Source organism: Halichoerus grypus, chromosome 1 (assembly GCF_964656455.1).
Source record: "Halichoerus grypus chromosome 1, mHalGry1.hap1.1, whole genome shotgun sequence".
Taxonomy (NCBI): Eukaryota; Metazoa; Chordata; class Mammalia; order Carnivora; family Phocidae; genus Halichoerus; species Halichoerus grypus.
Genome location: NC_135712.1, coordinates 106,044,504 through 106,332,861, shown reverse-complemented (window position 1 = coordinate 106,332,861; position 288,358 = coordinate 106,044,504). Strand labels below are relative to the sequence as shown.

General features: G+C 40.1%; 2 protein-coding genes and 2 pseudogenes across 3 annotated transcripts; 2 read left to right on the top strand and 2 right to left on the bottom strand.

Moving 5' to 3' along the window:
- Positions 1 to 54,382: 54,382 nt before the first annotated feature.
- PLCH1 (phospholipase C eta 1) lies at positions 54,383 to 256,545 on the bottom strand. Its single transcript, XM_036120610.2, has 24 exons — positions 256,429 to 256,545; positions 225,905 to 226,023; positions 140,421 to 140,567; positions 137,629 to 137,872; positions 127,403 to 127,532; positions 123,895 to 124,065; positions 111,248 to 111,341; positions 108,764 to 108,967; positions 99,912 to 100,032; positions 94,321 to 94,492; positions 90,564 to 90,671; positions 81,209 to 81,370; positions 76,298 to 76,369; positions 73,139 to 73,230; positions 71,832 to 71,929; positions 68,641 to 68,820; positions 68,442 to 68,549; positions 67,270 to 67,394; positions 64,017 to 64,101; positions 61,600 to 61,746; positions 61,289 to 61,368; positions 59,718 to 59,777; positions 58,927 to 59,281; positions 54,383 to 56,551 (listed from the first exon to the last, which is right to left on the bottom strand). The coding sequence occupies exons 2-24, from the start codon at positions 225,981 to 225,983 to the stop codon at positions 54,468 to 54,470; spliced, it is 5,118 nt and encodes a 1,705-aa protein (XP_035976503.2). The 5' UTR covers positions 225,984 to 226,023; positions 256,429 to 256,545; the 3' UTR covers positions 54,383 to 54,467.
- LOC118553585 (NADH dehydrogenase [ubiquinone] iron-sulfur protein 5 pseudogene) lies at positions 103,271 to 104,127 on the top strand (annotated as a pseudogene).
- LOC118553582 (small ribosomal subunit protein uS14 pseudogene) lies at positions 201,753 to 202,069 on the top strand (annotated as a pseudogene).
- A 14,991-nt stretch (positions 256,546 to 271,536) lies between the features above and the next one.
- C1H3orf33 (chromosome 1 C3orf33 homolog) lies at positions 271,537 to 285,205 on the bottom strand. Of its 2 annotated transcripts, none has more exons than XM_036120625.2 (5): positions 285,042 to 285,205; positions 282,498 to 282,557; positions 277,835 to 277,982; positions 275,859 to 276,019; positions 271,537 to 272,343 (listed from the first exon to the last, which is right to left on the bottom strand). In XM_036120625.2, exons 1-5 carry the CDS (start codon positions 285,153 to 285,155, stop codon positions 271,945 to 271,947), a joined length of 882 nt encoding a protein of 293 aa, XP_035976518.1. In that variant the 5' UTR covers positions 285,156 to 285,205; the 3' UTR covers positions 271,537 to 271,944. The 2 variants fall into 2 exon arrangements, with proteins under 2 accessions (XP_035976518.1, XP_035976521.1); XM_036120628.2 differs by lacking the exon at positions 285,042 to 285,205 and adding an exon at positions 284,587 to 285,015.
- Between the last annotated feature and the right edge of the window lie 3,153 nt (positions 285,206 to 288,358).

Here is a 288,358-nt window from a genome sequence, read left to right as displayed (position 1 = left end):
TTTATAGTATGTTGATGATCTTCTCCTTTGCTCCTTTCTAAAGAAGCAAGTGAGCAGAATAGTATCTATCTCCTTAAATTGTTAACAACTAAAGACCACAAAGTCTCCAAAGAAAAATTTCAATTTGTCCAGACTCAAGTTAAATATTTGGAACATTTAATCTCAGACCAAAGATTCTTCTAGGACCCTAACAGACTAGACTCCAGGGTATCCTAAACTTCCCACAGCCACAAATCAAGAGAAAACTTCAAGGAATTTTAGGTCTTGCAGAATATTTCAGGAATTGTATGTCCAATTTTTCCCTAATAACCCCACCCTTTTATTTCTTAGTAAAATACGACAAACCCAATCCCGTAGAATGGGAAGAAAATGCTCACATGGCTTTCCATCAACTAAAAGAAGGCTCCTCAGCTCTCCTGCATGGGGTTACCCTAATTATCAGCTTCCCTCTTTTTCTTTTACACATGAGAAAGAGAGGAATGCCTTGGGAGTCCTTACGCAAAACACAGGGGTCAACATAGACCTCTTGGCTATTATAACCAGGAATTAGACCCACTAGCCAAAGGACTTCCTCTATGCATGAGAGCTATTTTCAGCCACGGCAGCTCTTACATGTCAACAGAAGAGATAGTCATGGGCTCTCCCCTCACCATCACGCCATGGAAGATTTATTAAATTCCCATCACACTCAACATCGTTCTGCAAGCCAGCTCACCTCTGCTAACTTCTCCTTACATTACTCTTTCTCACTCCGTGGTCTTAACCTGGCAACTCTCCTCCCTTCACCTGTTGACAGGACACCCCACCATTCTCTAGCCTTGACTGACCACCTACTGACACCTAGAACTGACTTAATGGCGCGAGCCAAGCTACTCATGCTGTTTGACAAAGTCCAAGTATGGGGGACGATCCTGGAAACAGGAGACTCCACAGCTGGCTCCTGCTATTCTCTTCCATTTTATTTATGGCGATCTTTATAATTGTGGGAATATTTCTGGGGTTTCATGATAAAGTGACTACTCATCTTAGTTACGCCTATCTAAGCAATCATAATGAAACTAATTCCACGAAGAATTAGTTTCTATAGAACAAAATAACAAGACGGTCACGCTCTGTCTAGCACCTTTCTCTTTGCATACTGTTTTTTAGTTTTAGCGAAAGCCAATAAGCAGAAATCAATAAAGGTCATGTTAATCATTACAAAGGAAAAGTGAAAGAAGGCTATGGCTGTAATCCAGAAAATGATCTAAGATTTGGAAAAACAAAAATATCCTAACATATAAACAAAGTTCCTCCGAGCCTGTCAGGAGGAGATGCTTGCAACCTGACCCTGTGTCTGTGTCTCCTCATTCGCCGACGCCGTCCTTTCCTACGAGAGACCCACCCCGGCTGGAGCTGGACTCCGGCAACTTAATAGCAAACTCCCATTATGAATACCAAACAAATGCTCATGGTCTACTGATGGTTCCTATATAAGGAACGATGGAGGGAAATGCTGTGCTGGGTACACTATTACCACTACCTTTGAAATAACTGAAGCAGCTCCTGTCCCAATGGCTACATCTGCACAACAGGCAGAACTTTATGTTTTAACTAGAGCTTGTAGTTTAGCCAAAGATAGGACTGCAAATATTTACACAGATGATCACTACACCTTTGGGGTTATTCATGATTTTGGTATGCTTTGGAAACAAAGAGTATTTTTAACCTCCAAAAGCTATCAAATTAAAAATGGAGTTTTTGTCAATGAGTTGTTAGATTCAGCTCAACTTCCCTCCACCTTGGCCATTATTAAGTTCCCTGGCTATTCAAAATTAGAATTGGATGAGGCTCAAGGAAATAATCCAGCTGATCAAGCAGCAAAAACAGCTGCCTTAAGTTCCACAGAAACCAAGAAATATTGATTATTTTCCAAAAGAAGATTTGAATCTTATTGTTAAGGGTGTCCGAGCCAAGACTTCCCATAGAGAAAACTTTATTGGACTGACAATGGTTGAATTTTCACTTCATTAACAAATTTATGGTGTGGTCCAAACAATAAACCAGTGCTACCAGAATTTATGAAAAAAAAATCCTCCTTGAAATGACTCATTAAATGACTCACTGGGCAACTGACAAACTTATAAGCTTTATGAAGCAATACTGGTGAGGAAATGTCTCTAAGGCTGCTAAGGCAGCACAGTTCACCTGCACTGTTTGTCTAAAATTTAACCCAAGGAAAATGATTCAGACAGCTGCTGGCCATTTTGTTAGTGGGCCATTACTTAGTGGGCCTTTTGAGGTTCGGCAAATAGATTTTATCCAGCTGTCTCCTTCTCAAGTTTGCAAGTATGTCCTTGTCATGATCTGTATATTTTCTCATTGGGTTGAGGCATTTCCTTGCTGGCATGCTACAGCTTTAACTGTTGCAAAAGGATTGTTAGAAAAGATCATACCTGCTTGGGGCATACCTTTGGAATTACATGGTGACCTTGAACCGTACTTTATTGGCCACACCATGAAGCAAATATGCTCTATTTGACCTATATTACAACATTTCCATTGTGCCTACCACCCTCAGTCCTGTCGACTGGTGGAAAGAACAAATGGCATCATTAAAATGCAATTGGCTAAATTTATGGAAATATTTAAATTGACCTGGCCTACAGCATTTTCTATGGTCCTATTGAATTTAAGGGCCACTCCTTTCAGAAAACATAAGCTTTCTCCCTTCAAGTGTGTAACTGGGAGAACTTTGCAACCGGTCCTGGCTGCATTTAATGCTCAACTAATTAAAGATGATATTCTCCACTTTGTTAAGGGACTAATAAAGGTCATGAACAAAAATCATGCAATCTTTTTAGTGTGCTTCCAGGAGGCAAAGAAATAAAACACCAAAACTTACAAGCAGGCAATTTTGTTTATTGAAAGTGACATATCCAAAAGAATTCCTTACACCCAAGATGGAAAGGACCATATCGGTACTTTTACCTAAACTTTGTGCTGCAAAGCTCAATGGTATCGATTCCTGGATTTCATGTTTCCCATTTAAAGAAAGTTCCTGCTCCCCTGGCCTGACAAATCAACAGGGTTTGCCATCAAAAGCTTCACTCTACACATAAATCTAGAGATCTGTTAGTACATTTAATTACCAATCTTTCCACCATTCCTCCTCCAATTCCTTGTGCTAAGTGTCCTATTAAACCATTGTATTGTGTAAGGTCTACCTGGATTCCTTCTAGAACTTGCCTAACCAATAGACCCTCCAAAGATTTAAGAGGTAACATTTGTAAAACTGAAACATTAAGCTTGCCAGGCATCTCAGGCTTCAATAGTTTTTCTTCTGCAACTCTTACTTCTCTATGTCAATATAATTTTACTACACCTGCAGATAACCTTCTTAATTGCTTGCATCCTTCAAATCCTTGGCTCAATCAATATCATTATGGTAACTTCATGATCTCTGCCCCATTCAGATTTATTTTTACTTGTAGTGGCAGAAAGATTTATGGGGAACACATTGTTTAAATCTTTATCAACTTGGAGGTTATTAGGCAGTTGGCTTATTCGTCACACCTACTTCATTACATGATTAGAGACTCAGACTTGGACATCCCCCACTAATCCATATCACACATTAAAATGAGAATTGCCAGAAGGTGTCTCTGACATAAAAGGAATAAGATTTTTGAAAATCCTATTTCCATGGTGGGGTGCTGATGCAAAGGCATACATGATCATAAACTTATGTAAAACTTTAAGGGATATTGCTGAATCTACTGCTAAGGCAATAGATGCCCAAGAACAATCTTTGCATTCACGTGCTTGCATTGTTTTGCAGAACAGAATTGCTCTTGATTATTTCTTAGCAGAGCAAGGTGGCATCTGCTTTATTGCTAATACCACCTGCTGTACTTGGATAAGTTCTTCAGGATTGGATGAAACACAACTGTACAAAATCAGAGAATGAGCCCACCGGTACCTCTAGAAAGCAGGTGTGATAGGTACCTCTAGAAAGCTCTTGGTCTTGGGGCACGTGGGTGGCTCTGTCAGTTAAGTGTCCAACTCTTGGTTTCGTCTTGGGTCATGATCTTGGGGTCCTGGGATCAAGCCTCATATCAGGCTCCGAGTTCAGCACGGAGTGTGCTTATCCCTCTCCCTCCCCGCTCTGCTCCTCCCCTCGCATGCTCTCTCTCTCTCAAATAAATAAATAAAATCTTAAAAAAAAAAAAAAAGAAAAGAAAGAAAGCTCTTGGTCTTTTGACCTGTTTAGTTGACCACCCTCAGAGATAACCTCATGGTTTCAACCTATTATACAGTTTGGAATTTGTGTCTCACATGTGACTCTTGGAATTGCTATTATTATAAGACTGCTCTGTTGTTCATCACAGTGCTATAAAACTCCACACAAATAATGGTAGTCCAACATTTTGAATTGATTTCCAATATTTATTTGGCCAGTTAAGAGAACTTTACCAAATTTTGTTTATTTTATAAAACTTGATAACAAGCCTTCCTCTGTTTTGATGCGCTTGCTCAAATGTGGCCTACAGGCTACTAAAGAAGCCAGGTTCCCTCCAACTTAGGACAAGAAACACCAGGAACAAGCCTTCTTGGCCACAAGGAATTAATGTGTCTCCTTGGCAATGAAGGATTAAATATCAAAAAACATGAGAAAACTTGATTCTAGTGGATGCTCAACGATGCTTTCAGATTAAGTACTTGATCAAAAAGGGGAAATGTGAAAAGTGACAAAGTGAATCTACTTGAAAATAAAGCCAGAGGAGTCATTTTCTGAAATGCCTCACATACTATTTTCTAAACCTTTGAGTTGGGCCAAACCATCAACATTCCAAGAAGTCAGCAAGAATGGGAAAATGCTATTTGAAAAGACTGGTAGAAGTGAACTTTTGCCTAGTGACCACTTTGCCTGACCAATCAATAAAGTACAAATCTAGCCCTGCTCATCAGCCCCAATGATCTCTTCCTAAAAATAACTTCACCTAATCTTTTTTTTTCCCCATAAAAACTCTGTGTTCATCCCCTGTAATCAGGACATTATTTGGGTTTTTACCTAAATTTGTATATCTTGAGTTACAGTTCTTTGTTTCTAAACAAACACTTTGCCCCTTGAATTGGTTTCTTATTTTTAGGTTGACATTCTCCCCAAATTACACCTTTCATACCATGAGCTTCTCTTTCTCTCTTTCCTTTCCTCATTGTTAATGGTTTTGGTTCTCTGATGCTAGATTTGAGGATTTTCAAAATTATAAAATCCTGCACGCTTTCCCTATTTGAGGACAAATGTTGGTCTGGTGGGTCTGAGAGTATTTTAAAAGAAATACAGTTTCATTCACTCAAGGACAAAAGATAACACTTTGAAAAGGAAATAAGAAAGCCTTGTGCTTGAACAGATCAGAGTTGTAATTAGCCTATTCATTGTTTGAATGCAAATTCAGGCTCACAAATAGATGAGCATTTCCCTGGCTTGTGCTCTTAATTCCATTAGCAAATCATATTCTCTTGGATGCATAAAATCCCATTACAGAGTAATATTCATCACAAAAATTAATCCCAGCGTCTCCCATAATCACAAATATTAATCTCTAGGACTGGCCCAGTGCTTTGTTCACATGATTACAACAAATTCTCCACACATAATAACTTCATACAATAGATACTGCCACAGCAACTGGGCCTCCCTTGCTTATATGGGCCTAGAGTAGTGACTCCTGGGACAGTGGTCCTCAAATCTGAGGGTGAGCCTGCATTGCTGCCTCTTCCCCTCACTTTCCCAAATTTCTGAGTCAGTAGATCTGGTGTGAGCAAGATGTGAGCATTTCTAAGAAGTTCCCAGCTTATGTAGATACTACTGATCCAAAGACAACACAGAGAGAACTGCCACTTTAAGGGCCTTAGGGATGGGACATAACGAGCCCAGCCAAACCAACCCTCCTCCACTAACATACACGACCCAGTTATGAGATTCCCAACTGAGACCAAGCCTCTTGTCCTTAGAAAACAACAGGTAACCAAGGACTTCAGTTCATGCTAAGGTACACGACTGACATCAGCTCCTACCAGATCCTACCTTGAGAGGAGGTTGGAGGAAGATGATAGTGAGTCAACTAAAATGGCAGACCCAAAGAGGCAGAGAGGAGGGGCCAAGAGCACAAACTGGGTCCACACTGTCTTGTCAAACCCCAACTGGCTTTCTAAATGAGAGCCTATCCCCAAAAGGAAATGCCTAATTCTGTTGTCTTTTGGTTATATGTGAAATGAGAAAAGGCGAGCTGAGAAAGTGAGGGTGTGCCTGAATGATTCTGGGTCCTTGGTGCCCCAATCTGCCAGTGACCTATGATCACCTCTTGTACTGAAGCGTTCTTATAGTTCTCTGTGTAATTATCTCACTCTGTGATATTAGGATCCAAAAGGATGGAAGTCCTATTTGATATCTGGTATATTTGGTTTAGATATAAAATGAACTGGATAGATTTGTATTGGTCCACTTGATTGAAAGCTCGAAGAAGGCTGTGACTTCTAAGTGTCACTAAACTGTGTGCACTGAGCACAGTAAAGCAGTAGAATCAATAATAATTAGGTTCCACCTCTTTGAGCAGATCTAAGGAATAAGTAAGACAAGGCAATAAGCTCTTGCTGCTGATGGAATAATCTCAAGTAGAAGAACGTGTGAGGAGGATGATTCAACAGGCTTGGAGAAAAGTGAGGAGCACTAAGAAGAGGGCAAAGTGCAGACAGGACACCCGATTGCTGCCCATGTATTCACGTGGTGGGCTGAGGCTCTCCTTTGATTTCACTGACTTGTTCAGCAAGAAAAAAAGACAAGAAATCAAAATATATACAGTCAGAGACAAGTCTGTCCAGAGTAGAACTATAGGAGCATGAGAGGAGAGGGGAAGTTGCTACTGCAGGGCACTTTCTCTGTGTCAAGGACTACAAAACAGGTTTTAAAATAAGGTGTTGGGATATGGTAGTTGTTAAGACAGTGGTGAGAGAACTTAAAAATGAAAGCAAGACTTCCTGCATAGGTCCATTTTACTCCTTTAAGTACCTCTTTGTTTGTGGGTTGGCTAATAATGGAATAAAAATACATGCTATAACATAGTTTGTAGGTTGATTATGTGGGAAACCCAAGGTAGTGGTCAAAAGGCCTAATTTCTACGTCAAATAGTAAGAATGTAACTGACCCTATGAAGAATTTTATTGAAAGTGGTAGGCAAGCAGATCCTAATGGGTCAAATCGGGATTGATACGGACTTGATTTTGTGTGACTATGTTTAACTGTGGTCAAGAGATTGCGATAATTACTAATACAGAAGTGAATAGTGTATTAACTACTAGCGATCATATTAAGCTAGTCTTAGATTTATGTCAAAAGTAGCTGATTTGAAGTCAATTATACTATTAATTCTTGAAAAGTAGCCTCTTCATCAATAAATTAATACATAAAGTAATTGTCACATGACATCCACAAAGGGTCAGTATCAGGCAGCAACTTTAAACTCAAAGCACTGATTCGATGTGAAATGGCATTTTCTTTGATGCAGAAAGCATATGAATAAGGAGTCCTAGATCAGTGATTACATGCTACCCAGGACATCTTCTTCCTCTAGAAAATGTTGAGCCATAGATGCTGTCAAAGGCAGGGAATCTCTTTCATATTATCCTGAAGCTTGTAATAAAGTAAACTCCTTAAGCAATGGTGATAAATACTAGTTGTACTATCTGTTTGCAATTTTCTATTAAGACAGTAGTGAGCTCAAGTAATAAGAAAGCCAGAAGCTGGAAGGATTAAAGTATCAAATAATGGCACTTCTAGTGGATGTAGTAGGTAAGTAAATATCTATTGTTGGTCAGCATCTGCCAACTCCTGGCACAAGCATTAAGTTTGAGAAAATGCAGAAAAATCCTGCAAAGAAAAGTGCTTCTAACAGAATGAAGAGGATTTTTCCATATCAAAGTCATTTTATACAACTGATGTGCAACAATCTTGGAAAAAACATTCCTATACAATGTCTCATCATCATCAGTATATTGTTAATGTGGTGGTTAATAATCCTAGTATTAAGAAGGCTAATGAGTTGAAGTAGAATCAGATTATTAATAGGTAATAGAATTATTACCTGAGATTATTAATAGGTTATAGAATCAATGCTGCTCCTATTAATGGCTAAGGGCTTGGGTTTCCTATATGGTAAGTATATATTTGGTGAGTCTTGATTTATTTCCTAAGTGAGTGAAGACCATGAGGATTAAGGCAACTGCTAACTCTAAAACTGTAAGAGGTACTAAAATAATAAGTTCTATTGACAGTATCAATGGACAAATTGACAATAGGGCTAATATCCTTCCTCAGATTTGGTGAGTTAATAGATGGTCAGCTGTAACATTTGCTGTAAGTTACATGGCAAGTTCTATTGGTTGATTACTAACACAGGGGTAAGTGAAACAGACATGCCTTGGGGTATAAAATGTACAGTGAGGTCCTGGTTTTATAATGGAAACCAGTAATAACTGTTCCTGCTGATTAGAGTAGGACTGCTATTTGTAGGGTTATTGAGATTTGAATGGTTAGGGTGAATGTCTGGTATAGCACCTCTAACAGGTTTGTAGTCCCAATAAATAAAAATAAGTGACACCAATATTAGAGATCAAGTTTGTTCTCAGTGGCTGTGAATTAACTTTTGGTTAAGTGTCTGCCTTCAACCCAGGTCATGATCCCAGGGTCCTGGGGTTGAGTCCTGCGTTGGGCTCCCTGCTCAGCAGGGAGCCTGCTTCTCCCTCTTCACCCCCAACCTCCTGCTCATGCTCTCTCACTATCTCTCTCTCTCTCAAATAAATAAAATCTTAAAATAAATAAATAAATAAAAGAAGTCATTAGACTAATCACTGTTGGAATATAATGAATTATGCAGTTCCTAATAAAATTGTTTGGGAAGAGGAACAAAATTGTTGAAAACATAATCAAGATTACAATAGGCAATTCTAATATTATGGAGTAATGAAAAGAGGCCAATACATTGTGCTTCATTTTGTTTCTCAAGGGGCTGGGTGTTTTTGGTATTTCAAGTGTTTTGAGCAAGGTTGATAGTGTAAAAAAGAAAATCAGAGATTTTAAATTGAAAATTGTTAAATGATGCTAGAATTCCTGATAAGAGTGCTTGCTGTATCTAATTGGGGCATGTCATTGAGGAGCAATTTAAATTCTCAATGTGTAACTGAAAATGTTGATGTTATATGAGCTCAATTTAGAGTATGCATGCAGATCAGCTTTTGAAATATTCTATAGGTGCCATTTCAAGCACTCTGGGCTGAACTGTGATTTCAAAGCACAGTTCTTAACAGATACCAAGTCTTGTGAATATTAATTTTGCTTTATTTAAAACTCCTGGAATAACATCTGCCTTTTTAAATCTAAAGATGACACAGCTCAGGAATAGAGCACATCTTTTGATGAGATTAATATATGGATCTAAAGTTTTATGAGTAGAACTATTTGATTATCAAGTTCTAGTTGATGAAATTTTCCAGGTTTTAAGTCAGTCTGTGTTGAAATTATGTATGAATCAAAGTTAAGATTTCATAGTCTATGTATTCATAACTTCACTATCATTGATGTCCTGTTTTCGTGGTTAAGAATAGGTTACTAATCTTATCCATTAAAAATGGAAATTAGCAAAGAATTCACAAAGATAAAAAAATGAAAATGAAAATAACTGCAGATAACAAAGCTCATACTGTTTCTACCTCGTGAGTGTCTGTTGTGCTCGCAGAAGATAATTCTGCACATAATGAAATGTAATTATAAGGGCATAGTCATGGAAATAGAAAAACTTCTCTAAAATAGGAGAATTTGCATTGTGAAGCTGCAGCTGGAATGCTCCACCATCATGGCACAAAGAATTTTAATCAATAAGTCACTTTGACAAGTTGTATAATTTTTACTAATAATTTATCTGTGAAGAAAAGTCTTAGGGTTATGATATTGAAACTAATTTTGAGAAATTTGATTCTCAAGCTGTTGGGTCTTTTGGTATTTCAAATGTTTTGAATACCTAAGATTTTATAAAAATTGGTTCTTTAAGTGTTTGATACGATGGAGAGCACACTTCTTGTCTCAGGCAAATGCTTCTCCAGTTGCTAACTATTAGGATTACTATTTTTAGTGAAATAAATGACCCTATAGATGAGACGATGTTTCGTGCTATGTAAGTCTGAGCACCACTACAGCAAAGTAAAAAGACTGAGACTGTTTGGGGGGAGGGAATTAAATTAACCCCTCAGGAATATCATTGTAAAGTGGGCTTTTGCCTCATGTAACATGATGTATATCCTGAAAATGATGGGAATTGGTATACAAAGCCACGCACTCCTATAGACAGGACATAGTGGAAACGAGAAAAATCTGAAATTTGCAGGGTAGTCTGGCAGGCTGGAAACTCAGGCATAACTTAATGCTGCAGTCTTGAAGCGAAGTTTCTTCAACAGGAAACCTCAGTTTTTGCTTTTAGGCTTTTCAACTGGTTGGATAGGGCCCACCCCCAGTATCAAGGTTAGTCTTTACTCAAGGTCAACTGATTGTAGATATTAACCACATCTACAAAATACCTTCACCACAACACCTGGATCAGTGTTTGATTAAATAACTGTATACTATAGCTCAGCCAAGTTGACACAAAAGGTAACCATCACACCCAACAACAGTAAATAGGAAAATAAAGCCTAAGGCTTATAGTATATCTGGCCATCATTTAATATTTCTTCTATGTAAAGTATCTAGTCAATTGAACAATTTTACTCATGTTAGGCAAGCAATAATTACTGTAGAAAATGTGAAGTATGCACATTTCTATGTTATTTCTATAGTAACTATATGATATACTCACAATATATTCTGAAGGTCCAACTGATGGTATTGTTCATATTATTTCTATATAACCAAAGGGCTAATTTGGATCCTGAATTGTATGTTATCATAAGTAAAATTATTCTGAATCCAAGTACAATTAGAATAAATCTTTCAGGAAGTTCAAAGAATCAAAATAAATATTCATATGAAATTTGGTTAAGGAGGGGTGGCTGGGTGGCTCAGTCAGTTGAATGTCTGCCTTCAGCTCAGGTGATGATCTCAGGGTCCTGGATCGAGCCCCACATCGGGCTCTCTGCTCAGTGGGGAGACTGCTTCTCCCTCTCCCTCTGCCTGTTGCTCTCCCTGCTTGTGCTCCCTCTCTCGTTCTCTCTCTCTCTCTGTCAAATAGATAAGTAAAATCTTTAAAAAATTTTTGATCAAGGAAGTCCTGTTAATAGTGTAGTAGTTATGGCTGTAAGTACTGGAAGCAATGATAATAATACAACTACAACAATTAATACATATAGAAGAGAAAATGGTATCTTGTTTGCGATATACTAGGTGGTTTCATGTTAATAACTGTAGTAATAACATTAATGGCATCTAAAATGGTAGGTAATTATAAAATGAAGAGAGAAGATGGCTCAGTACACGAGGTGCCTGCATATGCTGAATTGTCAGCTAATGGAAGGACCTTCTTCATCCTGTTGCGGCTCTTCAGACTCCTTAAGGAGAAAATCAAAGGCTGCAAGCTTACTCCAGAAGGTGAAAAGGCATAAGGCTTCTCTGCAATTCTGTAGGCATCTCAGAAGGTCAACCTTAATGAATTTATGTAGAAGCATTCTAGTGAGAATTATCCGTTCTACTTCAAACCCAGCCTTTTGTGAGAGCTGTCTCCACATTCCAGGGGCATCTGGCCCTGAGAATCGGAGTGAGGCAGCAACACTGTTCAAACACCGAGTGAACAGATCTGTGTCCCCAGCTCCACCCAGATCTTCTCATCCCATATTGGTCCTGTGACTTCCTGTAGGAGCCATTGAGAATCTTTGGGGGTGCTTTTTCAAGCTTATCTACTATGCACCCTAGACGAATTTAAAACACTTGAATCCTTCTTTATCCCCCACCTTGAGAACAACTGCTAGGTTCCACTCTACTGACAGAGTAAGTTACCTTCATGGATCCTGGAGAATATCACAGAATGGGAACCCAAGATTATCATTAAGAACCCTTGGTCTATTAGCCAGATAAATAAGGACCTTCATGATCTGGCATCTTTCTACACTCCTGACATCATCTCTCATCACTGTTCTCCACTCCCATCCCCATACTCTACTTACACTCCCAACAATCACACCATGTTTATTCACCCCCTTCACACTTTTGAACATGCTGCTTGCTGACTGGGAAGAATTTTCCCTCCTTGTCATCTTTGGTAGTCCATACTGATTCTTGAAGACCCAGTTCAGTGAAGTCTATGAAGTCTTTCCTCACCCTGTCCTGAGCGGAATTAACCACTTTCTTGCCTGTGCTTGGACAGCATCACACCATTGTACCACTGGGTTCTTTCCACGTCTGTCTCTCCACCTGGTACGCACCCTACTGGCAGGAACCATATCCCAGTCACATCTGCCTCTCTTCATCTTTCAACCTCCTAATATATGGCCTAGCACAGAGCAGGTGCTCAATAAATGCTGTTTGAAAAAATAATGAAAAACAGTAGATTATCATCCTCAACTGCATGTGTGATGTTTGTTAAAGTGACCCGCTCTCTTCCTTCTGCCCCACCCAGAGCCACTGGGATACCTGTAGCAGAGCTAACGGGGACAAGGATGCAGCTCTTTTTCATAGGAAACTTCTCCTATAGTTGCCTTGTTGGATGAATTCCAGACTTTCCCCTGGGGTCCAGCTTTGTCTCTCTGAAGCAGGACCAAGATGTACTACACCTCATCAGGTTGCCTTCCTTTCTGGCACAGTCTGCAAACAAAATACTAGACTTGGCAACAAACCCAGTGTCCTCTTCATAGCATCCTTTATAAGAATAAGAAGCTATTGCATTAACTAAGCCCTTCCACAGGCTGGCCCAAGCATCCAGCCTTCCAAATAAGCAAGTTTCTCTTTGGTAATGGCCTTCTGTTACATTTGTGGAGTTCTCTGTACTTGTCAAAGCTATTTCACATGTAACGGTTTCATTTGACCATCACCATAGCTCCCTGTGCCAAATAAACAGAGTAGATCTGGTACTCCCATTTTGCAGATGCAAAAGAAGAGACTCCAATGGTCAGCCGCTAGATGAGGACCCTAACCAAACTTGACCTCAGATCTTAAGATACCTAGCGCCATGCTCTGAGCACTATACCACATCACTTACATTTCAAGCTACCTCCAAGTTCTGCTCATCTAGATACAAGCTAACTCAGCTAACCATTGCCAGAACTAGTCCAAGGAATGCCCAGCACAAGAAGCAACACTAGCAGCAGAGTCAGTAAACTAAGCTAGAAACGCTAGTTAACAAAAGTAATCTCAACTGCCGGTCCATTTTTGACACTGTTGGAATTGAGATGTGACCATACTGAAAATATTTTTTAATTCTTCTTTGATTAAAAATTCCTTTCATTCACCTAACATCTGTCAAGTGGCATATTGTGCCTGTAAAGATGGGAAGAGCCTCCAGCAAAGGAGATTCCAAGGCTCCCGCTCACCCCTGTATGAACTCGCCATGGTTCTTCCCCAGAAACTTCTATTCTGAAATGTTAAAAGGTAGCTGAAAAGGAGAAAGAGTAAATGTGTTTCCAGAAGGCTATGGTAATATGTTATTTCCCTCATAATCTAGTCTGCTTTTAATCTCTCTTTCCCTGTGTCTCTCTCTCATCTCCCATTCCCCACCTCTGTCTCTCTTCCATGACTATTTCAAATTCAGTACTTAGAGAAGATCATTTTATCCCATCAAAAAAAGTTAAAGGACAATTCATTCAAAGAATACTAATAAGTGACAGACATTGTCAAAGAAAAATTAAATACTCTAATGATTTTTCCTTGCTTTTGGCAAAAACTCATCTTTACTTTAAAGAAAAAAATAAAGTACGTGCTTTGCAAAGTTTAAGTGATTCATCTTATTCTTCCAAGGTGAAGTGACCCACACCATTTCATCATTTCAGATTAGCAGTCATGTGAGGTTTCAAAATGAATGTGATTGCTTAAAGGTAAAAGCCAAGCACACCACAGTGAAAAGGCATAATATTCAACTTTTCACCCCTCTAGTTTGCATTTTTCAATCCTTCTTGCTTATATGTCTTTCCAACTTGCCAGAATGAGACTTTTTAAAAACTAAGCCCAAGTGCTTAGATGTAGAACTGTCTCCTTCAATTTCATTGTATATGGAAGAGGGACAGTGGGAAAAATCTTTGATCTTCTTGTACATGTCAGGACCCTGACCTTGTTCCTCAGAAATGGCCACAGCCTGAATCTAATTTTTTTTTAAGAACCATAATCCTAACTTTAGAAAGGAGAATGGTAAATCTGCATATTGCAAAGTGGCATAGATTCCTCAAAGCATTCCCCCTAACTTACTGAATTTTCTAGCTCTCTTGCACAGGCAATATACAACTTTATATGTACTTTTTCATTCTCCTCTTTTGTCCCTAGATAACTCAAGATTTAGTTTAGATGTAACATCCTAATTCCTCTCCCTCTTCCTCTAAGATAGGTACTCTTCTTTTCTGTTCCCATAGAAATCTATGTATAGTGGCTACAGTTTGTGAAGGCCAAGATTTAAACCCTGATTTCCGCTGATTAGGTTATAACTTTGAGAAGAAAATAAAAAGAAAGTAACCTCTCTCAGTCTGAGTTTTTTTATCCATAAAAATTGAAATTAAAGCAAACACAAATGAATGGAAAGACATCCCACATTTTGGTTTAGAAAAATTAATGTTGTTTGTTCACTTTTTTAAAGATTTTATTTATTTATTTGAGAGAGAGAGAGAAAGAAAGCACAAGCGGGGGGGGGGGCAGAGGAGAAGCAGATCCCCACTGAGCAGGGAGCCCAATGTGGGGCTTGATCCCAGAACCCTGATATCATGACCTGAGCCGAAGGCAGATGCTTAACCGACTGAGCCACCCAGGCACCCTAGAAAGATTAATATTGTTTAAATGTCCATACTATGCAAAGCAATCTACAGATTCAATACAATCCCTATCAAAATCCCAAAGACATTTTTTACCAAAATAGAAAAAAACAATCCTAAAATTCATAAGGAACCACAAAAGACCCCCAACAGCCAAAGCAATCTTGAGCAAAAAGAACAACCTGGAGGCATCTCCCTTCCTGATTTAAAAATATTTTACAAATTTACAGTAATCAAAACAGACATAGAGACCAATAGAACACAAAAGAGAGCCCTGAAATAAACCCGTACATATATGATCAATTGATCTTTGACAAGGGTGCCAAGAATACACAGTGGGAAAAAGAATAATCTCTTTAATAAATGGTGTTGGAAAAACTGGATAGCCATATCCAAAACATCAAAATTGGATCTTTATCTCACACAAATATTGACTCAAAATGGATATAAGAGTTAAATGCAAGAGCTGAAACTATAAAACTCCTCAAAGAAAACATGGGGCAAAATTGTGACATTGGTCTCTACAATGATTTCTTGGATATGACACCAAAAGCACGGTCACCAAAAATAAAAATAGACAAGTGGGGAACAAAGCTTATAAACAAAGCTTAATTTTGCTTATTTTGCAAGGCTGACTTGATCTAGATCATTTTTTGCTTGTGTCTCTGGAAATGGTAAGCAAAACTTGAACTGGTCCCCAAGGTTGTTATGAGGTAACCACTGAAAACTGTAATATAACCAATCACCATAAAGAATACACAATCACTGCCTTCTCACTATGTATGCTGCTTTATAACAATATGTCTGTGAGCCTCAGTCCATGTTCTGGTTTGAGTGCTTCTGCATTGTAAACTGTCTTTTTAGTGTGTGCACAAGAAGTTTTAACAATTAGTACTGGGGCGCCTGGGTGGCTCAGTCGTTAAGCGTCTGCCTTCGGCTCAGGTCATGATCCCAGGGTCCTGGGATCGAGCCCCGCATCAGGCTCCCTGCTCCGCGGGAAGCCTGCTTCTCCCTCTCCCACTCCCCCTGCTTGTGTTCCCTCTCTCAATGTGTCTCTCTCTGTCAAATAAATAAATAAAATCTTAAAAAAAAAAAAAAACAATTAGTACTTTAGTGATTTGTTTTACTTTGTCTATTTTGAACCTTTGACAAAATACATCAAACTTAAAAACTATGCATAGCAAAGGAAACAATCAACAGGGTGAAAAGAGAAACCTAAAGAAGGAGAGAAAATATTTGCAAACCACGTTTCTGATAAAGGGCTAATATCCAAAATATTTAAGGAACTCCTACAACTCAAGAGCAAAGGGCTTGAATAGACATTTCTCCAAAGAACACATACAAATAGCCAACGGGTACCTGAAAGGTGCTCAAAATCACTAATCAGCAGGGAAATATAAATCAAAACCACAAGATATCTCCTCTCACCTATTAGGTTGGCTATTATCAAAAAAATAAAACAGTAAGTGTTGGTAGGGATGTGGAGAAACTGAAACGCTTGTACACTGTTGGTGAGAATGTGAAATGGTACAATTACTATAGAAGAATGTATACAGGTTCCTCAAAAAATTAAATACAGAATGACCGTATGATTGGGCAACTCCATTTCTGGGTATCTATAACCTGATTGAAATTAGGATCTTGAAGAGATACCTACACTCCCATGTTCATTGCAGCATTATTCACAATAGTGAAGATATAGAAAGAAACCAAATGTCCATTGACAGATGAATGGATAAAGAAGATGTGGGGGGGGGGCAGCTGGGTGGTTCAGTCAATTAAGAGTCTGACTGGGTTTCAGCTCAGGTCATGATCTCAGGGTCATAAGATTGAGCCCTGCCTTGGGCTCCATGCTCAGTGGGGAGTCTGCTTGAGATGCTCTCTCTCCATCTCCCTCTGCCTGCCCCTCCCCCCTGCTCTCTCCTTCTCTCTGTCTCTCTCTAAAATAAATAAATCTTAAAAAAAAGATGTGGTATATACATACAATGGAAAATTATTCAACCTTTAAAAAAAGGGAAATGCTAACATTTGTGACAATATGGATGGACCTGAAAGACATCATGCTAAGTGAAATGTCTGTCACAAAAGGATAAATACTACATGATTCCTCTTATATGAGGCATCCAAAATAGTCAGAGGTATAGAAGTAGACGTTAGAATGGTGGTTACAAGCGGCTGGGGGGAAGGGGACATGGGAGTCATTGTTCAGTGGGTATAAAGTTAGTTATACAACATGAGTAAGTGCCAGAGACCTGCTATACAACATCATGCCCATATTTAACAATAAGGTATTGTACGCCCAACAAATTTTTAGAAGGGTAGACCTCATGTTGTTTTCTTACCAAGGGAAGAGATATGACTTTTAGAGGTGGCAGATATATTTATTACCTTGACTGTAACATGAGTGCATACATTTATCCAAGCTCACCAAACTGTATACATTAATTATGTGTGTTTTTTGCATACCAATTATACCTCAATAAAGCTAGGGAAAAAAGTCAGTGCCTTGGATTTGAGAAATGCCCAATAATGCCAGCTATTGACGTAGTTATTTTAATACTTATGGTGCTATTACACTATAATTTATGTGTGTATCCATATCCCCTAGTACACTGTTTCTTAAGGACAGGGAATATGATATTTTACACAAAGTTTATTTCACCTTCATTTTTTCTGATTTTATATAGAATTCTAAGTTGGCAAAAATTTTTATTGAGCACTTTTACAATATCATTCAGTTCACCCAAGGCTTTTATTGTTTCTGCTGAGAAGTCTGCTATAAAGCTTACTGTTGATCTTTGAAAGAATTCTGTCTTTATTCTGTTTTTAAGTTGTTCTTTTTGCCTCTGGTTTTCAATATTTTTGTCTCTGGTTTTCAAAAATATTATTATGTGACTGAAGTTTGAAATTTTAATTTCATGTGTAATGTGTGGGCCTCTTTCGGTTTGTGAGTTGATGTCTCTTAGAGATTGCTGAAAACTCTTACCCATTAGCTCTTCAAATATTCTCTTTCCTATCTCCTTTTGGGACTGTAATCACATATGTGTTAACCAGAGTCCCACATGTTTCTAACATTTGTTTCTGTATTTTAAATTTTGTTTCTCTATATACTTCGGTTTGGATACTTTTATAGACCTGTCTTCAGCCTCTCGTTATTATGTTTGTCTGTTTTTGAGTCTCCTTACTCTAGCAAGGGATAGTTCACTGGATACTGAAGAGATCTCCATTGTATTAAGTCCTTAAAGTGAGGGACTTTTTCTTGTGCATTTTTCAGAAGTTCAATCTTGAGACACTAAAGAAATAAATTCTGGAGAAATACGCCTCATTTTAATTCCTTACTGCAATAGACTCAATGTTTGTGTTCCCCTAAAATTTATATATTGTAAATATATTTCTATTGTGAAGATATTTGGAGGTGGGGCCTTTGGGATGTGATTAGGTCATGAGGATAGAGTCCTCGTGAATGAGATTAATACACCTATAAAAGAGGTCCCACAGAGCTCTCTTATCCCTTCCTCCATGTGAGGTTCTAGTGAGAAGTCAGCTATCTATGAACAAGGAAGTGGGTCTCACCAGACACCAAATCCACAGGTGCTTTGATCGTGAACTTCCCAGCCTTCAGAACTGTGAGAAATAAATTACTGTTGTTTATTAACCACCCAATTGATAGTATATTGTTATAGCAGGCCCAACTGGATTAAGACACTTTCTATTACATGCGTTATTATTCCTGTGTGGCATTCATTAACATTTCTCTCTCCTTTATTATTTTCAATGTTTTCTATGTTATTTAATTCTTTTGTGGGCCTTTTTCTAAAACCAAGACTAGATATTTACCACCAGCATTAGGATTTCTATTATACCCAATAGAGAAACTGAATAGAGATAGGCAGAGGGCTAAAAACTTCTCTAGTATGTTCTCTAGTAGGGACAGTTAGACAAAATAATAATAACAATAATCCCACCCTTATGGTTCTTTCTGGGATTGGTGAAAAAGATCTAATATAACCTAAGAAAAGAAAGAATGAAATATTGAATGAAAATTAACAAACATCTTCAGCTTGGAACAGTTCTAAGTGTTTATTATATGAAACTAAAAACCAAGACTCTTCTATGCTTTTAAAATTTAATATTGGCATACCTAAATATCATTTAAACTCCTCTGGAAGAAGAGCCTTTACAACTTATGAGCATTTGTAAGCCTGAGACAGGAGAGAATATAAACCCTGCATTTTCTGTTATGGATGTTCTGAATGGAACTAGGTTCGTTCCAGGTGAATAAACATGAGGAGGCAGCTACAGAAGTGTTCTTTATTTATTTAAGTAACCATCTCCCCCTTAAGGAAAATATTTTACAACTGTAATGGGAAAGTGAGGAGAAATCATGCATGTTATAATGCCTTCAAGTATAGCAATGGCCTGGAGACCCCAGAGAAGGAAGCTATGTGCTAAGAAACTATCCAGCTTGACAACACTTAGGAAACATTGAAGGAACAGGAACTTTCTGGCTCCTTCAACTGCCCTAACAAGGGCTTCCCCATATCAGCTGCTGCCATTGCCAACTACGGCACCTGTACTAGAAAACTACGGCCGGTTCTGAGGAGAAACCAGATTTCATCTTCAAAACTAGAGGCAGAGTTGGCAGGGGTGGTGAGAAATGGGCAGGGATGCACACAAGGAAAAAATATGAGTAAATATAGTCTCATTCTCTTGTCATTGGCTCATCAGAACTAGACACAATTTTCTCCCTCATAGTTGATTATTAGGGGGTTGCCTAGCCCCTTGAATATTAATCTTGGTCATATTCTCAGGTTATATATTAAAAGAAAATCACTAATTTGTTTCAGAATTTCTAGGAAATTTTTCTGGATTTCATAGCTCTCACATATCATCTACTGCCTTCTTTGCTTTCTGCCACTAAATAAAGCATGTTAAACATTAACAGAGATATGAGAAAAGCTCCCTCCTGCATTCCCAATGACACCATGTTATGACTAAGCACAGCTTTGTAAGATACAACAGATTCAGAGACCCTTCCAAAGACAAAAAGCATGGCAATGTCTCCAACTATATAAGTGATCAGTGGTTACATTTTTTAAATTTTTTTTAAGATTTATTTATTTGAGAGAGAGAGAGAGCATGAGAGAGAGAGAGCATGAGTGGGAAGGCAGAGGCAGGAGCAGACCCCCCCGCTGAGCAGGGAGCCCGATGCAGGACTCGATCCCAAGACCCTGGGACCATGACCGGAGCAGAAGGCAGACGCTTAACCAACTTAGCCACCCAGGCGCCCCTGATCAGTGATTACATTAAGAAGAAAAACTACTGAGAACCAACATGTTAAATATGTTTGTAAGCACGGCACAAAATGGACAAGCAAATGAAACTCTGATCTCCTTATCAAACAGAGGCAAGAATGGCTAGAATCAGATTTTTCTCCTGTGATGGTAAGACCTCTGAGAAGTAACATTTTCAAAGGTTTTGTTTACTGTTGACTACGGGAGATTCTAAAAAGTGCAGTCATCAAAACAAGTTAAATGGCACAATATCAACTCCATCATCTGTAGCCATTTGAATTTCAATTTTCACTAAAGGTTATTTCATTCTCCCCCACCGTACCAACCCCCGCCACAACAGACCTGGTGCTCTCACCTCCATAGCGCTTTCTTCGCTCTTTAGTGTAATGCAATAAGTTGTTTCCAGAATATTTTGCATGGCTAAGAAGAAAGGATTGAATAAAATATTATAATTTACAAATCTCACTTGGCAAAATATGTGCATATAAATCAACATTTCTGTTGAAGGCCCCCAAATCCTTTTAGTCTCCCACTGAATTCACTCAGTGTCCCACATATGAATACATTCAGAGGAATAATGCATTTTGAAAGTGTCTCACTTGATACTGATGGTTAAAAAAATAATTCAACAAGATGATCGCAGCTTTAGGCCTCATTCCAGCCTTCAGGATGGAGGTGGGATCAGTCATACCATTTTGTCCTAAAGCTGCTGAGATGAAGACCTAAGAGAAAAAGGCCTCTGGTCATGCAAGTGGCGCCATTCTATTCAAAAGAGGACTCTTTACACACACACACACACACACACACACACACACACACACACACACACTCATATACATCCTAGGAGATGGGTGTGGTAAAATGAGCAGAACTTGGACAGGGCTTTGGAATAGGGCAGAATTAAATTTGAATCCAAGCTCTTCACCTTGATCAACCATTTAAGCTTGTTGAGCTTCAAGTCCTTCCTTCGGAAAACAGAGGCAATGATATCTACCTCTTGGAGTTTTGTGAGGATTAATAAGGTATTATGTATACATGAACCTGGCACATGGTAGGCTCACATCCAATAATGGTCATCACATCTTTCATCTTCCCTATTCCCCAGCTGTAACAGGCTGGCAAGGAAAAACACAAGAACCCTAATTCAAGTAATGGTTCTTAAATTACATCCAGTGTTTTCCTCTGTCTAGGAAAAACTAAATCACACATGTTCCTGAAACTCTAGGGTTATTAGCTTCTCACAGAAAGGGTGGGTAGTAAAATCTAGATCCAAATTGTCTTACTGTCAACCCATCAGACACATAGAGTCCAAAGGAATATAAAAACAATGCACTTCTTCAGATTTGACTTCTGACTAGGGTGGGAACTTAGTTCTTAACATTTAATGCATCCACATAGCCACCACCTAAGAGACAGCAGAGAAATCTCTCCTACTCCAGTTTCATCTTCCCCAGGACTCCTTGGAAACAAAGAGGTTCCTCTTTCATTCTGTGCCTTTAGAGCATTCTCTTCTTGTGTGCCAGTAATCATCTCTTCACTCCACCAGATGCCATTTGGATGGTTCTCAGGCACAGCATTCTGGGAGGTGGAGGAGACGAGGGAAAGAGGCATTCAGAGATGTCTTCATTTAAGATGCATAGCTTCCTGGTAATGAACATATTCACACTGGCCAGAAAATCCTGTGATCATCTCCAAAGTGTTCTTAGGTGTTTTTTTCTACCAGCAAGAAAAGGAGGAGGGAAAAAATAGACACATCCTGCTATGCCCCTTGTGTGGGAATGTCTCAGTCCTCATGAAGGCCAGTCTCTCTCTCTGACCTTACTTGTGTGTGAAAAGGTACTAAGGTTTCTCCATATGTACTTTGCCTTTACCACTCAGTCTCTACACTTGTAGCTCTCAGGACCAACAGCTTATGCACTGCTCTCCACCAACAACACTCCCTCTGTCACACCCGTACACACACACCATAGGTCACTCAGGTTCCAGTATACCATTTATAATCCCCATCTGGACACTGCTGGCTCCAGATTAAGTTCTTGACAAGGGGTACACTTCCTCCCTGGTTAGGAATGGTAAAAAAAAAAAAAAAATCTCTCCATACACCTGAGGGGAAGAATCACTGAGCCCCTAGGCCCTCAAGCATCACCTTAGAGAGAGTGGAGGGGACTCTTCCTGACTTTGGAATCAAGCCTATTAACCTCTTCATAGGAGATAGGTCAGTTTTCTGAAAAATAGCAGATCCTCTCCCTACCAGCTCCCAGATGAATAAGAGAGCATTCTAAGCCCTGGCTTGGTCCAAACTTCAAACAAACTTTATAAACTCGAAGGTATCCTAGCTGGCCTTTCATTAGACTGAATGTTGGGTTCAGATACTGTTGAGTACCGTCTATTAAGTGCCCTGGATGGCTGATGCCCTCTGCAGGTGACAAGGGATTAGTCCTCAACTTTTTCATCCCAAACAACTGAACCACTTTCAGTGGTAAGCAGCTCTCAAAATCTCTTCCTTGATCAGAATGGACCCAAGAGAGGAATCTTTAAATTGTTAAGATCTTTTTTCTGAACCTGTATGATGTGAGCCTGGGGTGGTAGAGGGGGAGAGTGGGTAAATAGTCCATTGCCACCAATATATCACCAAGGTTCAAATGTCCAGCCCTCAAACAAAGAAGCAAAAGTCAGTGTTAATTAATTCTAGGGGTTTGCTGATTGAATGATTTCTAGGTGCCCTGACTTCTGGGAAGATACTTTCCTTGAATACAGCAGACCCAGCAGTTTCATTTTGTCACCACATTCCCCACTGTGAGAGACAGAAGAATGACCCTAAGTATCCCCAGTGCATCCTTCCTCCCCAAGTGGCTCAAGTGATCATGCACTACCCTGGACCTAGACGGGATTATTTCCAAATAGGACACTTCATTTCTGGAGCAGAGCCCCCCTGGTCCCAGAAAAGTCATGTACCTTCCCTGCTAGAGGGCTCACTTTCCCCTTTGTCTGCTGCCCACAGTCCCAAGGCTTCTTATTGAGGATTTTGCCCACCCCATTCCCACAGGGGCAGTGGTGAAGAGTCTTGTCTGACAAAAATTCTCAGCAGAATGTGAATATCTTTCCAGGGTTCATCTTCTCTTCCTCAGTCAGGGGTCTGATAACACCCAGTTCTCCAATGTAAACCCAAGAACAAGGGCTCCTTTCCCAACTGTCTGAGGCATTCAGAATCTACAGCAGAGCACACCAATCCACTTTTGCCCATTTGTTTAATATTATTATGCTTTCTTATAGAACCTGTTTCCTTTCATCATCCTAGCACTTTTTATGTCCTATGCTAGGAAGAAGAAGGGAAAGGAGGAAAACCATGTCCTTCCACTCACAAACACAAAATCTTGTACACAATCTGAAGATACATTCTTACCGCCTGTGTAGTTTGCTAGGGCTGCCATAACAAAATACCACAAACTGAGTGGTTTAAACAATGGAAAATTATTGTCTCACAGTTCTGGATGCTAGAAATCCAAAATTAGGGTGTCAGCAGGGTTGGTCCTTCCTGAGAGTTGTGAGGGAGGGATCTATTCCAGGCCTCCCTCCTTGGCTCGCAGATGGCCGTCTTGGCTCTGTACCTCTTCACATTGTGTCTCTTCTATCCGTGTCTATCTCTAGGTTCAAATTTCCCTTTTTATAGGGACACCAGTCATACTGGGTTAGGACACACCCTAATGACCTCATTTTAACTTGATTACCTCTGTAAGGAGCCTAGATATTTTTGGGGGGGGAGGGGTTCACACAATTCAACCCACAACACTGCCCATTCATAGACTGCTCAAGAACCCCCAGATTAAAGCATCATCCTGATATAAGACTAAGGCTCTAGTGGCAATTAGAAAAGAATTCTGTCTAGTTTTCACACTGATGCTCAGTCAACAACAAAACACTCCCACCCACAGATTCATTGATTACATCAATTCCATAGCATCAATAAACATTTTTTTATTCCAACTTTATGTATATAATGTGAATTCCTGGCATCTTAAAGCTCAACTTTCAAATGGGTAATTTTAAAATGGTTCTTGGTATTTTTCAATTAATTTTGTTCATAATATTGTACATAATTATGGGACTTTTTTGTTGAAATTTATTAACTCTAACGAATTAACAGTATGTGCTGAATATGTTGCCAGAGTGAACAAAGTTGCACAGACAATGAGTTTTCCACTTGCCAATTTTTTGTTTTTGTTTTGTACTGCCTGGGCACTTACAACATGCTTTTTTGTACTCAGCAAGATCAAGAAATTATCATTCACATATGTGCCCAGTTTAGCTCAGGGCTCCGGGGAGTTCTTTAAAAGTTATTAGGAACTTTTAAAGAAATGTTTGGTGAAATTTGAAAAACGTCACCTACTTTAGAAGTTATTCTTTGATGGGGTGCCTGGGTGGCTCAGTCAGTTGAGCGTACAACCCTTGGTTTTGGCTCAGGTCCTGATCTCAGGGTCAAGCCCTTTGTTGGGCTCCGCGCTCAGCAGGGAGTCTGCTTAAGATTCTTTCTCTCTGCTCCTTCCCCCTACCTCTCTAAAATAAATAAATACATCTTTTAAAAAACGAAGGTTATTCTTTGAAAAAATAACCCTTCTTCTGTTGTCCTTTGGACAAATGGCACTGTAAGACAAATTAAGCCAGACAGGCAATAAGATTTCTAGAAGTATTGGTTTTACACAGATTTAAAATTTCAGAATCACATCTGCCCCTCAGGCCCAGAGTCTATTTCAGAAACTAAGATCACTTTTTGCTTTCATCTTTTAAGTTTTGATAAAGCCTAAATCCTATTTTTCCCCCAAATCCTCTGACTTAGAACAATACTCTCTTTTCATAAAGGTCTAAATACTTTTTTTATTTCCCCATGAAAACCCAAAAAGAATTCTGGAGATTCCCCCAATGAAAACCCAATGAGAAGAATCAATGCTGAGAAGCAACATGAGCTCTTTCTTCTGTTATATTTAGGTGAAGACTGTGAAGCACTGAGTGACCCAAAGTTTTCAGGAAGGGTGAGGTCATCTGAACCTCACATAGCTTGAATCAGGCCAATTCTAGATGGTGCAACTGCTGGGGAGGGAGGCAGAATACCCAGGAGAATGTATCACACTAAATAACTGAGACAGCTTGTTAATATCCAATATCACTTTGGGATATAGGTAGTTAATATCCCTCTACACTAACTTTACTAGCCTTAGTACCTATTTTCAGAAATGTGCCCCGGGTGGCCTCCCAGCCCATTTATCTGCTCTCAATATTATCCAGTCTGAACATTCAAGGGGGTTGACCCCTTTGAACTCACAGCAGGCACGACTGTGCCTGGTATGACAGGTACAAGTCTGAGAAACTGACAGTCCAGCTCACCTGGCTCCTAAGAGCAACCCTCATTTCCATCCCTACATCTTTACCTCTGGGTTTCCCCATCCTAGGCAACATCTCCTGTGATGCCCGGGTTAACCCAATGAACACAGTTACTAACATTTCAATAGTTTCGGGATTTGTGGACTAATCTGCATCTCAGTTTCTTCCTCTGGGCAATTATGAATGATATATCAATATTTAACAATTGTATAAGCAATTTAATCATCTCGATTTGTGACGTGGTGGTGGATAGACCCAGTCTCAGAGGAAGCTTTCCCATGGAATGGCTGGTAGGAAGAAGATGCCTCCTTTTGGATCATGGCTCAGATGGTTCTGGGTTTCCACTTCAGTTTCTTAGTTAACTGGAAGCTGAGAAGTGAAACGTGATCTCAGAGCATTTGCTAAATGAGCAGGTTATTTTCAGTTCTCTGACCGGGATCTGTTCTCCGTGCTTTTCCTCAAGTCAGTTCTTAGAAATTGGGAATTGTTTCTCATTGGTCCACATATTAGCCAGAATTCTCCAGGGAAACAGAACCAATAGGGGACATATATGCAAAGAGACTTATTAAAAGGTATTGACTCACATGATTACGGGGCTGAGATTTCCCATGATTTGTGGTTGGAAGCTAGAGACCCCGGAAGGCCAGTGGTGTAGTTTAAAGTCCTGAGGGCAGAAAAGCCGACTGTGTGGATTCCTGTCTGGCTCTGAAAGCCTGAGAGCTAGGGGAGCTGAGGGCAAGAGAAGATTGATGTCCTGCTAAACAGCCAGGCAGAACTCATTCAGCCTTCCTCTGCCTTTTTGTTTCATGCAGGCCCTCAACAGACTGGATGAGGCCCACTCACATTGGGGAGGGCCATCTGCTTTACTTAGCCCACCAATTCAAAAGTTCATCTATTCCAGAAATACCCCATAGACACCCAGAAATAATGCTTACTGGATATCTGGGCAACCCATGACCCAGGCAATTTTACACATAAAATTAACTATTAAAGGCCATGACCCTTGGGATTGCCACACGAAAAACAGGAGCTTACTTTCCATTGACTTGCTTCCTTTTAAGTCACGGAAATGGAGGTTTCTTTTTCATTGGCACTTGAGCTTACATATTTCTTGGTAAACCAACAATTAACAACACTGGACCTAGCACATATCTGCAGCCAGCAGTAGGCTTCATACAGATGCAATTTGCTATTTTTAAATGGTATGCGCAGCACAAAAACTAACTTAATGCTTGCTTTCATTCCTTTATCTTGTAAAGCAAGATGATAGAACAGAACACTGAAAATCCCCAATTCACTCAGGTTAACTTGACCTAGAATTATATTCTTGATGAAGGCATGAGGGGGAACATCAACATAAGAGAAAATCAGGAGTCATATTCTTTCAAGCTGGAAAAAAAAAAAAAGAGATAATTGCCCTTCCACAATTGCACATAATTATACCACACTATAATGCGCATAATATTGGAAATACATTCCATTTAGTTTACCAACCCTTAAATTATCTAAGCAATATGTTTTATAAAAACTTTATACAGTGTGGAATACATCTTTTCTCCCTCTTGCCCCCCTTTTGATTTTATTTCTTTCTTTTTGTGCTATCTTAGTAAAGGTTTAGTGGTCTGAGAACAGAGGGTATTCATAAGATTGCAGTAAATCATTCTCTTCTTATTTATCTTACATTGTAGTCTGCAAATTTAAACAAAAATTTAAGCACCAGATTTAAATCAGTAACACTCTAAAAGAATTTCATTGGTATTTAATTTTTTTATTAAATACAGTGGTTTATAATTACTGAAAGAATTAATACCTATGAAATTATTTTCTCTTCTCATTAGAGAGTAATTTGTATTAGTTGTAAATATTCTATGTTTAATTATGTATAACCTTCATATAAAATTCATCTATGAAAATATACTTATAATGTAAATCATTTTATAAATGACTTTTTCTTTACTTAGCTAAGTAATGTGAATATTTTTCTTATCATTAGTAACTTCAGACAAATTTCAATAACTGTTCTCCACAAAGGCTAATTTATAAATCTACCTGTAATAAATGAAAATCTTCTTTCCCCTATATTGGCAATGATCTTCAAAATACAGATCTACTCTGTTAACATGGTCATTTAAAAAAGTAGCTCATTGTTTTGTTTTGAATGTCTTTGATTTTAAGTTGAAAAATTTACTTGTTGTTACCAATTTAATGACTGTTTCCTTTGCATGTGTTCTCATCTGGGGTATTCATTCACTTTGTACTCACTGGCATACAAGAGCTCTTTATGTATTAATATTATGTATTAACCTTTGTCTTTAATAAATGTTATACAATTTTTTTTCTTTTCTCTCATTTTATCATCTGTCTTTATATTTTTAAAGTGGTTTTAATGTCCTGAAGATTTAAATTTTCATGACATCAAATCTATTTATTGTACCTTGCTGTTTCTACCTTTGGTATTTGGCTGAGCAGGGACTTCTCTACCTTGAATCTATGAAAATATTCACCAACATTTTCTGCAGGCTTTATGGTTTTATTTTTTATACTTATACTTAAATTCATCTGGAATTTATTTAGATTTATTTAAATTTTTTAAATTTAAATTCAATTAATTAACAGTGTATTATTAGTTCCAGAGGTAGAGTTCAGTGATTCATCAATCTTATATAACACCCAGTGCTCATCACATCATGTGCCCTCCTTAATGCCCATCACCCAGTTACCCCATCCTTCCCACTCCCTTTCCCTCCAGCAACCCTCAGTTTGTTTCCTATGATTCAGAGTCTCTTATGGTTTGGAATTTATTTAGATTTAAATGTGAACTAGGAAGCTAACTGCTCTTCTGCTCTCCATCCCACCCGTAGCAAATTAGTCAATTGGTGAACAATTTATTAGATTGTTCATACTTTCAACATAGATTTAAACCTCTTCATCACACTTCTTCTTTTAAAAAAACTCCTATACATAGATCCTTCATTAAGATCATTCTGCAATTTTTGTTGTTTCTGTTTTTTTTTAATATATTGTTATGTGATTGAGATTACATTATATTTTTTATTTATATCATAGGAAGGAAGACTGACAGTTCTACAAATTGAATCTTCCCTTCAACAGCTCTCTCTAATCAAGTTGTGAATGTCCTTCAATAAAATATTTTCACTTCCTTATACAGAACTTGTTGAATAAACATTTAATATTTTTAGCAGCTATTTGGAATTTAATCACTCTTTCCCTTTTATTTTCTATTTGACGGCCATTGCTATGAAAAAAAGGCATTTTGTTTTTTTATTTATTCATTTGTTTGTTTGTTATTTTATTTGTTTATTACACTCCTGAGGATTCTTAGCATAGGAGAAAGGACTGGTGGTATTCAAGGAATTCAGAATTACTTTTAGTTACTATGGTTTGGTGCTACGGTGATTGAAAGAAATACTGAATTTCTGTTAGAGATTAGTAAAAATAAAGGTGAAATTGTTTTTCCATCCAAGTTGACAAATTCCAGGTTAAGAACCCCTGATGGCTTTGGCACGCCTTAGGCTGTCCTTAGAGTTTCCTGTCAGCTCAGATGAAGATGAGAAAACATGTCCTTAACAACTGTTTGCCGGGGATACGTTTTTTACTTCTTTATTTTTCAGTCTTTCTACGTCATTTCATTTTACATAGCTCATGTACACATCACTCATAGACTTGAATCCAGTCTGAGATTCACTCACAATTATTATGAGTATTGACCTACTCTGGACTTACCTCTGCAATCTTATTTTTCTGTGATTATTTTTCATGCTTTGATTTTATTTTGGTTTGGAATTTGTTGCATTTTTTGCCTCCTTTAAAAAATAAATTTAGAAGTTTTATATAACCAATTTCTATCCTTCCAGAGTTTTAAAATACATTGGAGCTTACACGTTTCTGTCATTGTTGCTACCAACAGTAACTTAAGACCTGATAGCAAACATAAAGGCAGGCCTAATTGAAAGGATGTTATTTGTCTCTTTCCCACTCCATGCTACTTATTTACCCATGATGAACAGAAAGGGGAAAAGGAAGAGTGGAAGAAGTCCTATCACCTATCACCTTAGGTCTCAGTGGGCATCGAGAGATAGAGAACATGCAGCTAATAGAACGAGACAGAGCAGTTTTCCTACACTACTTTGCAGATGACATGCAGGGAGGGATGCCCCTTATAGAATTCTGAGTAAGGCGCAGTCCATGAAAGCTATTTCTTTTTGAGGTAGCTTGCTTACGATTGCCATGCCCTTAGCTGACTGTGGTCTGACCACATGGGCATGGCCAGGAGCCTGGTCTACAGTAGCAGTATTTTACCCGATGTGAGTGTCCATCTTTCTCTCCACTTGGGTCTCCTCACCTATTTTCTCTGTATTTGGGGGCTCCTGGCTTGAAATATGAATTTTACTTATACTAATATATCCCCTCCCCTGACTTGCACCATATTAGCACCCACTAATTAGCTAATGACTTTGTCATCATCTTGATCAGCTGACAAATGTAAGCCTATATATGTTTATACCTATGTAAATACAAAACTAATACAAACTTCTATCTCCCTATGTATATTTCAAGGGCAGTACAGAAGTATAATTAAGAGGATGGAATTGGGAGCTAGATCTTCTAGGTTCAAATCCCAGCTCAGCTCTTTACTGACTAAAAATTTGAACATGATTTTTAACTTCCCTGTGCTTCAGTTTATCTGTAAAGTGAGAATAAATAATAATATCAACTACTTCATGGGGTTATTGCAAAGATTACTTGTTGACCCATGTGAAGTGTTTAAAATAGTGCATAGCCCATGGTAGGTCTTCAGGAATGTTAGTGAATACACATTCCACACATAAAGCAAGCAATGCTCACAAGTAGTGCTCGTAGTCCTCTGGAGCTGGGGGTTGTCATTACTAGGTGCTGAAGGTAGGAAAGGGAATTTCCAATAAGTTTGGGTCTTCCCTCAAAGCCCTTTTGACCTCACAAATGTGTTGCTAGTCTGACCCCACCTGGGTTGTGACACCAGATGAGGGGAACAACTCAGGGAATTCTACAATCCCAGGAATGCACTACCACCAGAGTTCTTCCTACCCAACCCCCTTCTCACAGCGTGTGACTTGTGAAATCCATGATGGTGCACTGCATTCTAGAAGCTGTAGCGTTCACACTTCCTGTGCTATATCTCTCAGGGGGTCAGGGGTGGAGTGAGATCTCTGAAATAATCTGGGGGCAGAACTAGGGGGAAATTCTTCTAGCCTTCCTAGACAAGCAGTGTCTTTTTTGGTTGGTGTACCCTCTGGCTCCCTGAGGCAGACAGAGAAGATAGAAAGTCTATTCCTACTATTTTTATGCTCTCTTTGTTTCCGGAATAAAATACTGAATAGGATTTTTTTTTCCTCAGCCAGCCCCATTTGCTTTAGACTTTAGTACATTTCTACCCAAATTATTATTTATTATTTATTATAATCGTTTTTACATTTCAGCTTTTCATGGTATTGCAACCTTTTTGTCTGTTGTCATAAGCGATTTAATTGGAAGCTGTTAGACAGTTGTCATTTGAAGCAGGAGCCTCCACTACCGTCTCTCCTATTGTTTAACTGCTATAAAAGTCCCAGATAACGAGGACGATTCTGAGATACACGGTAACAGTTTATTTAGTGGTGCTTGTTTTTCTGCCTAGAGTCTGAGAAGTTGATTCTTTGAAAAATAAGCCAAGTTGTAGTTTATTTTTCAGGAGGAAAATTTTTCACAATCAAGCCCTAGTTTCCTACTCGTTTGTAGTCTACAATTTGATTGGCAGATCTGAAGGATTCTGTATAATGGAAACTTCCTTTAAATTGCTCTGAGTTATCAAGCAAGAGCCATCATTTCTCATCTGATCGGCCAAACAGACCTGTTCCCAGGAGGTGACTTGATATTAGATCTCAGGAAATACTCAATTTTCTCAGGAATAGGAGGTCGTGATTGAATACAACTGTGCCACCAGCAATTGTGATTCAGAGTCCCACAAGGTGGGAATTCGGGAAGTTGTGTTTCAAGAGCATGGTAATCTGGGGCAAATATTTGATTCCTCTATACTTGGACATTGATAACGCTGCTGTCATAATGGCAGACACTTGGTATCCTGTTTCCTTTGAACCCAAGCCAGCAGAGCCTGTCTCTCGTAAGAGAGAATGAAAATGTCAGATGCTTACTTTGTCATCTTCTCTTGTAGCTAGGGACAGCCATAGGACCCACTTCTGACTAGTGAGGTGTAATGGGAAGTCTGATGTGAAGCACAATTTTCTGCCCTAAGAAATCAGGGTGGGAACGGAGAAAGAGAGAGGCCTCACTCCTCCTGATAGAAAAGAGGCAAAGAGACGCCACCCTTCTCTTCCTGCTTTTGGGTACTGACATGAGAGGATGTGATCTTCGGAGATGCAGTAGTCACCTTGTGACAAAAAGCTGTCCCTGACAAATCACAGATACCAGACTGGAAAGACAGGAAGCAACTCAGTCTTCAGTAACTGCTGAGTTACTGAAACAACCTTGGGACTACGTACTTCCAGATTTTTCTACTGGAGAAAAAGAAGCCCTTGAGAGACCTTACTGCCTCCAGTGGCCAGTATCCTGCTCTGGACACACAGGAGGGCAGCACTTCTCTGCCACCAAAGCATGGCCCATTGACTTGAAATGCAATGTGACCAGAAGCATTGTGGGCCCCGTCCAGTGCATGATTCCCCGCTGCTCTTCCCTGCAGTGGTAATCCGGGGAGCATGAACACTGACGGAGGCATCTAAGATCCAAGCAGTCGGAATGATGAGCCAACGCCTAAAAGCAGCTGCTGTGGAGAACAGCCTGAACTCTCTGCTCACTTAGCATGAGTGAGAAATAAACTTCTAGTGTGTTAAGCCACTGGTGGAGGTTGTTCCCACTGCATACTATAGCCTATCATGGCTGATATGCTCCTAGTAGAGCTGAAAGCATCCTGATTGATACAACGGGTATAGCCATTTGACCTGCAAACAACTTTTTCTGTAAAATAAGATGGTTGCATTCATGGTGAAGGGAGTATCTACCATTTTTGTCTGCCTAAGCCTCCAGACTCCATCTTCTAGTAACAATTCTCCTTAAGGAAATCACAGTAGTAAGCATGTCTTTCCCGGACCATGTCGTCTCAGCACTCACTTCTACTCACAGAAAGCTGCTCGCTGCAAACCCCTAGGACTCTATGCCAGAGAATTTTTTTCTAGTTGTAATAGCATGTTCAATTTATATACAGGATAAGCCAGAAGTACCCAATAGTTAATTTCCCAGAAGTCCTCAACAAACCTTGTAAAGATATATGGTTGGAAAATATCCTACTTTCCTCCTCTCCCCAGGTAACTCTGATGTGTTCTAAACTATCTCCCTTAGGGTCAAAGTTCGGTTGCCCAGCGTGAGAACTGCTTTGGTAACACCTATTTTATTGGCTTCTTTCCCTTCCCTGTCTCTCTTCCACACTACCACATAAACATCCCTGGGATCAGCTCCCAAATAAACCACTTGTTCTTGAATCCTTGTCTCAGAGTCAGACTCTGGGGGAACCCAGCCCAAGACACTATTTCTCCCCAAGTGGACCCAATTTTTTGGGACTGTCAATGAAGGTACATTACTTGCTCTGTCTTTGATATTTGGACCTCAAATGCAGTCATACAAAGACTATCTTCAGGGAGGCGCAGGCTCTTCAAAGTTTCTACTCATTATTTCCTTCTTTATAGATTCCTACAGCCCCTCTGACACCTGTCTTTTTTGAGCCAGATTTCTTAGTTTTCTCCCCCCAGTCCCAAGAGTTACTCCATAACCTTTCAATAAATTCATTTTGGGCTAAGATAGCTAGAATTTCTTTCTGGGACCTGCAGTCAAAGAAATCAATGAATATAGATGATATATTAGGCCTCTTTCAGCTATAAAGATTTTGTGATAAAAATGAATGAGTTATAAATAGTATAAGAGCAGTAAATGCTATATATTTATTATTCATAAAATCAAATCCATAGAAGTCACTTTAAAATGTCAATGTTTTCATGTTTCTTCACATTTTACTTGAAATGGCATCTCTAGCTGATGAGAATATCTTTCTAATATTTTAACATAATTCCCACAAACAGTTATTAATCTGGAAGGGTAAAATAACTTGGTGGTCATGGTAGTTGCTGTTGTTTTGTTTTTATCTGGGGTGGCTATTAAGTTCCCATCATCTGGTGTAGAATCTTTAATCAAATGTTTTTGTTTGTTTGTTTGTTTTTTATTTTTTTTATTTTTATTTTTTTTAAAGATTTTATTTATTTGACAGAGAGAGACACAGTGAGAGAGGGACCATAAGCAGGGGGAGTGGGAGAGAGAGAAGCAGGCTTCCCACTGAGCAGGGAGCCTGATGCGGGGCTCGATCCCAGGACCCTGGGACCATGACCTGAGCGGAAGGCAGGCGCTTAACGACTGAGCCACCCAGGCGCACCCTGTTTGTTTGTTTTTTAAAGATTTTTTTTATTCATTTATTTGACAGAGAGCGAGAGAGAGAGGGAACACAAGCAGGGGGAGTGGGAGAGGGCAAAGCAGGCTCCCCGCCAAGCAGGGAGCCCAATGCGGGGCTCGATCCCAGGACCCTGGGATCATGACCCGAGCCGAAGGCACATGCTTAACCGCTGAGCCACCCAGGCTCCACTTTAATCAAATGTTTTTAAGAGTAAAAAGTTCTTAAGAGATTTCTATGCAAAGAAATCCATAATGCTATAATCATAGAGAAACTTAATTTATGCTAATCTTACATAACTGAACATGAGAATTCATAGAGAAAAGCTATTTAAATATGATTTAGGAAGATGCTCCTAATACCCACATCTAAGACAAGTTGAGAAACAAATTAATAATGAGAGTAATGGATTCTAACCCAGAATATATATCTATTTGTGAGTCCATATTATATAATTGAGTAAAGAAATAAATGGGAGAGAATTCCAATTAATAAATGTAGAAGGAATAGTGGGAATACAATCAATTGGTGACATTATAGTAATAATTATCTCAGTCAAGAATAATGAATGGATGCTAAAATTAGCAGGTGATAAGGGTGATTAAAAAAACAAAATATTTACATAGTCTCAAATAACTCCCCACAAGATAGTTATCAAATATAAAGGGGAAAATGGCAATGTTATAGTGGAGGAACTTGGACCACTCTGCCTTATCCAAGTGATCCAAGTTAATATCACCAGTAATGAGACAAAATGCCTCCTGATTTAATGTGCTGAGAAGGTGTAATAATTAATTTTATGAGTAATGAGGTGCCCAGATATTTGGCTAAACATTATTTTGGATGTATTTGTGAGTGTGTTTCTGGATGAAATTAATATTTCAATTAGTAGACTGAGTAAACCAAATTATCCTCCCCAATATGAGTGGGGCTTATCTAATCTGTTGAAGGCCTGAGTAGAATAAACAGGCTGAATGAGAAAGAATTTTTTCTCTCTGCCTTACTGTCTTCAAGCTGGGACATCAGCCATCTCCTGCCTTTGGGCTCAGACTTAGACTGGAACTATACCATCGGCTCTCCTGGGCCTGGAGTTCTCAGCCTCCTTAACTACATGAGCCAATTACACACACACACACACACACACGCTCTATTGGTTCTGTTTCTCTGGAGAACCCTGATTAATACAGATATTTTAGTACTGAGAATGGTTTTAGAGGAACAGAATTTTAAGGATGAGTTTTCTGACCTTATTCTGGATTGTCTGGAATTGATTCCCCAATCTGACTAGATTTAAAAATACTAATGACTCTGTATCCAGTAGTAAAGAGAGCACTGATAGTCCATGGCACGACTTGGTAATAGAGATATAAAATATTTGCATTGGATATTCCTAATCAACCATTTATAAGAAGTAGCTGGATGATAGGTATATATGATACTTTCAAACACTTTTAGAAATCAAGCAAATATAATGAGGTTGGCAGGCTGCTGCTGATGTTGCTACACAAAGCAGTGGGGAAAAGAAGGATGCGAACTCATGGATTCGCATCCCAGCTCAGGCATCACATAAATGACCTGAAAGCTTCTATATGTGCCCTGAAGGATGCTTATTTCTTGTAGCTGCAGCACTGAAATTGCTGAAAATCAAAAGCAGAATCTCATCCTGTGATTAACTGAATTAGAACACAGGTTGAATTCCCAGACTTACAGAGTATCGACTGCTAAAGTGAGGGCATTGGTTGGGAAAGAAGGGATCCTGTAAGCTAGCATGGGGTTATGTGGGAAGACCCTGATAGAGCTGGGGACACTGAGCTCCTAAGGTCTGATGAGACGCCTTTAACAGTGGAAGAGATTGCCCCATGCTCACTGGAAGACAGACAAAGGCTAAGGAACCTCCACAGATTGGGGGAGACCAAGATGGCATGTCAACTAAATGCAATGTGGGATCCTGGGTTGGAATCTGATCCAGAAAAGGGGTCATTAATGGGACAATTGATAAAATTTGAATAAAGACTTTAGATTAGTTAATAGTATTATGTGAATATTAACTTCCTGTCTCTGATAACTGTGCCACAGTTATATAAGATGTTAACATTTGGGGAAGCTGGGTGGAGAGTATGCAGGAATTCTTTGTGTTATTTTTGCAACTGTTTTATAAGTCTTAAATGATCCCAAAATGAAAACTCAAAAATAAAAAAAAGTAAGTTCAAAACATTAAAGTCAATTCCACAAACATACGCTGAAAGAGTAACTGGAGATGGAAGAGACACTGAGGGAATAAATGTGAAAAATACCTCAGATATTGTTTAGGCCCTCTGAAATCACACTGTGTTCAAAGCAAGCTGTGATCTCACTGTGAAAAGCAAAATGGAAATAAGAAACTAGATGTAAAAAAAAAAAAAATCACAAAACAGCACAAAGAACAATGCAAAATGACCACTTATGCAATGCATAAATGTCCAGGAGTTCAGAAAAAACAACTGATTGAAGAATGATTTGACAGTATTAAGAAAAATGTGACTGCAAACAAGTGAAGGACTTGGCCAGATATGAGTGATTTCCTTCTGCCTATTAATTTCTGATACTTATAAATATGTACATCTCTATCAGTGAACATAGATATTCTCTTTTTTCTAATAAGTATGCGTGTGTCTATAAATTATAAATAGAAATTTCTATCTCTGTAAGTAGGAAAGGGTGGATATAGGGAATTGTGCATAAGTTAGAAAGTTCTGTGAAAAAATTGGAATTGTACTCCAAAGAGAAAGAAACTGATCAGTCCAGTGGTTATACAACAACAAAATGAAAAGAATATGTAATATTATGCCATAAAATAATGATACAGTATAGCAGCCAAAATTTGACCATTTAGTATACGCCAACCACTCTTAACAACTTTACATGTTAATTCACATAATCCTCACAACGTCGGTGGTGGACATACTGTTATTTCCCTTTTACAGATCATGGTAAAAAGTAAATGCAAAAATGGGATTTGACTGTAAGCAGTTCGACCAAGAGGTAAAGCTGTTAACCACACAATTGCACTGCTTTGAATTTTCAAGAAAAGATTTGACTAAATAGACTAGTTTCCCCTTCTCCTGGGAGATGAAGTTTCTAATTATAAAACTCTTATGTCTTAACAATCAGTATCCAGAAATAGGACCTTCCTGTCACCAGGAGGTGATGGACTAGGGCATGGGCAGCAAGGTGAGGAGTTGAAGGTAGTAGGGAAGGGGCGGTGAGAAGGCTCAGACCTCAGGATGTAGAGCCCACACCCTCCCTGTTAATGAGGTTGGTTGTAGCTCCCCTAGTGGCAAGGCTCTCAAGGGACCAGAGGACCTACTCATGTCATACAGACACTGCCTAGTCCCCAGGATGGTCTCCTGCACATGGAATGACTGGAAAATGGTCGTTCAAGTGGAATTTGAACTGGTAACATCAGGCTTTGTCACAGGTACCGCGTGGCTCCAAATTGGCATCCAGGAGGAGAGTCAGTGGTGGACAGCGGACAGATTCTCCTACGCATGAATTTAGATTTGAAAAACATCCTCAATTGCTTCATATATTCTGTGTTCAGAAGTTATGGACACCAACAGTCAGGACTCACTAAGGTTAATTGAATAGGAAAAATAATATGATGAAAACATTTGACTAATATTTGTTCTGGGAAAATTTGCAAATGAATTTAGAGGAGGGTCACCTCAAAAGCCTACAGAAGCCAAAGAGGTAATGGATTATAATCAAGTAAAACAGGCAGAACTGTTTCTTTTGAAGAGGCTTTGTTTCCTTATTGAACACATATTCTATTCATTACTTCAACAACGAAATATGCTCTCTCCAATTTTGCTTTTAAACACACAGCACTTTTGGGCTATCTTTTGTTTTCCTGGCTTTGATGGAGAGACATGGACAGAGAAATAGTTCTGTCCTGCGGGATATCTAACAATGTAAACATGATGATAAATGAGGACTGACAAGCCCTAATCATCAGAAAGAACAGGGAGTGGGGGTGGGGGAAGAATGGGAAGCTAGAGAGTGCATGTCAACTGCTGGGCACCATGTTCTGTGTGCCTACAACTGGTTTTTACCATGCAGAATGTGGGCCAAGTGTTGTCAGACCTGCTGATTATTCAAGAGAGGCTGGAAAATCTACATTTTTCTATGAAATATCTTGACCTTCCGATATTTACTTATAACTTTTCAAACTATGTGCAGACCTCCTTCTTAAAACACTCTTACTTTTTCTTCCATGATACTTGGGTAGTTTCTTCTTTCTGTACTGGATGCTCCTCGTCTCCTTTTCTGGATCCTCCTCTTTTGCTCATCATCTAAAATGAGGATGTCCTGGATCCCCTTCTCTGTTGTATCTGCATCTTCCTCCTGAGCAACCTCACCTGATCCCACAGCTTTAAGCCACCAATGCCAGAGATTCCCAAAACTATTTCCAGCCCTGTCCTCTGCCTGACACTACAGAATCTGCCAACTTGCCATCTCCAAATCAATGTCTAACAGAAATCCCAAATTATCATGACCAGGAGGGAACTCTCCCCTGATCTCCTCCCCATCTAAGGGAATGGAATCACCATCCACTGAGTTGTTCAAGACACACGCACACAAGCATTTTCTGCATAGATGGTGTAATTTTATGCTTCCATATGTTCATGTGTCTCCCTCCTCCTAGGAGATCCTTTCAGCTCCTTCTCCTCCCCTTTTCACCAAGAACATTCTTATTTATCCTTCAAGAGTCAGTTCCAGCATGATCACCCTCAGGCAGGGCTGATCAGTAATTCCCTGGGCCCAGTGCCGGATGAGAATGTGGGTGCAGTCGATCCCCCCATCACACAGCTGGTCACCCCAACCCAAGGGATTGTAGCCTCTACACGGGGACACCCTTGGTACCTCGGTTGAGGGTGGGAGAGAGGCCCCACCAAGTTGCTAAACATGCTTGTAGCACTGCCAGAGCAGGGTGGGGACAACCGCCACCTTGCCCCATCCCAAGACACTGCAGGGCCCAAACCTGACCTTGAACCTCCTTGCTCCTGTGCCCTGGTGTCTGCTGGGGATGAAGGGTAACAGCAATATTCAGGCCTCCCCTGCCCAGTTTGACGCTGCCTCATGGCTTCAGCAGGCTGGGAATGGGCTGCTAAGAACCTCCCCCGAGGAGACAGGGGAGCAGCGGAAGGTGGGACTGCACAGAGCTGAGGCTCGAAGTCCCTGAGCATATGCTTCATTGTCCCAGTGGACTTCACTTTAAAACTATTAGGATTTCAGAAGGGGGCCATAAAGCACTACCCCCATCCTGGGCACTTCTGAGAGTGGGGCCCTGAGCTACTGGTTGCACACCCATGAAGCTGGTCCTGCCCCCAAGAAATTGTCCCTAGCCAGGCCCCAACTGAGCTACTGAGCTAACTGCCCCTTTCTGTGCCCCCTGCTTACCCCATGTTTGTATTTATCACTGCATTTAGCACATTATGTTAATATCTATTTATATGTATGCTTTCTAAAATATTTTGTAAACTTCATAAGGTTAAGGAATTCGGCTAAATATATATATGTATGTATTTAATTTCTAGGTCTCAGTATTGAAACTGCTTCTCAATAGGCCTTTGATCTGTGTTTCAGTGGCCTGACAAATACGCTAACTGGCCGAGCTGAACCTAATTTATGCACCGTCCCTGCCTAGCCCTGCTGCAGTTGCCTCCCTCACTTCCCAGCCAGAACAGCCCAGCAGTGGATCACACCTGACTGCTATGGCCCCTGCCACCACCACTGACTGTGGAGTTTCCATGCAGCTCCAACAAGGAGAGGTCGCCATGTCTGAACACTTGCCAGAGGGTACCTGTCTTCCTCAGGGTGGCTGGGAAAGGCTGGGTAACACAGCCTGGGAAGGTGGGAAAGTTAATACCCTAAGGAAGAAGATTTGAGCAGTGAAAGGCAAGAGATAGAAAGGAGTCAGAGATATTTGTCTGTCATTCCTTCCCCAAATGGACTGTTCTGAAATACAGTCATTTGGCCTGTCTGCAAGACTGGGCACCCAGCTATGTTTGTTCTGAAGCCATGGCCAGCTTGGCAATACTTCTCGTGGTTTCTCTCCCTCCTTCCTTGCCGCTCTTTCCTTTTCCTCTTACTCTCGCTTCCCTGGGACTGTATCTCAACAAAACATTGGCACAAAACTATCCTTTCAGACTGTCTTCTTTGAGAAAACCAGCCTGAGACAACTGGAACCCAAAGTGGGTTAGTAATAATGGCTGGCATACTACGGCATCAGAATTGCTGAAGTTCTCGCTTGTGGTTGACTAGGATACAGTGGAGGTTTATGGTGAGCTTTGGGCTATCAAGTTGCCACTGCAACTGACCGATATGGGGGTGGGATAATTACAGAACTTTTGCAGTGGGTGACTACTAACGATGGCATTGAAATCCTTGATAGGTTCAGCTCATTGTCATTTGAAGGCATTCTTTGAAAGTTATAGATGGGGCGCCTGGGTGGCTCATTTGGTTAAGCGACTGCCTTCGGCTCAGGTCATGATCCTGGAGTCCCAGGATTGAGTCCCGCATCAGACTCCCTGCTCAGTGGGGAGTCTGCTTCTCCCTTTCATCCTACCCCCTCTCATGCTCTCTCTCTCTCTCTCATTCTCTCTCTCAAATAAATAAATAAAATCTTTAAAAAAAAAAAAAAAAGGAAGTTATAGATGGCTCTGAGGCAGGTGGTAAGACCAGATCATGAATACATCAAGCAAAACCAGAGAAGCATCCATGTGGGTAGAACTTGAGGGTGTTAGACCAGGGGAGTGAATATAAGACTGAACAGGAGAGAGTATGTTGAAATGGACAACTCACTCATAACTTGGAATTTAATGTCTAGAAAGTCTTAATTATGTCCTAATAAAATGTAATGTCTACCAGTCCTAACAGTTAGCTGGGATGACACCTGAAAGCCGGGATTCACAATGACTAAGTTGAGGTGGAATTGTTGGAACTTACTTGACAGAGTAATGAGGAAGGACTCAGAAGTCTCAGGAAAAGGAGAATTTTAGAATAAGTCATGAAAACCCACTACTTGAGTACATTCTCCAAGAGGGCCCAGGGGACACTCCCTTCACTAAGAAATGCACCAGTGATGGGGGTGCCAACATCACTGAGAAGCCCACCATTGGCCGCCTTCTTCAGGGCAGTGTTGACAGTGTAAGATCCTGGCATAGTTACAGGGCTTCTTAATATCAGTATGGATACTGGGATTCTGGAAAAGCAGAGGTCAGGTAGATATAATTACCATAATGAGCAGTATGGCCAGAATGGCAATCAAGATGCCTTGGCAAAGTAAACTATTATTACAGCTAATTGATGATGGTTTTTCCAAAGGCAAATAGACAAACAACCATCTAGAGCAACAACTGTTGATGTGTAAGACACCACTTCATGTAGTGTAGTGTAGGATTACAGATTAAGCAGTTTAGCATCACCCAGGAACCTATTTGAAATGAAAATTTTCAAGCCCCACTCCAGATCTACCAATGAAGAAATTCTGGGGATGTGGCCCAACAATCTATATTTTAGATAGCCCTTTAGGTGATTGGGATGCATGCTAAAGTTTATAAACCATTGCACTCGGGTTTTGCTTCATTTATACAACCAGAAAGAATGGGAAAACTGATGGGACGCCTGGATGGCTCAGTCGGTTAAGCATCTGCCTTCAGCTCAGGTCATGATCCCAGGGTCCTGGGATCGAGCGCTGCATCGGGCTCCCTGCTCAGTGGGGAGCCTGCTTCTCCCTCTGCCTGCCGCTCCCCCTGCTTGTGCTCTCTCTCTCTCTCTCTGACAAATAAACAAAATCTTTAAGAAAAAAAAGAATTGAAAACTGATGAACGTAAGGCTAATGTTAGACACTGTGATGGACAGTTGCAATTTCCAGTTATTACATCTAAGTCAGTTCACAGAGCAAGAGCCCATTGGAGGGAAAGCTAGGTCCCCACAATGCCACCACAAGCATGGTAAATATTTCTCTAGCCTTTCCTCAATTTTGCCAGAGTAACTGTACAATGAAGAAAAAGGAATGCCCAGACTTCTTGAGGATAGTTAGAAAGAAGTCAGAGCTGCCACTGATATCAGGGAATCCACATCACCACCATCATCCTCCAGTATGCCGCCTTATAGATTCCAGGGTGTAAATGGTATTTGAGCTCAAGGCCATCTCACTATGAATCCAGCAGGTCCAGGGATGCACCACTGCATTTCTCAAGTCTCTGAATGCCTAATAGGACTAGTTACACTTAGAAGTTGGACCTTGGTTTCCTGGCCTGTGAATTAAGGTGCAATGCATCCTCCCATCTGGCCAACATAGTAAATCAGAAGCAATATCATCTCCCAGGAGGAACCACAGAAATAATTACCAACAGAGAGATTCAGGGATAGTTATTCTCCTATCTAGTCATTTCACCTATCTGGCCTCTGAAAGAAAAAAATCATACGGATCATGGTGGATGCCAGTGGAGTACTATAAACTTAAAGTGGTAGCCCCAATTACAGTTTCTGTGCTAGATAGGAATTTTATTGGAGCAAATCAATTCAACCTCTGGCACTTCATTTGTAGCTATTATTTTGAATGCTTTATTCTTGATTCTCATCAAGAGACAGGATCAAAAGCAGCTCATCTTTACATTGCAAGGAGAGTAATAAGTCTTCACTGTCTTGCTCTAGGTCTGTGTTAATTTTCCTCCTGTTGTGGTCTATTCTGTAGTGATCTCAATCATCTGGATATTCCACAGAGCATCACCCTAGCCTTCAAATAGACTGACATTTTGCTAATTGGACCTAATAAGGAGAACGGGTCAAGTAACTTGAATGCCCTAATGAAACACATATGTCACAGAGTAGGCAGTAAGTCCTTATTGATTAAGGGCCTGCAACATCAGTGAAATTTTTAGGGGTCCAGTGATCTGGAACATGAAGGGACATACCCTTTGAAATAAAGCCTGAGAGCCTGACTGTGGTACACCAAGTAACTGTACAATTGGGAGCTGTCCATCATGAGCTTGGTGTTAACAGAAACTCCCCCCAAAAAGGTTGAGAGGCATAGAAACAAACTACTGTAGGGGCGCCTGGGTGGCTCAGTCGTTAAGCGTCTGCCTTCAGCTCAGGTCATGATCCCAGGGTCCTGGGATCAAGCCCCGCATCGGGCTCCCTGCTCAGCAGGAAGCCTGCTTCTCCCTCTCTCACTCCCCCTGCTTGTGTTCCCTCTCTCACTGTGTCTCTCTCTGTCAAATAAATAAAATCTTTAAAAAAAAAAAAAAAGAAAGAAACAAACTACTGTATAAAGGAAATAGTAGATTTAGGAAAAGACTCAAATAGTCTAGAAGACAAAAAACATGACTTGTTGGGCTAGACCATATCACCTCTGTTGCACTGGTGCCACTTCCTCAGCTCACACCTGTGGCCTCATGGGAAATTCCCTACAACCAACTGAGGAGAAAGAAAGACCTTGAATCCAATTGAAAAAGTTTGGTATGCTCTATTGGGATTCTATAGAAATGGATCACTGCAACAACACAGTCTCTGTTAAGAATGACTCTGAAAGAATAAGCATAACTACAAGGAGGCTCCCAACAATGAGGTACATAGGATGACCTATTTTCTGGGTGTTAGTGAGCTTTTCTCCTTGGTCAATCCAAGGAGAAAATTGCAAGCAATTCTCCTTGCTTGCAGTGGGCTAATGAACAAAGTGGACATGGTGGCAGTCTCAGATCCTAGACATAGATCTAAAGGAAGGGCTCCAGGAACCAAGGGGTAGAACTAGGGTCAGCCCATCTCACTATCTTTCTCAATGACCGAGTTGCAGAATTTGTGTTTTGGGGTTTTTTTGTTTGTTTTTTCATCCCTACAACCTTATATCTGCTGGATTAGAGATCCTGATTCCCAGGGGAGCATTGCTTCCTAGAAAACACTTAAATATTTCACTGAACTGGAATTAAACCACTTGGAACTCCTCATGCTAGTGGACAAGCAAGAGAAGAATTACTGTACTCACAAACAATGAATCATGGAACACTACATCAAAAACTAATGATGTAATGTATGGTGATTAACATAACAATAAAAAATTTTTTTAAAAAGTACTACTGTACAGACTGGTTTAATTGACCTTGACTATTACGAGAAGCTAGGGTTGTTACAAAATGGGGCAAAGACGAGTACATCTGGACGACAGGACTCACTGAGACTCACTCTCTTGGTGATTCTGTGCCCAGTGACAGTTGTAAATGGACACTCAGAGCAACTATTGCCTGATCAAAGGAGAACAACCAAGGGTTCAATCTATCAGGCAAGTAACAGACGGCAGCTGAAATGCTAACTGAAGGTGAGAGAAACTAGAATGGTTGACAAGTGAGGGAGTTGATGACTATCAGCTATGACCCTGGGTCCAACTGCAGCAGTGAGGACTAGAGTTTGGTTTGCTAATCCCCTCTGAATCTTAAGTTTAAGGGACTGAAAGTGACTACTACTTAGAAGGGCTGGCCTTGCATCTCACCACTCATCTTAAGGAAGTAGAGAAAAGAAAACATTTCGTCCTCACACAAGGTCTAGGATATTATAACAGGATTCAAGTAAATCTGACTGGTGCAAGGGATGTAGTGTAAGAAACACAATTTACGTATCACCCTAGATCCACTCATCCCTGCACAGGCATCAACCATTTGCAATGCTTCCAGCTATTCAAAATATTCCTAGAGTGGTTAAGTTCCAGCCACTGTTGTTGCCATCACACACTGAGGATCCCATTACGTAGCCTGAACTGACATGGGGAGACTCCTGCCCTGCAGGCCACAGGCTCTGGCTGCCCCACTGGCTGCATAACACAACTTGCACACACAGGAAGTTAATGCCTTGTAGGCTGGACTTCACCACAGAAAAAAAGTAGGTGGAAAGGACATCAGGAGATTTATTTCCCACCCTTCCTTCTCTTCACGGGACTCCTCTGAGATGCAGTCTTTCCATAGGGCTTCTCTGGAGACATCCTGCAAATCTAAGCATCTGGTTGATTGTGTCGTGAAGCTGTGACCTTCTAGTAACTCATTCTTTGAATTTCTCTCCTTCCTTTTCTGCCTCAATTCCCTTTTAACCTCATTCTTTCTTCTCTGAGAATGTACTCCCCCCAACAAAATGTTAGTGTGTTAGATTTCGTCATAGGTAATTTTTCTGTGATCCTGAGCTAAGGATGTCAAATATTTTCATTTTTAGAAAAAAGTGAGCAATTCAGGACTCTCAGTTTCCAGTCCAACATGTAAAGAGCTTAAAAGTCACCTGCTGCATCCCAACAGCAAGTAAAAAGTTAAACAAACTGAAAAATCCACAACTCTTCTTAGATCTGGCAGAGAAGCGAGGTCACAGAGCAAACTGCCCCCAAGATTGGAGGAACACACAGGTGAACACAGAAAATCACAACTTAGCAGAACAGAAACCCATTAGCAGACACCTCCTCCATGGGAATGGGTGCCAGGGTAGGAAAACCTGAGCTGTACTTGATGAACTGCTGCTGGTTCAATGTGGACAGATCTGACAGTTAAAATCTCCAGGGGGACCCAGTCATAGAAGGGTCCCACACTTCTGGGAGTCTTACCTCCAAGAGCTCTACCAGGAATATTGGAGAAAAATCCCCTCAAGATTCCAGCTATGGAAGGGGAAAGAAACCATGTTGTAATATTCCAGAGGGTTCTGTTCTTCTTAACAAGGCTGTCCTTAGGAGAAACTATTTTACCTGAACTTAACCTGCTGGGTTTTATTAGAGCATAACTAACCAGGGGGAAGGGAAATACTCAACTCCAGCCCCACCTAACCATCCTGTCCCACCTAAGGTAGGGGAGGAGAAATACTGAGAAGTACTGGTGAAGTTCACCACCCAGGGGCAAGACTTATCAAAAGCCAGAGACCTAATCATAGGACTATAGAATGATTCCACCACCCACCCACACACTACCATCATATGACTAAAGACCTATTGCTACCCAGTACATCATGTTCACCTTTCAACCAAAAATTACAAGGTATACTAAAAGGCAAAAAAATACTGTCTGAAGAGACATAAACAAGCATCAGAACCAGAGTCAGATATGACAGGAATGTTGGAATTATTGGAAGACGAATTTGAAAAAAAAAAAAAATGTAATTAATATGCTAACAGCTTTAATGGGAAAAGTAGGCAACATTCAAAAACAGAGTAAGAACATATAAGGAGAGAGATGGAAATTCTAAGAAAGAATCAAAGAGAAATCCTGGAGATCAAGAAACACCTTTGATGGGCTCACTGAAGCCCATCTTTGGAGCTTGAAAATGTGACAACAGAAACTTCAAAAACTGAAAAGAGAACAAAGATTGAAAACCAAAAACAAAAAAGAGCACAGAATATCCAAAAACTGTAGGACAACTATAAAAGGTGTAATATAGGGGCACCTGGGTGGCTCAGTCGTTAAGCGTCTGCCTTCGGCTCAGGTCATGATCCCGGGGTCCTGGGATCGAGCCCCGCATCGGGCTCCCTGCCCCACAGGAAGTCTGCTTCTCCCTCTCCCACTCCCCCTGCTTGTGTTCCCTCTCTCGCTGTCTCTCTCTCTGTCAAAAAATAAATAAAATCTTAAAAAAAAAAAAAAAACGTGTAATATACACATAATGAAAATATTAGAAGGAAAAGAAAGAGAGAAAAGAACAAAAGAAACATTTGAAACAATGATGACAGAATTTCCCCACATTACATGTCAGACACCACAGATTCAGGAAGCACAGAGGACACCAAGCAGGATAAATGTCAAACAAACAAACACCTATACCTTGGCTTTCAAACTGCAGAAAATCAAATATAAAGGAAAAATCTTGAAATAAGCCAGAGGGGGAAAAACACCTTACTTATAAAGGAATAAATATAAGAACTACATCCAATGTCTCCCCAGAAACCATACAAGCAAAAAGAGAGTAGAATGAAATATTTAAAGTGTTAAGTGAGAAAACCTATCAAACTAGAATTCTGTGCCCTATAAATTATCCTTCAAAAGTGAAGAAATAAAGACTTTCTCAGACAAACAAAAATTATATAGGTCAGAAACTCAAATCTACATAAAGAAAAGGAGAGTATCAGAGAATAAGTGAAGAGAAAGTAAAAACTTACTTTTCTTATTCTTAGTTCATGAAACAATTAAGTTTGTTCAAAATAATAATAGCAACAATGTTTTCAATTATGTATGCTTATGTGTATATGTGTGTGTATATATAAATATATATATATATGTATGTATATGTGCTTATGTATGCTTATCTATAAGTGGAATGAATGACAACAATGATACCAGGGACAGGGAGGAATTAGAATTATTTTGCTATTATAAAGTACTCACACTACCTGTGAAATATAGTGTTACCTGAAAGTGAATTAGGTGTAAATGTATATTGCTAACTCTAGGGAAGCTACTAAAAGAAGTAAAAAAGAGAAAATGGAATCATATAAAATGCTAAAACTAAAACCACAAAAGGCAAAAAAAAAAAGTGTGGAAGACAAAAATAGGAACAAAATAGAAGGGCAACAAATAGAAAACAGTAACAAACATGGTAGATATTAATGCAACTATATCAATAATTACTTTAAATGTCAATGATCTAAGTGAACCAATTAAAAGATATTGTCATAGTGGATCCAAAAAAAGACCCACCTATATGTTGTCTATAAGAAAATCCACTATAAATATAAAAACACATATAGATCTAAGTAAAGGAAAATAGAAAGATATACCATGCTAACACTAATTTTTTAAAAAGCAAGAATAGCTATATTACTTTCAGATAGAGCAGATTCAAAGCAAGAAAAGTTATCAGGGATAAAAATGGACATTACATAATAATAAAGGAGACAGTACCCCAAGAAGATGTAATAATCCTTAGTGTGTTTTCACCTAACAACAGAGCATCAAAATACATGAGGAAAAAAATGAAAGAGATGAATGCACTATTATAGTTAGAGACTTTAATACTTCCCTATCAGTAATGGACAGATCCAATAGGCAGAAAATCAATAAAGACATCTTCGAGTTCAACAACACCATGAATCAACTGGATATAAGTGACGTTTACTGATTACCTCATCCAAAAACAAGAGATTACACTTTCTGCTCAAGGCTCACATGAAAATTCATCAAGACAGACACCATTCTGAACCATAAAATACATCTTAATAAATTTTAAAGAATAAATATCATATAATATCTGCTCTAAAAACCACAATGGAATTAAACTAGAAATCAGCAGTTGGAAAATCCCCAGTCCTTGGAAATTAAACACCGCACTTCTAAGTAACCTAGAAATCAAAGAAGAAATCTATATTCATTAAAGAAATTGAACCAATAGGGGCACCTGTGTGGCTCAGACAGTTAAGCGGTTTCCTTTGGCTCAAGTCATGATCCTGGGGTTCTGGGATCCTGGGCTCGAGCCCTATGTCAGACTCTCTGCTCAGCAGGGATTCTGCTTCTCCTTCTCCCTCTGCCCCTCTCCCCTCACATTCTCTCTCTCTCTCTCTCTCTCAAATAAATCAATAAAAATCTTAAAAAAAAAAAAAAAAAAGAAATTGAACCAATAATTAATAACCTTCCAAAACAGAAAGCACCAGGCCCAGACGGGTTCACCAGTGAATTCTAACATTTAAGAAGGAAATTTTACCAATTCTCTACAATCTCTTCCAGAAGATAGAAGCAGAGGGAATACTTCCTAACTCATTCTATGAGGCCACTATTACCCCAATACCAAAACCAGACAAGACGTTCAAAAAACAATAGACTAATATCTCACTTAATATCTGTCATGAACATTGATGTAAAAATCCTTGACAAAATATTAGCAAATAGAATCCAACAATGTATGGGAAGAATTATACACTATAATCAAGTAGGATGTATGCCAGGTATGCAAAGCTGGTTCAACATTCAAAAATCAATTAATGTAATCCATCTTATCAACAAGCTAAAGAAAATCACATGGTCATATTAACAGATGCAGGAAGAGCATTTGACCAAATCCAGCACCAATTCATGATAAAAAAAAAACTCTCAGAAAACTAGGAATATATATATATATATAGTTCCCTATATTGGGGAACATCTTCAACTTGATAAAGAACACTTACAAAAAACCAACAGCTAACATCACAATGGTGAAAAAAATCAAAACTCTCCTGCTAAGACGAGGAATAAGGAAAGGGTGTCCACTCTTACCACTGCTTTTCAATATTGTATTGGAAGTCCCAGCTATTGAAATAAGACAAGAAAGGGAAACAATATAAAAAGTGTTCAGATAGGAAAGGAAGAAATAAAGCTCTTTGTTTTATGACATGATTGTCTATGTTAGAAAATCTGAAAGAATTGGGGTAGGGGAGAAGCCTCTAGGAACTAATAAGGGATTACAGCCAGGTTGCAGGATACAAGGTTAATATACAGAAGTTAACTGCTTTCCTTCTACCAGGAATGAACATATGGAATTTGGCATTAAAAATATACTACCATTTATATTAGCACCCCCCCAAAAATGAAAAACTTAGGTATAAACCTAACAAAATATGTAGAAGATCTATATGAGAAAAACTATAGAACTCTGATGAAAGGTATCTAAAGAGGATGAAATAAATGGAGAGATATTGCATGTTCATGGAAAGATTCAATACTGCCAACATGTCAGTTCTTCCCAACTTGATCTATAGATTCAACATAATCCCAATCAAAATCCCAGAAAGTTATTTGGTGGACATTGACAGACTGATTCTAAAGCTTATATGAAAATCCGAAGACCCAGAACAACCAACTCAATACTGAAGGAAAATAATAATAGTTGCAAGGATGTGGAGGAATAAGAACCCTTCTTCATTGCTAGCGGGAATGTAAAATAGTACAGCCACTTTGGAAGACAATTTGGAAGTTTCTTACAAAACTAAACATACTCTTATACCATAGGATCTAGTAATCATGCTCCTTGGTATTTACCAAAATGAACTGAAAACTTACGTCTGTACAAAAACCTGCACACAGGGGCGCCTGGGTAGCTCAGTTGGTTAAGCATCCAACTCTTGGTTTCAGCTCAGGTCATGATCTCAGGGTGGTGAGATCCAGCCCCTTGTCGGGCGCTGCACTCAGTGGAGAGTCTGCTACTCTCCCTTTCCCTCCACCCCCCACCCCTGCTCATGTGCCCACTCTTTCTCTCTCTCTAAAATAAATAAATCTTAAAAAAAAAAAAAACCCTGCACATGGATATTTATAGCAAATTTATTCACGATTGCTGAAACTTGGAAACAACCAAGATGTCCTTTAGTAGGTAAATCAATAAACTATGGTGCATCCAGACAATGGAATATCATTCAGCACAAAAAGAGCTATCACACCCCGAAAAGACATGAAAGAAATTTAAATGCATATTACTAAGTGAAAGAAGCCAGTATGAACATGCTATGTGAGTCCAAGTATATGACATTATAAAAAAGGTAAAACTAATGGAGACAGTGAAGAGACAATGGTTTCCAGGGTTTGTGGGGGTAGGAATGAATAGGCGGAACACAAAGGATTTTTAGGGCATTGAAACTATTCTGTATGATACTACAATGGTGGATACTTGGTATACATTCATCAAAACCCACAGAATGTGCAATACCAAGAGTGAACTCTAATGCAAACTATGAACTCTGAGGGATAATGATGTGTCAATGTGGGTTATAAAGTATAATAAATGTACCCACTGTAGTGGGTGATGTAAATAGTGGAGGAAGTTGTGTGTATGAGGGAAGGGTATATGGGAAATCTCTGTACCTCCTGCTCAATTTTGCTGTGAATTTAAAACTGCTTAAAAAATAAAACTTATTAATTTTTTAAAGTGGGGTATTCATGGATATCATATGTACAGCAACATGACCTTATAATTCTTTCCTTATATTTTCAACTACCATATGTAGTAAGTTTCTAAGTGTTTGGACATTTGGAACAAAACCAATATATTACGTCTCAGCATCTCTATCAGCTTGTGGCTCCCTAGGGACAAATCCCTATTGCTGGAATGCTAGCACCCAGATGAAGGCCTAGCCCAGAGTAGGTGTCACTAAATGTTTATTAAAGGCTTCAGGAAAAGCAATGCTGGGTAGGAGAAAGCGGACCAATGTAGGAGTTGGATTAACCTTGCTTGGCTATTTCCTAGCCAAGGCATGACCTTGAGCAAATCACATGTTCACTGAGATTCATTTTCGGAATCTATAAAATGGAGATAACCTCATGTCTTTGTGAAACTGCTGTAAGGACCAAATGAGATGTGCCACCTATAAGTATTTTTAAGTTGCATAATACTTTCCCAAAAAATCAGCTACTCTTACTCATGGTAAATGACCAAATAGATACTACAATAAAAGGGAGAGAAAAAGAAGGAAGGGCTGGATGGAAACAAGGAGATAAGAAAATTAAAGGAAAACAAAGATAAACTCAGCCATCCCCATTCAAATGACTTGGAACAAGATTCTGTACCTCTTCCTCCTCCCATGCACACAACGGATGTTAGATACATGGTTTCTCTCACATCTTCCTCAAGTTCTCTTATTCACCAATTTATCAAATACTTACCCAATGCAAATCGGTACAGGTCTGGAGCTAGGAAAAAGGCACAAGGTACAACCCCTGTCCTCAGAGAAGTCTAAGTCTAGTAGAAGAGACAGACATGTGAACAGATTGATACATTGGGTGGAATCGAAGGCCCCCTCCCCCTGGCAAATTTGGGTAATTCCTAATGGGTTGGGTATAACTAGGGAAAAGGAGATGACAATCAGAAAAGGCTCTCTAGAATAAAGGATCCTCCAGGATACATCTTGGAAAATGTAGTGACCAAAGGAGGAAAGGGCATTCTAAGGCAGAGGAGACCAAAACAGACAAGGCACCAAATCAAAGAAGACCTTATATGCAAGGCTATGGAACCTTATTTCATACATCACGTGGATCCACTAAAGGGTTTTAAGGTGGTTTAATGTAAATATTAAGAAGCTTTACTTCCACCCTCTGTGGATATTGCTACTGTTGCAAGCAACTCTCCCAGCCACCTGTTGCTGCTCAGCCTTGGAATAGTCTATCTATCTAGCCTCCAAGAAAGGAGTCAAGTGGGAAACTTTGACACTTCACAGGGCTTGCTCTAGTCAGACTTTGCAGAGATTCAGGCTCCCTGCTAGCTCTCAAAAGAAAAATTAGAAAACCTGTTAATATATGCTTGAGCTCTCACTTGCTGTGTGATTTCCTTGGGACTGACGAGTCCCTGATCCGTCCTCCAAACAAGTGAAACCCTGATCAGGAGTCCAATCCGAACACTGAAAGCTTGTGTAAAATTTAAGCATCACTGCTTCCTCTTCTTTATTAGCAATCTCCAAACAGTAATCACGAAGTCACTCTCTCCTCTTTTCCTAAGTCCTATCAGTAGAAGAATACTTGTATTACACTTGGCCACCAATGATTTATGTCACTACTAAATCACTCTGAAATAGGGTTGACATCCAAATGTAAACTCTTGGATTTTTTCTTAAAGAATACTGATCCCACCAAACAAGGCAGCTAAATTCTATCCTTTTGCAAATGAATTTCAACAACTTTACATCATGTCAATCTCTTTAAAAACAAGCCAAGACCTAAGGATAGAACTCTGTGGGTTCTGAACCCCCAAGAAGCCAAAAGTCTGTCAGGTTCAGAAAGAGAATGAAATTGGGTCCCTCTCCCTTTCACCATTACACTCCTGCCCCAACGAGCATCCCAGGGTTTGTCCAAGGAGAGGAAGATCCTCAGCATTGGGGCAAAGTTCAGAGTTGGGGACTGAGGGTAATCAGGGTCTGATTGCTTTCCTCCCCACTCTTCCCCCATATGACAAGCCTTCAAGTGGTCTGATTTGCCAAACACAGCATCTTGGCTGCCCCCATCCCCAGGGCAGGATTTGGGAAGAATTATTTTTAAACTAGCAATATCATCACAAAATGCAAAGAAACTCATTACATTTGATTTCTTTTCAAGTCACCTTACAAATATGGTCTTTAAAGCCTAATGAAAACACTCAGAGACATAAATTGCTGCTTAAAACTATCCCCTGTAGAAACTCTCTCTTCTTCTGCGAAGAGATGAAAAGGAAAATAGTTCTGAGTGCTCTGGGTCCCTTACTCAGCAGTCATCATATGAACTTCAGTTGGAAAAAATATTCACCAAGTGCTTAAAAATCTGCTTTAATTATATTTCCATGAATTCCAAGAAGAACATCATTGCAGTTAATATTACAAAAAAGCAAAGAGGGACATCTGAACATGCAATAAAAAAATGGATTCACAGTGAAAATAATGTATGTTGGTACTAAAATATAGTTACTCGGCTCCATGAAGGGAAAGGGTTTCTTCTAATTATCTATTTACTTGGATTTTATTATGAGAAAATATTTTTTTTTCTTCTTTTTGCTTGACAGCTTTGGGGGTATTTCCAATCTGTGCTACTCTTACTGTTAGTGTGTGACAGAAGTCCCTCATTCGGAAAGCCATGATTTGCAGTCTATAATTTAATCAGAAAATTCAAAAGTACAACAAATAGCTTGGCGACTGTGTTCTTGTTACATACAAAGCCATTAGCAAAAATATGTAACAAAATTTATGTAAAACAAACAATTTTGTCTTTATATACAGAAGTTTGCTTTATCCTCATACCCTCACAGCCTACTCAAAAATGAGAGGGTGTGTGTTGGCGGGGGGGGGGGGGGGGGGGGCAGCTACCAATCTCCTTTGAACTCATTCTGCACGGGGTAGAGAAATCTTAAAAGGTAGGGTAACTATTTTAATCTTCTTTTAACTGAGTTATAAAAATGCATCTGGGCTTCTCAAGGAAGACGGAAAACTAGGAATGATGATAATGGCTTTAAAATAAAGAATTTATCCCTTTGTCCTTTGCAAAGTTTCTTAATGACCTCAACAATTAGTAAAACTGAGTACATTTGTGACTGTGATCTAAGGACTGAGAGTAGAGAGTGTGGTGGGGAAACAGACGGGACATCGTAACCCAAGCTGCGGAGAAGTTTCACAACCAAGGCATGCACATATTTCATACTGAGAGCGTTTACACTTCAGGGGAGAAAGATCATACGCACCAGGGAAATGTCACCCCGATCTATATATACAAACGCAGAAACAGGAAGAACACATGGAGTCAAAGGGAGACCAAAAATACAAGTTTAAAAATACATTTTAAAATCATTTCAAAGCCAAGACCATGTTTACTGAAAACTCTGACAATTCTACAGAATACCTTGTAAACATTGAAAATGCAGCTTTATGTAATTCACAGTCTCAAAAGAAAATAAATTTCTGGTTTATCCTCACTGTTGGGCTCGGTCTGCAAAATGGAATTATCGGAACAAAACGGGTCGCCGTAGCCGGGGCGCAAGGCGGCGCACGCCCCCTCCGGGATGCCGCGGCCTTCCACGCCGCCCCCCTTGCTGCTCCGCAGGTAGCCGGCGATGTACGAGCCCGTGGAGTGCCGGGTGCCCGCAGGCAGGGGCGCCGACGGTTTGTTTCGCAGAACCACTCCGCCCACGTGGCTGGGGTTGACGCCCTTCTGCTTGTTGGCTTCCTGCTTTTCCTTGGCACGGCTGGCAATGTTGCGCACTCGGCTCTGGCTTCTGGATGACAACTTTCTGACCAGTGCCCTGGGGAATTGACTGGCATCCTGCTTTGAACAGAGCACCTGACAGCCCTCTTCCTGGTCAAAAGACACAAGCTTCCGCAGCTGCTCGGTCAGGGCGTCTATGGGCTCTAAGGACTTTGTCTTCCCAGTCACGCCCTTCTTGTCCCTAATGCCAGTTGTAACAAAACTCTTACTAATACACTGGTACTTGCTTTCAAAGTTGCAGGCGATGTCCTCTGATGTTAAGTCCCCCAGACTTTTGGATTTGCAAGGGCTGGGCAGCTTCAGAGCAGGCAGAGGTGGATGCGTGGGCTGCTTGGGCGCAGGGGCATGCATGCCTTCATCACTAGACAGGGGCACACAGGTCTGGTTCATTTTTGCCTCTGAATTTGAGCAGTTGTTGTGCATAAAACCAGAGCCCTGGTAGGCTAGACAAGAAATACTTTGATTTTTGACATCTTGAATATTGTTGAATATTTCAGAGACAGAAGGGTGGAGAGTCTCTTTACAGTAGCCATTTCTCAAACCTCTTTGAAAATGTTCCGCCACATCCTGACCATACTGTGGTTTTAAAGGAGAAGCAGGGTGACTTGCATCCTCTCTTCTATATTCATAGGTTGTTAGGGACAGATTTTCTGAGTCTCCATCCACTTCCACGAGACTGCTCTCCGCAGAATTTAAACAGACAGTGGTTTCAGCCATTACATCCTCCAATGCCAAGTCGGTGGAAGTGATAGGGCTGTGGTTCTTCAGCATTTCCCATTCTTTGCCATTGGTGGGACTTTTTGGTAACCAGCAGTGAGAAGTATTAGAGGACCCAGGCAGGTTGTTTTCCACAACCCCTGTCTTGGCCTTACCAGGAAGGCTGTCATCTGGTTTGGCTCTAGGGACAGGAGTGCAGGTAGTTTCACAGACTGCATGTGTTGAGTGTTTGGAGGTCTCAGGACTTGAGAATGCAATCAGGGCAGGAGATGAGCACAGGAAGGATGACTTGGGTTTTCCCGTGGAAAAGTCATGCTTGAAGGGAATCTTTCGGTCCAAGGTGGGCAAGGGGGGATGACTTGACGTGACACTGGTGCTATGGAGCTGAGAAACAACTGTGAGGTTGGCCTGATCACGGGGCTCCTCAAACTGGCCAATCAGTGCTGAGATGGAACTGCCCGGCTCATTCTCATTGGTTAACGTGACATTGTCAATAAGATGGGAAATGTCACTCTCCTGCAGAATGGCAGTAGAATGTGAGGCAGGTATGTCAGAACAGAGCGTAGAGACATCTGACAAAGAAAAGGATGTTGCAGCTCGGCCCTTAACCCAATTCCCTTCCAAGTTCTTAATCTCCAGATTGCTCTGAGAAAAAATGCTTCCTGACAGTGTGCTTTTTTCTTCCACAAAGCCCCCAGCATTCCCATTTGCCTTGGTTTTCACACCGCATGGACCCTGCGTTAGGGTAACTGTAGGATCAGGAGCCAAATGCTGCCTTGGGGAGAGGGATTTGCCGGGACACTCCTGTTCCTGGCCATCACTTGATACATTTGATTTGGTTCTCCCACCCTTAAGACCTGGCACTCCCAACTGTTCTCCTGGGATTGGTGTGTTGGCAACAGAAATGGTAGAGTTCCCTTGGCCAATCTCTTTGTGGAGGAGGGCGCTAGAGGAAGAGGATAACTTTTTGTTGAAATTTGGAAAATGCTGGTCTTTTATACTTGCCTTCCCTTTTCTTCTTCCATCCTTATCTTCTGCTGAATGAAACAAACAACATTTTAGGTAACATGTATCACTTTTTGTAGGCCCTACAAACACTCATGTTTGTCTTCAGACAGACAAATGGAGAATGTAAGTCTGTTACATCGTGACAGGATATAGTTATGGATTGCAGAGGTTTGCAACAAAGTGTCTGTGTGATGAATAAATGGTAAAATATATTTATAGGAATTTCACTGAAGCTTCCCTTTGAGTATCTATTACATCAGCTAAGGATGTAATATTCATTGTCAAAAAAAAAATGTCAATGAGTTACCATACTTTTACAGTGAGGATTACCTTAAGTTGTTTCCTATTCAGATTTGTACTACACAGAAGCATGGCAATAAAAATAGAACAAGACAGTTCTGTTAAACAAAGTATTGTGGTACCTGTAAGCAAGATACTACAAGCTTTCAAAGTTACACATGGATTAGTAAAAATCGCAAACCATATTATTAAAAAAAAAAAAAACACTTTGGCAAAAGAACTAATTTAATCAGTTTCTAAAGCAGATTGGAAGGTGCAACAAATGTATTAAAATACCAGTATCTATTGACTTTGAGATGTAAAAATAAAGATGCGGTCACCAATTCTATGCCGTTGTTAATATCTAATTCTAATTTTTTTTCTTAATCATATTTTTGTTTTTAATACACGAATTTCATATTGCATTCTCCCCTAAAAAAGGCAGTAAGTTACCAGGCACAGCATGGAAATCTATAAAAACACACAATTCACAGGAATTTGGGGTACCCCATTATGCTTAGGATAATGCTAAGACAATACAAATGTTCAATTATTTTTGCTCTAATTATTTTAATTGTTTTTTTTTAATGTTTTCAGTCAGGATATATAAGAAAGAAGAATTTATTTAACTTATTAAATATCTTCCTAACTAAAGAAAAATTCATCATAAAAAGTTTGATAAATCCAAAAATTATAAAGAAAAATATTAAATATCTTATGATGTTACCACTCAGAGATAGCTACTTTAAGCTCTTTTAGAGGGACAGAATTATATATGGAATTTTGTATTCTGTATTTTCTCCACTTATTTTTTTTCCTATGCTATAACTTGAATCATTGCATGGCTTTGTTTGTTATATATTTACCACAAGTCTCATATAATATAAATGAGAATGACAAACTTATAAAGTTGTTAAAGGGAGGAAATATGCATCAACTCAATAGTGCTTTCTGGATTAACCAGTATTTCTTTCTATTGAGTAGAGCTTTATTTTCTCCCAAAATGGGATTTTGAAATAAACTTAAAAGCACATATTTCATCTCTTCTCTGACACTGCTCTTAGCAAGTGTTCAAACTTTTAAACTTCCTTTTTCTCTTCAAATAAGCCATTCAAAAATTCATTTGTTTCCCTAGAATATCTTATAATAAAAATCAATATAAGCAAAATGGAGTTTGTGAGAAAATAGAACATTGAAATTTAGACTGTATGATAAAAGGAGAATTTTCCTAAAGTAAGCAGGTATCACATTATATTTGTCTGAGATGATCCTGATTTAATTAAAACACTTGTTGTGAAGACATCAAATGGACAGAGTTTTGGTACTTCCATTACCAAAGGCAGGGGAAAGAGTCACTAACACAACTCAGGAGCTCTCTGGTACCTTGCAAAGCAGGCATTATTCTTTATCAAGTTCTTGGTATGAGTGAAGCATTATGCTCAGATTAGGGGAAAAGACAAGTAAGGCTTGATCTGTATGCTGAGGAGACTGCAACTGGACAGGCGCCGAGGACATGCTTCCTTCCCTGCCAACATCCAGGGATCGGGGAAATGGGGCCATAGGAAAACATCGCCTGAGCTACCTCTTGAGGAAGCAAAGATTTCTCAAGTGAAGAAGATGGCTTGCTTTTAACATCTGACTTGACTTCTTTCTCCATAAACATTTCTAATCATGGAAATGTGTTATATGTCGGGGAAAGAAATACAACTCTATTCAATTAAAAAAAAAAAAAAAAAACCAATATAATTCTATTTAACCTCAGAACAATCAGTAAATATTACACCCACTTGGAAAACCAAGATCTCTGCTCCTGTTTTGCCTGTTTCACCTCCCTCGAAGGCACCTCACAGACCCCCGGGCTCCACACCTTCACACCTGATTGTTCCCCTTATCCCTCACTATCAATTTCAAATGTCGATGTTATTTTAAGGCTTTAGGTGACTAGGAAATAGTTCTTCCCCCTCTCCTTGAAGTTTAAAATCTGGTCTAAAGCTAACATGAAAATTATTTATTTTTTAGTATATTTTTACTTTGACTATAAAATGTCAACCAGGTCATAATGGTAATCGGGGACCAAAATATGGCTTCGAAGGAGTTATTCTTAGGGAAACTTAAAGCATCTTACCCAGGAAGTGTTCTTTTCCTTCAGCGTCTTTTGCTGTTGCAGATATAGGCAGTGACAAAGCCCCCAGAAGACTTTTGTCAACAGGCAAAGAGACAGGGCGCTCTTGCAAACTCCGTGTGGTCCTCCTCAGGACACCATCTTGATCTCTTGAAGCCTCAGACACAGAATCCTTTATCTCTACCATTTCCTGGAAGCCCATTTTGCTCTTTTTTCTGCCTTTGGCCGGAGCACTGGCTGTGCGTCTCAGAATCCGATCTCCAATTGATCGTTTCCGAACATAATGGGAATTGTTTTCTGATGAACCGTGCCTGGGATTCTTATTGAACAATCCCTTCAGACCTTGGAGCTGTCTGTTCTGAAGACACAAAAGGAGGAAGCGCAGAATTAAGCAAATCCCATTGTGTCAACGACTTGCCTTTTAAATGACAGCTCCATGAGAAATGGACGCAAAACAAAATTGTACAGCCATTGAACGATATTCAAACCAAGAAAACGGCAGCTCACAGCATGTCTGCACAACATCATGCACGCCTTATTGACCTTATTTTGTGAGGAGGCAGCCTTCCCTTTTTTGCAACCAAGCTACCCAGAAGCTTCCTACCCGGAGATGACAAGGTGATAGGAAAAGTTTCCACACTTAACAGACTGCTATGAACTTCAGCCACCTTAAAGCAACAGATGCACGTTTCAAAGTGGGAAGCAAGAAATGGAGTGATATGAGAGAGCATGCCGCCATAACCATTTAAAAGGAAATATGTCAGCAAGAACAAGGCACCATGCTGAGAAACTACCTTTGTAGCTCCTAGAAAGTGCAATATAGTATAACTGGGGTTGAGTATTAAAGGGCTCCACTGCAAGGGAAGAAAACAAAACACAACAGAACACAATTTGGGCTCATTCAAGAAAGTGGCACAAGTAACAACAAAAGACAAGAATGCATATGCTTCTATAAACCCTTTCTTCCACCTTTGGTGATTTCTAGTCACAGGTTCATTCGTTACTCAACTCATCACTGCCACATTGTGGTTTATGCATCCCAACCCAAATACACCTTGAAAGTAATATATAATGTGACTTAGACGTAGACATCTATTTAGGAGAACGGAAATCCTATGGAACACTTTCATTTTCGTATTTTAATTCCTTTCTGGCTCAAGTTTTAAATAAATTCTGAATGTTATTGTTTCCTTCAAGCAGGATAAATGCTAGAGATAACTACTTAGTTAACCTGGGATCCCAGAAGTTCAAGAATCATTTTCAGTCATTGACATTTGTGTGCATTTATGCCAGAGAAAGCATCACAACAAGCAGCACAGGCAGAAACCGAGGACTAAACACTCAAAGTCATAGAATAAAACTTCATTACTCTTAGAAATTAGAATCCTTAGTGCCCCTCCCATACCGACTGCTCTAAGGAGAAACATTATACCCCCTAATTCAGCATGCACTGGTCCACTTCCTAGAAATTGGCTTGTGTGACAATAATATTAATATTAGCCAACATTTTTGAGCATTTCCTATATGCCAGGCAGGTGGCTTTCTAAGGATAATGTAGTTTTTTATGAGATGGGTAATATTTTTACCCTACCTTTACAGATGAGGAAGCTAAGGCACAGAGAATGTCTATAACTCTACAGGAGAAACTCCAAGCAATGCAGACTTTTCTAGTATAGAGCACTGGACATTCCTAGGTGCTAGCCAAGACTCTTACAGTCCCTCCAAATCACACCTGGTCCCGGAAATTCATTCCAGGGGCCAAGTCCCCAGTTACGTGGCATGACTAAAGGACAGCCTATTGATTTGTAAACCTCAAATGAGTTGTGTAATGAAGAGAGTCGCATCAGGAGAAAACTAGAATACATTTTTGTAGTCTATTTCTTAAAAGAAAATCCTTATAACGTCCTTAAAAGTCCTGTGGGTGGCTTTAGATGCATTTATGGAGTTCTAGGTTTTCAGCTAAATACAATGGCACCAAATGAATGAATCACTGGCTAGAATCACAGTCCGGTTAGTACTGGTAATCCGTCAGACATCTGAGACGCCCCATTTCCTGCTGCAGCCGGCTAGGTCTTCTTAAAATAAAATTCAATGTTTAAGTATATATTTACTCTTGTAGTGAAACAAAGGACCATCTGAGAGATTAGCGTTTTCCACACCCCAAAACAAGGGAAGGAGCACATATGGATCAGGACAGGACCTGACAGGCTTAGCACATGGGGCTCGCTGGGCTTCTCCCTAGTTTTCTGCTAAAGAACAACTTTGTCAAGATGTATGTGCCTTTTAAGCGATTAGTCAAAAAAATAACTTTGATAAGGACCATATTATTGTCGCATGTGGCTTTAAGCCCTACAATCTTTCTCACCTTTCCATAGATTTCATTGATTGTTATGTGGACAAATATAGATGCTTCTGTCAGTCCTTCCAAATAGACATGCCGGTAGCCTGAGAAAATCAGAGAAAATAGTTTCCTTTAACTTGGACTTACATTTGGCTTTCCCATGGGTGCAACTAAATGAAGTATTTGACTTTACTATAATTCTTTACATTTCACAAAACATGTTAACACGCATATAACACATATTTTATATATCATATATATCACATATCATATATTAAACCTTCCATAGAAAACTGAATGGTCAGCCTAGAGAGGAAAGGCCAGCCCCTACCTACCGGGCACTAAGCTGCTGAAGGTCACGGTTCTTTGTCCAACAAAGTCTCGTCCAATTGGATCATGATCCCACACCAGGAACCGAACCAAAGCTATGTCTGGCATGTGTACTGTAAATGTCAGGGTTTCTTCCCACACAGGGTTAAATCCTCAGAGAAATAGGAAGAGAAAAATCAGAAAAGCAAAGGGCTTGGCTAAAAATGAATTGGCAGCAACATCTGCAAAGCAGACTGAAAATTGTTTGCAATGGTTATTAAACTCGTGAAGATGACCAAGCCACTCCAGGATGCCTTACTGAAATAAAGTCTTGGAATTCGCCCCATTGCTAGAAAATAATTGGTAGGAAGATTGCCTGTAAATGATTACATCAATTCTAATAATCTTTGATGCCCAAATTGCATTGTAGGGGAAGTTCCTTTAGGCAATTTCAGAATGCTTCAATAAGCTCAAAAAATATCTTTAATAGCGATCTAAGAATAATGTTTTAGCAAAAAAAAAAAAAAAGTAAGAAAGAGAGAAAGAGAGTTCCCACCTTGCCAGAAAAATAAAGAATCCTGCTTCTCACCCACAAAAGATTCTACTGCCATGAACATTTTATAAGGTGCTATGTAGGTTTCAATGCTGCTACTGTACATATAGCATCTTATTAATTCTTATAGCAATCCTCTAAGGATGGCAAGGCAAGGGTTTTGTGGTTTATTTTCTAATTAAGAAAAAAATACATTATGATTAGCTTTCAAAACTATATAATTTTTTAAAAAATTACACAAGTAGCAAATGCTTTTTTTAAAGTAAGAAATGCAAGTATTTATAAGTCATTTTGTAGTTGAGAAAATTGATAGGCAGAGAAAATAATGCACCTAAGATCACACAGCTAGTTACAGAGCCAAATTAGACGGTGCACTATTGTTTTCTAGTGCCTTCCCATGAAGCAAGACCTTAATACATGGAAGATATATTTTCATAGCTATTGAAAATAAATAGAAAGATATGTAATTCAACTCATATTCTGAAAGGTAAAAATACATTTATTTCTTGATAAAATTTTCTTGGATAAAATAATTATATAAACTGATAAAAATTCAAGTACTCTCTAAGTTTGTTTTTCTCTTCTAAAAATGAAAATAAATTTTATTAAATACATGTATTCAGGAGGCATCAGCTACTTAATCTTACTTTAAAATGCCTCAGCTAAGGAAATAATTATGGACTGAAATCACTGAAATGTCCCTTCTAAACAAGAGAAGAGACTGGGTTTTTGTTACCTTAGTAATGACTTCTCAATTACTTCTGAGACAAAAAACAAGCAAACAAACAACAAAAACAAAAACAAAACAATGCCCATTGGTGGGAAAATGCAATATAGGAAGTCTGCTTCCTTTAAGCATGTTATTTCCTAAAGTAATAGGTTTATGCTACTCTTGAATCCCCAAATTCCTTCCCTTAAGTTAGCACTTAGAAAAACTCCTCTTAATAGGGCGCCTGGGTGGCTCAGTTGGTTGAGTGTCTGACTCTTGATTTTGGCTCAGGTCATGATCTTGGGGTGGCGGAATTGAGCCCTGCATCCGGCTCGCACTCAGTGCGGAGTCGGCTTGAGATTGTCTCTCCCTCTCTTTCTGCCCCTCCCCCTGCTCATGCTCGCGCTCACTCTCTCACTAAAATAATCTTAAAAAAAAAAAAAAAGAATCTGAAACTAGTGATGTACAAAATGTTGGCTAATTGAATTTAAATTAAAAAAAAAAAGAAAAACTCCTCTTAAGGTCTCACTATGAACCTCTAATTTCTTAAATGTTTTGAAGATTGTGGTTTAGATTTAGAGTATTAATGACTAGAGATTGAGAAAAATAGGTATGCCATAATGTTTGTCAAATGTATGAACAAACACCATGAGGCTTCGGTTAAGAAAGCTTTTTTTATATCATGGCCAGAATACAAGAATGCCGCCCAACCACCACATGGACATATTAAGAAGTAAACTTGCCCGAACATGCTACACTTGCCTTTATAGAGTTTTACACATTCCAGAAAAAAAATGAAAAATAATCAAGACATACAGGCATCATGAATGAGAGCTCTAAAGTAACTTACATCATGAAAATAACAATATAAAAATGTAATGGAGGCATTTTCCTAAGTTTTAACCCAGCCCTTTAAAATATCATTAATTCTCCTCATTAGAAAAAAAGTTTTGCTTCAAAAGCAAAGAATTTAAGAGTCTAGATTACAAATCCACCAAAACATACCATGCATCAATCCCACATTTACTCAGTTTTATGTGTTTAAAAGACTAACATAAATTCAGATGGCAGTTATGAATCTTAGGGATCTGTTTCTCTTCTACATCGACAAATTTTTCTTTTTCAGTGCAAATTTTATTTCTAGAGCCTCTTGATTAAAAGGAAACAGATTATCATCTTACCATTGTCATCTACTACACGGGTTTGATCTTTACAACAATCTACTGGCAATCCAATAATTTCAACTTCAACAAAAGGATCAATGATCTATGTAAATAAAGAGAGGGTATTATTACAACCAACACATTTCTATATGTGTGTTAATTAATTTGAGAATATTGGCCAAAATGTCCACATTTCAATAGTAACCCGTTTTATTAGGTGCTTACTAAGAAAGAGAAACTGTACAACAGATTTAGGTATATGAAACAGAAAAACAAAGATTAAATTTTAGTTTGCCAATATTTACTGATACTACAGTTTTATCCAATGAACGTACAACTCCATTTCGAGGTATATATCTAACAGAAATGAAAGCTTTTGTCCATGCTCAGAGCAGCTGTATTCATAATAGTCACATACTGGAAACAACCTAAATGTCTATCATGAGTAGGATGGATGAATCTTGGATTATTCATTTAATGACTACCATACAATAATGAAAAAGAAAAAGTTCTGCAACATAGACATAATGTTGAATAATTCATACATAAAAGGGTATACACTAGGGGTACCTGGCTGACTCAGTTGGATGAGCATGCAACTCTTGATCTTGGGGTTATGAGTTGAAGCCCCATGTTGGGTGTAGAGATTACTTAAAAAAATAAAATCTTAAAAAAAAAAAAGAGCATATACTATAAGAGTCTATTTACACAAAGTTTGAATATAGACAACATTAATCTGTTGTGATAGGGGTTTGTGTTTGATTTGGGGGGTTGGGAATAGATATTTACTGGAAGGGTGAATGGAAGACTTCTGGGGGGTTCTCAGATGTTCTGTGTTGCATAATAATTAATCAAGCTATGCACATCTGATTTGTTCACTTTACTGTATTTAAATCAATTGTGTACTATAATGTAACTTAAAAAGTATCAAAAAATAACAAGATTAAAAAGGAACCCATAGAAAAAATGAATGCTTAGTCTTCCTTCCCACCTCCCCCACATTCCCTCCCCTCCAGGAGAAGGGACCCTGCTTTGTTGGTCATTTGTAAGCTCTCTTTTATCATGCAAGTTCTGAATAATGAGCAATGAAAGACTGAAACCTTAAGAACCCAGAAAGAGCTGATCTAAAAGTGTAAAAGACAGAGAGTTACGAAGTCTGAGAAAACGTTTTAGGAATTTGGAAAGTAAGGAGAATATGGAGTCTTGGGGGGAGCTTCAGGGAATAAGAGCTGGAAGTACGTTGGAAAAACATGTTGAGAACATTGGGTGAATACACATATTTTTTGCTTACTAAATAAACCATGAAGTTTACTCATTTTCAATTAATCATTTGATGCTAGAAGTTCTTCCTTTCAGTAGAACCCTGTGGTAAAACTGGACCACTGAGTATCTCAGATTTTGGGGGGCAGCTAATGAGGATGACTTCTGTTCATAAGGAATTCAAGAGGACCACAGGCTTGAAGAGTAACTTCCTCCTTCAAAACTTGGCTCCTGTGCTGCCCGAGGCAAACTATGTACCTATGCTTCAGTTTCCTCATCTGCAAACCTAAGACCCCAGTATCAGCTTCTTCAGACTGTAACCTCCATGAGATGCTGGAAGAACGGAATTGGATGGGGGCAAATATATTTCTTTTTATTCCAATCATGAAGAAGCAATCAGGTAAATTCAAATGGAAGGACATTCTGAAAATAACTGGCTTGGACATTTTGTAAAATGTCAATATCATGAAAACAAAATAAGAAAGGTAGAGAACTATTCTAGATTTTAAAAGGACCAAAGAGTAATGACAACTGAAAGCAATGTCTGATCCTTCATTGGATCCTTAATACATAAAGAAAAAAAGAAAAAAGAAGAAGATATAAGGACAATTTGGGGACAACTGGAGGAAACTGAATATAGATTTTATATTAGATATTATTATATCTATATTAAATGTCATGATTGTATTGTGGTTATAGAGGAGAATGTTCTTATTCTTAGGAGATAAATGCTAAAGTACGTAGGTATTTAGGGGTCAAGATGACAACAACTTATTCTCAAATGACTCTACAAAGAAATGCAAATATATGTATATATGTGTGTATAATTTTTGAATTTTGTTACATTTGCTTCATCTCTCAGGTATGTGTGTATCCATATATATACACAGACATATACACATCTACACATGAAAGAGAGAGAAAGCAAATATAACAACATTTAGTTATTTTATTGGTGAATCTAGATGCTGGAGCAATGGCATTAATTTTACTATCCTCACAAGTTTTCTGAGGTTCAAAAATTTTCAAAATAAAAAGTCTGAGAGAAAAAACAGGAAGTGAGTCTTCATTTTTGCAGACAGTGAAGAAAAGAAAAAATAAAAGAAGGGGTAAGGTTACGTTTTCTGATACTGTCCAAACAACTGCTCTTGCTGCTAAGAGGAGGACAGAATGGAGGCAGGGAGACCAGTCAGCTGCGGGGCTACCTCAGCAGAACTGACGAGAGACAACGGGGGTGTGGATTAGGCTGGAGGCAACAGAGGTGGAACGAACGATCCCACACGAAGCTCCTACTTTCTGAGGGGTAGGACACAGTGCCATCTGTTGAAGATGAAAAGGAAAGTGATGAGAACACCCATTTGAGGCGAGAGAAGGCTGGAAACAGCCCCTGTGGAGAATGGGATCGAAGGCTGACAAAGTGAAGGGGACGGTCGCATAGCATCACGGGTCAGCTAAGATTTGCAACAAAGAGTTTATGGTGGAACCCAACAGCAGGGCTGTGTGGTGTCCCCACTCAACGTTCAAGAACCAAAAATGCTGGTTTAACAAGTAGGAGTGGCAAGGAGCCTGAGGTGATAAACCACTCCTGAGAGGAACGACATGGCATGCCTCCCAAATAGATGGTGTACCACATTCCAGAAGGAACTGTCAATGCTTTGCCAATAAGTCAGTTGATATCTGATGAGCTGAGGTCAGTGCTCGTTTACAAACACATACAGAGAGAGAGAGAACTCTGAAGATATTTCAGATAAAATGTAAACACAGTGGCTCAGTCGTTAAGCTCCTGCCTTCCGCTCAGGTCTTGATCCCAGGGTTCTAGGATCGAGCCCCGCATTGGGCTCCCTGCTCTGTGGGAAGCCTGCTTCTCCCTCTCCCACTCCCCCTGCTTGTGTTCCCTCTCTCGCTGTGCCTCTCTCTGTCAAATAAATAAATAAAATCTTTTAAAAAAATGTAAACACAATAAAATAATCATAATCATGTAATTAACCACTTGGTCATACACATGGCTTACCTCGCCTCGGTCTCCAAACATGGAGTCTGGAGGTTTGGGGAGTTGCTGTCCACTGATCACTTTCAGAATGAGCTGCTTTTTGGGGTTGGCAGGAAGTGGATCACCAGAGAAAGGGTTGAAAGTACCTAAGCCAAGTAAAGCAGAGGTTAAAATCTGAGGTTGGTAACATGGGAGAACACACACATACATACACACACACACACACACACACACACACCCTTCAAGCATGCAGAACAAAGAAACAACAAATGCTGAATGATTACAGTGTTTCTTGGAGCAAAGAAATGATCACATAACTATCAGTGTGGCTTTCACCTGAAGACAATGCTAGCTGGCATTTTCTATAGCTGGGGGTTGTTGTGAGAATCCATGCTCCCAAAGGCAAAGGAATGGGTCAATTTAAAGTGTCTGTGGTGCAATTATCCATCATGGCGATGGGGAAGAGAGGCATTTTCTTGGAATGCCAACAGGGTAGAGAAGGGGAGCAATTATGTCAGATTCAAATAATTTTCTAACTCAAACTATTGTAGGTATATAGAGTGATTATAACAAACAGAAAGAAGACCTGAAACGAAGTCAACAGCGGAGCAAGAAAACATGCAAAGCCTAAAATCCTGAAGGCACATCTGTCAACACTTCTTTACCTGAATCGCTAAAAATCCAACTAGGAAAATTTTTAAAGAATTTTCAAGAGCAGAACCAAAAACAAGTGTTTTTTGATTTGACACTACATTATCTTTTCCCTGTTGTTAGCACTGTTTTATAATTGGACTACACTGACTAAAAGAGCTTGATAAAATTGTTTCAGGTGGTATTTTAATTTTGCTAGCAGGTTTCAGACTCACTGAAAGACAGGACTCAGACCTTACAAGGCAGTACAATTTATAAGTAATGCCCAGTGAGTATCATGCTGGGGGCACTGGGTCTCAGATGACAATCCATTGCTATTCGTGTCCCTCTTCAGGTGCATAACCTCCCAAGAGAACATTCTAAACGTCATGCTACCCAAATGTTAAATAGTTGTGACAAGAGTTGTAATTTACATGCCAATACCCTCACCTATCTCCTTTTTAAAAAATCATGTTGCAAAACACTGAAGTATCACATTTTCCAGAGAGACCCCTCAGTAAGATGCCTGCAATCAGAGAGATGACTATGAAGTGAACACGCACCTTTGCACATTTGCTGGGGTTTGAGGACGTACCCACAATTGCCATTTGTCTTGAACTTGGCTCGATTTAATTGCATCATTCGCCCCTCAGACTGGTAGTTCAGTGCCACTGCGCAAGTTCAAAGTTTGAGAGAATTAGGCAAGAAAGCAGCATGGAGTCAGGACATACAGAGAACTGCTGCTTCCCGAGGCATACACACCTAGCTGGCAACCCGCGTTCCAGTAGGGCAGAGGGTTGAAGTTACTGGAATCAATGCGGTAGGCGGAGGGGTAAATCCTCGTGAGCTGCTTTTGGTTATAAATCATGAACTGCTCCGATTTCTGCTGAACCACCTGATGTGCTCTTGTTTCACTAAATGATAACACGTTTCCTGTGGTTCCTGGCAGTTTTTAATAAAGAAAAAAGAAACGTGAGAACCTCAGTCAAAAACCACCACTCACAAAAGACTTTTTAAGACATCAGATTATATCCATAATAAAATGCAGAGCAAAAGAGTGAATTCAACCAGAGTAGGAGTAGCTTCTGACCAAGAAAGATCCAGAAAATCCCATTCTTGGGACTCTTTTACCATTTTGAGGTCAAATCTGCGCTGCTCATCTTGCAAGGATAACTGCCTATTTCTGAGTCCCATGTTCTCCCAGGAATTCAATCATCTCACTAATTCATGTCTATCTGGCTAGTATGAAGAGGGCTGGCAGAAAAATTATTTTTTAGGGGCATGATTCCAACAGAATATCTTTGCCAAAGATATAGACAGTCATGGATAAATAAAACTATGTAACTTATTACTATGTAACTTATTCCTGACAACAGGGAGACATTCATTGAAGGCATTCATCTAAAAAGCACACATGTGAAGCACATATTAACTGATAACGTTCAGGGTCCAAGAAAATAAAAGACCAATTCCAAAGGAGAAAAACTGAATTTTACTGTTAATTTGAATAGAATTATGAAACTAGTCAAAAGTTTTTGGGCAAAAGGAATAATAATAGAGAAAGATTTTAAAAGAGCATTATAAAAAAATAAAATCTCAGAAACAAGAACAATCATCTACCATCCATATAAACCATGGAAAAAATAAAGGGAGGTAAAAGAATAGGAAGCCTATATTAAAGTTTCTGCTTGGACTATCATCAGGTGGTGTCAATCCAGGGCCAAGGAAGCACCAAATCTGAGGGTCATGATGGAGTTAACCTCCAAGCATTCAATACCCCACACTTTTCTCCGAAACCCATTTCTATAATGCCCATACCACTCCTACCCCTTCACCAAACATCCTCACCCCACCCCCAAAATGACCACTCATATGTCTTCTGGACCTGCTGGAAGAAGCTGGCCCAAATAAAGACCCAAACTGGCCCAGAGCCTCATTCCCATTCCAGTCTTTACTCTGATGAGCTGAGTGTGTCTGAACTCAGACGGAAGGACACGGCTCATGAAGCCAAGGAGTTGAACTATATAGACTTGCTGGGCCAACTGGACCTGAATTATATCCACCCTGTGCATGTTAATTGGAGCACACAGTCTCCCAGGGCCCCGGATGTCCTCAGGACTGCATAACCTTAGACATTAGATGCCAGCCAAATGACCAACAATTACACTCTAGAGATACAACTTGGCATGGTCATAAATACAAGATGGAGGCAAAGAAATTACAGTTTTTAATCTGATGATTTCCCTCATATACACTCTTTCCTTATCAAGTATCACGTATATTTTATTGACACGCTTATTAACACAGTTTATGTTTGTCAAGGAGACTAAAAACAATCTTACTTGCAGATTTTGATGAGTAATGCTATAAACATGATAGGAGAAAATACACAGTCTTTTTGACAAGCCACAGTTGGGTGCAGTAACACTATAATCAGTGCCACTGTTTTCTCTGTCTCTCCACATAAATACGTACACCACATTATCAGTAAGATGACCTTGCTAGTTAGGCATGGCATCAATTAGCATATGAATAGATTTGAGTTGCTTTGCTTTGGGATAAGACACGCATTCGTTATTTATTGCTCATTTTGTGGCTACACACACACACACACACACACACACACACACACACACGTGCACGCGACAAAAACTCCTTAAGTTCAAGAGCTAAAGAGTACTCAATATTATTTTCTATTAAGCTAATAGAATTATGGTTTCTTAAGATATTTAGTAGAAATTATATTCCTTGGGGCACCTGAGTGGCTCTGTTGGTTAAGCGTCCAACTCTTGGTTTTGGCTCAGGTCATGATCTCAGGGTCCCGGAATCAAGCCCTGCGTCGGGCTCTGCGCTCAGGGGGAAGTCTGCTTGAGATTCTCTCTCTCTGCCCCTCCCCCCGGCTCGTGTTCTCATTTTCTCTCTCTCTCTCTCAAATAAATAAGTAAATCTTTTTAAAAAATTATATTCCTCTAAACCAAATACACCTTTCACTCCATTAAACCACTCACTGAGTTTATTTTCTAGCTATAGGCAGTTATTATAAGGACAGTTTCTCATGTTCTTGCAAGTGAAATTAATTTTTTTTAATTGTCTCCATTTGAGGAAGGAATCAACACCAAAGGTAAGACAGAAAAAGATACACTTGTGGAAAGGGAAAAACAAAAAAGAAAGATTTGAGAAGAGAATCCTGGAGATTTGTTACAGACATAAGACTCCATACAATGTTGTTTTTCTTCACTAAGATTTGTTGGGAAAATGAGAGATTTTTAATTTACATTTTACTTCCACTAAAATTAAAATTAGATTGAAAAGCCACATGACTGGAGTTTATTTCTATAAGCATTCAGTAACTGAACAAAACAGAAATGAGAAAGGAAGAGGATAAAGGGAAGAAGAGCAGCTAGCTGGAAAGTCCGGGGTAAGAACACTTGTGACTAGGATTTCTCAATGCAACATGATGCAAATAATAGGTGAAAATCAGTGAAAGGATCAGTGCTTCTGAAATTCCTGCCCTTTCTGTTAAAACTTCAATCTGTGGGTTAAATTATTTTCATCAAAGTCAAAATTTCCGATGACAAAATAGTGGAATTTTTGAGGTGTTATTTTAGCGTTCTTCTTTCTTCTGGTCATTCACACTAGGAACTTCCTTCTGTGACCTGGCCACCAAAGCAGGTCAGGTCTCCATAATTCACGCCTTGGGCAAGACGTTGCTATAATGCATTTGTCTTTACATAATAATGAAGTCTTCCTCTGCCCAGCCAATCAGGTTACCACAGTAATCAATATGGCACCCACTGTTAGTGAAGCCTTATACTGGCAGTCAGTTTCCTGACACGTTGGATGATACACAGTTCCAGAAATGTGTGCTGATGATCTGATTAACAAACAATTAGTAAACGGTTGACAAAGAAAGGTCAAGAATGTTTACCCAAGAAGAAAAACTCTCTCCTTACCATCATCCACAATGTCCTGGGCCGCCACTGAGTTTGTATACACCACCAAGTCAGAGAGCTCTCGGCAGAGCTTCATGGTTTTCCTGCGGCGACCCAACCTGTGACACACACAGCCAGGACTCATGTCATTTAGAGCTGGAAGAGGTTTGGGCTTGTGGTTACTCCACCTTCCCTAACCTGCTCCTAGTGGAGCCAGGATTAGAACCCAAGTAAGAGTCCTAGTTCAGCTCTCTTTCCACCACAATACCCTACTCATGTGGTTTTATTCACTGCTCGGCTGAGAATCAGTGTCTTATCAGGTATTTGTGAGTTCTGCCGTGAAGGGCTTGATTGCTACCATTCCCCAGGTAGCGAGTAACACCAGAGTTCACCAGGCATCTCCTCCACTTTGGCAGGAAGGGAACCCGGACTTCTATTTGAGAACATTCACAGCAGAGGTCTCCTGGAAGGTGATCCCATTCCTTTACTGTAACTATGTATTGAATTTTCTGTACCCTAAAGGTAGGAACCACACACATCCTCTCTGCCCTTACTAGTTACCATGTTATGTATGGACATTCTGTTGAAGCAAAGCGAAATATAAAATTTAATTGAGCACTAAATGTCATCCATTCCTACAAGACCGCTTTATGCTTCTAAGTCCATTTAATTTCAGTCTTTCAATAAAGGCACAAGGGTGTGTGTGTGTGTGTGTGTGTGCGTGTGTGTGTGTGCTCGCGCTTATCTATGATATAATTTACATTCCTCTGTGACTTTACTGTATACACAAGCTGCCAGAAAATCATCTTATTCATCTCAAATTCTATTGGCAATAATAAAGAAAACAGCAGCTAATATTTTTGAGTGCTTAGTTAATTGGAACAGGGCTTATCAGGCTAAGTAGTTTAATTCCTTTAATCCTCACAATGACCCTAAGAAATAGAAACATATGAGAAGCCTAACTTGTCCCGTGTTAGTGGTGAAGGAACAAGAGTTTCAAGTCTGGCTGATTTCAGATATCTAGCTGTTCACATGTGCTCATCACCCATCATCTCCTTCAGTCTCCTAGGAGAACCCCCCAGACTAGCTCCTGTGGCCGCTCTCTCTTCTCTGAAGAGACCTGACCACTGTCACAGCTAGCACTTGGGTGCCAGGCACACAGTGTAACCCCTCCATGTATTATTATCTCATACCCAGTTCCTCTTCCCACGTCCTGCTGCACTGAGCACTTGGCCTTGTGATCCACTTCTCTAGACACATACAACTACAACAGACAAGCTGAAGAGGCCCCGGGAGTCTAAGCAAGACACGTGGAGACACATTCTTACCTGTACAGCTGGCCAGTCTCCTTGCCAGGATTCTGCTGTGTGTCCTCCTCGTCATCAGTACTATACGACTTAGACCGTGATTTTGTGGTTTTCTGCTGGAAAATCACAGTAAACTTAACAACAAACTCACGGCATCAGGTACGTCCACAACATACAGAGAATGGACTGGGCATTATAATATATGCAAAAAGGACAATTACTTGGAAGAAAACAAATTAACCAAATATTGCAGCTTGCCTTACCACTAATAACAAGCAAGTCTATGATCATAATTATATTATAATATTAAGGCAAAACTGAGGCTTTCTTACTGTAAAACTGACTTCTAAGCCACAAAAGATGTGTCTTTTAGAAAGACTATTAGTCATGCATTGAAGGTCTCAAGAGCAGAAGGGTCATAGTTATAATATCTATTCAAATGATTATAAGGGGATAAAATGTTCTTTTATTTAGGAAATTCACTATTCTTGCTGACTTATAAAAGACAGATTTGACAAAAAAGACAAGTAGTAATTTTTTTTATGAATAACTTTTTCCTGCTTTTGATTAGCGTGCACTTAAGTAACTGTCTAAGTCAAACCGCACTTTTGAGATTTTGACCCATTTTAATTTCTACCAACAGAATAAAAATTATTACCCACAGGATTCAGGCTGAAAGGCAGCAGGACTAAAGGCTGTCAGAAATAAAGACTTTGGAAAGATGCTGTTTTATCCCAACACATTAGAGATAACCCCAATATTTGGCAATACATAACAGAAAAAACAAATGATGGGAAGGGACCCTGTAATTGCAGAAAAATTCGGCACCAAAACAACAGCTTCCACAAACAAAGGTAAGATCTTTAGAGGGTACCCTAGACATCTGAGGACTGCAGCTTAGAAAGGAAAAGGGAGCCCACCCCTGCATTACCATGGAACCACATCACCCTCCAGATTTTCTCTTACTCAACAAATAAAACGCCAAGCCGCACTGCTGGCATAAACACACTCAAGTCTATTTCACTGACAGTACGGCGCCAATTTAGTCTAGAACCTTCTCAGGTGTTACTGATGTTTTGAGAGCCTCAGAGTGCATGGTGTGGAACACTGGCATCTGATGATCTCACATTCCAGCTTGGCCTCTCACTAAGCGGGCTAGTTGGCCAACCTCTCTAGCTTCCTATTATGGTTTTTTTTGTTTTTGTTTTTGTTTTAAGGAAAGGAGAGTAACAACAATTTTAAGGGATTAGTGCTGTGATGATTAAATGAGGTGGTGTGGAAAGTCATTCTGTAAGCTACAGAATATTGACTTTCAACATAAATACTCTTCATATTTATTAAAATAACCCACGGGGCGCCTGGGTGGCTCAGTTGGTTAAGCGACTACCTTCGGCTCAGGTCATGATCCTGGAATCCCAGGATCGAGTCCCGCATCGGGCTCCCTGCTCAGCAGGGAGTCTGCTTCTCCCTCTGACCCTCCCCCCTCTCATATGCTCTCTCTCTCTCTCTCTCTCTCTCATTCTCTCTCTCAAATAAATAAAATCTTTAAAAAAAAAAAATAACCCATAAATAGTCTTGTGGACATTCACTCTTATGATTTGAGGTCTAATCAGTTTTAATTCTATCATAGCTAAAGTATTCTTTCATCTTTCAATGGCTGCATAATTGTCCATTATGTGAATGAATCATGCACTGAAGAAGTCTTTATGGGTGAACATTTTGGTTTTTTCAATTTCTTATTATAACGACTACTTTGCCCAACCTTTTAATAAATTATCCTATTGATGGAGCAAGAAACTCCAGATACAACATTCCTTAAAGTACAAGGAATGGCATTACAGAAACTTCATGCTTAAAGTTTACCACCCAATAACCGGTTCTTCGTATACTATGTTTTACCTTTTTATTGAAGCATAGCATACGCGTAGAAAAATACAACAATCTTAAGCATGATGACTTTCCACAAAATGATACCACCCAAATGAGGAAATGAAGTATTAGGTGCCCAAAAGCCTTCTGATTCTCCATTCAGTCATTACCTCCTCCCCAAAGGTAACTACTATCCTGACTTACATCTCAGAGATCTTTTTTGCCTATTCTTAAACTTCATATAAATCGTACCAAATTGTATGTACTATCTTGGGTCTGGCTTCTTTTGCTCAATGTCATGTTTATAAAGATATTATTGCATGTAGTTGTAATTTTGTCATTTTCATTGCTGAAAAATATTCCCTTATGTGAATACACCACAATTTTTATTCATTCCACTGTTGACAGACGTTTGAACAGTTTCCTGTTTGTACTATTACAACTAATGCCACTACAAATATTAGGTATATGTCATGAGGCTGAAACACAACAACGGAACTGGTAAGACATGGTGCATAACACAGCTTTAGATGTAGATGCTGTGAAATAGTGTGAAGCGGTTGCACAAATGCACACTCCCATCAGCAGTGAATAAAGTTCAAGCTGCTCAGCACCCTCACTAGCCCTTGGTACTGTCAATCGTTTTATGTCTGCTATTGTGATGGGTATATATATGGGTATATATGAAATCTCATCATCATTTAATTTGCATTTCCTAGAGGATTGATAAGGGTGAGCACCTTTTCCACACTAACCATTTGGAAATCTTCTTTTGTGAAAGACCGCTGAAGTCTTTTGCTCATTAAAAAAAAAAAAAAAAACACTATGGGGGCTCCTGGGTGGCTCAGTTGGTTAAGCATCTGACCCTTGGTTTTGGCTCAGGTCATGATCTCATGGGGTCGTGGGATTGGGAGTCTGCTTGAAGATTCTCTCCCTCTCCCCCTCCCCCCACTTGTGTGTACTCTCTCACTCTCCCTCTCTCTCTCTAAAATCAATAAATTTTTTTAAAAAAATTATGGTATCTTTTGTATTGATTTGTAAGAATTCTTTATATATTCAGGATATAAGTCCTTTGTTGGATATGTGTATCAAAAATACTCTTCCCCAGTATGCAACTTGCTTATTAAGGAATAAGAATAAGAATTTCCTGAGAGGTTCTTAAATTTTAAAGTAGCTTATCAATCTTTTTCTTTTCTGGGGTCCTATTTAAGAAATCTTCAGCTATTCCAAGGTTATGATGATACTGTCCTGTTACTTTCCAGTCTCTTTAAATTAATTGGATTATGTACCTTTGTCACTCTTAATTCATACCTTATGTTTTCCAAAGTTGGTCATGAGGGATCGTCCATGTGATTTCTTTCCATTTTCTTTCACGTCTGGATGCTGAGTAAATAAAACATAATATGACTATTTCTCTTCCTCGCTTGTGTTTTTGCCTTAGTTCTGGTGAAATGGCGGGGAACCCTCTTTGGCTTAGGGTAGAACAAGGAGGTCCCGTCCATTTCCTCCTGTTCCACACCTTCACTACCCCAAAAGTTGTGGAGTCTGCCTCAAGAGAGGGAGACGTTGGACTGGAGAAGTGTGGGCACCAACCAGGAGACAGTAACTGCCAACCGCTTCCCCAAACTGGTGTCAAGGGCCTCTCAGGAATGTCCAGCTGTGCCGGTCCCTCTAGTGCCTGGTCACAAGACTCTCCACAGCACAAGAGGTATTCTTTTGAATGCCCCGAGTGGGGATAATCATCTTTAGTTAAAAGTAGATTTAATTTTGAAAAATGGCCAAAAGTCTTTAAGAGCCAATTCTGTTGACTAAAAAAATCATCATCATCATCACATTGCTTGAATACTGCTACCTGGGATTGTAAAACGTTAAAAATAAATAAAACCCAATACATCTATTAGGTATTAAGATTGTTTTTGTTTGTTTAAGCAAACCACAGCAGAGCTTATCTGTTCATTGAAATTAATTCCCTCTGTGGTGAGCATCTAGAAGAGGTCCTGCAGCCTCCGAAATTTTCCTCATGTGGGTTAATTTTCCAGGCTAGAGATCTCCTCACTCAAGCCCACCTCTCATTAGGGGAAAGAAAGGCCACCGGGCCAAAGGGGTTTAGGCTCTTTCTCAATTGTCATCCCTAAAAATATATATTAGCTGGTTCACAGCTAAGGACATGGTATAAGGAGAGATCAGCAGGCCCTAGCCTCCTAGGCCTTCTGGCTAACAAAGAAGCGGAGATAACCACATAAATGGAATAAATGTGGGTGAGCAAAAGGCCAGGGAGGCACTGATGTATATCCATAGAAACTAATCAAAGATGTAATTGGGAGTGGGGATGGGGAAAGGTTAAGAATTGATTGGGGAAAGAGATAGTTCAGAAAGTGCCGGAGGGGTGGGAGGGGGGGTTACAGGGTAATTTCATTGGACTGGTTAATGTCTATTGAGTGTCTTCCGAAGATCTACTGAAGCTGATCATTAACTGTTCAAAAACCCTAGAGTTAAGAAGGTAGCCAGATACGCTTTCTAAGTTAGAAGACCCAGTTCTGACACCAAGTAGCTAAATGTCCTTTGTCCATTTGTCCCCTTCTCCTGACCTCAGTTTTCTTACCTGTGGAATGGGAGAGGAATGGATCACTTAACCTCTGAATTCCTTTCTACTTCGAATAGTGCACCTACCAGTCAGGGGACCATGTCATTTATTGTCCAAAACAAACCCTTTGAAGAGTGAAATGAGGCACTTTTAACAATCACGCTGGGACAATACGTATAAAGCAGGGCTGTCCCATTTAAGTTGAAGTGTATGGTCATCCTATTTAGTAGGCGCCTCCTATGCCCCAAGGATTATGCTAAGTGCATTACATATATTCTCATTTAATATATACAACAACCCTCAGAGAGAAATATGGTTAAAATCCCATTTTACAAATAGGAAAAACTGAAATACAGTGAAGTTAGATAATATGCCCAAAGCCACAAAGCTAGTCAGTGATAAAACAGGGGTTCTGTGTAGCTCGAAATCATCTCTCTGGCTTGCTCTCTCCCAACTTCTCCCATCTCGCATGACCTCTTTATGTAGGAGGGTAATACACACAAGTACCTATCTTCAACTTGACCTCTCCCTGAGCATCAGTACCACATTTTTTAATGAATCCGCGGATCAGACATTGTGCTAGGAACTTGGCATGAATACAAAGACAACAGCAAGCAAAAGAGATGCAGACGCTGTCCTCACTGAGCTTGCAATCTAATGGTGGAGACAAATGAACACAACACACTGTAATAAGACTCTGATGGGGAAAGTGCAGGGCATGGCAGGATGGCATGGGAAGGCCACCTACCCAGACTTGAGGATCAAGGAGGACTTCCACGGAGACAGGCAAAAGCTGAAGCCGGAAGATGGGTAGACCTTTTCTAAGTGAGATGAGAAGGAGGAAGTGTGTGGTGGCCAAGGGAGGAGCAAACACAAAAGCCAAGCGCTAAGAACACAGTACCTGCTAGGAGACAAAGGAAGTAGGGTGAGTGTGTACTTGTATGCATGCGCACTGGGGGACAAGTCAGACCTGGAGCCAGGGCATGGGGAAAGGGTCTTATGGGCTATATCCTGGAGGGTGAACATTATCCTCCACACTATGAGGAGACTTTGAATGGTTTAAAACAAGAGAATGGCATTATCAGATGCCCATTTCTGAAATATCACTATGGTAGTGGGATAATTGAGAAATTAGAGCAGGTGGGACAGCAGACGAGCAGGAAAAGTCTGCTTAGGGAATAATTATGGCCATCCAGACAGTTGCCAATGGTATGTTAAAAAAAAAAAAAAAAAAAGATTTAAGAACTCCAAAGGACAGGCATCTTTCTGGTGTCTACTATGTTCTTCAAGCCTGAAGGATGAGCACTTCATTTTTCTTTTACTTCAGGGCTTGCCAGGGGAAAGAGAGCACAAGGAGAATGCAGTGCTGCATGGCTGAATGACAGTCCAGCAAGAAGGAAGCTAGGTGACACGCTGCCCTGAACCACATGGTCCATCCTCAGCCTTGGCTCTCTATATGCACGTGTATCCAACACAGATGGAGGACTTATCTCAACAGTGACTCGTCTTTGTTTGCCCACTGAACCCAGAACCATGTTTTAAAAACTAACAGCAGTGTTAAAAACCTCAACACTTTACAGCCCAGTTTATTAAAGTCACAGGCTCCACGTTATGAGTATAATGCATTCTTATGGTCACCCAGATTGAATGGAAAGTAAAAAATAAGAAAAAGGGGGATGAGTTTTGTTCCACCACATGTTGGAAATTTGAGATCCCTTACCATCTTACCTGATAGGGAAATTATCACTAGGATTTCTTTCATGAAGAGCAAAAGAAGGATGGGTTTAATTTGTTTCATCCCAAATCTCTAAGACCTGCTGTGGCCTGTCCAATTGGAATGATCTAGGATGGAGCAAAGATTTCTCCAAAAGCGTCAGGGGAAGTGGCTGGCCCAGATTAACCAATGAGAGTTCACGAAGAACGAGAAGCAGAAATCAAGTGAGCTAACCGAATGAGCTAACCAATTTTACAGACATTTGTGTGGTTAAAACTAAGTGGCTGGAAGGGGAGGGTGAAGGGGAAGAAGTTATTGCTATTTATAGAAACTTCTAAGAAAATTCAGAATCATATGATCAACAGTAAGGGCGGTAATACTGTAATTTACATTTCGGTGGCCTCCCCAGTATTCCATTCTGCCTAACATGCAGCGTCCGAGGGGCTGACCTTGGCACTACTTCCAGCGGTAAGTTCCCTGGCATTCACAAGCCAATATTATCCTACATCCTTGGCAAGTTATCGTTCCAGGCAGGACATGTACTCAGGGCCACGGTGATTAGGTGAGGGGTGGGTATATGAGCTAAGTTGCCCAACCAGAGCTCAGCACAAACTCTAGAGAGTAACCACCAATGCTGAGTCGTCACTTAGATTCAAGCATGGTCACCCCATATGATCCTCCCTCTGCCTGGGGACCCCTGAGTCCCGGAGGGCAGGCGGCAGTAGCAGGGAAATCTGCTATTAGCAGAGCGAGTGACCCCAAGGATCTCCTCTAGGCCAGAGTAAGTGCCCTCAATGCCCTGCAATGATAATATCAATAAACCCACCCTTCTTTTTCCTTGTCCATTTCTGATATTTCTATTAGAAAACAGGGTTAAAATCTCAGCTGGAGCCCAAACCATTCATTCCTTCAGCAACTTCATATAACAAGTCAGAAAAATAATGGTTATTAAGACTGGCATGGTTTTGTCTTCATGGAATCTATAATCGAGTTGAGAAGATAGATATTGAGCAAATAATTGCATATGTGTTAAAACAAAAAAAAAAACCTTCAGAAAAGAGAAGCTGTAACAGGCTACCATGGACAATATAAAGGGGATAACTAACCTAATCCCAGGCCAAGGCAGGACTCATCTGGGGCATCACAGTGAAGCTGGAATTTAAAAGACTAAGTAGGAGTTAGCAAGAGCAGAGGTAGGAGTGGAGTGTTCCGGGCAGAGAGAAAAGAACGTGAGGAAGACCATGACATACAAACAGTTGTGACTGGTGGGACAATTGTGGGAAGCAGTGTGACAGGGAAAATGAGAAGATCTGAGAGGTAGATAAGGATGCAATGACACAGGTCCTTGAAAGCCTGGTTAAAGAGTTTGTAATTTATCCCAATCATAACGAGAAGCCACTGGAGAATTTTGAACAGTAGAGTGAGTGACATGATCAGATTTCCATTTTTAAAACATCATGCGAATTTCAGAGTGGAGATCAGATTGAAGGAGGGCAAGAAAGGTCCAGGTGACAGTTGACATTGGCCTAGATGAGGACTCAGCCACGGACACGAGAAGCGGACAGATGGAAGACGCGCTCAGGAGGTCCAGTCATGGAGGACGACCGGCCGGGGAGAAGTGGGGGTTGCCGCACACGGTGGGCTCGAGCCTTTTCCCTCAGCTGAGCAGGCATGGGGAAGATGAGTCCGGGGCCACTGTGCTTTGTCCTGAGGGTCCCAGTGAAGCAGAATTGAGTTACCCCTGCCCATCCACTTTTAACAATTTCTCACATCATTTCGCAATAGGAGATTTTCATTTCTCGAGCAATACAAGGAGAGAAATGGAAGAAGTTGGAGAATTTCACAAATGACAAATGATCAAAAACAGAATATGAGGTCCTTTCTTTTTCCTATCGAAGGGCAAGTACAAGAGGGAATTGTGTACCTGTTTCAGGTGTGCATTTAAGCCTTCGTGCGTGGCCTTGAGTAGAGCCCTCACTGTGAAACTATCAGGATCTTCTTTGTCTCGAATTTGAGATTCTTTTAACAGTGACTCCAGTTTTTTCCGTATGAAAGATTCCACCTGATGCTCAGTGGTCCCATTATTCTGCAAAGAATTAAGCAATGGAAATTATTTCCCTTAAGAAACACAGAATGAGAACACAACCCTCATTCAAGCCAACATTGCTTCTATAATTTGATTACCTTTCAATTACCTGAAGAAGTTAAGCACATTATACCATTTTGGTCTCCCCCCACACACACACTGATCCCCCCAAATAATGATTACTCTGACTATATCCAACCCTCGAGAACCTTACAAGGTCTTAACATTTTCATTTCAGAGATGTAGAATCTGATGTTCAGAGAAATTAAGTTGCTCAGGGTTACAAAGCTAGTAAGTAGCTGAGGCAGAATTCAAACTTAGGGCCCCTAAATCCTTCCCACCATGCTACGTTGCACTTTCAATAGAGGGAAGGTGAAGGAGAGTTTTTGAAAACTAAGTTTTCTATATCTACATAGGTAAATTGAGCAAAAAATATGCTATTTAAAAAAATCACTTCCTTCACTGAGGGGAAAAGAATGCTATGAAAATCTCTGGAATTGAGGATTATTCTGAGATAAAATTTCTTCCTACCTCTGATCCCAATGTATAACTAAAGGGAACTCACTACTGACCTGTGCCATGATTCATCATTAAAATTACTTTAAGATCACAAATAACTTCAAATGTTTTGGATAATAAAGTTATGCTCGTGTCCAGATGACAAACTTAGGCAATTTTTAGGTAATCCAGGGACACAGATTTCCTTGAAGTCTTTCTTAGCATGGCTTTTGGGCCACCCTGCTCTGCCTGACCCCAGCGGCCCCAGGCTCCTTAGCTCCTTTCACGTCTCCCTAGATCCAGCACCCATCCTTAATTCTTCAGCCACCTGCTGAAGGCCAGCCCAGCCACAGGGAAAGAAAGTGGTCCTCCTCCATGAGGACAATGCCTACATTCCTCACCAAAAGTTTAAGGCCTGTTTTCTACTGGCACATTTGTTACTAAGAGGTCATTATATGTAAACCCTGTAGAACTAGGCAGTTTTCTAGTAACGTCTTCTATTTTCACAGCATCTGGTAAGAGAGAAGCCACATAAATGCCCTATGGGAAATTTGGGGAAACTAAGCCTACATCAGAATAGGTAGCTGACTTTCCCGGTATTAAAATCACATGCATGAACGTCTTTAATATATCCAGTTAACAAGGCACCTCACTTCAGTGCCGGCCCTCAGGTCCTGCGGGAGATGCAAAGATGGGACAGAGCTGATGTGCGGGGACAGCACAGACCCTAGAGAGGCCTACGGAAGCACGCACGGCCAGTGCAACAGCAGCTCTGAGGAACGCGGCACTCCCACCCCAGGGACCAAGAAGTCCCCCAAGAAGAGGGGGAAGGGTCTGGGGGCTCTGCAACAGCGATGGAGACCTCCCTGTCATCCATAGCTCCGGCAGGCGTTTCCTAGGGCACAAGTTCACGGAGGAGGGGCCTGGCCGAGAAAGCTGGAAATGTACTTTAGGGCCAGATGGCAGAGGTACTTGCAGGCAAGAGGTGGGGAGCTGCTGAGAGCCTCTGGGTAGCTAAGTGTCTGAGTAGTATTTTAGAAATAATAGTAACCTGGCAGCCTGTGCAGAAAGAGGACAGGGGCCTAGAGAGGAAAAGCCAGACACCCTGGTTCCCACTACCAGTGCGAAGAGCCTAGGCCAGCGTGCCGGGGAGGGATTTAACAAAGAGGAGAGCTGGAGAGCAAACTTCATTTCGCACACAACAAACCCACGGAGCTGCCTGCTCTACGCCGGGTGAGAAACATGACTAAAGCCCAACCCCATTGCCACAGAACCCTCGGTGTCACGGAGAAGACAGACACCTGAACGGCTGATGACACAAGCAGGTGCAAGTGACAGAAGTCAGGAGGATCACGGGCAGAGAGAGGAGGGGCACCTCCCCCAGGCTTGGGAAGGTGGGAAAGACTTCCAAGAACAGAGGAAACCTGAGCCAAGCTTTGGAAGATGAGTGTATTCATTTCCTGTGGCTGCTGTAACAAGTTACCACAAATCCGGTAGCTTACAATAACAGAAATGTATTCTCTTTCAGTCCTAGGGGCCGGAAGTATGAAATCAACATGTCAGCAGAGCTATACTCCCTCCTGTAGGAAAAGATCCTCCCCTTGCTTCTTCCAGTTTATGGTGCCTCCTAGTGTTCCTTGGCTTGTCAGCACAACTCCAGTCTCTGCCTCTGTAGTCACGTGGCCTTCTTCCATGTGTCCCCGGCTTCTGCTGTGTCTCCTCTTCTTATGAGGACACTCGTCATTGGATTTTTAAGGCCCACCTGGTTAATCCAGGATGATCTCGTCTCCACAGCTCTAACTTAATAACATCTACAGAGACTCCTTTTCCAAATTAGGTCACATTCCTAGGTACCGGGGGTAGGGCTTGAACATATCTTTTGGTGGCCCCACATCAACCTCCTACAATGAGTGAGTTGATAATATGGCAGAGAGTAGAGGGACAGCATTCCAACATGAGTGAAAGTGTGGAGAAAACAAACAGTATCAGTAAGAACCAGGAACCATACGAACGTGGAGAAAAAAGCACAGGGAAATATAAAAAAAGCAACCAAGACTGTATATCGTGCTAAGGTTCACAAAGTAGTCATATAATGATACTTCATTTGAGCTGCCCAATACCCTTGAAGGTAGCCACTAGGGTTAGCCAAATTTAGTCATGATATAGAGGCAGAAAGATTCAAAACTTGTCCAAACGCACATGCCTAGGAAGTGGCCGAATAGGGACTTGAACCTAGGACTTCTGATTCAAAATTCTGTGTCTATTTCATCATATAATGCTGCAGCCATCCCTCTACTACGGTTACAGAAACAGATAAATTCTTGAGTCAAAATAATCACGAGCAGGCTTGTTTTGACAACCTATAGGACATCTGGGAAATACGTCCCCACAATCCCTCTGTGGGGAAGCGTAGGTTTCACTTAAGTTCAGAAGGAAGAGAACTCCAGGGGTCCAACTCCCAGCACATTGGATCCAGTGACCCAGAGCCTGGCAGGGGGCACGTCTGCTGGGAGGACCCCAAAAGAGAAGGCATGTGAGAGCACCCAGCATGCCCAGGTCACAGAAGGCCCCAGACAAACCTCAGTTCCCTTCCCTGGCTCAGGGCTGCACAAGTCAGAGACGGGGAGGAGATGAACTGTGGCCGCTATGCCCAAACACTGTCACAGGCAGCAAAGCCAGGCTGCACACACAAAGCCCGGCCAGCCGGTGCTGGAAATAAGGGAGGCTTAACACAAAGGCTCTAATTATTCACTTCACATCCTCCAAACCCTGGCAGTTGCCGAAGGAATGAGAGTAGTGCCTGTTGATCCTTCTCTTCTCTGTGATTTACAGCACGAAAAAATTAGCAGCCGTGGAGAACAAATACATGTGGGGCTGAGGTTTCATTAATATGTTATCATTCGGTCCTGGAACCCAGGAGCACTGCTGAAAGAAAGCTGAGACAGACACTCAGCCCTGCGGCCTGTCAGCTAGTGTGCAGCCACAGCTGGGACCACAGCCGAAAGCCACACGCATCTTGCTCTTTTGTTCCCTGAGCCAGCGGTGGAGGAAGGATGTTGTAGCTGGACGGGGCGGAGGGGGGGCAGTGGAGGAAGGATGTTACAGCTGGGGGAGGGCATGGAGGAAGGATGTTGCAGCTGGAGGGGGGAGGGGGAGCGGTGGAGGAAGGATGTTGCAGCTGGAGGGGGGAGGGGGAGCGGTGGAGGAAGGATGTTGCAGCTGGGGGGGCGGTGGAGGAAGGATGTTGCAGCTGGAGGGGGGGCGGTGGAGGAAGGATGTTGTAGCTGGACGGGGCGGAGGGGGGGGCAGTGGAGGAAGGATGTTACAGCTGGGGGAGGGCATGGAGGAAGGATGTTGCAGCTGGAGGGGGAGAGGGGGGCGGTGGAGGAAGGATGTTGCAGCTGGGGGGGGCGGTGGAGGAAGGATGTTGCAGCTGGAGGGGGGAGGGGGAGCGGTGGAGGAAGGATGTTGCAGCTGGGGGAGGCAGTGGAGGAAGGATGTTGCAGCTGGAGGGGGGAGGGGGAGCAGTGGAGGAAGGATGTTGCAGCTGGGGGAGGCAGTGGAGGAAGGATGTTGCAGCTGGAGGGGGGGCAGTGGAGGAAGGATGTTGCAGCTGGAGGGGGGAGGAGGGGGGCAGTGGAGGAAGGGTGTTGCAGCTGGAGCGGGGGAGGAGAGGGGCAGTGGAGGAAGGGTGTTGCAGCTGGAGCGGGGGAGGAGGGGGGCGGTGGAGGAAGGATGTTGCAGCTGGAGCGGGGGAGGAGGGGGGCAGTAGAGGAAGGATGTTGGAGCTGAAGCAGGGGAGGAGGGGGGCGGTGGAAGAAGGATGTTGCAGCTGGAGAGGGGAGGAGGGGGGCAGCGCATGTGCAGGAAGCAGCCCTTTACTATGGTTGGGAGTAGTTTCCACCAGAGAAGAAATCGGAGTTCCTAATTCCTATTTCTAAGAGGTCAATCTGTTCTAGGAATATCAACCAAAAATAGATAACTCACACAAACACATTCTTGGTTGTTCCCCAGTGTGAAATCGAAGGACAGCTGGAAAAGCAGAGAGCCAGAACCACCGGCTACCACTCCAGACTGGGAAGCAAACCCCACCCCAGACCAATTACGTGGGAATCTCTGGGCCAGGACCTGGGCATTGGGATTTTTGAAAGCTCCCCTGTCATTCCAATGTGCAGCCAATGCTGAGGACCTTTACTTTAAAACAAAACAAAACAAAACCAAACACTGGAATATCTCACCATCCCCAAATGCCTTTTTCCCCTGCCCCCAGGCTGAAATCTGGAGACAGGACAAGTTTTGGAATCTTTCTGCCTCTGTGTCTATTAGCCACCCTTTGTGAGGGCCTTGAGCTTTCCCAGCCTCGTATCTGAGGGTCTTGGGCTAGAGAAGAGCTTCTCAGCGGTTCAAGTCTGTGCATTTGCTCCTGTCCTCTACTGTCTCCTGTCTGCTCCTGCAGCTTCCTGAAAACACACTCCACTCAAGGACCAGCTCGGGACTTGCACTAGCAATAATTGTGCGGCTCTTGCTATTTCTTGTTACTAACAATATCTAATATTTATTGGGCACAAATCATGTGTCAGGAATGGTTCTGAGTTCTTTATAGGCTGTGAAAAAGTTGTTATGTGTTACTGTACAAGGGCTCATTTAAAACTTGTCGGAAGGCTTAGTGTTTATAAGCATCACGTACAAGGCAGAGAGCTAATATTTGTGCCTGAGAGGCTGGCTGAATATAGATTCACAGAGCACAAGGAAAAAGATAGTGAATAACTCAGTGAAGAAAAAAAAAGCCATTGAAGTCAAAATACAGGGGTGCAAAGTCCATAAGTCACACTGACGTTAGAGGACCCCGTAAAGATGAATAACGGTAGATTGGCCTCCCTGAATCAAATTGGTTAGATAACTGTACTGCGGTTGAAAGGAAACTGTCCCCTGTGTCTTTGAGCTGTGTGATTCTTGAGTCACTGAACAACACACTGGCTTCTCCATGGGGCTTATATATCATGGGCCAGATTTTCTCTATGGCTGAAGCCACAAAATCATACACGGCAGAAGCTTAAAGGATTCAATTAATTCAACAACAGAGAGAATTTATTACACAAGCAAAAAACTGTCAGTGTGATCTGAATCCCTTCATTAGAAGTAACAGTAGGGGCGCCTGGGTGGCTCAGTCGGTTAAGCCTCCAACTCTTTGTTCTGGCTCAGGTCCTGATCTCCCGGTTGTGGGATTGAGCCCTGCATCAGACTCTGCACTCAGCACAGAGTCTGCTTCAGATTCTCTCTTCTTCTCCCTCCCGCCCACTCTCTTTCTTTCTGTCTCTCAAGTAAATAAATAAAATCTTAAAAAAAAAAAAAACTATTTAAGAAGTAACAGTAGAGGGTGCCTGGGTGGCTCAGTTGGTTAAGCAACTGCCTTCGGCTCAGGTCATGATCCTGGAGTCCCGGGATCAAGTCCTCATCAGGCTCCCTGCTTGGCGGGGAGTCTGCTTCTCCCTCTGACCCATTCCCATCTCTCATTCTCTCTCTCAAATAAATAAATAAAATCTTAAAAAAAAAAAAAAAGTAACAGTAGACCAGGAGGAATAAGAAACCCTGTATGAGGGTCCTGCCTCCCATTCTGCTTCTAACACCAGGTAATGCAGGGGAACCTTAAGTCCTGCTTCTGACCTTTGCATTTGCTGTTCCCTCTGCCTAGAATGTTCTTCCCCAGATATCCACATGGCTAACTCTTCACTACTTTCAGGTATTTGCTCTTCTGTTATATCCTCTGTGAGACCATTCCTGGCCATCCTATCTAAAACTTCAGTAGACTCTTCACGTAGTACATATATGCATGCCCATGCACGTATGCCCCCCCCACGCACACACACTTTCTACACTCCTTCTCTCTCTTCTATAAAGATTTGCTTATTTTTATTTGAGAGAGAGAGAGAGGGAAAGAGATTGAGAGAGAGAGAGAGAGACAGAGAGTGAGTGCAAGTGGGGGGAGAGGGAGAGGGAGAAGGAGAGAATTCTTAAGCAGACTCCCCGCTGAGCTCGGAGCCCACCTGAGCCTTGATCCCAAGACCTGAGATCACAACCTGAGCCAAAATCAAGAATCTGTCACTTAACCAACTGAGGCACCCCTTCCCTCCCTTTTTTTTCCTTTAGCACTTATCACTGCCTAGTACTTATGCAGATTACTTATTTGTTTTATTTCTTCTTTATCCTCCTCTTCTCCCATTAATGTGTAAACTTCATGAAGGCAAAGATTTTTGTGTTTTGTTTACTGATAGGTGCCCAACACCTACAACATGATGGCTGCATTTCCAAAAGGAGATGCTCAGTAAAAATGTGTTGACGTGCCCGTGAATCTTGTGTAAGCCTCATGAGAATTAGTGATCTGGTGTTCATGAATGCTAAGCTAAAATTTTTATTTATTGCAACAATTCAGACATAATTTGTAAATCTAGCCACATTCTGTTAACTTAAAACTGAGGTTAAGAACTTCTCTAAGGTAATTACTGGTTTCACATAAGCTATGCACACACAGTACATCCTCTTTTGCAAAAATGTGATCAGGCAATTTGCATTCGACACTCAGATAAGGCATCTGAGCCCTGTGCTGACAATAAGACTATAAATTGACTGATTACCGAATAACACTTTGGCTTTCTAAACACAGCTTTGCCTTTTCTCAGAAGAGCTCAAAAAAAAAAAAAAAAAAAAAAAAAGAGCTTAAAAATAGGAAAAAAGGAGTCAAAAAAGTGGAGTAAAAACTTTATATATTTCCACTAGAATATTCATTCCTTTATGTATATTCTCTCCTAGAGTCTAACAAAGAAATGCCTGTAAAACTTTACAATTCAGGTGCTCCTTGCTTTTACTAAAGCCCAGATCAAAGAATCCAAATGAAAGATCGTATCTATCTTTACAGAATCATGTTCTGAACTATCTACCTGTGTGGCTTCCTAGAAACCTACTAGGAGGCTTTGAAGATGGGAGGAATCAGCTGGATATTTTCACAGGTGAAGTTAGTGATTTGTTTCCATAAAACTACAGCGAACTCTCCTTTATAATTACAGATACTTAACATGACAAGTTAGGAGCTCACTGATATTAGAGGAAAAATTATATAACTGGGTGGATTTAGAAACCAGAACAACTTGGGTTTTACTCAGAGCAATAAATGACTACATTGTGATAGTACCTAAATTTCCACTACTCATTTTCCCTAAAAACAGCATTCCCTAACTATATACTTTAGTCAAGCCTCTCTGTTCCCTGCTTTCAAATGATAGACTACTCTGAGGCTGGCAATCAAGAGATTTTGGAAATAAGATGCAAAGGTAATGAAGATCAGAAACAAAAATTTGGTTTATAAAATAAAGCTTAAAAAATAGAGCTACATTATCCATAATTGCATATAAGTAATAACACAAATAGTAAATATCTGGAAGGGGAAAAAATAAACAATTTAATATATTAACAATTTCGTTTATGTAAATCTATTTAGATTAATTTTCTGTGACCATAGCCCTATTAGTGGTATTTCATTGAGCTAATATAGACTATTAAAAGACAACAGATGAATACAGATGGTAATTATTCCTTTTCAATTCAAGCTGAATCTTTCCCACTTCATCCTTTTTAAACTGCATTAAAGCCAAGGAAAAAGTGTCTAGTGAGAGGTCAGCTGTCATTATACTCATGCCCACTTTTTAATAATGCTGGCTCCCTTTGATAACTACAGGAAGCCATATCAGTTACTACTATATACTACAAAGAGAATGGACTGTTTTTAGTAATGTAATAAATGAATTCAGGGCAATGATGCAAATTAGATTTTATACAAAATTTCTCTGTTTTTTAGAGGGAAGAATAAGTCCTGATCTCTACAGGAATACCACTTTTCCATAGAAATGAAATTGCAAACCCTGTAACAAACTAACGTGAGGGGGTGCTACTCTCAGGCTGTCATGTGACCCTGACAATCATATGAGTTGTAGAGTTGGGGGAGGGGCAAGAAATCCTAGCCCCGCCAAGAAGAGATGGAGGAGGGAGTATCTCTTTAAGCTCTACATTTTTCCTCTAGGTTTGCATTTGCTTTAGATTACCTGGCCAAATGATGCTTTTCTACAAAGGCAGCGCCTTGATCTAGGAGAGGGTTCTGAAGGATCATGAAGATCCTACGCAACTTTATCGAAAATGCGGCAAATTAAAGATTTAGCCAAGAGTCCCATTTCTGGAAGAGCTTGGAAATCCTCTGATCCAAGGTACATTTTCTTAGGGCAAGGATGGGCATCGCTAGAGAAGCAGACCACACACAGCTGTGTTCTGCAAGCCAGCCTTGACAAGCAGCATGGTGTGAACTAGGCTGCTAGCAGGAGGCAGGGGAGAGAATGCTAAAGCCAGTTTATTTCATCAAAGACCATGACATTTCCAACAGCAATTTGAGTTTTGACAAAGCTGTAACAGGAAAGGATTGATCCCTGGAGGGAGGGTCAGATCGGTTAATCATGAACATTCCTTCCAACTTGTAAGACACAAAAATCCTTGACTCAATGAGCATCTGAGTGTCTATGTGCCCCAAAACAAAGCAACTTTCAATAAATATTCCTTTTGCACCACAGCCACCATATTGTGAGGATTCCAACACGGCAGCAATTTTTACTGCAACACATTGAGGGTAAAAATTGTAACTAAATCTGTAACTCACATAATGGAGCCTGAACTTGCACTCATCTTCAATTTCATCTGCGCTGTCTTCGTCGGAAACTTCCCCCTCCTCTGCATCATCCCCAAGATGATAAGGCAACTTCTTGCCCTGAAAAGGAGTAACACACCCAATTTAAAAATGACAATAGCGTAGATGTCTGCTGTCTGGGGTAGGTTCACTTGATTGGTAGCATCTATTTCATGTGCCTACACCCTAGCTCCGAGACGCTACAGAAGCAAACGTCCAGCATTTTTGGCCACTATGAGGGGATTCCTTAAAATACAGGGATGGAAGAGGATGGAAGGATGTTCATATGCCTGGCAGCCAAAAATAATGATAAGTTTCTAAATATCATCCCAGGCTGCTATCCAGGCTGATGTTCTCTAAACTCAAACCCCAGTGACTTTTAGTATTCCCGCTCTCCACACCATCACTGGCCTTCTTCAGCATGCTGGATTTTCCCTCGCCCACTCCCACCCTGCACAGGATCATCAGCATAGTAAGGTTTTCAGAGAACTCTCTGTCCCTATTTTCCTGTACCTTCCCTGATTACCCAAAGCTCTTGACCCTGGGTCCTTAGAACAGCAATAGTTTCAAAGCTGATTAAATCATTTACATAATGAAAGCAAGATCTATATTAAGACTCCAAACTCTTGGGGTTTGGATATTTAAATTTTTCTTCTTTATTTTCTCCAACTTACAGAGGGTCGTTTATAGGATTAAAAGGATGAGATTTAATTTTCCTTTGTACTGATATGTATTATACTCCTTATTTGTACGTGCTATCTGCAAAGTGAAAACTACACTTTCTTTTTCACACGAACATGTTTAGAGATAAACAGATGTAGATAGATGGATATATACATACCTATAATTCTAAGTAAATGTGGCAGAACATTTTTTCACTTCCTCCCGTGTATCATTAACAACAAAACAGCTCAGAATTAAAGTCCTTATGTCTCTATATTATTTTAAGTCTTTTCTAATACAGAAGGCTTCTATAAAATGAATTTATTTTTCTTTATTTGAGAGGGCACTATAGAGTCGCGATGTTAATATAGCAGCACCAGAAATAAGGTACTCGACTAAGCGGTTGACACGTTCAGGAACATATAGACAGCAAGTTAACGACCTCCTTCATTTATTCACCACCAACTACTTATTCAGAGTCTCTGTTTTGGGCACAATGACAGACAACCAAGATGGACCTGTACCCAAGATATTTAAAATGTAGTGACAGCAATTCCCTCTTTTGAAATAGAACAAAGCCAACATATTTTATAAATGTAAAGCAAAACAGAGCTAACAAATATGAGAAGTAACATCCACAAGGAAGGAGTAACAATCCTTGAATGACAGAAACAGTTCTGATACCACCAAATGTAACCATGATGGGTACACAGTGGTGAGCTGATAGGACAGCCGTACCCAGCTTTAGCCCCCCTTCACGTACGTGTGGTGGTGGGTGAGAGAACAGAGAGAGAAAGCTTCCTGCCCTGAGCATCCACAGGGGCCCTAATTTTCCATCCATTTAAAACTGCATTAAAAGACATGAGGGCCTTATTTTTCTCCAACTCTTCCACATTCCTGGTTCTCAAAAGATAATTTATCCAGGCAGATAAGAAGAAAAGCAATGCAACAGAACACTTTCTTAATGCTTCTAAACCAACAGTTACACCTAAGGGAAATTATAGAATAAATTAAGGCAGAACTTAATATGACTCAAGGAACTTAGTTGTGGTCCAGTTGATAAAACAAAGAAGGCCCAGGTGTCTTTTAGGGGTCTCTTTCTGATCTACAGACTATTGCATGCAGGAGTTACCAAGAATTAGTTTAATTGGTCCATGATACATGGAAATATTGTGAGAGACTGGAACCATTGCTACCGCTCAGCTCCAAGCTGCATGACCCAAGGAGTGTGGTAATGACTCTATGATTTGCGTCTGCAAAAAGTAAGAAGCTTGGACCAGATAGTTACAGTTTCTTTCAGCAATAAGAGTCTAGGGAAAATTACTAAGTTTGTTATTATTTTTGTTCAAAAGCAACTTTTTATTTGCTTTTCAGGAGATAGGTGTGTATATATATGGTTGGAAAGTATGTGTATTATAATTATAATAATAAACAACTTGTCAATCTCTAAAGTGGTAAGGAGCCACTAAAATGGTGCCTTTTGGACCAAAGATTGCTCCTAAAGGAATGTAGGAAAATCAGTTCCTTTTTTTTTGCTTCAAATGGAAATGCATTGGCCCATAGATCTGGGTGATCTCCTTAAAGTCTGAAGAACGTTGCTACTAGCAAATGAACCTTAAATGCCTTGAAATGCTCGCAGTCCACACTGTTGCCACTCCTCCCAATGAGTGCCCAAGATCATCTGGTTCTGGTGCACCCTGGTTCCCATAAGCCCTAGGACATTCTATGGCAAATGGCTCAAAGTCCAATTATGCAGAAGGGACTCAATTCCTATCAAATATCTACCTTAAGTTCCACTGTCCAAAAGGGAAGTATTTCAGCTAAATGGACTTACTCTGCATTTAACCTTCTGACTGCTGGCTCAAAACTACAGGAAACATGGAAACATTTACAAAGCTATTAAGGTGACATTTAGCTTTTTAACCCAGCAATCAGTTTTTTACCACATAAGAGTTTGCTTTAGCAAGACTTCAGGAAAATTGACCTTAATGTTATCTCCTACATTATTTGGAGCTTTTATTCAAAATGCTTTCACACATACAAATGCCCGACAATACCTCTTTGATGGATTCAGTCTATAATTCTCATGTAACTGACAGAAAAATAGGTTTTGACAAATTCCAAAGATGAGTACTCCACATCTTTCCCATTTGCTACCCTCCCTTAGAGCCCCTGTTAAAGTATTCCTAGGAAATTACACTGTTTGACTTTCTTATGCCTCCTCTGTGATATTTGTTTTTTGATACACATTTCTTTTCAGTAAAATGTAACCCAATTTGAATATTAATACCCTGCTGCTCTTCCTAGATCTTTAGTCTCAAAATAATACGACTATCCAAGATGGACTTAGTCCAAACACACAAAATTAACTGGAATTAAGTAAAATCACAAAGTCAGCCATGTGAGATCTCAAATAACTTTTTTCTGGCTATTCTTTGTATTAATAATATTCATTGCAGGTAGTAAATTTCCTCCCTCAGAAAATCTGTTCATAAAATGTCATTCTGTTCACCTACTGCTCCTTCGCATACACACGAGTCCTGTGGGGCATTACGTCTGTGCCTACACTCCGCTGTGAAGCAAGCTCTTCTCACTTACATAACCGAGGCTGATCAACCGTAAAGACTGTTGTCTGTTTGTTCTTTTTTCTTTTTTTTCTTTTCTTCTTTGACAGACAGTTATTGGAGCTTGAAGTGGGAGAGAAGAATCTGAAAGAAGTACTTTCAGATATGGACACAAAGAGCCTCCTCTTCCTCTGTGCCCCCTGCACCGATACATACACTTCTCACCAGGGTGAACTCTTACAGACTAATATAGCAAACGTTTGGCTTACAGTATTGATCTCCTCACTTCACAAAAACAAATCCCAGAACACGTGATCCGTGAATAACAAGCTCTTTCTGAAGGTATAACTATTAACAAAGTGTAACAAGATGCATACACAAATCAAGACGATCCTTCATGGATTGACTCTGTTGTTCTCTTGATAAACCAGTTTTTAGTCCTTAAGGGAGGGAGGGCTTCATTGGTCATTAATGCATTTTACTGCATTCCTTGCGGTAATTACCTTCACTAGGATTTTGCCTTTCAGACTTTGAGGGCTTGGAAGCTGTTTGGTCTCTCCTGTGTCTACAGATGACAGGTCCAGTTTGTCTCCAAATATTCCTTTCAGGTACTGAGCAATCTTCCTCTGCTGCTGGACACTGCAGTGATTCTCAATGGACAGGATGACCGGGAACCTAAGAGCACAGCGACAGATTCTAAAGGCATCATGTACAGGCAACTCGCAGGGGTGTTTGAACATCATTCTATATTCATTATGTTCTTACAATCCTAGTGACAGTATTTGTGAGAGCCATGATGATTAAAATGAGAAAGATGGAAGGTGCATTCTTTTTTTTTTTAGATTTTATTTATTTATTTGAGAGAGAGAGAGAGAGAGAGAAAGCAAGGGGAGTGGCAGGCAGAGGGAGACACGGGCTCCCCGCTGAGCAGGGAGCCCGATGCAGGGCTCGATCCCAAGGCCCTGGGATCATGACCTGAGCCAAAGGCAGACGCTTAACCGACTGAGCCACCCAGGCGTCTCATGGAAGATGCATTTTTTAAGAAACTCTGCTGACCAAATATATTTTGCCAGGCATAATGGCTGAACAAAATACCAACCATGTGGGATGACTTCATTTAATATTTTGCATTTAAAAAGTGGCACATACATTATATCTCTTTTAAAAGAAAAAAAAAAAGAAACCATTTTAAGAGAGATAAGCCTAAAGAAAGAAAACTCATATAATGTAATTTTGTCTTATTCAAAAATCTAAAGGAAGCAAAAATAGATAATGGGGAAAGATAATCTCTTCAATAAATGGTGCTGAGAAAACTGCAAGCATGCAGCATGCAAAAGAATGAAACTGGACCACTTTCTTACACCATACACAAAAATAAACTCAAAATGGACTAAAGACTAAAATGTAAGCCCTCAAACCATAAAAATCCAAGAAGAGAGCACAGACAGTAATTTCTCTGACATCAACTGGATCAACATTTTCCCAGATACGTCTGAGGCAAGGGAAATAAAAGCAAAAATAAACTCTTGGGACTCCATTGAAATAAAAAGCTTTTCCACAGTGAAGGAAATCATCAACAAAACACAAGGCAACCTACTAAATGGGAGAAGAGATTTGCAAGGGTTATATCCAAAAAGGGGTTAATATCCAAAATATACAAATAACTCATACTACTTAACACCAAAAGCCCTCCAAGAAATCCAATTAAAAAATGGGCAGAGACCTGAATAGACATTTTTCCAAAAAAGACATCCAGATGGCCAACAGACACATAAAAAAATGCTCAACCTCACTATCAGGGAAATGCAAGTCAAAACCACATGAGATATCACCTCACACCTGCCAGAATGGCTAAAATCAAAAACAAAAGATAAAACAATGTTGGTGAGGATGTGAAGAAAAGAAACCCTCATATGCTCTTGGTGGGAATGTAAACTAGTGCAGCCGCTGTGGAAAACACTATGAAGGTTCCTCAAAAAAGTTAAAAATAGAAATACCATATGATCCAATAATTCCACTGCTGGGTATTTACCCCCAAAAAACCCCAAAAACACTAATTCAAAAAGACACAAACCCATATGTTTATTGCAGCATTATGTACGATAGCCAAGATATGGAAGCAACTTAAGTGTCCATTGCTTGATAGACAAATGGGTAAGGAATATGTGGTGTGTGTGTATACACACACACACACACACACATACATACATACAGTGGAATATTACAATGGAATATTACATATTACATACACGCATCCATAAAAAAGGATGAGGTTGTGCCATTTGCAACAACATGGATGGACCTAGAGGGTATTATGCTAAGTGAAATAAGACTGAGAAAGACAAATGCCATATGATTTCACTCATATGTGGAATCTAAGAAGAAAACAAATGAATAAACAAACAAAAAGCAGGATCAGAACTATAAATACAGAGAATAAACTAATGGTTGCCAGAGGGGAGGAGGATGAGGGGCTGGGCAAACTGGGTGAAGGGGAGTGGGAGGTACGGGCTTCCAGTTATGGAATAAATAAGTCATGGGAATAAGAGGTACAGCATAGGGCACACAGTCAGTGGTATTGTAATGACATTGTATGGTGACAGTTGGGAGCTACACTTGTCATGAGCACAGCATAATGTATAAACTCATCAAATCACTATGTTGTACACCTGAAACTAATGTAACATTGTGTGTCAACTATACTCAAATAAAAAAAAATAAACTTCAGGATAAAAACTTAAGTAAACTCAATTTAAAAAATGTCTAGAAATATCTAACAGACCACAGAGTACCATTAAGTACAGATATTTAAAAATATATTATCTGCCCCCAGCTTGAAAATCACTATTGAGGATAAAATAGCATAATGGAATTTCGTGATTTATGGCATCCTATGCCAAGCATTTCAAAATCATTTGGATAGAATTTTATATACTAGTCTTTACTTCCAGAAAGGAAAAAAAGTCAAGCATTCACTCTCCCCCAGTCCTCAGGTTCCTGTGCAGAGAACGTGAAACCCAAGTAGACTGATTACCAAAGACAGCCTCTGGAGTTGGTGGCCAAGGCAGAAAGGGAACCCAGCCTGATCACTGATCTTACTCTTCTTCTGACGTTTTCTCTTCAGAGTAAGAAATTATTTCAAATTTAGCTTGTTGTTTTTTTCTACTTTTCTGTCATATATCTTCTGAAGTAATAGGCCATATATATTTTCCAGAGTATATAAACCAGTATTTAAATTGGCTAATATATCTATGTAGAGAAAAAAAATTTTACTTCTGGGCTTGTATGACAGCACATGCTTCACAGGAGGGCCTATGACCTCCTGAAATTACATCCTTTCCTCATTAGTAAAACCTGATGCCGAGGTAATAGAAGAGATGAACCTTTGTGGCCGGAGTGGGTTACCTTACTCCAATCTGTTTGCTCTTGTGTCCACATGGGTTTTACCCCAGAGTGTTAGAAAGAGAGAAAAACAACAACAAGCTAGCAAGAGATTGTCCATGCAATCACATCAAGGTGTTCTAACAGTGGATTTTTAAATTAGCCATCTGTTCATAAAAAGCCTATTAGGATCGGGGCACCTGGGTGGCTCAGTCGTTAAGCGTCTGCCTTCGGCTCAGGTCATGATCCCAGAGTCCTGGGATCGAGCCCCACATCAGGCTCCCTGCTCCGCAGGAAGCCTGCTTCTCCCTCTCCCACTCCCCCTGCTTGTGTTCCCTCTCTGGCTGTCTTTCTCTCTGTCAAATAAATAAAACCTTTAAAAAAAAAAAAAAAAAAAAAGCCTATTAGGATCTAATGATACTCAACGTAAAGCTGTGCTTCTCAACAGGGGACAAGGGAGACCATGAGGCCTGGTTTCCCAAATAGATATTTGTCAACATTTTTGGTGGTCACAATATGGGGGCGGGGGGGTGCGGGGAATGCTACGACATTTAGTGTGGAGAAGTCAGGACGCTGTAACCTTCTTACAATGCACAAGACAGTTCCCCACAACAAAGAATTATCTGGTCCAAAATGTCAATAGCTCCAAGGCTGAGAAACCCGGGTATAAAGAAGGCCTAAGAAAGAAAAGAAAAAGACTGAACTTTTAAAATGTGCTAAACAAGCGTATCAACTTTTCATTTGAAGTGCTTTTCTTCTAAGTATTCCCAAACTCGAAGTAAAGCACCATCAAGTCATCAGAGGATGCTCCAAGGTGGCAGGGCTTTTCAACACCCAACTTCACATTTTGGAAAACAATGGCAAAATCACTTCATCGACTTTGCTAAAACTAGTAGCAATCAGGGTAGAAAAGACCCGTCAGATTTCCGTACTTGGGATTCTTGTATGTAACAGACACCATAAACCAAACCTGCCATGCAGCACGCGTCTCTCATTCCAACCGCATTTTAGCCTCATGGTTAATAAATAAGAAGGCCAAATATTAAAAATTTTAAAGGCTACTAACTTTTATAAAATTAATTTTATGCAATTGTAATTTTGTTTCTTTTAATTCAAAAGAAGTCATTTCTTAGCTGTCTGGTATATTGCAGGCACCTGCTAGGCAATAAGGAATGAATAAGACATAGCCCCCTATTTCCAATGAGCTCATGGTCTTAAAGACTCAAAAGAAGGCAGAAAGCCAATAGTTATGACAGAGTGCTATATAGATATAATAGAAATATGCTCAGGGTGCAAAGAACAGAGAAAGGAGCATTTAAATCAGCTGGTGTATCAGTAAGTTTGCCAGAGGGACAATGTCTAAGCAGTCTTGAAGGATGAATAAAGATTAGCCAGGTGGAATAATGGGAAGAATGCGCCAGGCAGAGAGAACAGCACATCGAGGTAAGGAGTTGTGAAAGAACTGGGGTCACTGGGGAATCCAAGAGACAATAAAGGCAGAATCCTCCATCTCTGTGGAGCAATGGTGGAAGAAGACCCTGGAAGAGAAAGAAGAAGCCAAGCCCCGAAGGGCATGGAAGACATGACTGTGTGCCACAGGGAGCTTTTGAAGGACTTTAAGACATACAACATCATACTTACGTTTTCAGAAAGGAAAATATTGCACTAGTGTGGAGGATGACCCAAAGAGAAATGAAAATGGAGGGAAGGCAATGGAGTCAAAAGATGATTTAGGAAGTAGAACTGACAAGAACTGACTGAATCTAGGATGGCTCAGTTTTTGGCTAAAGACACTGGTAGACAGTGCTACCCTAACTAAACAGAAATAGAGCCAGAGGAGGTTTGGCGGAATGAGATGCTGAGTTCAATGTGGGATGTGAGCTCTGTGATGGCAGGAGTCTTCTCTTTTGCTCAGTGCTGTGGTCCCCTGCACCTACTGCAGTGTGCCTGGCTTAGAGTAGGCACCGTTAAATACCTGAAGAAATAATGACACTTGTCGATTTCGAGCTACCTACGGGATACTCAGATGGATTTTTACTAAGAATTTTCCTACATGGCTCTGAAACTGAGGGGAAAGTTCTGGACATATAATTAAATAACCCAAAAGTAGAACAATGGCAATAACTTAAGAAATAGTGATTATTAGAGGAATGAGGAAATGGAATAGAAGACCATAGGCCAAAAAAGGAGTGAGAAGCAATGACAGCCTAGAGGGGAATGTTATAATAGAAGCCCCAAGAAAGCAAGTATTGAGGAGAAAAGAGTGATCATTATCCAATGCCAAGGAAGAGTAAAGCGACCCAAGGATGCTGGACACTTCAGTATATATAGGACATCCAGCAAGTCTGAAAACCTAGCTGTTACTATTTTACTGTATTGTAAAATAATATCAATAACCTATTTATCGTGTATAGTAACCTCTGTTTCCAAAGTTTATGAACACTCTATAGAAATGAGGTCAGTCTTTGTAAGAACGTGCTTCCAGGAGGCAATGTCTTGAGAGAGAATGGGCTAAGAAATAAATGGAGCATGAGAAATTACAAACATGGAGCCCATATTACTTGCTCACAGCGTTTTGCTGGGAAGGAAGGAGAGAACTAGGGTCGTAGAAAGGGAGATGAGGACTCCAAGGAAGGGCGTGTAGTGTTGTAGCTGCAGTACATCAGCCAGTGCTCTGTGTGCTAGCTTAGCAGCCAAGCGTTGCTGTACTTACTCATTCTTCACAAAGGCATGCTTGTCAATGGTCTCCACAACATCTCTGAAGAGAATCTTTGAAGTCAGAGTATAACCGTGGTGGACCACTGGCTCTCCATCTGGGCCATCCCAACAGTCAACTGCCAAAAATAGAACTTCACATCAACAACATAAAGCTTCTGGTGTCCACTAATATTTCTGGAACTATCAGACAAATATTATTTTACATTTATTATTTAAGATTATACATGTTATGATCACGACAAAGATATCAGACAGAGAGATGGGTGTTCTGGCATATTTATCAGAATAAGGAATTAAAGATAATAAACGATCTGTTTGAGTGCTTATAGTTAACAAAGACGTCATATTCACAAGCAGCCTAGCATTTACCAAGAACGCTCATTAGAAATCGATCTAAATCCAATCAAGTATGCCCAAGGATAGTGATACTTCTTAACAGGCTGTTTTTCTGATGTCACTTCTTCATTTTCAGTTTACTACAGTCTTTTAGTAAATTGCAGTGACCCTCTCAAATCAATAACAGAGTTTTTCATTACTGTACACTTAAACTCATTATGTTTCTATTAGATTTCATTTTATAAATTCTACAGTAGCTATAAAATAACACTGACCTCCTAAGTTCAAATCCTCAGGTCCTGCCAAGATTTATGTGAATATGGGCAAATGATTAAATCATTTAAAGCCTTGCTTTCTCCCACTGATAAAAGGAAATAATGGTCAAATTTGCATCATAAGTTTGAGTGATGACTATGTAAAGCTGCTTATAATACTGCACAGTACATAGCAATTGTGATTGTTATTGATAATATTGATACTACTATACGTATAGCAGCCTCACTGGTTCCCAGCTGCAGAAAGACAACCACCACCATCCACCCCAACTTAGAGTTTGCCTTCCTTGCTTTACACTTGACCACCAGACTGGTTTCTCAAAACAATGCTTTCACCATGTTGTTCCTTTGCTCAAAAGTCTACTCAACACATAACACAGCATCCAACACATACACAGCATGTACTCAGTAGATACATGCTGAATTTATTAATACCCTACAGCAGCTCCTGCCTGCTTAACCCCAAGGTCTCTATCTCTTGGGCTAGAGACTGGCTAGCAGTTCACTCAGCCTGTATCCACTTTCGCCCTAGCACGCAGCTGGACTACACTGCCCAGCCTTCCCTTGCCATAGGACGTAGCCATTGAAATGCAGGCAGAAATTATGTGCAGCACTTCCAGGTCTGATCTGTGAAAACTTTCCCTACACATTCATCCATGCTCTCTCTTCTTTTGCTATCACTGCAGAAGACATGTGCTGGAGATGGCATGAGCCTAGACCCTAAATCATTGCTTGAAAGATTCACCTATTAGGGACACCTATTTTGGACTTTATAATAAGCAAGAAATAAATTTCAGTTGTTTTAAGGCACAGAGATTTTAGGTTTTTAACTCTTAAAGGAACTATTGTTGCCATAATACCCTAGTTCCCGTCTGACAAGTCAACCTTATTTTCTCCTACACCTTACACTCACAGACGTGTTCTTCCATTAGGCAAGTTTCCTCACATACAATCCTACCTCCATGACTCTACTTCTTTCATTTAAGGTCAACCAAAAGGCCCTCTTTCACTTTCCTTATCTAAATCCCAATCAAGGCTAAGCTAGGATCCCACATAGAATCTTGCCAGCTCTCATGACATTGCCCTTCCATATAGCATAGTCGGGCAACTCTGCTTGCCAGAGCTGAGAAAGGTCACAACTCTAGATCTTACTGCTATGACTTTTCCCAATTTTTAAATATTGGCAATTAATCCATTTTTTAAAATCACAATATGAGCCAAACATTCTGCAGACTGGATTTGGCTAATGGAATGCCAGTTAAAACTCTGACTTCTAATTAGGGCCAGACAGTTCATGACCACACCTGTTCTTTATTTTAGTAGTACCTTCCTCATACGTGATATTATATCAGGAAATGGTTATGTCCATTTTTTTTTTCTAAAACTTTCAAGCTGTTCACCATAACCCTAATAGGATTTGATGGTTAATTTTATGTGTCAACCATGCTAGGCTAAAATGCCCAGTTATTTGATCAAACACCAGTCTAGATGCCTTAAAGGTATTTTTCAGATGTGATTAACATTTAAATCAGTAGGCTTTGGGTAAAGTTACTCACTCTCCATAAAGTGGGTGGGACTCATCAACCAGTTGAAGGCCTTAAGAGTAGACTCCCATTTCCTGAAGAAGAAATTCTCCTCAAGCCTATAACATCAACTCCTACCTAAGGCTCCAACCTCCTGGTCTGCTATACATATTTCAGACTTGCAAATCCCCATGATCATGTAAGACAATTTCTTAAAATCGACCAATCTTTCTTTCTCTCATATATATGAGAGAGATCCTATTAGTTCTGTTCCCTAATAGAGTTACCTATATTACAATTAAACATTGGCTGTTAAATTATCCTTAGGGGAAAAAATGGAAAAGGTAAAAGGAAAACAAAACTTTCAAGGTTAATACCACAGGAATATAGGAAACAAACTTTAAAGATGCTGTTAAGAAGATCAAAGGTTTTGGGATACTAGCGTAAGGAGTTGCACTGTTCCTTTGGGCCTACAAATGAGGTCAAACGTATCAAAGACATTTTCTGAGAAGCTCCATCCATCTTTTGACATGGACTTGACATTCTTTTATTTGTCCTTGGATAAAGGTATGGAAAGAAGGAACAGATATTTCAAAGTATGGAATTTGAATAATTTAGACCCTGAGTTGGCCCCCTTGTGGAGGAAAAAGGGTATAACAGGGTTTCTCATAAATGAACAACATCCTCGCAAAAAGAATGGATGTAGACCAGGCAATGCCATGCTCGTTTGATTCTCGTGTATACATAAAAGTAGCTCTTCAAACTACATTGGTCATGAAAGAAGGTGCTCTTTTGCTAGCATTTATAACATAGGCAGAATACCTGTAGTCGAGGACGGTTCTTCTAATGCTCACTTTTTAGATCTATTTCATCACCTGTCTGCTAAACGAGGATAACAACACTCCCAAATGGTAACTGGCATCCTAACACATGGCAATCATAGCCAAGTTCAAATGACAGTGAAGGTTCCTGTAAGAGCTCATGCTGTAATGGAAATTCCTCTAACCAATTCCCCTAGCCACAAAATTACCAGGGGCCCGTTTTTCAATCACGTCACATATTAGAGGCCCCCCCGAAAGCACTCTGACAAAGAGTTGACCAGTTCTGCAGGCTAGCCAAGCAGCTAACATGACAGCTTTTCATAATGGAACTTAAAAGCGTTCCATCCTGATAGCGCTCCCAGAGATAACAGGAAAGGTTGTAAACCGATTATAGCAGTGATGCGACATCAGTTCCATAATGAGGGTGAAAATCCCCTGGACAGAACATCCATATCTATTAGGCAACTTGGGCTGAAAATCAAGGGAATGAAAGGCCATGTACAAAACGTTATCCAGTTTATTTGCTGACAAACCCACTTCACCAAAAAAGGACTTATTAGTCTTCCCCAAGACACTATATATATCCTGACCAAGGATATTCCCACAGCTGAACTAATAGAGATGGAAAACACAACATTATCAAACTAGAAGCTCAAAAGGGGAGAGATTCTTCAGGTCACAGTACCATGAAGAACCTGTCCAGAATCATTGCTCTCTACCTCTAAGTGCTATGCTTGGCAAAAGCTGCTTCCAAAAAATATTTATGGGACCAGCAGCAAGGAGACGAGACGGCACCGCAGCGACGCCAGGCCTTTCTTTGATGTGCAGAAAAGGCTGGGACTTAACTTAGATCATTGGATGACAATCCAAAGTGCTGAGCAGCCTCACAAGATTCCAGGTCGATGCCACGCTTTTGAAAAAGAATGGATAGAATGTGCGCATGGAATCGGTGGTACCCGTGCAGAGAAAGAGTGCAAGATAAAATTTGATGATTTCGTAGAATGTCTGCTTCGGCAGAAAACGACAAAACGTCTGAGTGACATCAGGAGGCAGCGAGATAAACTAATAAAGGAAGGGAAGAACACACCTCCACCTCACCACTTGGGCAAGGAGGATCCTAGGCCCTGAGCAGAGCTGCTGCTGATGGCTGGAGGCTGATTTTCATGTTCTCTCTTCTCCACTGGAAAGTTCATTTACTGAAAACCTCTTTGTGAAAGTGTCTAAAAATAAAGGATTGCTCTATCCTATTTATTCTATTTTCTCTTGGATCATACTTTTCTATAAAAATATATATATATATTTATGGGACCTGAAATTTCCAATCCTTGACTTGCTAGATTCCATAAATCAGGTTCTTTAAATCCTAGCTATAGCTATTTCAGTATAAAAACAATTTGATCTGGACTCAAGGTAGATGACATAGCACTGGGTATATATACACCAGTGTCTCAGGCCCAAGCTTCAGCTATGAGCTCACATCTTCAAAGCACAGGGCTGACAGAAGTTGTTAGGAGAACACAAACGATCATGTCATCAAATTCTCGGTCTTCAGGAACATCTAAATATTTAGATGGTAGTCCTAATCTTGAATGAAGCAAATTCCTTCTTTTAAAGCCACCCTCCCCTCAGTGCTTCACTTCACTTTCTCTAGCCTTCCTTATGTGACCTGATGGCCTTCATTTGATCCCTCCTAGGGCTGATCATGCCATTCAATGCTTGCGCCTCCAGAAAGCACACAGACTTCCCAGAGAACAGTGGAGTAGGGGAGTTAAATCAACTTGAGTTCAAATCTCCGCTCCCAAACTTCCTAGCTATGGGAACTTGAGCCCCTTCACCCACTCCAAGTTGGGGTGTCCTCTTAAGGAGGTTATTCTAGCCCCCTTAAGTTGTAAGAATCACATGAGAATGTATGGAAAGCACTCAGTCAGGACCTAGCCCACAAAAGGGGCTGAAATCATAGTAGTTCCTCTGTCCTTCCTACAGTGCGTTCAAAGCTGAAGTGATAACCATAATTTTGAACATGAAATAGATCCCAGACAAAGCTGACCAAATCCCTCAGATAAATATAAATTCTCCTCAACAAAAACCTTCCAGTAATAGTAGTTTGACTTTCACTGCCCACTTATAGATTATTCCAATAGTAATAACTTCAAGTAAGCCAAGTAACAGGGGAGGGATTTGCTGATACAAACTGGTGAGGGAGGAACTGGAGAGATTGCATGTCCTTTAAAGTTACACCATAGCTGTACATAGTCTCAGTTGGTGGGAAGAACTGGAGCAAAGTAAGCTTTAGAAAGCTTCTTTCTATTACTTTGGTGACTGGCAGTTAGGAAGAAAGAAGGGAGACACAAGAGAAGGCCCATGTTCAATATCATCTACCACACACAATTTCTAAAAGCTCTCATTTTAAAATTAAAAGATCCCTAAAAAAAAGCTAAGATTAAAAGTCATCTGTACCTTAAAAAAAAAAATCATTTTTACCTTGCTATAAATTGTCTTAATCAGATAACTTCCCTTCTTAATACCCCAAACAAAGCTGGAGGTGAGATGTTCTGATTCAGTATAAGGAGCTGATCATGGGAACATGGTTAGGCTTGGGTAAGACCCTGATTTTGGAGAGCAAAACCAAAAAAGAGAAGACTGGGTACCTGAAAGACCTGAAAAGCAAAAGAAATACGGCACAGGACATGGCAGTTAACAAAACTGCAAAATGGTCTGGAGTTAACGATCTGTCACTGAGTCATTACAAGTCATTTTCCATACCTGGCCTCCAAGGACATGTCACCATTTAAAATGATAGGCAACCATCACTGTGAATCCAATGAGGGTATGTGCCCAGGGAACCTCTATGCATGTCAGACATGTAAAACTTCTTGAGTGCTGAACGAACAAAGGGTTGAATAATGGCTGAGAGCAGAATGTCATCTCGAGACCTTCTAAAAGGTTTTTCTTTATGTTAATATTTTATAAGCATCTTCATTACTCAGTTGTTTAAGCTACTCAATTGTCAGTCACTCATGTCAGTAGGTGTTCTCTGCAGTGACTGCAAAAATGCCATGTCTTCAAGCATAAATTTCCAGAACACTAAATTTGTAGTGGTTCTGATTGTTTTGTATGGAGACAGTTTTTACTGCCTGTTCAGTTTTAAAATGTTAATTGACCCTTAGAACATGCCAGAAACTCTCTGACAAAGACCCATCCAATTACGAGTCTTATCACCCTACTGCTTTATTCATTTCCCCTACACTATTCCACCACCCTAAGAACCTACTATCCACTGCTAACCCCCAGCACATCTCCACCAAAAAGTGACTCCTCTTTGCTCCATGGAATCTCCATTCCATCACAAACTCCCTTTTATCATCAGACTCTTTTTGGAGTTCTCCTTCAACTTCCTTATCTTGATTAACAATCAGCTTGCCTTGGAGGGGATACTACCTTTCTCCACAGATATTTTTTTGTATAAATCACAGACCAGAAGGCATGCTCTAGGCCTTTATTGCTACTTTTAAATAATTGTTCTCCTCTACTTATTAAAAAATAAAATAAAATCCCCCCACTTTTGAACCTCACTTTATCCAACTCTACCTTTCTGGCATCTTCCAAGTGCCTTTCCTATAGCATTCTTTTTGCACTTAAGTATCTGGCTTACAGTTTTTAATCTCCAATTTTTATCTTTAAAATTTTTAATAATGAATCTACATGTCAACATCCTTTGTGAGTTAAAAGTCCATGTGGGCGATTTACTCAATCTCTTAGCTTTGACCTTCCCAATGCTAACAATCTTATCTCCACTCTTCATTCATGCTCACCCATGACACACCCTGGATACAATCATCACCTGTAACTACATCCAAAATCCCACTCTGTGATAACAGTTCTCTGTTCTTATTTTTTGTATGTGTGATGACAACTTTCTCCATCTTTCTATCTCTTGGGAGTCTTACCTCATTCTGTAGCCCCTTGTTCACTTCTCTTCCTAAGACTCATGGACCTACCGACTAATTACTTAGAAGAGCGCTCACCAACACCTTGATGATATTTTATACGACCTAGAAATCTAGAGGCTTGGATCAATTCTATAATCTACTTCACAGCTCCTATATCTAATCTCCCGGGAATGGGATGGGAGGAGTCTAAGCATGCAGATTTTGTAGAACAAAAGGACAGTTTTATTAAGACTGTTTTTGAAATTAACTAGGACTTCCCCAGTTTATCTTGTCAACTCCTTTCCCATTGTTTGTTGATCTTAAGCCCCCAAGCCGACTTCCACCCACTTTACACTTAGTAGATGATGCTCTCCTCCCAGAAAAAGGAGAGGCTATCGGGTTTGAACCCTTTCAAAATCTCGGCCCCCATCTAAAAACAGAAACTGGGTCCTCATTTCCTCTTCTTCCAAGTCTTAAAACCTCCCCAAACTGTATCCCCCAATTTTCTTTGAATGCAGAAAAATGCCAAGTGACTAACCCACAGCAGCTACCCCCAACTTCCCACTAGCATGTCACCAAAACTATCTATCAAAAGACACCAATAACCCTCCAGCTGTCAAATGCAACCAGACTGGATAATTGGTCTTTGCCTTAACTTACTTTTCTGTTGCATGGGACATTTTTGACCATTTCATCCCTCAGGTCCCAGGGACCATTCTGTGTTCATCCCCATTGGTTCCCCTTGCTCTTCCAACATCTAACTGCTGGATCGCTTAACTCCTCAGGCCTCATTCACTTGTCCACTCCTCTCTGGGGGTGATCTTGTACACTTTCAAGACTTTAACTATCACATACAAAACTCAGAACTATGGAATCTTTATCTTCCCCGGATCTTTCCATTTTGCTCAGATATTATTATCCAACTGGCTGACAAAAATGTCCATGTGAATGATACAAAGTGACGATAAACTCAACTGATGGAAAACTGAACTGGTGGATGCTCTTCCCCCTAGGTTCCCCACAAGGTGGTGGCACCATTCACTCATTACAGCTCTCACCCTCCTTTACTTCTTGCACCAGGTCCTGCTGAGTTGACTTCTTTATTATTGATGTAATCATCGCTCCTCCTCCCTTAGTCCAAGTTTTTATAACCCTTCCTTTGAATTGTTGTTAAGAGCCTTCCTACCATTCTCCTTACTCTCTCTAGCTTCACCCCTGTTTCTCTCCACAAACACATATTCTAAAAAAAAATTGTCCTCCTACATGGTGACCCAAGTGATCTTTCTCAACTACAAGTCTGATCATATCACTATACGCATTAAGACCCTTCACTGGACCCTTGTTACCAAAGGCCAGAGGTAGAATTCCTCAAGCCCTTTAACCCTTCATGACTGACCCAAGTTCACCTTCCCAGCCTACCTATTTCTCATTGCATTTTATCTCACACCTTACTCTTCATACCACCACTTCTTCACCATGTATATGATTGGCCTGGTGGAATTCTCCCACTGTCCTACTGTTTTTAATGGCCACCCATTCTGCTAGACTGTCAGCTCCTTGCAGACTGACACCTGGATCTATGTCCCCACAATCAAGATCCCACTAGAAATTTAACAAATGTTGTTAACTGAGAGATCATGAAGGGTCTTGAAAGCAAAGAGTTACCCTGAACTACGTTTGCCATTGTTGAAACAAAAATATCTTTCGAGGAAAGCTTTCATTTTCATCACAATCTTTTAGCAACTGCAGGTGTGTTTCCTGACTTCTAGTTCATCTCTCTTTCCCTCCTGACTGGACAGTAAGGAGGAACCAGAGAGCATTACGAGTTAAGAATGACTCTAGGAGCAGAAAAATGGTTCTGGTCCGTGTGAGTGCATAGTTCAGGTCTCCACTGTCTGGACTTGACTGACTGCCTAAACGGCACATTCAGCAACACGCAGCGGAGCTCAGACGAGGCACGAACCTTCCACACAGCGGCAGCCCTCCTGCAGCACCCGGGCGTACATATCCACTTTGGACTGAGAGAGGAGCTGGTCCCCGGTCAGGTATGTGTTGTGAGAGGAAGCGATGTAGTAGTTGCACAGGGGCTGATCCATGTCCTGGTACACTTCATGGTGCAGTGGGTTAAATATGTCACAAGCAGGACTACGCATGAAGTTCGTGAACCCTTTGGAAGAAAGAGAGAGTGAAGTACTGTAGCTTTCCAAGCATAGGTACTTAACCGACCCCACCGGGGACAACAGAGATCATAGTGATTAGCTTATTTACACTCAGGACAGCTACTGGCAGGAATACTAAGGCAATGAGATTTGCTTCAGGTCAAAGAGTGTCAAAAACTGAAAAGTGACTGGGGAATAGCAGTTTAAACATAACGTACAGAAAAATCAGTCGACTTGCCGAGAATTTTGATTGAGTCCGCAGGAGAGGGCTTACTGCAAAGCCATTCAGTAGCTACTGAACTCAAGCTATGATTACGTAGCGTGATCTAATGGGAGACTGATGCAGTGGTAAAGCCATATCGACACAAAGTGCTGCACCGATCAACCAGCAACTTGATGAGTTATTAATTTAAAAAACAGTATTGTTAGTGCCGTAGCCGAGGCAGCAGGTCAAAAGTTAGGCACAGCCTAAATCCAGAGTGTGATTATTTGACTATGAAATTGGTTTGGGAAGATGCTGCTAATAGCTGGCAACTTTTTATAACTTTAAAATAGTGTTTAAAGATTATGCAGAAATACAGAGAACAAACTGACGGTTGTGGGGCGGGGGGATGGGTAAAATGGGTGCAGGGGAGAGGGAGTACAGGCTTCCAGTTCTGGGATGAACAAATCACAGGAACACGAGGCTCAGCGTGAGGAATACAGTCAGTGACACTGTAACAGTGATGTAACAAGACAGACAGTAGCTACACTTGCGTAATACATAAACTTGTCAAATCACTAAGTTGTACACCCAAAACTAACATTGTGTATCAGCTATACTCAAATAAACAAATACATAGTACGTAGAAAACCCTATCAGTTTTCCACAGTTTTTCAAAACATAATACCTGAGTAGAAGAGGCACTCATTAATATATGAATAAACACAGGAATGATCCACAAGTACCTAAATGGAATCATCAGGGTAAATTGTTTCAGGTCTTCAAGAATTATGTGGATAAAACCGTGTCTGTAAATATCCTCTAAGTCTCTGGAGAATTTCTTCATCCCTATCCTTATGTCCATAATGTAGAAATCATGTTTAATTCCATTTTGGGGGGCTCCACCAAGGAAAACATTCATTTCTTAGTAAAGGCCCAAATTAGTTTATCTTCTCTAGTTGTTTTAAAAATGGTATAAATTTTAAAGTATTCCTTTCTTTTAGTTACCCTCCACCCCAGGAACTAAACCAGTGGTATCAAAATCCTCTTGTCCACACTGAGCCTGAAAGCAGGGAGGAACAGAAGGCCAACAATCTAAAGTAGTAAGATAAACCATGGCTTTGGACGCTCTGGAAGGCAATGGGTTGCCCCAGTGATCTTTCGCTAAGATTGTTGGTTCTGCCTGGGACTTGATCTCCTGTTGGGTAGCACCATGCAGTTTATTTCCCCACATATTTTAAATACATATAACTTATACATACATGTAGCTATATTCACATTTATGTATAAGATCCGGAAGCTAGATTCTGACTATATAACTGTGGGCAAATTACTTAATTTCTTTGAGAGCCTCACTTTCCTCAACTATATAACGAAATAGTTGTATTAACAAAATTTGTGGTTCCAACTTCTCCACAGCTACCAACTAGGTAAAACAAGTTCATTGCCAATATTTTTAAAGAAACGTGTACTTTCAAGTCGCCAGTGTCATAGGTTAGTTATTTTAAGACCAAATTTCCTCTTTTGAAATTACCAGGTTCAAGCTTTCCAAAATTAGCCATTTGAGAAAAGTCCAAATATCTCTTGACATCTATCATACACATGGTGGGATAGAGCTGCCTTGCTTGGAGTGGAAAATCATCATCAAAAAAGTAAGAGAAAGAGCAATATCATGGCATCTGTTTTGTAGGAAAATAGGCTGTATTGTGAGTTTTATTTGAATCATCTGTAATCCATGAATATCTCCTGATTTCTTTTTCTAAAAATTGTGCTAGAATTTTACTTAGCAGACTGAATTGAGAAATGAGAAATTAAGAATATTGGTTATTTTAAGGGAGGCAAACCATAAGAGACTCTTAACTATAGGAAACAAACAGGGTTGCTGGAGGGGAGCTGGGTGGGGGGATGGGGTAACCGGGTGACGGGCATTAAGGAGGGCATGTGACGTAATGAGCACTGGGTATTATATGCAACTGATGAATCACTAAATTCTACCCCTGAAACTAATAATACACTATATGTGAACTAACATGAATTTAAATAAATCTTGAAAGGAAGAGAAAAAAAAGAATATTGGTTATTTTACCTTCTATGCCAAGAACATTTTTTGCCTTATTTTCTTCTGAAACTTCAAATTTTCTTACGACGTCAAGACAATACTCTGTTGTCACATTATTCATCTAAACAAAAGAGAACATTAGCAGAGCCTCGGGAATTTCATGAGATATTGTCCTCTATGCTAAAAGGGCACACTTTGTAAGCATTCCTGATACAGTGCAACATGTTTAAACGAGCAGTGTTTGAGATTACTAGTGTCACAGTAACTTCATCTTTGGAAAACGATCATCTCAATCTTCCCATATTATCTTTCAGATTTAATCAGTGAAAACATCCCTTCAAGTACTAGACAAATGTACTCCATGAAGCAAAATTAATAAAATTAAACCAATAATCAATGCAAATCCACTGCCAAAATCTACTTATTATAAACTAGTAGCTATCTGCAAACTAATATTTTCTACACAAACACTAAAATTTGCCAATCATAAATATAGATAGGAAGAAAATGATTCCCTATCAAAACAGAATGCTCTAGGTAAATCCATACATGTGCGTGTAGATCTATAGATCTTCCTACTGAATCACAAGAGCCATCTGCCATGACGATTCAAGCTCACAAAGATTAGCAAGAGAAAATAAAACCAAAAAGCTAGGTGAAGCAGCTAGCATAACAAAGAATTCTGGAGCTAGTGGCTTAGGTTCAAATCGGCCAGCTTATATCATTAACAGTGGGATCTTGAATGAGTCACTTACCCTCTCTGTGGCTATTTTATAAGGTAGTTGTGAGAATTAAATGAATTACTATCAAAGTGTGGCATTAAAAAGGCAGTGATGCTATTAAGAGTCGTTCTCAAGGTTGCTGCATGAACATTACATACTTAGTGTCACTGGGAAAAGCAAACTCTTCAGGAATAATTTCTTTAATTAAATAGCAAATTGCAGGATGTGATATTTTGAGCAAAATTCCATTGAACCCCACAGTCTAACAGTGACATTTAAAAATACTAATGAATAGTGATAGAGGAAGCTAATCCTATGAGCCAGTATTTCATATTTCAAATATTTTATTATCTCTTAGGTTCAATACTTATGTTTTACTGCAATCTAATTTTTCTAAACTGTCTATTTAATAGCATTTAAACCTTTTTCAGGGGAACAAAAGCTCTGTTATGCAGCTATTTTTTGCCTGCTTGAAAGAACATAGAATGCTTTTTTCCCCCAAACTAGCTGTGCAACGGCTGATGCAACTGTTGAGTAAATTTTACAATCCTTACTACATTCAGAGGCTTATATTGCCAGACAACATCAGAAAATACCATAAAATAAATGAAACCATGCTACCTATAAGAACTCTATTGCCCTACTCAGGCTTTGAGCAGGTCATTAATTTGTCTGCAATATACTAGAGAGATTTATCACGTGCAATCTAAAAAACAAATAATTTCCCACAAAATAAAAAGAGCCAAATTGATAACAACAAAAAAATTCATGTGCCACGGGAAACCTGAGTTTACATTGCAATTATTTGGTTTATGAGGCTATTTGCTCAGAGATGTAGGGGTCTTGTCCTGGACTCAGGTAGTCTACCAGGAGCCCATGAGATCTACAAACAAACAACAAAATACTGTCATCCTGGGATAGAACTAATTGGAGATGAGCAGAGAACATCTTACTAGTTCAAGATACAAAGCAGAATGTGTTAACAAAAAGCATCCTACTTGAGAAGTATTCAGTAAATTGGCAAAAAATATCAGTGGACATTCTAGGATGCTCACAATTTCCTGGGCACCATATAAAAATAAATGTGAGGGGCGGCTGGCTGGCTCAGTCGGTAGAGCATCCGACTCTTGATCTTAGGGTCATGAATTCAAGCCCACGTTGGGCGTGGAGCCTACTAGAGAGAAAGAAAGAAAGAAAGAAAGAGAGAGAGAGAGAAAGAAAGAAGGAAAGAAAGAAAGAAAGAAAGAAAGAAAGAAAGAAAGAAAGAAAGAAAGAGAAAGAAAGAAGGAAAGATAATCCATTTTCTACCAAAATTCAAGTATTAAGGATTAACTCAGTGACATGCAATAAAATCTCATAATAATGAGAAAGGAAATGTACAACTCATTCAGCTTCCACGCTTCCCCCATCTCCTGGTCTAATTTATTAACCTCCCAATAGCAAAATCCTGCATTTTTACACAACTGAATTCTTTAGACCTTACTTAAAAAGTTATTGTGAGATTTTACTGTGTGAATGAGGGTTCAACATAGGTTAATGCTCTTTACGGTTCCTTTCCCCTTTGTTTTGTGACATAGCTAATAAGGTGAAATAGAACACAACTTCTCTCTACTCTACTCCTATTTCTCATGCAGCTCTTTTGAAAATTTTGTTTGCTATCAGTGTCTGAGCCACTTGCTGTTTCCAACACGGAGGACTGTTCTTTCTATACCAGGCAACTGGTGCTAAAAGAGCTTTAAAAAACCTGAATAGACTAATGATTCTTTACCTTTATATAATGCAGTCAGTGCTGTGAAGTTTATAAAGAGCCTTTACACACAAAATCTTAAATAGCTCTTACAACAGTCTTGTAAACTTGGGATTTTAATCCCCATTTTAAAATATGAAAATTTATGCTAGGAAAGGTTCACTATGTCAAAGTCACAAAACCAACAGAAGGCAGGGCCAAGGATCAGATTTCAACCTTCTGACTTCAAATCCAAAGCCTTTTCTTTTACACTATACCTATTATCTGGGAGTTTTTATTTGTACTGAAAAATTGAAATGCTTACTTTCAAAACTGTTTTTTCAATATAGCTGAAACTCCTAAATCTTAACTTCTTGAGATGTTTTAAGCTCTCAAGTTAGTTATTATAGTTTGAGTTCTTTGATTATTCCAGGCTGGACTCCATTTCTCTTTTCCTTGTTTTCTATAATACTTAATCTCATCCAAAAAAGACTAACTGGCCCTCATATTAAAGGTCAATCCACTCCAGATGGACTCGTTGTAGAAATCAAAGTCATAGATCTCTATATAACATACTATTATTCTGATCCTAAATTTTTATCCCCAGACTTCTTATAAGTTATCTGGCAAAGCTTTGACACTGAGTGACAATTTCAAAACAAAGTCAGAAGTAAATAATTCTATTTCTTATAGCTATGATTCCCAAAGCACATCAAACACAAAAATCATAATATAATTTGCAGAGAATTTTAATATTGCTAAACTCTTTTCAATTTATTTTTATCAAAGTAATATATTCATAAATAAGTCAAAACTAAGATGCTTATGATTGAAAGCAGAATTCCCCCTTCTATATTGAGAACCACTCTCCAAATAAAAGTAATGTCAACACTTCTAGATATTTCCATTGGAAGGAGTCTTTATATTCCTAATTACTATGTTAATGATGTTATTTTCTGTTTTTACACACTTTAAGCATTATCTCTTGACTTTTTTATTGTGTTAAAGATTTAGCTAGTTTGGGCCTGCAAACTTTCTCCCTCTACCCCTCCACCGAGGATAGCTATATCTTAATTTTTATCAAATTACTATTGAATTTTGAATTATTCTGATCATGCAAATGTTGAATACTGAGTCTATGGTATAATGATCGTATTTCTTTTTTTTCTTTTTTTAAGATTTTATTTATTTATCTGACAGAGAGAGACCCAGCGAGAGAGGGAACACAAGCAGGGGGAGTGCAAGAGGGAGAAGCAGGCTTCCCGCTGAGCAGGGAGCCTGATGCGGGGCTCGATCCCAGGACCCTGGGATCATGACCTGAGCCGAAGGCAGACGCTTAATGACTGAGCCACCCAGGCGCCCCATGATTGTATTTCTTACAGGATTTTTTCCAATCTGTTAATTACTGCAATGTCTACCCATTTGGTTAATTTCTAGTGTCCCCCTCATAAATTCTTCCTAGTGACTCTAATGGCCTCTCAGTTACCAAAGGCAACAAATAACCCATGAACTCCAACTCTTTATCCCCTAGAAAGGTCCTTCTTCTTCCAGGCTGGTGGGATTCCAGCACTTCAATCAGCTTTTGTTCTGACTTCATCCCCTCACGCTCCTCAGAGAACACTCAGAAAGCAAATTATTTATTTCTTGCATGTGTTTTTGTGTTCTTAAGTGTGTTTTACTCTGCACACACACTCGGTGGACAGATTAGCCAGGTGAAAATTCGAGGTCAGAAATCGTTGCTCCTATGTTGTTGGTTTCCAGAGTTGCTGTTGAGAAGTCTGATGCCATACTGATTCCAGTCCTCTGACAACACCTGTTTTTGCTTGTTAATTGCATCAACGTTTTTTTTTTTTCCTCTCTCTCTTGCTTTGTGTAAACTTTTAGGGTTTCACTTTATCCTTGGCATTGTGAAATTTCATTATGATTTGTCTCTGTGTGGATCTTTTTTTTTGAGAGAGAGAGAGTGCAGGAGTGAGGGGGCGGGGTCAGGGGGGACAGGGGCGAGGAGAGAGAGAGAGAGAATCTTAGCAGTCTCCCCACTGAGCACAGAGCCCACCCTGGGCTCAATCTCACAACCCTGAGATCATGACCTGCGGGGAAATCAAGAATCCGATGCTCAGCTGACTGAGCCACCCAGGTGCCCCTCTGTGGATCTTATATTCACAGCACTTGGCACTCAGTGGCCCTGCCAGCCTAGAGAGTTCTAACTTTCCATGCTAATCATTTTTTGTATTATTTATTTTATAATTTCGTCCCTTATATTTCTTCTTATCTTTTTCTGTAACTCCGATTATTCAGAGAGTGGACCTTCTGGATCGACCCCCTAATTTCCTTATCTTTTCTATTTTCCATTTCTCTGTGTTTGCTCTATTTTATGGGCAATTTTCTCACTATCTCCCAGGTCATTTATTGAATTTCGTTCTCTGCTCTTTTCCTCCTCTGAACCATCTTTTCCCAGAGGGTATTGCTCTGGCTTCATGGCTACAGTCTCGTGTTGCAAAACTCTGATATTAATGGCAGTTTTAAAAATGTCCTTTTCCCTGCGCTGCCTCTATTTCCTCCAAGTTTCCTGATGCTCTGTCTTTACCTTGGTCTCTGTATCTTATGGTAGAGGATTTCCTCAAACATGTGGTAACCTTGCCATTTTAAAACCCATTTTTTAAATTATTTAAACGTGTATTTAAAATCAAAATAAATTAGTTGGAAGCTCTGTAATTCCCGAGCAGAGCTGACTGACTGGTGGGCTTCACTGTAGAAGTCCCTGGCTGTACTATTTTATCAGATATCTGATGTAAATATCTTCAGGTTTGGGTTTTTTTTCTGGGGTTGGTATATTAGTTTCCTAGGCCTACTGTTAATAAATTACCACAAACTTAGAAGTGTATTGTCTCACAGTTCTAGAGACCAGAAGTCCAAACTCCAGGTGTCGGCACGGTCGACTCCCTCTGGAGACTACTGAGGGAGAATCTGCTCCATGCCTCTCTCCTTGCATCTGCTGGGTGCTGACAAACCTTGGCATTCCTTGGCTTGGGGCTTCGTAAGTTCAGTCTCTGCCTCCGTGGCCTTCTTCTGTGTGTCTAGGTTGTCTTTTCTGGCATTTCTAAGAGCACTCATCATTGGATTTAGGGTCCACCCTGAATTTAAAATGATCTCATCCCAACATCCTTAACTTAATTACATCTACAAAAACCCTATTTCCAAATAAGGTCACACTCACAGGTATTGGGAGTTAGGACTTGGGACGTATCTTCTGGGGCCACTATCCAACCCACTATGGCTTGTCATATTCTCCTATTTCCTACCTGTAATCTCCCCTATATAAACATAGGAGCAGATTATTAGAAGAGGGTTATGGTTCTCCCACTTCAATGCACAGATGTTCACTTTGTCCTTGAACTCATTACCTATTTCTCTGAAACAAGCCACCCAAAACTTAGAAGCTTAAAACAACAACCACGTTTGTTTGTTTGTTTTTAAATCACATTTGTGCAGGATGGCAAGTGGGATTGGGTCTGGCTGGACAGTTATTTTGCTGTTCTCATCTAGGCGTTGTTCAAGTGACTATAGGCACGCAGTCACCTGACTACAGTTCGGTGGTCTAAGATGGGCTCACTCACATGCCTGCGGTGGGTGCCGGCTGTTGGTCCTGGGCCTCTTTCTCTGAGGAGTCTCTCATCCTCAAAAACACTAGCCCAGTTTCCTCATGTGGTAGTCACACAGTTCCAACAGGGCAGGAGTGGAACCATCAGGGCTTCCAGAGGCTCCTTGTTCATCATTTCTACCACAATCTATTAGTCAAACCAAATCCCGAAGCCAGCCCAGATTCAAGGGGCAGGAAAGGAGAGACTACTGCTTGATGGGAGGAGAAGGAAAGTCATATTGACAAGGGGCACACATACAGGAATGGGGGAATTCCTGCAGCCATCTTCACAGACCATATGTCCAGTACTCAGGGGGGCCTGGGATGCCTCAAGCTAGACCCTTCCGGGCCATCCTTCTCCGGTTCTGACTTCCACTGTTATGCCAGGTTGGAGGAGGGACAGTTACCCTGCTGCAAGAGGTAGGAGAGAGGATCTAGAACACCACTTCCAACCAATGCTTGTGTTTGTCACCCCTCCTCATCTCCTATTTTCAAGGGCATCATGTAACTTTGATTCTTGAGCTTTTCCGGGATTCTGCTGAGTGAACGAAGTTGCTTCGTGTTTCTTGCTCTGTGGGCTTGAATTTCAGTGCTCTGGGGTCTCCTTTAGATCAGACAAATTTCAAGATCTTGTTGTTCCTGTCTCTTCCCCTGTTCTCTTTGTCCTTGTAGTTTTACGCAGAAGAAAAAAGTCTCTTTCCTGTATCTTGGGGTAACTTCAGAAGGGAGTGGAGGAGCATCTCTAAATGAACGGTCCTTCAGTTTTCAGCTGAATAAGAAACAATTTACGTCCCCAAACTGGCTACCTCTAACTCATCCTAATATTCAACCACACATTTCAAAGCATTTGAATGTATGACTACTTCACAGAAAATGTCATTTGGGAACTATATTCAGGGCAGCAAAAATATTACAAGATACAATTACTCTGAAAACTCTCTCAATTGCGTTAACTGTGAATAATTAAGTAAATGAAACAGAAACTCAGGAAGGACTCTTAAAGGAATGCTTTTATGATGAGGAAAATGCTTTAAAAAAAAAAAAAAGATAGAGGTACACTGGCACCAAAAGGGGTAGTTATAAACGAAGAAATGTTTATAATTATTTCTTATATAGAGAGAAGGTTAGAATGACCATGACTCTAACCACATCATTCTGGATTCAGTGAAAGATAATGAAGGGAGATGGCACAGTGACGCTGGTAACTGGATCAGAAGAATCAAGGGACTATTTTAGCAGAAAGAATAAAGACACAAAGGGGATAACTGTTAGAAGCACCACAATGAGATAATGTATAGATCTATGTCAGATAAACAAGTAACAATAAGAAGGCCCTCTAGCATGAGATCAGTAAAGCTCTGAAAATTTCCCTGGAATTAACCACCCATATGCATATTTCAGATGAAAGTGAAATCTGCATGAAGAGAAATCTGCTTTTGATTTTTCCATGGAGGTGTAGCCTTTGCACTCAGTAAACAGCTAGGTGGTTTCTCAGACTGCAAGGATGCTTCAGTCGTCCTGCCTTCACTTCCTCTCTCCTCGAGCCACAAGAAACAAAAGGATAGAAAGAAAGTAGAGGCTTGTTAAGAAAGGCTGGAGGGGGATGGGGGAATGAAATCCAATTATCGCTCCCGAACCAAAACTCTGAAAATCACTGAACACAAAACACATTCCGCCCCAGTGCCAGCAAATGGATAGTAGATCTGGAGGAGACATAGATTGTTTTTTGGCAAACACAGGGGGAAAAAATGAAACCAAAAAACCTCAACCCGACCTAGTACTTTGGAATCACAGACTCGTGGATGTCGGTGATCTTTATTTGTGGTTGCAAGGAAGCAATGAAAGAGAAATGTCAGCCAGCTGGTTTCTTCTTAACTGGCACTTCTTCATGGATATAAAAGACAGAGAGAATTTTCCCCTAGCACATCCAGGTTTTAAAAATGAAAGACCTAATCAAACAGCAGTTGGACCTGTCAAAGGTATGAATTCAGGTTTCAGAGAGCTTCAGTGAAATAAAAATCTGACCCGTGGGCCAACATTTGATTTCACATCATCTTTGACAACATATGTGACCAGCAGTGAGATTTCATTTCACAACTGAGTAAATCTGTAAAAGTTGAATACTCTGGTGTGTACACCAATCTTATGCCATCAAAAATGAATGAATTACTGCCATATGAGTCGTCAAATTGCCTCCAATTTGTTCCATTGTGAAAATCCCGTTTTAAAACTCAAAATCCCACAAAACTCTTAACTAATGGCTCTCTTGCTGCATATTTAGATTGTGCCCAATTTTTCTCTATTTTAAAGAATGCTGAAATGCATAACTTCACATCTTTTTTTTTATGAACACAATTATTTCCTCAGAATGAACTACTAGAAGTAAAACAGATTGGTCAAAGGTTTATAAGTTATATAAAATTTGATAATTAAACTGTCCCAAAATGATTTGATAATTAAACTTATACCGTTCCACAACTTCACTGGAAATGTAAGAAACAGACACCATGTCTGATAGTATTTTTTTAACCTTTACTAATTTAGTGGGTGAAAAATGGTCTTTTCATTTATTTCATATATTTGAATTCCTAATGAAGGGTGAACTTTTCAATAGGCTTATTGATTTTTTATGAAATTTTTTATGTTTCAAATGTTTTGCCCATGTTTCTATTGGGTATTCATTTTTTTCCTCAGTAGTCGACAGCACTTTCCATATTAAGGAATTTCACCGTTTCTCCCTTTGTATGTTACAAGTATTTTCCTAGTTTGTGCTAGACATTAATTTTATGGTGTTTGATAAATTGGACTACACAGAAACTTAAAAGTTTCAAGACATTAATATTTTCCTTTATGGCTTATGTATCTTGATGTATGATAATTTTTGAAAAATTTCTTTCAGGGGCACCTGGGTGGCTCAGTTGGTTAAGTATCTGCCTTCAGCCCAGGTCATGATCCCGGGTTCCTGGGATCAAGCCCCGCATTGCTTCTGGCTCCCTGCTCAGCAGGGAGCCTGCTTCTCCCTCTCCCTCTGCTGCTCCCCCTGCTTGTGCTCGCTCACTCTCTCTGTCAAATAAATAAATACAATCTTTAAAAAAAATTAAAAAATAAAAACATAAAATATCTTTCAGATTATGCCCGTATGTAGCTTCAAGCTAATTTAGAAAATTAAACTAGATGCAGGTAATCGTCTGCCAGGGGCAGATGTCATAGAACACTGGCTTCTGTTTTCCCTAACAAAAATTTACTGGTTGAACGTCAATATAACCAAAAGGAGGGAAGAAACACATGCCCCTTAGCAAGTGACATTCACTATTGTTATTCAAATGGCTGGGTTAATTCCACTTGTCCAAATGAATTTGAAGTCAGTAGTTTTAAATATTGTAATTTTAATTTGTTACACTGCTGTGCTTCTGAGTATCTGTGTCAAAGGGCCTTCACATTCATCGTTACAATCAATGTTCAATTTGACACTGTGAGATTGGAAAGGTAGATATCAGCTCCCTTTTATAGATTAGGAAACAAAAGCTCAGAAACAATAATGAACGACCTGCCCAAGATTCTCCAACCAATAAAGCCTGTAGGGTATGGAATGTAGGTCTTCTGGGCTCCCAGTCTAATGTTCTTTCTACTGTATTAAAAGAGTTGTCCAGGTGAGAGTACAAAAGTAGTTATAAAGGCAGAAAACAGAGGAGAAGAGATGTATGTAGTAGGGCATAGGGAAAAAAATTCTTCTGTTACTTCATTCCCATGTTCTACCTGTGTTATAGTTAACTTTGTTAATGTAGAATCTCTGCCTTTGCCAAATTAGCAAACTAATTAAAATAACAGATTTTGATAGAAACATTTTGCTAACACTTAATCCTTAAGAAAGCAACACCAAAATTTATTAAATCTGAATCTGTTATTCCTAAAAGTATGTGACTGTGGAATGGGGTAAAGTAAATCATTACCAAATCTAGTGTATCTTTTTCTGACACCAACCAAGTTTTCAATTCTCCAACACTGAGTGCCCAACAATGCAATTTAGTTCTGACACTAACTATGTGGATTTAGCATTAGACCCCACAGGTTAAGTGTTCAATCCCATAGACTGCTCCACCTCAGATTCTAGCCGCAAATGAGGTGTTCAGGATACACGCATTTCTGCCTGGCCTACTACAAATCTGGGGGATCTATCAAAGAAAAAACAGACCATGGGACACCTGGGTGGCTCAGTCTGTTGAGCGTCTGACTCTTGGTTTCGGCTCAGGTCAGGATCTCCTGGGTCCTGGGATCCAGTCCCGCCGTCAGGCCCCACGCTCAGCAGGGAGTGTGCTTGAAGATTCTCTCCCTCTGCCCCTCCACCCACTTGCGCACACACGTACACTCTCTCTCTCTCAAATAAATCAATCTTTAAAAGAAAAAAAGAAAAAACAGAACGGGACAGTATTTAAAGCAATAAAAACAGATTTTAATCAGTAACTATTACAATAGGGGAAAAGAGAACTCAGTATATAGTACTGGTTCAGTTCCAAATACAGGGTGGACAAGGGAGATTTATGCCCAAGGAGCTGGGTCAGGGTCAGTGGAGGAAACATCAGGGGTAAGAGGTATTTCTGGCTAAACCTACCTAACAGGGTTCTTGCTGAAGGAAAAAAAGTGATCACATATCACTTAGGAGATGGTGAAAGATAAGGAATTTTATCAGATATTGAGGTGATCAGGTATCAAAGATGCAGGTTTTGGTTAAAGAGACTTAGCAGGATTCTTGCTAGACGCTTGAAGACAAGGCCCAATGACAGGGCCTACTCAAAAAAGGACTCAGAAGAGCCTGCCAAGAGTTTAGTCAAGGAGAAAGCCTGTCGGTTCCCGTAATTCACTAGAATGACTCACAGAACTCAGAAAAGTGCTTTATTTACTAGGACTGGTTTACTACAAAGTATACAACTCATGAACAGCCAAATGAAGAAATGCACGGGGCAAGTATGTGGGAATGTATTGAGAGCTTCCATGCCCTCTCACAGTACACCCCTTCCCCTTTCCAGTACATCCATGTAGCTTCGCCAACCCAGAAGCTCTCCAAACCTCATGGTGCAGGGTAGAGGTCCCATTGGTAGAGGTCCCATTATGTAGGCATGATTGATTAAATCATTCCTGCCATTTGTGACATCTTTAAAAGCTAGGGGAAATTATGCTACATGAAATGACAAAGAAAGACAAATGATCTCACTGATAAAGTGGAATCTAAAAAAGTCAAAATCATAGGGGCACCTGCATGGCTCAGTCGGTTAAGCGTCTGCTTTCGTTTCAGGTCATGATCTCAGGGTCCTGGGATCAAGCCCCGTCAGGCTCCCTGCTCAGCAGGGAGATTGCTTCTCTCTTTCCCTCTGCCCCTCCCCCCTGCTTGTGCACTCTCTCTCAAATAAATAACCAAAATCTTAAAAAATTAAAAAGTCAAAATCATAAAAGCAGAGTAGATGCTGGTTGGTTGCCATGGACTGGAGAGGGAAGGGGAGAAAGTTGGTCAAAGAGTGCAAAGGTTTAATTATGCAAGATGAATAAGTTCTGGCGATCTAATGTACAGCATGGTGACCATAGTTAATAATACTAGATTATATACTTGAAATTTGCTAAGAGTTGATCTTAAGTGTTCTCACCACATACACACAAAAATCATAACTATGTGAGGTGATGGATATGTTAGTTAGCTTGATTGTAGTAATCATTTTACAATGTACACATTATATCAAAACCTCACATTGTACACCTTAAACATATACAATTTTAGTCATATGTAACTCAATAAAGCTAAAAAAAAACAAAAAAATTCATTTATTCTACATCAGTAAGAAAGAGTTTAAGGCAATATTAAAAAAAAATATGAGAAGACTAGCCTTGTTGACCAAATAGTATTAAAATTAGAAGTTCTTATTTTAGGGTGCCTGGGTGGCTCAGTTGGTTAAGCGACTGCCTTCGGCTCAGGTCATGATCCTGGAGTCCCAGGATCGAGTCCCGCATCAGGCTCCACACTCAGGGGGGAGTCTGCTTCTCCCTCTGACCCTCCCCCCTGTCATGTTCTCTCTCTCTCTCTCATTCTCTCTCTCAAATAAAAAAATAAAATCTTTTTTAAAAAAGTTCTTATTTGAAATACATTTAGGGGTTCTCTTTGCTAATCAGGACTTAATTTACTTAGTCTTCTGATATGATCCAATGTCAATTCCCTATCAGAATTATCAATGAATTACTATATTGCTAGTTAAGAATTACATCATAGTTAACAAATATCTACCTATATTATTAGTATAAAGAAAACATAACCATTATATCTAAAATGAAACACATGAGTTAACATCCATTACTTTGTGGAAAAATGTGCTTATCCATAGTCAACATATTTAAGTTAAAAAATTATGTGAGTGTTCAATTTATCACTCCCTCATAAAAGCTGCTAGAAACATGTTATAAATAACTCATAAGACTTTTTGTGGAATTGTGATATTTACCCCTCTATCCTAAAAATAAAGTGTACCTATATCCAACACCAGAAGAAACCTGTATATTCTCAGGTATTTTTAAGTAAACATTCAATCCAACAGTCCAATGATACCTTTTGCTCCACCTTCAAAAACTGAGCCAGTTCTTCCACGGTTAGGTGATCTTTCTTGTCACTGTAGCTCAAGAGCAACAAATAAAGGTCCCGTCTCAGTGACATCATTTTGTAAAAAACACAGAATTCTTCAAATGTCAGAGTTCCCTGATTCTCATCTGTATCAGCTTCCTGAAAGTCAGAGAAAAACCAAGGCAGTGTGAGAATTTGAAATAGGAAATTCAGTACTGGGAAATAATATTTTCTATAAAAAGGCTAGAACACATTTCACAAATGGTAAACATTCTTTTCAAGCACTCGTGGGTCAATTTAACTATTTATTAGGCCACAAAAAACGTTTCATGTTATAAAGAATCAACCTTATAAAAACCAATTTTTCTGATCACAGTAAATTTATAAACCAACCAAAAAAGCTTAAAAAAAAAGTCTGAAGACAACATAATACATTTCTAAATAGGAAATGAGACATAGAAGTGAACACTTGCACTACATATTAAAATTTTTGTGATGAGTTAAAGCAGTAATTAGAAGGAAATGAAGTTTTCAATTTATTAGAAAGCAAGGCAGACTGAAAACAGATAATAATTCAACTCAAAAAGCTAGAGAAAGGGCGCCTGGGTGGCTCAGTTGTTAAGCGTCTGCCTTCGGCTCAGGTCATGATTCCAGGGTCCTGGGATCGAGTCCCACATCAGGCTCCCTGCTCAGCGGGGAGTCTTCTTCTCCCTCTGACCCTCCCCGCTCTCATGCTCATTCTCTCTCTCTCAAATAAATAAATAAAATCTTTAAAAAAAAAAAAAAGGAAAAAGGAAAAAGAAATGATGGACAAGAGAAATCATGAGCAAAAGAGAAAAAATATTTAACACATTATGAAAATACTAGTCTCTAACCAGGTTCTGAACTGTATGTAATTCAAATATAATTTTTATATATAACAGAATCTCTCTTAATTAGGCATAGGTAGTTTATTGCTCTTATAGCCATCAGGATCATTGGTACCTGCTTGTTTTCCCTCCACAGAAGTCTGAAAAATCCACCTGGACTGATTTTTAGTTGAAATTATTTGTTTCTAGTAATATTGAGCAAGAATCTTTCAACATGTATCTTCCTTCTGATTGGCTGAATTTGTCAAAAAACCCTAAAATTGTTGGGAATATGTAATGAGCAGCTAATCCATTTACATGATCTTCATTTTACGTGAACACAGTTATAACTGAACCCAAACTGACAGGGAATGAATGGCATCTTGAACTGCACAGGTTTTGGGATGTATATATTCAGCTGCTACAAGGTTTTAAACATAGCTTTGAAAGTCAATGTGCTCATGAAAAATATATTTTTAAAAATTTTGCTAACCTTGGGATAATTATGAGCACACACTTTAACCAATATTTAAATAACACACAGTTTCATTGTGGAGCTGATTGCCTTCTGTCCTTTTAAAGGTAGAAGGAGAATGGTCTATAGAATATCCACATTTTTGGTGTGTGAGATGCTTGTTTCCAGAATCACTGCATCTTAAGAAACTGGGTCTAATATTCAAATTTCTGCCATAACTTTGTTTCAAAGTATCTAACCCTAGATACAGAGAAGTAACTTTTTCAAGACTTCCTTATAAATGCCTAAACAATTAAGAACAGTAAAACTCCGACATGTAAACAATAGCATCTAGAGACTTTAAAAGTAGCTATCCATAACATAAAAGATTATTTTGAAAAAAATTTTAGTTGAATCTTGCTCTGCAACAAAAAAGCAAAGAAAATTCTAGGAAGGCTTCAATGTCTTAGCGATTAGCCAGAAGAAGAATGTTCCTGAAATAATACCAAGATCTTTGGTCCTATCACTCCCACAAAGAGCATTTCCACAACCCTGCTAGGTACAAGGGCTGCAGTGGAAATGTTCTCCAGCAGGTCCTACACCTTATCCTACGTCTGGCTTGATAAGTCTTTAAACCTAAGGTCACAAAAAGAGACCCCTAATGTCTTCTTAAAATTTATCTAAAGGATTCACTTTGAACGCATAAGACATTTGACATAAACATTTCCTGGTTTGCCCTGCAAAATGCTTAGTGCATGAGAAATAAAAGGTGTCTGAAGGGGAAAAATGCATAAATAAAAATAGATCAGTATCTTATGTTACTCCCTTATCTAACTTCCAGAAAGTACCCCCACATTATTATTTTTGTAGGTATAGACTTTGCCTTTCCTCTTTAAGCTTGGCCCCTCTAATTTGATCAGAAGCTACCTCTTCAGTGCCATGAGCATTTTCTGTGGAAAGGAACAGCTGGGAGTGTGGGGCTCACAACAGGACAAAAGTGAGATATCACAGGGAGTGCCAGGAATGTGGCAAACCCTTCCATATAGTTGAAAGACAGTTCACTCTATTTGTGACAATACATTTCCCTTCCAAAGCCCCTCACTCCATCTCTGGGGTTCTTTCTACAGCATATGCCTTCCTCTTCTTTCCTTTCTCTTCTGTTGTTCTCCAGTGCAATGTGACCAAGTCCCCCTCATTGCAAACCATGTCCAGCCAAGAGCTTCCCAAGGACAGGACCACGGTAAGAGGTCACAGAATGGAACCAGCCTCCACCTTCCATTCATCATTGCAACTCATCCCTCACGTTATTTCTGCCCTTACTGCCTCTAAGAACAAATGGTTAGAAAACAAAAGCAGCACAAAACATTAACCATCAGAAAAGATCACACCCTCTGCTTATTTTTGCATGCACAAAGTATCACCTAATCACTTAGAATAGAAAATTATTGCAAAACATGAATCGTGCATATGACTTCTCTCCAAATAAGAGCACTTCTTAAATTAGGATATTAGCAATTACTAGTAATCTAACATTGTCTTTGCACTCACTCAACAGAGCTCACTTCTGCACCTTCGATGGAGGACTAGGTACACTCCCAGCTGGGGGCCACAGAGTAAGTTTTGGCCCAAGGATTTTCCTCAGGGACTGACCAACAGGGAAAGAGCATCTCATTTAATACCAACAGACAGTTGAATGAACTTCTGGAGAGTTCCCTAAACAGTAGGAGTGATACAGCACTTCTAAGCATCATGGATTCTAAATCTTAAACTCCTCTGAAATGAAACAGAGCCTCTCGAGGACTTCAGTAAGTGCTGTTTTCTCATGCTATCTAGTCTTGATTCTGATCCTCACAAGAGCTCTGTGAGGTAGGCCCATGAGATGTTATCACTCCCTCAAAGGGCCTTGATCAGGTTTACTCCATTATCTAAGTGCCAGGTAAAGTGCTTATAATTACTCTCTGAAAACAGCAACAATAAAAAAAGCATCCTAGGAAGTGAAATTGTTAAGTTTAGGAAGCTTTTTTTTTTTCCTTCCCAAAACAAAACACCTCTCTTTTCATCAAAGAAAAATGCAACAATACGGAGCAGGTAATATCAACTTTCAACAAAACAAAACAGCCTTTGAAATATCCAAGTACAACAGTAACTTCCAACGCGTATTTTACACAAGGCCAACCCAACTGTGAAAACGTACCTGAAACATTTGTCTGACTTTTCTTCGGGGAAGATTGACATTTAGTTTGTGCATCAGTTGATGTATCTCTTCAATATTCAGTAAGCCGTCACCATTCTTATCAGCTTCCTCAAAGGTCTGCTTCACCCACATGAAGAAAGGTCAAGAAAAATACTTTTTGCATCAAAATAAAAACTGCTCTCTCACAGAATACTCACAAGGACATTTATCATAAACACGGAACTTGAGAAGAAAGTCTTTTGAGGAGGCCCTGCCTGCGATCCACAGGCGAGGGAGCCAATAGTTACCACAAGCAACAGGAGAATGGGCACTTGTACCTGATTCCCTTCACTTTAGAAGGAGAGTCAAACCATGTTCTCTTGAGAGCTGCTTTACCTCACATATTCTTATCCAATCCGTTAAGGAATATGAGGTGATGAAACCCCAAATATACCAAATTTAGGCCTTATCTTCTTCCTCTACGACCTTCCATTTAGTATATTTTTACCTTCACAACACCCCACACTAGACAATGTCTTCAGTTCCCTTTTCTTGGCCCACTCCTACATTTAGAAACTCAGACTGTCTAGTTCAACCTCCTCACTGTTCAGATGAGGATATAAAGCTAGAGGAGAAGAGAGAATTCATTAAGGATAAATTAGTAAGAGATCCAGGTTTTTGGCAACCTGGTCTAGTACTCTTGTCTTCTGTGCAGAAGGCCTAACTCTAGACTATGTTCGTCTTCCTATTACCAGTTTTGAAGGTTCTTGCCTAATAGCATCAAACTTCTAACTCCAGGGCAAGCCTAATATGCTAGAGGTTACCCTCAAAATGCCAGTATGATATTAGGTGACTGAGGGTATGAAGCGGAGTTTAGATACAAAAGATTTACATCAGGTGAATTGAGGTTTTAAAAAACCCTCAGGGGGAATGGCTCTTGGGTTGTTTTACATAGTAAGGAAGCAAAATAAATGGTAACCAGTGGATGAACTGAAATTTTAAAAAAATGGATGATTCATAGTTGTTGGGGGTAAATTACAGAAGGCAGGAATCGTGTGTATACTTAGAAAACCAAATTGAGCTTCAAAATTTGAAGGGGAATGAAGAGTAAAGAAACAACTGGTGGCAAGAAACCAGAAAATCAAAGTAAGGGAAAGGTATAGGTTTAAAACCAACAAATGGGAGAATGGGAGTAAGGTGAGAGAAAGGGGGAAATGAATAATATTTGCTTATCAAGCAGATGACATCAAACTGATCTTCAAAGCCAAAATATTAACAGTCCTCCCAGTGGTAACACAGAATATTTACATTTCTTAGGTGATTCAAATTATGGTTGTAGGAGACTACCTCAAGAAGTAAAAACAACCAGAAAGTCTTATTTCTTCTAAATTTATATAGAGGTCGTTTTCATACTGTAAATACCTCGTTTCACATTTTGTTCCCTTTATAATATTTGAAAATAACCAGCCCAGTTCTTTCTAATTCAATTTCTCCTCAGAGAGTTCAGGTAGGACCTCATTATACCTGACACCTGGAAGTTAACAGGTGACCCAGCATGAAGGTAAAAATAACTGAAGAATCAAAAGAGTGAAACGTTTGGGCCAATTATTAATAAGTACCTGAATGTAATTTTTTTTTCTGTTTTCTGTCTATTTCCTTTGCCTGTGGACACTGCTCTGAGCCCAACAAGGTATTGTGCCAGAGTTCAAAGAAGTGATGAAATGAGTCCAATAGTGATAATATTCTCATCCTTTTATTTTATACTTCTTTACCAAAGCCTCTCAAAGACTTCTCCAGAGAAGAGGCAAAGACAAGCAAACCCTAAGGATGAGTATTCTGCTGACACAAACCCTTAGGGTGGGCCTGTGTCTGCAAGGCCTTCAGTGTCAATGCAAAGCTGACCTTGACAATTGGTTTAGGGGGTATGGGATTGGTAAGACATAAAAGAGGGAGAATCAGACCGAGAAATGCACACTAGTCCTGATTCTTTGTTGGCCTGGCCCTGTGACAGAGGGTCACTTATGTCACTTCTTGGGTCTTCCCTTTCTTCATCTATAATGTCATTGAACACAACTAGATGACCTTGAAGTCCCTTCCAACTCTAAGATTCTATGAAAGGAAAAACCATTCTCTTCCAGTAACAGTACACATGGTATACGATACAATTACAGGTAAAAGTATTCTGATATCTTAAAGCTATTCTTCATAATTAAGATAGGAGTGCCCAAGCAAGCTCTAAATTAATGATTCGCATCATTATACAGGATAAGTTTAAGAAGAGAAACTATCATTCTGCAAAGAAAAACTGGAGAGTAAAAACTGAATGACAAGTTATGGCCTAGAATTTTCTATCAAAAAATACAGGAAAATGTAAAGCATTGAATGGTAGTATTTACTGTAGGGGTGGGCAAATTTTTTCTGGAAAAGGCTTGATAGTGAATATTTTAGGATTTGTAAGCCATTAGGTCTCAGTTGCAAGCTACTCGATTCTGCCCCTGTGACATGAAAGTGGCTACAGGCAACACAGAAATTAATTGGTATGGTTATGTTCCAATAAAATTGTACTTATGGACACTGAAATTTGAATTTCATATAATTTTCACAATTTCACAAAATATTCCTCTTCTTTTGATTTTTTTTCAGCCATTGAAAACCAATTCCTAGCTCAGGAGCACATGCAAAAAAGGCAATAGGCCAGATGTGCCCTACAGGCTGCAGTTTGCAGGGTTCCTGATTCATAAGGAAGGTGTAAACCTTTGGTTCACAACATCCATAAGGGACTGCCTAAAGCCTTCTAGAGGTAATAATTTCCCTTGTAGGGTCAAGAGATAAGGCAGGGAAATCATGGAGGAGAATGGACTGATGGAGAAAAATGGGGAGGCTTGCAGGCTGGGGTCACTGAGATTTCAGACTCTATCTGAATAGGAAAGCAAAAAATTTGTCAGTACAATCCTCTCTTTAGCAATAAAAATAGTAGCTATTATTTATAAGTGCTTACTATGTGTTTAATAACAGTGTTCTAAGCACTCTGTGTATGTCAACTCATTTGATCTTCACAAAACTACATAAGGCACACACCATGATTAATATCATCACCATGTGACAGACAAAGACTCTAAGGCAAAAGAGTTTAAGCGACTTATCCAAAGTTACACAGTACATGGCAGAATTGGGGCTGAATGCCAGGCAGTGCGATGCCAGTCTGAGTCCTTACACACAATACTATATTGCTTGTAATAGATACGAGTACTGCATCTACCTCCATGAAACATAGCCATATTGCAGAAATAACCTGAATTACATTTTACACTGGATGGATTTTTTTTTCATACAGCCACTGAAGATTCATTATTCTCAGTATTCATTCACAGTTGAAAGGCCTATTTGAAATGTAATAATAATGAACATCCCAAAGCTGTCCTCCTCAACTAATTTAATTAAATGTATGCCCAATCAAGGATGTTATTCTGTTATGAAAATATTATCTAAAACCCTATCAAATTCTGACAAATCTGTATGAGAATCATTCCCTGATTCAACATAACTTTCCCTATTTTTGACATCAGCTTCTTCTTTATTATTCATTAATTTCCTCTTTCCTTTTCTCTCCTCACCGACACAAGCATCAACTGTTTCTCTATTTCTTATAAACTTGCTCCCTGTGCAGTTCTGGGGTACACTTGCTTTCCAGGTAGCAGATTTTCAGAATGTGAAATCCCTCAGCTGTCAACCTGCTTAATTCAAACACGAAAACTTCCTACTACCAGTAAGTATGGACAAACAAAATCAGATTCAAAAAGCTATTGAGCTAAGCTGGTGTAAATTCATATTAGAATATTATAACTTTAGGATGTTAAACATAATCCCCATGGTAGCCATAAAGAAAACAGCTATAAATTATACATAAAAGGACATGAGAAAGGAATTTAAAATTTCTCTACCAAAAAAAAAATCAACTAAACAAAAAAAAGTAATGCAGGAAACAAGAGACAAAAAAGCTATAAAGCATATAGAAAGCAAATAGCACAATGACAGAAATAAGTCCCTCCTTATCAGTAAGTACTTTAAATGTAAATGGATTAAACTCTCCAATCAAAAGACAGAGATTGGCAGAATGGATAAAAACACAAGACCCAACTATAAGAGACTCAACTAAGATCCAGAAAACCTGGACAGATTGAGAGTGAAATGATGGAAAAAGATATTCCATGCAAATAGTAACCAAAAGAGAACAGAGGTGGCTCTAATATCGGACAAAATAAACTTTAAATCAAAAAAAGTTTTTAAGAGATAAATAAGAACATTATATATTGATAAAAGGTTCAAAGATACAATGATTATAACAATGATACATCTGATGACAAATCAAAATATATGAAGCAAAAACTAATAGAATTGAAGGGAGATGTAGACAGTTCTACATAATAGTTGGAGAATTCAATACCCCACTCACAACATGGATAGAACAACTAGATGGAAGATAAGGAAACAGAGAATGCAAACACCACAATCAACCAATTAGGTCTAACAGACATGAACAGAACACTCTAACCAACAATAGCATACACATTCGTCTCAAGTGCAGATGGAACATTTTCCAGGATAGATCATATTTGAGGCCATAAATTAAGTCTCCAAGTTTAAAACATAGATATCATTCAAAGTATCTTCTTTGACCACAATGAGATAAAGTTAGAAACCAATTAACAAGGAAAACTAGAAAATTCACAAAATTATGGAAATTAAACAACATACTTTTAAACAACCAATGGATCAAAGAAGAAATCATAAAGGAAATTATAAAACACTTAAAGACAAATGAAACGAGAGCAGTGTTAAGGGGGAGATTTACAGCTACAAATGCTTACATTCAAACAAACAAACAAAAAAGAAAATACACCTGAAGCTAATATAACATTGCATGTCAACTCTACTTTGATTTAAAAATAAATAAGTTTTTAAAATAATGACTAAAAATAAAATTCAAGAACGATCTCAAATTAACCATCAACTTTACAACTTAAGGAACTAGAAAAAAAAAAGAAGACAAACTAAATCGAAAGCTAGCAGAAAAGGAAGAAAATAAGAAAGATTAGAGGAAAGAGCAATGAAATAGAGACAGAAAAGCAACAGAGAAAAATCAATGAAACCAAAAGTAGGCTCTTTGAAAAGATCAACAGCATTAGCAAACCTTTAGCTAGCTGGATTAACAAAAAAAGAGAAAAGATTCAAATTACTAAAATCAGAAACAAAAGTGAGGACATTACTACCAATTCTATAGAAATAAAAAGGATTTTAAGAGAGTACTATGAAAAATTGCATGCTAACAAAGTGGATAACCTAAATGAAATGGACAAATCCTAGAAACACAAAACCTACAGAGACTAAATCACAAAGAAAATAAAATGTGAATAGATCTATAACCAGTAAGGAGCTTCAATCAGTAACCAAAAATCTTTTAACAAAGAAAACTCGATATTTGATACTTGAACTTGATAGCTCCGCTGAATTCTACTAAACATTAAAAGAACTAACACCAAACCTTCTCAAAAAATTGAAAAGGGAACATTTCCTAGCTCATTCTATGAGGCCAGCATTACCCTGATACCAAACGCAGACAAAGATACCACAAGAAAAAAAATATATACAGGCCAATGAACAGTAGTGCAAAATCCTCAACAAGATACTTGCAAATAAAATTCAGCAGTATATTAAAGGAATTATACACCCTGACCAAGTGGGATTTATTCCTGGAATATACTGATGGTTCAACATAGGAAAATAGATCAACATCAACATAATGAAAGGAAAAAAAACCCACATGATCATCTCAATTGATGCAGAAAAGCATTTGACAAAATTCAACACCTTTTCATGATAAAAGCACTCAACACAACAGGAATAAAAGAAAACTACCTCAACATAATAAAAGATACATATGAAAAAAACACAATAAATATCATATTCGATAGTGAAAGACTGAAAGCTCTTCCTCTATAATCAGGAACAAGGCAAGGGTGCCAGCTTTGACCCCTTTGATTCAACACAGTGCTAAGTTTTAGCCAGAGCAATTAGGAAGGAAGGAAAGAAGGAAGGAAGGGAGGGAGGGAGGGAGGGAGGGAGGAAGGAAGGAAGGAAAAGGCATCTAAGTTAGAAAGAAGTAAAATTATGTTTGCAGATGATATGATCTTATATATAGAAAATCTTAAAGACTCCATAAAAAAGCTGTTAGAATAAATGAATTCAGCAAAGTAGCAGGACACAAAGTCAACACACAGAAATTGGCTGCATTTCCATATATGAACATTAACAATCTGAGAAGGAATTACAGAAACAATTCCATTTACAATCTCATCAAAATAACAAAATACTTAGGAATTAATAAAGGAGGTCAAAAACTTGCACAATGAAAACTACAAAGCGTTGCTGAAAGAAATTAAAGAAGACATAACATAAATTAAAGAAGACATGTTCATGGACTGGAAGACAGTTTAGTTAAAATGTCAATACTACCCAAAGCAATTTACAGATTCAATGCAATTTCTATCCAAATCCCAGTGACGTTTTCTGCAGAAATAGAAAAATCCATCCTAAAATTCATATAGAATATCAAGGAACTCTGAGTAGCCAAACCATCTTGAAAAAGAACAGAATTAGAAGACTCACACTTCCTGATTTCAAAACTTATCTTGAAGCTATAGTAATCAAAACAGTGTTGTATTAGCGTGAAGACAAACATATAAACCAGTAGAACAAAATAGCCCAGAAATAAACCCTCACACCTATGGTCAAATGATTTTTGACAAGGCCGCCAAGACCATTTTATAAAAAAAAAAGACAGTTTTTTCCACAAATGGGCCTGGAAAGCTTGGATATTGACATGTAAAAGAATGAAGTTGGATCATTACCTAATACCATCCACAAAAATTAATTCAAATGGATCAAGGACATAAATGTAAGACCTAAAACAGTAAAACTCTTAACAGAAAACAGAATAAAATCTTCACAGCATGGGATCTGGCAAGGATTTCTTGGGTATGACACTAAAGCACAGGTGACAAAAGAAAAAACAGACAAACTGGGCTTCATGAAAACTTCAAAATACTGGGCGCCGAGGACACTATCAATAAGGTAAAAAGACCAACAGAATGAAAGAAAATATTTGCAAATCATGTAACTAATAAGGAATTAACATATAGAACTCTTAAAACTCAATAACAGAAAAACAGACAACCCAATTGGGTGTGCATCAAATTGTTAACATCAGTAACCTTGGAGGAGAAGGTGCAAAATTCATAGACAGGGATAAAGATGATTGATCTTTTCTTTATGTAGCTCTGTATTCTTTGGCTTACTGCAATGAGCATGTACTTCTCACGTAACTAGAAAGATCTAATAAAGGGGTAAATGTTGCCACCATTTAGAAAAAACAACAAGGTGCCCATTGCTCTTACTGGTCTACTGCAGGGCTTATGAGAGGCATTTATATAAGTGGCTAAAAGCTCTGGAACATTGTGAACTTGTCCTAGTTAACTGGGTGAGGATAGCAACTTCTAGAATTGCTTGTCTTCCCCTACAGCCATTTTCCTTCCTTCTTCCTTGTTGAAAAACCTCGGTTTTGTTCAGGTATGCAAGAACCATGTGCTCAAATTTCCTCAAATTCCTCATATCAGTGAGATTATATGATAGTTGTCTTTCTCTGATTGACTTATTTCCTTAGCATAATACCCTCTAGTTCTATCCATGTCATTGTAAATGGCAAGATTTCATTTTTTTTAAGGGTTGCATAATATTCCAGAGGATCATAGGGGAAGGGAGGAAAAAATGAAACAAGATTAAACCAGAGAGGAAGACAAACCATAAGAGACTCTTAATCTCAGGAAACAAACTGAGGGTTGCTGGAGTGGAGGGGGGTGGGGGGATGGGGTAGCTGGGTGATGGACATTGGGGAGGGTATGTGCTATGGCGAGCGCTGTGAATTGTGTAAGACTGATGAATCACAGACCTATAGCCCTGAAACAAATAATACATTATATGTTAATAAAAAATTAAAAATTAAAAAAAAAAAAAAAAAACATGCTCCAATGGAGGCAGAAGGTGAATCTTGATTGGCCTTAGTACAGCCATCCCCAAAGTATAATCCAAAGCATCCCCATAACCATGAGGTTCCCCGCCCCCCTTTTCCAACCATTTATCTGTGTCAGGCTAAATTTTCCTCACATATTTCTACCAAAACAATACAACACACAGATTGAATGCAGAAGCAGGTAGGAAAATATATGTGTTCTATTCAGCTAGATATTAAAGAGACTTGCAAAAGAGGAAAGCAACACTACTTTTTGTCACTAATTTGTTTTGAAAAAGTTTTCATAAAAATATGTTAACATGTAATAGTTTATAATTTTAAGTGAATTAACAAGTATTTTTTTAATTCTCAGATTTAATTTCTAATATGACAGTATCAATAGATGAAACCCACATAAACAAAAACCCTTTCAGTTTTTAAGAGTGCAAGAGTCTGAGCTCCAATTATGTTACTTGCTTTATCTTGCTGAAGACTGGTTTAGGAATGGGCCTCTAACAGCAATTCTGGCCAATGATGAGATTTAGTCTTGGGCTGGGGGGGGTGGGGAGGGGGGCATTTACTTTGCTCTTAAAAAAAGGTTTGTGAGAAGAAACTATGACCCCTCTGAACAGGGCTGCGTTTGGAGCTGCTACCTGAAGCAGCTATACCTCTGTGTGACGAAGGGGCAGCCGCTGAAGGACTACACCGACAGGCTGAGCCTGGCAGAACCTGGGTCTCCGAAGACATCACTGAGCCACTGATCAACCAGCCCGAGAACTGCCCCATCTCACATCTCCTGTTCATGACAAATGAATATTCCTTTAGTTCGGGACACTGTTAGTACAGGTCCGCGGCTTACACCAGAAAGCAATTTTATTCAGTATTTTTGTTTTTTACCAAATGTTAAGGAGTTAAGAACTAAATTAACAGAATAAAGCACAGAAAGTTAGTTTCTATGTTTGTGTTCTGTTCACTTATGAATCCCAGATGCATTTATCTGCATGCTGTGAATATTGATGAAAACATCATGGCTCATCAGCTCAGAACTTCACACTGTCAAAATTCCTTTCATGGGCTGAATATTTCCACTCTGCTCAAACAATACCCTGGGTGAGGAATTATAAGTAGAGCAGCACAAATTTATCACTACTCTGGGGGAAAAAATTAGGGCACACATTCCAATAACAGCAAGGAAGCAGTCCTATTTCCTTCATAGACAGGGGCACGTGTATTTTAAGACCATTCAAAATGTGAGAAAGGGGGCGCCTGGTGGTTCAGTCGGTTAAGCATCTGCCTTCAGCTCAGGTCACGATCTCAGGGTCCTGGGATTGAGCCCCGCGTCGGGCTCCCTGCTCAGCGGGGAGTCTGCTTCTCCCTCTGCTTGCTGTTACCCCTGCTTGTGCTCTCTCTTTCTCTTTCAAAAATAAATAAATAAATAAAATCTTTAAAAAAAAAAAAAGTGAAAAAGGGAACCAAAGCAGTCAACAACTCTATTGCCTTCACTTTACAGATAAGGAAGTTGAGGCCACAAAGGCCATATCCCATGAGCCACTCAATACCAGCAGAAGAGGTGCCTTCAGACCAAGCATGTTAACTAATTATCTTGTCATTAATACAGGACCTCAAGAATGGGCTTACTCAAGGAGACTCAGATGAGTCCCTAGTTTCTTGAACAATTCAGAGAAGGTAAATGGTCTGAAGTAAAAAATAACTTCCCCTTCCATATCAATCAGTTTCCAAACTGTAAATTAAAGAGAGAGAGAAAAAGCAGGAAGGAGCTTAATACCTCATATGTAATTAGAACTCAAAAAGTACTTGTTAAACTAAACTGATTTGATCACAAAGCAGGATTTTCTCTAATCCAAATAAACACTTGCCCAGCTACCTCATCTCTCTTAGGAAACTTTAGGCTACATTTGGAGACCTCTCAGATTGTGGAGCTAAATTCAGTCTCCTCCAGAAAAGCCTGTTCCTGAGTTCATGCAAGTTTGTTTCTATATGTTCTATGCATTCATCTATCTGGGGTGAGAGGGAGGAGGGGGCAGAAAGGTGCTAGGGGTAAAGAAAGGGAAAGAAAGGAAAGCAGCTTTAAGCCTCAAAATTATAGGAAAAAATAAAACACAGTCTAATACACACACACACACACACACACAGCTCAAAATTAACATTCTAGGGAGGATATTGGTCATGGGTCCTCTGTCGCTTGGCAAGGGAATCTTCATCACTGATGCCGGCCATCAGGTACTTGAGGCCCGTGATCCAGGTGCGTGCCTCCTCAGGGTTGGACGTGATGAGATCCAGAGACTCCATGTGGTTACCATGGTAGATGGTGAAGCAGCAGCTGGGATCAAAGTGCCCTTCAGCTTGTCTGTGGAATATTTCAGACTGCCGACCTTCGGTGACTTTGTAAATGGAGTCAATAAGTACTGTGAGGAAAGTAAAACACACAGTTACATGGCAGGTGAAGATATGTATAATGGATTTAGAAAAAAATGGCAAAATCATCTTAAATTCTAAAAATAAGCATGAACAGGGATGCCTGGGTGGCTCAGTCGGTTGAGCACCTGACTCTTGGTCTCGGCTCAGGTCACAATCTCATGGGTCATATGATCGAGCCCCGCACTGGGCTCCGCACTTAGCAGGAAGTCTGCTTGAAGATCCTCTCCCTCTGCTGCTTCCCACATTCGCACACTCTCTCTCTCTCTCTCTCTCTCTCTCTCAAATAAATAAATAAATCTAAAAAAAAAAATAAGCATGAACAAATTCACTGTCTGTGAATTGTGGTATTAAGTTCAAATGTGAAATACAAGCCCTGTCATTTCCTGCTAGGAACCTTCTCCACATACCACTTTACCTTCCTGGGCAGCCTGGACAATGCCTTTCCAGGCACTGAGTCAGGACATGTTCAAATTTATGATAGGAAGAGCGATATACACATCAAGGCAAAAAGACTGGTAGAAAATGAGACTATGAATGTATCAAATTTATAGTTTACATATTTGCACAGGGAAAACATACAAAGACCTGGAACCAACTTCGGAGTTATGCATAAGACAACAGTTAAAAATTGGAAGGAAAAAAACATTTGGTGGTAACTGAGTAGCATAACTAAATGTGACTGGCATCTCCAGAAGAAAGCCAGGATGGTAAAGGTCGAGCAGGGCTTAGAGAGGTAGAGAGGAATAAGGTGGTATCCCAGAAGAAAAAGCATAAGATACAGAAACATGAGGTCCACTCCAGGGATGTTAAATAGGCCACTTATGCTAGACTGGAAAGCTCAAGAGAGAGAGTGGTAGGAGATAAAGCTGGAAAGGTAGGTAGAGGCTGGATCACAGAGAGCCTGGAATAAGAGACCAGAGATGAGCATCATTTAGGTAATGGAACAACACTGCAGATTTGGATCAGAACAGCACTAGCAGGGATGATTACTTCGATTAGAATAGTACTTTTTTATTTGTTTGCTTGCTTGTTTTTAAGCGTGAATCAGAAGTGTGGCAATCTCATTGATTGCCTCTATACATCATCTTCTCCTCCACTCTGCCTTCGTGGCAAAGTCATGATTTTCTTCTGGTATCAACTCATTCCCCACATGAATCACAGAGAAATGAGCTGAGGCCCAGCCCAGGACAAGTTCTGGTACGTCTAAGCCATTGGGGTGGCCCCATTCCTATCTCTTATGATTGATTTAGGTATGGGAATATATCTCAGTTCTAACCAAGGAGACATGGGGCAGTCTGCTTTGAGAGAATATTCTGGAAAGGGGTTCCTCTCTCCTAAAAAGGAAGCACCATGTTACTGCTGCCTTGACTACAGGGCCAGCACACAAGGGAGAGAGCCAAGAACCCTGAGGAAAACAGAACTAAAGACTCAATGTCCCACACCTGGACCTGCCAATCTCTGAGTCTCTTGCTATGTGAGATGATACATTTATTTTTCATGTAAGTCTAATTTAGTCAAAGTCTTCTGCTACTTGAAGATGAAAGCATCTTAACAGACAAAAGCAGAAGAAACTAGCAAAATAGAGACTGGTTAGGAGACTTTTCAATAGGCCAGATAGGTGAAGAGACCCTAGACCAGGGAGGTTCCTAAGAAAACAGGAAGGAAGGAGATGAGAGAGCCATTACACAGGACCCAACACCATCTTTTGTTCTAACTGGCAACATACTTTTTGGCTTGAGATTGATCGTTTGATGCTTGGATTTATGTTCATAAAGCATTTCTCAGGCTTCATAGTAAATCTTGTGAGTTTTTATATAGTCAGTTGTGAAGGCACATGTGGGAGAGAGGCTTTAAGTAGGGGTCAGATCAAAGCTCTTTTGCTTGATATCATTAAAAGTTAACTCACTTGGGCGCCTGGGTGGCTCAGTTGGTTAAGCGACTGCCTTCGGCTCAGGTCATGATCCTGGAGTCCCTGGATCGAGTCCCGCATCGGGCTCCCTGCTCGGCAGGGAGCCTGCTTCTCCCTCTGACCCCCCCCCTCATGTGCTCTCTCTCTCTCTCTCATTCTCTCTGTCTCAAATAAATAAATAAAATCTTTTAAAAAATAAATAAATAAATAAATAAAAGTTAACTCACTAATCAGTTACCTGTGCTCAGAATATGGCAATACACTTTTAAGTCCATTAGATTTATAATACCCTTCACCTTTTATTAAAAAAATAAATAAATAAAAGGCCTCAGGCTATAAAACCTCATATCCCAACTAAAAACAGATACCATGTCTCCACCACAAGGGGAATGTTAACATTTACAGCATTCATGGACAAGAAAACTTTTATGGATTAAAATTCCCAAGGAATTAAAAAGGCAAAAACGGTCATTACTTATTCAGTCTGTCCGCATCCTTTAGCAACTGACCCCAAAACTTACAAAAATATCAAAGTTTCATAGATCTGAAACTTCCAGAGAGCCCAGCAAATATAACCCATGTGTTACTATATCAAGTCAAGCAAAGAATTCAAAGGTTGGTCTTACTTTTTGCCTTCTCACTCTTCCTAGAGGGTCTCCATCGGAGGCGGGTCCGATGCTCATCCAGGTAAAAGAGCCGGACTAGCCCTTTGGTCCCACGTTTCAGTTTGATCATCTGTGTCCCGGACTGCATCACGCTCATGCATCTTTCAACTGCAAAAGAGATTAGAACACATTCAGCTGTTACACAGTACACACAGACTGGTGTTCAGAAAAATTACTGTCAAATGAAACCTCGGATTCACCCCCAAAGATTCCAAGGACCAGAAGACAAAGTTGGGAAAGGTAATCTGGAAAGAGTCATTGAGGCATTGATTCACCAGTCTTAAGCCAGTAAAAAGCCTTCGTGATTGAAATAAAATTTTACTTCCTGATAAACACTGCATTAATCAGGGCCATCTTTTGTTCTAACTGGCAACATACTTTTTGGCTTGAGATTGATCGTTTGATGCTTGGATTTATGTTCATAAAGCATTTCTCAGGCTTCATAGTAAATCTTGTGAGTTTTTATATAGTCAGTTGTAAAAACATCTTATGATAATTCTTTCAAATGCAATCAACAAAAACAAGATTGACAAAATGTTAACAATTTTTGAAGTTGGATAATGGTTACTTATGGGTTCATATTATTATATTTTTGTATATATTTGAAAACAGCATAAATATGAAAATATTTAGGGACGCCTGGGTGGCTCAGTCGGTTAAGCGTCTGCCTTCGGCTCAGATCCTGATCCCAGGGTCCTGGGATTGAGCCCCACATCGGACTCCCTGCTCAGTGGGGAGTCTGCTTCTCCCTCTGCCTGCCGCTCCCCCTGCTTGTGCTCTCTCTCTCTCTCTGATAAATAAAAAATCTTTTAAAAAAATTTAAATAAACATGAAAATAAATATTTTTAAAATGTGATCAGAAAAAAAATCACTTTTTTGCAATTCAACATAAAACATTTGTTGCTTAATGAGATAAACTGCTAAGATTTTCCACCTAGAATAACTTAGTGATTTAATCCAGGTAATGTCCAAATCTCTCATTGTCCAAGTTAAAATTATCATTTAAATTCTCTCTGCTTTGAGATGAACCTTGTTAGAAGTGCGCATCTGTCGGTGTTTCCCATTTCCCCTTCTTCGGTAACTGGAAATACTCCTTTTCCATTTCATGTGCTTTTGATGGCCTATCAATCACACCAACTAAGAAATGGGCACCTGACTGACTTAAGCTAAGAGCAAATCTGACTCCCTTCCAAAGAACACAAATCCTGAGCTGAGCATGGAAAGGAAACAGAACTGAGCATTTCAATGGCCAAAACTTAAGAGATGCTCCTCCCTGGGCACCCTAAGATTCCATAGTTGTTACGGATATCCTTGAGGCTGACATTTTCCCCTTGATTCTGCAAGTTATTCAATACTCTTCCAAATACTTTCTTATTATATTAGCCAGAGATAGGGTTTATTTCACTAACCAATACACAGGCACATATATAACCACTGGAGCACGAGAAACATCTGGCTTTGAGTACCTATCTTATCAAGTGGTATGCCATTAGAAACAGATAAAAGAAACACAAAAAATAAACTCCAACAACATGAGACTTCAGCTTTTTTGACTATGTATCTGTCTTTACCAGGAGAGATAATGTGATCTTAAAGCTTAACGTTATACGTGCAGGGTACTCGCTAAAAGTAACTTCAACATAACCAACTTTCACTCTTCTCTGCATGAAGAGCTTTTTCTTCACCAAAGAAATCAAGGAGGAACTGCATAAAAATAAGTATGGTTTTAGGATTTGATATTGCAAGGAAAGTGAAGTATAGGTTGCTCTTTCTCATTTTATCTGACATATCAAAAATCCAAAAGTAATAAAAATAGTGCTGAAGAAAACAAACACACAAACTTAAAATATTTACTTCAAAGCACAGAGCAAAATTTGAGATTTGGTTTCGCACACATTAATAGTCACCCACTACTGAGCACCATTCGTTCAGGTAACAAAAGCCCCAGATTTGAATTCTTGGCAGCCACATTGACCATCTCACACCAGTAATTAGAGAACAGAGTGTCAGTGTATCGGGATAAAATCATCAAGTCAAACCAACAAAGCCAAAACTCCTAGAAAAACCTGAGAACTTGACTGACCACTGATAATAATAGGTCACATCAGGGCTCCTGGCTGGCTCAGTTGGTAGAACATGTGACTCTTGATCTCAGGGTTATAAGTTCAAGCCCCACGTTGGGCGTAGAGATTACTTAAAATTAAAAATCTTCAAAAAAATAATTAAAAATATATAATAATAATAATAGGTCATATCAATAAACAGATGTTCACAGAGCAACTCCTTGTTTCAGGCACAAAGCAGAGAACAAGGAGACTTTGTCTTTGACTTAAAGAGGTTAACTTTAAGACAATAAAACATCTAAAAAGATAATTTATTAATGGTAGCTTAGAGCTGTGGTCAAGAACACAGAGTCTGAATCTAGACAGCCTGGGACAGAATTCCAGATCTGCCACTTAACTAGCTGTATGACCTTGGGCAATTACCTAGTCCCTGTGTGCCTCCACTTCCTTATCTATAAAAGAAGGATAACAATCTTGAAATGTTGTTGAGGACTGAATGAATCAATTCATGTAAAGTACTGAAAACAGTGCCTGGCATATCATAAACACTATAAATGGTAGCTACTATTATGGTTTTATTTTTGAAAATTTTAAAAAAATAAATGCCAAGTCAAAAGTAAAGACAAAAATACTATGGGATTCCATAGAGAAAGGAGAATACAGTAGGCTAGAACAAGGAGAAGTGTGATAATAACATAGTATTGGATGCCTGGGGACAGGAAAGTGTAGAGGTATGCTCAGAGGATAGGGAACAATGGGTCTCCAAATTTGGAAGAGTGACTCAAAAGAAAAATGATGCGACATAGGATTCCGAGGGCTGGATAAAACTAGGCTGTAGGAAGTCAGGGATGTTGGTAGAATAAGATCTTAATCCATTGGCATGAGAGATTCACCAGACATTTCTGAGCAAAGGATTGGTGGGATTAAAATTAACAAAAAAAAAACAAAAAAAACCATAATTCAGGAAGATGTCTCTTTGGGAAGAGAGAATAAAATAAATTGTTTAAACCAGAGTGGAAAACTGAATTAACTATACTATCAAAGCTCTACCAGCAAGCACGGCCTATACATCTGACTTAGTGTCCTCTGCTTTGTTCCCACTGCCCCTTCTTTCGCTTTCCTTTTCACAGTACCCCCCGCCTTTTTTAACCTAAAATGGAACTGCTATAGCCATAACATCTCAACACTTTAACAGAAAAAGCACAATGATATAAAAGTGTAATCAGTTATTTGAGCTAATAAATACCATCTACCATTTAGCAAAATCATCATTCAGAGAAACCCCAATATTTTAGAAAGTAGGATCCAATCCCTCAATGAGGAAGGGCATTTATGTAATATATTAAAATTCACTAGCTTCACATTTATCCCACCAACTCAGCCGTGGGCTGAGCCTCCAGTTTCATCCACTGCAGTAAACAGGTATATATGATCCCAATGTGTTTGGCAGAGCTAGGCTCTGAAACAGTGTACCGCTTAAATTGTTTAGGTAGCTCCTTTATGCTTCTTATCACATGGAAAAGCCGTTTAGTTAGAGTCCAATTGAAAAATCAAGTCCAAGGGAGTCTTGAGAGACTCCCTAATGTACTTCTCCATTCCTCAGACCTCACTGTAGACAATCCATTGAGTTGTAAAGCTAACCAGAGAAGGAACACCCTCAGTCATTCTTTGTAACTCCTTCAATGCTGGAGACGAAATATTCTTCCAATGTCATCTAAACCACGAAGTGTTAGCTTAAGCCAATTTCTTTATGTTCTGCCTTCTGTAGAGATAGATAACAGTAGTTACCACCCACGTAGAAGTCATTCTTCAACCATGCCAGATCCGTAGATTCCATAAAATAGGACGAGAAACAAGGGAGCAAAGGAAGACTTCCAGGGGCAGGTAAACAAGGGAAGAGTTCCAGGAGCTTAGAATGATACAACCTTATCACACACATTCCTGGTGCAAATTTTTAGAGATACAAATACTTATCTTTACAAAAAGAAACACAAGAAGGATAACCCAGACAACAATGTAGCTGGTTACTCTCAAGGTGTCTGGGAAAGTCTGCAAATGCAGGCCACAAATTTAGGTAGCTACCAACATAAGCACCATCCCTTTGTTTCCACATTCTTTCTATGGTAGCCTTAATATTTTTAGAAAAGAAGTTTATTTTGATATAATGCAGCCACATTCAGGAATATTAAAAGAGAAACACCCACAACACACATAGTGTTTTTGTCTATTATGCTCCAGGCCTCAATATGTACACAAAATTGACATACTGGTTGCAATCATGATATTTAGGTCATTTGGCATGCTGCTTTTTTTCATTTGTATAATAAACAGCTTTCCATGTTTCTACACAGTCTTAATAATTATCATTTTAATGGCTGCCTAACAGAATAGCATAAATATTTAAAGAGCAGAACAGATGAGTAGAAGACTGTATTTCTAACTTTATTACATAATTAGAGTTTTAAAGCTCTTAACAGTTTTATCCGTAAAATGAAAGGCGTAATGACAAAGTGGTCTACAAGGTCCTTTAGAATTCAATTCTTTAAAAGTATTAAATCAGGGGCACCTGGGTGGCTCAGTCGTTAAGCGCCTGCCTTCGGCTCAGGTCATGATCCCAGGGTCCTGGGATCGAGCCCCGCATCGGGCTCCCTGCTCGGCGGGAAGCCTGCTTCTCCCTCTCCCACTCCCCTTCTTGTGTTCCCTCTCTCGCTGTGTCTCTCTCTGTCAAATAAATAAATAAAATCTTAAAAAAAAAAAAGTATTAAATCAATTTCTGTCACAGTCAGTTTAAAATAAGTAAATGTCCTTAGGGGTTATCGGTTCACTAAAACCCTCAAGCAGAAAATGCTGTAAAAAAAAAAAACAACAAAACCAGCAACTTCTGATTTGAGGTATAAGAGACTATATATCATTGGAGGAGAGATTCCCAACATTTCCACTAAGTATATATGACATCTAAGAGAGTTTAACTCTTCAAGCCATGCTGGAATTAGAAGTCATCATATTCCAGGAATGTCTAACATACCACCTCATGCTAATTTTTTAACTGCTTTATTGAGGTACAATTTATACACGTTAAAATATACCTGTTTTAAATGTACAATTTAATGACTTTAGTATATCTACAGAGTTGTGAGCTGATCCTATTTTAGAACATCTCCATCACCCCCAAGAAGAAACCTCATGCCCATTTGCCTTCATTCCCCATTTCACCCACAGCCCTAGACAACCATTAACCTGCTGTCTCTGTGGATGGGTCTTCTCTAGATATTTCACATAAATGAAAATCTTACAATCTGCGGTCCTGTGTTTCTGGCTTCTTTCACTCAGCATATTTTTGAGGTTCTTATGATGATTGTGTTTATCTGTTTTTTGTCTTCTCTTCCCCCACCCCCCCATTAAACTCTTAACATTAGATTCACATTAAACTCTTCCTCTGCCATTTAGGATAAAAATGATCCTGAATAGGAAACTGGTTGAATAAAATAATATATACCTACACGCAGTAGACTACTATATAACTGTACAAGATAATAAAAAAGCCCTCTATACACTGATACGGGTTAATTTCTAGAAGATATTAGTAAGTGAAAAAGGCAAAGTATAAATAAGCATATATCTATAGTATGCTACTTTTGTGTAAGAACGGCTTGGGAAATTTTTAGAGATACAAATACTTATCTTTACAAAAAGAAACACAAGAAGGATAACCCAGACAACAATGTAGCTGGTTACTCTCAAGAGTGGGAGAAAATCAAGTAAAAGGGATAAGGGAGTGACTTCTCTTCGTATCCTACATGTTCAAAATTAAAATTAGGTCAGTAAGAATGAGAAGGGGGGGGGAAACAAATACAGAAAGCAAACAGAAACATACACATACATATATAAGTATTTGTGTATATATATTTGCATGGGTATGTATGCATATGTGTACACACACACACAAACACCCGCATATATTTCCTAGCTCTGTTCTTTAAAAGGCCAAGAAGCAATATCACCTCCAGCAGTAATAAGCAAAGCTGGGGCCCCGCTCATTCTCTGCTCTAAATGTCACCCCAAGACACCTTCTCACATACAGGGCCCCAACCAGGCCTGTGTTAAGGCCATACAAGAATATCACTTGCGCACTTTTGTAAACACATCTATTTGGGGACAGTGATCACCAAACTGTGCATTAGCAGACCAAAAAAAAAAAAAAAGCCCAGATCCTCTGCAAGAGAATCTTTCAGCAAAAGGTACATGAAAAATGTGAATTGATTTCTTGCCAGCGTCCACAGAGTAGAGTAAATCTGAGTGACAGAAAGGGATTAGCTTCTGAAAACAATTCCATTTCTATGTGGAAAAAGTGCCAAATAATGCAGATAATATTTCTCTTGAAGGAAGGAAAGGGAGATTTCCTAAAATCATCAGAGCAGAAGAAGAGGGAAACATATTTTGGGCCCCATGACACAGGAAGTACTGAGGCGTGTCATTGATGGGCCGTGCCTCCGGATGGTGGTCAGGGCTCAGGTCCAGGAGCGGGAGGAGAGGGGGACACTCTGTCACTAACTGGCTGTGTGCACTTCTGAAGGTCACAGAGTATCTCTGAATATCCCACCACCCTCAACCCAAAAATACATTTTCCTCTCAGTTCTGCAAGTCTATAAAAGAGCTGATCTAGCTTTCATAAGTATTATTTTATCTTTCAAGAAGACAAAATTCTAGTTCATCCAAAAGCTTCTCAGAATAACTTTAAAGAAAAAAAAACTGATTAACATCTGGGTATCTTACTAGAGACATGAATTTTTAAAATGATCTGTATAGAAAATATAACTGCTCGGGGTGCCTGGGTGGCTCAGTCGTTAAGCGTCTGCCTTCGGCTCAGGTCATGATCCCAGGGTCCTGGGATAGAGCCCCGCGTCGGGCTCCCTGCTCAGCGGGAAGCCTGCTTCTCCCTCTCCCACTCCCCCTGCTTGTGCTCCCTCTCTCCCTGTCTCTCTCTGTCAAATAAATAAATAACATCTTAAAAAAAAAAAAAGAAAGAAAATATAAGTGCTCTTCACAGGGGATGGCTTCACTTGAAAAGCTCTTCCTTGCCAGTGGTTGAGCCTCAAAGTCCAATCATACCAGCTTATGAATAAATGTGCTTACAAACAACATGGAGTGTTCCACTCTTACTAAGTCACAATTCTTCCCAGTGAAGAGCAAATAATGCAGAGTTCATTGATTTTTCTTTCCAATGCTTAAATCACTCTTGTGGAGAAGATAAGATTACTTGAAAGGTATTTAGAAACTAATTGGTTAGCGGTAACATTCTGGAACTTGTTTGCAAACCTTATGTGCACATAGTCAATATGTTTGCAAAGTTGATAGATACGTATGGGGGATTTAGATCAAAGAAAGGGTGAAAGGAATTTATCAGTCACTCTTAAATGTCAGAACCTTTTCTTTTTTGTTAAAGCCTTCCACATAACATTCTCTTTTTTAATGAGACCTATTTTGCATTCAACAACTGTTTCTGCTCCATAATCATTAGCCCAGGGAAACAAATGAAATACAAGACAGAATTCATAACAGTAGGATTTTGTTGGTTTTATTTAACGTTACTCCATGGGGGAGGGGAATATAAATTAATTTTAAAATTCTAAATTTAATTCTATCTAATATGTAAAGAGTTTTCTGCCTCAACATAAGGAATGGCAGTGTCTTCACCATTCCACAATATGGTTATAAAATACACACATATAAAAGACTAAAAATTTTGTTCCATCATTTATTCAGTGAGATGACATGGTACTGGATATGTGGAAGCAAAATTCCTAAGCCATAGTAAATACTGGCCTTTACTTACAGGGAATATTGCCATCTAACAAGGCTCTCTCGTGGTTCTCCACCCTGGCTGTATGTACATCAAAATCACTGAGGACCTTCTTAGAAGTGTTGAGCACAAAGCCCTACCACATACCAATTAAGTCACCGTCCCTGGGAAAAGGGTTGAACATCTGGGGGTTTTTTGTTAGTTTGTTGGCTTCATCTTCCCAGGGTCTCTACTGGGAATCCAGAGATAAGACTACTGACGTGTTATCTCAATTATTCCTCTAAATATCTCTGTGAAGTAGAGATAATTAAATGCCTCTCATTGTAGAGTGAATGAAAACAGAGAAGTGAAGAACTTGTTGGAGATAATAAAGCTAGTAAATGGCAGAGACAAGCCTTGAAACCAGCTGCGCAGATTTTCCAGGGCAGCTCTCTCTCCATTTCACCGAGTGGAATGTCTGCCTTCAGGTCCTGTCCAGGCCCCTAACTGGCTCATCGCTGGTAAGGTTTTTTTAGCAGTCTTGATTCCAACGTTCTGCTCTATAGAAATAAGGAATTAGGTTCCATTTCACCGCATGGAGTGGCTGCCTTCAGGTCCTGTCCAGGCCCCTAACTGGCTCATCTCTGGTAAGCTTTTTTAGCAGTCTTGATTCCAACGTTCTGCTCTATAGAAATAAGGAATTAGGTTTGCTGGCTCCTAAGACCCCTTCTACCAAATACTAGGAGTCTATAATATACCAGGTCTAGCTTCTAGAAACTTCATGTATCATGGTGATACTATGTTATGGTAATGACAAGACTGGCAAATAGTATGTAAAAATTAACAATAAAATAAGGAGTGGGATATAAAATATAAGGACAATAAGGACTAAGGAGGTAGGGGGTAGGTGGGGATGAACTCCAGAGGAGACAAAATTTAAGCCTGGCCCCTGAAGATCATAATAAGAACACTTGGTGCATTTTTTTTCAATTGTTCTTGTTCTAGGTCTGTGTACATTTTTCCTCCCCACTTAGAACGCATAAATGGTAGCTGAAATTATTTTAAAAGAATTATAAATACTCTGTTAGCCACATTAAAAAATGAAGACTCTAGGGGTGCCCAGCTGGTTCAGTGGTAGAGCATGCGACTCTTGATCTGGGGGTTGTGAGTTCAAACCCCACATTGGGTGTGGAGGTTACTCTAAAATAAAATCTTGTATAAATAAATAAATATAAAATATTAGATTCCAATTCTTGTTCTTAGTAACTAGAAAGCCAGTTTCACTTATTTCTTACTCCTAATCTTCCTGGCTGTTTCTTGGGTGACACTGGGCAAGAGCAGTTTATTCAGCTTCAGGAGTAAGACTTAACCTTCCCCAAAACCAGCAAGATATTTTCTCTTAGTTCTACAAGCACTGTCTTGGCAGAGCATAAAAGTATTTCTACCAGATATGTTAAAAAGAATAAAAAGTTTATAATATCACACATTAATTTCAAAGTGCTAGCTTATTCTCTGATTGGTGGCTAGGTCAAAATGGAAGTGTACATGGCTATTAGGAGACAGAATTTGGATGTGTTCCTAAGGCAAATCCTACTTCCCCTAAGATGGCAACTGGTCCCCAGCCTTGCCCTTCTTTACATTCAGACTCCTAGACCACACCTCCAGAAATCCTTGTTTCTTGAGAATCTGCATTTTAAAAGCTCTTCCCAGTATTTCTGAGGCCCATTTAAGTTTGGAGACCACAGCTCTGGGCACCATCACCGCTCAGTGTTCAGCACGTGGTCCATGGGGGCCAGTTTCCCAGGCACGGCACTGGGCCTTAATTCAGTCACTTAAATGAAAGAAGCAAAGACTTACTGTTCAGTTCCCTATTAGGACAGCAGCACAGGGTTTCACCCCCTCCTGATAAAATAGGAAATTTCCCAATGAAAGCAAGGGTTAAAAGATACGAAATTCTGAAATTCAAATAATCATTCACAGCTGTTTCTCTAGAACCTCTTGTGTCCTTGGCGGCTGCTCAGTACCTCACAACTTCAGGTCTGTTATAACTGGTAGAGAGCTGCTGAATAGCACAGAGGTGCTTTCTCAGTTTTGAGCCTTAATGACCAATCAGCATTTTATCTGACCTCACCCACACCCCCATCCAAAACTTGAAGAAAACATCTCCGCAGTGCGCTACACAGAGCAAGTATTTGTTGAGGGAGTTAATTGTCTCATTCATTTCTTAAAGTCACTGTACACACTTTCTGCCTACCTCCTGCATTTAACTGCATTTTAAAAGAGAAAGTCTAGGGGCGCCTGGGTGGCTCAGTCGTTAAGCGTCTGCCTTCGGCTCAGGTCATGATCCCAGGGTCCTGGGATCGAGCCCCGCATCGGGCTCCCTGCTCAGCGGGGAGTCTGCTTCTCCCTCTCCCACTCCCCCTGCTTGTGTTCCCTCTCTCGCTGTGTCTCTCTCTGTCAAATAAATAAAATCTTTAAAAAAAAAGAGAGAGAGAAAGTCTATTCTGTCCTCCAACAAATTCATATACCCCTAGTAGTACCCAATTCTCAAGCCCCTATTTCCTTCACAAACTATTGATTAATGGAATTGATCCTTTTTTTGGTCAAAAACAGCAAAAAAAAAAAAAAAAAAAACACAAAAAAGCTTAACTGATTTCATGCAAACTGTCCTAATCTGGTGCACTGAGGTCCTAAGAGGCTCTCCATCAAAGAGCCAAATAACAGAAAATGGAACAAGAGATCACATTTATCTAGAAAACAAAGTGTCCCTCCCTCCAAGCCTTTGTTGCTCTCAGGCCAATGGCCTGTCAGGAGGTTTCTGAGACCACCTTCTGAGCTAAAGCAGGCCTGGCGCCTTCTGGCCACAGCCTGTTGGAAATCAAGTTGTATGGCATTTAAAGCAGACAACTTATTTCTGGGGCAGGTGTTTTTGTGGGGGGAAAAAAAAAATCCATGCTAAAAAAAAAACATAAAAATAGATCTCTATGTGGTAAAGAAAATGCCTGGGAAAATCCTCTCAGGTTTATTTTACAAAAGACATTTGTCCTTATCCAAACCCTGGTCCTAATATAAGCTTCTGTTTTTTTAAATTTAATACCACATAAACAGCACTGAGTAACTGAGAGCATTCACACAGCCTATTAGCAGCAATTTTGATTGGAGTTGCTATCCCAAATCACTGCACTATAGATCTTAAATCATTTTTTTAAATAGAAAAGTCTAAAAATGGAAGAAGAAAAAAAACCTGAAAGCTTCTTTGAAGCAAAGTTGGCATATATAATCAGAGCAGATGTGCTATAAAGTTTTCTAAATAGTCAATCCCAGAAAAGAGGCCAGCATTAAAACCATAACTGTCTGGATACAAGAATTCTTGAGTCTCTCTCCATTCAGAAAGAATTGCACACACTAACACACGCACATGTATGTGAACATGAGCAGTCATATACATCTTTAGCAGTGCGCGGCTGACTACCAAGCAAGAATAAAGAGTTGAGAAGTGCCACAATTACCCTGTAGTCAGTGGAGTATTTCAAGTTAATCTTGGGAAGCATACAAGAATTGACAAGGGACAGAAAAAATGTCACAGAGGACAGTGGGAATGTTAGGGACAGGTCAAGAGAGTAGGAAATATTAAGCACAACAGTGGCAGTGGCAAGAAGAAGCAACTGGAAACAACAATTTCGATGGTGAAAAAGAGACAAGAAAGATAAGACAAAAAAGAAGAAAGAGCTGTAGCCCAGGGAAAAAAGTAAGAGGTGGATAGGAAAAATGATGATCACCCAATAGCCACCTCAATGTCAGAAGCATAGGTTGCTGGGAGAATCATACATGACATTGGTAGGTCAAGGAAAATACAGAACATGTATGCCAGCCACGACAGACTACACAGTTTTTAACACATAAGCAATGCCATATAACAAAGTCTGTCCTCCTAGAAGCTCTTCCAAAGTAAGGACTCCACACCTCCTACAATGTAAACAAAGGACAGAAGTCCTAATGGAAAAGGATGATAGATTTAACGACATATAAAAATACCTATGTCAATCATAAACAAAATTCAAAATAAGCAACAGACTAGAAGAAAATATTTGCAAAGACACATAATGGATAAAGGACTAATATCTATGATATAAAGGTTCCTGCAAGTCAGTAAGAAAAAGAAAACAAATAACCCAATTAAAAATAGGCAAAAAAATATAAAAAGGCAATTCACAGAAGAAATGACCCATACAAATATCGAAAAAAATGCTTAATATTACTCGTAGTTAAAAGTTTAAAGTTGGGGCGCCTGGGTGGCTCAGTCATTAAGCGTCTGCCTTCGGCTCAGGTCATGGTCCCAGGGTCCTGGGATCGAGCCCCGCATCGGGCTCCCTGCTCAGCGGGGAGTCTGCTTCTCCCTCTCCCACTCCCCCTGCTTGGGTCCCCTCTCTCGCTGTGTCTCTCTCTGTCAAATAAATAAATAAAATCTTAAAAAAAAAAAAGTTTAAAGTCAAGGCAAAATAATAGTCTACCTAATAAGCACCAATTTTAATATTATTAAAAACCATTATGGATGAAGTTGTGGGGCTGATAATAAGATCATAAATCGGTGCTATAAATTAGGTGACATTATTTGAATCAATTTGGCAATATTTATCCAAATTTAAAAGAAACATGCATTTTGACCTTACAGTCATAATACCAGGGATTTATCCTGTACAGATACTAGCAGAATGAAGCAGAGATAGAGATAAAGAAATACGGCCAATCACTGCCACCTTGTTTGTAATTATTTTAAAACAAACTAGAAATAATCTAAATGTCCATGAGGTTAACCGTAAAATGAAATAGTAAAGAAATTGTGGGTTAACCATATAAAATGAAATATCATGGTGTCATTAAAAAGAGTATCATAGATCTAAATTTGCCAAAATGGAAAGTTGCCCAAGATACATTATTCAGTGGGGGGGGGGGGGGGGGGAAGCTACAAACCTTTATGTCATAATGATTCTACTTGAGTGTATATAGCCTTGGAAAATTTCTGGAATTTGTGGAAAGAGTATAATACTTAAAGAAGAAGAGACAGGATACTTAACTCCCACCTTAAAGTCTTTTGTATTGTTGAGGCATGTTTTTTTCTCTTTGCCATGAGCAAGTACAGCTTTGAAACATCTTTTTAGAAACATATGGGAGATGTTATATTTACTTTAAAATTGCACATAATTTGCAAGAAAAAACAAAGGAAAATATTGCCACTCCTTTGTAACTCTGCCTATTGCAAACATGATAAAGCAAAAAGCAAGGCAAAAGACCTGCATTTGAATCTGGATTCTCTGCTCAGTCACATTGTTACTTGGCCTAATCTGTTGACTCCGCACCCGTCTCCTCACATGTTAAACACAAGAATCAGGGGATTAAAGTGCAGAAAACGTCTTGCTCAGCACACATCAGACTTTCAACAAATACTGTTTATTTTTCCTTCTTCCCAAATGATATCAGAGCTCAGAAAAAGCAGCGGCTCAAGGTATTGTCAGCAGATTCTGAATCATTGAAAATTCTATGGCAGGACAATACAACTGCTTCCAAATGTTGAAGGAACTTGAGTTTCTGTGCTACTCCAAGCCATGTGGCCTATCCTGGAGTATTAATTCTGGTCTGCACTCAGATGACTTCAAGAAGTCATCAGTTTCCTTTCTCCATCCTTCACAAAGCCTTGACTCTTCATCTAAAGCACAACCCAAATACACCATTGTCTATCAGGATGGAAACCCCATGATTCAAATCCCACATCATCTCTCTCCTGGATGTCTGAGTATTCCAACTGGCCTTCTGCTTCCCCCCACAAGCAATTCTCCATGTCATGGCTAATGTGGTACTTTTTTTTTTTTTAATATTTTGTTTATTTATTTGACACAGAGAGAGAGCCTGAGAGGGAACACAAGCAGGGGGAGTGGGAGAGGGAGAAGCAGGCTCCTGGCTGAGCAGGGAGCCTGATGCGGGGCTCAATCCCAGGACCCTGGGATCATGACCTGAGCCAAAGGCAGACGCTTAACCGACTGAGCCCCCTAATGTGGTACTTTCTAAAGGTCAATTAGACTTTTTGAAACAAGCCAACAGCCTCCCACAGGAAGTATAATTAACCCCAATGGAGAGATAAATAAGATTATCACTCTATCCAGTCTCTTCCTATGGATCAGTGGAATCCATACAGTTTCCCAGTACACTTTGCTCTCACTGCTCCTTCTCCCTGGAATGCTCCCCACCCTCCAGATTTTTGCATGGCTGATTCCTTCTTGAAATTCAGGTCTGAGAGTAAGGAACCCAGAGGGGTAGATCCTGATGATCAAATATGAAGAGGCCTCCTGGTTGCCAATTATTAATAGCCACTTACTTGTTTCTTTTCTGTTACTGCCCACTTAAATGTAAGCTCCATGAGGACAGAAATGTTTTATTCACCCATGATTTCCTATGCCTAGAGCAGTGGCTGGTACACAAAAGTGATGCCATACATTTTTGTTCATTGGATTAATGAATTTGTGGTTCCCGACGAACAGATCTTAAACAAGATCCCCAACTCTTATATGTTGCCATTTAAAAAAAAAAAAAAAAAGAGTATTTTATGAATAAATGCTGGGAATCGGTTTGTGTTTGTCTCACAGTGATTTTTAGCATTTAAACCTAAGATCTGACTAAGGGTCAATACAATTTTGAAAAATGATAGCTATTAGCTTACATGGTAATCAATGTGTTGTCACTTCTGCTAAATAATGAAGAACATGATTTGGAAGTGTTTTATTAGATTTTTCAGAGTATAGTGGAATCACTCAGCTTGTTGAAAAACTTATCCAATCAAAATATTTTATTCTCCCAGAACTCCAAGTTCAATATAGGTAAACTTCCTAAACCAGGTCTTTGGGCTGTCCACGAGATTTCACCATATTATAGATGAGGCAGCATTATTATGTTTCAGTTCAGGCCCTTTCAGTTTTTCTGGGATTCACTCCCTCGTTTGGTTGTCTACCATCTACATGTGCTTTTTTCTGACTCCTACACTAGGTGAATCACACAAAAAATGAAGCTCTAACATTGCATTTGTACATCATAGAAAAAGGAGAAAAGACTAGAAGGCTCTATACCAAAATGCCATCTTTGGTTGTTTCTGGATTACAAGGTTACAGATGACGGATATTTTCCTTTATTCTTTTCTGTGGTTTTTCATTTTTTTTAATTTTGCAGTTAACAAGTGATTTTTAAAAATAAAATAATATGGGGCGCCTGGGTGGCTCAGTCGTTAAGTGTCTGCCTTCAGCTCAGGTCATGATCCCAAGGTCCTAGCATCGAGCCCCGCGTCGGGCTCCCTGTTCGCCAGGAAGCCTGCTTCTCCCTCCCCCACTCCCCTGCTTGTGTTCCCTCTCTCACTGTCTCTCTGTCAAATAAATAAAATCTTTAAAAATAAATAAATAAATAATAAAATAATAAAATTAAATAACTAAATTAAAATTAAAACTTAATTTTTTAAACTATCTAATATGCTATTTGCCCATATAGAATAAGAATTGAAAAAAGATTTGAAAATTAAAAGACAAATAGTAAAATGCTTTAACATGATGGAGAATTTTAGAATTCAAAATATTCTTCATCACTCACCACAAAACAACTTCTAATTTTTAATTTTTAAGGAAAAAATATCTGTGTTATTTCTAAAGGTTATTTATTTATCTAACCCTAAAATTCAGATCTAAATTTATTATCAAAAACTATACTGGTCCAGGGGCTCCTGGGTGGCTCAGTCAGTTAAGCATCCGACTCTTGATTTCGGCTCAGGTTGTGATCTCAGGGTTGTGAGACTGAACCCTGCATCGGGCTCCCTGCTGAGCAGAGAGCCTACTTAAGATTCTCTCTCTCCCTCTCCCTCTGCCCCTCCCCACCTTTCTCAAGGAAAAAAAAAAAAAATTATGCTGTCCACATTTATGTCCTACATGCCTGGCATAGAGCCAGAACTAAGCATGACATAGAAAACAATTCTGGTAATTTGGTAAACTCACAAGAACACAGAGTAGACCCAGAATAGATAGCCAACAAACAAATTACAAGCATTAAAAATGGGATGGTGCTCTTGCATATAAGTGATTATATCAGCCCCCCTATAATGCTAAGATTGTTGCTAAATGAAAGGTATGCTGTATTTGAACATGATGCATGCACTTGAAGCAACAGGACTTGAGTTAAAAACGCTGCACTTGCAGCAGCAGTACAAGTCAATAGCCAGGAGATGCACAAGCCTTCCTAGGATGCCTACTCACCCTGCCTGGGTCACAATATTCAGTACAGGAATGAACAACATACAGACCCTCATCCCATAAGGCTGCTTCCCTAAAGATCTATTCACAGGACAATTATGTCCCAGTCTGCATGCTATTTTGAATTTGTGCAACTGATTCAGCACTCCAATTGCTGATAACTACTGTAATCAGAAATTCTTCTCCTCTAGCAGAACAAGGGCAATTCAAACATCAGAATTTATCCCGACAATCCCCATCTGAAAGATAAAAAAGCACCAATGAGGACTACATCTTCTTCAAATCTCAGAAAATATTTGCAGCACTGTGAAAGCAGTGTGATTCTAATGATAGAAGAAACTTTTGATGAATAATGCAAAAGCATCTGTCAGCATTTAGGAAACAATTACCACTATGCGCCATTTAAGCAAGTCCATCCTAGGTGAACAAGTGACCAATGGACTCTGTTTTGTTTTAAAGTTCTCAACTCAGGAACATAAAAATAATCAACAAGGTTCATTTAACTGAAATCACCTTTCTGACCAATATTCCCTTCCTTCTGTGCTTTGCAATGTGGGGATCCAAGGTTTTAGCCACACGGGCCAACTTGACTCACCTACAGCAGTTTCCAGTAGTTCCGCAGGGACCATCAGCCCTGTCGTATGGAGGATGTGACTTGAGAGGGCCACCTCAGCAAATGATAATTACTGTGTTGGAAAAGGGCTGTTCGTGGTGGCAGAAATAGTCCAGCTACCAAAACGCTCCAGGTGGAAACCCCACAGAACCAGCCGATTTGTAGTCAAAAAATACCTTACTCCAATCCACTTTAGCACACGCTACTCCCTCCATCTTCATTGCAACAAAAAAGTCATATCTTCTTTAAATCAATTACCATGATTTAATCCAGGATTTGGAATTATTCAGAGCAACTGAATCAAGTATATTACCTTCTAAAACCACCATCATATCCATGAACAAATCAGCTGTAAAGCAGTTTATCATTGGAGATTAGCGATTTCCCAGAAAAAAAATGCAGTTTTAAAATACGATTTTCAGCTTTCTCTTCTTATTCTGAGACAGCGAGGTCTAAGTCAATTTCACTTATCTCTATAAAGCCATGCCCTTGTAGGCATTTTAAAATGTTTGATCACAAAAGATTTTTAAGAGCTCTGCTTAAAGGAAGATCTTAGGAAAAAAATGTTCCTGGTGCAGTTTATTTAAAATGAAAAGAATGAATGAAAAAAAATATGTAAAAATAAGAATAAAAAAATGAATGAAATGAAATTAAAAGAATGAAGGAAGACAGGCAAGCAGGTTTTCTTAAAGTTTTATTTGATTTATGGGAATCTTTTATTAATAAACTAAAGAGGACAATCTGCACATGATCTATAATATGAATATTATGAATACTCATGGCAATCACATTAGGGAAGTAATCTCCATTTGGATTTTTGATATTAATAACATGTTCATTTCCAGGGCATCTGGGTGGCTCGGTCCATTAAGCCCCTGACTCATGATTTTGGCCCAGGTCCTGATCTCAGGGTCAAGAGATTGAGCTGGAGTCGGGCTCTGAGTTCAGAGGGGAGACTTCTCGAAATTCTCTCCCTCTGCCCCTGCCCCACCCATTTTTTTTCCCTCTCAAATAAATAAATAAATCTTAAAAAAAAAAGTTCATTTTCAACTTGCCAGATTCCTAGGCTGACTTCCTTTCCCTGGCCCACTTAGACACACATACATCAAAATTCTTCCCTGGAAAAGGAAAATCATTTTTACTTCTACGTGCTAATATTGCCAATGATGATAACAGGCTACCATAAAATATTTCCAGACTCAGCATTTCCCCCTCCTTGAGTGTGAAAACCTCTTATTTCCTTGTTTACAATGGTCAGTTCTACCGATCGGACCAGACGGAAGAAGGAGCAGAAGTGTGAACATGCAAAGGATCACCCTTGAGGGTAGACAGTGGTCCATAGCTCCTACGGCTGAAAGTACCAAGAGTTGCCCACTGTTGAGATGCCCACCTCCTCAAATATACGACAGTCCAAAAATGCAAATGCCCTAAACGGCTACATATTTTAAATGTCATGATCTTACTTGTTTATTTTATTATCTGTCTCTCCCACTAGAATGTAAGTTCCATGAGGTTAAGAATTTTTATGTTTTTATTACTGCTATATCCCCCCATACCTGCCAATGAAAACTCAATAAATAGTTGATGAATACATCGAAGGATAAATTATAACACAGACTCCAGGCTGATGCATTCCTGACTCCATCATTTTTTTAAATTTATTTACTTAAGGTAAACATATGTTTAGGAGGTTATGGGCTAAAATCTGTATCTTCTCCAAATTCCTTTGAGATGTTTGAACAGTATTAATCAATAATCCTAAAGAAGACCTTTTAACTTTCCACTGCTTATCACCTTAGGGCTGCAGGAAAACTTGCATTTCTTTTTTTTTTTTTTTTAAGATTTTATTTATTTATTTCAGAGAAAGAGAGAGCATGAGAGGCGGGAGGGTCAGAGGGAGAAGCAGGCCCCCTGTTGAGCAGGGAGCCGATGCGGGGCTCGATCCCAGGACCTTGGGATCATGACCTGAGCTGAAGGCAGACGCTTAACTGACTGAGACACCCAGGCGCCTGGAAAACTTGCATTTCAATATCAAATTAATGTTAAAATAATTTCACATATCCTTCCTAAATGAATAAGGAATAAGCACTGTCCATGGGAGCTCTAAACAAGAGCAGCCTCTTTCCCCCCCAAATCACAAGACCAATAGTGGAATCACCCTTCTCATTTTCCCTCATCTAAGACTCACAGTGATAAGAGGGACTGAATCTTGGGCAGCAGGTCACCAGGACCAGCAGTGGGCAGTGGGGGCATTGCGGCCACTTGCAGGGAAATGAGCATCAAATGAAGGCTAAAAGGAACCACCCTAGAATGGAGGTCCAGAGGTAGGCTCACTGTCTAAAGTTCAGAGCTGAGGTGTGGCTCTGGGTTCAGGAAGGAGAAAACCACTGCCAGTCGCTTTCAGAACTGCTGCTTAAGCAGGGCCCGGAGAGGTATGAAAAAGTAGATGGAGCCTCTCTGCTGAAAACTGAACTAAATCTCATGCCAGAGAAAGAAAGATCACAGACGGAAAGCGGGGGGAGGGGAGCAGATGGGAGCAGGGAGAGGTGCTCAGGGACCAACTAGTTGTGTAATGTTGTATCTCTTTATTTATTTTTTTAAGATTTTACTTATTTATTTGAGAGAGAGAGCAAGCACAAGTCAGTGGAGGGGAAGAGGGAGAAGGAGATTCCCTGCTGAGCAGGGAGTCCGACTTGGGGCTCGATCCCAGAACCCTGGGATCATGACCTGAGCCAAAGGCAGACGGCCAACCGACTGAGCCACCCAGGTGCCCCTGTTGTATCCCTTTAAATGATAGAGTGGAACATTGGCTACCTGGGTTATTCTTATACTATTCTCTGTACTTGTCCATGCAGGGTGAGTATAGTTGGATGGTAAAAGCATAGACTAGGGAGGTGGTAGACCTCAGGCAAGTTATTAACTTCCCTGGACTCACTTCCTTCATCTGTAACATGATAATAGGCATGATAATGGTATCTGCTTCATTCAGGATTAAATGAATTAAGAAAAATGCTTAGAACAATACCCGGTACATAATAATGTCAGACTTTTAAAGAGCCGCTTCATAATTTAAAAAATTAAAATCTCACAGCTCTAAGGCCTGCCACGCTTACATGGCCTCACTTGGCCTCCATCTCCTTTCTCCTTTTCATCCACTTCTCAAACACTCCAACTTCCAAAATGTTCTTGTGGTAGCTCTTTTTATACCACTTGGTATTCCTCAAGCCCTGCAGTTTCTATCCTCCTCCATCTAGGCATTTCAGTACACTTAGAGGCAGGGAGCAGAGTGCCCAAGGGGAAGAAAAGAAAGACCGTACAACCCTTCCGTCAGAGCTGCTTCGAGCAGTTACTGATCATCTAAATCCTACAGCCTGCTCTGAGAGTATTATGTACATTTGCGTCAACACTCAAAAGATTCAGACTTCATTTTAACCTATCCAGTCCCAAAGGTTAGAAATGCCCCATATCTCAAAACAAAACAGCCTTTCCAGCTACAGTACACTTTGGGTGTTTCTGCTTTTGTTTTTGTTTTTATTACATGTGCTGCTTAAAATGGTTGACTTGAAAAACAAATCCGAGAGATCCATTTATTCCTTGTAGGCTTTTTGCCCACAAATCTAGGAACTGCCACCTGATAAAAAACCATGCCTTGGGGTAGACTGCTGCATGGAAAACTGATTTTTAAGCATCTCATCAGTTATTGCTTTTCCTTAAAAACTAAACTCATTATTAAAATTTATGCATTGAACTACTCTTAAATTACTGTTTGCAAGCTTTACGCTGCAAGTTAAGAAAAGGATCAACTACACATTGCTTAGACAATAGTTTTTTCAACCCCACATGATGAAAAGTTTGGAAGGTAGTAACATGGCTAATTTACTTAGCAGTTCAAGAATTCATTAAAAACCCAAGTTTCTTCCTAAACTGATAGGTTACCAGATGGCTGTGGTAGCTCCAGGCATCACATCCTTGTGTTATTTCTTTGTATCTTTTTTCTTAAGAAGAAAATTTTCTCAGAAGTACACCAATTTCCCTCACATCTCATTGACCAAAATTGGTCCCCACCTACACCAATCATTTGGAGGAAACTGGAGAAAGGAGACTAACCAAGGTTCACCCAGATGGGGCAGACACTGACTTCCCTTGAATAGGATTTACCTGACTGAGGATCTGTCAGAAAAAAGGAGCCGCTGTTGTGCAACAGTATTAATATAGCAACTTTAGATCAAAATACAATTCTAGGAAGTTTTCCAAATAGAAGCTTCTAGATAGGATTTAACTTTTGCACCCTCAACTGAATAATTAGATTTGGTGTTTCAAAGTGTAATCCCAGGACCTACGCTGGTCTGCAAACTGGTTGTAATGGGCCCAAAATGAAATGAGTGAAGAAACTGAAAGAATTTAGACACTTCTATAACATTTGACAGGTTAATTTTATATGTGTTAAATCTAAGAAAAGTTTGGAACTTCTTTTTTTTTTAAGAATTTTTATTTATTTATTTGACAGAGAGAGAGAGCACAAGCAGGGGAAGCAGCAGAGGGAGAGGGAGAAGCAGGCTCCCTGCCGAGCAAGGAGCCAGACGTGGGGCTCGATCCCAGGGAACATGACCTGAGCCAAAGGCAGTCGCTTAACCAACTGAGCCACCCAGGCGCCCCAAAATTTGGAACTTCTTGTGTCTTGGTTTTTAGTAGTAGTAGTTGATCTTTATTATATTCTACAAAATTATCAGTCCACAATGGCCTGAAAATTAAAAAAAAAAAAAAAAAGAATTCACCAGAGACAGACTGCTCTATGCAATTTGTCTAACTTTTGTTTAAGTGTTATACATAGAACAATTTAAATTTTATCTTCGACTGTCATAACAAATCTCAGCAGCTTTTTCCTCCAAGCCAAATTAAGGTCTAGGACTTTTAGAGCTAAGTATGTGGTCTGAACATTGTACAATTTCCTTGAATGTAAAAATTGCATTATAAAATAAAACTGGCTAGAACAAATGATCTCTAGGACAGAGACCCATTATCTGGTCAACTAGTCAGATCAAGAAGAGGTTAGACCTTTACATTTGGCTAGGCACCTGAACACAACATATAGTTTAAAAAAAAAAAGAAAGAAAGAAAAAGAAAAAGGAGTAGGAGTAGGAGAAAATTGGGTATGAATTTGACAGATCAGCATTACTGGAAAAAACATGTTAGATCCTGTCCTACCTCAAGATGAGAAAAGTCTTTACAATGAGCAAAATGTCATTGTCCATTAAGGAGTGGATTCCAAGTTTATATTACATTTTCCTTCAAACAGGAAGATCACCTACATTCAATTAGCACTTCAGCTCTTGGGCTATGGAAATGTGTTTTGTATATAGTCCCACATCTTATCATATTTATTTTCTCAGACAGAAATCCTATTAATTGGGGAGCCTGGGTGGCTCAGTCGTTGAGTGTCTGCCTTCGGCTCAGGTCATGATCCCAGGGTCCTGGGATCGAGCCCCGCATCGGGCTCCCTGCTCCACGGGAAGCCTGCTTCTCCCTCTCCCACTCCCCCTGCTTGTGTTCCTGCTCTCGCTGTGTCTCTCTCTGTCAAATAAATAAATAAAATCTTAAAAAAAAAAAAAATCCTATTAATTAATTCTTGTATCTCTCCATAAAGAAGGACAGGACAGACTTAGTTAATATTGAAAATTAGGAGATTACCTTTGCCATGATTAGCATACATCAGTAGCACATTTTCATAACCAAAGAACCTCTCACCTACTTGGGTATGTTTACTCAGTGGATTTCAAGTAACCTTTCAAATCACCAACTGCAAAAATAACATTCCATCTCAAAATGTATTCAAATTGAGCTCTTGGATGAAGCTTTATGCAATTATTAACATGCCATCTTCTTATGAAAAGCTCCCAGACATCCCCTGGGAGCTCGAACCAGAGCACAAAGGAAACCAGGTTAAGAATGCTAAACTGATTTTCAAATTGAAGCTTGAGAGTAAAAAAATCATGCTGAACTTGAGCACATCCACTGATGGTATTTGTTAGTGGGTGGCTTACTTCTCCTTATTTACTTCCCATTGGTTATCATGGCACACTTTTCCAAATGTTTTTTAAGTATTCCATTTTAGGAACTCAAGTTCAAGTATGCTCCCTCCCTCATTACAGGAGAAAGTGGTTTCAAATATTTAACAAAATAGGTTCATCTACTGGTCTCGAGGTCTACTACTTTTCATCCATTATCACCCTAAGAAATCTAGGGATTTAACCCCTTCAACATTACCGAACTTTAAAAATACAATGCTAAACCTTGGGCCATGTACAAGACCCCCCACCAGTAGCAGTTCTCACAAAGAGTTAAATGGAAGACTAATTAAAGAGAGAGGTGAAACTCCATTTGTTTTAGACTCTGCTACCCATACTTTGGACATGCTCTATAGCTGACTTTGCCTGCAAAGCTCACCCCTCTTTTTTTGGAGCAGCCAGCTGTGACTTCCTTTTGAATTTAGGCTATGATTTTTCTGATTTTTCTCTTTGCATGTGCATGTTTATTGTCAAAACTTGAACTTTGAGCTACCTCCAACTCTAGAAATGATTTGGGTAAGTTTCCGTGTTCATAATCTTAAAGCCTCCAGCTTCCCAGATTACACAAAATCTATCTCCTGTTATTTAATTAATGTCAAACTCAGTGTCATGCAACGTTGCTGTCGGAAATTTTCTATTTTCCGAACATATCTATTTCCCTACATACAACTAGAATGAATAAAAACTCCTAAGTAAGTCAGAGGCATCTATACAAGCAAATGATGAAAGAATTTGACTGTCCACCATAATCCTCGGACAAGATCTGGGGGAAAACGTTAATGAATAAAGGATTATAACCCTGGACAAGCAAGTAAATACAGTTTAAATATGTAACATTAGAAAAATAAATAAATAAATAAATAAATAAATAAATAAATAAATACGTAACATTAGTTTCCTCCAAAAAATGAACTAGACCATAAACTACATATGATCATATTCCATGCATCTGTATATTAGAGCACCTTAAATAACCTAGAGAATAAATGTTTGTTAAACAAATGGAGAAGTAAATGAAAAAATTCACAAGATATACAACGTGGTTGGAAAAGTAAATTCTTGGTTGCTTTAAAAGCTTCTCATAAAGAAACCATGCAGATGGCAATCACAGTTCTTGATACCAAAGACAAAAGCCCAAGTCTATTTAAAGATATCTGAGAGTAGGGCACCTGGGTGGTTCAGTTGGTTAAGCGACTGCCTTCAGCTCAGGGTCACGATCCTGGAGTCCTGGGATGGAGTCCTGCATCGGGCTCCCCGCTCGGCGGGGAGTCTGCTTCTCCCTCTGACCCTCCCCCCTCTCATGCTCTCTCTGTCTCATTCTTTCTCTCTCAAATAAATAAATAAAATCTTTATAAAAAAAAATATATCTGAGAGTAACTGGCAGGGGTGGGGAGATATCAAATGTTGAATATCGGAAATGGTTTTATCTCAGAGCACTTTGAACACTCCTATCCAGCAAAATAACAGCCTGCTTTCATAGCCAATACCATGGACCATCCCCCCAGGCTCAGAGGAATAACAGGGAGCCCATCTTACTCTAGTCAGTCAGATTCACTTTCCCAGGAACATGCAATAGGGCCTGAGAAGCTAGTCCCTATCTCAGCTGATCACTTGCAGGGAAGAGATCTAGGCCAGGGATTTGGGGGTGGCCATCTGCAAGCATGCCAAAGCAGAAAAAGAGAATGAGCCAGATGGCAGGGAGAGCCCCAGGAATCAGAGCTGGGGCCTCAAAGATTTCCTATGCATCCAGCTCCAGTCTCTTGGATTCCTATGCATCCAGCTCCAGCCTGGCCATCTTTGAGTTCCTTGAGCTGACTCAGTACCCAAGATGTCTGAATAATAAAATGGGGGATTGGGCGGTAGAATAAAATTAAGAATTGAAGATAAAGGATGCAGTAACAGTCTGGACTTCCTTTGAGGACTCTAGGAGCCACTGAAGGGCTTTAAGCAGAGGGATCCATGAATTCATCTTTACAGACACTCCCTGGCTGAGAGAGAGAATGGGTTGGAATGGTGCAAGAGGGCCATGAGAAGGTTTTTATGGTAATCCAACAGCCCATGGTCCCAGGGAAGTATCTGTTGCTAATGCGTGATGCTGCTGGCTGGCATAATTTAAACAGATGGGCTATTTCTCTTCAAAAGGTCATGTTTTATGTAAGATCTCTAAACATTACATGAAAACTCATTCTTTGTCACCCCAGTACAATAAATTATTAGTCTGTTAGTCCAAAAGCTCCATGATTATGTAATTAAATCATGAAGACTAGAGATTAAGTCACCAGGGAGCTTCCATTATTTAACAGTGCCGTGTTTCAGAATCACCCAGGGACAGTATCACACTACTGATCTTTTAGCACTCTCTCTAACATTTCTCCCTGAATGTTGTAGATCCTTTCCTAAGCCTCTGAAAGTAAATTTCAACAAATGAATTCATAGGGTAACACTTGGTAGCAGATACTTTTGCTAATTTCACAAAATCTTTCTAAATCCCTTAAGATTTGCAGCTCTCCACGCTTCTTCTAAATATAACTGAATATTAAGCTGGCTAAAGAGAGGTAGAGCAGAAGTCAGGTACTGAAATGGGGACCATCATGGCTCTGCGGTAAGAATGAACTCTGCTTTCTACAACTACTTGAGCCCCGTAGCAGGTGCGTGTCTTGGAATACATTTTCAAAGCTGACTTTCAATCTGAAAAATAAACCATAAAAACAACATCTTTTAAGATTCTTTCACTGGCCCTGGCCATTTTTTTTTAATTAAAAATCTTAATAACTCAAGTCAGTGCTGCCTATAGATCCTTTATAGATCTTATCTTAGACTTGAATGGTCATAAATGTTAGACTGCCTCATATTTCTATTTGTATAATAAACCAAATGTTCCCTAATTAAGCTTGATCCATTTTATGGTCAAAATTTGAAGGCAGCGGGGAGATCCTCCTCGAAACTCAATCTTAGGGCACCTGAATCCTGCTAATTGAAAATTCATATTAAACCCTCAGAAACACCTACTGCTTCTCTGGCATAGAAGTTATTAAACACTGAGCCAGAAATTAATCCTATTTAGATCAGCCAAAAATCTTAGTAAAACCTCTAATTCAAAGACTCACCAGCTGCTGAAGGGTTGCACACTAAGAAATGGGTTCCAGTTACAAAAATAGCAAAAGCTTTAACAATAATTTAAAAAAAAAAAAAGAATAGCTAAAATTTATTGAGCACTTAATATGTACTCACAATACACCATTCACAGCGCTTGGCATGCTTGGAGTCATTTAATAATCAAAACCACCCTATGAATAGATGCTACTATTCGCTCTACATTCAGCAGAGGATTTTGAGGCATCAATAAGCTAAGTAACTTCCCCAAGGTCACACCACCAGCAAGTGGTGGCAGAGGATTCCAGCACCCACGTGGAACTACTTCCCAAGGCGCAGATGTGACTTTGGATTTGAAATTGCTACATCCTTTCATACAATGAAAGAAGGAAAACATTCACTCAAGGTAAATTGCAGGCTCTTCCATGCGGTTTCCACCACCACTTTTTTCCTTTTGTGCTACCATTTTCTTTTTTCTTTCTTTCTTTTCTTTTTTCCCCAACAAACAAGGCAGTATCTGCAAGCAAGCCAGGGAAATGAGGTGGGCAGCTACTTGGTCCGGAGGTCGGTCATTCTTCCGTCTGCTTCAGCTGCTGTTCACTTGCAGCTGGTGCATCCAGCGACCTCTTCACTTTTTACGGCGTGCGGCAGTCTCCAGCCAGCTCAGTACACTTCAGAGACACGTAAGGAGGAAATGCTCTGTGTCTGTTTGGTGGGCCAGGCTTTGACACAAACTAAAATGGTCCTGAGCATTCTACAGTCTGCAGCTATGTCATCTATATTCTGACTGATTTCACCCTAAGTTGTCTAATTCACTTCATAACTGTTTGCATGACTTGCTTACAAGTTACACAGCTCTTTATCAATGCATGCCAGAACATGACTGTACTTTCTAAAACATGTTCATTACAACTTATTTACAACTTTGAGGTGAAACTTTATACCAGCAAGGGCACCATCACTTCCATTGAAAGGAGCCTTGGTTGGGGGGCGGGGGGCGGGCAGGGGGCAACTGGCTGGCTCAGTCGGTAGAGCATGAGAGTCTTGATCTCAGGGGCATGTAGTTTCTAAACTCTCCACCAATAGCCAATTTAAAAAAAGACAAAGGTAAAAATAAATGGCATCCTGAAGACTTCTACCGTATATCATTTTAATAAAGGAATAGTCCTGCGGCACTCAGAGATTAAGTGCATTTCCCGATTAAGGGTCACAGGAAGCTGCACCCTCAAGCTGGGAGAGACTATCAGTGTAAAGTGGGATGGGGGGCCGAGCAACACCGGCGCACAGTGTTCTTTCTGGGACACAACCCAGGCTCTTTGAGGAGTCCTCATACACCTAACTCCATCACACACACACACACACACACACACACACACACACACACACACCAGTTGTCATTACAAAGCAGGCAGTCAGTTAGAATGTCAACAAAGAAATCAACCAAATATGATCAACTATTTGAGTTTTCCACATTAATATTGTTGGCTACCTGTTCCTTTGTCAGTGGTCTGTATTTAAGTGAAAACAGACACCAAAAAAAGCTTTTTTCTTAAAGCATGAGAATATCCTTCCACTAACTTAGATTTTTCTCCAGTTGGTGTAGTGGATGTTGGGGGAACCTCCATTACAGGAATTTCAACAAACTAACCTTAGTGTAGCTCACCAAATTTTGTTTTGTTTTATGGGAATATGCTTTAAGAATCACTGATCTAAAGCCCTCCTCATCCCTCATGATTAATCTAACAATTTATTCTAAATGACTGTCTATCTCCCATACTAACTAGTAGAGAATTTTGCCTTTTGCCTCATCTCTTCTGGACATTAAATTTATGTTTGGGCTTTTTAAATAATCAGGGAATTAGAACTCAATGTAGAACTAGGACCAAACATCCTATTTTCTGTTTCAGGAAGATAAGGCTTTAGGCAAACAAGCATTTAAAAAAAATTCCATGATAATTAGCTAACCCAATTACAAAACAGGGAGCAGAATGCACACCTATTCTTTGTCCAATTTGGATGGTGTCAGGCACTTGATTGGATAATGGCTGAAAATTCACATGGAGAACTGCTCTCACATACAAGAACTTTAGCTGTAGTTGAATTTCTATGGGATAAGGAAGGGGCGCCTGGCTGGCTCAGTCGTTAAGCGTCTGCCTTCAGCTCAGGTCATGATCCCAGGGTCCTGGGATCGAGCCCTGCATCGGGCTCCCTGCTCTGCGGGAAGCCTGCTTCTCCCACTCCCCCTGCCTTGTTCCTGCTCTTGCTATCTCTGTCTATGGGATAAGGAAAACAAATTCTCCTGGTAAAATGGTTCTCAAACACTGGGAACCCCAGAAATCATTTCATCCAGGGAAGTATATATTTTGGCTTTATTTTGTTATGTGTTTTCCTAAAAATAATGGCCCACGTGATCAGAAATGCACATTTGCAGGCCCCATTATTGATAACAAAGATGAGTTTATGGTGATCAGCAATCAATCTATACAAAAGAGTGTAAGGTGGTTTGGTTTGGTTTTTTTACCTCTGGCAGATACTGCTCATTGCTTCTACAAGCACATGGCCACGTGCCCAGCTTAAAAATATTTCCCAGCCTCCTTTGCACATATGGGTGGTCATGTGATTAAATTCTGACCAATATGATGTATGTACAAGCTCATGAGTGTATTTCTATGAAAGGTATTTTAAAAGGGGGCTGATTCAATTAACAGGTTCCCTTTTGTTCTTAACCCTTCCTACTATCTGAATGTAGATTTGATGGCTGGAGCTGCAGCAGCCATCTTGTAATTACAAGGCTTCCTTGAACAAGGAAGCTAGCTAGCTCTCTCCCTTACACCACCATCCTTCTCCCTTATATCACACAGCTTAGTTTCCAAGAAAGGAAATCCAAATCTTGATTTTATGCTGTCATGGTTAATGTACTCTTATTTTACACCTCCAATTACTAACTCTGGATCATAACAAAGAAAAATATTCACTTCCTAACAGTCCCCTTTTCTGTTGGTAGGACAGGCTCCCCTTTTAAAAATCAAACCCAAGCCAGTGATATTCAGCCAGTGGAACTCCTGTAAAAGTTTCTGTCTGGAGAGATTCAAAAACAAATGGATATGGCAAAATTCCTTTTTCACTTACTCTCAGTGAAGTACAGTATTTCAACAGCACACAGCCCTAGACTGTAAAGGAAAGTGATAAGATTACTTTTTATTTAGTAGTACTTCATAATCCTCATAGCCCCTTCTCCTGCATAAGCTCACCTATTTTCCAGAGCAACCCTATGAGACACAATGGTAAGGAAATATGGGGACATTTTTCCCTTGAAGTCCCAGTCCTTGTGTCTGATTACTCCCAGGCATCTCCATCCAGATATCCCAGGACCCTAACACTTCAAGTGTAAAATAAAACTCTCCATCAGCCCCACTGTTTTAAGTGTACCTGGGATTTGTTTTTAAATCCTGTTGTGTATGTAAGAGACACAGACACAGAAATGACTGTCATGAAGGCAGAAGTTCTCTATACTCTCTAGTTCCCACGGGAGGCACTGTGCTGCAGGGAAGTCACACAGGGAAGCACAGGGCTCAGTCAGGAGGCGGAGGGATTGAGTTGGGTGTGGGTGGGGGGTCAAATAAGGGCAAGAACCTTTAGTGCGGTTTCCATAGGAAGGAGCAGGCAAAGCACAGTGAGCAAGTTTAGGTTGTCTAGTTTGGATCATTTTAGCAGGCTCTGGGGCTTAGAGCCTGTTTTTAGCTGTCTGGTACTTGGCCTTGGGGTGATTAGGGCAGGTGAATAGTAACCCAGGTGTGAGAGACTGATAAAGGAGGTGTTGGGGGTGAGAATTTGGGATTGGTTGATTGGTATATGAAAAGCATGCTAACAGGTGGGTTGCTAACTATCAGTAGGAATTAGCTAACCCCGGGAGAGCTAGCCCCTCCAGTGTCAGTAAGGCCCCAGATGTGAAAGTGTTGAATACAGCAAAGAAAAAGAAATGTTTCACACCCACCTATACATTGTCCTCCACCTGGTTTTATGCTCGTGAATGGGTGGCATCACTAACCGCCCCCTGGCTGAAGCTAGACGCATTGTCACTACAGATTTCTCTCTATTCTCCTACACTACACAGCCTACTCAGTCCTTCATCTCCTACCCTGGTTCTCTCCATAACCTTTTAAATGACATCCTGGAGTCTAGCTAGTGCCACGGACCTATCTCACCCTCTCCCCTTCTCAGTACTGACCGCAACAGCAATCCTTTCAGTGTGCAACTCCACCCTCCTAAATCCCATGTTCAAATCCTTTATAGATTCTTTTTATCCAAAAAAAAAATATATATATGAGAAACTACATCTTCAACTTCCTCATAAGAGTTCCCAAACATCCTTGAGTAAAACTGGCCTTCCAGGAATAGCCCCTTTTTTACCCCGACACTCCCTCAAATGACTTAGGGGGTAAGGTCACCACCATTTGGAAAACACAGGCCTAAGTAGAGAACCTAAACCAGGTCTTTCCTGGAGCAGCTCTCCTAAGCAGCCACCCTCATTTCCTGCACAACCTGCCTCCTCCCTCACCTCATGCCCTTGACGTGTCACTAACTCTGCAAAGGTAAGCCCATGAACACACCATGCCTCTGCCATTCTCTGACTTATTTTGCTGGGCTGCCTTTGGATAAAATAGCTCAATGAAGCAATGAAGGAAGTACAGGGGACATTACAATACAAACCTGTGGTGGTTTTAAAACATAACCATAGGGGTGCCGGGGTGGCTCAGTTGGTTAAGCATCTGACTCTCGTGATTTCAGCTCAGGTCATGATCTCATGGGTCATGAGATCAAGCCCTGCCCCCCTCCCCCCAGGGCCCCGTGCTCAGTGGGGAGTCTGCTTGGGATTCTCTCTCCCTCTCCATCTGCACCTACCCCTACCCCACTACGGTACATGCACACTTCCTCTCTCTCTCTCCCTCCCTCTCTCTCTCTCTCTCTCAAATAACTAAATAAATCTTTTAAAAAAATAAATAAAAAATTATAACCATAAATTCTTTGACACTCCTGTCATGGAGACATGAAGTCCAATTCTTCAAACTCTGGATATGAACTAGCCTTAATGACTCATATCTAACAAACAGGATGCATCACCAGAACAAATATGATATAGAGCCGAGACTCTCTGCAGCTGTGCAAAATTAACCATCACCTTCATTCTTGATTTCCAACTCTCTTCCCAGAGAGTGAAATGATTTTGTATAAATGCAGTATCATGCAGGGCCAGCCCCATTTGCTTTTCTTATTTAGCAGGCTGAGGATGTAAATGCTTAGCTAATAAAAAATGCATGTATTCTTAACCTGAGAGTCAATAAGGAAAATGAATGTGCTCCCCCACCCAGCATAACAACAAGCATTTGTGCTCCTAACAATTAAATAACACCCTACATACAATTTAACGTCCCAGGATGAAAGATGCTTGACTGCTTCATTCAAAAGTACTTTAATAAGAATGTTCCTGGGGACGGCACTATCAAGCCAAGGCACATTTCCTAAACCTCTTTCTCCCAAACTTGCAGAATCTTGTAGATAGCTCAAAGGACACAATTAACAGGAAATTGCATTTCCTTTGCAGTTCAACAAAGCAAGCAATTTAGGAGATCAGAGAGAAAAAAAGATGTACAAAGAGCTTTAAGAAACAATACCTAGGTAAAGCAAGGCCCATATAGTCTTTGACATGGAAAAGGTTTTAATTGATGCTGAGCAAACACAGTTAACTGGCACCCTCGCTCTAAAACTTCACAAGAAACTTCAAAAGCCTTTAAAAAATAAATGAGAAATTAAAAAAAAATACTTAAGCCCCTGGGTAAGAGAAAAAGACATGACCATGAAGATAAGACAGAGTAAACATAGAGTTCTTTGATCCACTCAGCAAGTAGTGTTAAGTAAGCATCTAGGGAACATCTAACCCAGTTCTGTCTAAATTCCTGAGCCGATGGCAAAGCTAGAGTCTGGCATCCTGGGCACTTAACTCACTCTCTTCCATTTTCCTAGTATTGATGGTCTTCACTATATGCAGCAGAGAATTTTGGCAGGGTTCTGGGCAAGAGCAATTTGCGTCTTCAACCTGCTGAGTTTCCTGCAAGGCAATGAAAGAGGAAGTGGCACGTGCTTTCAAACTGAAAGCGGAAGACTACTTGAAAATTTGACTCTTGGATCAAATGAGAGAAGAAGCCTAATTTCATTAGCAGTAGAGTCATCTCAACATCCCCTGCCAGAGGAGTAGCATATCCATAGGGTCATAGCTCAGGACTTTAAATTCTTCCCCAAGCCCAGGGGGCAAGGATGGTGGTGGGGGTTTCCTGATACCCAGCTTCGATCCTTTCCCATTCATCAAGTCAGATTAGAAACAAAGAGACAAAACAGGAAGAGGAACCATCACCATAAGATGTTGGGGTCCAGGTGGCCTTGAAAGAGATAAGACATCATTAAAAAGGCAGCATTAGGGTAGGTGGAACCATTCGTAGGCTACGTATGTTTACAGGCCTCCAGCATGATGTCCTTCTCAGCCAAAGGAGGCCCCTCCCTTGCAAAGGCCCCACTTGCCTGGCAAATGCCCAGATTCCGGCAGGACAAAAGCCCGGTTCCATTTAAATTTCCCAAATTGCCACAAGTATTGATATATCTTGCCCCAAATCAATTCTAGGTGTCTAGTGTATACAAGATGTATTTCTAGCTGCTAAGGATACAATAATGAACATGACAGACAGAATGCCTGTCCTCATTAAGCAAGGGTGAGTGACGAGACACAAAAAATTAGACAACAAAGTGGTTCGTACTATTGGTCATTAAGTGCTACAAAAAGAGCAAGCTACAAAGAGAAAGCATCTGACAGAGGACCTGACGGCCTGGGGTGTCAGGGAAGGTCTCTCTGTGGAGGCAGCCTTCAGTCTGAGCTTAGGCTGAGTAGCAGTGAGCAGGCCATTACAAGGGGTGACCTGCGCAGGAGCGCTGCAACAATGTGGTGGGAGGGGAGAGAGGACCCACCTCATGGGGCCTTAGGCCACGCTAAGGATTTGGGTTTTCACCCTAAGAGCTACAGAAATCCACCGAAGGCTTTCCAGCAGGAAGGTGACATGATGAGGCTGCCCCTTCCTACCGATCAGCCTGGCTATGGCTTGGACTGTTTGGGAGGACACGAGTGTGGCTGAGGGGACAACTGGAGAAACCCATGTGCACTAGGACAGACTTAGACGAGGGCAGAATGGAGATATGTGGGCTCATAATTTGGGGTATTATTTAACCAGTGGTCTTCACATATTTGTTCAACACTGATTTAGAGACACGTCTGAAACTGCTCAAGGAATATGAGGCCAAGAAGCCTCTCTTCCGCTGCCCTTCAGAACTGCATTTGGCCCCCAAATACCCTGATCAACAGAACAAACCATGACACTCAGTAGACCTTGTCCTCCTTCCAAGCAGACCTAGGGGCCATCTGACAAGGGCATACCCTTCAGGCAGGACCATCCCATACGGTGTGCTGGTTGTGCAGTGCACACCCTATGCTACAGTTCAGAGCAGCCCTACTGGGGGATGGGAGGGACGGGGTCTCACTTCTCTCCCCCCTAGTCACTTCTAACCAATTTTCTCCATTTCATATTTCTAGTTGTTTTAGCACTCCCTTATCATACAGCACCCTGGTCAGTTACCAAGCTGAATCATCTTTGATCCAGCTCTGATTTGGATTAGGATGACTGTAGTAGGAATGGAAGGGAAGAGAAGAATTCCACAGTCTATTAAGAAGTAAAATTAGGGGCCACCTGGCTGGTTCAGTCAGTAGAGCATGTGACTCTTGATCTCAGGGTCGTGAGTTCAAGCTCCACATTGGGTATGGAGCTTACTTTAAAAAAAAAAAAAAATCCTCAAAGTATTCATTCACTTAACAATAAATTTAAAAACAAATGAGTATACAAGTAGAATTAATAAGACTCAGAATGTGTGACCCAGGGCATAGGGAGGCATGGGAGAAGACAGTGTCACACTTCTACAACTTCCTGTGGTCTTCCTCAAAGACCTGTCACATAATAAAAATAAGTACAGCGCCCTTTATAGCTTATGTCATTTTGCTTTCATTATATCCTGTGACTATCACAATAGTCCTGTGAGACATTACAGGTATAATCCTTGCTTCAAGAGTGAAACTCACCAAAAATCACACACAATTAGTATACAGCAGGGAAAGAAAGAAACAAATAACAAATAAAACCCAAGCACTTCTAAATCTAAATCCATGCTCTTGCCACTAAAACACATTGCCTGTAAGGGACACAATAATCGAATAGCACCACAAACAAGCACTCAGTGGGCTCCTGTTATCTTGGAGAGCCTGCCGGAGGAGAAAACCATGGCACACCCGGCAGGGGGACTGCTATGGGCAGGGGCTAGAGGCCCCTCAAACCAAATGCTACTTAGGAACCTAAAATTAGCCTTCAGTCATCAAACTGGAATATTTCTTTTAAACTGCAAAAGTGGGGGACAGGGAGTCTGGGTGGCTCAGTCCATTGGGCAGCCAACTCTTGGTTTTGGCTCAGGTCGGGATCTCATGGGTCAAGGGATCGAACCCCAAATTCGGGCCCCACGCTCAGTGGAGAGTCTGCTTGGAGATTCTCTCCCTCTGCCCCCCCCCCCCATGCATGCACACTCTCATGAATACTCTCTCTCTCTCAAATAAATACGTAAATAAATAAATAAATCTTTAAACTGCAAAAGTGGGGCGCCTGGGTGGTTCAGTTGGGTGAGCGACCAACTCTTGATTTTGGCTAAGGTCATGATCTCAGCATCGTGAGATCAAGCCCCAAGTAGGGCTCACAGTGGGTTTGGAGCCTGCTTAATAGTCTCTGTCCCTCTCCCTCTGCCCCACCCCTCCCTCACTTGCACTCTCTCTCTCCCTCTCAAAAAAAAAATAAAAATAAAATTAAAAAAATAAACTGCAAAAGAAATGACAAAACACACTATAAACAAAGTCAGAAACTGAAAGAAAATGGGTACATATATTTGTAGTACATGTGACAGACAATGTATTTGTCTCAGATTCAGTGAACACTTACAAATCAATAAGAAAAAGATAAACTGATGCAAAAATGGTTACAGAACTTAGACAACATGGAAAAGAGAAAACTCTATTAACATGAGAAGATGCTCAACAATGCTAATAATTCAAGAAATGCAGATTAAAATAATAGAATGGTATTCTATTGTTGACTGGATTTAAAAGGCTGGTATCATCCACTGTGTGGGGGTCAACAGGCATTCTCATCCACTAGAGAGCTTTAGCCACATCAAAATTTTCCTATTCTTCCAGCCTACAACTTCAATTCTTGGCATGTGTACAGTGCACAAGGGTACAAAGGCAAATGTAAATGAGTATCTGTTACAGAATGATTCGTAACAGCAAAAAACAAACAACTGTCAAAAGAGACCTAGTTTCTTAAAATATGGTACAGCCATAATATTGAAAATACAGTTGGGGGGGGTGCCTGGGTGGCTCAGTCGGTTAAGCAGCCAACTCTTGATTTTGGCTCAGGTCTTGTGCTCAGGTTGGTGAGATCAAGCCTGGTGACAGGCTCCATGCTGGGTGTGGAACCTGCTTAAGATTCTCTCTCTCATTCTCCCTCTGCCCCACCTCACCCCACTAGTGTGTGTGCGTGCATGCTCTCTCCCTCTTAAAAAAAAAAAAAGAAAGAAAATACGGTTGTTGGGGTGCCTGGGTGGCTCAGTCGTTAAGCGTCTGCCTTCGGCTCAGGTCATGATCCAGGGTCCTGGGATCGAGCCCCGCAACAGGCTCCCTGCTCCGTGGGGAGCCTGCTTCTCCCTCTCCCACTCCCCCTGCTTGTGTTCCCTCTCTCGCTGTGTCTCTGTCAAATAAATAAAATCTTTAAAAAAAAAAAAAAAGAAAGAAAATATGGTTGTTAAAAAGAATGGGGCAGATGAGTAAATAACAATATAAATATATATATATGAATGTGTGTATATAGAGAGCAAGAGAAGAAAATAAACCAAAACCAATTAATTGAATAGAATGTATAATATGATACATTTTTATTATTAAAAGTACGTTTGCATGTGCATAGGGTAAACGTTAGGAAAGATATACACCAAACTGTCATGAATACCTACAAAGTGTGGAACAGCAAGCAGGAGAGTCTCAAAGAGGACTTTTACATTTTACACCATATACTTCTGCGTTGTTAAAATTTCCAGTGATAACCACATAGTAATATTATAATTTCTGAAACTAATAAAAATATTTTAATATGGAAAAACTTTTGGAGCTTAATGTCCTTCAGCAAGTGAACTGAACATTGAGCAAACATAATCCATTCTTACTCACCTTACTTCTAGATCGCTCTCTGTTTCAATATGAAATTATCTTACCAGCTGATCTCAAATGAAACATTAATAAAAGAAATCCCTGCTTCTTTCACTTTTGCTGATAGGCAGATTAAATGTTCCAATTATCTTCTCAGATGTGCTACTTCTAAATCAGTCCTTGGAAATGATCAATATTCCCTAGGATAAACTAGAAGCAAACATGAATATCTATCGTCTCCATGTTTCAAGTCCTAACTTCCTAGGCTTTCCTCCCTCCAGGAAACTCTAAAAATATTTAAGTTATGCCTCAGAGTCTTTGGACCCATGCAGTTAACCATGCAGAACAAGCTTATTAATTTGACTTTCTCAGTGAACATAATGATCAAATCATTCTAAATGAGCAGGAGGCCAGGGCAAAGTCCGAGTTAGATGTTAGCGTTTATTTGACTTTTTACATCTAACCCTAACTCTCATTTTTCCAAGCCTTCCAGGAGAGTGTGGGCAATGGGGATCCAGTTAACTTTAATCACTCATGCTGCTAGATCCCTCAAACAGCTATAACATTTAAACTAAAAAGCACCACGTTAAACTTCTTACATCTGATCATTTCACAGACTGCTAATAATCTGCCTTTTCCTGCGTCATTTATGTAATGCACAGAGAAACCAGCACGGCAGAGATGGCTAGACTAAGATTAGTATCCACCAGCGTTCTCTCGAGTCAGTAGGAGAAATCCACGTTCAGATACAGGAGGCCAGAATCGTCCTTCAGGTTAGCAAGGGAGCTGGTTTTTGTTGGGGACCCTGTTGAACACTCACATTTTCGGAGCCCACTTTGAACACAGCTTTACATTTTCAAGATCCTTTATTCCCCAGACACTTAGTACTTAAGTCTCAGCTACCACTTCTAGAGTGCTTATTATAAGCAGGGAGATCTGTAAGTCCTTTTATCTCATTCACTTGTCCTCCTCACTGCTGCTTTCAGGCTGTTCCCTCCACCGCCACCGCCAACAGCACGCACCGAGAAACAAAGCATGTCCCTGCGCCCATACCACCTGCTGGCCTCCCGCACTGTGCACCACCCCTCAGGTACTCTGTCCCATTCCTTGATTCCTGCACCAGCATCCACTGCTACTCCTGCCGTCATTCCTGGTGACAATGACTTCATATTGGAGGATACACCCAACACTCTGGCATTTTTGTTCCTGGACCTCCTCACTCCCTGTAAGCTTGCTACCCACCCACTCAGCCTCCCATTCCAACGGTCCCACCTAGACTCTAATTATACAGTTACCATTAGTTGTATCATTTTTAAAATCTCCCCTCCAAACTCTCCACTAGACTACCACCTCTGCCCCTACCCTGCGCTCGCTCTCTCTCTCTCTCTCTCCAAAATAAATGAATCTTGGGGTGCTTGGGTGGCTCAGGTCATGATCCCAGAGTCCTGGGATCGAGCCCCGCATCGGGCTCCCTGCTCCGCGGGAAGCCTGCTTCTCTCTCTCCCACTCTCCCTGCTTGTGTTCCCTCTCTCGCTGTGTCTCTCTCTGTCAGATAAATAAATAAAATCTTAAAAAAAGAAAAGAAGAATCTTTCAAAAAGAAAAAAAATTGAAATCCCATGGTCTGACCACTGGCTACTTCTCTGACTCCAGGTGCTACTATTTTTCCTATCATTGACTTTACTTCCGCTGCCCTGGCCTCCTTGCTGGTCCTTCTTCATCCTGCTTTAGGGCCTTTACAATTACTGTATCGTCTTCCTGGAACACTCTTCCCTTAGCTCTTATCTGGTTCACTTCCTCACTTTATTTAGGCCTCTACTCAAATGTCACCTCTTCTCAAGGTCTTCTTAGATCTTTCATCTAAAATATTCCCCTTTAGTCAATATTTCTCAGTCGTACCTTTTCCTTTTATTGATCTTTTATTGAATTAATCTTTCACCATCCTTGCAGATAGTAGAAACTACCTGAATCCAGATCTGTCCATATATCCACCAAAGGAAAGCAAGTAAAACCATCCATAACCCACACCCAGAGAATAACTAGAAGCCAGATATTACTGTGAATTTCAATTTACATATAAGTGATAAAATAAATACTATAACCCAACATAGCCAAACTTAGAATCAGACATCAACCATGTGGAAAAAAGAAGGGGACAGTGGGATTCTAGAAGTGGTGGAAACAAACAAAAATCTCTTCTGGGAAGAAAAGGTACCTTCTAGGGGTGCCTGGGTGGCTCAGTCATTAAGCGTCTGCCTTCGGCTCAGGTCATGATCCCAGGGTGCTGGGATCAAGCCCCGCATCAGGCTCCCTGCTCCGCGGGAAGCCTGCTTCTCCCTCTCCCGCTCCCCCTGCTTGTGTTCCCTCTCTCGCTGTGTCTCTCTCTGTCAAATAAATAAATAAAATCTTTAACTAAATTAATTAATTAATTAATCAAATAAAACAAAAAAGAAAAGATACCTTCTAAAAGGCTAGTAAACCAAAGGAAACAAAGATTTTTTTATAAAAAAGAGTGAGATTACTAAATAAATTGTATTTTTTTTAAAGATTTTTTATTTATTCATTTGAGAGAGACAGAGCACAAGCAGGGGGAGAGGCAGAGGGAGAGGGAGAAGCAGACTCCCCACTGAGCTGGGAGCCTGACGATGCTGGGCTCAATCCCAGGACCTGGAGATCATGACTTGAGCCGAAGGCAGACACTTAACTGACTGAGCCACCCAGGTGCCCCCTAAATAAACTTTAAAATGCATATTTTTTAAGAGGAAAAAAAAAGTCAAGAAAATAGACCCAAAAAACCTACTAGCAAATATGCTCAAGATAAAAAATGAGAACGCATAGGTAAAATAAGAAAATTACAAATGGGAAAGAATACTGAAACAGAAGATATGCTTAAAATACCAAAAAACAATCTTTCACTAACTCTAAGCAAATAAATTCGAAAACCTAGAGAAAAGGGATACCTTCCAAAAAAGATGCACTTTCCCCAATTTGACCCCAATACAGATAAAAATCAAATATCAATTTTCATAGAATAGAGAAAATTATTCTTCCCAAATAAAAACTACTCCCAAAAAGAAGCACCAGACCTATGTGGTTTTATGAGAGAAATTCTATCAAACCTTTAAATAATTTATAATCTCTATGCTACTTAATTATTCCAGAACATAGAAAAAGAATCTTAAGCTGTTGCCAAATTTGCTTTATGAAGCATATATAATACTGATACCTAACTTAACATCATAAAAGATTGCCCAAAAAAATAACTATAGGCAAACCTCACTTATGAAATGGCCTTCAGGGCATTCAAAGAATACCATTCCTGATTTTCTTTTTTAGAAAATCACTCAATAAGGGCATCTTATAATCATATAGTAACTAGTTAGAAGATATAATGGGAAAGAAAATCCCAGAAACAAAAACAAACAAACACAAATTTAATGGTTCTACAGCTAGACAAGTTGATCCTTCAGTAAAAAAGAATAAACATACAAGCATAGTTCGGAAAAGAGATTTCTGCTTTCGACCAAAATGGAGTAAAACACCAAATAAATAAACAAATAGGGGTGCCTGGGTGGCTCAGTCTGTTAAGTGTCTGCCTTCAGCTCAGGTCATGATCCCAGCGTCTTAAGTCAGGCTCCCTGCTCAGCAGGGGGTCTGCTTCTCCCTCACCCTCTGCCCCTCCTCCCAGCTTGTGTTCTCTCTCTCTCTCTCTCTCAAATAAATAAATAAAATCTTTTTTAAAAAGATAAAAAATAAACAAACAAGATATGTGAAACAATAGTTTTCAAGACTTTGGGTATCTTTTTCCCTTACCCTAGTAAGTTCTCAACTGGGATCCCTGTAACAAAAGACAGATCAACAGGAGAAAAACATACAAATTTATTTAATGTAAGTATTATATAACATGGGAGCCTTCATAAGGAAATGAGAGCCCAAAGAAATAGTTAAACATGAGAGATTTTATGCTAGATTTGATGAAGAGTGGAAACTCATGGAAAGATACTATAAGACAAAGAGTATGAGGTAAGTGTAGTCAACTGTGGGAAACTTAGCAATGCCTGTTTGCTCAGGCACCACTCTGTGTCCCTTCATTTTCAGAGATAAAGATGCTGATGTCCTCTGGTTATATGGGCACCTCTCACATGAGGGTTTTATGACCTACTTCAGGGGAAGGTCAGAAAGTCCTTTTTAGGGAACCCTCCCAAACTCATTTTACAAGGCCAGCATTACCCTGATACAAAAGCTAGAAAAGGACACTATAAAAAAACTAAAGACCAATATTCCTGATGAACACAGAGGCAGAATTCAACAGTACGTTAAAAGGATCATATACAATGATCAAGTGGGATTTATCCCTGGGATGCAAGGATGATTCAACATACACAAATCAATGAATTTGATAGGCCACATTAATAGAATGAAAGGAAAAATCGTATCATCTCAATAGATGCAGAAAAAGCATTTGACAAAACACAACATTCTTTCATGATAAAAACACTCAAGTTGAGTATACAAGGAATATAACATAATAAAGGTCATATATGACAAACCCACAACCAACATCATACCTCATGGTGAAAAGTTGAAAGCTTTTCCTCTAAGACTGCAAATAAGACAAGAGTGCCCACTTTCACCACTCCTATTCAACATAGCACTGAAAGTCATAGAGCAATCAGGCAAGAAAAAGAAATAAAGGACATCCAAATCAGAAAGGAAGAAGTAAAACTGTGTTTGTTTGCAGATGATATGATCTTATATAAAGAAAATCCTAAGACTCTACTAAAAACTATTAGAACTAATCAACAAATTCAGTAAAGTTGCAGGATATAAAATCAACGTACAGAAATTAGTTGCATTTCTATACATTAACAATACAACATCTTAAGATTTTTTTAAAATACCATTAATGATTGCCTCAAAAACAGTAAAATACTTAGGAATAAATTTAACCAAGGAGGTAAAAGATCTGTATACTGAAAGCTGTAAGATTCTGATGAAAGAAATTGAAAACAGCACAAATGAATGGAAAGATATCCCATGTTCACGGATTGGAAGAATTAATATTGCTAACATGTCCATACTATAGATCCAATGCAATCCTTATCAAAATTCCTATGCCAATTTTCACAAAACAAAACAAAACAAAAAAACAAAAAACAAAAACAAAAACCCTAGGGTGCCTGGCTGGCTCAGTTGGTACAGCATGTAACTTTTGATCTTGGGGTTGTAAGTTCAAGCCCCACGTTGGGTGTAGAGATTACTTAAGATATAAAAATCTTGGGCGCCTGGGTGGCTCAGTTGGTTAAGTGACTGCCTTCGGCTCAGGTCATGATCCCGGAGTCCCTGGATGGAGTCCCACATCTGGCTCCCTGCTCAGTGGGGATTCTGCTTCTCCCTCTGACCCTCTCTCCTCTCATGCTCTCTCTCACTCTCTCTCTCTCTCTCTCTCTCAAATAAATAAAATCTTTAAAAAAAAAAAAAAAGAAATAAAAATCTTCCCCAAAAAAAGAAATAAGAGAAAACAATCCTAAAATTCATATGGACCCAGAAAAGACCACAAATGGCCAAAATGATACTGAGAAAGAAAAAACAAGGCTGGAGGAATCACACATCCTGATTTCAAACTACACTACAAAGCTCTAGTAATCAAAACAATAAGGTACTGTCAGATAAATAGACACATAGACCAATGCAACAGAATTGAGAACCCAGAAATAAACCATTGCATATACAGTCAACTAATATTAGACAAGGGAGCCAAGATTACTCAATGGGAAAAGGGGAGTCTCTTCAATAAATGGTGAAAAAACTGGATAACCACATGCAGAAGAATGATATTAGATCTCTGTCTTATACCACTCACAAAAATTAATTCAAAAAGGATTAAAGACTTAAACATGAGGACTAAAATCATAACTCCTAGAAAAAAAAAGTATAGGGATAAGGCTCCATGACACTGGTCCTCAGAATGATATTCTTGGATAGGACACCAAAAGCACAGCAAGAAAAGCAAAAATTACTAAATGGGACTCCATCAAATGACTAAGTTTCTGCACAGCAAAAGAAACAATCAACAAAATGAAAGCACAACCTATGGAATGGAAAAAAAAACACTTGTGAGTCATATATGTGATAAGAGATTGATATTCAAAATATAAAAAAAAAACTTCTACAACTCAATAGCAACAACAAGCAACCTGATTTAAAAATGGGCTGAAGGGGGAGCCTGGGTGGCTCAGTCGTTAAGCGTCTGCCTTCAGCTCAGGTCATGATCCCAGGGTCCTAGCATCGAGCCCCGCGTCGGGCTCCCTGTTCGCCAGGAAGCCTGCTTTTCCCTCTCCCACTCCCCCTGCTTGTGTTCCTGCTCTCGCTGTCTCTCTCTCTGTCAAATAAATAAAATCTTTGAAAAAAAAAAAAAAAAGAAAAGAAAAATAAAAATGGACTGAAGACCTAAATGGACACTTTTCCAAAGATGACATACAAATGGCCAACAGGTACATGAAAAGATGCGTGATATCACTAATCATCAGAGAAATGCAAATCAAAACCACAATGAGGCATCACTTTACACCTGACAGAATGGCTATAACCAAAAGAAATAACAAGTGTTGCTAAGGATGCAGGAAAAGGGCAACTTTTGTGTGCTGTTAGTGGGAATGTAAATTCCATAGCCACTATGAAAACAGTACGGAGTCACCTCAAAAAATTCAAAATAGAACTACCATATGATCTAGCAATCCTACTTCTGTGAATATATACAAAGGAAATGAAAACAGGGTCTCAAAGAGATAGCTGCACTCCTACGTTCATTAAAGCATTATTCAAAACAGCCAATACATGGAAACAACTTAAGTGTCCATCAATGATAAAGATGTAGTATACATATACAGAGAGAGATACATACATAATACAATGGAATATTTATTATTCAGCCATGAAAAAGAAGGAAAATCCTGCCTTTTGTGACATGAATGAAACTTGAGGGCATTATGCTAAGTGAAATAAACCAGACAGAGAAAGACAAGCAATATCATTTAGAGTGGAATCTTTAAAAAGCTGAATTCAGAGACAGAGAATAGAATGGTAGTTGCCAGAGGCTGAGGAATGAGAGAACTAGGGAGATATTAGTAAAAGGTATAAACTTCCAGTTGTAAGATGAATAAATTCTCAGGATCTAATATACAGCATGGTGATTATAGTTAACAATACTATATTGTATACTTGAAAGTTGTGAGAAGTGTACATCTTAAATGTTCTCACCACAAAAAGGAAATGGTAATTATGTGACATGATGAAGGTGCTAGCTAATTCAAGGGGAGTAATCATTTTGCAACATGTAAGTGTACCAAATAAAACACACTGTACACTTCAAACTTACACAATGTTATATGTCAATTATATCTCAATAAAGCTGGGACAAAATGTACTTCTTGGGTTTTATGATCTGCTACAGGGGAAAGTCAGCAAGTTCTTCCTGCACATGTCATTTCTCAAATCCTTTGGTTTAAAATATGCAACATGCCAAGGTGCCGTATTCTGGGGTAGCATGTCTTGAACCCCATCACAGACCATGAAGAACAGTACTCCCCAAGAGCTGAGAATCACATGAAGTGAATTGAATGGTTACCTCAGCTTACTGCCTGGAGAGATTTTCTAGACTTAGAAAGGGGGAACCCAGGAATAGCTCAATGGTCTGAGTTGAGAAGACAAAGTTGGGAGTCCAAGGAGACCAAGGCAGCTAGAGTTCATAGGACAGGTTACAGGAGAGGAGAGAACTGCTTAGAGAGAGCCCTCTGGAGATTTGCAGAGGGTCACCCTTCAGCTGGGTACTGATTAGCACAAGTAAAGGATTAGAGGAAATAGTTAGAACTCACAGTTTAACTTTATAATAATAATATTAATGGAATCAGAATACACTACTCCAAAATATGGCACCTCGGCATATTGAATATTTGACGTGGCAGGTACAGGAAGAACTCTCTGACTTCTTCCTTTTCCTCCGAAGTAGGTCATACATAACGCTCTCTTGTGAGAGGTGCCCTTCCTAAACCTCCTTATAAAGCACATCCTTACCTGTGAAGACAGGGATGCCAGGAGAAATCCAAACATAGAGCCAGTGTTGTTTCTCCCAGTTTACTACCCTTAGCTCACACCCTTTTGTCCCAAGGCTTTTTTTTTTTTTTTATTCTTCATCAAATCTAGTATAAAAACACTCAGGCTCAACTGTTCCTTTAGCTCTTCATTACTTTATGAAGGCTCCTGTGTCATATAGAACTTATATTAAAAATGTGTATGTTTTGGGGCACCTGGGTGGCTCAGTCATTAAGCGTCTGCCTTCGGCTCAGGTCGTGATGCCAGCGTCCTGGGATCGAGCCCCGCATCGGGGTCCCTGCTCAGTGGGAAGCCTGCTTCTCCCTCTCCCACTCCCCCTGCTTGTGTTCCCTCTCTCGCTGTGTCTCTCTCTGTCAAATAAATAAAATCTTTTTTTAAAAAGTGTATGTTTTTCTTATTATTCTGCCTTTTGTCCATCCAACTTACAGGGCCCCAGCCAGAGAACTTAGGAGAGTGGCAGGAAACAGAATTTTTCCTCCCTTCTATTATTTCAAAAATATTTATTGAATTATAAAATCTGAAACTGTACTTTTGAGAAAAAGAAAAGATATTCCCAATCATTTCCCATTATTTACTCCTTAAGCTTTATCAGTAAAGTACAAAATAATTTAGTAAAGAATATTCCTTAAAAAATAAAACTTGAGTGTAAAGAAGTTTGTTTCCACATTTAATCTCTATTCATGTTTGATGCAACTACTTCAGTCTGTCTTGATCCAGTGGTTAAATGATCCTACCTACAGGTATGCCTTTCATAGTTGGAAAGAAGTAGTCACACATTGAACTGTGCTTTTTCCCTGGCTGCCTGCCAAAAACAATCACAGTTCAATATTACAGCTTCTCCTTCGAAGTAATTAAGAAGTTAATCTTACTTAGAACACATAATTACCCAGCAGACCACAGAATCAACTTACCTACCTGTCATGAGTTAAAGCTCAACAAGGCAGTACCACATTGAAAGGCAAAAATCCAAACTGTCTCCCTAGCTATCCCGTTTGGAAATGTGTGGAGCCCATCACCACCCACCAGTCACTGGAAACCAAGCCTCCCCAGTTTCTTTGAAGCATCAAGAAACAATAGAGCTGAAGACCATGAAGGATGCTGGGCACAGGTCATTTAAGTTCCTAGTCCATCAGGATAACAGAGGATATCTGAAGGACCAAGGAGCCTTCTGGAGCTCTAAACTGGAGAATATTCCTTTCCTGCTCCTGAGCACCTGCCAGGGGGGAGATGTTCATTCACACCTAGTCTTTTTCAAACATCAGTCGATCATTAGAAGAAAGACCTTTCTGCTTCATTTGACACTAGTATGCCAAAGGCCCGCTATGTGATTTACTTAACATGGAAAGCATTTCTTAGACTCATTATCTATATCCATGGATGGGGGAGCCAGACGTTTTCTAGAACGCAGGGCCCTTTCGAGAAAGCACCTGCACCTGAACTATAAAGGCGCTGCCCACTCTGTGTCATGGTCCTAACAGGCTCAACACAATCGAAAGTCAAACTTCTCTTAAAACCTCAGACCTGTGACCATCTGAACACACCATCTTTGGAGCTGTATTCTTTTCGGAAGTCAACAGCCACTTTTACTGACCTATTCTCTCTCCAAGCTAACTCTCAGAGCAAATTCTGATGTTCTTAAGAATGCTGCAGAAACTAAAGGCATCTGAAATTGAGATTGCAGCAGGAAACTCCAAGGCCATTTCCAGCCGGCAAAAGTAGGTCTTATACAATAAGGACGTTTCAGTAGTTAATAGCTCCTAGAAACCTGTCATGTACACAACACTATCTTAAGGGGTGTAGAGATTTATGAAGGAAAACAGTACTGTTTCTGTCTCCGAGAAACATATATTCTCTCCTAATATCCTAATATCAGAGGTGCTCTAACTATAGCTGCACCTGAACTTTAGCTAAATTATTTCAACTACAGCAGGAGTAGAGTAGTGGGGGTGGGTGGCTAAAATAATTCTTCTACCTGTTTACCCACATCAGTCTCATGAGTTTTGTCTCATCTTTTGTGCATTTGGATTTTACATTATTAAAAGAAAGTCAACATGTTCCTTTTTTAAAAAAAAATCACTTGTTGGAAAATAAATTGACAATTTTCTTTTTCTTATGCTACCTTAGGATGAGGGGCTCCCTTAGGGTGACTTCATAGGTAATTCAATTTCATATGAAATTTACCAAATAACACAGGTCTGATGTGTTCTGCAGAACATCCCATATAGCCCAAATCCCTATCTGCCTGTAGTTTTCAAACATAATGCCGCATGAAGAATGGGCATGTTGAAGAAAAGGGGAGGATGGTCCCCTTAGTGAATCAGCAGAATTTATAGAGAAAGCCTAACAACTGACCCAAATTGAAGCTGCCATCTTCCATATCCCAGCTGGGAGCCTATCACCTGTGTAGTTCAATAAAAGACCTTGAAAGCACTGCTTAGACGAGCTTATGATGGGGACAGTCACAAGAATTAGAGGAACAACTGTCATCATCTAAAAGCTTTTTGATCACAAGCCTGAGACTAGACAAAGTAGGAGGGCAGAGAGCACAGAGAATGCATTGCAACCAAATATCCCAGCCCCAGTGAGAACTCTGAACTATTCATTGATCTTTGCCTTCTAGGTATATGTATTTCTTTCTCCCTTTGTTTTGTAATTAAAAAGGGTATTAAATCTTTCGTTCCAATCGCAAAATTCCAAATATTTTATCAATAAACAATTATTGAGCATAGACTCCATGTAGGACATTATGTCTATTCTAAGGATACCAAGTGGAATGAGACCCTGTCCCTGTTCCGCAAATTTCTTATAGTAACATACCAGGTATTTTCAATAGCTAAATTCTACAAAGATTTTTCTAAGTACATACCTTGTGTTTTTGCATCCTTTCCAAATCTAACTGTTCCAAACAAAAAGACAAAAGAGAAAGCTACAAAAATGTGTGTACTAAACATAGCTGCAAAAACGCCTCTTTTGTGGGGCGCCTGGGTGGCTCAGTCGTTAAGCGTCTGCCTTCGGCTCAGGTCATGATCCCAGGGTCCTGGGATCGAGCCCCACATCGGGCTCCCTGCTCAGCGGGAGGCCTGCTTCTCCCTCTCCCATTACCCCTGCTTGTGTTCCTGCTTTAGCTGTCTCTGTCAAATAAATAAATAAATAAAAATTAAAAAAAAAAAAAAACACCTCTTTTGTAACATGTGATTTAATCAATTTAGACAAGTGCCTTTGGTTAGATTTGGGTAACTAAGAATATGCATGGAGAAGTAAATCTTGACCCAGTTCTATCATTAACTAACTGCTGAAATCTTTTGTTCTCTTATTCTCTCTCCTCTTCTGCCCCCTCCCCTACTTTTCTATAAACCAGCCAAAGTATTCAATCTCCTGATTATTACAGTTGAAGGAACTGTTGCTCCAGATATTAATGCCTATAGAAGTATCTCCCAGCAAAATTCTCCCTATCTGTCAAAGGTAAGGAGAGATCTGCCCATTCTTTCCATATCTTCTTTCACTAAGCTCTATGTGCCTCAAGCAGGGATGATGGGCTTATTTATCCTACCATCCTTGGCACCTAGTACAATGCACGATGCATAACAGCTACTGGACATCAATCAATGTTAGGTCAATGAACCTCCCCTCCATCATCTCGCTTACTATCTCTATATGCTAAATGCTGATTTGTATTGACTGGTTGATAGAAACTCTTATTTTGCCAATCATTAGAGGAAAAGAATGACTATATCAAGTTTGTACCACTGTTGTTCAGGCTGTTATGTCTTCAAACTAGCAAAAGTCAGGCTATGTAACAAGCAGAAACCAACATTAATGTGACAGTGCACTTGTAATATCAAAGCATTTCTCAGTCAACTGTCCATTACTCTGCCTTTTACTCCCTGCAATAATCATGCACTTAATATTTGCCAACCATAATGAGTTGAATAGTGGTACACTATAAACAGTTTGATGACTGTACCAATTATAATGATGTTCTAGAAAGGGCATTTCCTTATGTTTAGAAAAGAACCTGGCAAAGGCAACACAGTAGTGGGGATTCAGCTGGGAACTCAGGGTGCCTGATTATCTTGGCTATTTGGCTATTCTAAGAGAGCAAAGGAGCCCATAGTGTTCATCCTTTCTATGAAGGGGCATCTTTCCTACTGAAATTGCCTTCCAGCTGCATAATTTCTGAACTACAGGGCTCTACAAAGAGATTTCAGCCCCTCAGTAAAGATTCCCGGGGCATATGCTACATCTCAGACACTATTAAATACAAATGAATAATACCGCAGACACTCACAGTCTAGTCCAAAGGTTGGCAAACTTCTTTTGTAAAGAGCCAGATGGTAAACACTGTAGGTTTTGCAGCCATACAGTCTCATTCAACTTTGCATGTAGTGCAAAAGCAGCCTGAGAAAATGCATAAACTATGGAACATGGCTGTGTTCTAATAAAGCTTTATTTACAAAAATAGACAGCTGGCCAGGTTTGGCCCACAGGTTGTAGTTTGCCAATTCATGGTCTAATCTACAAGTCAGGTACACTTTTTTAAAAAAGCCAAACGGTGAGATCTGTGTTCAGGAAAGTGTCCTCCTTGTATTTGCATAACATCTCAGAGTTTATGAAGCTATTTCATTAGGATGACTCAAAATTTAATCTTCATACCAACACATTGTAGTGGATAGGTCTTAGTGTGCTCACTTTATAAATAAGAAAACTAATGCTCAAATAAATTCAAGAACTTGAAGACATTACACAGCGAGACCTGGAACTAGGAGTTGAGCTTCTGCCTATTAAGGCAGCATTTACTATGTGTTCACCAAAACCCATTCATTTCCTCTTCCTCCAGGGCACACACAGACTACACTTCCCAGGCTCCTTTGTGGTTAGGTCTGGCCATGCGCTTAGGTTCTGGCCAGTAGAATTTAGGCCTTGCCCATTAAAATTTCCTCATGAAAATCTGCACGTGATTCTCTATTTTCTTTTCCCCTTTCAGTTGGCTGGAGAGGGGATACACCTCGGGCAACCTTGTGAGTCCTATGTTGACAAGAGCAGAACCACAAGACAGAAGGAGCCTGAGCCCCTGAATCACCACCTGGAAGAGAACCACTCACCCAGGAACACCTGTGAAAGCAGCATGAAATGTGTATTAAGCCCTAAGGATACAGAGCTTTAATAATTTTACAATGGCTAGTATGCCTTAAGTAATGCGGCAGAGGTATGAAAGATGGAGTTTACCAGGCTCATGAGGTAGAAGAGATCATATCTCTGACAAGGGATATATCCAGAAAAACAAAGGATGCCTTCAAGAAAGAACAAATTGTTCTAAATGGTTTGACGGTGGTTTACTACCTAAGCAACAAAGAAGAGGCAGCAAAGATGAACATCGGAAAAGTACAACACTGAGGAAAAAGGACTTGGAAAGAACAAGAGACCTGCTGTTAGCACACCCAACCAGAAGAAGAGGCTGAAAGCAGTGAGATCACCTCAAGGATCTCAGGACAGCACTGGCCTAATCAGAGCACAGCTGGGAGCCTATATATTAATAACCAGATTTTTTTAAGTAGATTTGATTTTTATCTTTTCTCAATGGAATATATGCTAATTACAAATGTGCAAAGAATTAGGAAGAACAAAATAATACATAATCCTGTAGTCAAAGATAACTGGTATTACTAGTTCAAGGCATAAACTTCGGAGCTTACGTTACCTTTTTTTATGCACATACATTTAGGCATTAAGAAAAAACTGTCTACTAGTGTACGTTTAGGTTGTTCGCCTTTTCTTGCTATTACAAAAAAACATACTGCAATAAACATTCCTATCACCATATCTTTATGCAAATGTGCAAGTGCTTTTATAGGAATAGTTTCTGGAAGTAAAGCCACTGAGCTGAAGCGTTCGTCTACTGTCAAACTGACATCCAGAAACACTAATTCAAATTCCCACTGGCAGTACAGAAAAGTGCCCATTTTCACACACCTCTGCCGACACTAGATACCACCTGGGGTTTTTTTGGTTTGTGTTTTCTTATCCTTTGCCTGTCAGGTAAGGTAAAACACACACACACAACTGTATTTCATTCTTTTAATTTTTGAGAACACGGTTAAAAATTTTTCAGTCCTCTTCTTTGTATTTTTTAAAACATCCTCTTTGGCTTGTGGAAAATCCTTAATCCACAACCCTGAGAAGTTACCTTTGGTAAGGGGACAGGGTGCTTAATTTATGCAACAGTCTAAGTGACTAGAAGCTGAGCAACTTTTAGATTTGAAAAACAGCGTGAAACAAGTTAGAACAAACGATCAAATATTAGTCCTCAGGGGATATGGAGTATTGTGGGTAAGCTGTGATTATCAGAATTGAGTAGGAAATGTGTTTCCACATTTATGTACTCTAAATAATAAGCTGCCTTGCTAATTAAAATCAACTAAGGACTTGTTTAACTTACTAGTCCCTTAGGTTTTTTTCTTTCACACCTTTGTCATATGCTTGACTTTGGTTTTGGTTATGTAGTAGCTAGGCAAAAGGGTAAGTACACAAGGGTTAGAGGAAAAATACAAAGAGAAAACTGATACAGATTGTCAATCCTGAGGGAAAGAAAGGTGTGTGTGTGTGTGTGTGTGTGTGTGTGTGTGTAACACAGATACTAAAATGAGCAGGCATATGTGACTAGGGGAAAGATGTAACATTTACTTAAGGCTTAGGTACCAACCACTGGGCAAGACTTGTCACACACATCATCTCATTAATCTTTGCAATTCTTTGAAAGGCACAGAATCAGTATTTTTTTAAATGAGGAAAATGAGTGCCAGAGAAATTGACCCAAGTGATTACCCAAAGAGTTAAGCTGTTATTAGAACTTTTGGTTGTTTCCTGCTGCTATTTTACTCCAAATCCCGTAACTCTCCTCCCGCCCCCCACTGCACCAGAACATTGAAAAAGTCCTAGATTAGAACTTCTGGGGCTCTCCCTGACACTAGTGTCCTTCTTTTCTCATTGGGGATACAAAGAAACAAAGAAATGATAAAGAAAGAAGAGAACAGGTTGCATGTGAGAATGGGAAAAGATCCCAGCAATATGAATAAAAAACAAGAAAATAAATTTAAGTATTGAGTAAATGAGAATTAAAGAAATTGAACAAAGAAGTGTAAACTTAGAATTGTATCTGGAAGACAATAATACATGAGTACAGGATAAAGAAGTAGCACAAAAAAGCAAGGGCATGGAATCCCCCCCTCACACACACACACGTATTACTCAAAAGAAGAAATTTAAAAAAGAAAAAAAAAAACAATAGTTAGAAGCCACAGAATTATAAAAGTGGATGGTTCAACCAAGAAATGTTATGTCCAGCCTCTTAAACTTGACCTGTTCTTAAGGAAAGAACCCATTTTCCATTCTGTTACTATACCTTATCATATGCTGCTTTCCCCACCACCTTCTTTAAATGCAGTGACCAAAACTGAACTCCCTCCTCAAATAAGGGTGATATCCACCCGGTGAATAGAAAGAGAACGTTAGCCAGGGCTGCAGACATTATTTGCACTGACCACTGACAACTTCAGAACTCCAACAGTTGTTGCTCTCTATGCTCTTCGGGGCTTTTGCCAATATTTGTGTTGCTTTGTGTTGGTTCTTAATGATACTTCTCTGAACTTAGAACAAGAAAAATCATGGAAAGCATCTTAGGACGATCCCGTAGACCAAATAAAAGAGTAGGCAACTGCTCCAACGTGTTACAGCTAATACACATCAGAGCCAGGGTAATACGCAACCATGGATTCTCATCTTCATGGACTCGCATATCGCTTTATAAATCAAATATAGTCTAAATTTTATTTCTGTGAAAAGAGAAGGGAAATGAGAAAACTAGGGCAAGGAAATTTAGAAACAAAAAGGAAGACTTTGTGGAGGAAAAATCACAACCAGTAGAAGAGTGAGTGCCCAGCGTGGGAAAAGTAAGAAACGCAAGCGTAAGGAGAATGGAACAGCTTCATTCTTCGTTCCTTTTATTCCTCCTTTTTCCCCTTGTGTATATCTTGCTTCCATCCACCACTTCTTCAGGAAAAAAGGTAGACATTTGAGACAGGAAAAAGTAAGTAAATAGAGAATATGAAATAAAGTTCAGAATGACTATGCACCAGAATGACTATGAGAAGAGCTCTGGCCAAATTCTTTATGTAAGATTAAAATCACATGATAAAGAAGCAACTTGAGACATGGTCCCTCTCCCTCCCCATCCCACCACCAAAATTTATATATCCCTATTTATTATACTCCCCATGCCTGCCTTCTCTCATTTTCCAAGCAGATTTTCTGGCCTTTTCATTTTTCAAAACACCAGTAAGAACATGAGAAAAGAAGTGAGTAAATTTTAAAAATGCAAAAATGAGAGAATAAGGAAAGCACAAAATAACTGAAGTTAACCTTAAAACCTTAACACCAAGAGAATGCTCACAATATAAGAGGCATTTAGTTACTAGATCCAGGCTGAAGTCCTGTCTCATGTTCCTATGGGGGCTCAACAAGTAGCAACGGGAAGGTAGGTTGTGACATGGCCCACACGATTTATATTTTTCATTGTCCTTCTTCATCACATACAAGTGTAGTTCCCTGTGGGACCTCCACTAGTGGAGTGGCTCCTTTCTGTATGTGTGTACACACATGTACACGCACTCCTGGAAGGACGCCAAATGAAGTAACAACTATGGTGACATCTAAGGAGTGAGAAAGGCGAGGAGCAATTTTACTTAGTACTTAATATGAATCAATACTGCTTAATTTTTTAAAAATAGTCATCAGATATAATTTTGGACATTCAAAATAAAGAATAAAGAAAAGGGCAAATGATGACAAATGAACTTAGATATGAGAGAAAAAATGTTGAAGGAGAAATTATAAAAGAGAGAGTAACACAACAGTCCTTTAAAGCTGTCTTTTATTTTGTCCCTTCTCTTCTGATTTTATATCTATATTTGGGAGGAGGGGTGACTCAGACCCCCTGCCTGTATATTCTCTAAAGGTTTATCTTTTCACAACCTACCTGCAAAAACAGACAATACGGACACTGATTTTAAAAGGCAAGAAGCAACAGTTCACTGAATTAGATGAAAACCTTATATTACACACATCTACAATCATGACTTACTCTTTAAACAGATCAATAGAAATAATCATTTACCTTTCTTCAAAGAGACAGCTGAAGGACTCTTAACTCACTCATGATAGCTTCTGTTTTGTTGACAAGTAATTAGAGATAGCAGTGGATCGTTTGTAAAAACCTCCATGCCTAGGGTTCATGGCCTTGATATGCTGAACCAATTTCTCCAGTAGATTGCAGGACCGTTTATCAATCCTTCATGGTACTTCTTTTTTCCCCCAAAATACCACGTTCTCTTAAAATACCACTCTTTTTTCCTCAACTACTACTTTTATATCACCCATCAACTCCAAAGCTCATCGTCTTCTTTCCTTCTTCATTAGATCCAGCCCAAACTCCTCAGGGGGATATTAAAAACCTTGCAAGATCTGGTCCCACCCTATACCCATTCTTACCCCCACTGCTTCCCTATGCCAAGCCCAATGTCAACTACCTCACAGCTCTTCCTTCTCTTAATCAGGAAGTACTCAGCTGCAGGCCCATTTACTCCAGGGAACACCATATGCAGAGAGAAGAAATTAAACCAAGATGTCTCTATAAAAATGGTAATGATTTTTTTTTTTTTAACAGAGAAGGCAGTCAATTGTTTCTTGCCTCTGTATCTTACCAACTCCAAGAAAGTAACAGCATCACTAACAGAAAACCTGACTGCAAGTCCAGGCTCCAAAGTAGGCCAACAGTATTCAAATGTCAGCTCTACCAATTACAAAATTACACTATGACCTGGGGCAAGTTATTTTGCTCTCTGTACCTCAGACTCATCATCCCCAAAGTTGAGATAACAACTTTACTCATCTCATTGAGTTATGATGAAGATTGTTAGTTTTCAAAATGACTTTTAAGTACTCGATTTTTTTTTAATGAATTTGATGCCATCATCTGGTATAGAAATCTCCAGAATCTACCCTTTTTTCCTCAGATACCATGTTCTGAAGCAGTATCCTTAACTAAAATTAAGCAATTAAAAATTAAATTAGGTGATTACTTGCTCTGGTGAACATTCGTGTAGTCACAATCACATAACTTTATGCAGTCATAGTATGTAAACTTTGCTTATTGATATTAAACTTTTAAAATCAACCTATGATTGAAACATGGAAGGAGTAATGATGAATACTGAAAAAGAATGAAAAAATTATTATATGTGCGAAAAGTAAGGAGGGACAAGTGAGAGAAAGGATTGGTAAAGGGAGTACTATGATCACTAGGTAGAGTAATTTCTATTTGGCAGAGCAGGGGAAAAAAGTGTAAGTGAAATTGTTAAAGTTACAAAGATAGCCAACCAATAAAGTAACTGAAAGAGATGTGGGGATGCTACTAGCGAGCTAATTCCTCATCTACCATAGAAGAAAATCAATAGATGATATCAAAAATGGAAAAATCAACAGAGAGTACTATAAATATATCATTCAGAGATATGAAAGTAACACTAAAACCCTACGAAAAGGATAGTAAAAGAGTTAAAAGTAATTTATTTAGGAAAGAGGTGGAGAGGGTTAAGAGAAGAAAACAGACTTCTTGTACTAGTTCTTTCATACTACCGTGTTTAAAATGGCATACATTCAGACTGAGCGTGCCTACCAAAAGCAGCTGACCATCTTTCAAAATAAGAGGGTCCCGCTTGGAGAAAATGGCAAGTAGAAGCTCCCGTGATACTACAAAAATATCAGTCTGGGCTTCAAGATTCCCAAGGAGGTCACAGAGGGCATGTATATTGACAAGAAATGCCCCTTTATTGGTAATGTCTCTATCCAAAGGCACATTCTGTCTGGTGTGGTGACCAACATGAAGATGAAGAAGACCACTGTCGCCCACCAAGACTACCTCCACTACATCCAAAAGTACAACCGCTTCAAGAAACACCACAAGAACATGTCTGTGCACCTGTCCCCCTGCTTCAGGGATGTCCAGATTGGTAACATTGTCACAGCATGCAAGTGCTGGCCCTTGAGCAAAACTGTGGTGTTTCAACATGCTCAAAGTCATGAAGCCCCTTCACAATACCAACTAAAACCACCACAAGAATTAACCTGACAAGAAATGTAGACAACCTACATGAAGAAAAATAACTCTGGGGTGCCTGGGTAGCTCAGTCGATTAAGTGTCTGACTCTTGGTTTCATCAGTTCAGGTCATGATTTCAGGGTCCTGGGATCAAGCAGTGAGTGGAGCCCCGTGTCAGGCTCCGTGCTCAGCAGGGAGTCTGCTCGAGATTCTCTCTCCTTCTCCCTCTGCCCCTGCCTTCCACTCATGCTGTCATGCTGTCATGCTTGCTCTCTCTCTCAAAAAAATCTTAAAAAAAAAACTCTAAATCTTTACTGACATTAAAAAAAGACTTAAAATTTAGTGAGTCCTACTATGCTCCTGAAAGGCAGAATTCAGTGTCTTAAAGTTAGTGATTCACCTCAGTTATTCCATAATCAATGCAATTCCAATTTAAAAAAAAAAAATCCAAACAGAATTACTTTGGGGACTATCCAGGCTATTTCTAAAATTTATCTAGAACAGAAGGTACATGAAAAGAGCAAAAAAAAAATTGAATAAGAACAATGATAAAGAACTCACCCTACTAGATAGTTCAGAACTAGATTAATTGATCTATGAAACAGAATAAAGTACATAGTGTCATGAGCTTCACTTTCTTCATTAAATAGGGAAATAGTAATTTTTAAAAAATTTAATACCAAGATATGGCCACTGACCTCCCTACTCTGTTATATTTGGACTGATTACACAAGCAGCATGACAACATTCAAATCAATGTCTTATAACCTAAAAAAGGTTGAGTTGGAGTGCTCTGAGCTTCTTGGGGAAAACATTTCTCGTTCTCTGTAGAAGAAAAACAGAGGGACGCCTGGGTGGCTCAGCTGGTTAAGTGTCTTCCTTCGGCTCAGGTCATGATCCCAGGGTCCTTGAATGGAGCCCCATATCTGGCTCCCTGCTTGGCGGGAAGCCTACTTCTCCCTCTCCCAACCTTGTGTTCTCTCTCGTGCTCTCTCTCTCTCTCTCAAATACATAAATAAAAATCTTTTAAAAAAGAAAAACAGAGCTACTCATAATCAGGCAAAATTCTGTCTAATAAAAAGAGGTTATAAACTTAGTAAGAGCAGAAATGTTAAATTTCACATCAGGTAATTACCTACTTATAGCTAATATATTCGAATCAAATGCAAGATAGTAACTAGATAAAATGTGCATACAGAGGAAGAAGCAGTGTGAATTCTAGGGCAGCTTTGATCAGGGGCAAAGGACACCAATGTAAACTTCAGAGTCCAATATTTTCTCGTGAAAGGTCTAAGCTAAGAAAGTTGAGACCATTATACTCTCACCTATCTACTGCAAGAGCCTCCTGGTCTCCCTTGCTCTAGTCGCATCTCTCCCCTCAGTCTCTAAACTGCTGTCAGAGATCTTTCTGAAATTCAAATCAGATTAATCTCTCCCCAGCTTAAAACCTTCTCCTTTGGGTGGGGGGCAGGGAGGGAGCAGGGAGAAATAATGTCCAAATTTCTTAGCCTGGATTATGAGGTCTTTATTATAACACCCGGCCTTTGCCTACTTCTTCATCTTCAATCCTTGCTTATCTACCAGATATAATCCTTCTTATTCTTCAAGGCTTAGCTCAAATATTACCTCCAGAAATCCTTTGCTTACTTCTCCACACTCCAGCTACCGCTGGAATGTTCTTCTATTACAGTGTTACCATAATTACAGTGATATAAGCTTGTCTTTGTACTATACTATGAATTACTGAAAAAAAGGTTAATACTTTTATTCACTTTCATATCCCCCACCAGCACTTTGTATATAAAGCATTCAATATATCTTTGTACCAATTAATTATTAACAGTTATGGATTCCATGAGAAACTCTCAGTTTTCCCCTCCCTTGTACAAAGAATTCAAATGACACAAAGAGAGAAATCACAAGTATCTAAAATGTTTAGCATCTCCTAAAAGCAAAAATCCGTATGATTAAAAAGAGTAGGTCCAGCCATCATGATCTGGGAATTGGAGGGCTCAATTCCAGCCACAAATCTACCTCATGTCTTAGAGAAAAATGTGCAGCCTATTTTTCTTTTCCTCCTTAAAAGAGTAAGGTAGCTATGGTTTCTTCCTGCTCTAGAAATCTAGGACTCACTCCTACAGTGACATCAGCATAAGGCGTTCAATACACAGTGTGCATACTGCTGTCATGTAGGTTATACTAAGCCAAGGGGAAAATTAGTAGCAGATGCAACCAAGGTTCTAGGTCAAAGTGTTTTTTATTTGCACTCTTGAACAAATACAATTTCTCTTCAATTAAAGTAGATGAAATGTGCATTAACCTTATTTCTAGAATTATATCATCTTACATTTCTGGGGTCTTTCCATCTTCCAAATGCTTTCAGAGGCATTATACCAGTAATTCTTATAACAACCTTGTGAAGTAAGAAGTAGTATTAGCTCTTGTTGCTAAAAGGGAGGTTGGGGTTCATAGACATAACAAGATTATAAAAACATTCGCCTTACATGCCTGAAGCTTCCTCTGACTTCTGTTTTTATGTTGTAATTCAAGTACCTTACAGTTTTGACGGTTATGAGATGACTTCCATCTCAGAGGCTTAGTACATTATACTAAAATTTGAGGCTAATAATATCTTCCTAAGTAAATGCATAAGGACACAGTGTAGGAGCAAACATGAGTTTTACACTTAATATACAGTTTTGAGACTAGGGATATACCATCAAAACTCGGGTTTCTTCTCTTTGGTCTTTCTGGTTCTGAATGAACATTTTTCAACTTTATAGCCTCATCAATTGAAACCACTTCCACTAACACTGTTTAATAATAAATACAACTCAGATTTGATGAAAATTAGAATCTACTAATTTTATACACTCTGAAATGGAATTGATCTGTATAATTTAAGATATTTCCCTTAAAACTGTTCTGGAATTCAAAAGAAAGTTTTCTTTAAAAATAGTCTTGCCATCCACTAAGATTAATACCAAGATGGGCAGTCAGTAAAGAAATTTTTCACTCAGCAAAATGAATCATTAAAATAATTGAAAATAAGTAAAATATGAAATATATGCTCATGAAAAAGAACCTCTGATAAGACCATCTGTACGTGAAAACATCTTCCCTGAAACAAGACACCTTACATTCATCCACTTTAAAAGCTTATGTAACTAGAAAAATTCACTCAAATTGCCATCATGTTTCACTTTAACTTTAATTCAATCTTAAAGATTACTTATATGGTAAAAGTAATGGAAATCATTTTCATCATTATTTCTGTGATGTGCAAAGAAAGACAATCCTGATAGTATGCTGTGCCTTTCAATTTACTCCTATATTCAGCATACAGGAGAGTTTCCAAACATATTGAGACAAAACTCTAAATGGAAAATCCTTCCGACAAACTGCATATTGAGTTAACCAAATCCCCAAATCCTACCCTATTTCTATATAAAAGGTCCTTCTCAGGCTTCGAAAACTCAGCTGTGCTCCGGAAATCTCATCCATGGTCTAATTTATATTTTGAATAAAAAGCAGGCATCAGTGCTGGAACTGTGAACATGACACAGTGAAGTTGATACCATAAACTAGCAACAGTCTCAAGACAGGCTCTCACGTGGAGCACTGACATGATAAAGTTACATCTGAGTAGACGCACATGAATAATGTGAAATGACAGATGAATCTCAGTTGGAAGACAAGTTTAGAAGACATTTCTTGACATGTCATTTATTCTGTCTGACCAGGCAGGAATATTCCTTATAATTCAAGAACAATCTCCATATATTTTAAATTTCTGATCTCCTAACTCATACTTTCAAATGTTCCTCTCATGCTACGGGAACTGACAGATTCTAAGAACATGATACATTGATTCTGCCTCCATTTTATCTATGCTGAGTACTTAAACCATGTCATTTTATAAAGCTAATTATTTTCACTACACATGCCTCTCTTTAACTGATACAAATGGGGAATCATTGTGTCCAGATTATTGTAGAAAGTTAAAATACAGCTTTACTCATTATTCAAACTGAATAAGAAATGTTTAAATTAAAACTCACTGTTCATCGGTGTCAAATACAATTTTTAAGCATATCTACATCCTGACTTGTAACCTAAGAATACAATGGTTTTGTCACTGACCACTTTATTACAATGCACTTCCAATTCATCAGCATGCAAATTTTACTGTTACAGAAGTATACATTTGCAAGAAAAAAACCACTTTGCCTCATCAGAAATACTTTACGTTTTCATCTCACATTGAAATAGAATATCTCAATTATGTTGTCAAGAGTTCAAATAAACATTTTAACCTAACTAAACATAAAATAAAATAAGAAATGTATCCCATCTTTCACTAGGACTATTCCACTTACCTTAAAATTAGTAGTATGACTCTTACCTTTTTCTGGACTTAAGTTTTTATACACTTCAAGGTCTGCCATTAAATTTAATATTGTTACACATTATTGGCAAGAGCAGTCAAATTTCTTTCTAAAGGCAAAGCCTTTTTCTGAAACACATCTCCAAAAAGGAAAAGAAAAAAAAAAAAGGCAAAGAAATCCTCAGCAGCCCCAAGAACTTGGCTCATGCTGCCCTTTATGGCATGATGAGATCTTCACAATTCAGGCTTTACAGTGTGGAGAAAATAAATCCGTGAGATATGATTATAGAACTTTGTCCCAAAGTGAAAAGCACAGCCAGATAAGAGCACTGGAAGCATCTGCTCAGGGCTGCCGCTATTGTAGGAGTGCAGGCGCTGTGACTAGTTTGGGTATGAGACGTGCATGCTTAGTGCAGGGCTTAAAACCCTCCAGGCATTATGCACATTTAATGTCTGGGAAGTGTAGTTCTTTAGCCTTCAAAGAAACCCTCCTCACCTACAGAGGCCATTGAGAAACACTGATTACCATGGTAGTGACGCAGGCTGAATGCAGAAAATGAACATGCACACACACAGAGACACACAGAAGCGCGCACACAGACACGCACACTCTCGGAAGCAAACATCACTCCACTGGAGGCAAAAACAATCTGTTAAAAAATAAGCTATCTGTGGTCCTCTACACAGTACACTACTTTGGTGCCAGTCCGGGTAAGCACATATTATTGACAGCGCTGATGCTTTTCCTTGATTTTTGTCCTTATTCCACACACAAACATAGCCATGATTATAGAAGAGACTGGAATGTTTCCAATTTAGAATGAAAGAGGTTACAGTTTCCAAATACTTGGGCAGTGATGGCTACTTCTCAGGTAAAAATCACATCCCTGTGGGCAAGTTAAGTAGCAAGAATGGGTCTGAAAAAGCCAGTTTTTAGTGAATGAACCATCATATTATTAAAGTACAATTTTCCCTAAAATATACAAAAGCATTTATTTGCATGTTTTATCAACTTCTTTAGAGAGATAGGTAGACAGACAAAGAGACAGGGCATGTCTTTCACAAGCAATTTACTGTAGTCTTGCATTTAAGAGTTGTAACTAGGTCTCTCCATCCTGAGCATTAACTCCCATCCTCCCAGAATTCTCTAATATCAATGCCTCTTGCCATTTCCTTCTCCCTGGCTTCTGCTGAGCCCCTGACAATCCCAGCACTACCTATTCTGTAAATGTCAGCATTAACCCCTCTACTCCACCCCCATCAGGACCACCCAGCCCAGACCACTAACCCATCCCTCTCCCCTGAGGTATCATGCTCTACCCCACTTCCCATTCACCTGTTTCCCAATTGGCATGCCCCTCATCCAATTTGCAAACCCCACTGTTTACTCTTAAATCCTCCGAGAAATCTGGCCTTTTGCCTCGTTGCATCCGAGAGAGCAAGATGGGTCACCAGCAGCTGTACTGGAGCCATCCGAGGAAATTTGGCCAGGGTTTTCATTCTTGCCACGTCTGCTCAAACCGGCACGGTCTGATCCGGAAATACGGCCTCAATATGTGCCGCCAGTGTTTCCGTCAGTACGCGAAGGATATAGGCTTCATTAAGTTGGATTAAGTGAACTTCCTTGAATTGGTCATCCAAGATAACCTACCTTAACTGCAGATATCCAAGATACCTACTTTAATGCCAACTCATTGTACATAAAATAAAAATACTTCAATTATGAAAAAAAATCCTCTGAGAAATCTGAATGTCAAAGATGTGTGTGTGAGTATGCATAATGAGGATATCCTTCTTGCAAGACTGCATCAGATACACACACACACACACACACACACACACACACACACACATACATACAGCTATACAAAATAGCAGTTAAGAGTTTAGGAGCCCATCTACCTGGGTTCAAATTCTGACTCTGCCACCAACCATCTGTGTGATCTGGGGTAAGTTACTTAAATGGTCTGATCCTTGGTTTCCTTATTTGTACCATAGGCATAATAATAGTTCCCACTTCAAATGTTATTGCAATAATTTAATACGCATAAAGTGCTTAGAATCAATTATTTTGTAGTATCTTTATCATACCATGGTTATTAGTCTTGAAATCCTTTACATCAACCTAGAAATGCAGTGGAGTTCATTGTTTAATCTGAACGAACCAGTACTTTAAATGTAGAGTGGTACCCCCAAATTCGAGGTATCTCAGAAATACCCACTCCTGTTAAAATAGCTCAAATGATTAATACTCCTAGGTAATCTTATACAAAAAGACACTAGTGTTCCCAAGACACAAAATGAGTGCCAAATGATGGGTTTCTAGTTCCTCTGACTTGCCAGAACCAAAGCTACCTGAAAAGCAAAAGGCATCTTTAGTCAATTTCTCACTCGGTCCAGAAAATAGATGGAGACCCAAGTGCTCCCAAGAGAGACTGGCGAACCTCCCCTTCCCTTTTCTTCCAAAGATTCCCCACCACAATCCTGGGAGAGTCAGGAGAGAGGAAGGGAGCAAACTGCTCCTCCCCCTCCTCATCCACAGGGAGTCTTCTCCCAGTAGCTTCCTCATGCTTCTTGCCCTCTAGCCATCAAAGCTCCCCAGGCTCCTCCCTGGAAAGGCTGACCTATGGCTCAAACATGAACCCAACACCATAGCGATGGGCAGTTCCTCAGGTTTATCCTGAATGGCAGGGTGAGCAAGCAGGTGGAGGAGCCTCTAGAAAGCAGGCATGGCCCCTGAATATGCATTTGACCACCAAGGAAAACTCATGGATTTTTGAGAGTCCAGAAATATCTACACCATATTATATATCCAATTCTTCAGCGGCAGCAAGTAATTCTCTGTGTAGCCCGTTGGAAAGACTCATACTGAAACACCTATTCTAGGGTCGGCAGAGACACTGGATGACTGACACGTCACCCCTAGTTACTCCCCAGAGTTCTCCCAGCAGAAGGTCATGTATAATGTCAAGTCTAGGTCAACAGGCTTTCGGGGTCAAAGGAAGCACCGGGTCACCTCAACAACCACACAGCTTTGGAATGTTTAACTTCTTACCTGAAATCCTCATTTGAAAAGATTGGGCTTTTTCTAGAGTAGTTCTAGCACAGTACTTGGCATATATAATAGGTATCTCATAACCCCTCATTAGCTGTCTCTATTTCTAACCATTAGACCTACCAGGGAATTATCTTCCACCAATCAGGTAAAAGAGAAAAGTGTCTCCGAGTTCAGCTTGTCAATTTACAATGAGTGAAGGACTTTAACCTAAAGCCATCTGACAGCAATGCCCTTACCTTTCACACCTGAGTTCTACTTCTGATTTCTCACAGACACATCACAGAGTAACAGGCTACAGCATGGGCTTCAGAGTCAGATGGAGGAAAATCTAAGTCCCAGCTTTGTCCCTCATTCACTGCATGATCTTGGGGAAGCTTATGGGTAGGGTGGCCAGATAAAACAGAACACCCAAGTAAGTCTGAATTTCAGATAAACTTCAAATAATTTTTTAGTGTAAGTATGTCCCATGCAATATTTCCTGTACTTTTATTTGTTAAATCTGGCAACCCAATGGAAGCGGGCCTCTCTAAGCCTAAATAGCCTCATGTGGAGACTGCAGTACCCACCTCACAGGCTATTTCTGAAGAGTAAATGAGCTAGTATAGGCCAAGAGCCACCTGCCAGGGCCTGGACAAATAAGTACTCAAAATCCAGAAGTTAAGTGAATGGCCACTCCAATCACTGGTTGGATAGAACTTTATTTAATCAAGTCACATGCTGAAGAGGTGATACACTATACCATCTCCAGACATACCTTAATCTCACCAGTTACATAATTCCAAAATGAGACAGACCAATTCAGGGCACGTGTCTGCCCCGAGACCCCCAAGTCCAATTAGAAAACCTACTGACACAAACATGGGAGCCACATCGCTTTGTGAGGCAATTATTATAAAAGCTACCATTTACCAAACACCGTAAACATTACCTTCTCTAATCTTCATGAAAATTCTGCAAGGAGATATATTAGTACTCCTATTTTAAATTTAGATAAGGAAACAGATTCAAGTTGGACACGATGTCCAAGACTGCACAGCTGGGCTAGAACCAGGCTTCAAACTCAAGCTAACTCCAGGGTCCAGATCCTTCCCACCGGCTCTATGCTTCAGGTCATGAAAACCATCTACAAGATTTCAGACCGAACTTCAGAATTCCTCACTCTTCCCAGTTAGAGAATATTCCCACAATGGCAGAAGCTGTTAGGGCCTCTGGCTTGGGAACAATGAGAGGCTGAGTAAGCAAAATTGTCTGGAAAACCATAATCTCAAATTAGCCATTCAATTTTTAAAGCACAGTCACAGTTTTATGTGCATTCGAAGTAGTACAAAAGTAGTACTAGAGGTGAGCAGAAGTAACGTCACGGTGAAAGAGCCTCTGGGTGGTGTCCAACCACACCCTTCCACAGACCCTGTCCTCCAGCCCCTTAACTCAAAGCGCCTCGGTAACTTAGTGAGGAGTTGATTTCACAGGACCTTACACACACTGCTGATAAATTGTAAATTAAGAGCATAAATTTTAATAAAGCCATCAGAAATATAAAAATGTATATACAAGAATATTTCATTAGTACTAGTTATTACAATTACTGCCAACAATCTAAGTGCCAATCAACAAGGGAATGATTAATAAAATATGTATTCATATTTTAGAATACTATCTAGCCATTAACAATGTTTGAGACATTGCCATTACCAGGAGAATGTCTGACATTCTATATGAAAAAAAGGATACAAACTAAATATACAATATTTTAATTATGTAAAGTATTTGTGTATAGAAAGAGAATGAAGGACTAGAAAAATATATGAAAAAGATTAACAATGGGATCTCTAGGTATTTTTCTTTTCTTATGAAATTTAACTATATTTTAATTTTTTAGAACTAGCATTTACTTCTTTTATTCAGGGGGAAAAAAATACCATTTTTTAAAGTCTAGCCAGTTTAGTAATCCTCAACTAGGGAGGAAATAATCCCTTCCCATTGGTGTATTTAAATGATGGAGAACTTCATTTGAGAATTACTGACATTTATGAAGCACTGACTATATTTCAGACACCTCTCCTAGCATTGTAACATACTTTATTTAATCCTTACAATGCCCGTATGAGTGAATTAAGTATAATCCTTTCTCTAGTTTCCAATGTAGAAACTGAGGCAGAGGGAAGTCAAGTAACGTCCTTGAGCTGGCCCAGGAAATGAGTGATAGACCTGAAATTTGAATCCCCACAGTCTGTCTTCAGGGCCAGTGTTCTTCACCAGATAAGATAGTCTGGAGATCTTGAGCATGTCATTTATAGCCTGCAATCCATTTTTTCATCTGAAAGCCTCGTAGAGCACCAAAGAGAATTACTAGAGCTTAATTCCTTTTATGAAATTCCACAGTGCCCTCAACTACACAGGAAACCCCAAATCCTCAATATACTATAGCGAAATCACCAATGTAACTACACAGACAGATGAAACCCCAACAAGAATCCTACACATACTTGCAAAATCAACGAGCTCCAGGGAGAGACATGCTCTCAGGATGAGCAAGCACATTGGCTTTCATAAAACAGAGGGTATCTACCTATCCGCTATGGCATTGTTCTGTCTGAGCCTCCCTTCTTCACCCCAAGCTGGTTCAGGTCATTCTGGGGACACTGGGCACCAGTCCTTCATCAAAATCCCCTGACCACTCAGGGCTATCTGTACTTACTAGCCCTCCCGAGCAGTATCTGGCCCTGAAGTAAGTGCAGCACCATCCAATTACTTGGTCTATGTGAATCACAGAGATGAAAGAAGAACAGCCCACTGAAGGGTAGAGACTTTTGCCCCCGAGTTTCTGTGGGATAGCACCGGAAATCTCCTCTCAGTTTATATTTACAATGGACTCAACTCACTAGATGAAAGCTGCTGCAGTCATTGCAGACCTGAGGTTAAATGGATTAAAAACAGTAAGGCTCATGTATCAACTCAAACACACCAGCACGGAACACACCTATAGCCTATTCATCACCAATGCATTTAAGGAAATCACTATTATAGGAAGCTCCGAAACCCCTGTCAGGACTATCCCAGAAAATTGCTAGAACTTTTGTATCAAGTGCCATGGAACAAAACGGAACACTACCGTGAGTTCATTTTCAAAGAAAAAGTTAAGCGCTCCTCAAAGGTGTATGCAATGTACTTAAATGCCCAATGGCAGAAATCATGATAACCTTGCCACTCCTGCATGGTCCTTTACAGTCTACCCCTTACAAAGTCCTTTCAGGAACAGATGCCTCCGTGAACCTGACAACAGCTGTATGAAGTGGGCAGGAGCACCACGATCATCTGGCCCCCATAGATGAGGAAGCTGAGCCTCAGAGAGTCTTCATGACTTGCCCAAGATCACAAAACTCATGTTGCACAACAGTGCAGGGGCCGGGGGTTACCTGAAACTGGGCTTTCTAATCCAAACAGTGTTCTTCCCACATACCTTGTATACACGCTTAACATTATTGCCAGCAAGAACTAATTGCTAGCCACAGAGTATAACCAGGAACTGTAAACCCAGTGTACTACAAAAATGCCACCTGAGAACCAAGGAAGAGCTTCTCTCCAATGACTGCTAAACTATGCTGAGAATGTCGGAAACAAGGGTTCTATCTAGACAGCAGGCTCACCATGGCTGGTTCATTCATCACTGGAGAGAGAGAGCTACATATTCTAATGATATGGAACATGTCCTATAGATCACACATGCTTGTCAAATAAACCAGTTTGGCCTCCTCCTCCATTAAAAACTTGACACGTATCAGTGGGCAGTAATTGCTACACATTTTTAAGCATCCGAATCCCAAAACAAACTAAGCATTACCCATATTAAATATTGCTATGTTCCACAGGACAAAGATGAGCCACTCTTTGGCCGACTGCCTCTTTGAAATGATGCTTCCTTGATGATTTATTGATCTCCCCTTCAAGACCCTTGGCGTTAAAATTAAAAGTTCTCATTTTTTTTTGAAAGATGACTATCGGTCGTGTCGCTTTAAATTTTATAGGTTAGCATAAAATTTCACAGGCACATCACTACCAGTTTGATGGAGATGTCAATATAATTCAAAATACGATCCTTGGTCGGCCCAGAGCTTGATGTCAGCTGGAGCCAACCACACAAACAACGGAGACCTCCCAGGCAAGATTTTATGCACAGGCCCTGTTATAAACGCAGGAGCTCACCCCCAGTGGCGCTTGCAGCACTCGAGAGGCTTTCAGTAGAGACTGGGAAAATGTGAACATTCAATTGACATTTGAGTTGCGTGAACACATATCCAGATATAAATAAAGGTATCCAGACTTTATAAATCAGCATCAATTGCTTTAGGTATCTACCATCAGTTCTGATCAGTGTTAATTATAACATCAACAGAGGAGAATTAACCAGAGATAGGTAGGCACATGGGAATCTCTAATAGTTGTTGACTACGACATATACTAAAACAAGTATCTTCTCTCGGGGCTGAAGCTTTAATTAAATGCTCAAAACTTAAGGAGTGACATATTCAAACTCCCCCATAGCACTCAGGAGGCACTTGTACCCTTGAACAGAGGAGCCCATTGACCCCCCCCCTTGGGAGGAGGGGCTGGACAGAGGGAGCCTAAGAGTCCAGAATAAACCTGAAGTACTTGTACTCTCCAGCACTCCAGCTAAAGCAGGACTGTTTGCTTATGTAATAACCGTGCTTCTGCATAGCTGATATTTTCATGGATGGCATTTCACATGCCTTCATCTGACATCTCTGGGTTTAATAAAAAAGTAAATGATATTATCTGCCCAGGCTTGGCTTGGTTTATAGTCAGTTAAAAAGGGATTACAATATGTGCATTCAAATGGGAGGCACGTGTGGTTATCATAATACAAACCCCCTTATCTGGTAATCCTGAAGCCCAGAACAATGCATACACAGATTGGTCCCATGAGGAGTGCAAACATGAAGATAACCACGGAAGAGAAGAGTGGGGGAAAGGGGAGAGGGAGATTCTAGATGATGAGACAACCTCCCTCTAAACAAAGCTCTGCTGAGTACAGAGTGGAGGACAACTCATAGTCCCTGACTGCAGTCAGACGACAGCTCAGGCCGAAGAGCCACATCTCCAGAAAGTCTCCCAGGCCAGCCAAAGCCAAGGCCTGGCTAAGGACGGACCAAACTGCAAGGCTCATTCTGCACAGCGAGCTGACTCCAGCCCCAGCCGCCTTCAGGGCTGTTTCCCTTTGTGCAGCTGATCAGAGACTCTCCTGAGAAGGGGAAACGGGTTTCAGGGAGAACTGGATGGCCATAAACCAGTAAGGACAGGAAGGAGATGGGCTCCTCTGAAAATCTAATCCTGTAGTGTCTGGGGAGGACATTTTAATAACAAAAAATGACCTTTAGGGCAAGGATGACTTTAAATGACCTAGGCAGGGAGATACCAGCCCTCTTTCTGGAAGAAAACCAAGGAAAGGACAGTACTGGCTCCTCTGGTAACAATTTTCAACCTGTCACAGTGCAAGTTCTATCACAACAGTCTAAGTTCCTAACCTAAATTACTCTACAAAAATGAAAAATCGAGTCCTTTGTCACTTTCTGGATGAGATAGAGAGTGGTCATCCTCCGCAACTTCAACAGTGCATCTTCCACGTCCTCTTTCGCAGGCCCTGTTCAAGTCAAGTGATTCTACTTCTTTAGCCTTTTTCCTCGTCTTATTTCTCCCAACAACAACCCTGGCTTATTAATTTTGTTTCTGCCTAACAGCCATCCTATGTAGACGGGACACAGCCACAGGGAGGACAACTATGTAAACTCCTGAGAACAGTAACAGTGAACGTCCTGTTCACAGATGCCTTCCCGGGGCCTAGAACGCACCAGGCCAGTAATGAGCATCAAGAAGGTCTGAGAGCAGGAAGACCCGCCCCAACACAGAAACTCAGATTCCAGATAGTTCTCCAACTCCCAGCTGAAGACTCTGGAAATGAAGCAGACCTTAGATCCCAAAGGACGACAGAAGGACTCCCAAAGCTGGGAGCATGAAGAAAACCAGGTGCTGCGATTGGGATATAGGGTTGAATGAGGGAGTGGCCATAGGCAGACTTTTCTCTTGATTTCTCTATAAATCTGAGAGAAGATTAAGATGAAAACTACTCATGGGGGTCGCCTGGGTGGCTCAGTCGTTAAGCGTCTGCCTTTGGCTCAGGTCATGATCCTGGGGTCCTGGGATCGAGCCCCGCATCAGGCTCCCTGCTCCGCGGGAAGCCTGCTTCTCCCTCTCCCATTCCCCCTGCTTGTGTTCCCTCTCTTGCTATGTCTCTGTCTGTCAAATAAATAAAATTCAAAAAAAAAAAAAAAAAAAACTACTCATGGGCGGTTCCCTTGAGACAAAAATTATCGACTTACTAAGGTTTTCCAAATGGCCCTCTGGTGAACACTTTAGCCTAGCGATTTAGGAAGAAAAAGAGAAACAGCCTGTGGTACCAAAAGATAGTACCAGAAGATGGTACCAGAAGATAGAGTTCCTGAGGAGCAAAGGAGCAAGGACAGTTCCAAATGCACTCCATGCCCCCACAGTGCGGGGAGAGGTGGGGGCATGGAGTAGATGAAAGCGATGTGACAGCCATCGGATATGGAATCAAAAAGACTGAAGTTCGAATCTCTGTCCCACCAGGTAGCTCAGCAACCTGAGCCGAATTATTTTAAATCCCTCTAAGCCTCAGTTTCCTTATCGACAACACTACCTACAAAATCAGATTCAGAAGTTCCTAGCCCAGTACACAGGTACGCTAGGCAGGACCGGCTACATAATCTCCGGGTCCAGTGCAAAATGAAAATATGAGGCTTTTTTCAAAAATAAAGAATTTCAAGGTGGCAACGGCAAAACATTAAAGCAAGCACAGATCACACACAGGCCAGGCCAGCCCCGACTCTAGTCTTTATGATGCCACAACCTTTTCTCCGTGTTTGCTAGTTTCCTACCCTCAGGTCTGTTTCCCTGTGGAGATCAGATTTTTAAAAAAAAAAAAAATTCAAAAATAAAGGACCTTAAAAAAAATTTAAAGGGCTTTATCAGTTTTAAATTTACTTATGTTGATAACTGTGCCATGATTATATAAGGTAATGTCCTTATTCTTAGAACATATACACTGAGGTATTTAGGGGCAGAGGACCATGAGGTATGTAATTTATTCTCAAATTATTCAGAAAAAGTAATTTTGTGCATGCGTGTGTGTGTAAGGAGTGAGTGTGCAAGTTTGTAATGATAAAGCAAATGATGTAAAAGTTAACAGTAAGTAAATCTGGGTAAAGATATATGAAGTTTCTCTGTTGTATTCTTATTCTTGCAGCTTTTCTGTGAGGATAAAATTATATCCAAAGAAAAAGTGTCCATCACATAAAGGTCCCATGTGAGCTTGGCGGGAGTAGAGAGGGAGGAGGAGAGTAACAGCAAAGGAGAGGCAAGGCCGTACACTCTATACAGACAGGGACCATTTCTACTTGGTTAACTGCCGAATTCCCAGCATAGAACCTAGGTCAGCAAACATTTAAGGCAGGAAGCAGAAAAGGAAGCAACATCCTGTGCTCAAACTAGCTTGGGGAATAAGGACCCAGGGCAGGAACAGATGGTTGGTAGTTATACCAGCACTTGGGAACAAGGGAGCTGCCTCCATTTAGCATGAGACCAAAACTGCGTGAATACAGGCACACAATGTGGCCCGGTATGTACCACACCCTGCACCAGACACTTGGTTCTTACCGTTCGCGGACAGTTAGGTAAACTCACCTAAGGCCCACCATTTCACCTTCCCAGGCCTTAGGACCCTCACTGACAGAACGTAGGAGGTTACTAATTCATTCACTTACTGGACATCTCTTACATGCCGGGCCCTAAAGTCATGTTCCCTGTTCTCTAGAGCTTTCATTCTAGAAGGATCTCGCAAACTGGCTGTGTTAAATAATTTCCTTGAGGTCCCTGAAGTCTTTTCCAGCCCTGAAAATTCTATACAACAATTCCAGGGCTTTTAGTTCCAAAATAGCATGAATATTATGGTATAACCACTCTCTAAAGTACTCCTAGAAAAATGCATACTCTCCTAAAGGTGAAAATATATTCAAGATGGCCTATGTTTAACTTTTTTTAAAAAATGTACACATGGGCAGTGAAATGCTTGGGAGCATACACAAATAAGCCTTCTGCTGATAATCAAGTTGATTTTTGACTGCCAAAATTCTTGTTCCTTGACAAGGTATACAAATAGTAAGAATTTAAAAATCTAATAAAGCTCTGTAGCTAAAAAAAAAAAAAATTCCAAAACATAGAAATACTTTTTAAAGCCATAAATTTATCAATGAGAAAGTAACTATGAAGTGTAGATTAATGATTAGTATTAAAATTAAAACATCAAAAGTATTTTAATTTTCTGCTTCATTAGTTCTCCTCATTCACAGTCAACTAGCACAAAAATGGTTACAAAGGCTAATTTTGTTAAAGACCTTGGAGAAAAGAGGAAAGAACTGCTCCTTCATGAATACTAAAGATGATAAAATAAGAAACCAGTAACATTTTATCACTTTACATAAATTAACCTAATTTAGAAATAAATTAGTACTATACTTTATGCAGAACCGGTTATGTATCCAAGAAAAAATGTTATATTACTAGTATCATGGTACCTATAGGTGCCAGATATTAAACATCTGCACTGATTTATATAATTTAGGACAAATGGTAAGGGATGGGGGATCAAAAATATAATTAAAGATTCAGAATAAGAGGCTTATGAGAATATTATTTCCCAGATGGATTTTCAGGAGCTATAATAGGAGCATCCATGTATGAAAGTTGGAATCAAACACAGGCTGCAAGTTGAGATACTAAATATTTGTGCTTCAAAAACCATCCTCCTGACGCGGACATAAGTCAACAAAGATCTGGATACTCCGTTATTTTCTGGTAGATGCAAAGAGGGCCCACCTTAACAAGTTAACTTCCACAACTAAAGGCCATTCATCTGTGGTTGTTACAGAGCAGCAGCCTTAAAAGCTTTATCCTTAAAAATGAAAAATGTTCTAAATGTCCTTTGGATTCACGGAATCAACACTTCACCAGATAGTAAATTACCAGATAGTGAAATCATTACTTGATCTAAATGCTACATGGATTATATTACTCTGTAAAGTTCAGCACCTGGCTCCCCACAGAGACTTCATAATCATTTATTAGCTATGAAGACACACACAAAAGTCAGTTGGAGGCCACCAGTTGGGGAGAGCCCTGTGTCATGGAACCCTGCTGCCCTCAGCGATGGGCCAAACAGGGCCAATGCCCAGAACATTCTGCCCTGTAGCAGTTCTGCAATGAATATCTTCATACTCACTTGGCCAATACACAGAGGCTTTGAAATGCTTTCAGGTAAAATTCCTTTTATGTCACAATATTCCAATGCTATGAAGATCTAACCATTTCCAATAACCAGAAAATGCCAAGATTTACAAGATTTATCCCACAGAAAATCCACTTAGCATTTCATAATACTTAGCTCAGATCATAAAGGCTGGTTGAGGTGGAATGGTAAAAGGTTGGCATTTAGAATTAACTCTGCCAATAGGTGATTGGTAAGAGTATGCACCCCAGTCACCTTCTTATCTATAAAAGGAGACCGGTTTTAGGCAGAGGTTTACATCAGATTACTTTGAAATGTGGTAAAAACTAGGGACTGTGTTCATAGAAGGAGGCACAAATGTATACGTATATACATAAGAGTGTTCTGAATAATGTTCAGTGATTTCACTAATGTCCTAAAGCCCAGTTACGGGTTCGGTTTGGAATCCTTCAATCAGATGGCTTCCCAAGTCCTTTCTAGTTCTAATGCGTCATGCATCATTGCAGACCGGGGTACTGTTTATGTCCTTAGCTGTATCTTCCTAGGTTTTAGACATAGGAGGTTCACATTTTTAAGTCCATTCTACAAAGCAAATTACCTGGGCATTTATAGCCCTCATGTCTCCCACTTGGAAATCTGAGCACTGGGATAGCATCTAGGGTCTCTGTCTTTAGCTGTCCCCCTCACACACAAGTTTCTACCCTCTAAATGTGTTGTTTGGTGGGAAACAGTTCTTCTCTTCCCCCTAACTGCCTCCCTGTCCTACCTGTTCCTTGGAGGTAGGAACCAATCCCTCATGCTCAAGTGCTCACACCGAAGCCCGTGGATCTCTCAGAGAAGTGTTGCTTACACTTCAGAGTGTCTACAAACCACGTGGGAATCTTGTTCAAATGCAGATTCCAATTCAGTAAGTACCCCGTGCGACTCAAGAGTCTGCATTTCCACATGCTCCCAAGGACCGCTCCAGTTCATACCAGTTCCCAGCCCCCACATGCAGTACCCTAATAGCCCTTCTCAGGCTGAAGGCAACTCACATCGGTGCCTCTGTGGAGTCCTTTAGCGGCCTCTAAAGGGTCTTGAAGCTCTCCTAAAACACTCAAACCCACACCCTGAGTTGCTTTAAAAGAAACAAGTTTGTATAACACATCATTGTATCACAATAGAGAAAACCCGGATTTCAGAGGCTGACAAACCTGGGTTTGAACACCATCATCTAACAATGTGTTTGGCGAATTATTGACCGTGAAACTGTCTTGTTGAAAGACTGAAGAGAGGTAAGCTGGTAAAGCAACCACGTTGCCAATCCTAGTGGCGACTTTGATTCAGGATCAAGCCTAAAATTTGCTGATGGTGCCCCAAGAATATGCCAATGTAGAATCCCACTGATTCTTCCTGACTAGGTCTAAACTGGGTTATCTTAATCAGCCCCAAATTCCTGTGTCCCCCATACAACCCCATGTGCAAAGAAGGAGGTATCACGCAACATAAGAGTAATCTAAGACAAGGTTTCTCCTTTCTAACTCTGAAACTTCTAGAAATAACAAAGGGGTCCTGAGCATTAGTTTTCTCACACGCAGAGTGATGGGGGTAGAACAGATGTCTGACAAAGTTTGCCTTCTACAATAAAATGTGTGCGATTCTCTTAAGTCTCTAGGTTCCCCTTTCGCCAAGGTAGACCTACAAACCATTTTAATGACACTCAGGGTTACCTCTGATGTACTCCAAATGATGGTACTGTTCCCCCAATTCCTGTGTTTCATGTTTATTTCTGTATCAATTCTTAAATTATCCTGCTGTGAACTGTGTAGTCCTCATCATGGACTAATCAAAACAAAACACCATTTTTATGTTCTTTGTTGCCTTCCCGAAGTATTTCTGTTCACCACCAGGAGGCCGTGGATAACATTGTGAGATCAGTTAATGCTCAAAGGTTTATCTTTGTTTCATGTAACAGATCTATTGGCTATGAGACAAACCACATTTTAAGGACACTAAGAATGCATGATATTAAAAAGAATAGGAGGGGCGCCTGGGTGGCTCAGATGGTTAAGCGTCGGCCTTCGGCTCAGGTCATGAGCTCAGTCCTGGGATCAAGCCCCACGTCCGGCTCCTAGCTCAGCGGGGAGTCTGCTTCTCCCTCTCCCTCTGCCTGTCCCCCTGCTTGTGCTCTCTCTGTCTCTGTCTCTGTCTCTCTCAAATGAATAAATAAAATCTTTAAAAATAAATAAATAAACAAATAGGAAACCTGTTAGGAAAGAAAATACTGATATGAAGGTGAGCATATCACTTGCCCCCCAATCTGCATAAAAATCAAGGTTTTCATATAAACTAATACCTGATGTAGTTTACTGATCGATGTTTTAGTCAATCAGCAACCTTAGCTCACTGATTCTCACCCCTCCCAGTGCATCAAAACCACTTAAAGATAAACATATAGAGCTATAGAGGTATAGATATATGTATACAGATAAAAATGTAGATATACGGAATGAATGAATGAGGAAGACATCTGGGTCCCACACCCAAGAGATTATTTTACCGGACTGGAGTAGAGCCCAACCATCAGTATTCTTTAAGCACCCCAGAAGATTCTAATGTATAAACAGAGTTGAGAATTGCTACTTAATCTTTGGTTGTTAAATCATTTTAAGAAAGGGCAGGCATAAAACACATGCTGAGGGGCGCCTGGCTGGCTCAGCCGGTAGAGCATGCGTGCGACTCTTGATCTCAGGGTTGTGAGTTCAAGCCCCACGTTGGGCAGAGAGCTTGCTTAAAATAAACAAATAAAATAAAATGAAACACATACTGAGATTATCGATTGTTTTCCCTGTTTCTCTGGTCTTTTCTCTACCCTCCAACTTTCTTACCGTGAGCCTGTATTGCTATCATCATAAAAATAAAGTGAAAAAAAATTTTTTTAAGAAAACCAGCATCCACAAAATCCCAAGCATAAATGACCCTTCTCCATTTTCCTGCTTCCTCTATACTCACACTATTTGTATCCAGACTCTTCTTATTAGATGCCCCTCTTCCCATACTTTTAAGATTTAGTACAGTATAGGCTATCATAGAAAATAACCATTATCAAACTCATGAATTCTGTGGCTCTGTTGAGACAATATGTATTTGTCACCTTAAGTCTGGGGTTTTCAACCCACCAGAATCTAACTGGCTGCCCAGTGGCATCTCCCAGGGAGTTCTAAAACTTCTCCCACACCCTGGCCACACCCCAGACAATTAGATCAGAATCTCGGAAGGCGCGGACAACAGTTTTATATCCTCAGGTGATTCCAATGTGCAGCCGAGGCTGGGAGAACCACTGGCTTTAAGAGTTAATTAATACAGGGGCGCCTGGGTGGCTCAGTCGTTAAGCGTCTGCCTTCGGCTCGGGTCATGATCCCAGGGTCCTGGGATCGAGCTCCACATCGGGCTCCCTGCTCCGCGGGAGGCCTGCTTCTCCCTCTCCCACTCCCCCTGCTTGTGTTCCCTCTCTCGCTGTGTCTCTCTCTGTCAAATAAATAAATAAAATCTTTAAAAAAAAAAAAAAGAGTTAATTAATACAAGTCTCCACAGCCAGAGATAAGCTCCTGCCAGCTTAAAAGCACAATACCTTGAAATTCTGACACTGGTGTAATTTCAAAGAATGGTCATTTGTGAATATCCATCGATGTTCAATTGCAAGTTGGCAAGGAATAAAAATAGGCACTAGATAATAAATGTGTTCACTGTTGTCCCTTTTAATTGGGCATAAGTCGCCATCTTTTATATTTAAATACGAAAAATCCTAAGAACACTGTGATATGTCACATATTCTGACCAGGATCAGAAATGGGCAAAACGAAATTGGACAAAAAATGTTTTCTCAAATTCTACATTTATCTTACCCAGGTAGGTGTTATTTCTGAGTGACTTTGCTACCTGGAAGTCAGGAGTGTGTACTCTTCTATTGCTTGGGATTCTTAGATGAAACGCCTAGATGCTGACCATTTTTCTTGTTTGTAAATCTGAAATAAAAGTGCATTTCCTTAAGTTTTAAAGAAGCCCAATGCTGTTTGATTATTCTTCTCATGTACCCCAGGCCTCCTATCCTCCTCTTTTACGGAGAAAACTGGTGCTTTTGTTTTGGTGCAGGTCTATTCTATGCTCTTCTGGGGTAAGAATTAGTTCACAGACAACACTCACTTCTGTGGACTGAAGATTTTTCAGACACAGGCAGCAGAGAATTTTAATGGTATGCAAAATACCGCAATTAGGCAGGTTTTACTGATAGTGTTATTTTAATGAGTGAAACCTCCATATAAACTCAACACACATATAACCAACGTGGAAATTCTGGAAAGTAGTATTAAATGAATTCAAAAAGTCTAAAATTCTTTTAAAGAAATGAGTTTGTCCTTTTCCATCTCAAGGCATTATACATTTGTAATCATCTTTTCTAAAGCACACTAGGATTCTCAGCAGAAGTGGCCTTTTCCTTCTCAATCTCAGGAAGGGATGGTTTACGGGTATTCTTTTGTTCTCCACAGCAAAAGCATGAGTGAAGGAAAGAAGAGGGTCTGCGGCCAAAGAACGGATACATTCCACAGCACAAAGATTAAAAGCCAAGCTTAGAGTGCAAAAATACGGAAAGGGTAGATGGTTCTTATCTCCCCTATTAAATGAGCGAATTCATTCAGCAGTATCTTACTGAGCACCTACTATATAATGCATGCAATGCACTCTACTATGTACTGGAAACAGAAGTCAGGAAAGTCTCTATTCTCCTGGAACTTAGCAGGAATGGGGGGACAGAAATTAAACTGGTTTTCATGAAACTGTTTTATTACAACAGTGATGAGGCAGTGAGGCAGCAGTGTAGGGTGACAGGAGAGCCGAAAACAGGGGCCTGACGTAGGCAGGGAAGTGAGAAGAGGCTTCTCTGCAGAAAGGACCTTTACTCTGGGGTCTGAAGGACAAGTTGAAAGCCGGACAAGGGAAGAAGAAGTTTTGGAAGCAAGGAACGCAAAGGTCAGCATAGCTGGGGCCTAATGAGGGAGGGGAAGAGCAAGCTGAGGCTGGCGAGGCTGAGGGGCACCAGGGAGGGAGTTCTGCTTCAGGTGTGTTGAGTCTGAGGACCTGGTCCTCACCACATCAGTGGTGTCCAGTGAGAGGGTGGACATCGGGGTATGGAACACCAAGGGGCCCTCTAAGCCAGGGGGCGCTGTTGGGAGTTACCAGCGTGTGGACAGGAGCTGAAGCTGTGGGAGGGTGAAACCACTTCACACTAGGCCACGAGCCTTAAATATGAAATCTGAACATCCCTTTGACACCAAGAGTTTGCACTCGTAATAACCTCAGACATACTTGCTGAGAGAAACGAGTCCTAAGAAAATATAAAGTATCACAGGTCCATTGGGATGACTTTTCATTTACACAGTATGAAGGGACAAACTGCATTTTTTTAACCTCTGTTTTGATAAATGTGAAATAGGAAGGTTTTGTGACTACAAATGCAATCACTAATAATGATTACTGTGGTCCAAGAAAAAAAACCTGGATCTTTTGTGCAACTAAATTAAATAATTACGTTGCCCTGAAAGAACCCTGAGTCTACTCATGGAAAGACATTTCATCCTCCCATCAATCTCTGTGCATATATTAGGCACAGAGTAGGAAAAGACAATTGGGAAAATGAGAGAGCAGGGGAAAATTAATTATAATTATGGAAATGCAGCTTAAAGAACAAAGGCTTAAATTTGTAACACAGGTCTATGGGGAAATAATTCTCATAAGCAACCATTTAAAACCTGAGAAGTCTGCAAATCTGAAGGAAACGGTGACTGTTTATTAGACATGTTATTTCTTCTTTCTAATTTAGTAATCAGAAAATTGGTATTCCCAAGCATAAAGGAATAAAACAATCAAGGGCCTTTCTGCTTGGCTGGACTCCCAACAGCCACGGTTTAAGAGAAGGAACTTGAGTCCAACAGGAAGGGCCCGCCACGGATCTCACTTAAAGGCAACAGGCTCATTGCTTCTAACAACTAAAGCTACATAAAGCTTCAAAGACTGAACGTTGTTACTTCTCGTCCATCTGGGCTTCCCAACTATCCAGACCTTCTGTACCATTTTACACTCTACCCAGATCTTTTCATCCCCTCTGTCATTACAGAATGTGAGTGGCCTCAACATAGAAAGCATGACAAGAAAGAAGATCACAGTGGATTCAATTACCCAGCAAAATCTCCCCATCGTTAGATTCCCGAATGGAGAAAAGAGACTAAGACATCTCGGCATGGACTTACATATATGAGTCTAGATGATTGCTTGGTTCCGATCAATCCAGCTACATAACCTTGCACAAAGCGAGCACAATGAAGAACACCAGAATCTTTGGGGAAATTAAGTCACCCTAATTCAAAATCTTAGTGGACAAGAGCCAGAATGGAGTGGCTCTGGAGGGGTCCAAGGAGAACTATCAGGGGTTAGGGGGATAGCAGTCTATCCATTCAAAGTCACATTCCTGATCCCCTATTGTGTGTACAGCCTCGAGCCTGGAGTGGCAGGATGGCCCTCTTGAGGACCGAAATCAGAGGAAGTACCCCTCACCCCCAGAGACAAGCAGGGTAAGAGCTACCAAAGAATGATTCAGAGATTTCTTTAGGCTTCTGGGAGTCACCCCTATAATAGCATGAGAAGAAACAAAAGAGACTACAGTCAGTAGATCTGGGAAGAAGAGGCAGAACCTTCACACTGCACCTCGTTCTCCACAGCCCACAGCAGTCTGCAAACTCCTTGTGAACAAACATGGAGATAAGAGAAGGGTGGAGACCAGACAGTTGCCCAAGTGTCCTCGGGGCAAGGGAACCACGCCTCAGCCAGAGGGAATTAGGAAGGGACAATGGGTGGGGCTGGAGGGAGACAGCCCGTCCTCTCTGAAAGAGTCCCTTGGTGAGGGGCCAATTACACATTCACAGAGGATGGACCCAGAGGGAGTCTGGGTCACCTCACCACCACTGACATACAAACCAGGTGCCCAGCTGTGGCTTCTAGAACTTGGCTTCCCCATCTCTCTTCCTTGTACCAAAATCTGAGGAGCCAGGCCTGAATTCCTCCTCAAGGGGAAGATGTACAGCCAGAGCCCCCTGAGCCTCCACCCTCAACCCCCAACAGGCAGCTCAGGCCTGTGCTAGGGGTCAGGAAGGAGATGGGACATAAAGGCGTTTGAGATGAATGTCTTAAATTAGATTAGACCCTCAATAACCAAAAAGTAGCCAGAAAGTTATAGAATCCACCCAAGATGTTGCAAAGAGTACTTTTAAAATCATTTGTTAGAGAAAAATTAAACAATTTCTTGCATATGCTACACTCAGTTGAGAATACGCCATAAACCCGCCACAGATGGAATGCCCATCATAGAGAAGGACAAAAAAGAAATGAACCTCAAATTTCAAAACATAAAGTAAATAGCATTTCATTGAGGCTTTCCTTGAGAATTTTTCTCTAAGCGCAGGAAATGAAGGAACAGCACATGTTCCCAAAAAGCTATAGAATCATTTTGTTTCATACCAGCTCATATTAAAGGTTATTTCCTTTGTGTTATAACTAGTACATAAGTAGCCACTTTTGTAAGGCTGGCTGTAATTTGTCTCATACAATGGGAAGAGGGAAGTGCATAAATCAATTTGGTCAGTTAATTCACAGCAAATTCTCCAATTACCCTCTGTTTAAAAGTGGGATGAGGAGAGAAGGTTAAAAAGAAAATAAAAAGTTTTTAAACACAAGCACTTAGAAAGAAGTGTTTAAGTCATTTGTCCTAAGTCACAGCATTTTGCTGACATGGCAACTTGATCCTAGAGGGAGAAGTCACCCAAAGCAACCCAGCTGGAGGGCAGCCCCTGCAAGTTGCCACACCTGGGTCAGGCCACACCTGCTTCTGCCCAGGCCTTCACTGCCACTGGCATATTTGCAAGGTGCACCAGAACATCATAGACCCGAAAGAATACCTCACTAGATGCTTTCTGCCTTGGTGGCCATCCTTTGGGGGTGAGGGATGGGGGAGGGGAGACTTGAGAAGAGGGCTAAAGAGGAATTTACTGGGCGAGGCTGCTTCCAGAATTACTTCGATTACAATTTATAAAATTTAAATGACTCAATACATTTTCTCCCTTATGGTCTACTTTTTTTTCCCACCCTCTCTCTCAACTCCTGCTTGACATTTTTTGCATGCAGTGTTACTCTCCAAGAGATAATACTTTTTTTAAGTAATCTCTATGCCCAATGTGGGGCCTGAACTCATGACCCCAAGATCAAGCGTTGCATGCTCTACCAACTGAGCCAGTCAGGTGCTCCCAGAGGTAATACTTTTCATCTTAATGAAGCTTGCAAAATTTTGACTGTCACCGCATTAATAGTAATTCTATGTGTACTAGTATTTTCTGGACCTAGAAGATGTTTATACAATCATTGGATGGAAAAGCTAAGCTCAGTAATAACACTAATATAAAATCTAGTAATGCCCCCAAACCCCTAAAGCTGCTGCTGAAATCATAACATGTTAATAAAACAGCCTCTTTAATGAGAACCATAATTCACTTCTGCGTAATTTCATTGTCCTTTCATATATACCAGGCAGGATCTGGCATTCTTCCTTCTTTTTCCAGTAAAGATGGAATTCCAGTGTAGGGGGAGTGAACTTGTCCATTCTTCTTTTTTGAATATAAAGACCTTTGTCCTGAAAGCTTGCTTATCAGTCCTAATTACGGGTCTCTCCATGGTCAGGAGAACTCAGGAGCGCTTATGGGCGCGTGCGTGCTTGTGCACACATGCGCACACAGACACACACCCCCTCTCCCTAAAGAGAAATGTAACGTTCTGCCAGTGCAAAGCTAACTACAAAGTTTACAATCTTACCTCCTCCTGATCCCCGTTTGCCCGCCTTTCCATCCTACACTCTCATTCACTACGTACCCATCCTCATGTCTGATTACACAAAGATCTCAAGCGTTACTGCTACTGGGAACTTTGGGAGCTGGCGAAACCCTCATTTTAGAAAGAAGGAAACTGAGGATCCCCAAAGGTGACAAACGCAACACAAGTTAGTAGTGAAACTAGGAACAGAACTAGTCTCCAGGATCCCATCCGAGCCTACTTTCTTTTACAAACGGTAGTCAAGTTTCTAAATTCACATCACCGAGTAGGCCTCTGGCCAAGAAAGGGAGGTCAGATGAAAGTAATTCATTAAATTAATTAACTAAATGAATCTGTTGCATTAGAGGGTTGCTTGAGGCAAAGTAAAAGTACATATAAGGCACTTTTTGAAAAGACATATTACACACTTAATAAGAGATCTATCCTTCACTTTATCCCTAGGTAGTAAGAGAGCCTCATAATTCAGTTCAAAACCTTTCTACTCTAGATTTGTGATGGTCATTCAGAAACATTCAATATAACATGATAGCAACAGAAATAAATTTCAATATAAGTTGGGATGATACCATAATAACTTATAGGAAAGCAACTAATAATTCTTTCCAACATCACAATTATAATTAACAGTGCATGAAAACAAAAATTAAGTCACCTCTAAATTTATTCTATTAAGGAACTCAAATATGTGGGAAAACTTAGGTGCACAAAAAAAATGTATATATTAATTGCAAATACACTGTTTATTGGTTTAAGAATCTGTCCCAGGTCAGAAAAAAACGCCACAATGCATACAACCAAGAGAAACAGGAGACAGTGTAGGTAATTTTCAAATAAGAGTAACTCATGCAAGTACAATCTATTAAAATAAGATTCAGAGGCACCTGCCTGGCTCTGTTAGTAGAGCATGTAACTCTCAATCTCAGGGTTATGAGTTTGAGCTCCACATTGGGTATAGAGATTGCTTAAAAATAAAATATTTAAAAAAAAAAAACAAGATTCATACAACACAAATCATCTTTGCCCAAGTTTTTTTTTTCCCCCCATTTCAAACATAGCAGGTGAATAAAAGCCAAGTACAGAAAAACCTCAGCGATTGGCTTCTTCAGTAGGTACACAATCCCTTTGGATCAACAGATTCCCTAAAAATCTGGGCAAAGGACAGATGAGTGGGAAATAAGAAACAGCTTTTCATAATCCCTATCTGGGTTCCTCACATCACTGAACACAGAATTATGTCAATTCAACCAGGTCATTTTGTCAGCCAATATAGACCATTTCCTAACTTTTCCCGCTATTCCAATCCTACCATTAGGATTGTTGCAAAGACGAAAGAGAAGATAAAACACTAGACAGAAACAGACTATTAACAGTGTTTCTCTTTGGGTTGTGGGATTGTGGGTAATGAAACATACCACCTCCATACTCAGAAAATGAGGGTATGAATGAATATGTTTTATGAACTGCGAAACAGTATACAACTGTTACTTTTTACTTTTTTGTTACTTTTGTTACTTTTTGTTACGAATGTTACTTTTTTACTTTTAAAAAAAGTAATTTTTACTTTTATTGATCACTGTAGCCCATATAGTCCATTTTCATGTAGCTCTTTTCTCCTCGGACTACTGCTTAAATCTGTATGTAAAGAGTCTGACCAGCACAATTTGCACAGTGAAGTCTTCATAGTCTAAAAGTCTATTATCTTGCAGCAGAAGTGGTTTTTTTTCTGTTTGCAATAGAAGAGATTTCTCTTTTTGTTTTGATTGATTTGGTTATAGGAGAAGAGTTATCAACATAGACAGGGAGAAGCCAAGAGAGTAGGCAAAAAGCATCCAAATGCACATCCCATATTCCAGAAGCCCCTTCCAAAAGATATCCCACATTTCTGACTCAACAGGTCCTGCCCTCTTTCTTCTCTCAGGCACATTCTGAAATTCTCTACAAAGATATTATCACTAGAGCTCCCTTGGCTTAAAATATACCAAGACTTCTCACAGCTCTCCATTTAAGTTAAGTAAGTTCCTATCTTAACAGAGGTTCATTTTTGCAGAGGTAAATAAAGAGGAAGAGTAGAGGCATCATTCTTTCCCGAATTACATATCCTTAGGCAAAGAAGTCCAAAATGATATTTTACACTATCAGAAATACTTAAAGCTATTGCTTTATTATAAATGAATAAAATCATAATTCTAATTGGCTTTAATCCTTTTAATCTTGGGAATATCTGGTATCTCTAATTCATTCCCAAAAGAGTAGTTCTAACATGTAAGCAACCAATTCATATTTTAAGTATTCTACTGCCCCCTTGTGTATCTCGTGTTCAGTGAAAAGGTAGCTCACAAAATCCCATCATTTTAATTCTCAGAAATACCTCAATAGAATCTCAGGTATTAGAACCAGAGACAACCTCGAAATCATCAAGACCAGCATGCTCATTTCACAAGGAGAGAATGGAGCTCTTGAAGGATTATATCATTTGCTCCAGATCATAGCAAAGGCTAGTTAATAGCAGAGCAAATACTACTGGATGGAACTTAAGCCTCTGAGCGCTAATTTCTCTCTTGAAATGGAGATAGCAGCCTAGAATAAAAGAAATGATGGCATTTTAGAGTGAAAGATCAGAGTTTGAAATTTAGATCACCATTTCACCACCTCCCCGAGCCTCAGCTTCCTCTTTGTGAAACAGAATGAATAATAACAATTGCAAAGGTGTCGAAAGAAAGCAATACAAGTGTTCATCAAGCCCTCGGCATAATATAGTAATATACTAAGTGTAATACAACTATAAAAATACATAGAAAGTTGTTTTTAAATCGTTAAAGCCTTTGAGATCTCTGGACAAAGGCATTCTAAAATACTATATGAAGGCATTTAAATCTGAACTTTGTCCAAACAGGCACAAAATAAAACTTGAAAAAATACAGCTAGTTTTTCTAACTCCTGTGCTTCTTCACTTATCATATTTATTCTTTTATTACAAATAAAAAATTGTAACAGAAAATACCCCATAGCAAATGCTGTGTGTGAGAGAGAGATGAAGCAATGATCAGAACCCTTAGCTAAGGTTCACAGAAAAATAAAGCAGAACTCAGGGTCACAAGGTAAGGTCACAACTCCCCTGTCTCTTTTGCTAAGGAGACATTCGCCTACATTCACCACTGTTATGCCAGAGAGCCAGTCTGGAAAGGTAGAGGCAGAAATTTTAGTTTTGACCTTGCTAATAATTAACTAGGTCAACTTGGGCTAGTCATTTCATTTCTGCTTCCCTTTCTTGACCTGTAAGTACGCCTTACCTAGAAAAGTCCTGTAGTGGGGTAGCATAATGAATGTGGGGAAAAAAAAAAAAAAAACATTATAACCTCTGAAGTACTTTAATAAAGTAAGGCTGAGTTTATCTTAAACTTAATTTAAAGCAGTAATAAAGCATAAGTCTGTCACCAAATTGGGGAAGAAACACTAAGCTTGGAAAATCGAAGGCAGCTTAGATTATAGGATTGTTAAACGGCACTCTGATCCCTGGGAAATTTCTCTGTCTACCCTCTACAATTCCCCCGGCTTTTGGTGGAGATTACTCCAAAAATACGGGCCACATGTAAATCTTTGACTCTTAAACAAATTTCATTCAAGGGTATCCCGATAGCAGGATTGACAGAGCTTATCCCTGACTTTATATCACAAAACACACACCCCAGCAGGGTAAAGGCAATTCATCTTAGTTTGCCAGGAAAAATGAGAAGTATTGATTCCTCTCTGATTGGTGGCTGCAGTAATCCACCCTGAGTATGACAGGTAAGTGCTGTGAATGGCTCTGTTCTGTTTTTATATGTGACCTGATAGTAGACACACAGCATGCTGGTAACAAGCACTGACTGATGACCCACATATATTAACTGAACACTTACTACGGGTCGAGCCCCCCAAAATTTCAGACATCAGAAAGGGATATTATTGGAGTTGACAGCATAAAAAAGGAAAGGCACTGATCTAAAGTGATTTGTAAGGAAGAAAGTGGTAACACCATTATGGTTATTGGGGTGGGCACATTGCTTACACCTATAGGGGATGAGACCAGTGGGGCTTCTCAGGCAAATTATCCATAAACAAGTGAACTCGAGCTCTTGGATCAACCCGACGATGACACCATATTTGCATCCAAAGTGCTAGAATAAAAGTGCTGTCAGAAACAAAATAAAAGCTCCAGCCCCACAAATACAAAAGGCAGCTCACCATGAAACACACTGTTGTCCACCAGAAAATGCCTGCGGTACTGCACACAGTTTCTTTTCTCCAAGTTCCAGTAGCTCATTGTCAGAAGATTTCTGGCACAGCATCAAAACCAAATTGCTCTGTCGAGGGAAACAGAATGAGACAAAAATGAAGAAAATGGCAGCCACACGCTCGCCCTGGTAACATAATGCCTCGGTTACCCAGCTCCGTGAGGCAACTCAGGCGGCATACAACTTCTCCATACAGGGAACTGGAATCCCCTAAGTCCTAAGAAATTTCCCGCAAGTCTTCCCAGAGGGTAGAATATCCTTTAACGCACCAAAACAGTAGCTTTTTCAAACAGCACCTTTCGGGACTCAGTTATTGCCGTCTAAAGGCGGAATAAATCTACCATCAGAGAATAAGTGGCCAGGACCCAAACCAGCCAAAGCCGATAACTTCTCAGGAAATTTCATCTATAGGAGGGGAGGTGACCATCATTCCCAGTTCCTGAATTTTGGCCCAGTACCCCTCTGGTAGACTATGCAATCAATCCACAGAAATCTAAGAAGTTTTAACAGTGTCCATGTAGCCATGGATAAGCCAAACACAGTAACAAAGCTTGTCTCCCTCTTTTGGATTCACTGGTGGTCCATTCAGGACCATTAAGGCCTGGATCAGCCCACACTGCACTTATTGGTGTAAGTAGAACTGGGCACATGTCTCAAGCTGGGTGAATAAGAAGCAGTGCCTACCCCTCCATCAGGCTTGTCCCTCCATAGAGAAACACAATGCTAACCAGAGCAAGGGCTTCAAAAGCAGAGATCTGAGCTGATGAATTAAACTCCTCCAAAAGCTGATGTGCAAAACCCTGAACAAGGCCCCCATTGTTCACAGGATTTGGCTAAAGCAACTTTTCAGAATTCCAGCTTCTTTTCTTGTCACAGAGTAAGGCCAGGCAACACCAAGCGGGGCTGGCAAGAAGGAAAACCCACAGGTGGGAAACGATTTGTTATCTGTCCTATTAGAACAATCTAGAGTTTTGTAAAGATACTCCAGGATGAAGTCAGACACTTGGTGAAAAAAATAATCAGAGCTTTGTCTATTCATCAATGGAATAATTGGTGAAGGCTCCCAAAGCTTTTGCCAGAGCTTCTCCTTGGCTCAAAGGCTCCTTCTTAACCCTCTCCAGCAACAATCTTACCTGACTCCAACCTATCCTACCTTTTTTCTGGCTTTGTGCCTCAACTCCCACTTCTCCTTGCCTCATTCCCACCTAGCGAAGTCTGGCTGTCACTCCTACTTCCTCAGGCTAAAGATGGGGCACCTGGGTGGCTCAGTCAGTTAAGCGTCTGCTTTTGGCTCCGGTCACAATCCCAGGGTCCTGGGATCGAGCCCCACGTCAGGCTCCCTACTAGGCAAAGAACCTGCTTCTCCCTCTCCCTCTGCTTCTCCCCCTGGTTGTGTGTGCTCTCTCTCTCTCTGTCAAATAAATAAAATCTTTAAAAAGAATGAGTCCCATAAATCTAAGTTAAAATCACCTATGGATCCAAATGTAAAAGATGACAGCAAACAGCTGATTATTGGAGACAATATCCCCTCCCACCCAATACTGAATACTACAAAGAGCTCTCCTTTAAAAAAGCATTTTTAGTTATATATATAATGTAGTTATATATGTTCATTAATTTTTTTTAAAGTCAACACTAAAATTCATCAAAAATCCTTAAAAATTTAAAGACCCTTCTTCCTTCATTCCATGCCCCTCTCTTGGAATGACCTCTTTTGTTTGGTGTGTATCATTCCAGTTCTTTTTCTATGCATTTACATATGTATGTATGTATATATATGTGTGTATGTATAAAATACATATACATACATGCAATTTTAAAGACATCTTTATATTTTTTTAAATATTTATTTGAGAGAGAGTGTGTGTGTGCACATGCACAAGCGGGGGCTGGGGCAGAGGGAGAGGGAGAGAGAGAATCCTCAAGCAGACTCCCCACTGAGCGCAGAGCCTGATGCAGGTCTCGATCCCAGGACACTGAGATCATGACCTGAGCTGAAATCAAAGAGTCAGATGCTCAACTGACTGAGCCACCCAGGCTCAGTTTGGGGTCCTCACCCCAAAGACATCTGTATTTTTAATAACACCTTTCTGCAAGAATTGGAAATAATTTCAGTGTGATCAATAGTACCTATTTTCTACCAAAGTGTATTGATTATTCATATTTTTTAAAGACTTTATTTATTTGAGGGAGAGAGAGAGAAAATGAGCAAGAGCTGGGGGGAGGGACAGAGGCAGAGGGAGAAGCAGACTCCCTGATGAGCAGGGAGCCCAACGCGGGACGCAACCCTAGGACCCCAGGATCACGACCTGAGCCAAAGGCAGACGCTCAACGAAATGAGCCACCCAGTGCCCTGATTATTCATATTAGAAATATTTTGAGTTGCATGGAATTAAAGAGAACCCTGTCTGTATTTATGGTCATTTTTCCTTACTCACTTGATCTTATGGTTTCCTGTGTCATTCTTTCTTTTGCACTCTGTTCATTCTCAATCCAGGAAAGGTTAGTGGAATGAGAAGATGAAAGAATAATGTGCATTTGTATATAGTTAGCAAAACACATGAACATACCTGACTCTCACTTGGCTTCCTCTTAACCAGATGGAAGAAGGAAAGAAGAGGATATTAATATAAGTGATTCACCCATGCTGCTAGGAAAGGGTAGCAATGGGACTTGAAATCATATCTTCGGATTCCAAACCCAAGATTCTAGCCATGACAGGCTAGAAGGAACTAGACTGTTATACAATATGGTGGGGTTTTATTCTTTTTTTAAGATTTATTTATTTGAGAGAGAGAAAGAGAGGAGAGAGAGTGCACGCAGGTGAGTGTTGGGGGAGGGACAGGGGGAGAGGAAGAGAGAGAATCTCCAGCAGACTCCCCACTGAGCACAGAGCCTGCTTCGGGGCTCGATCCCATGACCCTGAGATCATGACCTGAACCGAAATCAGAGTGGGACTCTTAACCGACTGAGCCGCCCAAGTGCCCTAATATGGTAGTTTTTAAATATGTCCTATAAGTTCTTGTACATTCCTCCCTCCCTTCAAATGGTGGAATCTAATTCCCCTTCTTTTGAATATAGGTTGGACTCAGTGACTCATTTTTAACAAAATCAGTTGTAATTGATGCTATGAGTCTTCCAAAACTAGACCATAAAAAGGATACACCTTCTGCCTGGCTCCCTAGCTCTCTCAGGATGCTCACCCTGAGAACCCAGCTACCACCATGTAAGAAAGCCCAGATATGAGTGTTCCAAATGATAGCACCAGCTAGGCCCTCAGCCAAGAGCCAACATCAACCATAGACATGTGAGTGGATGAATCTATAAACCATTCTAACTCCAGTCTTCAAATCCTCTAGATGAAGCTCCACATACAGAGGGACAGAGACAAGCCAGCCCCTCTGTACCCCAGCTATACTTCTGACACACAGAAATAATGAAAGATAATAATTATTGTTGCCTTAGACACTAAGACTACACAGCAATAGATAATGAATATAGGTAACATCCTTGCACACATTCAGTGAGGACTAAGACCTTCAACTCTTTGAAGACAGAAAACAAACTGACACAGATGTATGTAATACTGAGATACTTGAGCACTGGTCTTCTATTGACCCACCTTTCCAACTTCCAGATATTGTTGCTCACACTATAATCATTGCCCTTTTCTTTAAGGACTGGTTAAAATGCCATGGCCTTCCTGGGGCACCTGGCTAGTTCAGTCAGTAGACCATGCAACTCTTGATCTCAGGGGCATGAATTCAAGACCCACGTTGGATGTAAAGATTACTTAAAAAAATAAAATCTTAACAAACAAACAAACAAAAAAAGCTACTGCCTTCCTGAAATGCCCCCAGGATCTCTCCCTCCAATTTACCTAAAACTCTCATGCACTGAACTACCGTAATCCTACATACCAATTATTGAGTATCTACGACGTATCAGGAACTATAAGGCTTTACATCATGGGGTCTCAACCTTGACTACACATTAAAATCAATCACTTGGGAAGCCATAGAATCCAGGCTCCCAGGCCACACCCCAGACCAATTACATCAGAATCTCTGGGGGTGGGACTTGGGCATCAGTGGGTTTTAAAGCTCCACAGGGTGATTTCTAAATACAACCAAAGCCGAAAACCATTCTTCATGTCTATTATCTCTACTTCTTGAAGTGCACTCTCTCTCCTCTCTTTCTCTCTCTCAAATAAATAAATCTTAAAGTGGGTGTTTTTAAGAGGAGGCACAGAGAATGTAAACAACTGAGCTAGAGTACAAAGGTATAAATAATTGAACCCTATGACTTCCAGGCTGTTTGCCTCCTTTTTTTTTTTTTCCTTTTAAAGATTTTATTTATTTATTTGACAGAGAGAGAGACAGCGAGAGAGGGAACACAAGCAGGGGGAGTGGGAGAGGAGAAGCGGGCTTCCCGCCGAGCAGGGAGCCTGATGCAGGGCTCGATCCCAGGACCCTGGGATCACGACCTGAGCCGAAGGCAGACGCTTAACGACTGAGCCACCCAGGCGCCCCCAGACTGTTTGCCTCCTTATGTTGCTTAATTGCTCGCAGGTCTTACCTCTCCTGGCATCTGCTTGCTGCTGAAGGGTAGGGGAAGGCTGTAAGCTGCCTCTGAGTGCCAGACCTAGGCCATGCACACACTGCAGGCCCTTAGTAAACATCAGTGACGCCTTCCTTATATGCCCCATTTCCTGGATTCCTGCCTGGTGGAAACTGAAGGAAGAAAGGGCTCTCTCTGGTCTCTAGAATCAGAGCAAATGATTTCAAAATTTAGAGATGATGGAGGTGGAGATTAATAGAATTACTAGGCCTGGGGCAGAGAAAGAGAGAGTTGTACAATAAACCTGATCTTGGCTTCCACCAGATTTAGATAATCCAAGGACCCAGTCCTCACTAAGGGGAGGTAACTGAAAGGAACCCTAGAAATTGACTAAGCTAAACCTCTCATGGTAAAGCCAGAAAAAAATCTGAGGCCCAAAAAGGATGCATAACTTGCAAGAGAGCATAGCTGTTAAGATAAAGCTGGCAGGAAACCCAGCCTCAGGAGTCTCAAAGCAGGGATTCTTTGAGTGTTTCATGGTCCCATTTGTGTGAACACAATACGTGAAAATATCTACTAAAATATACTTTCATTGATTTTTTTAAAAATACCAATTTAGATTACATTACAGATGTGTTTCCATTGCACCATGTACTCAGTTTGAAATTGTTTGGTTAATATTCAAGCAAAAGCAGGGGCTCCTGAGTGGCTCAGTCGTTAAGCGTCTGCCTTCGGCTCAGGTCATGATCCCAGAGTCCTGGGATCGAGCCCTCCATCGGGCTCCCTGCTCCGCGAGAAGCCTGCTTCTCCCTCTCCCACTTCCCCTGCTTGTGTTCCCTTTCTTGCTGTGTCTCTCTCTGTCAAATAAATAAATAAAATCTTTAAAAAAAAAAAATATTCAAGCAAAAGCAGAGATGTTTAAAAATTGATTCAACTTTCCTTTGGGACTTACAAAATGCTCACTCCACCTCCTAAGAGGTCTATGGAATATACATGGTACATTTAGAACTCTTTATAAAACATGTAGATACCCAATCCTTGCAATGACTCACAAAATTAATAACTTACTGTGACTAAGAAACATTATATAGGGAAGTAACTGTGCTATTAAAACTAACTTCAGATTCTGCTTCCAGAACAAGATTAATAAGAATTTTCTTTTTTTAGTGGATGGTAAAGTTACAGGAAATGCTATATAAATGCATTTACCTTTAACAATTTATTTTTATCCATTTTTAGAGTTTGAAACACACAGAAAAACTCAAAAAACATACATTGTGATATTACTTGCCACCCAGAGACAACTGCCATGGACACTGTATTACTCAATGCTCATCATGATGAGTGTACTCTTAATCCGCATCACCTATTTCCCCCATGCCCCCCCACCTCCCCTCTGGTAACCCCATTTGTTCTCTATAGTTAAGAGTCTGGTTTTTTGTATCTTTTATTCTCTGATCTTTTGTTTCTTAAATTCCACATGTGAGTGAAATCATATAGTATTTGTCTTTCTCTGACTGGCTTATATCGCTTAGCATTACACTCTCTAGATCCATCTATGTTGTTGCTTTTTTTTTTTTTTTCTCTCCCTTAAATAGAGGGATTTGTCTACTATATGCTGACTGCTACCTCCACCTCTTTACCTACTGCAACTGCTACCACCACAGCCCATTCTCCTTTGGCACCCCTCTTCCGTAAGAACTGCCACTCCCAATCTCATTCCTCCCATTCTCTCTTAATAATGTATTATTTGCAAATCACTTTATGGTTTATACAATATTTCCATTTATATCTTGCCTTTTTAAAAAACTGACACTTATTGGGGCACCTGGGTGGCTCAGTCGGTTAATCTTCCAACTCTTGGTTTCAGCTTGGGTCATGATCTCAGGGTCCTGGAATGGAGCCCCTTGGTGGGCTCCCTGCTCAGTGTAGAGTCCACTCGACATTCTCTCTACCTCTCCCTCCCCCTCCCCCGCTAGTGCATGCGCACACTCTCTCTCTCTCTCTCTGAGATAAATATTTAAATAATAAAAAGAAAAGAAAAAACTGACACTTACAATAGTCCTAGGAGTCATTGATTATTACGCCTGAGTTCAAAGAGGTTAATAGGCAACAACAGGTTGCAAACCCATGTCTTCTGACTCCAAATCCATTGTCCCAGTCCAAGGCTATACTCTGCCCTGTAGTGTTCCTCCTGACTCTCTGCTTCCCCATGGAAGGAGCCTAGAGCCGTGTTACTCGTGATAGGCAGGAAGATTTATTCTTCCCACCCCAACCCTTCAATCCAACTCCACTAGGGGCCAATCAATGAAGGAGAGGAGGCAGGAGGAGAGGCTTAAATGAAATATTACTTCAAAAACCTGCATACCCTGTTCCTCCAGCCAGGAGACTTTGAAGTAGACAGATTGCAAGGGATCAGAGTAAAGTGTCAGTCCTCTGGTTCTCAAATGATGGGAGGTTTCTTAGCAATGAAATTTGAGTTGGAGCTACTTGGACCAAGTTCAGAAACACCAAGGCCAAGTTTACTGGCCAGCCAGCATTGTGAAAACTGTCTGAGAGACCTGTGTATTCTCTGAATTGCTAACAACAGGGAAGAAGGCGATAGCCAGAAATTACAACATAATGCATAAACTCACCCTGCTGTTGGAAAAGGAGTAACTAGTTCATAGGATGTAGTAAGGCATGAAAGGGCACTGGGAAAATGCCTGACTGGAAGTTAAGAGGCTAGAGGTGCAAACCAGCCCTACCTCTAACTAAACTGTCAGGTCAATCTCTTCACTCCCCTGTACTTCAGCGGCCTCATCTGTGTAACAAAAAAGGGGTGGTGGTGAATGAGATGCTCTCTCAGGGCTTCCAACCTTTAATATTCCACACTCTATTCATAAGGATTATGGGCCACCCCTCCCTAATATCCCAATCCCTTCATCTTTAATTATGAATTAAAATAGCCCTGAGAAAGCACAGCTAATTCCCATTAGCAGTATAGCATTTAACTTATATGAAGAAGTACTGATTTCCTTTTCTTGAAGCCTCGCTGGGAGATAAAAGACATAATTAATAGGCTCTGACAGTAATGTTCATAAAATAATAAGTGCTTAGAAACAGGAGGGCAGAGGGGCACCTCAGTGGCTCAGTTGGTTAAGTGTCCAACTCAGGATTTCGGTTCGGGTCACGATCTCAGGATTGTGAGATCAAGCCCCGTGTGGGACTCCGCGCTCAGCGGGGAGTCTGCTTGAGATCCTCTCTCTCCCTCTGCCCCTTCCCCCTCTAAAATAAGTAAATAAACCTTAAAAAACAAAAACAAAACAAAACAAAAAAACAAAAAAACAGGAAGGCATGGGGGAGAAGTTTCCAAAACTGCGTCCTGCACCTCATGGCTTTTAACAACGCATTTGGGAATTTCTGTACCCAGGTATCCCTAGAAGTTGAGAATTCAAACCAAATCCAGTTAAAAGCTAAGATTTCAAAGAAAGCTGCTCCCTTTGCATTTGTCCACTAATTTTAAGCGACGATAATTACATAGTGCAAGGATGGGGTATGAAGGGCCACAGCTCCTCTTCCTTTGGACCAGACCCAAACTGCCAGCTTTTCAAAGCAGTTCAGAACCCTGCCTGGGTGAGGCGTGGAGGGCCCTGGTCAGAGGGGCCCCACTCCACTTCTCAGCTGGCAGGTCTCTGTCTTGTATCCATCCCCCCACCCCTTGTCACAAGCTCCCTCCCCTCTTCCCACAGGTTTCCAAGCACTGCCAAACTGGTTGTTAAAGGGCTCTACAAACAGCCTAATTCCATAGCTAGCCCCCTCCCGGCTATGTACACAAAGGGAGAGAAATAAAAGGGTACTTTGTTCATTTTTTTTTAAGGCTCACAGGGGACACCACTAAACCCTAAGTTCATGGTGTGTTTTATTTCTTTACAGCAATCAGGAGCTGAATATGCTCTGAGCTACTTGAACAATGAGATACAGTCCACCCTCCAAAGACACATGGATGCTTCATTTGAAAAGACTGGCTTAAAATATAATGTGTATCCAGCACTCGACAGAGTCCCTACCTTTTGGTTCAGCAACTGGTGTTCTGGAAATACATCAGAAAAAAAAATGATTAAAGATACAGACCAAAATGTATACATGGAAATGTTCACCGCATCTTTTTTTATGACACACAAAAAAATCAGAACTCTAAATAACCAACTATTGGGTTAGCGTTGACAGTCGTGTAGATAGTAACAACTGTGTTTGCAAAGGTTTTGTAAATCAGTGTAGAAAAACGCTCATGATATAACGCTATATGAAAAAAACCAGCATGAAAAACAATATTGCATAGAATAATGGATCCTGGGGTGCCTGGATGGCTCACTCGGGCCTCCAACTCTTGATTTTGGCTCAGGTCATGATCTCAGGGTCATGGGATCGAGCCCCGAGTTGGGCTCTGTGCTCAGAGCCAAGTCTGCTTGTCCCTCGCCCCACACACCCCCAAATAAATAAATAAAACCTAAAAAAAAAAAATACTTCAACATTTCACCATTAACAGTGATGTTTGTTGTAGATTATTTGTAAATATTCTTTATCATATTAAGAAAGTTCCCTTCTATTTCAATTTCTTGAACAATTTTTTTACATGACATTAAACATTTTAACAAACTTTCTCTGTATGTGATATGATCTTTCAGCATTAATCTGTTAATGTGGTAAATTTTCTAATGTTAAACCAGCCCTGCGATTCCAGGATGAATCCAATTTGTTCAAAATGTATTATATTTTTAATACATTGATGATTTAACTTGCTCATGTTTTATGATTTTTACATGTATATTCCTAACGTTGGCCTACAATTTCCATTTCTCTTATTGTTCTTGACACTTTTTGTATTGAACTTATTACAGTTTTATAACACGCATTTCTATTCCCCAGAAGGATTTATGCAAGTTTGAAATTATCTTTTTCTTGAATGTTTGGTAGAACTCGCCCATAAACTCATCTCAGGCTAGACCTCCCTTTCAGAGAAATATTTGGCTACCGGTTTTTGTTTTGTTTTGTTTTGTTTTGTTTTTTTAAAGATTTTATTTATTTGAAAGAGAGAGAATGAGAGAGAGAGCACATGAGAAGGGGGAGGGTCAGAGGACGAAGCAGACCCCCCGCTGAGCAGGGAGCCTGACGTGGGACTCAATCCCGGGACTCCAGGATCATGACCTGAGCCGAAGGCAGTCACTTAACCAACTGAGCCACCCAGGCACCCCTGGCTACCAGTTTATTTTATTTAAAAATTCTAGGATTATTTAGCCTGTCTATTTTTTCAAATTCAGTTTTGGTAAGTTATATTTGTCTAGTAATTTATTAATTTCCTCTAAGCTTTCAAATGTTTTAGCATGTTAGTTCATAATACTGTCTTTTTAGTATCTACAACATCTGCTTTTCCATTTGTGAGATTGTTTATTTATACTGTTCTCTTCTTCTATTTAAGTCAATCTTACCATATGTTTATCAACATGACTAGCTTTTACAAAAGCCAAAATTTGTCATTACTGATCCTCTCTAACATGAAATTATTACTACTATTCTTTTCTATTTTCTTTGAATCTATTTTTGCACCTTTTTTGAATTCTCTAACTTCAACATTTAGCTAATTTTCAGGGGTTTTTTTTCTAATATAAGCATTTATACATTCATTAGCTGCTTTCCCAGCCCCGAATTTTGACCCTTAGTATTTTTCTCATCTTCCAGTTAAAAATACTTTGATTTCCATTATGATTTCTTCTTTGAAGCAAAGGTCTTTTGAAGAATTCTATGATTACTCATAGTTATATTTTTATCAGTTTCTAGCTTAATTGCATTGTAGTCACAGATCTGGTCTGTATGATACCAATTATTTAATAATTGTTAAGACTTCGGGGTGCCTGGGTGGCTCAGTCGTTAAGCTTCTGCCTTTGGCTCAGGTCATGATCCCAGGGTCCTTGGATCGAGCCCCGCATCGGGCTCTCTGCTCATCGAGGAGCCTGCTTCCCCCTCTCCCTCTGCCTGCCGCTCCCCCTGCTTGTGCTCTCTCTCTCTGTCAAATAAATAAATAAAACCTTTTAAAAATAAATAAATAAATAATTGTTAAGCTTGCCTGGTAACAAAGTTTGAAGCCACTTTCTATAAATGTTCTATGTGTGTTTGAAAAAAATGCATATTATGCAGTTTTGAGATATAGTGATTTTCATGTCTATCAGCTCATTTCAATTTTCCCCATTAGCTAGAAAGTTGTTCAGTCATTTTTAGTGGTTGCTTCAGAAATTTTAACATGCATACTTCACTAATCAAAATCTAAATTGAACCAGTATCTTTAACTTCCTCCCAAACTATGCAGGAACTTTATAAGATATTAACTCCTTTTGGGGTGCCTGGGTGGCTCAGTCGTTAGGTGTCTGCCTTTGGCTCAGGTCATGATCCAAGGGTCCTGGGATCAAGGCCCGAGTCGGGCTCCCTGATCGGTGGGAAGCCTGCTTCTCCCTCTCCCCCTGCTTGTGTTCCCTCCCTGGCTGTGTCTCTCTCTCTGTCAAATAAATGAATAAAATCTTTAAAAAAAAAAAAAAAAAGATATTAACTCCTTTTACTTCTCCAACTTACGTCATTTATTTTATCTAGTTCCCACTGAAGACACTATTATTTTATCCAATCAGTATGTGATTTAACTTACAAATTTTTCCCTTTCTTTGCTCTTCATTACTTTTTGTTTCTGAGACCATCCATCTGGGAATAATGTTCCTCTGCCTAAAGTATACCCTTTTAGTAACAATCTGCTAGAACAAACTCTAGGTTTTTGTGAAGTCTGCAAAGACTCTGCTCTCATTTTTTAAAGATATTTTTAATGGAAATAAAATTCTAAACTGACAGTTAATTCCTGTCAGTACAAGATAATATTTTATTCTCTTCTATCTTCTATTGCTGCATTATCAGGATAATTTATCATGTCTTTTTTTTTTTTTTAAAGATTTTATTTATTTATTTGAGAGAGAGCATAAGGAGGGGGAGCAGCAGAGGGAGAGGGAGAAGCAGGCTTTCCGCTGAGCAGGGAGCCTGATGCGGGGCTTGATCCCAGGACCCTGAGATCATCACCTGAGCTGAAGGCAGACGCTTAACTGACTAAGCCACGCAGGTGCCCCTTATAATGTCTTTAAAGATAAACTGCCTCTCCTTTCTGACCTTGCTTAACTTGTATGTTCTACAATTTAATTATATCTTATCTATGTGTGGAAGTCTTTTTACTCATGATTAGGATTCATGTGACTTCATGAATTACGGGCAGTGATGTGTTTTCTTGGTCCTTGAAAATTCTCAGGCATTAAATGTTGCCTCCTCTCATTTTCTCTCTTCTCTTTCTGAAACTATAAATTTGTGGTGTGGGACCTGAATTCTCCAACTTCCACACTGTTAACCTTTCTTTGGGGTTTTTCATCACTTTGCCTTTCTGTGTTGCCGTTGGAAATTTTCTTTAGATGGATCATTCAGTTAACTATTTCCCTATTCGGCTTGGATTAGTCTACTGTTAAATCCATTCACTGAGTTCTGATTTTCAATTATTCTATCTTTATTTTTTCAAGCTCTGTATGGTTGTTTTTCAAATAGGTTGGTTCATCTTTACAGTTTCTTATTTTTCACCTCACATCTTGTTTTTAGTCATTTTTTTTTACTATGAAATGCTTATTTTTGTTCAAATTGTATTGACGGGGATTCTCTGAAGTCTAGGACAAAAATAGATTCCTCCAAAAGAAAGGTGGAAATTGACTTTTGCACAGTATCAGGGACACTTGCGATGTAGGCTTTTTTTTTTTTTTTAAGTAGGCTCCATGCCCAACATGGGGCTTGAACTCACAACCCTGAGATTAAGAGTCCCATATTCTATCGACTGAGCCAGCCAGTCACCCTATAGGAACTCCTTTAAATCAAATTTTCATCTTGAGGTTTTTCTGACCACCTAGTTATTGTAATTCTACATACACTTCTGTATTAGAGCTGGTCTAGGTTCACAAATTCTCAGGACCAAATATCAAGCATTTATTCAGAACCAGAGTTTTTGATAGGTGATTTTTCTTACAGTCTTAAACAGTTTGAAAGAGAGAGGAGTTTTTTGTTTTTCACTCTAATTCACCCAAGTCCCAGGTTTATAACCAAAGGGTCCCACTCAGATGTCTTACCTAGTCTCTTATCCCTTGTGTCCTCAAGACCATGAGAAAAGAAGTACAAGTTAAACTGGTTTGGCAAATGCCCTCAAGGAAAAAGTCAGCTTCTTTGCAATAGATCCCTCCTCACTTAGCTTTTGACCTAAATATTCATTACTTTCATACTGGTTCATTGCATTTAACATTCTATTGTACACAGCATCTTTAAATTATTTCAGCCAGAGTGTTGGTAAACTATATTGCTAGAAACAGAACTCAACCTTGGGAATTCACATTTAAAGCCACAGAGCCGTGGAGTTCGACAGCCAAATCAGGACTTGATCTAGCCCAAAAATGTATTAATTCGGTGCCTGTCACTTTGTAATAACTGCTGATATTTTAACACTTCCTATGTGCCAGATATTGTGGTAAATATTTTGTATTATTTTATTTAATCCTTACAATGATCCTAAGGGCTCATTTTTCAGAAGCACAGAGATGTTAAGTAATTACTTAAGATCCACAGCTATCAAGTGACAACACTGGGATTTAAATTCAAAAAATCTAACTTCAAAAATCGCACTTTTTTTCCCCAAAGATTGCACTCTTAAGATCCACGTAATTTTGCTTCTCAATAAATAACGTAAGAGAGGGAAAGACAGAAAGATCAAAAGAGATGGCACACGCTACTAGGTTGGACAGAGTCACTAATGAAATCCAGGCTTTCCTATTTTCTTTCTTTTTTTTTTTTTTAAGATTTTATTTATTTATTTGACAGAGAGAGACACAGCGACAGAGGGAACACAAGCAGGGGGAGAGGGAGAGGGAGAAGCAGGGGGAGAGGGAGAAGCAGGCTTCCCGCAGAGCAGGGAGCACGATGAGGGGCTCGATCCCAGGACCTTGAGATCATTACCTGAGCTGAAGGCAGTCGCTTAACTGACTGAGCCACCCAGGTGCCCCAGATGTTTTGTTTTGTTTTGTTTACAGTTCTAATTTCATCTACTATGTGTAGGTCTAACATCTAAAAAGGCTTGATTCATACTAATAGTCTCTAAACCAGAAATTTCCAAACTTTTTAAATATTAAAAATGGACTTCAGAATAGCTCTGCCCCCAATTCCTTCATATATAAGGATGCCCAAAATTCTCAGAAAAGGCATCCCCAAAGAGGGGCAGATCTCCCAGTTTTCCTGAGTTCATCTTACCCTCTTCTACTTCCGCACCCAACAATGAAAGAAGGAAGCTTACTTATCACAGGGAATGTGTTGGATTCTCATATTTGCCTGCTTTCCCTACCCCTTCCACCCAGCAATGATTGCACCTCCAATAAGAGATCTACTTTCAACTGGTCAATTAAACTTTCAGTCAACATTCCTTCTCCTTCCCAATTAGACAGCAGGGCAAGCAGCAAAATGCATCCCCTTTTTTGCCCAAAACTAGGAGTCCAGGAGCCTTTAAGGTGCAGAAGGCTATAAACTGCCCCCAATCAATTTATGAATCAAATAACCCACAAGTATGCTCTGGACCCTACAATGGGCACTATAGATACTGAGGGGATGGAGGGATGCCTAAACATAGTACCAGCCATCAAGAAACTAACAATCCAGTGGAGCCTGGCTGACTTAGGTGGTAGAGCATGCAACTCTTGATCTTGGGGGTCATGAGTTCGAGCCCCACGTTGACAGTAGAGATTACTTAAAAAAATAAAATTAAAAATTAATTTAAAAAAAAAAAACTAACAGTCCAGATGGGAAAACAGGACATACATAGAAACAAAAATGACTGATAGAAAACCTACACAGAAAAGGGCAGGATATATGAAAGATGGCAAATGAAGCATACTGTAGGAGTTGAAAAAAAGAAGCCAAGGCAGTCAGGAAAGAGTGCCTGGAGTGGAAGGTTAGAGCCCGATCTCATAGGATCAGTTGGTTTAAAAGAGGGAAGAGGAGGGGCGAGTGGCTGGTTCAGTTGGTAGAGTATGTGACTCCTGATTTGGGGGTCTTGAGTCCAAGCCCCACCCTGGACGTAGAGCATACTTAAGAAATAATTAAGAAAATAATAAGGAACACCTGGGTGGCTCAGTCAGTTAAGCGTCTGCCTTCAGCTCAGGTCATAACCTCAGCATCCTGGGATGGAGTCCTGCATCGGGGCTCCCTGCTCAGTGGAGAGCCTGCTTTTCCCTCTGCCTGCCACTCCCCCTGCTTATGCTCACGCACTCTCTATCTCTCTCTCTGACAAATAAATAAAATATAATCTTAAAAAAATAATAATAATAATAAAAGAGGGAAGAAGGTAAGGGAGGGTTAGGTGGAAAGGACATCTTAGTAGAAAGGAACGGTAGATGCCCAAAATACTGCTCAGTTATCAAGGTAAAAATTACTAACATACATTATTAGTATGCTGTTTAAATGCAATGTGATATAACAAAGAACATATAAGGAAACTGGTAAAAATAACATTTCACCAAGGATGTTTTAAACATAAATATTCAGAATGCAAGCCCTGAGAAAGACCTCTCTCTAAAGAAGGAAAATGGCAATACTAAGACATTTTTATAAAGATTTTAGCCTAAGATAATAGTAATAAAGTTAAAGTTTCGTTTCTCTAAAGCCAGCAGAGATGTTGTTAACCCTCTAACTGATTAACAGAAAGCTCCTGCTATATGCAGATATAAGAATTTCAGAAATTTTTTTTTTAAAGATTTTATTTAGGGGCGCCTGGGTGGCTCAGTTGGTTAAGCGACTGCCTTCGGCTCAGGTCATGATCCTGGAGTCCCTGGATCGAGTCCCGCATCGGGCTCCCTGCTTGGCGGGGAGCCTGCTTCTCCCTCTGACCCTCCCCCCCTCATGTGCTCTCTCTCTCTCATTCTCTCTGTCTCAAATAAATAAATAAAATCTTCAAAAAAATAAAAATAAAAAAAGATTTTATTTATTTATTTGACAGAGAGAGACACAGGGAGAGAGGGAACACAAGCAGGGGGAGTGGGGGAGGGAGAAGCAGGCTTCCCGCTGAGCAGGGAGCCCGATGCGGGGCTCCATCCCAGGACCCCGGGATCATGACCTGAGCCGAAGGCAGACACTCAACTGACTGAGCCACCCAGGTGCCCCTGAAATCTTAATTCTTAAGAAGCTCTGGGAGGGTGCCTGGGTGGCACAGTCAGTTAAGCACCAGGACTCTTGATTTAGGCTCAAGTCGTGATCTCAGGATCATGGGAACAAACCCCAATGACCGGCTCCGCGCTCAGCTGGGGTGGGGGGTGGCTCTGCTTGGGATTCTCCCCTCCCTCTCTTTCTGCCCCTCCCCCACGCACGCATGTGCACGCACGTTCTCTCTCTCTCTAAAATAAATAAATCCTTTTTAATTTTATTTTGTTATTTATTTTCTTTTAGAGACAGCGCGCGCACAAGCAGGGAGGGACAGAGGGAGAGGGAGCATGAGAATCCCACAACCCTGAGATCACAACCTGAGCTGAAATCAAAAGTCAGTCACTCAACCGGATGAGACACCCAGGTGCCCCAATAAATAAATCTTAAAAAACAAAACAAAAAAAAAGCAGCTCTGGGAAAAATAGGAAGCTAGTGAAGGTACTACAAGTTAAATACATCCACTGAACTTCACATTAACTGATCTCTTCAAGCTTGTAAGTTCTTTATTCTTTTTAAGTCTAACTAATAACCAACTTGTCTGAAGTTGTCATCTGAAAAAAGGTGTCAGAGAAAACATTAATGAGAAAAATTGGGAAATAAAACCAAACAGTATTATAAATTCCTTAAATGAAATTTGTAATGTGGATTTTGGTGGGTTTTTTCTTAAACTACTACAAAAAACGGTTTAAAGATATTGCAACTAACTCCTGGTTGTCACTGGCCTCTATGTTTTCATTTATTATATTCTCTTGTATAGTTTCCTCCCCTTGAATACCTAATATGTTCACTTTAAAATCATGGGAACTGGAGTGGGGATACAATATTCTAGTGGCTGGGTCTTGTTCACAGCTGCCCTCAGAATCTTCCATTATTCCAAGAGAATCTCACCTCCATTCAAGGAAGAGCAGGGATCTCCTGAGTATCCAAGCAAACAGCATCAGAATCCACTGAAGTCTGAATGTCCAACATTTCGTCTTTTCCTTCAGTAATGCTAGGAGATAAGAACCTATGCAGCCACAAAGGACAATAAGGAATTCAAGCTAGCTTCGATTCCAAGGACTGGAACCAAGCAGGGCCACAGCCAATCTATACGATGTTCATACCATCCTGCCAGCATGTGTGACAGGAGGTGCTTTCGGGTATCAAAGAATAACTCTCAGGGCACCTGGGTGGCTCAGTCACTTAAGCGTCTGCCTTCGGTGCAGGTCATGATCTCAGGGTTCTGGGATCAAGTCCCGCATTCTCCCTTTCCCTCTGCTGCTCCCCCTGCTTATGCTCACACTCTCTCTCTCTCTCTGAAAAATAAATAAAATCCTAAAAAAAAAAAAGAATAATTCTCCTAGCCCTAGGGAGATAAGGGAAACGTTGAGATTTGAAAGGCAACTAAATGCATATTATCTAAGAAAAGTTAAGTGTGCTGACCCTGTTCTTCTACAAGGCAGTGATAAAAAAACTATTCATTTGTTTCTTTTTTTTTTTAAAGATTTTATTTATTTATTTGACAGAGAGAGAGAGACACAGCGAGAGAGGAAACACAAGCAGGGGGAGTGGGAGAGGGAGAAGCAGGCTTCCTGTGGCGCAGGGAGCCCGATGCAGGGCTCGATCCCAGGACCCTGGGACCATGACCTGAGCCAAAGGCAGATGCTTAACGACTGAGCCACCCAGGCGCCCCTCATTTGTTTCTTTTTCAAAGTTGATCTTTTGATCTCTACTGGAAAAAAAGAAGTGACACCTTTTACCGTGACACTCTGCACACCCCTAAGTGAGTATGAGAAAAGCAAATTTCATCTATACTAAGATGCTAATTTTTACCTATCAGATTAGCAAAAATCAACAGTTCGGTGACAAACTGTGTTAATAAGAGTGTGGAGATATTGTTATTGTAATACATTTCTGGTAAAAGTAAAAAACATACAAATTCTATGGAGGCCAATTTGGCAATATTTATCAAAATTACAAGTGTACATACTTTTAACTTAGCAATTCTACTTCCAAAAATATATCCTATAGCTGTACTTAGACATGTGTAATATGGTATATATTTAAGGTTAATCATTGCACCATTGTTTTCAAAATATCAGAAGCAACCTAATTGTCCATTAATCTGTTTAAATTTTAGTACATCCAGAGGTGCCTGGCTGGCTCAGTCCATAGAGCATGTGATTCTTTATCTCAGAGTTGTGAGTTCACGCCCCATATTGGGTATAGAAATTAAAAATAAAATATTTTTTAAAATTTCAGTACACCCATTTGGTGGAAAATATGCAGCCATTAAAAAAATTAAAGAACCCAGTAGATCCAACACAATATTGAAAAAGAACAAATCTGGAAGACTGACACTATTTAACTTCAAGACATACTCTAAAGCTACAACAATTAAGAAAGACTGTCTGATATTGGCAAAAAAATAAACAGATCAATGGAACAGAATAGACAGTGCAGAAATAGACCCACATAAATAGAATCAACTGATTGGGGCACCTGGCTGGCTCAGTCAGTAGAGCATGTGACTCTTGATCTTGGGGTCATGTGTTCAAGCCCCACATTGGATATAGAGCTCACTAAGAAAAAAAAAAAAAATAGAATCAACTGATCTTTGACAAAGAACAAAGGCAATACCATGGAGCAAAACCAGTCTTTTCAACAAATGGTGCTGGAATAAGTGGACACCCACACGTAAAATAATGAATCCAGACACAGACCTTACATCCTTCACAAAAATTAACTCAAAATTACAGATCTAAATGTAAAATGCAAAACTTTTAACTCCTAGAAGGTAACACAGGAGAAAACTCAGATGACCTTGAGCGTGGCAATGACATTTTAGATACAACACCAAAAGCACTGTCCATGAAAGAATGAATTGATAAGCTGGACTTTATTAGAATTAAAAAGTTCTGCTTTGTGAAACACAGTGACAAGAGAATGAGAAGACAAGCCACAGACTGGGAGAAAATACTTGTAAAAGGCACAACTGAGGGGCGCCTGGGTGGCTCAGCCGTTAAGCGTCTGCCTTTGGCTCAGGTCATGATCCCGGGGTCCTGGGATCGAGCCCCGCATCGGGCTCCCTGCTCTGCGGGAAGCCTGCTTCTCCCTCTCCCACTCCCCCTGCTTGTGTTCCCTCTCTCCCTGTGTCTCTCTCTGTCAAATAAATAAATAAAATCTTTAAAAAAAAAAAAGGCACAACTGAAAAAGGAGTGTTATCCATAATACACAAAAAACTCAAAACACAACAAGAAAATAATCCAACTAAAAATGGGCCAAAGATCTTAACAGGCACCAGCCAAAGCAGATATACAGACGGCAAATAGGCATATGAAAAGATGATCCCTATATGTCATCAAGGAAATGAAAATTAAAATAATGATGAGATACCACTACATAACTATTAGAGGGGCCAAAATCCAGAACACTGACAACATCAAATGCTGGCAAGGATGTGGAATGACAGGAACTCTCACTCACTGCTGGTAGGAAGTAATATGGTATAGTCACTTTGGAACAGTTTTGGTGGTTTCTTACAAAACTGAAGATACTCTTACCATACAATTCTGCAATCATGCTCCTTGTTATTTACCCAAAGGAGTTAAAAACTTATGTTCACAGAGGGACGCTTGTGTGGCTCAGTTGGTTGAGCGTCTGCCATCGGCTCAGGTCATGATCCCAGGGTCCTGGGATTGAGCCCCACATTGGGCTCCCTGCTCAGCGGGGAGCCTGCTTCTCCCTCTGCCTGCTGCTCCCCCTGCTTGTGCTCTCTCACTCTCTGACAAATAAATCTTTTTTTTTTTTTAAGATTTTATTCATCTATTTGACAGAGAGAGACACAGCGAGAGGGAACACAAGCAGGGGCAGTGGGAGAGGGAGAAGCAGGCTCCCTGTGGAGCAGGGAGCCCGACGCAGGGCTTGATCCCAGGACCCTGAGATCATGACCCGAGCCAAAGGCAGACGCTTAACGACTGAGCCACCTGGGCGCCCCAATAAATAAGATCTTTAAAAAGAAACTATATTCATAGAAAAACCTGCACGTATTTATAGCAGCTGTATTCATAAATGCCAAAATTTGGAAGCAACCAAGATGTGCTTCAGCAAGTAAATGGGTAAACAAACTGTGTCCATTCAGACAGTGGAATATTATTTGGTGCTAAAATGAAATGAGCTGTCAAGCCATGAAAAAACATGGAGGAACCTTAAATGCATATTACTGAGTAAAGATGCCAATCTGAAAAGGCTACATTTTATAGGATTTCAACCATATGACATTCTGAAAAAAAAACAGTGAAAAAAATCAGATCAGCGGTTGCCAGAAGTTGAAGGGTGGAGGAGAGGTGAATAGGCAGAGCACAGGATTTTTACAATAGCGAAAACATTCTGTACAAAACCATAATGATGGGAACATGTTATTATACCTTTGTCCAAACCCATAGAATTTACAACACCAAGAGTGAATCGTAAGGTAAACCATGAACTTTTGGTGATAATGATGTGTCAATGTAGGTTCATCAATTGTAATAAATGTACCACTCTGGTGGGGAACGTTGATAATGGGGGAGGGAGTGCACATGTGGAGACAGGGAGTATGTGAGAAATCTCTGTACCTTCCCCTCAATTTTGCTATGAACTAAAACTGCTCTAAAGAAATAATTTTTTTAAAAAAAAGAATTAAGAAGCTCTATAGGCTGATATAGAATGATAAACTACATTGTTACAAGAAAAATGCAAAATCAAGTGACTAGTGCACTACTATTTTTAAGAGGAGGAAAAAAGCATCCATATGTATTTGCATATAGAGTAGTCCCCCCTTCTCGACACAAAAGATGTTCAAGACCCCCAGTGGATGCCTAAAATGGTGGATATACCTACTATGTGCTCTAGACCTACTACGTTTTCTCCCCTATACATACCTATGATAAAGTTTAATGTATAAATTAAGCACAGTAAGAAACTAACAATAATAACTAATAAAGTGTAACAATTATGACAATATACTGTAATGAAAGTTATGTATGTAATACATGTGGTCTCTCTCTCAAAATATCTCGTACTGTACTCACTCACGTGACGACTACGTGAGGAGATGAAGAGAGGTGAGTGACATAGACAGTGTGACAGACGTTAGGCTGTGACTCACCTTCTGACAAAAAGTCAGAGGGGGATCTCCTGCTTCCAGTTACTGAAGCTGAGGAAAGCGAAACTGCAGACAAGAGGGACTACTCTGGGGGCGCCTGGGTGGCTCAGTTGTTAAGCGTCTGTCTTCGGCTCAGGTCATGATCCCAGGGGCCTGGGATCGAGCCCCGCATCATCGGGCTCCCTGCTCCGCAAGAAGCCTGCTTCTCCCTCTCCCACTCCCCCTGCTTGCGTTCCCTCTCTCGCTGTGTCTCTCTCTGTCAAATAAATAAATAAAATCTTTAAAAAATTAAAAAAAAAAAAAGAGGGACTACTCTGTATATTATACACATATGTGTTGTTTTGAAAAAAAAATACATAAGAAATGAGTAATACTGTTGGTCTATTAGAGAAACAGCTGGATGGCTGAGGGACAGATGTGAGAGAGAATTTTCACTAAATGCCCTTCTAAGTTTTTTAAATTGTTAAGCATAAGAACATATGATCTATTCAGTCATTTTTTTCTAACAAATAAAAAGTAACATAGCAAGGAGAATTTGGGGGGGGCAACCTGGGTGGCTCAGGTGGTCAAGCAGCCGACTCTTGATTTGGCTCAGATCATGATCTCAGGGTCATGAGATCAAGGGGCTTGGGGCTCAGCGGGGAGTTGGCTTGAGAGTCTCTCTCTCTGCCCATTCCCCCACTCACCCTCTCTCTCCCCCCCTCGCTCTCTAAAATAAATAAACAGATAAAATTTTTAAAAAGAAAAAAGAAGAAGAATCTGGGGGGGGGTGCCTGGGTGGCTCAGTAGGTTGGGTGTCTGACTCTTGATCTTAGCTCAGGTCTTGATCTCAGGGTCGTGAGTTCAAGCCCTCTACTGGGCTCCATGGCTGGGTGTGGCGCCTACTTAAAAAAAAAAAAGAAAAGAAAAAGAAAAATAGTTAACTTTAAAAAAAATGGGGCGCCTGGGTGGCTCAGTCCTTAAGCGTCTGCCTTCAGCTCAGGTCATGATCCCAGGGTCCTGGGATCGAGCCCCACATCAGGCTCCCTGCTCGGCAGGAAGCCTGCTTCTCCCTCTCCCACTCCCCCTGCTTGTGTTCCTTCTCTCGCTGTCTCTCTCTCTGTCAAATAAATAAATAAAATCTTTAAAAAAAAAAAAACTTAAAAAAAAGGAAGAATTTTGTAAGCAGATATATAATTTTTTACTTCACCAAATTTGAGAGGAGAAATTTAAGAATGCGTTGAGAACTGGTCTTGACTTGAGTTTTTGCTTTTGACTGAAACTTGGATGCTAAATAATAGTTTTCACATTTCTCTCTTTTGACAAGTGAAAAAGAAGTTTGTATACAGTTTGCGTTCACTCTCTTCCAAGACTGTATTTTAATGACTCACTCAGTAAACAGAAAAATACTTCCAATTCACAACCCATTTAAAACAAACAAAAAAAGCTAGGGTTCAGAATAAGACATTTGTATACAAGCTTTTTTTTTTTTCTTTTTCAATTGGAGAAGAAAAGATTCCTCTGACATTTACATTCAGATACTGCTCAGGAAAGTAAAAAAATAATCACATTGCAGGGATTCCTCTATGGGAGAAAATAATGGGGCAGGGGGTGGAGGGTACTTTCTAGCCTTTGCGCCATAGACACACTGCCAGCAGAAGACGGTTTTAGTTGCTCAGGGATGGGACAAGTCTGAGTCCCACCGGCCCATTGAGTCTGGCTGCAGCCAATAGGTGATGTTTTATGAGAGGGAAGAAAACTTAAAAAAAAAAAAAAAAAAAAAATCAAAAAACTTCCCCAGCCCTGTTATTGAAATCCAAAAGAGCTTAAGGAAAACTGCTTTTAAAAATTACTAAATGTAGGGCGCCTGGGTGGCTCAGATGGTTGGGCGTCTGCCTTCGGCTCAGGTCATGATCCCAGAGTCCTGGGATCGAGCCCCGCATGGGGCTCCCTGCTCCTCGGGAGGCCTGCTTCTCCCCCTCCCTCTGCCACTCCCCTTGCTTGTGTTCCCTCTCTCGCTGTGTCTCTGTCAAATAAATAAATAAAATCTTAAAAAAAAAAAAAAATTACTAAATGTAAACTTTGGTGAGACTTAAAAAGATAGTAAAAAGAATACAAATCATAACCATGAGATATCACCTGACAGAACAGCTAAAGTCAAAAACATAAGAAACAACAAGTGTTGGCGAGGAAGTGGAGAAAAAGGAACCCTTGTGCACTGTTGGTGGGAATGCAAACTGCTGCAGCCACTGTGGAAAACAGTGTGGAGGTTCCTCAAAAAATTACAAACAGAATTACCATATGATCCAATAATTCCACTACTGGGTATTTACACAAAGAATACAAAAACACAAATTTGAAAATATATACACACCTCTATGTTTATTGCAGCATTATTTACAATAGCCAAATTATGGAAGCAACCCATAAAGTAGATGTGGTATCTTTATATACAATGGAATATTACCCTGCCATAAAAAAGAATGAATCTTGCCATTTGCACCAACATGGATGGATCTAGAGGGTATAATGCTAAGTGAAAAAAGTCAAAGAAACACAAATACCATATGATTTCACTCATATGTAGAATTTAAGAAACAAAACAAACAACAAAGAAAAGAAAAAAAGACAAACTAAAAAAACACTCTTAAGAGAACTAGTGGTTACTGGAAGGGAGGTAGATAGGGGGGATGGGTGAAACGGGTGAAGGAGATTAAGAGTATACTTATTGTGATGAGCACTGAGTAATGTATAGAATTGTTGAATCATTACATTATACACCTGAAACTAATATAACACTGTATGCTAATTATACTGGAATTAAAAAAAGATAGTAAGAAAATTACTTTTATTTTTTTTTAAGATTTTATTTATTTATTTGACAGAGAGAGACACAGAGAGAGAGGGAACACAAGCAGGGGGAGTGAGGCAGCCACCCAGGTGCCCCAAGAAAATTACTTTTCTTTAAAATTTCTTCCCAGTCTCCTACTTCTACCACTTAGGAGTCAAGATGTGATTACTTATTGATTTCTTTATTATTGAAACCCAAGTGTTTTCTTTTTACTTTTAGTAAGTTTAAGTTTCAAAATTCAAAAGGCACAAAAGGGGGGCGCCTGGGTGGCTCAGTCGTTAAGCGTCTGCCTCCGGCTCAGGTCATGATCCCAGGGTCCTGGGATCGAGCCCCGCATCGGGCTCCCTGCTCAGCAGGAAGCCTGCTTCTCCCTCTCCCACTCCCCCTGCTTGTGTTCCCTCTCTCGCTGTGTCTCTCTCTGTCAAATAAATAAATAAAAAAAAAAAATCTTTAAAAAAAAAAAATCAAATAAATAAATAAATAAAATCTTCAAAAAAAACAAAAGGCACAAAAGGGTATACAATAATAGTTTACCTCATATCTGTCTCCAAGCAACCAACATTATTAGTTTCGTATATATTCTTCCAGAGATATTCTATATGCATACAAGGAATCCCTCCCTTTTTTTTTTTTTTCCTCAACCTTCCCTTTTCTTCTCTTTTACACAAATGGTTGTATGGAACCAAGTCTTTAAATTGATATAAAAATCAAGGGATCTTTACATAATTTTAACTCCTTATATGAACACATTACTCTTTTCTATAAAGAAATCTCTTTTAAAAAGATAAGTTTCTTGGGCGCCTGGGTGGCTCAGTCGTTAAGCGTCTGCCTTCGGCTCAGGTCATGATCCCAGAGTCCTGGGATCGAGCCCCGCATCGGGCTCCCTGCTCCGCGGGAAGCCTGCTTCTCCCTCTCCCACTCCCCTTGCTTGTGTTCTCTCTCTCACTGTGTCTCTCTCTGTGTCAAATAAATAAATAAAATCTTAAAAAAAAACAGATAAGTTTCTTTTCAGTATCTCCCATATCACTCAAAGTTAAGAAAGAGTTGTTTGGAAGAAAAAAAAAAGATCTACAGAACTAAATTGCATACAATTACACAATAAATCAACTCACTGAATTTCTGGTCCAGGATTCTGCTTCCTGAAAAAAAAAACTGTATAGATCTTCAAAGTAGTTTTGCAGAGGTAATATTAACACCCCCTGGAGACCTGTTCTGTTCCACCGTCCAGAGGCGCCTTCAACGAAATTGAAGAGGGAGAGAAGAGGGAAGTAGGAAGCTGAATTCGAATGTTTGGTTCTTGTGGATTAGCAACAAGGAAGCGAAGGCAGATGAAAAGAAACCAGGATTGCCTCAGATCAGTTAATCAGTAACCTACATATGCTAGTGCTAAACTAAATCCTTCTGCCTTTTGGTGGGAATTGATCATTCATTGGCACCTGAACGGCTGGACAGGTGCGATAAGTCCCTTGTGAAGTACAGAAGAACCAGCCACAGAGAAAAGAGGCCGCTAGTAGGGTAAGCCACAGAAACTCAAGAAGAGGGAAACCCAGAGAACCCTCCAGGTCCCGTTTGGTACCTGAAGCCGAGAGTGATTTCCAAAGTGGAGCCCAGCATCCATTTTCTGAAACCCTCAAGCTTCGCTTTCCCGCTAGCGTCAGACATAGGGTGTAAAGAAGGCCCGGGAGAGAGGTGTGCTTTTAAAGCATGGTTTGCTACCAAGGACACTAGACCAGAGGTCTGCGGGCAACGTCAAGGTTCAAGCCCCAGCTCAGCCGTGTAAGTGTGGACATTCCTAAGCTTCAGTTTCTGCATGGATAAACCAGCTCAAAAATACTACAGATCTGAAACCAGCCCAGTATAATCCAGTTTCAATTTCCCAACAACAAAGCCGAGCTGTCTTAGGAGCACCAAAACTCCAGCTTAAGTTTATAAATTTTCAGCAACTATCCAAGATAATTCTGATCTCTAATTTGGAAGACACCCTCTGGTTCATTCCAGCAGTAAGTCTCTCAATACTATTTCAAGGAAATAGGTGGACAAAGGTTATATATGATAAAGCCAATATCTAAGTCTTGGGATGCCAGAAAACACACATTAAGATCATGAGGGGTCCTCTTAGACCCACCGCAATTTGACAACAATCCAGAAGGGATAAATAAGTGGGCCACTTTGATGTGGAAAAGCCTCTGCAGAAGAGAACCTAAACACCCCTCACTTCTAAACAAATAGCCAACACAGTTTATAAACAAAGTCTTGACTGTTTTTCTGGAACCAGGCCTGAATTTATAACCTTCTCAACTCCATATAGTGAACGCAGCTTCTCCACTCACCAAGAAGCCAATCAGAAACATTTCTAGCTATCTGTACTTTGGATAGAATTGTGAGTCCGAAAAGGAAACCAACTCCGTGTTTTTTGTAAATTTAGTCTTTGTTTCCTGAGCGGCAACATGATATGATAGAACGTACAGGCAGAAAGACCTCAAATTCCAAGTCTGTTCCACGCTGGCTTAGATCTTGGGCTAAGAAACAAGCCTCTGTGAGTCTCATCAGTTACATAATTCCTGCCTCTTGATTATTGTGGGCTTTAAAGAGACAGTAAATGTCTAGGCACATGGTTGGAACATATTAATGTTCATTTTCTCCTTTTCTTCCAGAACTCCTTATTTACTAATGAATAGCCAGAAAAACTGTTCCCCATTATATTAAATCACAATGATGCCAGAATTCCTCAGGCCAAAATAGATACTAAGTGAAAAAAGACCCTTTTGCATATATGCAAGCCATGTGTTCGTAAGCGATACACATGTGTATAACCAAATATATAATCAGAAGGTGCCCACAGTCAATGCCACCCAATGAGATTAGATTAAATCATATGACATTGCTGTCGACCATTTTATCTCTACAACGATAGTAATTTCAAGTCCAGAGCAAGGATTTCATAGGAGCCTACCTTTGATTTCCCAGAAACAGCAGGATTGTTAGAAATCAGAAACGTGGCTCTGTCATCTTATGACTATAGTGAGGCACAGGTGCTTAGCTTAGTGCAGCCAAAATACAGAGCTGGTGAGAATGTTTTTAACTTTGCTATAAAAGTTCCCCTGCTTGTCCCGTCTGCACCCATCCTGTCCTCTTCCACTTTGAAGCACAGAAGACAGAGACTCTGATGATAATAAGACAAAGCTGTGTAAACTTCTTCATGGGCTTCTTCAAATGCACTTCTAATTCGGCACACCCTACCACAGCAGTCCTCGATTTCTCCTTAAACAAAAATGGTCACGGGTGTCAGAGATGTGAGTGAGTGTCCACTGAACTGTGTCTAAATGATTTTCCTTGTGAGCAAAGCCAGCCTGGAATAAGCCCCTACGAGTTAGAAGAGAAAACATGCTTCCCAGGCCGAGTCGGCATTGTTCAAAGTAATGAGTTCTGCACCACTTGGTCCACACTTCACAGCTGAATTTTCCTAGACAAAGAGCAATAACCAAATGGGGATGCTCTTCAGCAAGATTCTCTGAACTGATATTATTGTTAAACCCATGAGGTGGTAGGGAAAAAAGGAGACCACCACCTCCCTACCCTTCCGTGTTCTACTAAAGAGGAAGAGCTTGTCAACCTTGGTCAGTATTATGCCAGGGGAGGTGTCATGGCTCTAGTGGGTTTCAATAGAGTCTAAACTCACTAAAAATGCCTAGAAGTATGCCAGCTCAAAAGTTAAAATGTGTAAATGCCCTACTGTATTCCTTTCATCCTTCTATCATAATTTTACATCTCTCTTTTTTTTTCCCCCAGAGAAATAATAGTCATGATCCTTCAAGCGTGTGGACCAACACTATTCTTAGAAGGGAGCTGCAGGAGGTTTATGATGTCACGAAACATGGAGCGAGAACAAAGGACTACTGAACCACTCACCTTATCTTCATCTAAGAAACCTGAGAATTACAGGGTTTTTCTGTTCCTCCCAAACTCAGTGCTGCACTTGTGAAGACAGCAAGTTTTAGGGCCCAGTCTGTACTACAAAAATGTAAAAAAAAAAAAAAAAAAAAAAGGTACACACAATGCTTCTTACTATATATATTTTTTATCTAAAATACTCAAAAACAGTGTTCAGGATATTTTTTAAACGAAGTTTAAGCATTTGTTTCTGAATCTAGATGTGTGATTGCTCAACACTAAAATCAACTGTTCTCCTTAAAGGTACTGTAAGTACCTACTCTGAAAACCTGAAACAGCATTAGAATGATTTCAGAATTCAACTCTAAGTTTATTGAAGGCAGGACTCTGGATTGATTTATCTTGCCTTACATACAGTTTTCAATAAATGTTTTTGGATTAAATGAATAAATTACATAGAAAACATTTCATTAAGAGTTTTTCCGGTATATTCCATCGTGGCACACTAACATAAAGCACCATTATAATATTCTATTTTTATAAGTCTATCCTTCTAATTATTCAGAGGACTGATTCTAAAAATAAGTTTAATTGATACTGATGATGTGAGAAAATGTATCCAGAAGACAGACGCAAGGACTTTCACAGCGTTTATGCAGAATCTGGTGCAGCTATAAATCCTGGCTCTGCCCAACAACCTTCCTTCCCTTTGTCTCCTTCCCATTGCCTTTCCCCAGCCTTCCCCCAAGCACTCGCAATCTCATTATCCCGTGATCTGCTAAACTGCAGTTTACCTCCTGGAACCAGCAGAAACACATGTCACTGAGAATTAGGGAATTGGAGCCAGTTACAAACCGCCAAATAGGGTCACAAAGTATCTGAACCTGAAAATTAAGAGTTTTTCTATTTTTTTAATTATGAGAAAAGGGGAAAAAACTCAATTGGACATTTTTTAACACTTGAACTAGATGGATTACATCATGTCTAGGCATTTATAATGAATGGGATGGGGGAGAGAACTTTAACAGCATGTTACTTGCTAATCATCTGGAAAGTAATATTAGGTTGACTTCCTTTGCTGATGGTGGAAGGATATGGTCTGAAAACTTCTACCACTCACAAACATTTGCTGTTCTTGAAGGCAAATTGTTTAAAAGTAGAGAACAGCAAGACAGTACCCCTAGTACTTCATCTAAGGTATTTTTATGCCACACTTTATTCCAGAAAGAGTAACTCCATTTTAAACTTTTATTAGTTATGCTGATATTAACCAATGTTTATTTAATAGCGAGTAGCCATATTAGCCCTGCTGCCAAATATTGAAATCTTGCAGCCTTAGAAAAATGAGCAACAAGATGCAGCTCCTTCTACATAACCCTTAAGGTGTGTACCCTTGCCAAATGCTAACCTGTGTGTAAACAAATGGGATTTCTGGAAAGGGACAGAGCTGTCAAGACTCACAATTTCAAGAAAAGGAAAATGACACGTTTAACAGGAGGCTTGAGAAATCTGACTGGTTCCATCAAAGCTTCTTGAAACATTCCCTGCAGATTAACCCCAGAAGTGACCAAAACTGAGGGGCAACTGGAAAAACAATCACCCCTTCTGGGAAAGCCTTTGTTTCTTTTCATTGGCATTTTACTTCGGTCCATTTTGGAGCTCATCTCTTTTCATAAACATGCCGTAAGGAGGACACAGGTGCTCGAGTTTGCACACATCCCACTCACCACTTGCATAAAGGAGGCACAAGTCTGTAACCTTAACGCTCAAGAGCAAGCACCTGACTGAATTTTTAAAAAATATCTCACCTCCAAGGAAATATATTTTATTCATGGGAGTAAAGTCTCAGTTATTGCCCCCAACAAGCAATTTCTCACCGTTTTCTTCCGTCTAAGATCAAAATGGTAATGCGAAACGGCCGGGGGGGGGGGGCGGGGGGGTTGGGGACAGTCTTCCATTTCAGTTTAGTTGGTTATTGTTTTAATGCTGAACTGCTACCGTAAAAATGAGATCATAAACTCATCCCGAGTTACAAATAACAAAGAAAAGGAGGAGGAGAGAGGGGGCTCTCCCCCGCAACGCTCAACAGGGGACTGGGCTTAGGGGCGAGCCGGGTGGCATCTCGGACTCGCGGCGCCGTCGCCATGGGAACCGGGCGCAGGCGCAGAGAGCGACGCCGCGCGGCCGGGACTTGCCCCCACCGCCCCGCGCGGCGTCGCTCTGGTGCTCTCGTTTATTCCAGGAAAGGGTAATGGAGTAAATCCTCCTGGCGCTGAGCGTACCCGGTCTTCTCCGAGAGGGTCCTGAGTGGGGTCACTGAGCGCAGGAAGAGCTGTGAGACTCCCCAAGTGTAATGGACACCGCACTCCCCTTGCTGGGAAACGCGGACCTGCTCTCTCGGAGCTGTCGGGAGGTCAGAGACGGGTTCCTGGGACCCCTCGTGTGGGTGAAGCATCCTGCAGCAAAGCTTCACCCTCCAACGGGCGAAACCCCGCTCACCACTACGGGCGACTCGCGAATTAAATTCTGGTGCGGGCACACGCATACCCACATCTTCTGAATTACGAGACACACACACACACACACACACACACAAGACCAGCGGTGGTCCAGTTCTCCATGCAGGGGGTTTGGGGGTTCCCCACGCACAACAATACTGACACAGTCCTAAAGAGCGTGTCCCCGCCGGGACAGGAGAGAGGAACTCGGGCCACCTGCTCTTTTGCACACCTGGTCTGGTCTACCAGTCCTCTTTCTCGTTCCGCCTAGTTCCCCCCAAAGCACTGACCTGCCCAACTTTGAGTGTTCAGCAGTTGAAGGATTCCTGGGAGTCCTTGGCACAGGAGCAACCTCCAAAGTGCGGGGGTGATGAGTTGTGGGCCCCTGTGACTTCCAAGTCGAAAACCCTGTCGAGGGCCAGAAAAGGCCCCCAGAAGCGCACTTCTCCCCACAGCCAGCAGAAGCCCCCGGGACGCGCTGGGAAGAGCGGGGCGCCGCCGCCACAACCTGCTTTCTCATTCAAATCCTTACGCTCACACTGGAGCCCCCTCCCTTCCAGCCCCGTAGCTCCCGAGGAAATCAGGAACTGGAGCCGCAGAGAGTGGACTGGAGCGCCCACCGCCTCCAAGGGCCCCAGCCCTCCAGGGGTAGGGGGCCGAGGCCTGGACCTGGACCCCTGGGCCACGCGCCCTTGCGAGGCTCTCTGGCAGGCAAAAGCCAGAAGCTCTGAGAATAAAGTCTTCTTTTCTCCCGCGTAGGTTTCAAAGCTTCCCAAACCCAGGGACACTCCGTTTCAGGCTGTGTTCCCAAGAGCCTCCGTGGTTGTAGGATAAAGGAGTTTGGAGAAATAAAGTTGGAAGTGAGAGAGCAGAGAATGGGAACGGTTTGCAGCTTGCACTAAAGTAAAAAAGTGTCAGAACCACACCTTAAAGAAAATCTCGAACCGCCCATCTTATGTCACCTTCTGTTGCCATTCTAAGAAAATAGCACTTACTATGCTGTTATAATCAAGGAGATCTGCCTTGAGTAAAGTGCAGCTAAGACTGAGCAAGAGGGAGTGTAGGTAACACTCTTATTTCCCCCGCCGTCTCTTCTTCCAGATGCTTCTCCTACGTGTTAACGGGTCAATTATGCAATCAAATTAATTTAATGGCTGGCAGACTCCAGCGTCCAGCCTGCGGTGAGTAAGAGCACAGCCACGGGGGAGGAAAGCCTGCACACAGTAGGCACTCAAATAGTATGGAAACGATGAGATCTACTGGGCGCAAAGACATGCTGATTGACCAGGTTGGTGCGGCGGCTGGAAGGCTGACAACCGCTGGCCTAGGCAGCCACCGTGTGATCCGGTCTCAAGATTCCAGGATTTGCATTTATCAGCCTTCATTCAACCTGCCCTATTGTTAGTTCAAAGCCTGGCTGGGAGGGACTTCGAGACTCTGCTCCTCACTCACCTTCAGTTTAAAATTCTCCACCAATAAGAAGGTCCTAGAAAAGCTGGCAGGATAGGGTTGGCAGGGATTTTCCGGGCTTAGTGACAACACAAACTAAAGTCATTTTCTTTTTCATGCGTGAATTTGCTCAGGAAGTTACAAATGAGTGCTCGAGCTAGGGGAGCTGGGCCGGGCTGCCCGTCCGCTTTGACGGACAGTTAGTGCGGGGGGTGGTAGCACCGTGACCTCTCAGCGCAAGATCTAGGGTTTCACCTTTTCATCCCACTTAGCCGATACCATAGAAACAACCCATTTGTATTATTCAATTCAACAGAGGCAATTACAATGTCACAGCAAAGCACCATGGGCAAGAAGAAACTTTATCTTGAAAGCAATCCTGGACTCTCAAAAAAAAAAAAGGAAAAAGCCACCAGAATAGTCACTTGAATTTCTTCATGCCAGGGTACCAGGAAAAATTCAATTTGGGAAAAGATATATAAGGTCCTTTGTCTCCAAAAAAAGAAAGCTCCCTATTTTTTTTTTAACATGCTAGTACAAAAATCCTCAATTTATAAGAAATTAAACAGGTAACTACTCTTCTACCCCCAAACTGCTTCTTGCTTTGCACACAAACATATGCTTTTTAGAGCTTTGTTTTGCTGGTAATCTCCATGGTGAATAGGAAGGCCAACAGGAGAGAATAAGAGAGACACACACACACACTTAGACAACCCCTCACGCAAGCACAGAAGTTACCCACTCCAAACCTCTTACACCGGAAAAACCACAGATGCACGTGTTAAAATAAGCTCAGACACAAAGCTCACAACAAGAGCACTTGTTTGTTATGCAGTCTTTATTTTGAAAGTTTTAATCAATTTCCATAATTATATGAACTTCAAAACTTTTTCACTATGCAATATTTCAAACCTACCAAAATCAAGGCAAATATCCATATAATACTATTGCTTCCTACCCCTTCTTTTTTAAGTAAAGCATTACAGATAACAGCTAAAACCCCATCTCCCGGCCCTTCTCCCTCCCTTCATGTGAATCATACTTAATCATGGTCTTAAGTGTTTAGGACATATGGATAGATCCATAAATCTTTTAAGGTATCTTCTCCCTCTGAGCTTTTTTTTAACACCATTAATCAGAGAAAAATCACTAACTAAAACCAAGAAAATATTGTTACATTGCTAAGTGTTTAGAAGCCAGACAGAACTATTTTTCCCTGCTGGTGACAGAGGGAATGATAACAAAGGGATTAGACAGTGGGTAGTAAACAGCCTCTCTAGGTTACACAAATCCTTCCATGGTTACTGAATAGTCAATAGAAAAACAAAACAAATAATACCCCCTTCCTTCACTGCGTATAAGGGAATTGGAAAAAATGGGATCTAGATGAACACTTCTTTGGGCAGGTAGAACGAAAGTCCTATATAGTAGTACCTTTTTTGAATGGTCTCTTGGTCACCTAAACTACAATCTTTTTGTAAGGATTTACCCCTTTCCCAGTATAAGGGACTCCTGCTGGCAGCTTAATTCAAGGTTGAAATCAGCCCTGCTGAAAAGTCTGGGGTTGCATCTTCCTTGTTTCCCCGAACCCGGGGACCTCCATCTGTGCAGAGAGTTACGGAAAGCCCTTTACAGCAGTCCTTTGACTTAATCTCCTCTGTGCAGTAAAAGGGCTATGAAAGCACCGATTTTTCTTAAATGCCATTTACTGGTGAAAGACATCCCTCCCCGCCCCCACTCTGCCCTGGCTTCCAGAGCGATGACTCTCATTCATTATACTGGCACAGCACTGCCTGGCCTCCCTTCTAAATAGCTGCCAGATTTCCACATATCACCTCTGCCTTGATATAGAATGTGCGCTGACACCAGGATCACAGAAAATCCTGTAAAAGGTGCCTGATAGCTGGTAAGATGATTGATGTGCTTTGAGGTGGGCCTGCTGCGCTGCACATCATAACGGGTTTCTTAGAAAACTGCACTAGGAATCGGTGTTGAAAGTCGATTTTTTTAGCTCAGCAAAAATGGTGCTTTCAGTTGCAAAAATAGCCGATAGTTGAATTTAATCAGCAATAATCTTCAAGTTACATCCAGAAAGCAAGAAAGTGAAGGAGATGAATATTATCTCTATTTTAATCAAGGCACCAAAAAGTCACAAGAATAACCAAAGAGCTTAGCAATTATCAAGGATGAGTTATATCTCTCCCAACTTATTTCTTGAGTACTTGCCAAGTACCAGACACTACGCTAGGTGGTAATTCTTAGCTGGAATTCAGATAGTACTCCTGAAGTACAGAGCAGTAGCTCTCCTCATGGCCTTACTTTTAGATACAAATAACAGAACCCCAACTCGAACTAACTGGAGGAAAGTAGCCAGTGAACTGACTCCCACCTTACAACAGAGGAAAGGATAAAGGCTTCAGGAATGACTAGATCCAGGAATTCAGAATCATCATTTCTTTCCCACATTCATTCTCACTTTTGATCCTACTCTTTCTCTCCCTGCTTTTTTCAATGTTTTAACCTTATTCTTTCCTATTATATACGAGCTTCTTCTATAGGGTGGTGGGTGGAGAAAGCATTACCAGGGACAGCTCCATGACCTCAGCTAGCGATCGCAGGGAAAAGAGAGGCTTTTTTTTTTTTTTTTTTTTTCTGGTTTTACCATCTGTAAATAAGATTGTAGGAAAGGATCCTAATTGACCTGGTTCAGGTCATGTGTCCATCCATAGGTCAACTAATGTGGTCAACAACAAGTAGAGTGTATGTATAGCCAGTCTCTGATATACACCCAACCCCATAGCCAAGAGGTGGGGTACTTTGAGTAGCAGCCCCACCAGAACTATAAGGAATCAGGGAGGATTTGGTCCCCATAGGAAGGAAGCTGCTCTTCCCAAATGAGGGTAGGAGTGGATTCTGGTAGATAAAAAGAGCAAAGGTCCTCAATTGTGCCATCTCCTGAACCTGCCACCAAAGAAAGCCATTAACACTTTTGTATAGATTCCTATGTGTATGACAGAGATTTTTTAAAAAAGTGAGAAAAGAAATTTCCTGTGTCCATTAGGAAGAACTGGGGAGATGGGTCACAGTATAAATGCCACCAATCTTTCCCTTCCCGACTAGGGAAACATTCATCCCCATATGTAGGCAACTGTCATACTAAGCTGAAAACAGAGAGAAAGGAACATAAGCAGGATGGCTGATCCTGGGAAAAGTTGCTTCATATTTGTGTCTTTCACTTTTTATCACAGAAATTTTCATATGTAAACAAAAGTAAAATAGTATAATGAAGCCCTAAGTATTGGTCACCCAGTTTCAACAATTATTAATATTTTGATAATCTTTTATCTCTTCAGGAATGTGAGGAATTCACTGAAATTGTTTCTTTTTTTTTTTTTAAGATTTTATTTATTTGTCAGAGATAGAGAGAGAGCACAAGCAGGGGGAGCAACAGAGGGAGAGGAAGAAGCAGCCTCCCCGCTAAGAAAGAAGCCCGATGCGGGACTTGATCCCAGGACCCTGGGATCATGACCTGAGCCAAAGGCAGATGTTTAACTGACTGAGCCACCCAGGTGCCCCTGAAATACTTAATTTCATAAATTAACACATTTTTGCAGTTCTGGGATCTTGGTTAATGGAAGATGCTTGCCTACAAAATAACTAAATTAAATAAGACTACTACATGTGAAGCTCTTAGTAAAATGCCTGGCACAAAATGAGCTCTCAAAAATGTCAGTTATTGGGCGCCTGGGTGGCTCTGTTGTTTGGGTGACTGCCTTCGGCTCAGGTCATGATCCTGGAGTCCTGGGATCGAGTGCTGCATCGGGCTCCCTGCTCAGCAGGGAGTCTGCTTCTCCCTCTGACCCTACCCCCTCTCCTGTTCTCTCATTCTCTCTCTCTCTCGCTCTCAAATAAATAAATAAAATCTTAAAAAAAAAAAAAAAGTCAGTTAATTTTTAAGGGGTGCCTGACTGTCTCAGTTGGTGGAGCATGCAACTCTTGATCTTGGGGTTGTGAGTTGGAACACCACATTAGGGGTAGAGATTACTCAGTAAAAAAATTACTATTATTATTGGTAACCTATTTAAAGCTTTTAAATGCTAGCAAAGTCTACACATTGAAATGTATTTGGCCTACAGAGGAAAAAAATGTTAAGGCTAAACTCTTTGCCAGTAGACAACATTTTTAAGTGTTCCATTTTTTTTTAAAGAGTTATTTATTTATTTTATATAGAGAGAGAGCACAAGACCGGGGGGGGGAGGGGAAGGGGGGGCAGAGGGAAAGAGAGAATCCTGAAGCAGACTTCCTGTCCAGCGGGGAGCCCAACATGAGGCTCTATCCTGGGACCCTGAGACCATGACCTGAGCCAAAATCAAGAGTCTGCCACTTAAGTGACTGAGCCACCCAGGCACCCCGAAGTGCTCCATTTAAATGGGCTATTCATATTTTTTCTAGAACAAGCCTATATAATTGTTTCCCCTTTCTATATGGAAATATCAAAAATATTATAAGCAGGGGCACCTGGCTGGCTCAGTCAGTGGAACATGTGGGTCTTGATATCAGGGTTGTGGGTTCAAGCCCCACATTGGGTGTAGAGATTACTTAAAAATAAAAATCGAAAAAAAAGAAAAAATATATATATATATATATTACAAGCAAATGCACTTTTCACCTTATAAATAAGGAGATACAGGTTAAATTGTTTGTCAAGCTCAGACAAGAGCTTGGACTAGATATCGGAATTCTGAACTCCAGGTTCCCTACTTTAATACCTTGGCAAAATAATCCAGCCTGTTAATGCTGGGTGAAGACAAAATACAATTGTGCCTGTCTAGGTGAAGTCCTTCAATTCAACTAAGATTTTCTTATACCCCAGTTATACTTCTTAAAAGATGTTCAGTTCCCACCACAGAATAAATACTTTTTTTTGAGTGAATACTTTTTTTAAGTGTATTTTTTTTTAGTAATCTCTACACCCAAAGTGGGGGTCACACTCACAACCCCAAGGTCAAAGTTGCATGCTCTTCCCAAAGAGCTAACCAGGGGCCCCAGAATGAGTACTTTTTTTTTTAAGATCTTATTTATTTATTTGAGAGAGAGAGAATGAGAGAGAGAGCACATGAGAGGGGGGAGGGTCAGAGGGAGAAGCAGACTCCCTGCCGAGCAGGGAGCCCCATGCGGGACTCGATCCAGGGACTCCAGGATCATGATCTGAGCCGAAGGCAGACGCTTAACGACTGAGCCACCCAGGCACCCCCAGAATGAGCACTTTTTTTAAAAGGCAGAAAACATGCTAATTAAAGTGAACTTATTCCATTTTCTATTTTTCTCCAACTCGTTTCATTGTTTTCTCCTGGTGGTTGGGGGGCAGGGAATAAAGTATTTTAGAGAAAACAATAGTGTCAGAGGACAGAGCTCCATTTCCTGCCTCCTAAGAGCTTCACAACTCAGCTTTGTGAGTTTTGTTCCAGAAAGACCTCCCACAGAGCCAGTATCTACAACTTTCAAGATGGTCAGAGCCTGCTGGGCAGGACCAACATAACTGAAGTAATTTCTTGGCCCCAGGAAATAATATTGAAACTTTAGGATTACATATTTTCATTATAGAATATATTGTACCATTAAAAATTCCTTCAGAATCCCATAATACAACTAAGAGAAAAACGTATCTTCATAATCTATCCAATTGTGGATTAGTCATCTAATACAGCAATCATTATTATAGACATTGAACAAAAGTTTATGCAAATGAGCAAATTGTATTGTGAAGAGAAAATGAAGAAACTGGTAAGCCAGAAACCAATTTCTAAAGCTCTGAAAGCTGAGGAGGGGGTAAGGCAATTTACACCATAAGGAAAATTCTCCTAGTTCTGTACTATTTGGAATCCTAATGGGGTATGCCTTCTCTTATTACTAACACCTGTTTTTTTTAACCAGAAGACAAATGTTTAGGTTTGTCCACACAAACATAGTAAAAGGAAAAACTGCATTTTAAAAACCATGTTAGTTTTTGTTTCATTTGTTTAAATATTTATACTAAATATGTATCTAGGGGGCGTGGTTTGCCCAAAATAAGTATCATTTTCAAAATTGACAAGTTTTTAAAATGTTCTTTCAGACCACTGAAGGCAAATTAATCTTCACAGTGTAGGATCATAAGATGTATAGAGGAAAATGAGACTGGAAAAATAGGTTCTGGTCAAAATGAGTAGGGAAAAGGAATGGTTCACTTTATTCTTTTTTTTTTTCCAAAGATTTTATTTATTTATTTGACAGAGAGAGACACAGCAACAGAGGGAACACAAGCAGGGGGAGCGGGAGAGGGAGAAACAGGCTTCCCGCTGAGCGGGGAGCCTGATGCGGGGCTCTATCCCAGGACCCTGGGATCATGACCTGAGCCGAAGGCAGACGCTTAACGATTGAGCCACCCAGGCACCCCCCCCTTTTTTTTAAGTAATCTCTACACCCAACATGGGGCTCGAACCTACAAACCTGAGATCGAGTCACTTGCTCTACCAACTAAGTCAGCCAGGCCCCGCAGTCTACTTCATTCTTTATTTCATACCTTTATTTAACAAATATTTCTAGAGTTGCCAATGAGTAAGAAACTGAACTAAATGCTGTGGAGAAAGCAGAAATGCTCCAATATTTATAAAGTTTGGTTTGAGTTACAGGATCCATTCTACTTTGGAAGAGAGAGAAGACAGGTAAATAATTATAATATAATGTGACAAGTGCTAAAGTAGATAGGTGTTCAGTGTTATGGAAGAACAGAAGAGGGCACTAATTTTTCAATTTCATTGCTAAAGTATCTACAAGCTATGTTTTGATAACCAAAACAAAACAGAAAATAGAATTATCCCAATACCTCAATTTTTTAAAAACTCGACTTCTGTCTGAATTACCTGTCCTCAATTTAGTTGTGGAAATCTTTTCATCAGGCTTCTTCATAAGAGTGCTAAGAAATGAGATCTGCAGTGATTTTTCAGTAACCCATATACTTTTGCACTGCAAGCCAGTACACGTATTCAAATATATTTATAACATGCAAAAAATTAACAAAACAACACTTATCTTGCTATGTGCAATGCACTCAATGTATTTTATTCTGTTCTATTTTTCTTAGCCCAACTTGGGGCTTGAACTCAGGACCCCAAGATCAAGAGTTGCATGTTCTACCACTGAGCCAGCCAGGTGCCCCTATTCTGTTCTTTTTTTCTTCCTTTTTTAATTGCTGGTGGCAACTCATTAAATTGACTTCACGCCTCACTAATAGTTCACGGCCAATAGTTGAAAAACACTGATCCAGTATGTCCTTTAAAAATGAAGAAGCAAAGCAGTAGTGCTTAGAATAGAAACAAGTGTGGTCAACAGTGCACACTTTCTGTCCAGCAAATTGATAGATCTCAAAGCAAACAGATCAAGTCTCTGGGAGAAAAAAAAGGCCTGTGATTGCTCAACCCTTTGACCATGAGCCCACATCAACAAAAAGGAGCTACTAAAGTTGTCCAGCCCTCAAAGGGTAGATCCTCTCTAATGGACGAGCCTTTGAAGAGCTGTGGAGGATAAGGAAAAATCTTCTGGAGAGCAGAGTTGGAACATCCAGACAGACTGACCAAGAAATTCACACACTGCAGGACTGGGAGACAACATTATCCTTGTCCAGCTGAATAAGATATATACTATGAACTCCTGACATCCTATTTTCCCTCCACATTAGGTACTGGGTGATTTCACATTTGGCCTTACACTTCCAGATCATGAAGAATTACTCTGCCCAGCCCAAAAGGAATTCATATCATTCAGAGATCCCAAACTAGGGCATTGACTTAATTCCTAGCTGAACATCACCTTCTTTCCTGAAGAATACTGAACCATTGAATCGTATCTCAATCCAATTCCACTTCATCATGGTTTGCAAAACTATCTAGCTAATTAATGGCATCTTCCCGTTTTCTATCACTGATACCAATTTTTTCTATTTAATATTTGATATTTTGACGTAATTTGAATGGAAGTTAAAAGAATGAGCTCAACGGCCATCTTGAAACAGAAGTAGAGTTAGTTCATTTTAAAGCTTTTTTTACTACTTCCCTTCTAAAGTTCTGTTCTTAATATTTTTAATAATTTTTTAATTAACTTTTTTAAAGTAAGGTCTATGCCCAACGTGGGGCTTGAGCTCATGACCCCAAGATCAAGAGTCACATGCTCTACTGACAGTCAGCCAGGCGCCCCTGTTCTTAATATTTTAATTTTTAATCTTGCATTTTTAATTTTTTTCATTCTTTTTATAAATTTGCATTACTTGGGGCACCTGGGTGGCTCAGTCGCGTAAGCGTCTGCCTTCCGCTCAGGTCATGATCCCAGGGTCCTGTGATCCGGTCCTGCATCGGGCTCCCTGCTCAGCAGAGGAATCTGCTTCTCTCTCTCCCTCTGCCACTCCCCCTGCTTGTGCTCTCTCTCTCTCAAATAAATAAAATCTTAAAAAATTTTTGCATTACTTTCTTCCTGTGACTTGCCTTCATTGAAATAGTTGCATTGGTAATGACATTAGGAAAGCTCCAAAACACTGATGGGATTCAGGACACACTATCCCAAAAGTGGCACCTTGGCAGAGTGAGTATTTTAAGCTGAAGGAGTCTGAGAAAACAGCAGGAGCAGGAAGGTCATTCTGATCTCCCTCCCTTGCCCTTCTTCCCTGAAACTGGTCACAAAATCCTCCCTAGAGAAGTGCCTTCCCTATAGCTGGAGGTCTGTTTCTTCAGGTCTTTATTTCCTTATGAAAGTTCTCGTGTCACATAAAACTTGTATTAAATCAATTTATATCCTTTTCTCCTGTTACTCTGTCTTTATCAGTTTAATTTTCAGACCCAGCCAGGGACCCAAAGAAGGTAGAGGAAAACTTTTTCCTCCCCACACCACAAAGAAGAGTCGGGAAACCATATCCACCCCAGCTATCCCCCCAGTAGCTGAACTCCTTAGTGTATCTGCCATCCCTATTAATGGTGGCTTAAGTAATAATCATTCCGTTGGTGCCATGAATTCTGAAGTGCTGCTGTTTCTTGGCTTCCTGAATCATGTTGTTTCTTTGAAAAGTCACTGTTCAAATCAATGCCATATACAACCATTGGATTTAGGACAAACTGTCCACAATCTGCCCCTTGACAACACATGGAGAGACTCCAGTCTCAAAGATGCAAATGTACGGGAGCAAAATATGTCACCCCAAAATATGGCTCTTTGACATAAGGATTACCTTGAGCTGATTATTTTTAAGAAACTGCAGATAGAAGTTCTAAAAACCAAGTAACAGTTACTCTTTTATCAGAACAATTTACATTTATAAGGGACCTCTCCATTTGTAAAGGTGTCTCTCTCTCTGTGTACCAGGGAAACTAAATCTGACTCTAAATCTCTAGAAATTTATCAGTGGAGAAGGCATGGATTTAAATCTGCATAACAACCTTACCCTTGTTTACTGGGCTTTTCAGGGTAACTTCTCATAACTGGCCTCCCCATCCCCCAACATCTTCTAGTCTTTAGCTGGAGCTGTTATTTAAGGGGATGGCTTAGGCCATTTTGGGGAGTTACTCAGCTTTCCTTGGTATCTCCCGGGTACACAGGAGGTATACATGTTATTAAATTCTGTTTTTCTTCTGTTAATCTGTCTTTTCATTACAGGTGTGTCTCAGCCAAGAACCTAGAAGAGTAGAGGGAAAATTATTTTTCCTTCCCCCTACAAACTTCACCTTGGTGAGGAACCAAATGATGCTGGAGAAATCCAGAAGAAGATAAAACTCTTAGCACATTATCTGTTTGCCTCAGATGTGGTTGATTCTCCTAAGCGGGTTTTGCAAATGTACCAGGTCGGTGTGAGGTACTGGCTGGGATCTTTACTATTCTCAGAGTCACCTGAAAGAGCAGGAATAAATGAGAGATGATGAGGACCTATTGGGGTTTGGAGCAAACGGTCAAGAAAGAATTCTTAAAATATCTTCAGTGCAAAAAGGTGGTTTTATTAAAGCACAGGGACAGGACCCCTGGGCAGAAAGAGCTGCATTAGGGTTGTGAGGGGTGGTGATTATATACTTTCAAGGTGGGAAGGGGGTTAGGGACATTGTAAGTCTATAGGGAATTTTGGAAGCAAGGTTTCCAGGACCTTGAGGGGGTTAGCCATTGTTAGGAAAAGGGCATTTATTACTGTCTAGTAAAACCTCAGTCATGAGACCCTTCAGATGTATATCAGTGGACCATATGCTTAGGGGATGATTGCTAACATATATCTTGGGGGGTAGAGATAAGGGAAGTTAAAGGAATTTTTATATGTTAAAGAAGTCTTACAGGATCCCAGAGGTCATGATAATGTTAAGCCATGATTGCCTTTTGACCTTAGCAAAGTATTAGCATGGAGGCAGCTGAGTTCCTAGAGGAATGTCACCCTTCCTGTTTCAAGGACTTGTCAATGGGCTGTAAGTAGTAAGGAAATTTCATTTTTTTTTCATTTGCCTTGGTTCCATATCAAGAGATAGCAGAACTATTGAGATCAGTGGCCCTGATTTTTCTTTGAGTCAGGTGTTTTTTAAAAATTGCTTTTCTGGGGGCACCTGGGTGGCTCAGTCGTTAATCATCTGCCTTCGGCTCAGGTCATGATCCCAGGGTCCTGGGATCGAGCCCCGCATCGGGCTCACTGCTCAGCGGGAAGCCTGCTTCTCCCTCTCCTGCTCCCCCTGCTTGTGTTCCCTCTCTCGGTGTGTCTCTGTCAAATGAATAAAATCTTTAAAAAAAAAAAAATAAAAAATTGCATTTCTGGCAGCAGATTCCCCAGGCTTTCCCAGTGGTGGGAAAGACCAAGCTGATTTAGAAGATTTCAGGACCAAAATGTATAAGAGGTCTTGAAATAAGGAAGAGTTGAACGGTTAGAATTTGTGGAGCAGCAACCATCCCTTCTCTCTCCTGTTCACCCAGGGAAGATTTGACATTAGCACTTCATTCCCTTTTCTACTAGACTGAGGGTGCCATATATCCTGTTTCCACTAAGTTAGGAAATAGTGATTATCTCTTTTCTGATATTTGCTAAGCTACAGAGCCTTCTAGTACTTCATTTACCTGAGATAAGGAGAAAGAAGCATGATAAAAAGAGGGAAGCAAAAGAGAGTGAGTGGCTGGTGAATAGCTTACATCCCTACCACTTAGTTTAAGAATACATGAGTTTCCAGGGTACCTGGGTGGCTCACTCAGTTGAGTGGCTGACTTCAACCCAGGTCATCTCAGGGTCCTGGGATGAAGCCCTATGTTAGCATCAGGCTCCCCGCTCAGCAGGGAGTCTGCTGTCCCTCTCCCTCTGTCCCTCTTCCCACTCACTCGTGCATGCGCATAAGCGCTCTCTCTTTCTCAAATAAATAAAATCTTTAAAAAAAATGCACAAGTTTCCTGTAAGGTGAATTGACACCATGGAAAGTGGCAGGACTGAAGCTGACTTGCTAATACTCCCCACAACACATACCCATGAATGGAGTGATTAAGCCCAGTCACGTTCCACAATTAAACTCATGTGTCCTTGCCATCCCTGGTGGTGGGGATCCAACAGTAAAAGGCTGTGGACTAAACTGCCTTGGGAGTTAAGCAGGTAGGGAGAGAAAGAGGTAAGAATCTCTCAATCCAGGGGACTATGATAGGGAGCCCCTAGAGAACACTCAAGGAATAACCATGACCAAATGTGCTAGAGAAGAACCAGCATTTGGACATCTGTCTCATGAATGAAACTAACAAATGTCAACACAAGGAAAGCAAAATGTAAGGAGACTTTGGTTGTATGTTTTCTCTCTCTGGGTGTTGTTGGAATATACTTTTAGCTGCCAAATAATGACAATGCTGGATCATATATGTATGGGCACAGTTTTCACTCTTCTCTCAAGCTTTGTTCACATTTAATTATGATAAAGCTAGTGTTGCTGTCAACATTTCACATATAAGAAGTATGACTGGAAAATGACAAATTAATAAAACACAAAAAAGGAAATGTGAGTCTAAAAGAAAATATATTGAAAGGGGCCATTAGAATCCAATCATTTAGAAAAAACAGTAAGAACTAAATTTATTTGATAGAAATATATTTAAAAAGTAAAGTGGTCTAGGGGTGCTTGGGTGGCTCAGTCGTTAAGCGTCTGCCTTTGGCTCAGGTCACGATCCCAGGATCCTGGGATCAAGCCCCGCATCGGGCTCCCTGCTTGGCGGGAAGCCTGCTTCTCCCTCTCCCACTCCCCCTGCTTGTGTTCCCTCTCTTGCTATGTCTCTCTCTCTGTGTCAAATAAATAAAATCTTTTAAAAAAAAAAAAAAAGTAAAGGGGTCTAGATACCCAAGATACCAAAAGGAAAGAAGGTCAAGGGGAAAAGGCAGTCATAGACCCTGGGTTGGTTTTTTTTTTTTACTTTTTTATTGTTATGTTAATCACCATACATTACATCATTACTTTTCGATGTAGTGTTCCATGATTCATAGACCCTGTTGTTCTGAAGATAAGTGACCACAAGTAAATCCTTTATTTGAGAAAGGCAAAGAACTCAGGCTTTGGTCAGAAATTCAGCCTAAAAGGGAGTTTTCTACTTTTTCAGATGACCCTATTATAACTGTCTCATGTAATAAAGATCTAGCCTCTGTAACTGTATAGTTCACCTTGCCCTTGGACCATCAAACAAGCTGATCTACAAGAAAGACCAGAGACAAAAGCCAGAAAAACAGATATTGTTGACCCAGAAGAAAGCTGCTGGCCAATGGGATTCCTCCTAACCTTCAAGTACATGTTAATACTGCTACTACCTAAGTGGAGAACAAGAACATTCAGTAAATGGTGACTGCACACAACAGGAGTCCCGCTGGTCTATTTTTCTTCTTGTCCATCTTGTCCATAAAATCAGGGTTTTCCTACTAAATAATCAAGGCAAAGGTTAGAACAAGTCATTTCATCTAGTCCACAAAAAGACCTGCACCAGCTTCACCTTCACACAGCTTATCTGGAAAGACAGTGGTGCACCAACTGCGTTGGCAGAGGTCATCAGAACCGATTACAGTGGTAACTGTGATGAGATCCGACATCACTGGGAGGCAAACTGGGAAAGAAGCAGGCCCACGAGCTTGCCACAGAACTAGTTTTAAACGTACTCTGTTAACTTCTCTGTCAATAAAGATAGGACATCCCCTTAAAACAAAGAGAAAAGCTACTGAGGCATTAGACCCAGGGGATAAAAGCTAGGATATAACATCCCATCCTACCCCAAAAGTGATGAAATAAAACCACAAGAACAAGAACCTGTGGAAGATTTGAGACCTTACTAAAAATTAATGTCGTTTAATTAGAAAATGTTGGGAAATCTACTTTACGTTTTCACCAGCAGTCAGGAAGCAGCAATAAGCTTCTCATGATGAATTACTGATTCTAACAGTAGTCAGCTCTTTAGACCATGTGGAACCTCTGACTTTTGTCAGCATCATAAATCATTAAGAAAACCTTCTATAGACATCGTGGATGTTAGTGGATTATCGCTGGTGTTATAAGAGAAGCTTGTAGTGTTAGGATGATTTTAGCAGCAAATGTATGTGTATATCAGATCCTCAAACGAACTCAAACAGGCTTTAAAAACAAAGAAATTTACCATGTCACATGAGGAACTGGGACACAAGATACTTCAAAGATTGGCTACTTTAGGGGCTCAACAATGTCTGAAGCATCCCTGTTCTTTCTTTTTGGTTGATGCCACCCTCAGCACATTGCTTTCCGTCCTTACAATTATCCTCATGGTTCTGTCTGGAGGGTTATCCCCTTCATCTAACAACAGGTAGAAATTAGCCGTTCTTTATTACTAGAAATGGTTTAAGTGACCTTCTCATGGAGCTTTGCCCCACACTGTTAGGCAGTTAGAAATCAATCAGGCGAAAAAAGTAGCCTCAGCCATGATGTGTACAGAGTTAGTTTATTACAAGTAATCAAAATTGATAAAACTGGAAAAGTAAACAAATACTCTCTTTCAACAAAAATTAAATATGGATGCCGAAAATAACTACAGTAACAGTGCCCAATAGTTAAACTCTCTCTTCAAATATTAACACTAAACGTATACAACCTTTATCCTGGTAACTTTATTGAGTATTCAGTTTTTCCTAAAACCATATTACATTAACCACAATTTGCTTAAATTATTCTGATACTACATTTAAAACAATCATCTCTTAAATATTTAAATACCATTAGAGTGCAACTTCGATCATTCAGAGAAATTTCCACTTCAACTCAATGAAAAACATCCATGTATTTACATATTTTACTCTTTTCTGAGTGGGTCACCTCCAGACCTCTTGGAATAGTTCACCCTTTTCTACGAAAGTGTATGCAATTCATAAGTTCTCTGAACTTCAGTATTAAGGAGTAGTTATTTATGTTGTCTTTCCATGTTTCATAAGTCCTTCTAAATTTGTCATAATAACCTCCTTTTTTCAAATTGAAATCTGATCCAATGTTTTTAAAATAACTGTCTTTTTTCCATATTTCTCTCCAGGAGCCTTTGAATTTTTCCAAATAACTTTCTTCAGATTCTTCCTTCCATATTCCTTCTCTTTTTTTTAAGGCTGTTAATTCGGCTTTAAGTAAGTTTCTGTGAATTGTCCAATAGATTTTAGAATCATAATCTAGCCCTTTAACAAGAACAGTTTTGCCAAGGCCTCTTCTCAAAATTTCTTCATTCAGACTCACACTAAAAAATCTACCCTTGAATAAAAAATAACACAAACCAATTACTAAAGAAAATTGCACTATACCTGTAACATCTTCTTCACTTTAAAATTTATTTATTTACTTAAATTAAATCGTCATTCAGAGGGGCGCCTGGGTGGCTCAGTGGGTTAAGTGCCCAACTCTTGATTTTGGCTCAGCTCATGATCTCAGGGTCATGATACCGAGCCCCGCGGTGGGCTCTGTGCTCAGTGCACAGTCTGTGCGAGATTCTCTCTCTCTCCCTCACCCTCTGCCCCTCCCTTTCCTCCACGCATTCTCTCTCTCTCTCTCTCCCTAAAATAAATAGATGAATAAAATCCTTAAAAAATAAATAAATAAATCAGTCATTCAGCAACTTATCCTTCAGAGAAAAGCCAAACAACATAAAGCAAAGGGATCTCCAAGAGCTTAAAACAGCTAACGCTAAATCCAAGAATTTCATTACTAGAAGAGATTCTTGTTCGAAGTCAATTGCCTCTTTTACTTTATTTTTTTAAGATTTTATTTATTTGAGAGAGAAACAAGCATGAGCAGGGGGAGGGGCAGAGAGAGAAGGAGACTCCCTGCTGAGCAGGGAGCCTAAAGCCAGGCTCATTCACAGGACCCTGAGATCATGACCTGAGCAGAAGGCAGTCGCTTAACCGACTGAGCCACCCAGGCGCCTCTTAATTGCTTCTTTTGTAACATATCATTTCTCCACAGACTCACTGGTCTTCTAACCCAAAGAGACATAGAAGTAGTAAAGTATAAAAAGTGTTTTTGGTTTGTTTGCTGTTTGGAGGGGGAAAGGAGCACACAGGATAGGCAAAACAACAGAAGGCCATAGCAAAAGAAACTAAAAAGTATACAAATGCAGATTGAACTGAATCATCACTGAACTGTTAGATTAGGCTTCAGAATTCCAGCATGTAAGAAGGTGCTGGCATGTAAATACATTTTTAAAAGACTTCCCACAAAATAATTAACATTAAAAATAGTCCTAGACCTTGAATCTTCATCCTTCAGGAAATTTCCTTCAAGGAAAACCTCACTTCCTAATCAAACTGGGTAAGTGGGATTTTTTCCCACCAATTTATAGCTCAGTCAGCGGACCTGAGACTCTTGATCTTGGAGTTGTGGGTCTGAGCCCCATGTTGGGTGTACAGATTACTTAAAAATTTTTTAAAATCTTAAAAAAAAAAAAAAAGAGATCCTGCTTAGCTGTTTATACAGTCCTTGTGGGATTTTAACCTAACAAGATTAATTTTAACAACATATTAATAATTTAATAGCTTTGTTAGTCAAGTACTTCACAGTTAAATTTTAAAAATGTGAAAACTCCAGGTTTCAAGTAGGAGACATTTTTTAGGACTTTCTGAAGGAACGAAGTAACCTTTTTTCCCTTAAATGCAGTAACTTTTGGTTATAATAATGAGTTAATAAATACAGTCTTAAAGGATTTATCATATTTTTCTCAATCTTTTAAATTTTAAGAGCTCATTCCCTTAAACCAAAATCAGAATAACTAAAATTCAATCTCACACATTAGTAAAATTCAACAGATGTAAATTACCACCGTGTGCATATACTGCATAGTTTGGTCACCTAGTAAGCAATATAAGCTAAAGTATGTAAGGCAAAGTATGAGCTCAGGAGCCAGAAAGAGCTGGGTTGAATACAGGCTCTTCCACTTGGTTACCCGGAGTCCCATCTGTAAATGGGAGTAAAAACAATGACTGCATAGGCTGGTTTTGAGGATAAATAAAATACACTTCTCAACTTAGAAGATAATTTTTTTTAATTTAAAAAAATTTTTTTTAATTTTTATTTTTTATTATTTATAATTTATTTTATTTATTTTTAAAGATTTTATTTAGTGGGCGCCTGGATGGCTCAGTCAGTTAAGCATCTGCCTGAGGCTCAGGTCATGATCCCAGAGTCCTAGGATGAGCTCCCTGTCAGGCTCCCAGCTCAGTGGGGAGCCTGCTTCTCCCTCTGTCCCTCCCCCTGCTGGCCCCTGCTCATCAAATAAGATTTATTTATTTGAGAGAGAGAGCACTCATACACAGGGGCCAGCAGGGGGAGGGACAGAGGGAGAAGGAGAGAATCTCAAGCAGACTCCCTGCTGAGTGTAGAGCCCAATGCCTGGCTCGATCTCATGATCCTGAGATCATGACCTGAGCAGAAATCAGGAGTCAGACACTTAACCTACTGAGCTACCCAGGCACCCAAATTTTTTTATTTTTAAGTATCTCTACACCCAACGTGGGGCTCTAATTCATGACCCCAAGATCAAGAGTCACATGCTCCACTGACTGAGCCAGCCAGGTGCCAGAGAAGGTAATATTTTTTTTTTTTATATGTGGTGATGATTTTTTTTTTTTTTAAGAATTTATTTATTTATTTGACAGGGAGAGACACAGCGAGAGAGGGAACACAAGCAGGGGGAGCGGGAGAGGGAGAGGGAGAAGCAGGCCTCCCGCCGAGCAGGGAGCCCGATGCGGGGCTCGATCCCAGGACCCTGGGATCATGACCCGAGCCGAAGGCAGACGCTTAACGACTGAGCCACCCAGGTGCCCCGAGAAGGTAATATTTTTATAAGGCCTTTGGCATCTTGATTTTGTATTACCAGCTTACTTTTCACTGTAAAACACTTCAACCAATCAGTGTTGGATAATTCTTATTTTGAAAGCACTGAATATGATCTGGACATACAGAAATTAATGGGTTTCATCAGGCTTTCTATTAATAGTTCAAAAAGCTCTGAAGAATTAAAATGGTTACAATTTTAATCACTTTAACGTGAGGTTATTTTTTTCTTCAGGTTATTTTTGTTTGATAAGGGACTTTAAGAATAAGAAAACTGTTCTTAATACTGTCATAACACTTTACCTATTTAGTTTTCTACATTCTTTTTTCAGTAATCGTCCACCAAAAGCAGTACGAAGTAAGGCTCACGCAAGGGCTCAGGACAGAGACACGGCAACACTGATGAAGCTCCATGGCATCCCCAGTTACCCAATGGCCATGGTCAATCATAATGGTAGGAAAACTCTGAGGCAAAATCTTCAGATGACTGATTACTGATCATAAACAGGATTTAAAAATGCTCGACTTTAGAGTTCAGAGACTGAGCACTATTTACTTCAGAAAACACCCTTGCTCTTTGTAGTTTCCAGTTGACAGGGCTCACTCAACAAGCAGTTTCTAATAACAAGGGTGATAACACTATACTCGTGTGTAAGTAAATGTGTAAAGATAATCCTTAAGTGAGCAATGTCCAAAGTCATTAATAATTTTAAGTTTCTTCCATTTTCTTAATTTTTCATTTTTTCTATAATAAACATACAAATAAAATTTAATAACAAAATGTATATATGAAACACCTGGTTCTCTATACATGATCACTATGAATAGCAGTTAAGAGAGACAAAAATTAGTCACATTGCAGATTCAAGGTTCTAATTAATGATGTTTGTGTACAAATAAAAAGAATAAAATATTGCTCATTATTTCTTCACTCTACTTACCTTATTCACTAGAAGATAGCAAAAGAGTACTGAATTCTCCTTTCCAAGAAGTTGAAACCATAGCAGTTGGGAAGGTTTTAACTCTTTTTGTAACCACACCTTCCCAGTTTCAGTGAGTTCTACTCCTGCCAGCTTAACCAGCAAAACACCACATGGCTCTTCTAAAAAGGTTAGGTAGAAAATTGTCTAGCTTTAATACCATGTTGCAAAAGCAAATTTCAAAGTCACATGTCCCCTCTCCCAAACAACTGAATATATTGTTTCTTTACAAACACCCAGACTCTCTAGATGTAGGTCCATTTATATCTGTATTCAAGTTTTCTTTTAAAGCAACCCAAGCATGTAACAGATGGAATAATGTAAAAAACCCATTTCAGTAAGCTCCAGAAGGATGGAGAAGCCATTAATAATAATATGCATATATGGCAATTTACAGTGCTGTGTCACTGCATGACCTCCGGAAGCAGGTTCCTATTGACTAGCATCCCAGAGTCGTGTAGTGTACAGCCTGGACAAACCCAGGGAGTGACTTTGCTGCCTGAGCCCTGAAGAGTCATCACTATTTCAGAGAGAAGAGATTTAAATTATGACAACATAATTACAACAACTGAGAAGGTAGAGGATTTATGAAGTCTAAATCCTGCTTAGATCGAAATGCCCAGCAAATAAACATCCTAGGTAATCTCTCTTTAGGGAACAATAGTCATTCAAAGTGTTTAAGTTCTGTTTGATTTGTTAAAAGAATCAATCATGTCAGGTATGTCTGGGGAAAAAAAAATCAATCTGATTCCTTCACAGTCATATCTCATGAACAGAGTGATATTCATTCATGATATTCATTCATTTGAGGGTAAAAAATAAGAACCCCTTTCTTTATAAAATTAAAACAATATTAAGAAGATCTTTAAATATAACTAAATTTATTCAACAAGTTTTACCAAGTTTTTATTGGCTAACAATTATTTCCCTAGGGACTGTGAATAATGAGCTAGGTAGGAAAAGGTCCCTGCCCACCAGAGGCTCAGTTTAGTGGGAGGATACAAGCCTAAACACATGATTATAGGAAAATGTGTTTAAGTACTGTAACCGCAGTGTGTATAACTTGGTGTGGGTGTAGTAAAGAAAGAGGCTAATTCTGCTTGGGAGTTAAGGAAAGCTTCACAGAAGAGCTGACATTTGAGCTGGATACTAAAGAATTGGAGTTCAATAGGAGCAAGGCACTCTGGGGAAACTGTGCTCCAGGGCATGAGAACCCAAGTAAACAGCAGGCCAGAAGGTCTGTGGGGTGGGGTCTTTGACACAAAGCAGGGAGACATGGGAATAGCAGCAGGAAACATCCAGCTCTTGCTCAGCTCTCCAGTCTCCTTTGGTGTCTCTTGTCCCCTTCTTCTGCACGCCACAGCACTCTACCCGTCTTCATATGGCTTGTCAAAGGACCAAGTTCATTCCCACACACCCTCTGCCTAGCCAGCCCTCTCTCATTCTTCAGGTCTCTGATTAAATAACAACTCATCAATGAGGCTTTCTCTGACCACTTTAGAGCTGTAGGTTCCCTGTTCACATGACTCCACTAATGCTCAAACTAGCACTTTGCTCCTTTTCTTCATAATTCTTAGGACAATCTTCATTTGTCTGTTGTCTATTTTCCACTTAGACTGTAAGCTCCAAAAGGCAATCTTGTCTGTTTCCCTCAACACCATACAGCTAGTATAGGGCCTAGAACATAACAGTTGCTCAATATTTGTGGAAAGAATGCATGAACGCCTGAATGAAATACTGAATGGCTGAATAAAAGGAGGAAGGGGGGAAAAAAGGAAATCTGGAGCCAAATTAAATAGTTCCTGGTATTTAAAGCCAAGAGTTTATACTTTTCTCACAAAGTTATTAAAACTTAAAATGACATTTTTTGCTATTTTACAAATAACTTCTAATTAACAAATACTAAAATACTTGTATTAGTCTTGCACTTTACTTACTTTTCCATGAAGATATAATAGGTGAAGTGATAGGAATATGCTCAATTTCTAAACCATTCTCAGTTATTCGGCGTAATCGTCCACGTAGTTTAACATTCTTTCGTATAAATTCTACTGGAATATCTGAAGAACTTGTAAATTTTGAGGTCTGTTGATTTATAAAAATATATATATAACATTTAATTATTATTTTCATTTTAAAATTAAGTATGTCAAATTGTCATCTAAACATTTAACAAGAAGACATAACCACTGAAAAATTTTAATTTGATCCTTAATTTTAGATTAATATTTAACTATGATTTAATCAAAGTGTTTATAGGAGTGGGGCACCTGGCTGGCTCTGTTGGTGGAGCATGCAACTCTTGACCTTGGTTTGAGCCCCACATTGGGTGTGGAGATTACTTTAAAAAAAATCTTTCAGGGAAAAAAAAAGTATGAATACTAAGAGTGAGAGTTAGTATTTTAAAAGATCCTGACAACTAGGATGATGGGATAAAATATAAAATTCTTCCCCTGTACTCCCCAAAACTAATGTAGGATAGAAGAGAATAAACTAATTGTAGCACATATGAAAAAGATTAAGAACTTTTAGTTCATTGTGAACTCAAAATGAAATGAAAGTGTGACAAGTCTACAAAAAAAAAAGTACAAACTCCCTCTCCTCTTGACTCCCCACTGCTCCCCACCAAAGTTCAAACACCAAGCAACGTTGTAAGGAACAGGATCCAAAACAAGAGAAGTGAGGAAGAGATTGCTCCAAATCAGGCCCTAATGGAATATACTGTGCTTCCCTGGGTATCACATTTCATAAAAGACTTCAACAAACTGGAACAAAGCTAGAAGAGGAGAAAAAAGATGATAAAGAGCCTGGAAACCACACCACATGAGAAAACCAAGAATATTTCGCACAGGAGAGATGAGACTTAGAAGAAGTAGAGAGGGTCACTAATGATGTCTTCAATTACTAAACATCTATCCCTTTTTAATTTTTAGGTGTTTTCATTGACAGATATACATAAAAAGATCTAAGACTGCCTTGATGTTTGGAGTTTTAGAAATTATTAAGGAGCTAGGGAACGAAACTGTCTATAGAATCCATGTTCATACTCTCAAGGAACTCACAGTCTATGTGAAGAACCTTTAAAGGCAGATCCCACTGCATCTACCTTTCCTGCATCCAATAATCCCTCAACAGCAGAAAGTTCGGTGCTGTGTTTCTGTCATATAACAGGCACTATCTGGAAGATGAACTAACAATATACATAAAACCAGAATACAACAGCAGAGCAATACATAAATAGGTTTAAGATAAAGTATAAGCGGGTGCCTGGGTGGCTCAGTCAGTTGGGTGTCTGCCTTTGGCTCGGGTCATGATCCCAGGGGCCTGCGATCGAGCTCCACGTCAGGCTCTCTGCTCGGTAGGGAGCCTGCTTCTCCCTCTCCCTCTGCCTGACGCTACCCGCTTGTGCTCTCTCTCTGTCAAATAAATAAAATCTTAAAAATATATATATAAAGTATAAGTGCTAAAGGGTTTGGGTTCCTGGGTGGCTCAGTCGGTTAAGCATCTGACTCTTGATTTCAGCTCAGGTCATGATCTCAGGGTCATGAGATTGAGCCCCTGCTTAGGATTCTCTCTCCCACTCCCACTCCCTCTGCCCCTGCCCATGTTACCTCTCTCTCAAATAAGTAAATAAAGTCATAAATGCTAAAGGGTCAAAAATCGAAAGAATAAGAACATTTGAGGAAGATATCTTTAAAGGAAGTGAATTCTGAGCTTGTGATAAACATCCTGCTCTCTAAAAGAGGCAGAAAGATGATGCCACTAACAAGAACATTGTCCCTAAGCTTCAGATGGTGAAGGAAATGTCCTAAAGGCAAACAGACAAAAGCTGGAAGCACTGTAAAGAGAAAATAATAAGGGTTTCAAATTCAGGAAGATGAAATTTGAAATCCAGTTCTGCCACATATTAGCTGGATGATCTTGTGAAAATTACTTAACTTCTTCAAGCATGCATCTCCTCATCTATAAAAATTAGGTATAAGAACACCTGTTTCGGGGCACCTGGATGGCTTAGTTGGTTGAGCATCTGACTCTTGATTTTGGCTCAGGTCATGATCTCAGGGTCATGGGATCAAGCCCTGAGTCAGGCTCTGTGCTCAGTGGAGAGTCTGCTTGAGATTCTCTCTCTCCCTCTGCCTCTCTCCCCACTCCCTAAATAAATAAACAAACAAATAAATAAAATCTTTTTTAAAAAAATAGAACACCTGTTTCATAGGATTATTTTTAGTATTAAATGAAATTATGTATATCAAGTGTTTAGCACAGTACTGAACTCAATCATTTTTTTTAAATATGAAATTTGGACTTTTCTACCAGTAATTGAAAGCATATGAGAGATTGGTAAACTCAGGAGGAGGAAAAAGGGGAGAAAAACAGCAATACAAAAAGAAAGCTGAAGGAGAGCTGTGAAGGCTCCTTGTGCCAGGTCCTTGGTTGGTTAATGCAATATCCATTCCCAAGCCTCTCTCCCTTGTCATCATGTACTTTAAGGGATGGAAAAGCGAAATGCCCACTTTCCCAACCTCCTTTCCACTTAGAGGTGGCCATATGATAAAAGGATGTAAGCAAAAGTATACTGAAGGCTTTTGGTAAAACTTTTGCTTTCTTGATAAAAGGAAAAGATGTGGCTGGCACCTTCCTTTTCCCTCTCCTGCTTTGAACATCAATACACTATTTGGAGCTAGAGCAGCCATTCTGTGCCATGAAGGAAAGGCACAGAGAATCATACAGACCTAAACTCTCTGTCACTGAGCCAGAGAAGCAATGCCAGCAGCATCCTACCTCCAGAAGTCTTATGACATGAGAAAAAAAGCCTTTTAACTTGGTTAAGCCATGGTTGCATGGGGTTTCTCTTACTTGTAGCCAAAGTTCTCCAACTGTTACACAATAGAATTTTTTGTCCCCTAATGTCCCAATGTTCTTTTTCCACCTCCTTAGTTTGTTCTTCTCATCACTAGTCACTATTTTCAAAAACCATAAAATCTAAGAAAAAAAGACACCAGAACTATAGTCTAAGATAAATAACTTCATAACATACTAATATAAATTTATATTAATGAATAAGTAATTTGCATAAATCAATAACATACCTAATATTGTATAACTTAAAATGATCTATAATTGATTTATGTAATTTTTTTTAAGATTTTATTTATTTATTTGACAGACAGAGACACAGTGAGAGAAGGAACACAAGCAGGGGGAGTGAGAGAGGGAGAAGCAGGCTTCCCGCTGAGCAGGGAGCCAGATGCGGGGCTTGATCCCAGGACCCTGGGACCATGACCTGAGCCAAAGGCAGACACTTAACGACTGAGCCACCCAGGCGCCCCGATTTATGTAATTTTTAAGGGCTAACAAGAGAAATAATCCCTTAGTATTATTTTTACCTGAATTCTTTTTTTTCAAGATTTTATTTGTTTGAGAGAGAGAGAGAGCTAGTGAGAGAGAGAGAGCACAAGTGGGGTGAGGGGCAGAGGGAGAAGGAGACTCCTCACTGAGCAGGGAGCCCGATGGACCCTGGGATCATGGCCTGAGCCGAAGGCAGACGCTTAACCGACTGAGCCACCCAAGCGCCCCTTATTTTTACCTAAATTCTTAATCAGATCATTTAGTATTTTGACAATTTTGAAACCTTCAAAATACAAATGTCATGGAACATAGATTGTAAGATAAAGAAAAAAGTGGAATAAAAAGTGCTAAAGTTTCAAAAGTTCCATTCTAAAAATATATATATAAGCTAAATGTGAATGATTTACAAAATCATGGAGGTGTTAAAAGAAAAAAACCTATTAGATTATTAAATATAAGGTTAAAAATGAGTTCAAGGCACTGAATAAAAAAGGGGGGATAAAAGTTCTGACACTGGAGTCGGAAAAGGCAACAGTTAGAAAAGATGTACTATAGTATGGTAACACTACGTAGTCAATGATAATATAAAACAATATAGAGATAATGAATGTAAGACATTAATATACACAGAAGCAATAAACCCATACCAGGTTGTAACATGATACTACAATTACACCCAGTGACAAGAATCAATTACATAAAAAACACTTATAAATCTTGAATTGTCAGACAGATTCCACAATATCTATTATTAACATTATTGAAAGGGCATAAAATATGCTAACTGAAAGCATAAATTATTTTTTTACATCATACTTCTTGCTCTATTCATTAAATAGATCTTACAGATAATTGCAAATCAAAGAAAGTATAAATTATTCAGTGCTAAAGGATATAATTCGACTGTAATCTAAACCTAAAACCACTATACAGAACAGTTTTGAGACATGCCACAACGTCGGAAATGCCAATTTAGTGATTATCGCATTCTAGCCAACTAAATCCTTTACAGATGCCTTTTTAAGCGCGAAGAAAAGTGATTATGGAAATACAGACTGGGCAATCACTTTCCTGTGGATGTGTTGCTTTTAAACCAAGATCTTAAAATAGGTTTGCTGTTCTAAAATAATATTTAAAACTTCTAATATGAATAACAAAATGATACATTGCTTGAAAGAAAAACGGTCTTGAAGTGAGAAAAAATTAACTGTCTCTTGCTTTTCATTGTGCCTTCTTCATTTTTTAACTTACCATCCGAACACTTCTGAGAAGTAACATTGTTCCAGCTATGGCCATTACGGTGCTGATGTTCTTCAGAAAGAGATTAAATGATTAATTCTCACTAGTTATTATTCATGATAGTTAAAGTACTAACTGGAAGGGGAAAAAAAAAGACTGACCTCCCTGAATGTCCAAATAAGGCACATCCTTCAACTAAAGGCCCGTTTCTCCCAACAAACTTTAACTGCCTACCTATTCATTAATCTTCCCTCTTTTCTCTCAATCTGGCATGCACAGTAATTATATATTTAACATTGTATTGTTCTCTATTGACTGTTCCTTTTAACCATGAATTCCTTAAATGCATGAATCGGTCTAACACTTCTTCAACAATGCCCACAGTAACTTGCATAACCCTGAGTCTACAGTGGGAATGTAAATATTTGGTAGAAAACTTTACCATCAAAACCTTAAAATATAATGGATGTATATGTGGGTAAACAGTTGGGGAGAACTTATCAATGTTTTTAAAGTGCTTCATTTAAACTGGAATAGATTGGGACAGCTCAGGTCCTGATCCCAGGGTCCTGGCATCCAGCCCCACATTGGGCTCTCCGCTCAGCGGGGAGCCTGCTTCTCCCTCTCCCTGCTGTTCCCCGTGCTTGTGCTCTCTCTCTCTCTGTCAAATAAATAAATAAAATTTAAAAAAAAAAAACTAAAATAGACTTAAAAGAGTTTAATTTAAAAATAAGAACCTGCGACTCCCTCAACAAGAGTGATAATCCAACATGCTTTCCTTCAATAAATACAACTAGGTATGTAAGAAATGAAGCTGAAAATATAAACAAGGAAAGAAATGAAGATGCTAAGATTGCTCTTAGTGTTCAAGTGAAGCCACTTAGATCCAACTCTGATCTTGCTCTAAACATCAGGCAAACATAAAACAAGGCAGTGAAAATTTTATAATTACCAACACATAATGCCTTTCGTTTGTTCTGTGGATTTCCCATTTGTAGAAAAAAAAAGGAAATATACACAAGGATACATACTGTGATTGGGATATTTGGAATAATGTATCCATGTGCCAATTTATTCTATTTTTTTTAAGATTTTTAAAAAATATTTTATTTATTTATTTGATAGAGAGAAAGAGAGAGCACAAGTAGGCAGAGCAGCAGGACCCTGGGATCAAGACCTGAGCAGAAGGTAGACGCTTAACCGACTGAGCCACCCAGGCATCCCTCCATGTACCAATTTAAACACCGTTTCCTCTCTCAATCTACTGAAGTCATTTTTTTAATTTGAAATAACCCATGCACCAATTTCTGCTTCACTGGAAGAATCCAGGCCTTGTCAAATAACACGTGTGTATCTACCATTCATTAATGCCACCAGTGCGTATCTAGCCCTTGCTAAGTGGTAGGCAATATTCTAGGGATAAGAACTGTACTGGTGAAGGAAACAGCAGGATCCCAGGCCTTGTGCTGCATGGCTGCAGAGCATTTGCAAAGCTCACGGTCCTACTCAACTTCTCAGAAGAATTTAACAAAGTTAATCATTCTCTCTGAAAATATTCTCTTCACTTGGCTTCTAGGACACCTGGTTTTCCTGATTTTCCTCCTCCTCCTTCCCTGTTTCTTCCCAGTCTTTGCTGACCTCCTCCTTTTCATTTCCCAAATTCATGTTAAGAGAATCCCTCAGGTCCCAGGTCTCAATTCTAGGACTTCTTCAGTAACTTTTCTGACTTGTTCCATGATGCCATCCAAGCTTTAAACACTACTGGAGCTTTATGCAGTTCATTCCTAAAGTTCTATGTCCAGTTACAATCTTCCTTCAAGGTCAGATTCCTATATCTGGTTGCCTAGATAACATCTACAACTCTGTTTAGAATTTTAGTGACCATCTTCAAGTTCACATATCTCCACCTTCAAGTTCCCATGTCCAAAGAGTCCTCTAGATTTTCCCAACAAATCGCTGACCCCTAACTCCTCCACAGAAGCAACTTTGACCACCATCCACCCAGTGGGCAGCCCCCTTGACTCCTCTTTCTTTGCACCCCACCCCAAATCAACCACACCAGCCCCGGGGGATTAGCCACAATCTTGTCTCGCCTGGTCACCTAAGATGTCCCACTCCTGGTCGAACTCCAGTGCTCTCTCACTTCATTCAAAACATAAGGCCTACAGGACCACGTGCCCCCCACCCCCCACCCCCCTTGGTCTTCTGTGCCTCGCCGTCCCCAGCTGCTCTCGGGGGCCGCTGACGCCCCAAGCTGTGCTGCGTCTCAGTCTCTGAGGTGTCCCCGGGACGCACCACGGTCCTGGCAGTAACTAGGCAGAGCTGGCCTCCTTGGACCGCCGCGCCCATCTCACGCAGCGAGCCCAGCCCGGCCGCACTCCTCCCACCGCCGCCCCTCACTCGCTGACCCCTGCGACAAGGCCCTGCGACAAGGCCCTCCGCCCCGCCCGGGCCCCCGCGGTTCCACTGCGCGGGGCCTCCCGCAGCCCGTCTCCCTCAGGCTCGCTCCGCGCGGCCCCAGGCCAACCGCCTGCCCGGCCGGCGGGTCTCCGGTACCCGGACGAGGCGCAGGTGGTCGTCCGCCCACTGCGAGACCCGCGCCACCACATTGGGCGCCGCTGCATCCCGGTCCGGAGGCTGCGAGGCCGGGGCCACAGGCCGCCCCGCCATGTTCCCGGCTTCCCGCGAGCCAGCGGCGCGCTCCTCGGGCGGACGACAGGGGGCGCCGCGCTCCTCGGACGGACGGCACGGATCCGGGCTCCCGTGGGGCGCCGCGCGCGGACTGACAGTCTCCGCCGCCTGGGAGTGGCCTGAGGGCGGACTATTCCCTCGCTCGTCGCGTGGGCGGGCCTCGCAACTGAGTTGGAGACATGCGTCAGTGACCCCACCCCAGCACTTATGCAGGGGGTTTCCGTCGCGCTGGACGTCTATGTGGGGCAGGGACGGGCGCTGAAGGCCTACCGGCCATCCTGGTGGGGAGGGGAGATGATCAGGTCGTGACTTCAGTTAACCCAGCCTTAGTGTGGGTTCCGCATCTGCAATGCAGAAAGGAAATTGAAGTAGTCCATTACTTGCACTTGCTCCCAAATATAACGAGATGCATGTTATATTTTGAATTGTGCTTTGAAGTCTGCACAGTTGCTTTGTAAGCCTAATATCACGTGCTCTAAATTGTTAAACTGTTAATTAAATGTAGAAAGCTGACTACATTAGTTTTTAGTATATTATTAGTAGTATATATTAGTATATTTTTAAAAAACATTTAGATGCAGGACAATGTAATGATATGGTAACATTAGGGACGCCTGGGTGGCTCAGTCGCGTAAGCGTCTGCCTTCCGCTCAGGTCATGATCCCAGGGTCCTGTGATCCGGTCCTGCATCGGGCTCCCTGCTCAGCAGAGGAATCTGCTTCTCTCTCTCCCTCTGCCACTCCCCCTGCTGTGCTCTCTCTCTCTCTCAAATAAATAAAATCTTAAAAAATTTTTGCATTACTTTCTTCCTGTGACTTGCCTTCATTGAAATAGTTGCATTGGTAATGACATTAGGAAAGCTCCAAAACACTGATGGGATTCAGGACACACTATCCCAAAAGTGGCACCTTGGCAGAGTGAGTATTTTAAGCTGAAGGAGTCTGAGAAAACAGCAGGAGCAGGAAGGTCATTCTGATCTCCCTCCCTTGCCCTTCTTCCCTGAAACTGGTCACAAAATCCTCCTGAGAGAAGTGCCTTCCCTATAGCTGGAGGTCTGTTTCTTCAGGTCTTTATTTCCTTATGAAAGTTCTCGTGTCACATAAAACTTGTATTAAATCAATTTATATCCTTTTCTCCTGTTACTCTGTCTTTATCAGTTTAATTTTCAGACCCAGCCAGGGACCCAAAGAAGGTAGAGGAAAACTTTTTCCTCCCCACACCACAAAGAAGAGTCGGGAAACCATATCCACCCCAGCTATCCCCCCAGTAGCTGAACTCCTTAGTGTATCTGCCATCCCTATTAATGGTGGCTTAAGTAATAATCATTCCGTTGGTGCCATGAATTCTGAAGTGCTGCTGTTTCTTGGCTTCCTAAATCACGTTGTTTCTTTGAAAAGTCACTGTTCAAATCCATGCCATATACAACCATTGGATTTAGGACAAACTGTCTCTGCAATCTGCCCCTTGACAACACATGGAGAGACTCGAGTTTCAAAGATGCAAATGTACGGGAGCAAAATATGTCACCCCAAAATATGGCTCTTTGACATAAGGATTACCTTGAGCTGATTATTTTTAAGAAACTGCAGATAGAAGTTCTAAAAACCAAGTAACAGTTACTCTTTTATCAGAACAATTTACATTTATAAGGGACCTCTCCATTTGTAAAGGTGTCTCTCTCTCTGTGTACCAGGGAAACTAAATCTGACTCTAAATCTCTAGAAATTTATCAGTGGAGAAGGCATGGATTTAAATCTGCATAACAACCTTACCCTTGTTTGCTGGGCTTTTCAGGGTAACTTCTCATAACTGGCCTTCCCATCCCCCAACATCTTCTAGTCTTTAGCTGGAGCTGTTATTTAAGGGGATGGCTTAGGCCATTTTGGGGAGTTACTCAGCTTTCCTTGGTATCTCCCGGGTACACAGGAGGTATACATGTTATTAAATTCTGTTTTTCTTCTGTTAATCTGTCTTTTCATTACAGGTGTGTCTCAGCCAAGAACCTAGAAGAGTAGAGGGAAAATTATTTTTCCTTCCCCCTACAAACTTCACCTTGGTGAGGAACCAAATGATGCTGGAGAAATCCAGAAGAAGATAAAACTCTTAGCACATTATCTGTTTGCCTCAGATGTGGTTGATTCTCCTAAGCGGGTTTTGCAAATGTACCAGGTCGGTGTGAGGTACTGGCTGGGATCTTTACTATTCTCAGAGTCACCTGAAAGAGCAGGAATAAATGAGAGATGATGAGGACCTATTGGGGTTTGGAGCAAATGGTCAAGAAAGAATTCTTGAGATGTCTTCAGTGCAAAAAGGTGGTCAGGCTCCTTGCTCAGCAGGGAGCCTGCTTCTCCCTCTCCCTCTGCCTGCTGCTCCCCCTGCTCGTGTACTCTCTGTCAAATAAATAAATAAAATCCTTAAAAAAATGATACGGTAACATTTGTGTAAAAAATTATGTGTGTGTGTGAAGCATGAAAAGCTATACAAGTGATTGCCCCTCAGGAGAGGGATTGGGGTAGGAATGGTTGAGAGGTTTAACTATCTACCAAGCTCTAATAGAACATTTTGCAATGATGGAAATGTTATGCATCTGCATTGCTCAGTTTCACACCTAATAGCCACATGTGGCTCTCGTGTGTTTGAAATGTAGCTGGTACAACTGAGGAACTGAATTTTTATTTTTTTAAAGTAAGCTCTAAGCCCAACCTGGGGCTTGAACTCCCAGGCTCTACTGACTGAACCAGCCAGGAGCCTCAGGAACTAAATTTTTGATTTTATTAATTTAGTTAATTTCAGTAGTCACATGTGGCTAGCGGCTATGATATTGGACTGTACATGTATACCGTTGGAAATTTTTTTTTATCTTATGCACATATTACCTTTAGGAGTCAAAATGGAATATGTTGTATTCCTAACACATATTATAAGTAGTGCCTTCAAGGAATGTAGTGCCTCATGGCGCGCCTGGGTGGCTCAGTCGTTAAGCGTCTGCCTTCAGCTCAGGTCATGATCTCAGGGTCCTGGGATCGAGCCCCACATCGGGCTCCCTGCTCCGCGGGAAGCCTGCTTCTCCCTCTCCTACTTCCCTTGCTTGTGTTCCTGCTCTCACTGTCTCTCTCTGTCAAATAAATAAATAAAATCTTAAAAAAAAAAAAGGAATATAGTGCCTCAGTACTATAGCTAAT

Bases quoted from the DNA above. Each gene is read 5' to 3' on its own strand.
- PLCH1 (XM_036120610.2), bottom strand. From the start codon at position 225,983: ATGAGCTACTGGAACTTGGAGAAAAGAAACTGTGTGCAGTACCGCAGG. The intron at 108,968-111,247 runs GTAAAATAACCA...TTTCTTCCAAAG, and splicing joins AAATGTTCTTGGCATAGAAG to GGTTCACGAACTTCATGCGT. The intron at 94,493-99,911 runs GTAAGTACAGCA...CTGTGCTCTTAG, and splicing joins CATGCCTTTGTGAAGAATGA to GTTCCCGGTCATCCTGTCCA.
- C1H3orf33 (XM_036120625.2), bottom strand. From the start codon at position 285,155: ATGGCGGGGCGGCCTGTGGCCCCGGCCTCGCAGCCTCCGGACCGGGAT. The intron at 282,558-285,041 runs GTACCGGAGACC...CTCTTTCTGAAG, and splicing joins ACCACCTGCGCCTCGTCCGG to AACATCAGCACCGTAATGGC. The intron at 276,020-277,834 runs GTAAGTAAAGTG...TAACCTTTTTAG, and splicing joins TATTATATCTTCATGGAAAA to AAGAGCCATGTGGTGTTTTG.